Source organism: Engystomops pustulosus, chromosome 10 (genome assembly GCF_040894005.1).
Source record: "Engystomops pustulosus chromosome 10, aEngPut4.maternal, whole genome shotgun sequence".
Lineage (NCBI taxonomy): Eukaryota > Metazoa > Chordata > Amphibia > Anura > Leptodactylidae > Engystomops > Engystomops pustulosus.
Genome location: NC_092420.1, coordinates 47,342,165 through 47,624,100, shown reverse-complemented (window position 1 = coordinate 47,624,100; position 281,936 = coordinate 47,342,165). Strand labels below are relative to the sequence as shown.

Sequence of the window (281,936 nt, the reverse complement as noted above, 5' to 3'; positions counted from 1 at the left end):
TTAGAATCACTTCACTCCTCAATTCCATGTGCACTTACTCACCTGGTAATCCACAGAGTGGCACAATGATACAGTGTGGAGGCAGATTCACCAGCAGCAGCTTGAGGAGACCACAGTGTGGCACAATGATACAGTATGGAGGTGGCGGCAACCTGGTAAGCCACAGAGTGGCACAATGATACAGTGTGGAGGTGGCGTCAGCAGCAGTGGTAGGAGCCCATAGAGTGGCACAATGATACAGTGTGGAGGTGGTGGCAACCTGGTAAGCCACAGAGTGGCACCACAATATAGTGTGGTGGTGGCAGACAATTCCAGTCCCTGGTAAAGATGGTAGGAGGCAGATGGAGCAACTGGCAGCAGATGTGTGGCATCAGGCGGGTGGCAGCATCAGAATAGTGGCTGAGGCAGGTAGTTAGAATCCAGACTCATTTCTCAACATTTGGGGAAGGCGTAATGGCTGATCTAATCTGATGCATTAGGCATGGTGAGTTGCAATCCGAACCAATCCAAACCTGATTCATCTTGACAAAGGTCAGTTTCTCCACATTATGGGTGGACAAGAGAGTTCTCCTTGGGGTAACGATGGCCCTGTCGCACTGAACACCCTCTCTGATGCCACACTACTGGCCAGGCAGGACAGCTTCTCTACTGCAAACTCTGCAAGTTGCGGCCATGCATTAAGTTTGGCTGCCCAGTAGTCCAGGGGATCCTCTACCTGGGGCGGTAAAATGCTGTCCAAGTAGGCCACCACCTGCTGGTGCAGGGTCTGCTCCTTGTCCTGCTGCTGCTGGTGGGTGTTGTTCATTAAGGACTCCAGACTTAAGCTGCTGCTGATGGAGCTGCTCATGCTCCCACCCCCCACCCCCCCAATCTCCCCACAGCAGCCGTGGCAGTAGTATGTGAGCGATCACTGCCAGGAATCCCTCAGTCAGACCTGAGAGAGGATGGACAATGGACAATTGTCTTTTCAGTATTTCTCTCTAGTAGGCCAGTTGTTCCTCCCACTCGGCAGGTGGGCAAAAAGTCACACATTTTTGATCGGTAGCGAGGGTCCAAGAGGGTGGAGAGCCAAAAGTCATCCCTATGCCGGATGTTGACTATTCGGCTGTCACTAGTTAGACAAAGTAGCATGCTGCGGGCCATCTGTGCAAGTGACTCGGAGGGACTCCTGGCATCCATCTCCACTGTATACTGCCACGGTGCTTCTGGGTCATCTGCCTCGTCTTCCTCCTTCTACCGGATGCTCCTGCTCCTCCTCTCTTGCCACCTTAGTGGAAAAACCACTGATTTCACCAGACTCTGCTTGTGCTCCAATGTCCTCCCCCTCCTCTAGTTCAGCCCCCACCGGACTCATGTGGCCATGAGATGTAGTCTCCAATTCTCCAGTGCCCTGACCAGACAGATTTTGCGGCATGAGTTCCAGGACATGAAGCAGTGGAATGACGTTATTCATCCCTGGTGACTGACAAATAATGTGGCCTCTTCAAAGGGCCTGAGCAAATGGCAGGTGTCACGCATGAGCTGCCACTGGCTGACCACACCCAGAAATTGGAGCGAAAAAAGATTTTCTTGCTCTCAACTTTAGCAACACAAAAGTATGGGAATTTGTGTTATCCAGATATCCCACAATAGACACCCTGTAATTGGAGCGAAAATCACTGTATAAACTACGTGGATTTGACACATATTTCTTGCTCTCAACTTTAGCAACACAAAAGGATTGGAATTTGCGGTATTAAGATACCCCACAACAGACACCCTGTAATTGGAGTGAAAATCACTACAGCAGCTGTGTGGATATTAAACAGATTTCTTCCTAGTGGCTTCAGTAACAAAATAGAACTGCTATTTGGGGTGTACAGATCTCCCTAAATGCACACCCTGGGATTGCAAATGGCTGACAGTTTTTATAGGGCCGATGTCACACACAACCATGCCTGGCTTCAGGTTCAATGGTGCCAGCCACAGATCGCTCTGCGCCGTGATGCCCTGTAATAGCTCTTGGGCGGTGTGCCTTTTATCGCCTAGTCTCAGCAGTTTGAGCAGCGCCTGCTGTTGCTTAGCAACGGCACTGCTGCTGCGCCTAGAGCTACCGACTGACGTTGTCATGCCCACGGATGGTAATTCAGAGGAGGAGGTGGAGGAGGGGTTGGAGGAGGAGGAGGCATAGTAGGCCTGAGAGACCGTGACTGAGGTAGGCCCTTCAATCCTCGGTGTCGGCAGTATATGAGCGGCCCCAGGGTCAGACTCGGTCCCAGCCTCCACCAAGCTAACCCAATGAGCCATCAGCGATATATAGTGGCCCTGCCTGGCAGCACTCGTCCATGTGTCCGTGGTTAGGTGGACCTTGTCAGAAAAGGCGTTGGTCATGGCATGGATGATGTTGTCTGACATGTGCTGGTGCAGGGCTGGGACGGCACATCGGGAAAAGTAGTGGCGGCCTGGGACCGAATACTGAGGGGCGGCCGCCGCCATGAGGTTACGAAAGGCCTCGGTCTCTACCAGCCTATAGGGCAAAATCTCCAGGCTGAGTAATTTGGAGATGTGGACGTGGAGGGCTTGGGAGTGTGAGTGGAACTGTATTTCCTCTTGCGCTCCAGCGTCTGGGGTATAGACAGCTGAACGCTGCGCATGGAGACATTGGTGGACGCTGTGGAGGATCGTGGAGGCGAAGGTGTGGTTTTCGCCCGGGAGGTGTTTGTGCCGGGGTCCTGGGCAGGTGCCTGACTTGCAGAGGCAGCAAATGATGCAGGGGAAGAAGCAGTGGTGTCCCCGGCCGGAGGTGAACGGCCTTGGTTCCATTGAGTGGGGTGTTTAGCATTCATATGCCTGCGCATACTGGTGGTGATTAAGCTAGTAGTGGTGGAACCCCCCGCTGATCCTGTGCACACCACAGTCCGTCGGTCATCTGCTGTCTCTTTAAAGAACTTCTAAAGACTTCAGAAAATCTAGCCCTCGCCACGGGATCTTCACTACGTGAAACATTTGGCGCTGATGCACCAGCTCTGGCCCCACCACTGCCTCTTCCAACCTGTTCTCGTATAGGACTTGCATCCATCTCAGAAGCACTGTCTTCACCCGGCCTATCAACCCAGCTTGGGTCCGTCACCTCATTATCTTCCAATCCCTCAGTCTGCTCCCCCCCTCGGACTTCCTGCCCTGACAAAAACTTCACCACTGTCTAATAACCGTGTCTCCTCATCGTCCGACACCTCTTTACACACTTCTTCCACTACGTCAAGAAGACTGGGACCGGTGGAAAACCTGGGCATCGGGAAAGAGTTCAGCAGCAACCTGACAAGTGGTTTGTGACTCTGGGAAGGGTCCAGAAAACAGTTCCTAAGAGTATGCCAGCTCAAATGCCAAATTTTCCTGGGAGGGGGCAGACTGGGGGGAAGGAGTTTGAGGTGGAGGAGCTGGAGGAGTGCTCACTTGGGTAACATGGGTGGACTGCGTGGAAGACTGACTGGTGGACAAATTACTTGAAGCATTGTCCGCAATCCACGACATCACCTGTTCGCACTGTTCTGGCCCCAACAGTGCTCTACCACGAGTCCCAGTAACTTGAGACATGAAGCTAGGGAGTGTAGCTCTGCGGCGTTCCCCTGCTACCTCATCAGCAGGTGGTGTCTCACCCCGCCCAGGACCACAGCCTTGGTCCCCTACAGTAATTGGATGCTCACGCCCATACCCTCATCCTCTACCTTAAGCCCTTGGGTTCAACATTTTCGAAATTCTATTTTATAGACAAAACAGAAATATAAACTGTAAATCTTCTTTTAACCCCTTAACGCTCTGCGCCATATCTCTACGGTGCAAAGGTGCAGGGAATGTATGAAGACGGCTCACGGGCTGAGTCCTCTTCATACAAGGGTGGGGGTTATTGCATATTGCAGCAAACCCCCACCGCTAATAACCGTGGTCGGTGCTTGCTCGCGGCTATTAACCCATCCCTTGCCGACGGCAAAGTCGCTGGCTGCATTTAAAAGATGGCGGCACAATCGGTTGCCATGGTAGCCTCGGGTCTTCATTTGACACAAGGCTGAATGGCTTCTGCTGATTCGTTACAATTGTAATGAATGACCTACAAAAATGCCATATATTGCAATACAGATGTATTGCAGTATATGGTAGGATCGATCTGACCATCTAGGGTTAATGTACCCTAGAGGGTCTAAGAAATGTGGAAAAAAAAGGGAAAAAAAAGTTCAAAAAATAAAAAAAATTTATAAAATATTAAAAATTCTAATTACCCCCCTTTCCCTAGACATGATATAAAACATAATAAACAGTAAAAATCACAAACATATTAGGTATCGCCGCATCCCAAAATGCCCTATCTATCAAAAACGGTTACGGCCGTCGGTCACCTCCGAGACCGGAAATGGCGCCCAAGTGTCCGAAATGCGACTTTTACACCTTTTTACATCACATAAAAGATAAAATAATACCAAAAAAGAAAGGTTCAAAAAGAACACATAAAAGATGGAATAAAAAGTTATCAAAATGTCACAAAGACCTAAAAATGCAATGAAAACATTGGCTCATTTCGAAAAAAATTATACCTCGTACAGCTCCGTACCCCAAAGTATGAAAAAGTTATTAGTGTCAGGAGATGGCAAAATTTTTTTTTTCTTTTTTGTACACATTCGTTTAATTTTTGAAAATGTATTAAAACGCAATAAAAACCTGTATAAATTTGATATCACCGCGATCGTACCGAACCAAAGAATAAAGCTCAGGTGTTATTTGGAGCGCACATTCAAAGTTGTAAAAACGGAGCCCACAAGAACGTGACGCACATGCGTTTTTTTTCAATTTTTCCACATTTGGAATTTTTTTCCAGCTTCGCAGTACACGCATGTTAAAATAAATAACATTACGGGAAAGTAAAATTTGTTACGCACAAAATAAGCCCTCACACAGCTCTGTACAAGTAAAAATGAAAAAGTTATGGATTTTTGAAAGTGGAGTGCGAGGATTTTGTGCTGTGACTGTCACTTTAACTTTAGAAAACCGCTAATATAGCCCTAGCAAGGGCTGTTGGGTTGGAGAATCACTCCTACCTAACAGTAATCTACTAGAACACCCTAACGCTATCCCTGACCAGCAGCAGCTCTCTCCCTAACGGCATCCAGACAGAGAATGATCCGAGCAGCACGGGCAGGGGCTGGTATATTCCAGGGTCACCTGATCAGGCCAGCCAACCACTGCTATCGACATGTAAGTGTACAACGTGATGCTGGGTGTACTTCAGAGTCTCCTGACTTGTGATTGGCTCTGTTTCTAGTCGCCAAAAATCTAAACGCCGCGTGATTACATTTTCTCGAGCTGGCGAAATACTCGTCCGAGCAACAAGCAGTTGCGAGTACGCTAATGCTCGAACGAGTATGCTCGCTCATCTCTAAAAACCAATATTGAAGAAAATCACATTGTTTTTACTATGTAAGGGGTTAAACACCTTTGTTCTGAGTTTTTCAGATCCGGGTGTTCGTACTGGGTCTGGGCTATGATACCATTGCCCGATATATATCTATGTTTTTACTATCAACAACTTTTCAGGGGAATCATTTCTGTATTTTTCTTTTGACAGATCTGATTGAGGGCTTATTTTTTTGCGAAAAAAGTTGTTTTTGGTCATATCATATTAAAGCGCATAACTTTTTTTGATCACTTTTTAGAACGTGGTGTTTGATGAAAAATTATATATTACAGGAACCCGAGCAGGTTCAATATTGATTTAGAGTTAGTTTACAGATTTATGTGGATGTGGTTATACCACTTATGTTTGCTTTTTTTGTGTTTTATATACATTTATTAGCATTTTATATGTAACTGGGGAGATTATGGGACTTTAATCTTATTTATATAATTATTATTATTATTATTAAAAGATTTTTTATGTTTTTTTAAACTTTTCCACACTTGGGCTTGAACAAGCGTTCACTCCAGGAGGCGGAACCTGGCATGAAGAGGGGCTGCCGCACACTGGGAGATCCGGGGTGTGTAAGTGGTTGAACACCAGAGAGACCCGATGTCCTGCAATCTTCTTCTTCCGTACACAATGCTATAGTGCCTGTCTTTTAAGTAGCAAACCAAAACAAAAAAGTGATACTAAACAGGCAACACAATATCACAAAGAGAAAACACTTAAGACACATTGGACATAGTAGTCCAACTTCAGGAAACTATGTTACATGTGCCCCTATGACTAAAAAACGATTGGGATTTTGTTTTCATCAGAAACCTGTACTGAGAGCGTAAAATGAAATGAACATTTACAATCTTGGATGGTTCTAGATGGTGCCTAAGTGTCTATTCTAGATACTGAGCAATACTGGCATTAACCCCTTTTCTGACTTACTTCACCCCTAACTAAAATAGCTTGAAGTAAGCAATGTCTGAATCGCTATGGTAGGTACATTTACTCCTGTTCCTCTATTGATATGCTGAGATTTACACTATTTAGAGTATGAACATGTGAAACTGTAGATTGTTGTAACACTTTGAAATGAATTATTTAGGAAATGAGTTTCACTAATGCGGTTCTAGTCCCTCAATTAAATTGTGCTTGGCACTAACTCTGCCATTAAGAAATAATTTCAGTCTGTTCCCTATATTATGTCATGGTAAATGACTTAACAGCCCAAACAAAATGCGTGTCTGCTTCCTTAAAATAGATGCACATGTTACAAGACATTTATCAGACGGAAATTCATTACAGCCTGACCCATTACTGATGAGAGAATGTCTGACAAGTGTAAAATATGATTTGCTGATGAGAGAGTCTGCTAACACTTTACCTAGAATCGCACCGAGGGTTAATCATTGAAATTTGCTGGATTCTGAGTTAGTAATTCCTGCCAGCTCATACAGAATCACAGGTTACCACAATCTATGCCTGGTGCCCAGCGGATTAACTCTAAATGGCTGTTTCCAATTACAGGCTATTAGCAACTGTGAAGAGCACTTTGTACCTTTACCATTACAGGTCTAACCTCTCACATGTAGGTGAGGTTTAAAAAAAAACCCTATTACTTATATATAAGTGGGGCAAAGTCTTAAAAAACCTTTTGTACTGGCATTTACTGATAGATGGCTATAACTGGCTTAATTGCTGTAATGACAAGAGAACTGTCACTAAGTCCCTGCACTGTGTGAATATTATACATGAACACATGGAGTCATTGGGTGTCATGTAAGACATTTAGTCATCTGAGGAATGGGTGGAGTATCTGTTTCCTTATTCCTTAACAGTAACACAGTGTACTGTGATATAATGGTGGAATCAGACCTCGTGCAGTTAGCATAATGTTCAGCAAGCTGCTAATATTCCAGATGGCGTAAAAATGCCGAACAAAGTGTTCTGTGGTTTTCAAGATTTCATTTTATATTCTGCACTTCAACACCATTACACTGCAGCAATATGAAGAATGCAGTTTCATGTTGTGCTGGAAAGGAATAGAACAAAATATCTAAAGTACATATCTATTTATTAACCGTTATCTATCTAAAATCTACCTTGAGATAAATTGTGGAGGTGCTGCTCTGTCCGCTGCGCCACAAAGTTCTGCACCTAAAGGGGCGTTCCAGTGTAGCCTCATCCAGGTAACCCTCCACCCTTAAGTGAAATCGGGTACTACTACCAGACCAAAATTACTACTCTATTTCAAATGCAGGAACAGTTCAATTATTTCATCAGGGTTTTGCATCAGTTATTGTAAGACAAAACCTGGACTAATAAAAATGAATAAAAAATAAATAACTAGATGTTAACTTTCCCTAAGAACCCCAGCACACAAAACTGCTTGGTCTTTAGAAATTGACTTGTGTCAGACCCATGGACCAAGCAGTGGTAAAACTATTAATGTGTCAACGGTGCTGTCCAACTAGCAGGCATAGACTCCTTGTATCATAATTGATGATAATGCAAGAACTCCCATCCAATACACTGTGCTCAGTCCACCAGCACACAAGTCCACCGTGTGAAAGTAACCTAAGGAACAAACTGGTCAGAGCATAATATTGTTATGTTGAATGACAGCCTGGGGCTTGGCTCTATAAGACCTTGTAATCAGATTCAAAGTCTCCTTTTCTGTGAATAGAACATAAGTTTGGCTGGAAAAAAAAAGTTTTTAAAATTCCTTGAATTTTAGTAAGGAATATCATCAGTAAGTCTTTGATATTTCCCTGAACCAGTGAGAAATATTAAATTGCTGTTTCAAAACAAGAAGGACTGTAATCAATGAAAGCCTATGGTTCACATAGCAATTTTATCCCTATTTCAGGTAGTTCTTGGACATTTCGGGCCCACATCTGCTTGGGAAAATGGGTCGATGTTGACGTTATAGACCCATCTAACCAATCCCTGATCAGCTTTGCAAAGATGTTTGTTTGATCCTACCTTTTCACTTGTCCCCACATCTTGTTGGGCTGAGAAGCCCCAGATAATACCATTAGAACTCTAACCTTGAACTATTACACAAAATTAGGTTTAATATTAGCAGCAGTCCCATGTGATGTCTTGGTGATCAAGTATCAAGTACAGGTAAAGGTACTATTGACAGGACGACCACTAGTAATTTAAGTTCCCCCTTTTCGGGTAGTTTTCAACCTTTCCATTCTTACATATGTTTATGGGAGAGAGATTGTGGCCTTCACAACAGTCTGTATTTTTTAATTAATGATTTGCAAAAAGTTTGGTCCTTCAAGGTCATTTTGTTGGTCAAGTTAAAAAATGTTTTTATTATACTTTACAAAGAAAGTTTTTTTAAAAAACTTTTTATAACTTTAACCCCAAATAAAAATTAAAATGAAAAGAAAAAATTTTTGAAAATTATTAATTTTTAACCAGCCCTTTGTGTCACAAAAAAAAAAGTTATGGTCATTAAACCACTATTTCCACAAATTAGCTAAAAATGTAAGTTCCCTCAATTGTTGTTATTAGTTATATAATTTGCTTTAATTTTTTTATATGTATGTATATAGGTTTAATTATTAGCAGTACAAATTACTTAGGATATTTTCACACAGCAGAATGTCCTATCTTTCTAGTGGAATCCTCTCAAATTCCATCAATTTCAAAAGGAGAGAAATTTTAGTTAGAAAATCTGTATGAAAGTCCACTGTCTGAACATACCCTATGGCGCTGTACACACATACATGTGGAAAGAGATGTATAAAAATACACATATTTTTTATGTTACACCATTTTACACTCATTACATAATATATGTTACACCTTTGTACACACATTACATATTATACCAATATATACACACATTACACGTTACACCTAAGTATACACATTACATGTTACACCTATATACAGTATATATACACTCACCGGCCACTTTATTAGGTACACCTGTCCAACTGCTCATTAACACTTAATTTCTAATCAGCCAATCACATGGCGGCAACTGCATTTAGGCATGTAGACATGGTCAAGACAATCTCCTGCAGTTCAAACCAAGCATCAGTATGGGGAAAAAAGATGATTTGAGTGCCTTTGAACGTGGCATGGTTGTTGGTGCCAGAAGGGCTGGTCTGAGTATTTCAGAAACTGCTGATCTACTGGGATTTTCACGCACAACCATCTCTAGGGTTTACAGAGAATGGTCCGAAAAAGAAAAAACATCCAGTGAGCGGCAGTTCTGTGGGCAGAAATGCCATGTTGATGCCAGAGGTCAGAGGAGAATGGGCAGACTGTTTCGAGCTCATAGAAAGGCAACAGTGACTCAAATCGCCACCCGTTACAACCAAGGTAGACAGAAGAGCATCTCTGAACGCACAGTATGTCGAACTTTGAGGCAGATGGGCTACAGCAGCAGAAGACCACACCGGGTGCCACTCCTTTCAGCTAAGAACAGGAAACTGAGGCTGCAATTTGCACAAGCTCATCGAAATTGGATAGTAGAAGATTGGAAAAAACGTTGCCTGGTCTGATGAGTCTCGATTTCTGCTGCGACATTCGGATGGTAGGGTCAGAATTTGGCATCAACAACATGAGAGCATGGATCCATCCTGCCTTGTATCAACGTTTCAGGCTGGTGGTGGTGGTGTCATGGTGTGGGGAATATTTTCTTGGCACTCTTTGGGCCCCTTGGTACCAATTGAGCATTGTTGCAATGCCACAGCCTACCTGAGTATTGTTGCTGACCATGTCCATCCCTTTATGACCACAATGTACCCAACATCTGATGGCTACTTTCAGCAGGATAATGCGCCATGTCATAAAGCTGGAATCATCTCAGACTGGTTTCTTGAACATGACAATGAGTTCACTGTACTCAAATGGCCTGCACAGTCACCAGATCTCAATCCCATAAAGCATCTTTGGGATGTGGTGGAACGGGAGATTCGCATCATGGATGTGCAGCCGACAAATCTGCAGCAACTGTGTGATGCCATCATGTCAATATGGACCAAAATCTCTGGGGAATGCTTCCAGCACCTTGTTGAATCAATGCCATTAAGAATTGAGGCAGTTTTGAAGGCAAAAGGGGGTCCAACCCGTTACTAGCATGGTGTACCTAATAAAGTGGCCGGTGAGTGTACATTACATGTTACACTTACTGTATATATACACACACATTTATAGACATACATTACATGTTCTCCTTATATCATTCTGCAGCCAATCCCCTACAATGCTTCACCCAACAGCAAGGAACAGGCCCGGGATGGGAGCAGTACATATGGGAAGAATTAGGGCCTCCATGAGAGATGTAATCACTGCAGGTAACCTGGGACTGGTGGGCAGGGGTTCTTCTGTCAGCTCTGTGAGAGCTAGGCCCTGCACCACAGAAGGAAATGAGTGATAGCTACTGAACTGAAGTATTGTCTGGAGCAGGTGGGGGTGAATCCACCCAGTACCTGGGGTGGGTGGTGTCTTGAGCTCTGCGGCCACCAATTTTTCTTGTCCCCTTCAGCTGGCCGACCTAGAGACTATGTCCACAGTGACTAGTGGTAAATATATGTGGCCATGCATATGTGGCCACTTTTTTGATACTGGTCAAATGTATACATGAACTGTGCATGAACAACTAACTGCAAAAATCCCAAGGCAGGGATATGGTCACATGAATTCCAATCATGTAAAGAGAATCTCAATTAAAGCTAAAGGGCTGATGAGTGCTCCATTACAGTAATCACAAAACCATGAAAAGTGCCGTGTGAATGACTTGATGCCATACTGATAACTATGCTGGGGACTGAACTCCATGCATAATGGATCAATATCAATATGATGCAAGGAGTTCTTGTTTTCCCTTAATGTAGCAGAGCCGAGACTGAATTGTCGCCTTTATGTGTTTTGAGAAAAGTCTGTGTCTGTACATGCTCAGGTAAATTCCAGGTCTGTAACTAATTTTATAAACTTTCAAAATTTCGTAATTTCATAACTTTCAAGAGGGGGTAGAATTCACACCAAGCAAATAGGGCTTTTGGTCCTGAATAATTTTTCCTGTGATGTTATTTTTGGTCTTCCATAATCATGACTCCGACTGAGGTATTGGGGATTTAAATGGGGTCCATCCCATTGCACTTCATTACTTGTATCTGAGTGGATAATAACTTGCTGAAGTATATTTCTGATTTTCCTGTTTTTGATAAAGTATATTACCCCCACTTAGATCATATGACTGTGGAATTGATCTCCTCCCAGGGTCTAACTATCCCAAGGGAAGGATTCAATTTGTCACGCAAGAACGCGGGGATATCCGGGAATACATCTGGGAGAGCCTACAAAGGGGAAACATCTGCCCCTCTAACTCTCCTATGGGGCAGGTTTCTTCTTTTTTGAAAAAAAAATGGTGGGCTAAGACCATGTACATACCATGTATGTATACATTGTAATTTACCTGGATGATATCTATGAATTCTCTCCAGATTGGGCCATTCATATGGAACATGTCAGGAATGTACTTTTAAGATTATGTTAAAATGAATGATCTTAAGAAAAGAGTGCTTTGCCCAATTGGACACCGGAAGCTGTAGTAGCATTTTTTATACATTAAGCAATGTTTTGGACAATAGGATCTGAATTGCCCTTCTGTAGTCAAGGTTGATGCTTCTGAAGTAGGGGAAGGATCCATCTTTTCTCAGGGTCCAGAATTCATTTACGCATTTGCAGCCTGTGGGCTTCTTCTCAAGGAAGTCTTCCTCTTCTTGTGAACTGTTCAAATAATGGAAATACTTTATTGAGGGGGCAACACACTTGAGTCACAGTGATTACTGATCATAAAAACCTATTAACCCACATTTATTAATGTTTTTGCGCCACTTTTCTTTCTGAGTTTGCACTGAAAGGAACGTGCAAAGTGCTTGCACATATATAAGTGTTTGCGCCAGTTTTGTGATGTACCTGCACGGTGTCTGCTGCACCACAAAATTCTGCACCCAAAGGGTAATTTGCACCGCAAGCCACATTAATTACTGTGACTTGACAGAATTCTGTTGCAAGGTCTATGTTAAAGGTGCACCAAAAAAAAGATGGTGCACACTTCCCACTACCATTATTGAAGATGGTAGTCAATAATCTGGCACACTCTGCACATTAGTGAGGCAAACTGCACATAGTACAATGATAAATGTGGACCATTATATTTAGATAAAACTACGTGATTTTACCCAAGACAAGCTTCATGGCATTATTCTTTATTTGTTTACTTGTTTCATCATTATGTACCACCATGGCACTAAAAATGTTAAAGCTAATCCCATCTTCTTCAGTTTTTGTACCAGAAATACCCCCAAGGTGACTCCTAAAAAAATGTCTCCTGGTGTTGTGGTTGCTGTTATTGATCATGACCTAGCCACTTCTATTGCTAATTCCTAAGACCTATACTCCCACTTCAGAGTGCTAGAAGATTTTTTTTCTTCTGAACTAGCAGAACATCTTGGTATTGCTGAAACCAAATATCTGTTGGCTAGTTCTAACTGGTGGTTTCTTGATGTTTAAAATTTGTGGCAGTCTGTGAGTTGTGTACCAGGACTAAAGTGCCCCGAACATTACCAAAGAGTTCATCCACCCTCTCCTAAAAGCCTTGGACTCACATGTCAATTTTATCAATCCAAATCCCTATTAGCTATAAGATTCCCTAAAATATCATTGGCAACATTATCCCATTGGAAACACAAGTTTTTTAAAGTACAACTGTAAAGAATAATAACTCTGCCTAACTCTGCACTAAGAAAAATAAGCAATTCTCCAATTTACTCTAAGGGCTGTGCCTCATCACATGCTCCAGGTTGTCCAATTACAGCATGCTGTCCTGTTTCATATGAATACCTTCAATGCTGTGGCTTTAATGCCATGAGTTGAGTTCACAACCAGGAAGTCCCGCCCTCTTCAGAAAAAGCTGAGTGGATTTTACAGATAGCTTTATATATCTATTAACCCTTGTATCTCAGGATAGGAAGAAGCCTGCAGCATGACACAGGTATAAATGGAATTATTGTCTGTCAAAGGCTCTCTCCAGCTGTGCTTAAACTATTTTTTGTCAGTAACTTTACAGTTATGCTTTAAGACTACAACTAGAGACTTGTTAAGAATTTAGTACATATATGTGCAGTTTCAAACAATTGTCAGATTAAAATGGAATAAAATGGTTACAACAGATATGTGCTTTTCTTTGAGTCTGGAGGCAGCACATAGAAGGGTTTGTTCCTCTAGGTACAAATCAAAAGGGAACAGGATAATAAGCAATACAATCAACCAATTAACCAATGGATAACTGGCTCTATAAGCAGAAAAGAAATTCGTAGCACTCTGTATAATATGTAGCAAAAATAAAAAATTAATGGGTGGCAAAGTTGTGCTGCCTCCGGACTCAAAGAAAAGGAAATTTCAGTAAGCAAATTCCCACCTTCTTTATCATCCATTCGCAAAACACCTAGATGGGACTTACAAAGCATAACTATTGGGAGGGATCCTGGGTCACCTTGTTTATTACTGCTTTGCCGAAGGCTAAACCCTAGGTAGCTTGACTGTCTAGTTTGTAACGTTTAACAAAGGTTGTAGGTGAAGACCATGTGGCAGCCTTACAGATTTGCTAAAATGACACACACACTTTGCGTTCCTCCTTCTTTGTTCAAGTAATAAACCAAAGCTAGCTTGTCTGTTTGGACAAGAACCTTTTGATGGCAAAGGACAAGTTGAAAATGTTGCAAGGAAAATCTTATCATTCTTAGACCTTTTTTTTAAACTCAGTTTTATTGAGAGTCACACATAATAAAGTATAAAAGGGTTCATCAGACAAAACTGAAGACTCCGTTCAGTGTCATTTAGACATTAAGAGTGAACATGTGAAGTCATCATATACAATCAAGTAAGAGTACTGAAAGAAAAACAAAACAGAGGAAAACAGGTAACATACTGCTGTTGAGATATTACCAGGTTAGCATTAGTCCAGTGCTGACCAGGGGAATGCCCCATTAGGGCTTAAAGACCATTGTGGTCACACCCATAAGGTAGTGTAAAGGGCCACACCTGCCTACAAGGAATCACAAATGGTTACAGGCAGTTCCAAGGGTCTGAGAGTTGTTGTTGGAGAGTTACACCATCTATCCCATACTTTAGAGAATTTAGTAGGAAAGTTCCTATGCTTATAAACCACCTTCTCGTTAAGGTATATGGGGCATTAACTAAGTTTTTCCATGTGCCACTAGTAGGAGGCCTGGAGTCCATCCATCCTAGCACAAAAGCCTTCCGAGCCAAAAGCAAGGATTCCCTTCATCATCACCAAACAGGCACACCTTTGGGAATTGGGAATAGGCCTCACCAACACCAGGGATAAGAGAGATAAGACTTCCCTCCAGAAGGAATGAAGGATTGGGCGCTCCCAGATCATATGGATGAAGGCATTGGTGGCACTCTGGGGATAGGATACGGCCCATCTTAAATAAACGGAGAGGGGTCAGGTAACTTTGGTGTATAATATGTAGCTGAATCATTTTGTTGTTTAGAGCAGGGGACACAGAGAGCTTTGATTGACAAAGCTCAGCTAATTCATCATCATCATCATCATCATCATCATCATCATCATCTAGGTTTGGCATAAAGAACCTCCACTTCTCCACAGCCGGGAAAGGGGTAGAGGTAGCTTTCTTATCAAGCAGTAAATATATAGAGGAGATAAGACCAGCTGGCCCTGAAACCTTATTACACCAGTAGGTAGCTAGATATGTGAAGACCAGGGCAAGGGAAGAGCGCCGACAGGACATGACGGAGCTGCAGGTATTTATATAAATGGCGGTGTGAAATATCATATTTCCCACAAAGGCTGTCGAAAGACAAAAGAGGGTCCCTGTCATAGATATCACCCAATATTCTACCTACCCAATTTCTGACCAGAAATGGCTATCTTGCAGGTTTTGCAGGTGTGTAAAAGCTGTGTTGCCAAATAAAGGAGTTTCAGCAATGTTACCATCAGAGGGAGTGCCAAAATAGCCAAATATACACCCAAGAAATATCAACAAAAATTAGCTCAAAAGGGGGAAGTGAGTGCATACAATGTTAAAATATAACTTTTAATAAATAATAGATAAAATCAGAATATCAAGAGTCCATGAATGAGACACCATGCGCAGAAGAAAATTACTCCAAGGTAGAACAATTGTGCACCGTCCAGTCAAGGCCACTTCAAAAAGGTAATGAGTAGTCTTACCGTGATTCGGACGTGAAGTGCATCATCCGGGCTGGAGACCGGGAATCCAGGAAGAGGGAGGGGGGGGGAAATCTCCTCTCCCTAACGGTCCCTTTAGACTCCCGCCCTTACAAGGGCAGTCCACAGCTGTCCCTGTTGAGCTGAGACATGCCCCCTACAAACGCCAAATATCCACAAACGTCCTTGACACGTTTCGTGATAACTCTTCAGAGGGACTTGAGGTGTGTTAATGCTTGATGACGGCTTTTTATGTGAGCAGCCAGTCTGGCATCCATTAAGTGCAGTGTAGACATGAAAAGAATGTGGACTAAATCGCTGTCAGCAAGTGTCCCATAGAAAACTGCGGGTCTCCGGTCACAGTGGTGGACCTGGTGACCCCTTATGTGCAGGCTGGCATAGTAAGCGTGCCAGACAGAGTTTACTTCTGCCCATTTAAACCGTTAGCCCCGCCCCGGTGCATAGTAATTGGGCGCATGAAAAATATCCCGAGGCCCAGATTGGTCCAGGCGCGGGACGCCACAACTAGGAGGTGAGGCGGACCGCAACGAGAACAGCAGCTGTATGGTCATCGGACCGCTAAGGAAACAGCTCATAGCTCGGTGAGGAGACCATGCGCATGCGCCAGGTAGGCGGGGCGGGTTATCGTGAACCGCGTTGCCGAGGCAACACAGAGACGCCCATCCCCTATTGGGCGTAAGTACCACTTATGATATAGCAGTTGTATCGTAAGGATTACGGTAGACCATGGTATTGAAAAAAGGATTCTAGATGTCTTGATGGTTACTAGTCAAGGTTTATGGAGGTGAGTGTTGATTTATGAGGTGCTAATAATTCTACACTATTTACACGTATAGGCTCTCAACGGGGTAATTAAAAGTGTACTACGCCAATATGTCGGTGTACCATGTAGACATGCATGATAGTAAGCCCGCCTCGTGAGAGCTCTTATAATAATCGCTTAAAGAGATCACCTACAATAATCACATATAGTATTAAACTACAAACGTGAAATTAGAGGAACGGTGTGAATGACAGTTGTTCATTTAGACCTGTGGGAAACGTGGTGTTAAGGGTAAAGATCCACCTCGCCTCCTTCTGGAGAATGATCTTATCCCAGTTACCCCCTCTTGGTGGGGGGGGGACCAATTCAATGCCCATAAAATGCAGTACCGAGGCATCACCATTGTGGTGCAATGTAATGTGGTTTGACAATGGTTTGTCTCTTCTATGCAAAATGTCACCCAGGTGTTCCCCTACTCTTCATCGTAACTCTCTGAAAGTTTTTCCCACATATTCTAATCCACAGTCACAGCTGACCTTGTAAATGACACCGGTACTTTTGCAGTTGATGTAGTCCCTGATTTTATAGGTTCTACCTGTGACATTACTTGTGAATATTTTGCCAGTTTGTATGTGTGGACAGGCAATACAACCTCCACACTTAAAACTTCCGAGGGGGCATCTATCGACCCTATCCTTGATGTAGCGTGTTTTACGGAATGTAATGGAGGGTGTAGGCCCCACAAAATCCCTCATATCTTGGTCCATCATTAAGATGGGCCAGTGCTTTTCAAGAATGGCTCGGGCTTTTTTTGAGCCATTGTCAAAGGTGGCAATCATGCGTAATTTAGTGTCCGCTTCTCTATTAGTTTTTGTTTTGGACGGACCCTGTAGGAGATCAGTACGATTGGCCTTCAGGCTACTTTGATATACCTCTCTCAAGACCTCATCCGGGTAGCCCCGTTCATGAAAAAGAGCTCTGAGGTCTTTTGCTTGTGTCTGGAAATCCATCAGAGAGGAGTTATCACGAAACGCATCAGGGACGTTTGTGGATATTTGGCGTACATAGGGGGCAGTATTATAGTAGTTATATTCTTGTACATAGAGCGCAGTATTATAATAGTTATATTCTTGTACATAGGGGGGCAGTATTATAGTAGTTATATTCTTGTTTATTGGAGAAGGTATTGTAGTATGTTTTTAGTGTACATATATGGCAGCATTAAGTTGTGTGCTCTTAAAATAGAAGTGTTATTCCTATACAAGGGAGGTAGAATGAGTCTCTTTCTCTGTAGTGTACATGTTGATTTAGACCATCTATTAACAGTTTGTATGGAGTTTAGTAACTTCACCCACATCACAAGGCCACGCCTACTTGTTTTGACCCTGCCCACAGAATGGGCCCATTTTTACAGTTTTTTCCAGGGCCACATTAAATTCCCAGTCCGCCCCTGGGTGGGAGCAATAGGTACTGGTACCGCCACTGGGAGGCCCTTAGCCATATCCACTTGTGCTTCCTGTAATTCAGCAAGGGTAATTTGCTGCTCATCAGTAAGTCAAGGAAAGGACAGATCTCTTAGGTAGTTCACCAGCTTAAACGGGGTCTTTGTAGAAATCAACAAATGTAGACAAAATGTCAGCATTATCAGTCTGAGAATTGCCAGCAAAGTCATTAATCTGCAGAATATCAAGAAAGACATTATTTGGAGGTAGGCCAAGAGATTGCTGGACTGGTTGCCATACTCAAAAAACTTTTGTTAGGTAGAGTGTTCGCGGTTCGGTTACTCAAGGAGACAGTGCAGATACCCCCTACGTGTGGTCAACCAATTATCCCTATTAAGGTCTGACAAGTCATTGATATAAGACACCTCCAGCATCATACAGAGGATCGCTAACTCCAGCTCCTGTTCCTGTTCGGCCATAGCCCTTTTAATATTTCCAATGGACTGCTGAAGACTATAGCTGAGATATCCCTCCCCTGGGGCTTCCAATATCATTGGCCTCTAGAAACACTCCAAGGTGCTAAGGTGTTTGGTCTCTGTCAGCAATCAATATCAACCAAAATGAATGTACCTTTCGTATGCTACAATTGTCCAGTAGGAGTACACTGAAAAACTGCCAAAATAGGATAGTGGTCCAATATACCTTGGGGTAAGTGGGTAATATTTTCTAGTCAGGCGTGGGCTGAAGACATAGTCAATCCCTCCTACCCAGGGAGTGGCATGTAAAGTCTTTGGAGCTTGGGTGGCAGCTCTGCCATAAGTAATACTACTCCATCTCAGTGAGGAAACTAGAAAGAAGGGAAGCACTAGAAGCTTGGGCGACCAGTGCTTATCTAATATTGGTGCCAGCAGAACATTGAAATCCCCCATACAGTACATAAGATAGATGCACTGGGATAGGAGGCAGCCTCCTAAAGGTCATCGAATGAGAAGGATTGAGGGATGTAAATACCCGGTATGACCAGTGGTTTACAGTTAATCCAGGCTTCTATAAAAAGATATCTAACCTCAGGGTTCTTTTACTTAGCAGGTGTGTGGTTTGAAGAGTGAGGTGAGTTTCTTGAAAACAGATCAAGTGTGGGGAGTGACGCCTAGCAAAAGTGAACATGATATTATGCCTCCTGGTATCCCCTTCACGTTCCAAGACTATACATTTAAAGACATCTCTCTGAATTATGCAATACAGTAGCAAAAAATCTTAATAACAAAAAACCTGACAGGATGAATGTTAGACTACAAAATATGTGGCAATTCAATAGGGGTGGTCTGTACTAGGCGGTGTTGTAACAGACTATTGCTCCAGTAGACTGGGTTCAATCTTACAACATTACTTATACACTACATTATCAAACAGTGTATAATATTACTGAAGTGTAGTCTCAATGCAGCGTATAATAAGGCCGATATATACAATATTACCAGGATACCGTGCCACACTGTCCACAACAGAGTTTCAGAGATGTAGTATAATCCTGGGAAGACTAGGCATCACATTCACCAGACAAGGCCTGGACATGGCTCAGCAACGAGGAGATCTCCAGGAATCAATTCATGAATCCTCCTCTGCAGAAGAAGTGGGTCGATACGATTATGACAATACCAGACATGAATATTTTTTCTTATGTTTTACTAAATTTGCCAAATAAAACCCTAATGTGCGGAAAAATCTATCATTTTTGGATCGCCGTCTTCCAAGTGGCATAACATTGTTACATTTTTGGCTACAGAACTGGTTGATGGCTTGTTTTTTGCGGGACATGTTGTACTTTTCAATAGTATTCTGGAGTACATATGTTTTGTTGATTTTTAGTGGGATATAATAGGTAAAAATCATAATTTTTGGCGGGTTTTTAACGTTTTTTTTACGGCGTTCATTGTGCGGGTTCAATAGTTATTTACTTTTATTCTATGGATTGTTATGGACGCGTTGATACTATATATGTGGGGTTTGTGTTATGATTTAGACTTTTTCGAGCGTTATATGTCTCTTTTGTCTGTTTTGGGGTTTATGGGCATTTTTAGTGATTTAGAAAGTTATTTTTTATTGAAAAACATTTTTTTTTACATTTTTTACTTGATCCACCATGGGACATGAACAAGCAATCATCTGATTGCTTGTTCATGATAATACTCTGTAATACTTATATATTGCAGGGTATTAGCAGTGTCAGCCCAGCTGTCAGTCACAGACGCCATCTTAAAGGCACTGCCTTCAGGCTTCTCTGGGGTCCCGATCGGACCCCAGAGGTGCCATAGCAGTGATCGACGCCCCCGAAAACGGCGCGGGGGGGCCATCGTGGGGTAAAGACCCCCGGAAGGCATGTTAAATGCCGCGGTCGCGTTTACTGCGGCATTTAACGGGTTAAACGCCTGCGATCGGAGCCCACTCAGACCGCGGGTGTTAGCCGGCGATGTCAGTGGAAGATTACCGCTGACATCCTGCGACCCCCGATGCCGGTTCGGCTCCCGTGCAGAGCTGAACCGGCATCGTCTCTGCGCAGTAGCTGTACTGCGCTGAGCGCTATTCGCGGGACTCAGCGCAGTACAGCTACTGCGCAGAGCGCTAAGGGGTTAAACCTGAATTTTAACCAATCCACTCATTACTACTCTGGCATTACATATATCATCAGCTAACTTTTATTTATGTGCCAGCTATAAACCCCAGTTTGTAGTTACCACTTTGTATACAGGTATGAGCCTCTTTCTGATCTCTGCATTCTGTAATCTTGACCTTCTGTTTGTATTTAGACTTTCCTTGTATTTTATAATTTTGTACTGCACTTGCAGTCCTTGTTATGACCTGGCTCTGGAGACTATTCTTCTTTTTGCTGTTTGTCTTCATCTCTGTATTTTGAAATTTTTGCAGGTAGGGAACAACTTTTAGCTAACCCATGCCGCCTAAGGTAAAATGAGGCAAGTAGGAAGAGACAGCTAGGAAGGCTCTCTGTCTGTGTCTTTTGTCTATTCCTAGACCCTGCCTTACAGTACTGAAAGCAGACTTTGTAAACATTTACAACACTAGAACTGAGCCTTCTGCACAGTTACAGTACTAGAACAAATCTTACTGCACAGTTTTCAAACAAAAACTGAGCTTACTCCATGCAAATGGTGAGCTAAGTCTAACTCAATATTCTGATAATAATTGCAGGTCAAGGGCATTAGTAAGTTCTATTACATTTATAAACTACTATTAAATACACCACATATAATCAGGGCTAACAAGAGAATCTTTCCAAACCACCTACGGTATATTGTTATACACCATTGCCAAGAGTTTCCTATTTGAACAAAAAACAAAAGCAAGGCCATCATTTGGAGGCCAATTGGAATTCCCAGACACTTATAAAGAATGATCCATATTTCTGCACAGACAATTAAGAGAATAAGAAGAAAAGCACTAATACAGACTATGACCAGGGAAGGCAGAATGCCAGTAGGCAGAGATCAGAATGTTCCAAAGTTAAGATCAATAGGATTCTAAAACAGACCAGAGCCAAGGACACAGCCACACCATATTATATCATTTTTTAAAATATGGGAGTTGTTGATACAATATAAAGCACTGCAATAACATGAACAGTGAGAAAGCTATAGGTTATAAATAATATAAAACATTTCCTGACGAACATCACTAAAACTATACAAATATTTTTTATCAATTGCCATATTACTTTATCACTTCAAATTCCATAAATTACCTGAAATCCATCACCACGATTTACCTATGTGAACTGCTATGATATGTAGGGACATGTCCACACATGCCGCCCATACCATAAAATGGCAAAATGTTTTGTTAGAGAACCTCTGAGCCACATCTCTTTGGATCAAGGAGTTAAGTAGCTAAAGCTAGAATTATGAGAGAAGGTGCGAGACGGTAGAAGTGTAGGTGAGAGTGTTGTTATTGCCGTAAAGCCAGAGCTCTGATGTGCTATGCTAAGGACCCATTAAAGCACTTCAGCCTAATTTGCATATTTCTGAAATTGTCTCTTGGCATGGAAGAATCAACTGGAAAGTAAAAACAATACCTTGTATATGGAATCATACATGAACAAATCATGATGAACAAATGATTCAAGTTGAAGACATTTATTGATAGAAATGTGGTAGTTAGTTCAATGGAAACTAAAATTCTAATTCTGTAACAAGAAGGCCTATAAATGATATGAATGCTTTTGTCACTCATGAACTGATGCAGAATTTTCCTGCACCTCTGAAAAGTCAGTGCCGACTGCACTAGGATACCACCCTGGTATCAGGGTAGTTTTGACTATTGTTTGGAGCATTGTGCTACACTCCTCGGACCATCACTGACCCATTACCAAATTGGTCATGCTAGATGACTTTTCCAACAGCATAACTTTTAAAAGTGTGTCTGCTGAAACTTTGACACATGTCAATGTGCTTAGTGATACTACCTTTCACCTCAAAGAGAAAAAGGTACCAATGGTAGACCTGCCAATTCTGGGATCTTCTGGTTGTAAATTCTATTCCCGACAAATTGGTCAATGGAAGTCCTCATCCTCTTGCGGCCCTGTCTAACCCTGTTCATGTAATGGCCCATGTCCTAGTATTTCCCACCATGCAAGGAGACATATGTGGAGGGATTTACCACATTCTTTTTTACTTTATTTGCAATCATTTTAACCCCATACTTTACAATTTAAATCAGTTTTATCGCTTTTTTAGCTCCTATAACTCAGTGATGGTAATTGCAAAATTCCAGAGTATGGGTGGGGACTCTCTAAGCACACATTTCATGATTCACGCTTAAATTATCAGGATAAAGGTTTATGTACACTTTGATTTAGCATCTGACCATTCTACTAGTATCGCACACATTGAAAAAAAGATCAGAGATGATGAGATCCATGTGATGGATATAAAACAAGCCAGATGGATATAAAACACACATACAGTGGTGGCCAAAAGTATTGGCCCCCCTTCAATTCTGTCATATAAGTTTTTTCATTTAATTTGTCTTCAATGGAAAACCACAAAAAGAATTGTCAAAAAGCCAAATTGGATGTAATTCCACACCAAACATTGGCATATTGGCACTGTTTGAAAAATCATGTGATGCTTCTCTAATTTGTCTATTTAATAGCACCTGTAACTTACCTGTGGCATCTAACAGGTGATGGCAATAACTAAATCACATTTGCAGACAGTTGAAATGGATTAAAGTTGACTTAAGCTCTGTCCTGTGTCCTTGTGTGTACCACATTGAGCATGGAGCAAAGAAAGAAGACCAAAGAACTGTCTGAGGACTTGAGAATCAAAATTGTGAGGAAGCATGAGCAATCTCAAGGCTACAAGTCCATCTCCAAAGACCTGAATGTTCTTGTGTCTAATGTGCGCAGTGTCATCAAGAAGTTTAAAACCCATGGCACTGTGGCTAACCTCCCTAGATGTGGACAGAAAAGAAAAATTGACATTAGATTTCAACACAAGATTGTGCGAATGGTAGATAAAGAACCTCAACTAACATCCAAACAAGTTCAAGCTGCCCTGCAGTCCAAGGGTACAACAGTGTCAACCTGTACTATCCGTCGGCGTCTGAGGATACTGTAGGGACTGTAGGATACCCAGGAAGACCCCACTTCTTACACAGAAACATAAAAAAAGCCAGGCTGGAGTTTGCCAAAACTTACCTGAGAAAGCCTAAAGCATTTTGGTAGAATGTTCTCTGGTCAGATAAGACAAAAGTAGAGCGTTTTGGGAAAACACGGTCCCTCCAGTCAAACACGGTGGAGTTTCCCTGATGTTTTGGGGTTGCTTTGCTGCCTCTAGCACTGGACTGCTTGACCGAGTGCATGGCATTATGAAGTCTAAAGACTACCAACAAATTTTGAAGCATAATGTAGGGCCCAGTGACAGAAAGCTGGGGTCTTCCAGCAGGACAATGACCCAAAACACACTTCAAAAAGCACTAGAAAACGATTTGAAAGAAAGCACTGGAGACTTCTAAAGTGGCCAGCAATGAGTCCAGACCTGAATCCCATAGAACACCTTTGGAGAGATCTCAAAATGGCAGTTTGGAGAAGGCACCCTTCAAATCTCAGGGACCCGGAGCAGTTTGCCAAAGAAGAATGGTCTAAAATTCCAGCAGAGCATTGTAAGAAACTCATTGATTACAGGAAACGGTTGTTCCCAGTTATTTTGTCTAAAGGTTGTGCTACCAAGTATTAGGCCGAGTGTGCCTATACTTTTGAATTTTGCGTAAAATGATCAATGATTTGACTTTTTTTCATTCTCTTTTGTGTTTTTTTCATTGCAAGCAAAATAAATGAAGATATTAATACCAAAGAATTCATGACTGCAATCATTTACTGGAAGAAAACAAACATTATCTGACAGAATTGCAGGGGTGCCAATACTTTTGCCCACCACTGTAGAGTCAGCTCTGCTATATGTCCCCTTTCCTCCTGATAAAGACTTTGTCTTTCCTGTAGATATTAGCGGTATTCCCATTTCAGCAAATTATTGTTAATGTTTTTATGATTCAAAATTACACAATTTTTCCAATATACTTTCTGTATCAATTCCTCACGGATTTCTAGATCTCTGCTGCTGTAATGCTATGGGAAGCTTCTATTTTTACCACTAGTAGACAGAAATCTGACCACGGTCACACAGGTGCACGTCTTGTTATATCACAGACAGTCATCAGAGCTGTGGGTTATATCGATCTGTGCACCTGTGTGACCATGGTCAGATTTCTGTCCACTATGGTAAAAATAGAAGCTTTCTATATAATGACAGCAAGCAGAGATGCAGAAAACTGTAAGGGATTGATACAGAAAGTATATTGGAAAATTGTATAACTTTTTATCAGAAAAATAATTACATTAAATTGCTGTAATGGCAATAACCCTTTAAGTCTCTGCACACTGCTGCTTGCCAGCAGGAAGTTCCTGTGTCTGAGCTGGTCTTGTAATGCAGGGTGGAGGGGCAGGAGGCAAAGAGCACTGTAGCCTTGAGATAAGAGAAGCTATTCATGAGAAGAACCCAACGGTAGTCAGAAGATTTACAGTCGGATTCTGAAGCAACCAAAATTGGAAACACCTGGACTGATAGAGCCAGGTTGGAATTATATCTGTGAAATACTGTATTTTTTGTTAATAACCTTGTTAAGAATCTTGTCTTTTTGGGAATATCCCCTTAAGTATTCCCTTTGTTTCACTAAGTATTCTAGGCTAGATAATTAGATTGAGTACATTTGTCACTTCATTAGGAGAAATTCATCTTCTATTTTTAGTAGATCCCTGTTAGGTTTAAGGCAATGCATACTTTATAGTACTATTTATATTAATTTGCTGTATCAATTATCCCCATCAATGCAATATCATACAAGTATCTACTATAAATTATGTATCTTGCAAATACATCCACAATATTTACATGTGTTTAATAAATTATCCCCACATCCTTCAGTAGAGAGCTTCATAATGAAAAATGTATTTTGTCTTGATGAAATTGATGCCTCCTTGATATGGCTACACACATAATACAAAGGCTATTAAAGGGGTATTATCATTTGGACAATCAACCAACTAATTTAACAAATCTTCCATATATATGAGTATAATTAGTATATATACATTTCTTCAATTGGATGTAATTTAAAAAATGCACCTGGACAAAGATAATTCATGTAGCATGTTGTGCTATAGAAATGAGCTATCTTTGGATGTGAACATACCTTCATTTTTGACTCCCCAACTTCAAAAATCTATAACTTTTTTATTTTTCCATGTAAAGAGATGTTTTATGGCTTATTTTCTGTATAACAAATTGCACTTCAACATGGTGGTATTTAATATTCCATGCCGTGTACTGGGAAGCGGGAAAAAAATTCCAAATCCAGTGAAATTGGTGAAAAAACGCATTTGCACTGTATTTTTGAGAGCTTGGATTTTAGGGATTTCCTTGTACGCCCCAAATTATATGTCTACTTTATTCTTTCGGTCAGTACGATTATGGGGATACCAAATTTGTATAGGTTTTATGTTTTCATACATTTACAAAAATTAAAACCTCTTGTACCAATCTTTTTTTTTTTATTTTGCCATCTTCTGGCGCTAATAACTTTTTTATACTTTGGTGTACAGAGCTTTGGGTGATGTCTGCACTTTTGATGACGTTTTCAATGTTATAATTCTTAGGACTGTACAACCTTTTGATCACTTTTTATAGAATTTTTTATATTTTTTAAAATGGCAAAAAAGTGCCATTTTCGACTTTGGGGGCTATTTTCCGTTACAATGAAAAAACATTATTATATTTTGATATGGGCATTTTCAGACGCAGTGATGCCTAATGTCTTTATGATTTGTTCTGTTTATTTATATTTATATCAGTTCTAGGGAACTTCAGTATGGCAGTATATGTAGTGAAGGGGTTAAAACAAGACAGCCTCAGGTCTTCGGAAGACCCGAGGGTGTCATGGGGACGGATTGCTGCTCCATGATGACATCACGAGGAGCGGCGATCCTCGCGAAGATGGCGGCGCCTATGCGATCAGTGCTAGCAATATGCAGCTAAGACTTACCGGCTATGGAGAGGGCTCAGCCTGTGAGCCCTCTTTATGCACCCGCACCCGGCATGTAAAGTAGTATTATGTCACATGTCGGTAAAGGGTTAAATAGATATGGTAACACAGCAAAGAATAATACATATATACATTCCCAGAACCAAGGTTACCTAATAGATATGTCACCAAAACCAAGCATTCTACATAAAAAAGCACCTGCACCAATTGTACTCTATAGACACAGCACCAGAAACAAGTAGCCTTATACAGCCCCAGATTTATCAGAGTGTATGATGCTGAATAAAAAATATGATGTATTAAAAGACAGCCACATTGTAGCTCTTCCTAATTGGAGAAGAAAACAGAAAATCATAAGAGAGAGCAGATTCGGCAGAACTGTGGGCTCATTGGTAATACCAACACTGTAAATCTGGGGGCACATGTTGCCTTTGATTCAAAGCCTACTTTTCTTCTTCTACCTGGCAGCCATGTGACCTTCTTCTAGCCATGACTCAGCTCTGCAGATTTAGCAACACAAGTTTCCGCCACAGCAGCCAATAGTCACAGTGCCCCACAGTAGTCAATAGTTACAATGCACCTCATAGTAGCCAATAGTTGCAGTCTCCTCACAAGTAGTCACAGTTGCTCCCCAGAGGAGCCTGTATTCACAGTGCCCTCTATAGTACCCAATAGTCACAGGGCCCCTACAGTAGTCAGTATGCACAGTGTCCAATACAGTCGCCAAGTCACATTGCTCGCCCACACAGCATCTAAGTTATGCTGAAAAATCCACACTCAGCTTATACTCGGGTATATGAAAAAATAAACTTAGTACTTACCCTCTGGCACTGACTCTCAGCATAATCTTCTCCCTGCAGCACCTCTTCGGGTTCCCGGCTGGACTGGCAGATGCTTGGACATTATCATGCTTGTTCATGATAATACCCTGCAATACTGACGTATTGCAGGGTATTAGCAGTGTCAGCCTTTGCACATGCATAGGCTGGCACTGTGCCAGTAAGATGACGTCACAGATGCCATCTTAAAGGCAGTTCTTGCAGGCAACACTGGGGTCCAGATCGGAACCCAGTGATACCACTGCAACGATCGGCGCCTCCCGAAAATGGTTTTGGGGGAGGCATCGTGGGGGAAACACCCCAGAGGCATGTTAGATGCCATGGTCGCACTGACCGCGGCATTTAATGGGTTAAGCACCCGCGATTGGAGCCCATTCCAACCATGGATGTTACACTGGGGTGCCGGCTATATGTTACAGCTGGCACCCCGTGTTTTACGATGCGGTTCGACTCAGATCTTGAGCTGAACTGGCATCGGTTCTGCGTCCGATATATCGGACGCTGAGGGATAAGTCACTGAGCTCAGCATCCGATATATCGGACGCTGAGCATGAAGCGGTTAATATAGAAGTGATTTAAAACAGTTAAAAGCACATACACATGTGCAAAAGGTTCAAAAATCAAGGTCCTGCATATAAACAAGTGTTATAAAGATGGCCCAAAGATAATATAATCGTTCCATTGTCTCACTTTTTACACCTAAATAACATTGATGGTTATGTTATATAGAATTGTTTCCCCTAAATCCCTTCCTCATGCAATCCCTTCCCTTCCTTGGTTGAACTTGATGGACAAGTGTCTTTTTTCAACCGTAGAAACTATGAAACTATGAAACTTCTATTACTGTAAAGAAACCCTGTTTATAGCTGGAAGGTCAGTACACTTTTTTGTTTTTTTCGTGACTCGAGTAAAAGCCAAGTTAGAGTTTTTCAGCACATTGCTGAAAAACTCGGCTTATACTTGAGTATATAACCCAACTAATAGGCGGTGCAAAATACAACTAGACAGTCTTTGGCCCCTTCCACACTTGCATTACAGATCACGTCAGAGTTTGATCAGGGTGCGATCAGGGTTTGGTCAGTGAAAAATTGACATTTTTCAACAGAGTTCAATCAGTTTTCAGTCAGAGTTTGTTCAGTGTCTCAGTTTTTCATGCACGTTTTCAATACATTTTCAATGCAATTTCAATACAATTTCAATGCGTTTCTCTCTCTCCAGCTGGTAATAATCAATACTTTCATTTAAACACAATTCCTCTATTCAATCATCATCTATCAATACTTTTCAATATTTATTAAGGAAAGCTTAAATGTTATTACTATTTACTATTACTATTACTGATAAAAACAGCACCTGTACACTGGAATATAGGTACTGTAATTATTCACGTTAAATATTGGATAAAATCTTTCATAAGACTTGTATATCTCCAAAAAAGCGAATGTAATCTTCAGCAGTGAATGATGGACTAATGAAATCATCAAGTATCTAAATCTGAGCCAAATACAAGCTGCAAAGTCACCCACCCATTTATTTCCACTCATCAGGAATTTCTCTTCATATTTCTTCATTTCATCTCCTGAGATAAATTATTTTCTGTCAAAATTACACAAACTTTAAAAAATTACTTATTTTTATATCCCCTTTTAGAACATCTTGAGTTAGCAGATAATATTCTGGGCAGGTGTGCAACCTGTCATCAGGTTCTATCCCAATAAATTACTAGCCCCCTATGTAGGATATGAAATGGTGTCATATTAAAGATAAGAATATAATCTTTCATGTTTGTGGTTCTATGATCAGAATGTTAGCTGTAGATAAAAATCCAATGCATGCCGTTTTTTTAGCTATCTGAATCCATGGTTTTGTTGATCACAGAACCACATGTCTGAGGCAATCTGAAAAATTTCAGTCTTCTCTTTAATATAACATGGGCATGACTCTTCTCTGCTCATTGAATAATGAAACTGAGGTCCAGCACTACTCTTCTCTGTTCATTTTCACATTAATCTGAAGGTGATTATTTTATAAGTAAATGGATGAGGTTTCACATAAAAGAGGGAATTCTAGAAAGGACATTCCATACCCTATGCCAGTGGTGGCGAACCTATGACACGGTTGCCAGAGGTGGCACTCTAAGCCCTTTTTGTGGGCACTTAGGCAATCGCTCCAAGACAGAGTTCACCAAACAGGACCAAATCCACCAAATCTTCCTGCAGTCCCAGGTACCTTAAGAGATGCTGCTTTCAGCATTTTTTAAAGAAACACTTCATAGTCAACTGCGGAAAAAGTGAGAAGGTGTTCACAGAAGTGCATTATCTTTGGAAGTCATCCTGCTGGACCCTCCATTCTTCCTGTTCAGAAACCCTAAAGAGAAGCCACAATGATGTCTGAATTTCCCCCCCCCCTTCTTTCAACTGTATTGATGGCCTCAGGGGGCTGATATGATTGAAAGCTGTGACAGAGCATGGAGCAATAAGTTGCTGCTTAAAATGCCATGTTGGCACTTCCCAGTAAATTCCCAGTGGATTTTGGTTGAAGTTTGGGCACTTGGTCTCTAAAAGGTTCACCATCACTGCCCTATGCGATGGTGCAAGTAGTATAATGGGGTAAAATCTGGTGACAGGTTCCCTTTAAAGGAAACCTATCATCTTGGATCTACCTACTAAGGTAGATCCAGTGACAGGTTCATCTAATTTAATTTTTAGGGCTAATCCTTCAGTGGCCGCTAAGTATTGAAAAGTTATATTACCCTAATATTTTTAGAAAAATTTGCCATTTTCGAAATTCAAAATCACCGCGTTTTCAGGCAGATAGATTTACCACCTAAATAACTTGCAGAATAACATTTCCCATTTGTCTACTTTTCATTTTCATAATTTTTGAAATGTTTGGATAATTTATTTTGACGTCACGCGGCCTACAAATCGAATAGCGATTTTCCGTATTTTCGGAATTGACTATTTTGGGGATAAATACTGTTTGAAATAAAATTTTACATATTTAGCAACAAAACCCCCTATATAACCAACCCATTTTCAAATCTGCACCCCACAAACTATCAGAAACAGCATTTACAAAGATTGTTAACCCCTTGAGATCTTCATAGTAATTGAATCAAAATGGCGGTGAAATTTAGAATGGTCAAATTTTGTCGGTTATACGTTCATTTAGCCCTAAAATTTACACATTTCCAAAAGATAAAAAGAGAAAACTCACCATAAAATTTGTTCTACAATTTCCCCTGAGTGCAGCGACCCCCCACATGTGGACATTACTTGTGTTATGGGGGCACAGCGAGGCGCAGAAGGGAAGGAGCACCCTGCAGCTGCCAGGATTTTAGTTTTCTGGTCGCCCCCTTTTGAAGGCTATAAAATGTTCGCTTTTCCGTTATTGGGGCCATGTGATGGCATTTTTTTTGCGGGACGAGATGCTTTTTCCAGTGTTACCATTTTGGGGTTGGTATCACCTATTGTTGAAAATTTTGGAACTTTTTTTTGAGGTCATGAGTAGAAAAGCATCAATTCTGTACTGGATTTTTTACTTTTTTTTTTTTGTGTTCACCGTATAGCCTAATAATCCTGTTATCTTTATTCTATGGGTCGATACGATTACGAGGATACCAGACATGAATATTTCTTCTTATGTTTTACTAAATTTGCCAAATAAACCCTAATGTGGGGAAAAATCTATCATTTTTGCATTGCTGTCTTCCAAGTGGCATAACATTGTTACGTTTTTGGCTACAGAGCTGGTTGATGGCTTGTTTTTTGCGGGACATGTTTGTCTTTGCAACAATATCATTCTGGAGTACATATGTTTTGCTGATCACTTTTTATTGCATTTTTAGTGGGATATAATAGGTAAAAATCATAATTTTGGGTGGGTTTTTGACGTTTTTTTTTACGGCGTTCATCATATGGGTTCAATAGTTATTTAGTTTTATTCTACGGATTGTTACGGACGTGGTGATACTATATATGTGGGGTTTGTGTTATGATTTAGACTTTTTTGAGCGTTATATGTCTCTTTATATGTTTTGGGGCTTATGGGCAATTTTAGTGATTTATAAAGTAATTTTTTATTGAAAAACATTATTTTGTACATTTTTTACATGATCCACCATGGGATATGAACAAGCAATCATCTGATTGCTTGTTCTTGATAATACTCTGCAATACTAATGTATTGCAGGGTATTATCAGTGCCAGCCTATGCATCTGCACAGACGCCATCTTAAAGGTAAACCCTCCAGGCTTCTCTGGGGTCCCGATCGGACCCCAGAGGAGCCAAAACAGCGATCACCCCCCCCCCCGAAAACGGTGCGGGGGGGCCGTTCGTGGGGTAAAGACCCCCAGAAGGCAATTTAAATGCCGCGGTCGCGTTGACGGCGGCATTTAACGGGTTAAACACCCGCGATCGGAGCCCACTCCGACCGCGGGTGTTAGCCGGGGATGTCAGCGGTAAATTACCGCTGAAATCCCGCGGCTAACGATGCCGGTTCGGCTGCTGCTATGCAGCGCTGAACCGGCATCGGCTCTGCGCCGTAGCTGTACTGCGCTGAGCGCTAATTGTCGGAAGCTGCGCAGCACAGCTGCGGAGCGCTAAAGGGTTAATAGAGGGGGCTGCTGTAGGGAATTTCTTACTGAGGGAGGTTTCTGGGCATTACATTACTCGGGGAAACTGTGATTAATGCATTTTCCACAATAGGCTTATACTCAAGTCAATACGTTTTTCCAGTAATTTGTGGTAAAATTGGCCTCACTTCCTTGGGTCAGCTTATAATTGAGTATATACAGTATATAACAGGTCACATCTTCCACAGTACACAGCATCAATCGGCAGCTCGCTACTAGGGCAGATCTGTGTAAGTGTATAAATGTATGTATCAGTGCATAATTGCATGTGCAGGAGTGTATAAATGTGTGAGTATAAAATATGGATATTTTCGGAGGAGGTTGGGGGGCCCCATTCAGAAGCCTGCTATGAGGCCCTGCCTCACCTAGTTATGGACTTTTAAAAGATACATAGGGGGATATTTATCAGGACCTTCGCGCACCGCCAGTGGCGCAGAGGCCCTGAAATAATCGCAAATGCTAGCTTATTGCTAGCTTTTGCGATTATTTTCCCCAATCCGCCACCTTCACGCCAGTGGGGTGTGAAGGGGGGCACGGCCGGCCGAACGGGGGGCGCGGCCATATAGGAGTGGCCCGGCGCGGGGCGTTACTGTCCCCGCGCCTGCGCACTCGCTGCTGCCAGCGACTTTTCATACGTCAAAAGTCGCCGGTTGCGTTTTTTTCTACGCCAGGCCCTGGCGCGCTTGGTGCACCGAAGCTTCTTCGACTGTAAAGAATAAAAAGTGTTTAAACCGCGATACAGCGGTTTAGGACACTAATGAAAGCAAGCACCGACACCAGCTCACCCTGAGCAGAGACAAGCAGTCAAAAACTGAAAACATCATTTGATGATAAATATCACTATTTCTTTAAAAGCCGTATTCTGACTCCGTGCTGCATTATGATAAGTGACACAGGGGCTTATTTACTAAGAGTCCACGGATCGCATTTCCGTCTAACTGTTCATGGTATTCGGGATTTGTGCCACGGGGACAGGTATTTAGATGCTTCTGCCTTTTGATGTATCGGGGCAGGCCAGCAAGGGCGTCGGCGCAGGGACAGTATGGGCCACTTTGCCTATAACAGCTTTACTAAACAGCACTGATACCCTTTGACTGTAGACACTAGTTAATGTAACAATAAATTATAAATATAATTTTCCATACATAATTAAGAAGTGAAAAACTAGAATGCCCATAAATATTAGGTCCTTTTCCTCTTTTGGATGATATTATCTTATTGTATCTACGAAAAAGATGAACAAATATTTATAATAGTGAACTCCAGACTTTACTCATTTCCATGTAACGCTGGAGTGAAGAAATACCGAGCTTCCTAAGAAAGCAAGTTGGCCAGACAAAGAGACATTCAGTAGACCGACAGAACACGATCTTCCAGTGTGATATTTATTTAAGGCATTAGTAAGCGTGTATTGCAAATCTTTAATGCAACTACTTCATAATGCCAAAAATCACACTAGAAAGAAACTTTTTTTGCTATGAAAACTTTAACCCTTTCAGTACGCTGGTCATTGGTGCCAGAAAGACAGTGTAAATTTTTGACGTTCTGCTATGCACTTCTTTAAAGGGAACCTACCATCACAAATCTACCTATAAAGGTAGATTGGGTGGTAGGTGGATCAATGGGACGTGAGGATAGCCCTTTTAAGGGCTAATCCTCACGTCCCCACACTTTTTTGTTAAGGTTTATTAGACATTTATGCAAATTTACTTATGCGGCTACTGGGGCGTGGAGTAGCCGCTTCTGAGGTTACACGAGGCAGCTACTCCACGCCCCGGTAGCCTCTTTTCCCCTCCTACTCACCCATCTTCGGCGCGCAGCTCCACGTAGCTGCGCGCCCTCGTCCGCCAATCCTGCCGTCTGCGCATGCGCAGAAGAGCAGGCCCGCGCCTGTTTCGGAGCAATGACCGCGCAGGCGCGGGCCTGCTCTTCTGCGCATGCGCAGACGGCAGGATCGCCGGACGAGGGCGCGCAGCTACGCGTAGCTGCACGCCGAAGATGGGTGAGTGGGAGGGGAAAAGAGGCTACCGGGGCGTGGAGTAGCCGCCTCGTGTAACCTCAGATGTGGCTACTCCACGCCCCAGTAGCCGCATAAGTAAATTTGCATAAATGTCTAATAAAAGTTAACAAAAAAGTGTGGGGACGTGAGGATTAGCCCTTAAAAGGGCAATCCTCACGTCCCATTGATCCACCTACCACCCAATCTACCTTTATAGGTAGATTTGTGGTGGTAGGTTCCCTTTAAATGACTTTATCTTTGGAAAAGCATGTATTGCATGTATTACATTACATGTAATAACTAGTGATGAGCGAGTATACTCGTCCGAGCTTGATGCTCGGTCGAGTATTAGCATACTCGGACCGGCTCGTTGCTCGGACGAGTATTTGCCCTGCTCGATAACGAGCATTTAATTAAAAAAAAAGAAGTGAAGAACAATAAAAAAATACAATTAAAACATTTAATTTAATCGTTTAATTGAAGAAAACAGTGAAATAACACAGTGCAGAATAGATTGCAGATGTTCGGGAACATCTGCGATCTGTTCCGGAGACACGCGTGCAGAACGGTTTGGCAACATCTGCAAGTTGTTCTCTACACATATTGTTCTTCAAATACTATTGCGGAGAACACCGTTCTGCACGGGTGTCTCCGGAGCAGATCGCAGATGTCCCGGAGACACGCGTGCAGAACGGTGTTCTCCGCAATAGTATTTGAAGAACAATATGTGTGAAGAACAACTTGCAGATGTTTCCAAACATCTGCAAGTTGTTCTCTACACATATTGTTCTTCAAATACTATTGTGGAGAACACCGTTCTGCACGCGTGTCTCCGGAACAGATCGCAGATGTTCCCGAACATCTGCAATCTGTTCTGCACTGTTTTATTTCACTGTGCTCGGTCAGTTTGTCATTTTACTGAAAAATGCTCGGGTCTCCCATTGATTTCAATGGGGCTCGTTACTCGAAACGAGCACTCGAGCATCGGGAAATGTTCGGTTCGAGTAACGAGCACCCGAGCATTTTAGTGCTCGCTCATCTCTAGTAATAACAAATTTGACTTTGTTTTTTTCAAGAAATTGAGACTATCTTGATATAATAGTTTTAATAATTGCATATTTGAAATTTCACAAGAATTGACTACAAATGTGAAAAAATAAGATTTTTTTTGTCATTTTTCAAATGAAATTTTTTTTTTTTTATTAAAGTAGTAACTTTTACCAAACTATGTTATAAATATGTAAAGCATTATTCCATCAACCTCTCCCAGGTTCAGCTACAGATGCACTTCTGCAATAATAAAAAGTGAAAGTGAAAGTGTTTCCTGCAGCTCCTTCTATATTCTTCCATCTGCTGACCGTCTGGAGGGGAAACACTTCAAATGCCTGTATATCCTGAACTTTTGCACCTAGAAACTTCTGGTGTTATATTAAACAGGAGAGTTTCCCCTTTTATAAGATATATGGATGGTGTATGGATGCCTACCAAAACCGATTAAATCTCTTTTTTTTTTTGCAAGTTTAAGCATGGATATCTCTGGCTCTGTGAAGAATCCATACACAATTAAATTACCCTGTTTCCCCGAAAATAAGACAGTGTCTTATATTAATTTTTGCTTCTAAAGAGGCGCTAGGTCTTATTTTCAGGGGATGTCTTATTTTTCCATGAACAAGAATTTACATTTATCGTTGTACAAAAAATCAACTTCTCTAACTTCTTTATGACTCTCCAAACTCTGAATTTCCAGCTGTGTTTCTTGTGACTCGATTTTTATTAGAATCATTGGCCCCAATCTCTAATGTTTAGTAAAAGAACTTTCCATAAATGACCCTTCTTATCCTGGTAGCTGCTGGTATCACATTTGCAGCACAACAACCAGTGATTTACTTCCATGAATTCTTCTCCATGTCACAACCTTCTGCAGCATCTAAAAGATTTACTAGTACTAATGTATGGCGCGGGGGAAGCTGCTGCTATGGCGGCCGCTAGGTCTTATTTTCAGGGGAGGCCTTATATTTCTAAGCCTGAACAAAATTGTACAAGGTCTTACTTTCGGGGGATGTCTTATTTTAGGGGAAACAGGGTATCATATTAAAGGGGAGATTCTCTTGTTTAATTTGACACCAAAATTGGTATTGATCACTGTCATGACTTTTGTTTTTTCTGCAATCTGTCACAGTAAAAGCTACCGTATATTTATGTGGAGCGGTACTGAAGGGGTTAAAAATTTATTCACACTGCCCGTATATGAAATAAAACATATACTGGATCACTTTGGTGTTTAAATGTGCAGGTAGATAGAGAACAGTGTACACATTGCCTAAGAGTTTTATAGTAAAACTGGCTATTCCCCAAACAATTCTAAGCTATAAATCAAAGTTTAACTTTCTCTATGAAGAGCTGGGTCCCTAGTCCCATGGGTGTAGCCAGTGAGAAGTGGTCTCCCTCCTACATTGGGAAAAAGCTCTATCATGCATCAATTTCAAAATAAAAAACCTCCCATGTCCCCCACATCTCCTTCCCCAACACTTCCCCCTCAGAGAAAATATAAAAAACAAACAGAGCATGGTGTCTTGTGTAATAACATCTGGCTGAAAATCTCAAATGCTTGAGAAGTGCTCACCTGATGAATACTTGTTAAGAGCTTGTATGGCGAGGGTGATCTACGTGCAATACCCAAGCTCCCAATGAAAAAATGTAAAAAAAAGAGAAAAAAAATGGGGCAATGGTGGGGTGCTGTACCAAAAGTATATTAATAAGAGTATCTAAATCAAAGATATCCAGTTCATTTGATTCCTATAAAAAGTGTTTTTATTTTATAAAAACCAAAAAAAAATGTAAAGTGGTAATATAGACAGTTCTTATAATGTGTTTAAGTCACACAGGGCCGTTTTTCAAATAGTGGACAATATAAGTACCCTAAAACAATTGAAAACATATATATATAGTATAAATATATTTACATATAAATAAAGGTCTCAAGTGTGTACTGAACCATATGTGTATGCATAAATCTCAGGATCAGAGGTAGTGGATCCTCTGAACCACCATGGATGATGATACAAGCCAACACCTGGGCCAGAGTCTAAGTGGCACCTGGTCTTCACCAGAGCCCTCCACAAAGCAGGATGGTCTTGCTGCGGTATGGTACCACCAGGTCGTTCCACAGGGTGACTTGTCCGCAGTGGCAGCCAAGGTCGAGGTTCAGAAATGGCAGTAAATCTCATAGTCGGGGACAGGCAGGAGGTCAGGAAAGGCAGCACGGTAACAGAGTTGGGGACGTAGCAATAGGTCAAGGCAGGCAGCGGAGGAGTGTAGTCAGGAACGGAACCAGGGTCACAGCGAGATATCACAATAATAGTGCAGGGTATCAGACAAAGCTTCCTCTAAGGCAAAAGGCACGAAGATCCACCAGGGTGTGATGGGAGAGGCATATTTAAATAGCCTTCTGGAAAATTGCCAGCGCCAATAAGTAGTGCACTGGCCCTTTAAATTTCCTGAAGCCAGCGTGCACTCTAGGAGACGGGGACCCGCGTGCACGGGCCGAGGACGGGAATCCGGAGTGGGCACAGGTAAGGAGTTCAGATGCCGTGCCCACGTGCACCAAGTGGGCATGGGTTAGGCCGTGACCCATGATATGAGCACTTGTGACAATAAACATGTATACTAATTAGCATTGGGGTATTAAAATTATACGAGTTATGACACACATATAGAAACCATATACAAACCCAGCTCATATATCACTATTGAGGAAAGCATTGTAATGGCACATATCGAAGCAGTTAGAGAGGTAAGTGATATGCAGGCAGTCCCCGATTTCAGAACACCCAACTTACAGACGTCGCCTAGTTACAGACAAACCTCTCCGCCCAATGTGACCTCTTGTGAAGCTCTCTATATGCTTTACTTTAGCCCTAGGTTGCAATGATTAGCTGTAAGGTGTCTGTAATGAAACTTTATTGATAATCCTTGTTCCTAGAAAATCCAATTAATTAATTTAGAAAATCCAATTAACATAGGGCCAAAAGATTATATTTTCTGGATTTGCAATGTTAAAATAAACCTTTTCTGACTTGCATACAAATAAATTTAAAACTAAAGAACCTAAAGAATCTTGTACGTAACCCGTATAGGGAATGGCATGCACGGTACAAATATAATTAATACACACATGCTGAGCAAAGACTGGATACAGGGTGTCGGCACATGTGTGACAGGCTTCTCAGCATGATCAGAGGTGCCTACGGAATATACATTGTGATTGAAGAAAGCCTATGGTGAAAAAGCCAAGATACAAATACTGGGGGGGGGGGCTATATCCTGGGGGAAGGCTAGCTGGCTATATACTGGGGCAGACTGGCTACATACTGGAGGCTGTGGTAAAATTAGGAGTTCCGGCTTATATTCAGGTTGGCTTATACTCAAGTATATACGGTAAGTGCACAAGACTTACTATTAAATATGTAAATCTACTTGTTCTAAATTGTAATTGGAGCTAAATAATAAGATAAACGATAAAATATATGAAAAAGGAGAATGTGAATGCACTTAAATTCAATAAACACTTTCTAGACCTTTGTTTAGACCGGGGAGGACCAAACAACGTAGTTTAAAAATCCAAAACATTTCTTTAAAACGCTGTGTAGTGGATGTGGTGATACATTCAATGGGGGTAATTTGAAAATCCCTGTAGTTATGTGTGGCTGCATTCCTGGATACACTATGTAGAGCGAAACCTTTTACAATATTATTTCTATGTGCAACAACCCTGCCAATGCATAGGCTAGCCTGGGCTAGCAGCAGGAGAACAGCTAGGGAGGATGAGCTGTAACTCATGGCAGGCAGGAGCTGGCACACGGCACAGGCAGACAGAAACGCGTAGGAGCATAGGAATGCTGTAGACACTGGAGGGTAGGAACGCTGGAGACACAAGAGTGTAGGAACACTGGAGATACAGGAGCGTAGGAGCCCTGAAGACACAGGAGCGTAGGAATGCTGGGGAATGCTTGGTTTGGAAACCATGGAAGCCCTTTAAGTCCTGAAGAGCCGGCGCGCGTGTGCCCTAGGAGCAGGGGCGCGGCCTATTTGGACAGGAAGCTGGCTCGCGGAGAGGTCTGGGCCAGGGGTGCCAAGACACATAGGGAGGCATGGATGTTCCCTTGATCCGCGATCATCACGGTGCATCCGTGACAGTAGTCTTGGTCAGTATATTCCAGAAGCAAAGAAGAATGCACTACCTGCCTGTGCTGCAGAAGGCAGTGTTCAACACCAGGAAGCTGAGTTGTCTCAGTCCTGCTGCCTGACACCTTGGAGCAGTCAGGAGACTAAGCCCCAGAGCAGAGGTTCACTATCTGGACTGTCTCCATCTTTACCAACCCAGACTGCAGTTACTACCAGGCTGTGAGCAACCCTTCCTGCAGATCAGCTATCTCCAGCTTACCAGCCTGCTAAACCTACTGCTAATGTTAGGGCGTTGTCTGCTGTTGAAGTTCCAATAAATAGCTGTGGGTTGATTTGAACAACGTGCCTCCATGTGATCAGGCTGCCTCACCATCAAGGGCTCCCCATCCTTCCTCACCCCAGGATACCCCAGGTGTATTCTATCAGCCTCTCCCTCCACTTTTCCACCACCTGCTGGAGATCTGTAGGCCCATCCTCCCAATACGAAGCACCGTGACCATAGCGTGCCCAAGGCCACATAAGCCAGCCACTCTGGTACTCTGGGCCCCGGCTGCTTCCAGCCACCCAAAGAAAGGGTAGGGATGGGTTGGGGATGTTCATATATCTTTAGTTAGCCTCTCCCTGAGGTGACAGATGGTACTGTCTTCATATTGTAGCTTGTAGGTACATACAGTTAGATAAATAACATAACTAGAACCATAGTCCATGAATGTTTTAAAGTCAAATACTTCTTGAGTGAATTTAGAGTGGAAACTGGTATTTTTATGCGTAATGGACTCCCAGCATGTGCTACGACCGTGTCCACACCTAAAGCTACCGATTGCTTTAGGGAAAAATGAGGGTCGGGATATAGTATTGGTCCTCCAAAATAGTAGATAGCGATAGCTATCAGAATTTCTCTAGCAACCATTTCTTTTTTTTAATTGAAAATATTTTTTTTAGAATTATACAAAAACATAGAGAGATAAATAAGGTGAACATACAACAAAAAATACCCTAGGGGTATATTGGATCTTCAGTTACCATAAAACGTTCTGATTATAGCATTGGTAGCGGTAGATCAAAAGATGGATAACAACATGAGTGAGACATAACGTATAACACACAGACTACAAGGGGAAGAGAGGGGAGGAGGGGGGGTAAAGAGGGGGGTGGTTTCGTTATCTGAAGGGGAGGGACATTCAAAAAGTTGAATAGCAGATTCAGCGGTATCCGGAGAGAGGATACAGAGTAGATAACATTTGAGGGGATTTGAGCGTTTTTAGTGGCATAACCAGAAAATGTGTTCTAGAGTGCCTCTCGCAGCCTGACAGCGCCTCAATTTTCCCTATAGGAAACACACATAGGAGTTTTGGCAGCTTTTTGCCATATTTGGTGCCAGGCCTCCTGCTCGGTCTCCCACCATATAGGGTTGGGAAATTGGGGCATCTGGCTGAGGATGGAAAAGTATCATATAAATGTCAAAGATCGGGCCAGCCGTATGTTGACTCATTTTGCAGATATATTCAAATTGGGTGGGTTCTGAAACCTCATTGGTATTTCCCTTAGACTGGAGGAGGCAACCATTTTTGCAGATACCTTTAGCGAACAGTATTTGGCAAGGAAAATTTATTCTGTAAGTGTTGAAAGGGGTGAATCTTCATGGTTTTATAATCCAATATATCTGCAAATTTGAACAAGCAGCAATCGTGCCTCGCAATGGCAACTGAGAGAGCTAGAGTATACAGAAAGGACTGCATTGGTGAGTCCTTTTAGACACCATGGGGAATATAGCTGTGCATGCCTGCCATTTCTTGTATGTAAAGGCTATTTGGCCTAGTAAAGATTGCATGTGTGGAGAAGCTGCTGTTTTTCATAGGTAGGAGTTGAGGCGGACAGTGGCCATCCACAGTTTATCAATCTCCATCCATCTGGATTCATCTGGATCCAACGCAGAAGCTGGACCAGGTGGGTATGCACCGGAGTTGTGTGGTCCAGTAATACTTGACTAGGTCTGGTACAGATATTCAGCCTACTTTAATGTTCTAACAATACTGATTTAGTGACTCTGTGATACTTGTGGGCCCAAATGAAGTGGAGTGGCCTGTAGTGATCGAAGGGTAGTGAGGGGCGGGGGGATCTTGAAATAGTACAGTAGCTTAGGTAAAATGGCCATTTTGATTGCATTGATCCTGCCGAAAATTGTAAGGAGAAAGCTATGCCATTTATCCAGGAGGGATCTGATTTCCTAAACAATCGGGTGTAATTGTGCGCATAAAGAGGATAAGAGGATATAATGTTTATTCCTAAGTACTTAAGTGCATTGTCCTCCCACATAAAGTTGAAGTCGGCTCGGAGTTGAGTCAGGGAGGTTGATAGGGTTTCTGTTTTAGTATTGTTAACTTTGTATCCAGATAACTTCCCAAATTGCGTTAGCCGGGCTTGTAAGTTAGGCAGGGAGATAAGAGGCTGGGTTATGCTGAGAAGTACATTGACTGCAAATAAGGACAGTTTATATTTTCTGTCCCGGATCCCGACACCGTGTATGCTAGGGTCTATGGCTGCTAGTGGCTCAATGCAGAGGACATACAGAATGGGGGACAAGGGACATCCCTGCTGGGTTCCATTTTGGATAATTTTCAGGGGGGGGCTGGTGGGTGAGGCATGATATGGTTTAATAGTGGTTGTGGGTTTGGAGTAGAGTCCCTGGAGTCTATTGCAGCATACGATTTGCTAATAGTTTGGTGAAAGTTTTTAAATCTGCATTGAGAAGCATGATTTGCTTGTAATTCCCACACTCCAGGGGGTCCTTCCCAGGTTTTCAGATCAAGGTAATGTAGGAATGGGAGAACATGGTGGGAGGTGTCTCACCATCAAGGTAGGCAATATACAAGTCAATCATGTAGGGAATCAGTGTTTGGAAGTAAGTCTGGTAATATAAGTATAGTCAGGATGATTTCCTGTTGGGGAGTGATTTTATTATGTCTTCTAGCTCATCTGGGGTTTATACAGGTGGCAGGAGTAGCGGTATTTGTTTATTTGAGTGTTCCTTTCAGTTTCAGATGTAAGGAGGATAGTGGGGAGTGAATACAGTTTAGAGAAATACATGTGAAGCGCTCCTACAGGGGGTAATTTGGGCAATTTGTTCAGCACTTTAGTAAGGAAGTGGATTTGAGAGGTGTTGGGGACATTGCAGAGTAGGATAAAATCGCCACAAAGCTTTCCCTGAAGTATCAGGTACTGCCCCTATGGGTCTCATTATGTGGAAGAAATCTGGATGGGGCATGTGGAGGATATCAGGATGGCTACTCCTCCTGTGTATGTTGAAAAATGACGTGCAGAGGCAAAAGATCCTGTGTTGTCAAAGTGGATTTCTTGTATAAAGGGCCTTCTGCCTGCACAGTTCATTTATTGCTAGTTTCCGTTTCCTGTTGGAGTTAAGACCCTTGATATTAAGTGTCACAAACCCCGCACACCACAGTCCAAACACAGGGTTCACCTACTCTATGAAGTTTCAGAATTTAGCCCTTAAGCTCCACCCATTTCCACAAAATGGCATCCTAATGGTACATTTACTCCACATGCTCTGCCAATCCACTGCCACCACCATGAGTTACTTATACAAAGAATGCCGTAGGCATCTCAAACACACAAACAATGCACACTAATGATTCACACAGAACATGCAATTGTTACAATTACTACATATAATGGGGCACATTTACTTACCTGGTCCGTGGATTTCACAGAAAGTGCATTGTCCGATGATAATCCACTGTGCCGCGATTCACTAAGATCGTGCGCTCGATATCCTGCATATGCAGCTTACCCGCTCAGGTCTGCCAGAGGTCACCGTTTTCTTTCTGGTGAATGTAAGTGCATTGTCTTGCGACACAATCTGATCGCGTGAAACAAAATGCCAGTGCAGACTCTTGTCACATCCGCGAAAGACCTGAAAACATTGGAAACTCTGATGAAAGTGTGCGCGTGGATCCTTAGTAAATAAGCTGGTAACGTAATTCCCCTCTGAAACCCAGATTCTTTAAGGCTGCAAGCAAAGGCTTATTAAAGTTAACCCTTTAATATATATGTACACTCAAAAACTTGCCAGATTACAATAAAAGAAAAAGAAGTTAAGAAACATTATACATATGATACATACAAACAGTATGGGAAAAAAAGAAACAATATTACCCTTACTATCAGATAGTTAGTGGCAAATTGGCCAGAGGAAACTTCCAGTCTTCTAATGTATAGAGTCCTCAGAACTTAACAAGGCTATGTGGCAGTTTCACTAATTTAAAGTCAGTTTTTGACACCCACCCCAGGCTGTGATGTCACTGTGCGGGGGAATTTCTCACATCCCTCTTCCCTTCAAAGAGAGACAACCTGAGTCTGGGGTTTCATTAAAACCCCATAACTTTTGATTGGAAGATGGCACAATTGGGCCATTGCTTCCAATCACAAGGGTACCTAGCCACCGTTCACCCCATAGCAAACTTGGGGTGTCTAGGCCATGAGTGTACTCGGGCCATGAGTGTATCTAGATCCTATAACTCTACGCTGTAACTGGGGATCCATAATTATGAATTATGCCCCAGTTATAGACAGCTAGGATATTTCTTTTGTCTCTCATAGTTATTTCACACAGCAACACACAGGTCCACTATTCCTTTGATCTCTTTGTCCCCAGAGATGAGCAAGTAGAGGTGTGAATTTTTCCACATGGCGCAATGAAGCTTCATCCTAATCTGGGGTCATCAAGGAATCCCCTGGGGTGTTAGTGACCCTAAAAGAAACCTAAGGGAAAGCACAAGAGGGAGGATAGGGAGGAAAAGAACAATATAGACAACATAAACAGGACTCCAAGTGGAATAACCAATTCAAACCGTTAAGAAGAAAAGAAAAAAGGCAATCAAGCACTTTTAACCAGGGGAACAATACCATGGTCGGGCAACAACCACTAAGATTATCCTAGTCTGTACCAAAAATACTGGTCATCCCACGGTCACTCTGCCAGGCAGGGGGATTGTGGTTTAAGTCACAAAAATGGCAGGGAGACCACGCCACGGCTGCTTCACCAATGAAATTTCGGTGATTAGGTGACTATTCCGAAAGTCAGTAGGAGGGTTCAATTTGCTGGACCCTGATCACCCATCGGCCACATAATAATAAAAAAACTCATGTGGCCCTGCATAAATGACTGAAGTCGCATAATCATATCGTATTAACACTTAATGTCTGTGTAGCAAAAAAACTAGTGACTAACTACAGACGACTCATAGTTACACACTGTGACCTCTGGTGAAGCTCTCTGGAGGCTTTACTATAATCCCAGACTGCAATTATCAGCTGTAAGGTGTCTGTAATGAAGCTTTATTGATAATCCTTGGTCCAATTACATCAAAAAAATTTTAACTCCAATTGTCACTGGGGCAAAAAAAAAAAATTTGTCTGGAGCTACAATGATAAAATATACAATTCCGACTTACATACAAATTCAACTTAAGAACAAACCTACAGAACCTATCTTGTACGTAACATGGGGACTGCCTGTATTAACTCTAGAAGGGATATATGAAGAGGAATGAAGCCAGACATGTCGGAGAGTCCCGCGATGAGCTCTGAAATGCCGGTCACCTTCTTTTCTGTTGCACAGGTCGCCATATTGGTGGAGGTTTCGGGGTTGGTAAATACAACTTCCAGGGATGGGATGGGTAAGTCCGAGATGGAGCAGAATGGTCCCAGGTCTTCAAAGAATCTCAAAGTTACAGATTTACCATACATGACAGATCTTGATATACCTAGACCCTGGAGCCTTCAAAGCTGAGATCCCGTTGCTTCCTAGCTGAAAGCATTATGCATTCTTTGAGTTCAAAATTGGGTAGACAGCAAATAATGTCTCTGGGGCCACCATTAGAGAACATTGGTCGTAGTGATCTGTATGGCTGGTTCAGCTAGGACATCAGCAAAGAGAGAGGTCATGTCTGGCCTTGCCTTACATCAGGGACACCGCGGACCCTTGGGCTTCCAAATGTCTCATTACGTCTCTTAAGGCACAGGATTGAGTAGAGATGGTGGTTTGCAGACCAGACAGGTAGCGTCTAGTGTCATGGTGTGCTTCCAGCTTCACCAATCTTTTTGTTGGAAGTCATGGCGGACATGTGCTACTTTTTGCTTTTAAGGCTTCTTTAACTTCAGATATCAAAAGTTTGTATTCATCCTTCGTGGGAAGGTTATGCAGGAGGGATTGCTGTCCTAAACCGTCAAGTCATCATGATAGGCTCGGGCACCAGATGCGATCCAACGGGTCTATTGGTCCTGGAGTCGGTCTTTGTGCCCATTCTGGGGGGTTTTCTGAGCTCAAATTTCCCCTATTGAATGTATCACCACATCCACTCCACAGGATTTTACAGTCCTAAAACATTGAGAAATGTGCTGGATTTTTAAACTACACTGTTTGGTTCAATTCGATCTATACGAAGGTCTAGAAAGTGTGTATTTAGTTTAGGTGCATCCCCCTTCTCCTTTTTGCATATATTTTATCATTTACCTTGTTATTTAGTGCAGAACAATTCGATTTACATATTAAGTCTTCTCGCAGTAAGTCTTGCTGCACTTATATTGATCTTTTAACTATGTTTTAAATTTCTTTATATTGTACAAATGTTATATTTTAATTCAATCCTTGCACCTCCTGCAATTCTGTTTTTCCTCCCTTTTCATATTTCTATATGTATAGTATGTATCTCAGTTTTTTCATCATAGGCTTTCCTCAATGACAATCACAATGTATATGGAGTGCCACAGGGGTCAGTATTGGGGCCACTTCTTTTTAATATTTTTATTAATGACCTTGTAGTGGGTTTACACAGTCAAGTTTCAATATTTGCAGATGATACTAAGCTGTGTAAAGTTATAAATACTGAGGTCGATAGTTTAGCATTACAGAGGGATTTGTGGAAGCTTGAGGGATGGGCAGAGAAATGGTTGATGAGGTTTAATATAGATAAATGTAAAGTTATGCACTTGGGCCATGGAAACAAAAAGTATAATTATGTTCTAAACGGTCAATTACTTAGTAAAACTGAAGCTGAAAAGGACTTGGGGGTATTGGTGGATGGTAAACTTAATTTTAGTGACCAGAGCCAGGCGGCTGCTGCTAAAGCAAATAAAATAATGGGATGTATCAAGAGAGGAATAGATTCTCCTGATAAAGACATAGTTTTGCCCTTATACAAATCCCTGGTCAGACCACACATGGAATATTTGTGTACAGTTTTGGGCACCAGTGTATAAAAAGGATATAATAGAGCTGGAACGGGTGCAGAGGAGAGCAACCAGGATTATTAGGGGAATGGGGGAACTAGAATACAATGACAGATTACAAAATTTGGGATTATTCAGTTTAGAAAAAAGACGACTGAGGGGAGACCTCATTACAATGTACAAATACCTGAACGGACAGTACAAGGATCTCTCCAAAGATCTTTTTATACCTCGGCCTGTGACCAGAACGCCTAGAGGAGAGGCAATTTTACCATCACCATAGACAAAGGTTCTTTACTGTAAGAGCTGTGAGACTATGGAACTCTCTGCCCCAGGAGGTTGTTATGGCAGATTCTATGTACATGTTCAAGAGAGGCCTGGATGCCTTTCTGGAGAGAAAACATATCACGTGTTATGGGGATAAAACATTTATTTAATTCTTAAAGGTTGGACTTGATGGACTTACGTCTCCTTCCAACCTTATATACTATGAATGTATATTGCGTAGGTGCCACCGATCCTGTTGAGCCGCCTGTCAAGCAATCGCTGGCACCCTGTATCCAGGCTTCACTTGGTGCACGTGTATTAACTATATTTGCTACTCCCAGATCCCGCTAGAAAAGTGTCCCCATACTCTATATATATAACTGCTGCAACATGTGCCATTACAGCGCTTTCCTAAATGGGTCAGCTAATGTAACTTACATTTATCTTAGTAAGTTATTTAGCTGTAGCTCCCGGCATTGCCTTGGATAGTAAATAACTGCGCTTAGCTAAAAATAGAATGGGTTAACAAAAAATATTTTATATTTATCCATAGGCTGTCTCAGTCTGTCTCTGGCTGACTCTGTCACTGACCATCCCTTTTTAATGAACTTTTTTGACTGTTTCTGTCTCTGACCCTCTGTGGCAGTTGCTTTCAGTGACTGTCTGTCTCTGGCAGGCACTTTCAGTGACTGTCTGTCTCTGGCAGGCACTTTCAGTGACTGTCTTTGACACTCTCATTCCAGTGACTGTCTCTGTCTCCGCATGTCACTTTGTCTATGGGAATATTTATCAGAAGTTTCACATATGTTTTATCTATTTAGCCACTTTTTTCTCTCCTTTTTAAGTGTTTTTACATTTTTGCTTCTTTCCCCAGGAAGTCATATATGTCTGCCCCAATCCTCACTGGCCCCTATCGTTCCCTTTAACTTCATAGTTTTTTAACAGGAGGAGTAAAATATGTTTTAGTACAATATGCAATGACCACAAGAACTAAAGAATAAGGAGGAAGTCACACAAATAAAGAGGTGAAAAAAGTACTAGTGCTGACAATTTCCTTTAAACATGCAATCTCTTGATTGCATTTTATTATACCTGCGAGTTTCATATTGACAGACAGCTTGATACAACCACAGCCTCTGACTGAATCTTGCAGACTAGCCATTTGTCAATAACTGTAATTCTTTAATTTTTTTTCTTCACGCTTGCATTTAAGGATTTGTGTCTAAAATATAGCTTTTATTCTAATGAAATATGTTGAAAAAAATAATTGTGCCAAAACATAAACTTAAGTGCAGTTTCTGTGACTGAAACGTGTTTCTTTGTTACTTTGATTTGTTACTTTTCATGTGCTGAGCCCTCTTGATACAAGGTTGGCATTTGCTGCACATTGCAGCACACACCCACAAGTAACACCCATAGTAGGTGCTGGCACCAATCGTGGGTGTTAACCCTGTAAATGCCTCCAGCAGGTGTGTGGGTGCTGCCAAATTGGATTTGATATCTGCCCCCTGTGAAGTCATCAGGGGAGGCGATCGGTTACCATGACAGCTTTAGGTCATACAAAGACCTGAGGCTGTCTGATTTTAACTAATTTATTACAATATGTGATTTGCACAGGAGGTTTTAATTTTTGTAAGTGTATGAAAACATTATAATACCTATATAAATTTGATATCCCTGTGTTCGTACCAACCCAAAGAATAAAATAGACATTTGGGGCATTTTGGGCCGCATAGTAATAGCATTAAAATCCAAGCCCACAAGAAAACGGCACAAATACATTTTTTTCCCCAATTACACAGCATTTGGAATTTTTTTCCTGCTTCCCTTAGCATGGAATATAAAATACCGTCACTATGAAGTGCAAATTGTTATGCAGAAGACAAGCCCTCACACAGATCTCTAGATGGAAAAAAAAGTTATGGATTTTTGAAGGTGTGTAGTAAAAAATAAAAACGCTAAAACATTCGACATTAAGGTTAAGGGAAATAGATGGCTGCATTCACCTGAAAAAAGAACCATACGTGTCCATGGGCTGGGGTCAGTACAGCAGCACAACATCCATTTAAACTAATTAATCTATTTTTTTTATATACAGTCTTATGAAAAAGTTTGGGCACCTCTATTAATCTTAATCATTTTAATTATCAAAATTTAGGTTTTTGCAACAGCTATTTCAGTTTCATATATCTAATAATAGTGACAAAATTGAAGTTACGCCGGGGGTGGATATTTCAGCAAGACAATGATCCAAAACACTGCTCCAAATCTACCCAGGCATCATGCAGAGGAACAATTACAATGTTCTGGAATGGCCATCCCAGTCCTCAATCATCTATGGAATGATTTGAAGAGGGCTGTCCATGCTCGGCGACCATCAAACTTAACTGAAGTGGAATTGTTTTGTAAAGAGGAATAGTCAAAAATACCTTCAGCAACGCATTAAAAGCTACAGGAAGCGACTAGAGGCTGTTATTTTTACAAAAGGAGGATCTACTAAATATTGTCACTTTTCTGTTGAGGTGCCCATACTTTTGCACCTGTCATATTTTGTTTTAATGCATATTGCACATTTTCTGTAAGTACAACAAACCTCATTTCAATCCTGAAATATTACTGTGTCAATCAGTTATTAGCTATATCAAACTGAAGTAGCTGTTGCAAAAACCCAAATTTTGATAACAAAAAATGATTAAGATTAATAGGGGTGCCCAAACTTTTTCATATGACTGGCCATAGAGGTTCACATTATTTGATCTTTTGCAGCATTAATTAAAAACCAAAGATTGTGGATTATAAATTCTTATAAAACCTTTGAACAGGAAGATCAAAACTTTTTATTTCAGGTAGTTTTTCAGCAGTTTCTTGAGTTTGTACTTGTAGCAACATATAAAGCATGTTGTCATTGCATGCTGAGGAGAGCCCAAAAGACCTACCATTTTGGAGATGTTCAGACTCAGTCATCTAGGAATCACAGTTTGGTCATTCTACATAAATAGTGCAATGCATTGCACAAGTGATTACGGTAATTAAAAGCATGTCGAAATTCCCTCCTGGAACTAATACATTAATGTGAACAAAAATATAACATTTAACCCTTACAGAATTAAGCCTTTTTAATTTTTTTGTGTAAAAACGTGATAAAAGTCAGATAAAATCATAACTGTAAAGTTTTGTGCTTTGTTTAAAAGGCTTTCACTCTTTGGGTCAGTATGATCACAATGATACCAAATTTACATAGGTCTGTTATATCTTAACCCCATAGCTTAGGGGTTGTGCCCTCTCCATAGCCGATAAGTGTTTGCTGAATATTGCAACAAACACTTACTGGTAACACCCACAATCGGTGTTTGTTAACCCGTCGATTGCTGGCACCATTAAAGACCAGCGGCACGATCTTGTCTCGGAACGTCACTCCCCGTTGCGATGACAGCCTCGGGTCACACAAAGACTGCACATTGTAATACATGATATGTAAAATCCTCACATACTGCTATACTGTAGTATGGCAGTATATGGTAGGATCAATCAGACAATCTCGGTTTAAATAACCCTAGTGGGTCTGAAAAATAGTAAAAAAAAAATAAAGTAAAAAAAAATTTAATAAAAAAAGCTAAAAATTCGAATCACCACAGTTTCCCTAGAGCTGATATAAATACAAATAACAGTAAAAACATGTTAGGCGTTGTTCCGTTCCAAAATGTCTGATGTATCAAAATATAATAACGGTTTTTGCTGGCGTTTAGCCCATAACATTAAATAGCGCCCAAAGCTGAAAATGCAACTTTATTGCCATTTAAAAAAATATTTAAATAAAACAATAAAAAGTGATCAAAAGGCTGTACAGTCCTCAAAATGGTAGCATTAAAAACACCATCAAAAGTTGCAAAAAACAACACCACACACAGCACCATACACTGAAGTATGAAAAGGTTATTAGCACCAGAACATGGCATAATGAAAACAAAATATTTTGTACAGGATGTTTTAATTTTTATAATGTATGAAAACATTATAAAACCCATATAAATTAGGTATCCCTGTGATCATACCAACCCAAAGAATAAAGGTGACATGTCATTTGGGGCGCTAAATGAAAGCATTCATGACATGGACAATTTTATTTATATTTTGGAAGGTCTTTGTTTGTTTATTTATTTTAATGTGTTCTATTGAAAGGGGTGATATTTGATTTTTGAAATTTAGAAAAAAAAGTTTATATATTTTTTCTTAGCCCCCTCGGGTACTTTAACCCTATAGAGCATAGGTGGAAAACCTATGCCACTGGGGCCAGAGGTTGCACTTTGAGCTCTAGCTTTGAGCACTCAGAGCACCAGGCAGGATTCGAGGCTTCCACCTGCAGACCAGGTAGCCGAGGATGTGTCGTGTTTATCTTTGGTTGCACACAATGAGGTATGGATTGAGCTTGATTAATATTGGTGCTCCTGAGGGAAACTACAATGATAATCTGAAATCTGATACAAAAATAAGTGGGTTTTAGTTGAAGTTTGGGGTCACCATCACTGCTATAGGTAGTCTATTCACACTGTATTGCAGTATATTGTGAATTTACTGCTAATCTGTAACAGATCAGGCTGAATGACAGTCCTAAGAGTCTCTGAGCGATCTGAGGAACCAATTGACGCTGCCATGATGACATCACAGAGTCCAATATGGTGGCTTGCTGTTTAGGTGTCGCGGTCTGGTTTGATTGCTGACAGCACTGACAAAAACAGTAATAAAATGCATTCAAATTGCCAAATTTATAACTTTACAAACTTTATATTATCTGTCCAATATGGTTAAGACAGTTAAAGCAAAACATTTCAGAAGTGTTTTTCTTTTTTTCCTCTAGATTTAGAAGCGACCCAAAATGGTAAGAATAAAACTATAAAAGTAAGTCTTCCCTCAAAAAGTTAAACGCTAAAACAACAAAGGAGAAAATTATTTACTTTTTACACAGAACTAGAAGTTTTAAAAAATGTATTTTGAGTGTACTCACTCCGCTCACATTAAAATTGACAGTGAACTTGAAATAATAAAGTGTGACAGAGGAGCAAGTGTAATTAAAGTTGAATACTTATTGCAGCTTATCAGCATTCCATAGCTCTGCAGGTCCTTAGTTCTAGATCAATAATTTTTCAGATGTTAACCTATTTAAAGTGATTCACCATGTTGCTCAATTCTAGTTACTTTGCTACATTTTCCAGCACTTGTGGAAAGTTAACTTTCAGTGATTGGGCTACACCCACTTTTTTTTTACTTGTCTGAGAAAGATGCAATATTTCCAGGACTATATAAGCTTTGAAATATTCTCTTCAGCCAAATTTCCTGTACATCTCCCAAGCAAGGTAAGTTGGAGGTTACACACTTATCAGAGTATACTGATCAAAATTATTTGATGTAGAAATGTACATAAAGTCAGATTTTTTTATATTTTATTATATGTTTTTATTATTATCACTATAATAATTTTAGATGTTATTATAATTATTGTCATCTTTATTGTGTCTTGTCTACAGGTATTATGCCCCTGTGTTTATTACCATTGAAATGAAGATCTACAGTATCCCCCTAGTCTTCTCCTTTATAATCTCCATTTCATCTGTGTCTTCTGAAAGTAAGAAAACATTTTTTAGACAATCTCTTTCTATGATAGTTTCCAAAAATGTCAAAGTGTGATTATTTTGCCTTTATGATGGTTGTTGTGCTTTTTCAATTTACTATGTGATTCTGGACATAATACAGAAGGTATACCCTGCTGTGGCTGATTGGCACATGATAATGGGGAATGTTCTACAATTAACCTACACTGTTATTTGCCCTGAATGAGGTTTTGAATGGTTAAATGACAGGAATCCGAGTTTTCTCGGATGTCAGATGTTGGTGTAGGTGTTGGCTGTCAAAGCCAGGCTCTTAGTCTTCATTGTTCATTCTTGATGTTTAGTTTTTGATTTATGTACATGTTCATCATCCTATAGGAGCTACATCCTACTTATGGTTGCCCATATAATCTATTATCCACCAAAGGTGTTAAAGTGATGGTATAAATGTTAGAATTAAATGTCCAGTTTATGCTGGATATTTTATTGTTACCTGGATGTCTTAAACATTATGCAGTGTACTCCCTTTTCTAATAAATTAGCATCTCAAATAGAAGAAAGAGTTAAAATGCAAAACGAACATTAAAGTGACAAAAAAGTGTGCAAACCCAACCAATTTAAAAAGCATGGCAAACATTGAACCTCACTGAAGGATTGATTCAATTTTAGAGATAAATGGAACCAATTACCAGGTAGGGTCCCACCTTCCATTTGGGTGGTGATAGATGGTGAAAGAGAACATAAGACCTTAGTATTCCCTAAAAACTTGCCCTGACCCCAAAAAATTGACTGCGGCCCAAAAAGGTACTTACAAGAACTTGCCTGGAAGGAGTTGCCCTAGTAAACAAAAATAAATGGGCACCCTTCCAAATTTTATCTAGTTCAGGTATACTTCACAGTGCTAAAGGTGGTAGAAAGGAGCTATTCCCACCTAAATCCCATTGTTTTCTAGTAAATTCTAAAGCAAGTACCTTACTCTCATTCTACACAGCATAAGGTATGCAAGGCAGGGGAGCTACCTGGTACAAATCTCCTCAGGGAACACTAGCATGCAAGCATCCCTTACCTGTTTGGTGTTCCCCTTAATTTGTGCTCAATATCGGTCACTTTTATTTTTGTTTTTAACTCTTATTAGTAAAAGTTAAGTTACATTATAAGTTAAGTCACCTCTTTTGCTGATTACCTTTTAATATTTAAAGAAACTTTACCATCAAAATCAAGCATGATAAACCAGGGACATTAACTCATAGATTCAAACACCATAGATGTGGTAATGTTCTTATATTTGTTGTCCATTGCCCCCTTCCTTCTATCCATTGCCCCCCTTTGAGATACAGGAGGGTTGATATTGATGACTTATCCATGGCTTGTCCACTGATCAGCTGTTATTTTGAGTATTTATTTAAACATTAATTTTGTTTTTTTTCATATCACAAAAAAAAAAGTACTATACACTACAATTTTTACTCTCTAAGGGCTTCTATTTGTAGACAGATTATGTTATAAGATAGCACTACAATACATCTACTACTGATAATAGGTGATGACCTGCATGCCCAGGTTTTTCTGGCAGGTTAAAAATACTCCTACCAGCTTTTTTGAGGAGTATTTTCAGTAACAGTGTACTCACTTGGTGAGCTTGCTGTAGATTGCCCATAGTGGACCATTGACTGCAGAATCAAAAATCCTGAAATAGCCTGTGTTATATGGTTGATGGGTTTTTAAACAAAAATTGGATAGGATTTGCCCTTAGCAGCAGGTTCTGTTCTCTTATAACTCTTGAAATGTTCTTTTAAAAGTGTCATTAAGCCCTTACCGACTTAAAAAATCTATAAATTCTATATTTTGCCATGTAAAGAGCTGTGTGATGGCTTGTTTTCTGCGTAACAAATTGCACTTCATAGTGACAATATTTAAAATTCAATGCCATGTACTGGGAAGCAAGCAAAAAATTCCAAATGTAGTGAAATTAGTACAAAAATGCATTTGCGTAATTTTTGGTGGACTTCGTTTTTTCTTTCTTCTGCAAAAAGTGGCATTTTACTCTTTGGGTGCTATATTTTGATAGATCTAGCATTTTGGAACACGGGCATACTTAACATGTTTATGATTTTTACTGTTTATTTATATTTATATCCAGGGTTGGATTGGGAGGCCTACAGCCCACCTACAGCTTCATGGAAATGTTACCTGTATATTCTAAGGCCGCATTTATAGAATGCGTTTTCCCCCTTATATTGTGGCCCTTCTCTTCTCCCTCTCATAGTGTGGCTTTTCTCATCACCCCCTCATATTATGACTACTCTCTTCTCCCACTCATATTGTGCACCCCCACCTTATCTCTCCCTCATATTGTGGCTTCTCTCATCTCCTCCTCATATTATGGACCCTCCCACCTCCCCATCATATGGTGGCCCCACTCATCTCTCCCTCAAATTGTGACCTCTCACCTCCCCCTCATATTGTGGCCCCTTATGCCCCCCTTCTATTGTGATCTCTCATCTACATCTCATATTGGGGCCCCTCTCATCTCCCCATCATATTGTGGATTCTCTAATTTCCCCCTCATATTGTGACTTCTCTCATCTCACCCTCATATTGTATCCTCTTATTTCCTCTTCATATTGTGACCTCCTCTCATCTCCCCCTCATATTGTGGACCCTTTCACCTCCTCCTTATATTGTGGCCCCTCACCTTCCCCTGATATGGAGATGTCTCATCTCTTTCTCATATTGTGTCCCCTCTAATCTCACCCTCAAATGTGGCTTCTCTGATTTCCTCCCCATTTTGTGGAATCTTTTCTCCTCATATTGTGACTTCTATCATCCCCCCCTCATAATGAGTGCTCTCATTTTCTCTTCCTATTGTGGCCCCTCTCATTCCCCTCATATTGTGGCCCCTAATCTCCTCATCATATTGTGGCCCGTCATCTGGTCATCACATTGTGGACCCTCTCATGTCCTCCTCATATAGTGGCCTCTCTCATCTCTTCCTTATACTGTTGCCCCTTCTCATATCCCCAAAATTGTTTGCCCCCCCCCCCTCATATGGAGCATATTTTCCCCTTTCATATCCCCCCTCATATTGTGGAACTTCATCAACCTCTCATAGTGTGGACACTCTCATATCCTCCTCATATTGTACCCTATCTCATCTCTCTCATAGGTTGTAGCCCCCTCTTATACCCCTAAATTATGAGCCTCCTCTAATATGCCCCATATTTTGACCCCCTCTAATAACCCCTTTCATATTTTGGTCCCCTATCATGCCCCCCATAGTGGGGGCCCTTCTCATATCCCCCATAATGTGTCCCCCTCTCATACCCTCCTAATGTGAGCCCCTTCTCATATCCCCCTCATTGTGTAGGCTCCCTCTCATATCCCCCTATATTGTGGGACCCTCTCATACCTCCGATATTGTGCCCTCCATCCTCTTTTCCTTGTTTCAAATGAATTATAAAAATAAAAACCACATTCTCAGCTGTCCCTGTTCCCCAGCAGCTCTCCTCATCTCATCGTCCTCTGACATCATAACTCAGCATCACAACTACAAGGGAACTGTGATGAGGCAGAAAACTAATAGCTTTCTGCACCATCCTGTTATAAAAAATAATAATAATTCCTTTATTTATATACAGATTCCACAATGCTACACAGAGTTTGCCAAATCAGTCCCTGTTGCGAAGGGGCTCACAATCTAATCAACCTACCAGTATCTATAGGAGTGTGGGATGAAACTGGAGGAGCCAGGGGAAACTGCAATAACTATAAAGTAAACATTCTATCATATATAAATATTTTTTATTAAAAAATAAGTGTCCCCCATTCCATGTTCACACCTAGGGACCCGAGGGAAAGGGGGGTGATTTGAACTTTTTATGTTTTTTTAATTGATTTTTTTTACTTTTTTATAATGTTTTACTATTTTTCAGACCCCATAGGTACTTTAACCCTAGGTTGTCTGATTGATCCTAACATATACTGCCATATTACAATATGGCAGTAAATGGGGATTATCCACATCTTCTATTACAATGTGCAAGTTGTACAGCATAAAATATGGGTTAAAACAAGACCCAAGGCTGTCATAGTAACAGATCGTCATTCACATAGTTAACACCCACAATCAACCAGGGGTTTTACCAGTGAGTGTTTGCTGCTGTGGATTTTTCTCTGATTATACTATAACACTGCACCCATTGTATAAGAATATAACTACTATGATACTGCCCCATACTTACAAGAATATAACTGCTATAATAATGCCCCCTACATACAAGAATATAGCTACTATAATACTGCCCCCCCCCCCCCCCGGTCTAGTTTCACACCCCTGCCCCCCGTTCTACTTCCCCTCTCCTCCAGCCCCCCCAGTTCTAGTTTCCCTCTCCCCCCTTCCCTCAGTTGGTAGTTTTCCTGCCCCCCCTGGCCCCAGTTTTAGTTTCCCTCTCCCCTTCTTCCCCCAGTTCTATTCCCTCTCTCCTCCTGCCCCCAGTTCTATTCCTCATTCCCCCCTCCCCCGAGTTCTATTTTCCCTCCCCCTCCTGCTCCCAGTTACATTACTTTGAAAATACCCTGAACACTGCATCCTGTAATGTTGTGGTGGGAACCCGTATGATGTAGAAGGAACTGACACCGGATCACTGGACTGCAGGCTCGGAGACAACTTTATTCCATGCTTCTCCTTGCTCTGTATGTGACAACTGCCCTAAACCAGACTGCTCCTCCTCCTCAGTACTTCACTGTTGCTGGGCAGAACATGCAAAACACATTGACAGTAAACATATTAGCAGAATACATATAACAACATCACAGATCCGATCGTCACTTATGCTTTGATTACTGCTTTGCACACTCTTGGCATTCTCTTGCTGAGCTTCAAGAGGAAGTCACCTGGACTAGTCTTCCAACTGTCTTGAAGGGGTTTCCAGAAATGCTTAGCAATTGTTTTCCCTTTTTCCTTCACTCTGCGGTCCAGCTCAACCCAAACCATCTCAATTGGGTTCAGGTCTGGTGACTGTGGAGGCCAGGTCAACTGGCATAACACCCCATCACTCTCCTTCTTGGTCAAATAGCCATTACACAGCTTGGAGATATGTTTGGAGGTCATTGTCCTGTTAAAAAATAAATGATGGTCCAGCTAAACGCAAACCGGATGGAATAGCATGCCGCTACAAAATGCTGTGGTAACCATTCTGTTTCAGTATACCTTCAATTTTGAATAAATACCCAACAGTGTCACCAGCAAAGCACCCTCACACCATCATACCTCCTCCACCATGCTTCACAGTGGGAACCAGGCATGTAGAGTCCATTTGTTCACCTTTTCTGTGTCGCACAAAGACACGTGGTTGGAACCGAAGATTTCAATTTGGACTCATTAGACCAAAGCACAGATTTCTGCTGCTCTACTGTCCATTCCCTGTGTTCTTTAGCTCAAACAAGTCTCTTGTGCCTGTTGCCTGTCCTTAGCAGTGGTTTCCTAGCAGCTATTTTACCATAAAGGCTGCTGATCACAGTCTCCTCTTAACAGTTGTTGTAGCGATGTGCCTGCTGCTAGAACTCTATGTGGTATTGGCCTAGTATCTCATTTGAGCTGCGATTTCTGAGGCTGATGACTCAAATTAACTTATGCTTTTTTTTAGCTCCGTTTATTCAATAGAAGACAGAACTTCTGATGTGGGAGGTTCCAGTGTGGGTCATGCACCCTGTAATATAGTAGACTGGCTCAATATAGACATGATCCAATCTAGGCTTAATTAAATCAATGTGTACAAGGCTCCTGAACCAGATGGTTTACACCCCAGAGTTCTTAAATAACTCAGATCTGTTATTCCTGTACCGCTGTCTAAAATCTTCGGGGATTCCCTAATGTCTGGTATGGTGTCAAGTGACTGGCGTAAGGCGAATATTGTGCCAATATTTTAAAAACTTTGCCAGGCAATTACAGGCCTATAAGTTTAACTTCCATTGTGCTTCCAATAGTGCTTGTCCTACTATTAGTTAATATATGTATTAATGATATAGAGTTAGGAATTACCGTATTTTCCGGACTGTAAGGCGCACTTAAAAGCCTTGGATTTCCGTGGAAATCCAAAGTGCGCCTTATAGTCCGGTGCGCCCTATGTATGGCGCTGGGCAGCGGACCATACTTACATAGGTCCCCGCTACCGGAGACAGCAGATCTCCAGCGGGAACTGCAGAACACGCGGCACGAACAACTTCTGCCGCGTGGTCTGCAGTTCCCGCTGGAGATCTGCTGTCTCCGGTAGCGGGGACCTATGTAAGTATGGTCCGCTGCCCTCCTCCACCTCCCCCTCACCTTCCCCGCTCACCTTCCCCGCGTTCCCCGTCGCGTCTCGGCGTCGCGTCCCGTCGCCGCGTCCCGTCGGGTCTCCGCTCCGCCCCCGGACCTCTGCCACGCCCCCGGACCCCGCGCCTTATAGTCCGATGCGCCTTATATATGGAATTATTACATATATAAGGCGCATCGGACTAATGCGCCTTATAGTCCGGTGCGCCTTATAGGGCAAAAAATACGGTAATAACACTGGGTATATTTTTTCAGAAGACACCAAGCTATATAGTAAATACAGTCTATGAAGGATGTTCATAGGCTGCAGGGTGACTTGGACAAACTGAATATTTGGTCATCCATTTGGCAAATGAGGTTCAATGTGGATAAATGTAATGTTATGCACCTGGGGGCTAATAATCCACAGGCAGCATACGTCCTTGTGGGAGTCAATCTGATAGAGTCCCTTGTTGAGAAGGACCTCGGGGTACTAGTAAATCATTAATTAAATAACAGCATGCAATGTCATTCAGCTGCCTCTAAAGCTAGCAAGATGTTGTCATGTATCAAAAGTGGTATGGACTCTCGTGATAGGGATGTAATATTACCACTGTACAAGGCATGGGTTTGGCCCCACCTAGAGTATGCTGTCCAGTTCTGGGCACCGGTCCATAAAAAGGATGCCCTGGAGCTGGAGAGGGTTCAACGAAGAGCCACAAAAATCATAATAAAAAATAAAACTAGATTTATTTAGACTGTAAAAGAGATGACTTCAAAGGGACATGATTAATTTATATAAATATATGAATGGCCCATACAAAAATGATGGCGGAAAGATGTTCCAGATTAAATCACATCAAAAGACAAGGGGGCACTGTCTCCATCTGGAGAAAACAAGGTTTAATCTTCAAAAGTGACAGGGCTTTATTACTATGAGAACTGTCAATATGTGGAATAGCTTGCCTCGGGTGCTGGTCACAGCAGGGACAGCAGAGAGCTCCAAGAAGGGTTAGATGCCTTTTTACACTTAAATAACATTGATGGTTATGTTATATAGAATTGTTTCCCCTAAATCCCTTCCTCATCCAATTCCTTACCTTCCTTGTTTGAACTTGATGGATGTATCAACTATGATACTTCTGTATCATAGTCCAGTTCTGGGCTCCGGTCCGGTCATAGTACACAATTTGGTGTCATCTGCAAAAATATACACAGTGCTATTAATTCCTACCTCTATATCATTAATAAATATATTAAATAGTAGTGGGCCAAGCACAGAACTCTGAGGTACACCAGTCATAACGGGTGACCATTCCGAGTAGGAATCATTGACTCTCTTCATATGATCCTTCAGCCAGTTTTTAATCCAATTGTAAATGATTTCTGCCAATCTACTAGACCATATTTTACCCATCAGGCGTCTATGAGGGACAGTGTCAAATGCCTTTGCAAAGTCTAAGAACACAATATCCACAGCAGCTCCTCTGTCCTTCATAGAAGCAGATCAGGTTAGTTTGACAACTTCTATTCTTAGTAAACCCATGCTGGCTGTCACTTATTATACTATTTGATGTCACATACTCCAGTATATAGTCTTTTACTAACCCTTCCCATATTTTTCCCACAATGGAAGTTAAGCTTACAGGCCTGTAATTGCCTGGCAAAGTTCTAGAGCCTTTTTTAAATATTTGCACAACATTTGTCTTGTGCCAGTCACTTGGCACCACACCAGACATTACGGAATCCCTGAAGATTTTAGACAGCGGTACAGCAATAACAGAACTGAGTTCTTTAAGAATTCTGGGGTGTAACCCATCTGGTCCAGTAGCCTTGTACACATTGATTTTTATTGAGCTTAGATTGAATCATGTCTACATTCAGCCAGTCTAGTATATTACAGGATGACCCGCACTGGCACCACCCACATCAGAAGTTCTTTCTTCCATTGTATAAACGGAGCTAAAAAAGCCATTTAGTATCTCTGCCTTCTCTTGGTCTCCAGTCACCGATGCCCCATTTTCAGAATAAATGGGTCCAACCTGCTCTGACCCACTTTTTTGCATTGATATACTTAAAAAAAATGTATTTTGCCTGATTTAGTATTGAAAGTATTGAAAGCTTTAGCTAACCCGTCAGATTAATATTTTTGAATGCCCTCTTTTTATCATTAATTGGCCTTTTAACTACAGCTGTAAGCCACACGTGGTGTAATCTAGCCAATCTATATTTGTTACCTGATTTAGAAGTATAATGACCCAGTCTAGATTTGAATTTCTCCCATTTAACATTAGTATCATCATGTGAGTCATATATCATCATCCCAGTCTATATCCTGTTGTGCAGCCCTGAATTTCTCTAAATTACCGTATTTTTCGGACTATAAGACGCTTCTTACTATAGGACGCACCCCAGATTTAGGCTTCCAAAAAATGGAAAAATATATTTTGCACCAATTAAAATATCAATGTTGGTTGCATTAAAGCACAGCACACACAGACATACATTTACACAGACAGCTCTGCATCATCCATAGTTACACACTCAGCTCTGCATCATCCTTCCACATACACACTCAGCTCTGCATCATCCATCCACATAAGCACTCAGCTCTGCATCATCCATCCACATAAGCACTCAGCTCTGCATCATCCATCCACATACACACTCAAACCTGCATCATCCATACACATACATACTCAACTCTGCATCATCCATCCACATACACACTCAACTCTGCATCATCCATCCACATACACATTCAACTCTGCATCATCCATCCACATACACATTCAACTCTGCATCATCCATCCACATACACACTCAACTCTGCATCATCCATCCACATACACACTCAACCCTGCATCATCCATCCACATACACACTCAACTCTGCATCATCCATCCACATACACACTCAACTTTGCATCATCCATCCACATACACACTCAACACTACATCATCCATCCACATACACATTCAACACTGCATCATCCATCCACATACACATTCAACACTGCATCATCCATCCACATACACACTCAACTCACATATACATACACACACATACTTCCCCCATTTCCCTTCTTCTTACCCTGTTCCAGTGCAGCATGACAGTATGAGACCTGTGATGATGTAAGAAGCATGTGATAAGTCACATGATTCTGACATCACCGCAGGTCCTGGACTTGTAGGACATCGGGGAGATTTTTTCTTGCTAAAAAGTGCGTTTTATAGTCCAGAAAATACGGTAGTCTTCTTAAAATTCCATGTTTTTGATTTTCCCACCTGTTTTTGCTTTTTACAGTTTAAGAGTAAAATAATTATGTTATGATTGCTGTTTCCCGGACACTGACATCTTGGACAATCTCTGTATTGTTAGAAATCACATGGTCCAACAATGCTTCATTTCTTGTGGGATCTTCTACAAACTGCACCATAAAATTATCTTGCAGAAAGTTGAGAAAATGTCTCCCCTTCACAGATGAAGACGAGCCCTGACCCCAATTTATATTTGGAAAGTTACAGTCTCCCATTATCACTAGTGTCCCCTGCTGTGCAGTCATCTTCATCTGTTTATATAGGTGACCCTCTATTTCCTCAGTGATGTTAGGGGGGTCTATAAATTAAACCAAAAATAATTTTCTCAAAGATCTCTTGGCTTTGAATTTCAACCCTCAAAGTTTCAGCCTCCTCACACTCTTCTGAGACTACTGACTCATTCACATTCGCTTTTATGTCTCTTCTGACATATAGACATACACCACCTCCACTCCTATTTGCCCTGCCTTTCTGAAAGAGTGTAAAACCTTGAATATTAACACCCCAATCATGCGATGCATCGAGCCATGTCTCTGCTACACCAACAACATCTAACTGTTCCTCTAATATCAGAGCCTCAAGCTCGCCCATTTTGCCTGTGATACTTCTGGCATTTGTGAACATACACTTTAATTTTCCATGGTTATTTATCTGATTTATAGTAATTTTACTGGCACATATATCCTCACTATTGTTTTGCAACTTGTGGATCTCCTTATCCACTGCCTTAGTTCCCCATAAACCACCCACTTCACCACCAACCCACATAACCTGCCCCCTCTCTGACCTGTCTACCTTTTTGTGTCTTCCTTTTCCTCCTCCCCCCATCCTAGTTTAAATACTCTGCCACCCCTGCTAGGATCTTCTCCCCCAGCACAGCAGCCCCCCTTCCATTTAGGTGCAAATTATCTGTGGAAAACAGCTAGTACCCCAACGAAAAGTCAGCCCAGTGCTCTAGGAACCCAAATCCCTCTTCTCTAGACCAGGATCTGAGCCATGCATTTAACTCCCTGAGCTCCCGCTGTCTGCTCTGTGTAGCGCATGTACAGATGTGGGGTAAAAAATCAGGACCAATAGTCGCGCTTCTCAGTGTTGACAAGGCTTTTATTAAGATGCATACAAGGACGACGCGTTTCGGGAGCGTACCGCTCCCTTCTTCAGGTCCGTATAGTTTTTTTAAAACAGTGCTCTATTATACAAAAATATAAAAATTATAAATAAATATATGTATATATAAATATCAATATAAATGGATGCATGAAGGTTAAAAAATAAAAATAAAACTTTTTCCAAATCATGTAAAGAAGTCATATATAAGACATCCAGGATAAAAATACATGTATAAAATTCAAATATACAATGTTTTGAGAAACAAGGATATGGTAGTACGCCATTTAGTCAAGTTAGATGAGTATATAAATATATCACATATAAGTTGATTTTAGAAGGAAGGAGGCCATGGATAACAAGTATAAGAAGATTACCACAGTCATGGTGTCTGGATCTATATGTAATGGTATGGTAATTGTAATTTTAATTGTAATTTTTAAGGAGCATGTACAAGTCTCTTTGATGATGAGGTGTGTATTGTAATGTGCTGCAGCAGGTGAGGTGTGTATTGTGATGTTCTGCAGCAGATGAGGTGTGTATTGCAAAGCTCTCGTGTATGCGTAGTTGAGGTGTGAATTATGTTATTGTGCAGCAGCTGATGTGTTTATTATAAGATTTGCAGCAGATGAGGTGAGTATTATAATGTACTTCAGCATCTGAAGTGTGTATTACGATGTCCTGCAGCAGCTGAGGCGAGCATGTTCTTCAGCAGCTGAAGTCTGTATTATGATGTTTTGTAGTAGCTGAGGTGTGTTTTATGAGATTATGTAGCAGCTAAGGAGAGTATTTGAGTGTCCTGCAGCAGCTGAGGTGTGTATTGTGATGTTTTTCAGCATCTGGAATGTGTATTGACATGTTCGGTAGCAGCTGAGGTTTGAATTATGATGTTGTTAAGCAACTGAAATATGTATTATGAGGTTTTGCAGTAACTGAAATGTGTACTGTGTTGTATTGTGGTCGCTAACGGGTGTATTATGATGTTCTGCAGCATATGGGATGTGTATTGAGATGCTCTGCAGCATATGAGGTGGAAATTATGATGTTCTGCAGTATCTGAAGTGGGTATTGATATTTTGCAGTAGCTGAGGGGTATATTATGATGTTCTGCTGAGTGGCCTACTGTGATATTTTTCAACATCCGCAGTGTATATTGAGACATTCTGTAGCAGATGATGTGTGAATTATGATGTTCTGCAGCAGCTAAGCTATGTTTTATTACGTTTTTGTCAGGGACGGTTTTAGACGAAGTGGGGCCCTGGGAAAAAACAGAACTGGGCCCCCAAAATAAAACTACTGTATGAAAAGTCACATTCAGTAATAGGCTCCTTTAGCCCTGCACAATAATAACGCTTTGTAGTGACACACAGAAGTAGGTAAGTATCTGTAATATGGGGCTGTAGGAGAATCTTATAGGAGATAGACAGATGCTAGGTAGATTGATGATAGAACATGAATATAAAAGTTGATATAGATTTCTAGATGTAGGACTATAAAGTATATTATATACAGGCAGTCCCCGGGTTACGTACAAGATAGGTTCTGTAGGGTTTTTTTTTTAAAGTTAATTTGTAAGACGGAACTGTATATTTTATGATTGTAACCCCTGCCAAAATTTTTTTTGTCTCTGTGACAATTGGATTTTAAAAATGTTGTATTGTCATAAGAATCAGGATTAACAACAATGCTTAATTGCTGACACCTTTCATAACTATTATAGCTGTTTATTTTAGCCTAAAGGTACATTCACACGGACGTATGAAAGCGACCGTATACGTACCGTTTTTTTACGGGTTACATATGGCCACATTCATTTCAATGGACAATAAGTCCAACCATTTATATTGCCGTTTTTGACACTGGAGCATACCGTACCATATACTGGCCGTATAAAAATATAGAGCATGTCCTATTTTCTCCCGTATTTCAGTTCTGCATGCCCTATAAGTCTATGGGCACCTATAAAATACGGGTTAAATACGTGCTGCATACGGATGAAAAACTTCACGTATATATACGGGCTCATACGGCACCCACATCCAGAGGTCATTTTGTAACTAGGGGTCGTCTGTAAGTTGGGTGTTCTTAAGTAGGGGATGGCCTATATACCGTAGATAGATGATATAAGATAGATAGATATGAGAGATAAATACAGTAGAAGAGAGATAGAAGATTGATTGAATGATTGATTGATAATAGGAGATAGATGGAGAAAAAGAAATATATATGAATGGTTAGATAGACAGATTATAGGAAATAACTTGACAGATTGATGATAGATATATAGAGAGGAGATAGATGATAAGCATCTTCACCCAGACATTCAACCAAGGGGAATTAACCATTTAACTGCCAGGCATTTCTTGAAATTTTGTTGCATTATTGGCCAGATCAGTTTTTACAATTTTGATGTTTACAAATAAAACTAAAGTTACAGCAAAAAGAATTATCGTAAGTACCAACAAACCATATATTTTCTGAAAGCAAACAGTTGCCCCATTTTCAAAATTGCATTATAAAGTTTATAGACATGGGCGTCCCCATGCAATTTTGATTCAAACAGTAGAAAAACTTCAAAAATACGTAAAATTTGCAAAAAATCTATCTTCATCTGTAATAGATGGACATTTGTAGAGTTAACAGATCCCTTATAGTAATATGTTAACTTGATTAAATAATCATAATATCATCAAAACTGAAATAACTTAATATCTGCATTCTAGCTAGAAATTTTAAGACAGTCACAACCTGAAAAATATAGCAATAAAACAGATTAAAAATATAAGGCACTCCTAAAACCTATATATTTTTTGAAAGCAGACAACCATCCAATTGCATCTGATTAACAGTTGACAGCCTGTACCACCCTTGTATAACTTTGTGACAAACACAATTTATTAAACAAAAAGTGCATTGAAAATGCATACAAATAGGGATTTAAAAGTAATAACACAAAGTTTGCAGATTTATATATACCACAATACACAACATCAAGATTTTACACTCCCAGCAATGCTAAAACAAAAACCGATCGTATTTGGTTGATATCCACAAATGTGTTTAAAAATATATAACGCACAAAATAAAAAGCTCCTATTCTGTCAAAATAATTTTTTTTCCAGGAATCACCATGTAAACAAGAATAACTTTTTAATTCATACAAACGACCACCTTCATGCAACTTTTCATCAAACAGTAATAAATTGCAAAAATTTCATGAAATGTAAAAATTTCCTCTAAAATATCCTCTAAAAAATACTTATATAAAGAAAATATACCTTCCTAAAAACAGTAAGATGTGAGGAGATCATACAGACCCCACATGTGTATATTCATCAAAATATGTAGCAAAGGGAACGTTAAATCCACAGGTGGCGCCAAACATTTTTTGTAGAAAACTGCACTGTGCTTCACACAAATATATTATTGTATGCTCCCTCATACAATGGTAACCCAAACAAAAACCTCTATATCCATAAACCAAGCTAATGAAATAATGAAAGTCACTTTTACATGTGTGCCATTGTATTAGCTGCACAATAACAGAGCCCTCCATGAATTTGAGTAAGAACGGTAAGAACACAGGTACAAAATAATGGAGCGATGGCTACATATAACTTTATTGTTCTGGGTCGCGGTGATATTATATAGCTACATTAGGCAAAGAGGATTGAATGTTCATATTTTCACAACAATATTGCGAAATAAAAGGGAATCAGAGAGCAAGTGTGTTTGGGATAGGAGAGGGTTAAAGGACATCTACCACCAGGATGAGGGGTTGTAAACCAAGCATACTGACATACTGGTGTTTGCCCCCTCTGACAGGATCCACTCCTTTTAGGCTTCCTATGCCCATGTTTTTAAGAATTTTTTTTTTTTAAATGATGCAAATGAGCCTGAGGGGCTCCAGGCTCCATTAACACCTATGGAGCACTGAGCCCTTCAGGCTCATTTGCATAATTTTAAAAGCAAAGGCATTGAACAGTGCACAAACCTATCCATCTTGCGATTACTGAAGTATTCAATAAAAATCCTGCTATAGCTTTAGCTCACAATGGAGGGACTGTGCAGCTGTTTACCACAAAGAGCTAAAAGCACAGACACCCCTAATGCCCATAGTCCAGTAAAAATCCTAAAAGATAAATGCATTGTTACAGCATATATGTTCATGCTCGGCTCCAAAGGGGAAGGATATGCATTAACATTTTTTCCAACAACTATATGGGTGCTATGAAAGAAGATCCTATCCTTGGAAATGTGTGAAGGGTAATTGAAAATAGGATTTCTAAGCCTACAGTCCCTGATGCTGTATGACAAGGGGTGCATCAGCCATGAGGCAAGTTGAGCTTTTTGCCTGCAGCAAAAGCATGTGAATTTTGTATACTGTTCATTTATGATTTTATCCTGGGCAATACTTTCTCTAAAAACAGAATTTCCCTGGAGAACAAGGGGCCAAGTAAGCAATTAATATTTGTCTCTTAAACTCATTACAATCCTTTACAAAATATTTTGAAGTAAAGGAAATTGATCTGGTTGTGATGTGGAGGTTAAATGATGGGCTGTAGATCTATGGAGAAGGTACAATCCTGAACTTTTGCTTCCAGATGGAGTATTGGCAGGTACGTAATACAAGAACTACATTTTGCCTTTACTGCCTTCACCGGGTCATTTATATGCTGTGGCTCATTATTTGCAGTCAATGTTCAGTATTAATTAGATCAGCAGATCTAGTGCCAGTATTATAATGGTATAGATGGCCCTTTCATCATTCATATATAGGCTTATAGTAGTATATACCATAAGTTGTATATGGCTGCCCTGAGTAACTACAGGTATTCCAAAACTTGCCAGCTATCTAGTGACAGAATTGATTGTTACAGTAATTTAACACACCCATGTGGATAAAGAGATCTTATCTTTATAGGATATACCCTTTAATTTTTATATTTGCTTACACCTTATAGTATTTTATACCCATCTCTTTATTAACAAATAAGTCAGCCCCATTCAGGTAAGTGATTTACTTCTTTATATTACCCAACCTATTAGCTTTCATTAATCTTCCATTCTTATATGTCTGGCCATTAAAATACAAAGCTTGTAATGGATTAATGTACAATACAAATGGCAACTACTAAGGTGAACAGTGATGAAAAAATATAAAACTGCAGCTTCAACTGTAGAGTGTGAACAAAAAACTTATTTACAGTAGGTATGACTCTTTTACATTATTCACTATTTGTTTCATTGCAGCCATTTGGAATGATCAAAAAAGTTCTGTTTTTGTTAATGTACACTCTGTACAGAAAATAATAGAAATATAGATATTTTTGCTGATTTATTGAACTAGAAAAGCTAAAATATCACATAATCATAAGTATTCAGTTCCTTTGTTCAGTATTAAGTAGAAGCACCTTTTGGTTCTTCTTTGGAATGATGCAACAAGTTTTTCACACCTGGATTTGGGGATCCTCTGCAATTCTTCCTTGTAGATCCTATCAAGTTCCTTCAGGTTGGTGAATGAACATTGCTGGACAGCCGTTTTCAAACTTCTCCAGAGATGCTCAATTGGGTTTGGCTGGGCCAATCAAGAATGATCACAGACTTGTTCTGAAGCCACTGCTTTGTTATTTTAGATGTGTGCTTAGGGAATTATCTTGTTAGAAGGTGAAACTTCGGCACAGATCCATCTGGAAGAGGTTTTCATCCAGTATATCTCTGTACCTGACTGCATTCATCTGTTCTTCAATTGTAACCTGTCTTCCTGTCCATGCATCTAAAAAACACCCCCATAGCATGATGGTGCCACAACAAGGTTAATTAACACCAAAAAGTACAATCTGTAATTTTTTGTAAACTGTATGTAGGCTTTCAAATGTCTAGCACTGATGAGAGGCTTCCACCAAAACACTCTGCCGTAAAGCCCTAGATGGTCGAGTTGACCTTGTGGAACTTTCTCCCATATCCATACTGCATCTCTGTAGCTCAGCCACAGTGATCTTGAGGTTCTTCTTTACCTCTCTCACTAAGGCTCTTCTCCCAGGATTGCTTATTTTGGCTGGACCACCAGGTCGAGAGTTTTGTTCATGCCAAACTTCTTACATTCAAGGATTATGTAATTGTACTCTTAGAAACCTCGAGTGCTGCAGAAGTTCCTATGTTACCTTGGCTAGATGTATGCCTTGCCACAACTATGGGGCAGATTTACTTACCCGGGCCATTCGCGATCCAGCGGCGCGTTCTCTGTGGTGGATTCGGGTCCGGCCGGGATTCATTAAGGCAGTTCCTCCGACGTCCACCAGGTGGCGCTGCTGCGCTGAAGTTCCCCATAATGCACTCAAGTTCACCTGCCTATTCCTCGTGAAGGTAAGTGCAAGCTCCGCAACACTTTTTTAAAAAAAAAATGCGGCGGTTTTTCAGAATCAATCGGGTTTTCGTTCGGCCATTCCCCCCCATTTCCGTTGCGTGCATACCAGCGCCGATGCGCCACAATCCGATCGCGTGTGCCAAAATCCCGGGGCAATACAGGGAAAATCGGCGCAAATCGGAAATATTTGGGTAACACGTCGGGAAAACGCGACTCAGGCCTTTAGTAAATGACCCCCTATGTCTCTGAGCTCCTTAGGCAGTCCCTTAGACCTCATGAGTCTCATGTGCTCTGACATGCACTGTGAGCTGTGAGGTCTTATATAGACTGGTGTGTGACTTTCCTAATCAAGTTCAATCAGTTTAATTAAACACAGCTGGACTCAAATGAATAATTAAAACCAACTCAATGAGAATCAGAAGGAAATTGAGAGCTTGTGAGTTAAATATCAGTGTCACAGAAAAGGGTCTGAATAGATATGACCATGTTCTATTCCTGTTTTTCTTCTCTATTAAATTAGCAAAAATATCTATGTTTCTGTTTCTTTCTGTAAAGATAGGGCACAATGTGTACATTAATGAGCAAAAAGGAAGACCTTTTTTGATCTTACCAACTGGAATAAAGATGAAACAAAGAGTGAAAAAATTAAAGGAGTCTAAATACTTTCCAAACCCACTGTAGTTGATCAGGCTACCATTCTACACAACAGAATATACCATAAGAATCTAAAACCTTAAGCCAGTACATATTACAGACAAAAATATACATTCTGTATGGCTTAAGTATTTGAAGTGAAATGAAGACTGACAAAATCCTGCTGTCTATGACCCTTTAACATGGTGATGTTGCTCTGTTGTATTTTTGTAGTCCATTACTGCATATTTTCTGGGTACTTGGTTATCTTAAACCAAAAGATTAAAGAGATAAATTGCCATATTTTTATGATTTATTGTCATTTTAGAACGAAAAGTAAAGCCTTTAACCCCTTAACAACCTGGGCATTTGTTGTTTTTTCATTTCCATTTTTTATTCCCCACCATCAAAAATCTATAACTTTTGTATTTTTACACGTAAAGAGCTCTGTGACAGATGAGGTCAGAGAGTGGCTCAATGACAAATTCTGGAGCTGGCAGCAACATGGTAAGCCACAGTATGGCACAATGACAATGACAATGAGTGTGGAGGTGCCAGCAGCAGGAGGTCAGAAAGTGGCACAATGACAGAGTGTGGAGGTGGGTGACAATTCCAGTCCCTGGTAAAGATGGTGGGAGGCAGATGGAGCATCTGGCAGCAGATGTGTGGTATCAGGCGGGTGGCAGCATTAGAATAGTGGCTGAGGCAGGTAGTTAGAAACCCGACTCATTTCTCAACATTTGGGGGAGGAGTCATGGCTAATCTCATCTGATGCATGAGGCATTGGTGTGTTGAAATCCTGGCCGATCCACGCCTGATTCATATTGACAGAGGTTGGACAAGCAGGTTCTCCTTGGGGTAACGATGGCTCCCGCCGCACTGAACACCCCTTTCTAATGCCACACTACTCTCATCTCTATGCCGAATGTTGACTATTTGGCTGTCACCAGTTAAGCAAAGCAGCATGCTGCGGGCCATCTGCGCAAGTGACTCTGAGGGACTCCCGGCCTCCATCTCCACTGTATACTGCCAGGGTCCTCCTCTGCTGTCACCTGAATAAATAAAAACACTTTTCACCAGACTCTGCTTGTGCTCCAATGTCTTCCTCCTCCAGTTCAGCCCCCACTAGACTCATGTGGCCATGAGATGTAGTCGCCACTTCTCCAGTACCCTGACCACATAGATTTTGCAGCATCTGTTCCAGGACATGAAGCAGTGGAATGCCGTTATTCATCCCGTAGTGGCTGGAATTCCAACGGGTGAAAAACATTGCATATCAGCCTATGTTGGGGGAGGCCGTTCTGCCGCTGCAACTCAAGGAGGGTGTGCTTGGCTTTGTAAGAATTGCTGAAGGGCGGATGGACCATCCCTCCTCGGATTTCTTCTTGTATGAGGCAGAGCAGTTCCTCCCCTGTTTGACTTTCGTTTGCCCAGGCAAACCAGGTGTAGAACTGTGTGACACCGCTGTGCCCTGCACATGTGGTATCATGGAGCAGCACTTGTGGAGGCTGAGGTGGTGAAGGAGGAGGAGGAGTCGGACATTGGCTCAGGAGCAGCAGTGTGACAACTTGGAGGAGAAAGCGTAGTCTCCTGTTCAAGTTGTTGTTGTGGCTGGGCGGGAAGCACATTCGCCCAGTGGGCCGTAAAGGACATGTACTGGCCCTGACCATAGTTACAGCTCCACACATCCGCGCTGCCGTGCACCTTGGAAGAAACCAATAAGCTCAAGGACTGGCCTGCCTTCTGTTCTGCATATTTGTGAAGGGCTGGTGCTGCCTTTTTGGAAAATAAATTTCGGCTTGGAACTGTCCACCCCTGGTTCGTCACAAGTCATTAGTTCTCTGAATATTGCAGAGTCCACGACTTGGAAAGGGAGGGACTGCAGTACCAACAACTTGGATAGGACCATGGTCAGCTCTTGCACCTTAGAATGGCTGGATGCATACAGTTGTCTCTTGTAAACGCCTTGCTCAACGACCACTGGTGACATGCGTAGCGAAGAACAGCTCCCTTCACCAGAGGTGCTGATGCCTTGACTGGCTGAAATGGTATGTGTGCCACTAGGTGCTGCTGCTGTTGCTGCGGTGGCAGGATGGACCACCACATCTGAGACACGTTTCTCCCAGGCCATTGGATGGTGATGCTGCATATGTTGACGCAGGGCCACGGTTCACTTTCTGCTAGAAGATTCTACATATGCACAAGCTCGACTCATCTGATGTCTTTATAAAAAAAAACTGTCACACTGCTGAGTAGGTGATTTTACTGCCAACACTCTGCGAAGCAGGTTTTGTACCCCGCGGCCATTTGGCTTGTCCTACATTGCTGCCACCCTGCTGACTCATGGGCACAGTAGCGACTTGCTGCCTGCTTCGCTGCCTGAAGCGCAAGCTGACATCCTCTTCTCCTGGCGATGATGATGAAGCTCTTGCTACACCCGGCTCCCAAGTGCGATTGTTTACATCATCATCGATTTGTATTTTGCTGTCACTGCTATTCTCCTCAATGGTCTCAGTATGCAAAACCTGACTACTTGCAAGTGCAAAATAACATCCCAATCCACTCTCCACATTTCTACTTTCCTACTGCACGAAGCAATGGATGACTGCCCCACCTCTTCACTGCCAAGCAGTTGTGGACTGTCCTCAAAGACTTCATCCTCGCTGTATAGTGGCGCTGAGCCCAGACCAGTAGATCTCTGGCTGAGGGAAATGAACAGGACAGAGGCTGGTTGAGAACAAGTGAGGGCCACTGACCTGCTCCTGGGCCATGCCAACTAAGGGTTGTATCTAACAAACCTACGGACTCTTGGCTGGGGTTGTCAGATGTCATTTGGGAAGAAGTGGATGACCTAGTTATCCAATTGAGAATCTTTGGGTTGTTATTCAACACACTGCCGCCAGATAAAACCGGCAGTTCTGGCCTCACAGAGTCACCATAGCTGCAACTTCCCCTTACAGTGCTGCGACCTGTGCCTGCTCCACCTGCCACCTCTCTGTCTGACATATTGGTTAATCAACTATGTGGATTTGACACGGATTTCTTGATATCTACTTTATAAAACACTTGAAACTTGGGGAGTACAGAACCCCTAAAATGGACACCTTGGACTTTGAGAAAAAAATCACTCCAGCAACTATGTGCATTTGACACGGATGTCTTGATATCTACTTTATCAACAAATAACACTTGAAATTTGGGGAATACAGAACCCCAAAAACGGACACCCTGGACTTTGAGAAAAAATCACTCCAGCAGCTACTGAGTACAAGCAGCTAGATGGTAGAGACAGCATATGCCGTGTGAAATGACAGGATTGCAAATGACCGTCTGTTTTTATTGGGCTTTGACATCACATAAGCCTACCGGTCGTTGAATGGCTTACATGTCTGCAAATGTGATCGAGGGTGTTCCTTTCTCCTACTCAGAGTTCTCTGCCCCGTGTAACACGTTGTGCTCATGGCCATTTTGCTAATAAAGGTGAAAAAAAAATTGGTCCTACGAATCACCCTAAACTTTGTATTCGTGCTGAACCGAAGTTTTCCTGAAGTTCTAAACAAATTTCAATTTGTTAGAATCAATTCACCCATCTCTACTTATTGTACACTCACCGGCCACTTTATTAGGTACACCTGTCCAACTGCTCGTTAACACTTAATTTCTAATCAGCCAATCACATGGCGGCAACTCAGTGCATTTAGGAATGTAGACATGGTCAAGACAATATCCTCCAGTTCAAACTGAGCATCAGTATGGGGAAGAAAGGTGATTTGAGTGCCTTTGAACGTGGCATGGTTGTTGGTGCCAGAAGGGCAGGTCTGAGTATTTCAGAAACTGCTGATCTACTGGGATTTTCACACACAACCATCTCTAGGGTTTACAGAGAATGGTCCGAAAAAGAGAAAACATCCAGTGAGCGGCAGTTCTGTTGGCGGAAATGCCTTGCTGATGCCAGAGGTCAGAGGAGAATGGGCAGACTGGTTCGAGCTGATAGAAAGGCAACAGTGACTCAAATCACCACCCGTTACAACCAAGGTAGGCAGAAGAGCATCTCTGAACGCACAGTACATCGAACTTTGAGGCAGATGGGCTACAGCAGCAGAAGACCACACTGGGTGCCACTCCTTTCAGCTAAGAACAGGAAACTGAGGCTACAATTTGCACAAGCTCATCGAAATTGGACAGTAGAAGATTGGAAAAACGTTGCCTGGTCTGATGAGTCTCGATTTCTGCTGCGACATTCGGATGGTAGGATCAGAATTTTCACAACATGAAAGCATGGATCCATCCTGCCTTGTATCAACGTTTCAGGCTGGTGGTGGTGGTGTCATGGTGTGGGGAATATTTTCTTGGCACTCTTTGGGCCCCTTGGTACCAATTGAGCATCATTGCAACGCCACAGCCTACCTGAGTATTGTTGCTGACCATGTCCATCCCTTTATGACCACAATGTACCCAACATCTGATGGCTACTTTCAGCAGGATAATGCGCCATGTCATAAAGCTTGAATCATCTCAGACTGGTTTCTTGAACATGACAATGAGTTCACTGTACTCAAATGGCCTCCGCAGTCACCAGATCTCAATCCAATAGAGAATCTTTGGGATGTGGTGGAACGGGAGATTCGCATCATGGATGTGCAGCCGACAAATCTGCGGCAACTGTTTGATGCCATCATGTCAATATGGACCAAAATCTCTGAGGAATGCTTCCAGCACCTTGTTGAATCTATGCCATGTAGAATTGAGGCAGTTCTGAAGGCAAAAGGGGGTCCAACCCGTTACTAGCATGGCGTACCTAATAAAGTGGCCGGTGAGTGTATATACTACCCTGTCTAAGATATGAACCAACAACATCTGCTTATTCCTAGCCTAGCCTAGACTGACACACTAGAACGGAACGCCGAGTGCTTTTTATAAAGACTGGGTAACGTATGACATATTTTATTAACTAAGTGAAGACCATATCTTTCTTTAGGAATCTGAATAGGATTCCTGTTTTCAGCTATAACAACAAATTGTAACATTTTATTGATTGAATATTTTCTGATTGAGAGTTTTATCATGGTATATACCTTAACTGTATGAATGGAATTAAGATCAAGAACCACAACCTCATTGTCTACAATCTACTGTGCAATAATTTTCCCACTCATGTTTTTTATATTTTATTTTTTGTTTTGTTTTTGAGTTTTATATTGGATATCGTGCGGGCCCCACAACTATTTGTTGTTCATGTTTTATATGGCATTTATATTTTAATAAATAACTAAAGGAATTTCCACTACCTGGAGAATTTTTGGTGTAGCAAGCCACTTGTTTTTTTATTCTATTTTGAGCATTCTAGTCTGCAAATGTTCAATTAGTGAAGTTTAGTGCATGGATCGCATGGGTTCTGCGTCTAAACAAGTTTATCCTAATTGTACATGTACGCCAGGATGTGGCAACAGACCACATTTCCTCACATACATGTAAAGCAGAGTTTGTTAAGGGGTGAGATACAGATAAAAATCCAAAATGTTTACCTGCCTGTATTTCTGGTTCTGTAGCTCAGCCTGTTGCCTATAAATTAAGACTCTTATCTTTAAGAATAGAAATCAAGATGGTTCTAGGCCCAATATCTGAAGTGATGCTTCCAGCTTCTAAAAAGTGACTCATCTCAGTCAAAAAGCGGCTTCTCTTATTTAATTTGTCCCATTTAATAAGCCCAATACAGTAATAGAGCCACTAGAACTGAGTTCTATGGCATATCACACAAAGTTTTGAACTGTATCCTACCTGTATTTATATGTTGATCTAGACAGTTCTATGTAGACCTACCATAAAGATTTCAACTGCAAGACTTATATATGTGACATCATTTTTTTTCTAACTCCAGTTTTTCTTTTTTCTCAAAACTGGCAAAAAAAAAAATTGGTTTCAGGTAATTTGAAATTATTTGGAATATAAAAAAGAAGATTTAGATTCAGCTTTACAAATAAGGTATTAAGGAATAATATCTGTTTTGCGGTAATAGGCGATGTTTGTGTTTGATTATAGGTGAAGGAAGCTGTGTTGGGAGATGTGGTCAAGGGTATGTTCGAGCGGATCCATGCCATTGTGATTATAACTGTATGTCTTATATGGAATGTTGTCAGGACTACAAGAAAGTTTGCACTACAGGTAACCTTATATCAGACTAACTTGCACAGTGTCATATCCTAAGGTACACACCTCCTTTTGAGGGAGGTAGAAAAAGTGTTTTTAAGGGAACCTGTCAGCAGGGATTACCGCAGTAAACCTTACCTTGACCAGCAATCTGCTTTCCACATATCTACTTGTTATTCCTGAATGCTGTTTCATCATAAAAAAAGAATCTGTGTGGTAAGGCAAATAATAAAGTCAGGAGGGTTGTAGAGCCGGACACTAAGGTAAAGTCCAAGCATGTGATGTGTATGCTGGATGCCAAGAGTCAATATATTTTACACATCATATTTACAGGGTGCATCTTAATGTACGGTACTGCACATGTATTTCAATCCAGTGTATACAATGCATGTGCAAGACTCCATAAAAGCTGGGAAATTTGAAAGTAGAGATGATCACAATCTAGAGGCGTGCTAAGCTTGACTTTATCACTCAGATCCCCTCCCTTCTGACTTGATAATGCAACATTGGAACAAGTAGGTAAATGGAAAGCAGATTACATGCTGCAAAAGTTACGAGTTTTCATCTTTTCCTACTGATAGGTTCCCTTAAACACGTGATGATTCTGATGCAAGAACACTAGTATTTTAATTTAGGGGAGGGAAGGAGATTAGTGCATTATAAGCTAAAGTGTTAATGCATTTAGCTTAGAATAGTTCTCCCAATTTGCCCCTGAAATGCTACATATTTACTGTCACATATTTATTACTTTGTTTCAGTCAGTATAACACATAATAACAAAATTAGGCTTATAAAAAAAATTTGTGTTGAGCAGACATTGGCAAACTTTGTGCCTCATTTTAACCTTTCCCTAATAAAGCCATTTGTGTTGAGAAATTGGTAACTATGAGATCAAAGATAAAATTGTAGCTTGTGTTCTTTGTGACATGTTATTTTTCTAAAATGACAAACCTGCTAAACTTCTCCATCAGTACTAAATCTGGCAATAAGTTAACTCCCAGAAATATGCATATGGCCTCTTGTGAACATAAGACCCAGGGTCCACTGTGAAATTACATAAAGTGATCATTGTGCTGTCCAATAGTGGTGCCCCAGATTGCAGGATGATATGTGAAACCCATTAAGGAATATGACCTTCAATATCTAGGAAATAAGTACAATAATCGCAGTATGTAATATCACTGTGAGCCTAAAACTGTTATTGCCAATGGAGCATATTTTCTGATGCACCTGGAACCTTTTCATCTGAGTTACAGGTAGGTTCTTGATCTTAAGTAGTTTATAAAAGAAAAGCTTAAATTACCATGTGACTGGATTGCCATAATTTAAAAAAAGAAAACATTTCACTTACCATTCAGGTAGTACAAGGCATAGTAAGTTGGCAGTAAGTAATAACAATACCTCTTTTTCAGTATGTACCATAAACTAAAACTGTATGATATTTGATTATTAACTGACTACATATTATATGCAGAGGCCTCATGCAAAGGACGGTGCCATGAGGGTTTCATTAGAGGGCAGACATGTGATTGTGACCCTGGCTGTTCTAGATTTGGCAAATGTTGCCCAGACTATGAAGACAATTGTGCTCGTAAGTATCAAAAAGCAATTTTGTTGATTTATGTTGAACTTATGTTGAACTTCAACTTATGTTGAACAGCTGATACTTTAAATTCAAAAAAATTTCACTTAAATTGTATATACAAGGGTGGTTCAATAAGTACCCGTGTTAGAAAGGAAGACACCATTTTTTCAAAAACATTTTTGTTATTTTTCAACATTAATACACTTCTCCCAACGTTCTTACAATTTTTCTAACCCCTCCAAAAAATAGGATTTGTCGAACTCTCCAAAATACCTTTGTCTTGGCGATGACTTCCTCGTTTGAGCAAAAAAAATTTTCCTGCAAGACATTTCTTTATGTTAGGGAACAATCACCAGATCGGGTGAATACGGAGGGTGGGCCAGCAATTCATAAAGCAATTCATGCAGTTTTGTGGCTACAACTCCGGATGAATGTGCTAGTGCGTTATCGTGGTGAAACAGCACCTTCTTTTTCGCCAAATGCGGCCATGTCTCCTTCAATTTTTTTGTGGAAGCGGTCCAATAACTCACTGTAGCATTGTCCAGTGAGCGTTCTTATTTTTCCTAAAAAATCCAAGTGGATGATGTTGTTCGCAACCCAAAAAATCATTGCCATGACCTTTCTGGCCGATGGGACCGTCTTCACCTTTTTTGGAGTAGATTCACTGGGAGAAATCCTTTGTTTTGATTGTTACTTTGTTTCTGATGTCTAATGATGAATCCAGGTTTTATCAACAGTGACAACTCGACATAAAAACTCCTTTCGGATCTCGCTTAAATTGCTCCAAACACTGCTTCGAAGTTAACAGCTGCATCCGCTTGTTGTCCACTGTGAGCAATCACAGCCCCCATCAGGCTGACAATTTTTTGATCGCCAACTTACCGTGTAAAATATTAGTTGCCATTCCGGTCGACACAATCACGGCCTAATTCACGCACTTTCATTTGTCAATCAGTGAGTATCATATTGTGGACTTTTTGAATGATTTCCTCGGTAACCACGTCTGCCGGGGGTCCTGGTCGCTCCTCATCAAAAACGGATGTTTGCTCAGTTTAAAATTCGTTGAACCAATATCTAATTGTGGTCATAAATGGCGAAGTGTCCCCATAAACAGCATCCAACTTTGCTTTTATCTCCTCAGATTTTTTCCTATCCAAAAATAAAAAGCGAATTACCGAATGATACTGCTCTTTCTCCATCTTAGTGAAAATCACTCTAATACAGTGGGTTTAGTGGCACTTATTGATCTCTGTCACACCGCCTTGGGTGCAGCCACAAAGGGTCTTAACACCAAAAAGGGCCCCAATAAGAAAATTCGAAAAAAGTTTTTTGTGTATGTGGGCACGCTCAAAAACGGTCTCGGAAGTGAATCACAATATTTCAATATTTAATACCACATTCAAAGTATAGATAAAAAGTATAGATAAAAACATTCACAATGGTCTTGATATAATAACAGATGGTTGAATTACTACATGTACTGGAATTTAATTATTACTCGATAGCTCTGACAAATTTGAAGTGTGTATACACTTATGTGTTTACTGTAAACTTATGTGTTTACTGTGGACTGGTGTGTTCACTGTGAACTGTAAACTTTTGTGTCCACTGTAAACTTATGTGTTTTACTGTAAACTTATATGTTCGCTGTAAACTTGTGTGTCCACCGTAAACCTATGTGTCTACTGCAAACTTATGTGTTTACTGCAAACTTATGTGCCCACTGTAAACTTGTTTGTTTACTGTAAACTTTTGTGTTTACTGTAAACTTTTGTGTTTACTGTAAACTTATATGTTTACTGTGGATATCAGATAAAACAACGTTACACAAAAATCAATTGAACTTGCATGTATGAAGAAATATAAAAATGTCCAAAAAGTAAAAGACAAAAAACAATAATCAATAATGGATGTCCAAAGTTGTGAGTCCTAAAAAATAAAAATAAAAAATAAAAAGTAAAAAGTAAAAGTCCAAAATCAAAAAACGAAATTCAGCTTTGTATAGTAAATTGATATCCAGGAGGTTTTGCTATTTAAACAGGATGCAGGGCCCTACACCTGTAAAGACTCATATATATTTTCGCCTTTTTACGAGATTTAAAATAGAGGTATAGACACTCACGGTTGGTTGGCAACAATGGTTCTGATTGTCCTTAAAATTATGTTGCTGCTCTCGATGTGCCGGGGTGGAGAAAAAAACAATCCAGATATCCACATATATTGTGGTTAGCGGCCTTCCACATGTAATGGAGTCTGTGGACGCCGTTTGAAAGCGTGATCTCAAGGCGTTGCGGGATGTTAGTCCACACGCATCCGCTAGACTGAATGGATCCTCCTCCTCCTAATCCAGATCGAGCGACTGAACTGTGTCGCAAATAGTGTGACTGTACTGTGTCACAGATGGTGCCGTGCTACTCACTGGGTGCGGTCGTGCTCGTCAATGGATGTAGTCTTTCAAGTTGAGGCTCCAAGTGGTGCACTTTAGTTTGTAAACTTTCTCAAGTGAGTGTCTTTTCTTTTCTTTTATAGGTGATATTGTTATTGCAAATGAGTCATAAAATCAGTAGCTAGACGCGTTTCGAAGCGTGATGCTTCTTCCTCAGTAGCTCTATATTTAAAACCTCCATGTTAGAACACTTCCTTAAATACCCCTTCCGGGCTCAAGAATTATCCGGTTTGGATTTTTCGGATTGGGTTAAATTACAAAGACCTGACCTGGATCAATCTACTTTGATGTGTTTCAATTCTTTTTCGGATAATGCTGCATTGTTTCAATACATTAATTGAAAAGACCATAAGTCATAGACTGAAATTGTAAATATTCATGTTGGACAGACATATTAAATAAAAATGTCACCAAAAATATACACAGAATAATATACAGACACTAATGTAATAGTGTAAAATGGGAGTTTTTTTGGGGAAGAGGATTTTGTAACAATATTGCCCAAATTTCTATTTTGTCGACTAATCGATATAATCTTGTGTCCATAGTTTCAAAATATATGGAAGACACCATTCTCTGTAGGGTATTTTTATATATATATGTTTTTTGTGCACATAGTTCAGTGCAAAAGATACTTATAGATAATGAATAATATATGTATATATATGAAAAACGGAAAAACTTTTACCGGAGAAACCACCTATTATTTACACTAAAGCTCCCAACTTAGGCTCTCAAATAGCTCCCTCTATCAAGACCAAATCAAAAACCTTAAATGAAACCTGGTTGAATTTAAAAGGCTTTTTTAGATGCGGAGATTGTATTTGTTGTAAGAAAACCACTTTTACGAAACGCACTCAAAAGGTCACTTCATCTAGCAATGAATCAATACATAACATTAATGAACTCCTCACTTGCAACAGTAGTGGAGTAATTTACATGATAATATGCCCTTGTCAAAAACAGTATATTGGAAGGACGATCAGACCCCTAAAAGAGAGAATCGCTGAACATTTAAGGAATATTAAGAAAGGTTTAGAAACCCATACTCTGTCAAAACACTTCAAAACAGCCCACAACATGGATACAACACAATTAAAATTCTGTGCGATACAATCAGTAAAAAAAGACTGGAGGGGTGGAGATTATATCGCTAAAATGTCCAGAATGGAATCAAGATTCATTTTCACCTTCGACACGATGGCACCAAAGGGTCTCAATGCAGAACTTGAAATATTTGTTTTTTTATAAATTGGATGGAGGCAGCCGTAACGCAGGCAACATTAGTCGGGCTGTATACCAGCACATGTGGCCCCTTCCAGCTTCCCCCACCCATTATGAAACTCATGAAAATCCCCCAACCGTTTTTCATATATATACATATATTATTCATTATCTATAAGTATCTTTTGCACTGAACTATGTGCACAAAAAACATATATATATAAAAATACCCTACAGAGAATGGTGTCTTCCATATATTTTGAAACTATGGACACAAGATTATATCGATTAGTCGACAAAATAGAAATTTGGGCAATATTGTTACAAAATCCTCTTCCCCAAAAAAACTCCCATTTTACACTATTACATTAGTGTCTGTATATTATTCTGTGTATATTTTTGGTGACATTTTTATTTAATATGTCTGTCCAACATGAATATTTACAATTTTAGTCTATGACTTATGGTCTTTTCAATTAATGTATTGAAACAATGCAGCATTATCCGAAAAAGAATTGAAACACATCAAAGTAGATTGATCCAGGTCAGGTCTTTGTAATTTAACCCAATCCGAAAAATCCAAACCGGATAATTCTTGAGCCCGGAAGGGGTATTTAAGGAAGTGTTCTAACATGGAGGTTTTAAATATAGAGCTACTGAGGAAGAAGCATCACGCTTCGAAACGCGTCTAGCTACTGATTTTATGACTCATTTGCAATAACAATATCACCTATAAAAGAAAAGAAAAGACACTCACTTGAGAAAGTTTACAAACTAAAGTGCACCACTTGGAGCCTCAACTTGAAAGACTACATCCATTGACGAGCACGACCGCACCCAGTGAGTAGCACGGCACCATCTGTGACACAGTACAGTCACACTATTTGCGACACAGTTCAGTCGCTCGATCTGGATTAGGAGGAGGAGGATCCATTCAGTCTAGCGGATGCGTGTGGACTAACATCCCGCAACGCCTTGAGATCACGCTTTCAAACGGCGTCCACAGACTCCATTACATGTGGAAGGCCGCTAACCACAATATATGTGGATATCTGGATTGTTTTTTTCTCCACCCCGGCACATCGAGAGCAGCAACATAATTTTAAGGACAATCAGAACCATTGTTGCCAACCAACCGTGAGTGTCTATACCTCTATTTTAAATCTCGTAAAAAGGCGAAAATATATATGAGTCTTTACAGGTGTAGGGCCCTGCATCCTGTTTAAATAGCAAAACCTCCTGGATATCAATTTACTATACAAAGCTGAATTTCGTTTTTTGATTTTGGACTTTTACTTTTTACTTTTTATTTTTTATTTTTATTTTTTAGGACTCACAACTTTGGACATCCATTATTGATTATTGTTTTTTGTCTTTTACTTTTTGGACATTTTTATATTTCTTCATACATGCAAGTTCAATTGATTTTTGTGTAACGTTGTTTTATCTGATATCCACAGTAAACATATAAGTTTACAGTAAACACAAAAGTTCACAGTAGACACAAAAGTTTACAGTAAACAAACAAGTTTACAGTGGGCACATAAGTTTGCAGTAAACACATAAGTTTGCAGTAGACACATAGGTTTACGGTGGACACACAAGTTTACAGCGAACATATAAGTTTACAGTAAAACACATAAGTTTACAGTGGACACAAAAGTTTACAGTTCACAGTGAACACACCAGTCCACAGTAAACACATAAGTTTACAGTAAACACATAAGTGTATACACACTTCAAATTTGTCAGAGCTATCGAGTAATAATTAAATTCCAGTACATGTAGTAATTCAACCATCTGTTATTATATCAAGACCATTGTGAATGTTTTTATCTATACTTTTTATCTATACTTTGAATGTGGTATTAAATATTGAAATATTGTGATTCACTTCCGAGACCGTTTTTGAGCGTGCCCACATACACAAAAAACTTTTTTAGTGAAAATCACGTCTTTCTCAAATGGCTGCCAAATCCAAACTAACCAATCAATCAGTCTGCAATTTGTTTTGCCGTTGTTTGGTAGATGGCAGCACAAGATGATAACACCAACTTCCCTCAGGAACCCCCTCTGTTGTCAAACACCTATTGAACCTCCCTCATATGTTTAAAATTTTCTCTATTTTATGTATTATCAAAAGTGATAACTTTTTAATATTTCTACTGAAGAGCCAAACCAGCCTGTGAGACCTGCTCCTTCATCCCAAGATCAACCTGTACGTGGTGGAAGAGATGAAACCCCAGAACCTACTAAGAAGCCTGAAGATCAAGAGCGAGAAGACAAACCAGAAGGTAGAGGCAAAAATTGTTCTAATTACAGATGTTTTAGATGTACAATTGTCTATTTTATATATAATTTATAATATATATTAGGAAAAAATGGCATCAAGTAGAATGCAACAACTAACAAGTTATGACCTACTGTTGTAGAGGGGGATGTCTTCATGTTTATAACATCAAATAATGTTGTTTGTGTTGAAACCAATATCTGATGATAAAATCTTTGTCTGTGCCAAGTTATATGTCAAACCAGCTGCTGCATTGGTTTGGACTAAATCAAGGTAAAACACCTTTGAAGACATAACAAAAATGTTTTGTGTCATGTAGCCAGGGGCGGATTAAGACTACCAATGGCCTAAGGCTACGTTCACATAACCATTGAGGGCTGTATATATGTGCGGCACCGTACCTCTCCATACCCGGGGAAAAGACATGTCCTATCATTCCCCGTATTACAGCATTGTATCATGTATCTCTATAGAGCGGGGCGGGGGCGAGCAGCACTCACCCCTTCTTCCTCTCACCTTTGTGTGCATGAAACCTTAGGCCAGTGATGACGAACCTTTTAGAGACCAAGTGCCCAAACTTATTGCTCCCAGCTCTGTCACAGCTTTCAATCGTATTAGCATCCTGAGAACACCAATACAGTAGCTTGAGAAGAAGAATTGCAGGCTACGAGTGCCACCTGTGGCACCTGTGCCATAGGTTCGCCACCACTGCCTTAGGCTGTATGAATATTATAGCACCTATAAGTCTGGAATCCACTTCCTGTATATGGTACTAGAATCAGGTTTCTTTGGGAATTATGGATGCCTCCCTTCTGCCTGCTTTCAATCTGTGATTCCAGCACCTATGGAGGACCTTCAGAGGTCCTGCATTGGTTCTTGTGATCATGTGTTTTGTGAGCAGGAACAAATGTATGAGAATTTCTTGGGTGAAGGCCCTTCTAAGTATAAAATTTGGTCCGTGGTCTGCCTCTAAAAGGCTAGGTACCGGGCTACCTCCCAAACCCTCTGTATTATAATCCACTACTACATGTAGCACTACTACAGATTGATATACATATATGTTAAAAAAGTCAGGGCTATACTTTTTGATGATGCAATCATATAACATAGAGTTCACTTCCGTCCCAGTTGGAGACTTTTGCTCTAAAGTCTCTGGTGAATCTGTATTTTTCTAAAGATGGAGTATAACTTGGAGAGGCAGAAGATTAGTGAGGTAGATTAGTAAGATAAGTGAGGACACATAAGTCCGTGTGTGGTGGAGGAGTGATACAAGCTAAATGAGAAATAGGAGACAGACACAGAGATGGTAGCAATATATTAATACAGGTCTATACTACAGTATATATGTCTATGACCCTGCTGTTTCTGATTGTGTGAGAGAAAATAGAGAAGCACAGTTTCTATTTACTGTGAACAGTGTATGGTGATTGGTCTACACCCAGTAGCTCAGAGTAAACTGAAAACTAGATATACAGCCCACAAAGAAGAAAACCACTAAAATGATATTAGTGACCCTGTCATTAGCAAAACATTTATAAGTTATCTCTTTTTTAAACAATTCATATATATATATATATGTGTGTGTGTACCATAAAGGGCTACATGCCATCATCATAGCAGTAGGAAATATGCAAATATGTTTTCCATTATGGGATAGAGGAAACATTGCCTCTTAGCTTTCTTGTAGATAATACAAAAACAAGCACATTAGACAAACAAGTTTCTACTATCTTTATTTATCTGTACTGATGTTTTCTTAGCAATACTTACTTTTTTTTAACATGCATATACCGTATATAAAATCAGACGAGGTATTTAATCTATAAGCCCCAGTGGTGGATCATTTCATTACTGTTGAATAAAATGTTATATATCTACGGTAAGATTTAAAGTAATTTTTACTTTTGTATATAAACTGTGTTCCTTTCGTCCTTCAATAATGGCAGAGATGCTATTGCAAGTACCAGGTTCGGTTTTCTTATATGTAATTTTTTTAAAGTCCAGAAACAATTTATTGTGACAAATTTACAATCAATTTACTGGTACTCTTATCAATTTTTACAATCAATGTGTGACCATACCTTGTGATAGATAAACAATCTGCCTTTGTCTCTACATTGAACTGAGCCTTTTATTGCTGTATTCTTGGATACGGGTAAAGATTGAAGACTGAGCTCTTGACAAAATCTTAAATTTAAGACATTGATATAATATTTGCTTGATATACACAATCATTTGAATTAGGAGCTGTGAGAACCACACTGTGAATCTTGAGAACCACTTGTATAAAGAACAGCGTTTCTGAGATTTCAATGTTGCTCCTTATGATACACTTGAGGTTCTTTTTCCCAGGATTGGCAGAAAATTGTTGTTAATAATATTTACTCATTCTAAATAATTGGTCTTGTCCACAGCTAGGGAACATTTTGTGTACTCAATGTGCAATTATGGTGACTAGCATGCAACTGAGGCGTAAAAAGTTATAAATCAGACCCCATTTACTGTATAAATACTGTAACACAACATTGAATCTGCAGAGAGTTTATAAATATATAAGATGACTATGAGCAATGACATGGTTATATTCATCTAAACAGTTCTCTTGATAAGGGGGTTTACATAATTTAGGGAAACACCCATAATAAATATGAACAAAATTAAACCATAAATTAACTTTAATGTTTTCTTAAATGCTACATGTCTCTCTCTCCTCTTTAAAATGTTAGGAGTGTCTATGACTTACTGTCAGATGGTTTCAGCTTTCCTCTGAAACAAATGCAATATGGGAATTTTTTAAATATTTTAAACTTTGATAGGTGTAGATGGCGTAGTGACGTGGAGGGTCTTTCTCTATTTGCTTGTCTATATACTTAATGTCTATTACCTTATTGTTCATGTTAATGTAGATCGCATACAGAAAGATGAAGCTGTGCCAGAGAAAGATAAAAAAATACCCCTAGATAAAAAAGGTAACTTGTAATGGCTTTATTTTAAGAACATTATTCTAGTGAGATGTTTTTAAAACATCTGCAAAATAATGCCAGCAACATTAAGTTGTATAAGCTGTTCTGTAACAAATTTCACAGTTTTTTTTGCCATTGCTTTAAAAATATGGACGTATCTTTACATTACACAGTAAGCACATTTTAGCAGTGAGATATTTACTGCTATATGAAGAATATCTGAATTTGGTTTCAGGAACCAATGAAGACAGGGCATAGTTTTGGATATGTGATTACTCATGTCTTGAGTTTCTATACCACTTTTCTGATGCTTAACATAGCTTTGAAATAGTTTGACATATATACTTTGTTAAGATATTCTACATCTTAGTTTGCCCAACAGTTATGGGTCAAAGGATAAAGGAGAACATCCAGAACAAATATGTAGGGAAATAGAGAAACAAGCGGATGCCCATGGACGGATAAATATAACAATTTTATTAATTAACATAGATACACAAAGAAAGAATAAAAACAATTAAAAAGCACCTAAGGTGCTGTACAAAGTACCCTTGTCCCCAGCGCACTGTGGTCTATAATGTAAAGAGGGTATATACAGGCTATATCTTAGTAAAACACAGTAAGTTTAGTGGGTGGTATATATCAAGATATAATCAATATAGCATCTGAAAAAATATAAAGATGAAAATAGTCTGTATATTACCTTGGATAAAGAACATCCAAATGTGGTGCTGGGGGCACTAATCCCCACGCGTTTCGCCTGGGTCACCAGGCTTCCTCAGGGGTCCTGCGCTGGGGACAAGGGTACTTTGTACAGCACCTTAGGTGCTTTTTAATTGTTTTTATTCTTTCTTTGTGTATATATGTTAATTAATAAAATTGTTATATTTATCCGTCCATGGGCATCCGCTTGTTTCTCTATTTCCCTACATATTCTACATCTTAATAATTGTGGGGCATTGATACCAATGGATCATAGATAGTGTTGAGCTATCTCAAACCGTGCATTCATTCAGAAGTTCGGGTCTAGGTTTGTTTCAAACCCCCAGCCAATAACACCCGGCAATAGTGCCAGCAAAGGGTGTTATGTGCATTAACTGCTGTCGGCAGAAATGATACCTGCATTCAAATCAAAGTGTGTGAGCCACAAACATAGGTAATGCATACATTCCACCATTTTGGGGAGGATTTTCTCTCCCCAATAACGTCATGGGCAGCAACAATCTTCCCAAAATGATGGCACCCATGCACCACTGGGGTTTAAATGTCACTGGCATGGAATTTCCAAGTTCAAATGCGTCTTATCTCTAGTCATAGATTAAGACTAGGGTATATAACACTGATCTTAATAAATGTAACGGATTTGTGCCCTCTAACTGTTGCTATTTAAACTCCAAACCATTTTTATGTCTATACAGTTGAGGTATGAATAGTGAAGCTAGGTTTGCGTTTACATTTACTTTGTAGACCGTTCAAAGGAAACTCCAAAAGTTGCCCAACCTCTTAAAAAAACAACTAAACGGAGCCCAAGGAGAACAAGAAAGAAAAATAGTTTAAGTCCAGAAGAGGATACAGAAGGTACTCTACACTGATGACATATAATGAAGTTACAGAGGAGAATCATTATAATGTCATCAGCATGTGAAACTGAGCATGAAGGAATGAGAACTGTCTTCCTCTTTTCAATGCAAGGGTTGGAAAATATGTGTTTCATAAAAGTTCATAAATATTTGGACCGAGACACTATTTTTCTAATTTTGGTTCTTTACATTACTACAATGAATTTTGAACAACATTTTTTAAACACAACCCCTTCATTTCAGGGTCTCAAAAGTAAGTGGACAAATGAAATTATTGTAAAAAATATGTTAATTTCTAATACTTGGTTAAAAATCCTTTGTATATGACAGTCTAGGGTCAGACATTAGTTGTCCTCCTTGAGGAGAGATAGCTAATTAAGGCCACCTTAAAGGCGTGTGGAGACTTAAAGCCATAGATGCTCCACTAGGGAATTCTGGGAAGAATGCAAATAAGTTTTCCAAGGTGTTAAATGGAAATCAATACCTCTTTTTGCTACCTTGAAAGGCAGCCCCCTTAACACTAAGTATGACCTACAAGAAGTCTAAAAACATGATGTGGGATTAAGCCAAACCAGTATATCTATTCCATAAGGAACAGACTCCCAACTGTGGACAGCACTGTTTTGACCTGGTTCGGTCTCCTCAGTACAGCGTACGGGAGCTGATTTGGCTGTGTGAGAGGCTATTGACTAGGGTCAGACAGTAGGTGTTTTCCTGGAGGAGAGATTGCCAATCAAGGCCACCTTAAAGGTGTGTGGAGACTTAAAGCCATAGATGCTGCACTAGGGAATTCTGGGAAGAATGCATATTTGGTGTTAAGGGGGTTGCCTCTTAAGGTAGCAAAAGGAGATATTGTTTTCCATTTAACACCTTGGAAAACTTATTTGCATTCTTCTGTGACAGTCTGAAATCTTGAACTCATGGACAAATTCCATTAATTAATTTGCTTGAGTTTGGCTGGATTTGAGGCCACAGTGGGGCAGATTTATCAAGTGTCTGAAAGTCAGAATATTTCCAATTGCCCATGGCAACCAATCACAGCTCAGCTTTCATTTTACCAGTCCTGAATATTTTAAAGGGGAGCTGTGATTGGTTGTCATGGGCAACTAGAAATATTCTGACTTTCAGACACTTGATATATCTGCATGTCTCTGAATATCTCAGAATAAATCTGGCTGCTTCTGTCCTGTGTAACATCATCAATAAACACTTGTGACCCAGCGCCACTAGCAGCCATGCATACCCAAGCCATCACCCTACCACCACCGTATTTTACTCATGATGTGGTATGCTTTGGATCATGATTTAAAACAAACATTTGAAATACTCTTTCTTTCCCCAAGTTCATCTGGGTGGCTGTTGTGAAGGGGTTTCTCTCCACAACGGGAATTATTCTGCCATCATCCACTAATATTGTCTTACGTGTATTCATGAGTTCACCAGTGTCTTCCTTCTTTCTCAAGATATACTAAACTGTACATTTTGCCACTCCTAAAATTGTACCAATGCCTCGGATGTTTTTTCTGTTTTTCCAGCTAAGTATATATGGATATAGTTTTGCCTGCATAGAGAGCTCCTTTGACCACGTATTGTCTTCACGGCAAAATCTTAAAAAATTTTTATCTGCTTAATTGAGAATGACATAAGAAAGGAATTGCCCACACCTGTCCACGAAACGGCCTTTTAGTACATTGTCCGACTACTTTTGATCCCTTTAAAAATAGGTTGCATATGTTAAGAAGCTCAAACTTCTAATCTGGATACTCTTAAATGAAAACTGGAAGTTTGGACTTTATGTCCATGTCAATTACATAAATATAACTTGAATATGTTTCACAAACAGGTTAAAAAATGTGTGTCGGTGTCAAAATATTTATTGACCTTACTGTAGCACATGCAATGCTGTAATTTCAAGTGGCATGTTTTACATTGTTACGTGGTGTATTTGTTCCTCAATTTAAATTAACTGGTGAGTATATTAATATGTTTTAGCTACCTATCTACTTATAAATGTCAATACATTAAAAAATACATTAACACTTAAACTTTTATACAGTTTAAACAGTTTACACTTAATTGTAGACCCTCCAGAGAACAGTCCAACTTCATCATTGTCTTCACCAAAAAAAAATAAAAAAAGGAAGCCAGGAAAGAAGCGATATAGAGTAATTCATCTAGAAGATGATGATGATGACGAAGGTACTTTTTCTGTCAAGATATTCGGTGGTCGCATATACATGCACCATTGAAATATCTTCAGAGCCTGAGAGCATAACTAAGTAGATAATATTACAATTATAATATATATTTTTGGAATATAAATTACAATATTTTATCTATGATGTTAGTCCATGTGTGTGTGTCATGATTGCAAGCCAATGGCTTTTGAAACATTTTCTATTATAAAATCTGAACTTTTCTTTAAAGTTGTGTCTTGCTGAGTTTTGCTGACCATAAAGAATGTAACACTGCCTTGCACGTTCTGTAAAATTTAGGAACATTTAATAGAATTCTAATTAATTTCTAGGTTTATTCATTAAAGGGGTTATCCGGGTTTAAACATTTTTTTATGGCCGGGCTGGGGAGGACTATTTAAACATAATAAACATGTACTTACCTCCTCCGGTGCTGCCGATGTCTCACGCTGCGGCCCGTCTTCTCCGTGCGCCGGTTTCATTACACCGGCGCACAGGGAGCTTCCGGCCAGCCGGATGCTCCCATGCGCACCATCTCCCAGCGCTTACAACACTGAGAGATAGGGACAGATGGGAGGAGCCGTCCACAACGCGGACCGGAAGCTCCCTGTGCGCGGCTTCCGTGCCCCTGTTTGTTTACAGGGGCACGGATCGAAGTGACCGCGGCACGGGACATCGGCGGCGCCGGAGGAGGTAAGTCCATGTTTATTATGTTTAACTATCCCTCCCCAGCCCGGCCATAAAAAGATTTTAAAACCCGGATAACCCCTTTAACATTCATCCAAATAAAGAATAATTCACATCTAGTTTCAGCATGGTTGACTATTTATGTTCAGTCGTGTTGATACTACAATTAAGAGAATGTATCCACTTTACCTAGATCCCAATGAGGGAAATCCACCATCTCCACGTCATAAAAAAATGTCCCCAAAAAAGAAAAAAAAGAATCCAAAATATTCCACACCTAAAAACCCAAGAAAGAAGAAAAGGAGGATTATTGTACAATATGAAGATGATCCAGAAGGTATTTTGTAAAATGGGCATGTTTGGGTGCACAATGCCAGCCCCAAAGGACACAGATTTATGTCTTGTTGCATCTGACTTAAATCTCTGTGCCCAAATGTAAAAGGTCTTTAGAAATAGAGATAAACACAAAATGTTGTAGGTTTCCAACCTAACCATAACCATCTGCTGGAATATCAGGTAAGTAGATATGGATTGTATGATTGGTAAAAAAAAGAATATTTTTATTTCACCATGATAAAAACAGTATTTTAAATTTCTAGAAGTGTGTTTGGTAAGTTCTTTTGAACTGGGGCTGTGGTGATCACTTTAACCTTTTCTTTTTTCAGTTTATTTATTATGTCTTAAAGGAAACCTACTATGATTCTACCATCAGAAGTAGATCTGATGGTAGATTCCTCTTGCCTGCCTCTGCTCTAATATATAATTTAATAATTCTAGAACCTAACTTAACTTGTAAATAAAAACTCTATTTTAGTAATAAGTAACTTAACTGCAGAGGCTACTGGGTCATGCACGAGATAATTATGTAAAAGTAACATCTAGACAAATGATTGGAATGTTGCAATGTTTGTAATATATTTTTAAAGGGGTATTCTCATCTTGACATAAGCATTAAATTTAATTTATCTGGCAAGTTCAAAAATGTCTTTAATTGCATGTTATTGAAATGTGTGAAGATAATTTCCCATAAATGTAGCTATGTTGTCTTTTGAAAACAAGTTTTTTCCCATAAATGTAGCTACTCTGTTTTTGGATATGACTACCCACACTCTGCAGCGGAGGACATGCACATACTATAGGATGGCTGCGGAACATGCAGTAACTCCTGGCCATTTCATATGCAAAAACTATTTGTTAATTTGTGCAATAACTCCAGCAGCAGTGGTCGTATCAAAGGACAACTATCTTGTATCTAAGGTACAATATGACTATAGTCTTCTGCACTGCACAAAATAGGGCAGGTCATCTTTGCAGCGGGGGCACACAGCCCAATTCTTGCAGCTGGCACATGGGGGTGTGCATAAGACCTAAGAGTTAGATTATCTGATAATTTTAAAAGAATTATCTCATAAAGATTACCTCCATCCATATGCCGTGCATAGGTTTCCTGCAAACCCTCACTAACAGACAAAATGGTATGCATTGCTCTTCTGTGACCAGCTGTTCCACAGCTTCACAGTGGCATACTGGAGCCAATCGGGATATGCCTTGCTGGCCAGAGTATCCCCCCAGGAAAAAACAGCTGTTTGCCCAATAGGCTGCAAACTAACAGGGGATCTGATGAGACATTATCCTTCCTTTTATTCAGTACTGATTCTACAAACAGCATATCTATTGTTTCAGCATTAATGAAGGACAGGTAGTTGAGTTTGCCTATTTGTGCGCCACGGACATAGGGGCTTATTTATTAAGAGTCCCGCAGCCGCATTTTCGTCAGGTTTCCCAACTTTTCAGGGATTGCGTTGGGGATTGTGTCGTACATGATCGTTTTGTGTCGCAATTGGGGGTGGGCCGTAGGATGATCCGACGGATTCAGACCACGCGCAGGATTCAACAAGTCAAATATTGTCGCAAGACATGCAACTCACATACACCGGGAGGAAAATGGTGAACTCCGCAGGAAAGCAACACATGCAGGATCTCGGGCGAACGATATTGATGAATTGCGGCAGACTTCATCCTCCTCGGACAATGCACCTCAGGGATTGCGCAGGGACCAGGTAAGTAAATGTGTATATGTCTATGAGTAAGCAGATAGCAATAGTAATCTAAGGTTTGTATGTTCAAATATGATATAAGGTCTATACATTGAAAATAACTGCCTGACTTTATACATTTATAGATGGTAAACGGAGGTCACTATCACCAAAAGATAAAAAACGAAAACCAAAAAAGGCCCCAAAAAAACCAAAAAAGAAAAAGACAATTGTTGAGTCAGAAGAAGAAATAGAAGGTAGTGTATTTATGAAAGTTCCTCCATAAACCTAAAATAAATCTCTAATCTCTGTTTTCCTAAATGAGGATTATAACAAAGTTCTAAATTACCATATAAACTAAATCTTTCAGAACCACAAAAAATAGGATCTAGACACAAAGGATAAGAAAGGATGCACAAAGTATACTGTATTTGCATCTTTCTTGTTCATATACATGAATGCATGTTCCTTCCTTGCACATGTGATCCTTTCTTTGGAGTGAAAAATATGTCAGTCGGCAGTATCCAAAAAAACAAGAAATCAATCTAAACAGCAGCTGTCTGCTTCACAAATCACAAATTTATGACCTATCCATGAGATAAGTCATGTATAGATTATAACCAGAAAAAAACCTTTGCCAATATCTGGCTTTGGTTACCTTATCCAGCAACTACCGTAATAACATCACTCTTTAAGAGTCATGTCCTGTAAGACATTGATCATCCACCAATATTGCTCAAATACCACTAGGCAATTATTTAGAAATATAGTAATAATTTACTTTTAGAAGCATTGTAGAAGTGACAGTCAGCATTCCTAAGCTTAATTTCTCTTATAGATTATGTGTCAATTGTATTTGTCTGTTTTTGCAGTTAAAGGCTTTGCTTTAACCAAACTTTTCTTAAAGGGAACCTGTCAGCTACCTTTACCCCACTAAACTACTAGCGCCATCAGGAAGAGTATGATTTTTCATTCCTAGAATTCCTTCTACATGTAGAAATATTTCTAAATATATAAAAAGTTTTTTGTGGTCAAAATATTGAATGAACTGTCCATGGCAGCACTTGCACAATTGATAGGTCATGGATACCAGAACCATGGTTATAGAACTGTTACAGAACCCTAGACTTCTAAACTGACAATCTCTCCCTAACTTCTGAGCCTGACTCTTCTCTGGCATAAGATGATCGTTTCTGCTCATCTTCAAATGACTTGAGGAGATTTTATTTATAAGGTGAATTAGCAAGATTTCACATTAAAAGGGAACTCAAGAAAATACATTTCATACTCCACCTGATGATGGTTTAATAACATAAAAGCAGATACCAGGTTCCCTTTATTTTTTGTCACTATTTTTTGTGACATATTTTGTCACTATTTAACATTTATGTGAAAATTTAATTTAAAATTAAGTACTTTTCCTAAACAAAGAATGACTTTTAGCCAAAGCCGCTTTCACAATTCTTTATATATGGACCACGAAAATATTTGATCATGTTTCATAGTTTGTTGATAAATGTTGCTTACAGAATCTGAAGAAAATATGTCTTCCTCCTCATTCTCCTCATCATCTTCTTCATCAAGTGTGAGGGGGAGCAAAACAACAAAAAAACTGTCAAGGAAAAATCAAAAGAAAAGTAAGGATGAGGATGACAAACCTGATCCAGACAATCCAGATAAAGAAGCTGGAGGTATAATAGATGTTTTTTCTTTACAATTTATTGTAAAGAAAAAAAACTAAATGCAGCTTTCTACAGTTGCATTTAGAATTAGTCACTATTACTATGCTAGAAAAATGTAAATGTACTTAAATTAACTCAATAAAATGGTAATGTAAAAATAGTGCTCAAAATATTAGTCCTAGAAAGGTGAAGGATCGTAGTCTGAGGAGACACCTATGAATATAGTGCAGATTGTGATTCACTTTAGCACTTTTGGATAATATCTGTCTTGACGATTCAACTCTGTAAAGAAATAAGTCATTAAAATGATTGTCTACTAAGAGTATTGGAAATTCTCCTGCACACTAACTCTGTTTTAGGACATATGCTAGCCATTTATTTCCGTGCCCCTGTGCATGATCCCTCTGCCTGAGCTACAAAAGAGTATTTGCAGGCAGTCTTTTGCTAGTGGCAACAGCACATGATTGGTGCTCATCCACCAATGACACATGGGCCACATACAATGTGGGTGGGAGAAGGACATGCACCATGGCCCCTCTTCTGAAGACTTCCTTTAATTTGTGGTTGGGGGACATGCTTCACATCTGGTCTCAATGTCCACTGCTTGCTAGTTGCTGGTCCCCTTTAGTGTCCTTGGTATCTTTTCATTTGTTGTCCCATTCTCCTTCCTTTACCTCTTCTCTGTGCTTTTGGCTCTTACTTCACAACTGAATTGCGCTTTTATATTTGGACCTGTTTTCTGGTGCTTCCCATTTAATGTTTTGATGGAGTATGGCCATGATAATGCACTCTTTGGTCTGTGTTATATATTCATGCTGTTCTGCACTACACTCCTGTCTCAACTAGATCTGGTTGTTATGTGAGATATGCAACATTACATTACTTTGCCATTTGATGATTTTTTTTCCTTCTTCTCTTTTATATGCAGTGTTTTGTTTTCATATGAAAATTTTTAATGAAGAATATTAAAAATCAATGCTGCAATAATGGAAGAAACAAATTTAAAAAACGCAACTTTTTAAAGTAAAAATATTTCAGAGTTGCACTATTTATTTCTGGGTTCACCATTTTTTTAAGTATACTAATCATAACATGTAATATTTTATATGTGTCTTTCACTGTGAGTTGTAATGTAGCTTTCTTTGTAAAAAAAAAAAAAAACAAGGAATGTTTTGTGAGAAGCTTTGCATGCTTGGCAGTAAGACATACTGGATTATTCATCTACTTTTATAGATGAATGATGCAAAATACCTCAATTGTGAGCAAAATAAAAATACATTCCAATGGCATTGAACCCAAATGTTTCACTATTAGTCTTGAGGTTTACCATGCAGAATTCACCCAATTCTATATTACCTGAAGAGTGAAGTCCATAATCTCTGCAGTGCACGCTGGTGGTTGGTCCAGTAATAATACAAAACAAACAAAAAGTTGCTGTGGCACCTCCAAAATGGTAAAAGTAAAAATGTTATTTAAACAACATTAAAAATGAAAATATGTGTGGCAGGGTCATGGTAATGCACATATTTTGTCCTTCCATGCGCATTTGCAGATTTTCATGTTGTCTGTCTTGAAATTTTCCCATAGTTGTAGGTTCCACAGCAACTTTTTGTATATTTAGTCTTTGGGAAAGTATAGAAATACTAGGAGTAGAAGGATTGGTGGTAGCTCTTGATAAATATGTTTTTATTAACCAGTAAAATGCTACTGCAAAGATAAACCTCTTGCATTTGGATCAATATAATGATTGAGGAGTTTCAATAGATTAGCAGGAAGGCTTGGCAAATCTCTGAACTTTATAACAGCAGCTGTTAGACAGGGGTTGATTACCCCCATTCTAAAGTTACATGCAGATCCCAGAGGTGGGACCCACATTTATGAGCATAAAGATGGGGATACCAAGAAATATGTGTCTGTTGTGGGGTACCTGTATAACGCAAATTCCCATACTTTTGTGTTGCTGAAGTTGAGAGCAAGAAATACGTGTCAAATCCATGAAGTTTATACAGTGATTTTCGCTCCAATTACAGGGTGTCTGTTGTGGGGTATCAGAGTAACACAAATTCCCGTACGTTTGTGTTTATTTAAGTTGAGGGCAAGAAATATGTGTCAAATCCATGTAGTTGATTAACCACTTTGTCAGACAGAAAAGTGGCAAGTGGAGCAGGCAGAGGTCACAGTAAGGGGAAGTCGCGGCAGGGGTGACTCTGTGAGGCCAGAACTACTGTTGTCATCTAGTGGCAGTATGTTGATCAACAACGCAAAGGTTGCTGATTGGTTGACTAGGTCACCCAATTCCTCAAATATAACATCAAGAGTATGTGGGTTCGTCAGATACAACAATTAGTTGGCATGGCCCAGGAGTAGGTCAGCGGCCCTCACCTGTCCTCAACCAGCCTCTGTCCTTTTCTTTTCCTTCAGCCAGAGAGCTACTAGGTGGTCTGGGTCAGCGTCACTTTACAGTGAGGACAATGTGTTTGAGGACAGTCAGCAGCTGCTTGGCAGTGAAGAGGTGGGGCATACATCCGCTGCTTCGTGCAGTAGGCAGGCTGTGCATACTGACACTGCTGAGGAGAATAGCAGTGACAATTAATGATGATGTAGTCGATCGCACTTGGGAGCGGGTGTAGCAAGGGATTCATCATTGCTGGGCGAAGAGAGTGCCAGCTTGCGTGTCAGACAGCAGAGCAGGCAGCAAGTCGTTGCTGTGGCCATGAGTCAGCAGAGTGGCAGCATTGCGAGGATGGGAGCCAAACGGCCGTGGGGTACAAATCCCGATCCACAGGTCCAAGTAAGCAGTGGCACAGGGGCTCAGCGAGGCAGCGGCGGTAGTAGTCACTCAGTGCAGAGTGTTGGCAGTAAAATCACCACCTCGGTACTGTGGCAGTTATTTGTTAAGACAACAGAGGAGCCGAGCATGTGTATATGTAGAATCTGCAGGCAAAAAATGAAGCGTGGCCAGGCAGCTAACGTTGGCATCACGGCCCTGCGTCAACACATGCAGCATCACCATCAAGGTCCAGATGCTCTTGCTCCTCACCAGCATTCTTTGAGTGAGGCAATTACAAAGAGACAATTGTATGCGTCTAGCCATCCTAAGGTGCAGAAGCTGACCGTGCTCCTGTCCAAGTTGTTGGTACTGCAGTCCGTCCCTTTCCAAGTCGTGCACTCTGCACCCTTCAGAGAACTTATGGCTTGTGCAGAACCGAGGTGGAGAGTTCCAAGCCGCAATTTTCTTTCCAAAAAGGCACTGCCAGCCCTTCACAAATATGTAGAACAGGGTGGGCCAGTCCTTGAGCTTATCAGCCTCTTCCAATGTGCGCAGCAGCGCGGACGTGTGGAGCTGTAACTACGGTCAGGGCCAGTACATGTACTTCATGGCCCACTGGGTGAATGTGCTTCCCGCCCAGCCACACCAACAACTTGAACAAGAGACGCTGTTTTTTCCTCCACATTGTCAAACCGCTGCTCCTGTGCCAGTGTCCTCCTTCTCCACCACCAGCCTCCACAAGTCTAAGTGCTGCTCCATCATACCACATGTGCAGGGCACAGTGGTGTCATGCAGTTCTACACCTGGCTTGCCTGGGCGAACGAAGTCACACTGGGGAGGAACTGCTCCACGTCATGCAACAAGAAATGAATCTGTGGCTTTCTCCTTGACAACTGCAAATCGGAACCATGGTGACAGACAATGGGAGGAACATGGTTTCCGAGCTGCAACGAGGAGGGATGGCCCATGCTCCCTGCATGGCGCACATGTCCAATCTGGTTGTCAACAGGTTCCTCAAGGTCTTCCACCCATCTACAAGACATTCAATGGCCAAGAAACTGTGCACACACTTCAGCCATTCTTACAAAGCCAAGCACACCCTCTTCAAGTTGCAGCGTCAGAAAGGCTTCCCCCAACATATCCTGATATGCGATGTTTCCACCCATTGGAATTCCAGCCACCATATGTTAGACCGCCTATATGAAAAGAGAGAACAGCCATTAATGATTTTTTGATGATGCAAGCGGACCAGAGTACTCCCCTGTGTAACTTTGATGACAGCCACTGGCAGCTCATACTTGACACCTGCTGTTTGCACAGGCCCTTTGAAGAGGCCACGTTATTTGTCAGTCGCCAGGCCTGCAGGAGGAACAACGTCATTCCACTGCTTCATGTCCTGGAACTGATGCAGCAAAATCTGTCTGGTCAGGGCACTGGAGAAGGTGAGACCACATCTAATAACCACATGAGTCCGGAGGGGGCTGAACTGGAGGAGGAGGAGGACATTAGAGCACATGCAGAGTCTGGTGAAATTAGTGGTTTTTCTACTCAGGTGACAAGAGAGTAGGAGCAGGAGCATCCGGGGGAGGTAGAAGACAAGGCAGATGACCCAGAAGCATGGTGGCAGTATACAGTGGAGATGGAGGCCGGGACTCCCTCAGAGTCACTTGCGCAGATGGCCCAAAGCATGCTTTGCCTAACTAGTGATAGCTGAATAGTCAACCGACATAGCCAAACGGTATTTAACCCCACTGATTGATATGCCCTGACGAAGTCACAGCAAGGTGGCGATACGCGTGGGACAGTGGCCTCCAGCCCCCCCCCCCCCCCCATCTGACAACACTTGGTACTGTTATTCAAGGAATAAAATGCAGCTATATCCAGTTTTCAGAATTACAATATAATACGTTCTGTCATTGGACACCCACAAACACTATACTAATAGTGTCAAAATTTTAAACTTTTACAGATCCAAATGAAACACCTAAAGACAAGGATAAGAAACCCAAGAAGCCAAAGACAAAGGATGGTGAGGATCCTGAATCTCACCCCGAAGGTAAAGAAATGAGAACACTTGTTTATTTTTTTGTAATTTGGACATATTTGGAAGTTTACGGTGTACCATAAAAATAATGTGTTATCTTTATTCTATTGGTCATCATGATTACTGCGATACCCCATTTATATAGCTTTTTTATGGTTAACTTGTTTCACAGATATAGAACTCATTTTGTAAGAAATTTGCTTGTTTTTGCATCGGGCATAACAATGAGCATAACATTTATTATTTTTGGTATACAGAGCTGATTTTTTGTGGGACAAGCTGTTTTTTTTCTTGGCATTGTGTAAATGTTACTTTTCGATCACTTTTTATGCGCTTTTTATAAGATAATTTTTGTGTTTTTATGGCGTTTACCGTATAGGTTCAGTGACAATTTTATTTTATCGTATCGGTTGTTATGGAGGTCGTGATGATGGCTTACCAGGTTGCCGCCAACTTCACACTGTATCATTGTGCCACACTGTGTGCTCCTGCTGCTGCTGACGCCTCCACACTGTATCATTTTGCCACTCTGTGGGCTCCTGATGCAGCTGCTGACGCTACCTCCACACTGTGTCATTGTGTCCCTCTATGGGCTGCTGCTGATGTCACCTCCACACTGTATCATTGAGCTACTCTGTGGCTTACTAGGTTACCGCCACCTCCACAATTGTTCATTGTGCCATCCTGTGGGCTCCTGCTGCTGACGCCACCTCCACACTGTATCATTGTGCCACTCTGTGGGCTCCTTCTGCTGCTATCACCTCCACACTGTATCATTGTGCCACTCTGTGGCTTACCAGGTTGGTACAGGTATCATTGTGCCACTCTGTGGGCTCCTGATGCTGCTGCTGACACCACATTCACACTGTATCATTGTGCCCCTCTATGGGCTGCTGCTGAAGCCACCTCCACACTGTATCATTGTGCCACTCTGTGGCTTAATAGGTTGCCGCCTCCTCCACAATCTATCATTGTGCCATTCTGTGGGCTCCTGCTACTGACGCCACCTCCACACTGTATCATTGTGCCACTCTGTGGCTTACCAGGGTGCCGCCTCCTCCACACTGTATCATTGTGCCAATCTGTGGGATCCTTCTGCTGCTTCCACCTCCACACTGTATCATTGTGCCACTCTGTGGCTTACCAGGTTGCCACCACCTCCACACTATATCATTGTGCCACTCTTTGGCTGCTGCTGCTTACACACTGAAGTATACGCTAAAATACAAAATACAATAAACAGCACAGTGTAAAAAATTAAGATAACATGTTGCAACATAATATCTACCTTACTGCTTCAAAACTGTATTTATAAACCTTGATGCCCCAACAAGGCCACCTACTACACAAAGCTATTCAAGGAATAAAATGCAGCTATATCCAGTTTTCAGAATTACAATATAATACGGTATGTTCCATCATTGGACACCCACAAACACTATACTAATAGTGTCAAAATTTTAAACTTTTACAGATCCAAATGAAACACCTAAAGACAAGGATAAGAAACCCAAGAAGCCAAAGACAAAGGATGGTGAGGATCCTGAATCTCACCCTGAAGGTAAAGAAATGAGAACACTTGTTTATTTTTTTGTAAATTGGACATATTTGGAAGTTTACGGTGTACCATAAAAATAATGTGTTATCTTTATTCTATTGGTCATCATGATTACAGCGATACCCCATTTATATAGCTTTTTATGGTTAACTTGTTTCACAGATATAGAACTCATTTTGTAAGAAATTTGCTTGTTTTTGCATCGGGCATAACAATGGGCATAACATTTATTATTTTTGGTATACAGAGCTGATTTAGAGCTTATTTTTTGTGGGACTAGCTGTACCTTTTCTTGGCATTGTGTTGGGGTAAATGTTACTTTTCGATCACTTTTTACGCACTTCTTATAAGGTAATTTTTGTGTTTTTATGGCGTTTACCGTACGGGTTCAGTGACAATTTTATTTTATCGTATCGGTTGTTACGGAGGTCGTGATAACCAATCAGTTTTTTTGTTGTTTAGGGGATTTTCTCATTTTAATGTTTTATTTGATTATTGCATGGGGTGGGACTACAGGGGACGTCATTCTTTTTTAATAATTTTTTTAATTGCACTTTTTTTTTCACTGTTTTATTTTGTCTCGGGGGTGGGGGGGATGAACAAGTGATCATTTGATCACTTGTTCATTGTATAATACTGAATACTAATGTATTGCAGCATATTACATAGCCTATGCCAGTGATAGTGATCCTTTTAGAGACCAAGTGCCCAAACTGCAAACCAAAGTCCATGTAATCATCGCAAAGTGCCAACATGGCTGCAGTATAATGACCATTACTGGTACAATAAGATAATTACCACCACACTGATTATAAACAGAGCACCACAGAAAGACCAACATCAGCAATTATATCACTATGCAAGATCAAACTCAGTGAGGAACACTACCGCCATACAGCGAGGAACACTACCCCCAACCAGTGAGGGACACTACCGCCATACAATGAGGAACACTACCCCAACCAGTGAGGGACACTACCGCCATACAGTGAGGGACACTACCACCATACAGTGAGGAACACTACCGCCATACAGTGAGGAACACTACCAGCATACAGCGATGAACACCGGCACACAGTGAGGGACACAATCGGCACACAGTGAGGGACACAAATGCACACAGTGAGGGACCCTACCGCCACACAGTGTGGGACACTACCCCGATACAGTAGGAACACTACCCCCATACAGTGAGGAACACTACCCCCATACAGTGAGGAACACTACCCCCATACAGTGAGGAACACTACCCCCAAATAGTGAGGAACACTAACAACATGCATTGAGGAACACTACCCCCAAATAGTGAGGAACACTACCGCCATACAGTGAGGAACATTGCCAGCATACAGTGAGGAACACTACCACCATACAGTGAGGGACAGAACCGCCATACAGTGAGAAAAACTACCGCCATACAGTGAAAAACACTACCACCACACTGTGAGGGACACTACAGCCACTCAGTGAGGAACACTACAGCCATACAGTGATGAACACTACCGCCATCCAGTCAGGGACACAACTGCCACACAGTGAGGGATACAACTGCACGCAGTGAGGGACACTACCCCCATAGAGTGTGGGACACTACCCCGATACAGTGAGGAACACTACCTCTCTACAGTGAGGAACACTACCCCCAAATAGTGAGGAACACTACCGCCATACAGTGAGCAACCCTACCGCCATACAGTTGGGATCACTACCGCCATACAGTGAGCAACCCTACCGCCATACAGTGGGGATCACTACCGCCATAAAGTGAGATATACAGCCATACAGTAAGGAACACTACCGCCATACAGTGAGGGACACTACCCCCACACAGTGAGGGACACTACCGCCATACAGTGAGGAACACTTCTGCTATATAGTGAGGTATACTACTGCCATACAGTGAGGTACATTACCACCATACAGTGAGGAACACTACCGCAATACAGTGAGGAACACTACCGCAATACAGTTAGGGACACTACCGACATGTATTGAGGGACACTACCGCCATACTGTGAGGAACACTACCCCTATACAATGAGGAATACTACCGCCATACTGTGAGGAACACTACCCCTATACAATGAGGAATACTACCCTCATACAGCGAGGAACACCACCGCCATACAGTGAGGAACACTACCCCCATACAGTGAGGAACATTGCCGCCATAGAGTGAGGAACACTTCCGCCATACAGTGAAGAACACTACCACCATACAGTGAGAGACAGAACCGCCATACAGTAAGAAACACTACCGTCATACAGTGAGAAACACTACCACCACATTGTGAGGGACACTACCGCCTCTCAATGAGGAACACTAATGCCATACAGTGAGGGACACTACCGCCATACAGTGAGGGACACTACCGCCATACAGTGAGAAACACTACCGCCATACAGTGAGAAACACTACCCCCATACAGAGAGGAACACTACACCCATATAGTGAGGAACACTACCGCCATACAGTGAGGAACACTATCGACATACAGTGAGGAATACAGCCATATAGTGAGGAACACTACCCGCTTATTGTGAGGAATATTTCCGCCTTACATTGAGGAATATTGCCATACAGTGAGGGACACTACCAACATACAGTGATGAACATTACCGCCACACAGTTAGGAATACTACCGCCATACAGTGAGGGACAGAACCACCATAGAGTGAGAAACACTACCGCCATACAGTGAAAAACACTACCACCACACTGTGAGGGACACTACCGCCACTCAGTGAGGAACACTAATGCCATACAGTGAGGGACACAACCGCCATACAGTGAGGGACACAACTGCCATACAGTGAGAAACACTACTGCCACTCAGTGAGGGACACTACCGCCGCATAGTGAGGGACACTACACCCATAAAGTGAGGAACACTACCCCCATACAGAGAGGAACACAACTTCGATACAGTGAGGAACACTACACACATATAGTGAGGAACACTATCGACATACAGTGATGAATATAGCCATATTGTGAGGAACATTACCTCCATACAGTGAGGAACACTACCGCCATAAAGAGAGGAACACTATTGCCATACAGTGAGGAATACAGCCATATTGTGAGGAACACTACCGCCATACAGTGAGGGACACTACCCCATATAGTGAGGAATATTTCCGCCTTACATTGAGGAATATAGCCATACAGTGAGGGACAGTACCGCCATGCAGTGATGAACACTACCAACATACAGTGATGAACATTACCGCCACACAGTTAGGAATACTACTGCCATACAGTGAGGGACAGAACCACCATAGAGTGAGGAACACTACCGCCATACAGTGAAAAACACTACCACCACACTGTGAGGGACACTACCGCCACTCAGTGAGGAACACTAATGCCATACAGTGAGGGACACAACCGCCATACAGTGAGGGACACAACCGCCATACAGTGAGAAACACTACTGCCACTCAGTGAGGGACACTACCGCCACACAGTGAGGGACACTACCCCCATAAAGTGAGGAACACTATCCCCATACAGAGAGGAACACAACTTCGATACAGTGAGGAACACTACACACATATAGTGAGGAACACTATCGACATACAGTGATGAATATAGCCATACATTGAGGAATATAGCCATACAGTGAGGGACAGTACCGCCATGCAGTGATGAACACTACCAACATACAGTGATGAACATTACCGCCACACAGTTAGAAATACTACCGCCATACAGTGAGGGACAGTACCGCCATACAGTGAGGAACACTACTGCCATATAGTGAGGAACACTACCGCCATACAGCGAGGAACACTACCGCCATAGAGTGAGGAACTCTACCGCCATATAGTGAGGAACACTACCGCCATACAGTGAGGGACACTACCCCCATACAGTGAGGAACATTACCCCCATACAGTGAGGAACACTACCCCCATACAGAGAGGAACACAACTTCGATACAGTGAGGAACACTACACCCATAAAGTGAGGAACACTACCGCCATACAGTGAGGAACACTATTGCCATACAGTGAGGAATACAGCCATATAGTGAGGAACACTACCGCCATACAGTGAGGGACACTACCCCATATAGTGAGGAATATTTCCGCCTTACATTGAGGAATATAGCCATACAGTGAGGGACAGTACCCCCATGCAGTGATGAACACTACCAGCATACAGTGATGAACATTACCGCCACACAGTTAGGAATACTACCGCCATACAGTGAGGGACAGAATCACCATACAGTGAGAAACACTACCGCCATACAGTGAAAAACACTACCACCACACTGTGAGGAACACAACTTCGATACAGTGAGGAACACTACACACATATAGTGAGGAACACTATCGACATACAGTGATGAATATAGCCATATAGTGAGGAACATTACCCCCATACAGTGAGGAACACTACCCCCATACAGAGAGGAACACAACTTCGATACAGTGAGGAACACTACACCCATATAGCGAGGAACACTACTGCCATACAGTGAGGAACACTATTGCCATACAGTGAGAAATACAGCCATATAGTGAGGAACACTACCGCCATACATTGAGGAATATAGCCATACAGTGAGGGACAGTACCGCCATGCAGTGATGAACACTACCAACATACAGTGATTATCGCCATTATCGCCACACAGTAAGGAATACTACCGCCATACAGTGAGGGACACTACCGGCATACAATGAGGAACACTACTGCCATACAGTGAGGAATACAGCCATATAGTGAGGAACACTACCGCCATACAGTGAGGGACACTACCCCCATATAGTGAGAAATATTACTGCCTTACATTGAGGAATATAGCCATACAGTGAGGGACAGTACCGTCATGCAGTGATGAACACTACCAACATACAGTGATGAACATTACCGCCACACAGTTAGGAATACTACCGCCATACAGTGAGAGACAGTACCGCCATACAATGAGGAACACTACCGCCATATAGTGAGAAACACTACCGCCATACAGTGAGGAACACTACCGCCATAGAGTGAGGAACACTACCGCCATATAGTGAGGGACACTACCCCCATACAGTGAGGGACACTACCGCCATAAAGTGAGGGATGTTACCCTCATACAGTGAGGAGCAATACTGCTGTACAGGGAGGGACACTACCACCATACAGTGAGGGACACTACCGCCATACAGTGAGGAACACTACCGCCATACAGTGAGGAACACTACCGCCATAGTGTGAGGAACACTACCGCCATACAGTGAGGGACACTACCGCCACACAGTGATGAACACTACTGCCATACAGTGAGGAACACTACCGCCATACAGTGAGGAACACTACCGCCATACAGTGAGGGACACTACCGCCATATTGTAGGGGGGGTGGACTCTGTGGTGTTTCTGCTGTTCATGGACCAAATATTGCCAGTAGCAGGTGCAATATGAAGCAGAGTATTTGTAGGGCAAAGTGTATGTTGTGGGACAGGAGGGTTGGTGCAATGAATAGTGAAGTTACAGGGAATCAGGCAGGTGAATTTTCGATCAAATCCCCACAGCCGTCTATGGCCACACATATACACCTCCCTTGGTACAGAGCTCTGGCCACCGGTGCCATGCTGTCAGTGAGGGCAGTGTGGTGCACCCTGGCGTCACTGACAGCATCACACAGTTTATATGTGGCCATGAAAAGCTGTCATACAGGGCAATTTGGGACACTAAACATTAAGGACCTATAGTTGTTTAGGGTCCCAAAGCCACCTGACTGCTGCCTGTGTAATACACACAGAGCAACTCCTGCCTCCTCTTCCTGCTGCACTTATCTGTCCTGGGCACTGTATGATCCTGCAGATCGTCCTAAGGACATTAATACAGTAGAAAGAGGAAGAAATTCGGATTATTATTGTAGTTTCCCTCTAAGGTCCCTTAACAGGATCAATTACAGGTCCGGAGAAGGGTCTCCAATGATAATACAGCTCTGTTAGCACCTCCTTGCTCCTCTTGCACTTCTAGTCACTTTAAAATAGCGCTGAACGTGGCATGTACTGGGCTGCCTGTGACTGCAGGAGAAGGTATTGAGTCCTAAATGGTGACCTGGGTGATGGCCTGGGTGCCCCCAGAGAGGGCTCCGAGTGCCACCTCTGGCACCCGTGCCATAGGTTCGCCACCACTGCTCTATAGAGTTCTGGAGCGGTTTAATCAGAGTAGAAATGTTTTTCTGTATAGATGATCTTAGTACACCTAGCATAGCTTTAAGCGTATTTTCTGAGACATATTTGTCTGAGGCTTGAAATGTTGCAAACATTTCAGCATATTCTGCTTAGGAGGTGTTAGACTGTGATATATTGCTCACATCATTTCCCAGGCTAGTAGATTCTGTTTTAGCTTCTGCTTAGCAGGGCTTGCAGTAGGAGGTCTCAGTGATTCTGAGCAGCTAGAAGCAGAGCTGTGGCTGAGGGAGGAGGGGAGGGGGCCTCAGGGCTGCTGCTGTGTTGTAGCTGTAATGGCAGCATGCTGCACTCGTCCTGGCTGATGGCAGGAGGTGACACTTCCAATGTAGCACGTGTGCCCACACTCCATCTCTCAGGTATGTCTTGCAGGGATGGGGAGCTGTAGGGGCTGGCAGGCTTCCTCCCCTGTTTGCTGAATGTCAGGTGGTCTGTGGTGCTCTTTGAGCGTGTGCCTGGCTTGCATGCTGAGGAGCCAGCACCATCTTGCCTGCTAGATGGGCCTGTGTTAAAGTACTGTTTTATGGGCTTACTCGCCTGTTTCTTGGCTCCCCGCTTCCTCCCTTGCTGTGCCCCAATATTGGTAGGCATTTTGCTTACAAGACTGGTGTCCGTGCTGGTGCTGGAAGCTGATAGTAGCGGTCGGTGGTACAGAGCTCTTCACTCACACGGCCATTCACTCTTGCAGCCAAGCCACTCCCCATCCAAGGCATCTTTTTTCACTTGCTCAGATACGCCGGAGCTATGTGTGTTAATACAGCTATTCAGATATTCCCCATACTTTTTATGGACAATAGTGTGAGTATTTTACCATATACAAAGAACTTCAACTGTGAACATTAACTCCAACCAAACAAGCTCTAATTGTGAGTATATACTCCGGCCTTATCTTGGACGGACTACTCTACTTGAGTATAACCAGACTAGAGTATAAGCTGGGAAAACCTATTGACTCAAGTATAAGCCTAGGATTGGAAATGCATTGGTCAAAGCCTCCCTAGTAAATTGACAGCACCTGCCCCAAGTATATAGCCAGTCTTGTATATACTGCCCCAGTATATAGCCAGCAGCCCACATCCCCCAGTATATAGCCAGCATCCCCCTAGTATATAGCCAGCAGCCCCCTTGTATGTAGCCAGTGTCTGCCCCCCAGTATTTAGCCAGTGTGTGTCCCCTTGTAGATAGCCAGCAGCCCCCTGCCCAGCCTAAAAAAAACCTCAAAAAACTCTGTACTCACCTTTCTGAAGCCCTCGCAGGTCCTCTTCTGTCTTCAGCTCCGGCTCAGTCTTCATGTTCCCTCACGGTGCATATGCCACGGCGTCAGCCAATAAATTACATCATCCTAAAGTTCTAGTATTTATATATTAGTCCATACTAGTTTCTGTTTAGCTTAAATGATTTATTATATTATTTTATATTTTGTATGCGTGTTTGCATATTGCACTTAATTTTACATGATTTGTATATCAGAAGATAGCTAATATACACTCACCGGCCACTTTATTAGGTACACCTGTCCAACTGCTCGTTAACACTTAATTTCTAATCAGCCAATCACATAGCGGCAACTCAGTGCATTTAGGCATGTATACATGGTCAAGACAATCTCCTGCAGTTCAAACCGAGCATCAGTATGGGGAAGAAAGGTGATTTGAGTGCCTTTGAACGTGGCATGGTTGTTGGTGCCAGAAGGGCTGGTCTGAGTATTTCAGAAACTGCTGATCTACTGGGATTTTCACACACAACCATCTCTAGGGTTTACAGAGAATGGTCCAAAAAAGAAAAAACATCCAGTGAGCGGCAGTTCTGTGGGCAGAAATGCCTTGTTGATGCCAGAGGGCAGAGGAGAATGGGCAGACTGGTTCGAGCTGATAGAAAGGCAACAGTGACTCAAATCGCCACCCGTTACAACCAAGGTAGGCAGAAGAGCATCTCTGAACGCACAGTACGTTGAACTTTGAGGCAGATGGGCTACAGCAGCAGAAGACCATACCGGGTGCCACTACTTTCAGCTAAGAACAGGAAAGTGAGGCTAAAATTTGCACAAGCTCATCGAAATTGGACAGTAGAAGATTGGAAAAACGTTGCCTGGTCTGATGAGTCTCGATTTCTGCCGCGACATTCGGATGGTAGGGTCAGAATTTGGCGTCAACAACATGAAAGCATGAATCCATCCTGCCTTGTATCAATGGTTCAGGCTGGTGGTGGTGGTGTCATGGTGTGGGGAATATTTTCTTGGCACTCTTTATGCCCCTTGGTACCAATTGAGCATCGTTGCAACGCCACAGCCTACCTGAGTATTGTTTCCGACCATGTCCATCACTTTATGACCACAATGTACCCAACATCTGATGGCTACTTTCAGCAGGATAATGTGCCATGTCATAAAGCTGTAATCATCTCAGACTGGTTTCTTGAACATGACAATGAGTTCACTGTACTCAAATGGCCTCCACAGTCACCAGATCTCAATCTAATAGAGCATCTTTGTGATGTGGTGGAACGGGAGATTCGCATCATGGATGTGCAGCCGACAAATCTGCGGCAACTGTGTGATGCCATCATGTCAATATGGACCAAAATCTCTGAGTAATGCTTCCAGCACCTTGTTGAATCTATGCCACGAAGAATTGAGGCAGTTCTGAAGGCAAAAGGGGGTCCAACCCGTTACTAGCATTGTGTACCTAATAAAGTGGCCGGTGAGTGTAAATGGGGCTGATATAAATCCGGGAATGGCTTTGTACCACTATATAGCTTAAATACCAGGCCAAATCCTGGAATAACACAGCTATTGAGAAAGGGGTTAGATACCTCGATACGCTTCTAGAATTTACCACAATATTGCAGTATCAACAGTCGGTCTAACAAAGAGCTACCACATATTTTAAACATATCACTACCGCTTCCCTGGTGCCGGTGAATATCCAGCTGACAGTACCAGCAAAAATCCTTAGGAAGTCAGCTTCAGTGTAACAACATAGCTGCAGCACAGTACTTGGACCCGACTCTCATAGTGTAAACCAACATATGCACAGTCTGTGGCGCGCAGAAAGAAGAGAAGACAAGAGCTTCCAACGTCCTTTGGCTATAGCGGAATATTCATCTTCATGCCATACTTAGCAACTCAGACAGTAGAAGGTGCAGGTAACTAATAACATCTGTTACATGATTCATATATACTATCCTTCGCCCAGAGATTCATCTGAACTATATAAATAGGACAGATTGTTTTATTATATATTAATATTATGCTTGGGCACTATTTCAGTAACAATGCCTGACAGAAATCTATGCTAAGAAGCAAGTACATATTGAAGTGGGACATTATTTTGGCCATATTGAAGTGGGGCATTGTGTTGGCCATATGAGCTTAATATAAACAAAAACACATTGGAGTGAAATGTTATGTTCACTATGTGAATGAAGCAGTAAATGGCATTACCAACTGTCGTTCAGCTTTATAACATTAAATAAATATTCTGGCCTGGTGAATCAATTGTATTATTTTATATTTATCTCAATTGATATTATTGCACTTAAATATTTACCATCTTTGTAGGTTGACAAGTTAGTGGTAACAGAAACTTTATTGTTTATATTCTGTGACTGCATAGACATATATTACAAGTATCCAGGGTCAACACTATACTTTAACAATTTTAACTTGTTCATATTGTTATAAATAAACTAATGTTGGTTTAACAATGTATAGTAGTGCATAGTTGTCTTCATAGAACAAAGTCATAATTGCCTTATTGGGATGGTATTCTGAAATAACTAAGAGCTGCTTCCATGTATGCCTTGTCTATGCCGAGAAGAGTTAACAAGATTTTCTTGTGTTGCGTGGTGGATAGCATTATTGACCCTTGTGGAGTTGTGATTACCCTCCCTGCCGGGGACAAAACCAGTCTGTACTTCATTTAAAAGTGAAGGAAGGTATTTACTCAATGGGGCTAATTTACTAAAGGTCCACGGAGCGCATTTTCATTGAGTTTCCCGACAATTTCCATTTTGCGCCGCATCGCCCCTGGGATTGTGTCGCATGAGATCGGAGTTTGGCGCATTGGCGCCGGCTTTCACATGACACAAATCAGGGGGGCGGGCCATCGGACAACACAATGGATTCGGACTACACGCACTTACAAGCACCAGGAAGAAGAAGGTGAAGTCCGGCAGACATCTGTGGGGAAGCGACGGATGCAGGAACTTGGGCTCACGAGCTACGTGAATCGCGCCGGAATTCATTTTCGTCTGACCGTCCAAATCTGGGATCGCAACAGGACCAGGTAAGTAAATTTGCCCCTATCTCTTTGCTAAGAGCTTTGCCCAGTTGGCTGAAAGAGCCTGAGGATGTAGTTTGCCCGCTTGGAGTAAATCATTGCACCAATTGGTCATGTGTGGTATTAGTACATTTGCAAATTTTTTATAATACCCTATTGGTAAACTGTCTGGTCAGGGGCTTTTGCCTAGAGGGATTGATGCTATTATATCTCTTAGCTCTTTATCTGTGACTGGTTGTAGCAAATCTTTATGAGCATTCAGATTAAGGTTGGGGAGGGTTAGTTTGCCTAGGATGTCTGTAGTTACTACATTTTTGTCTAAGGGAAACTTAGTGACGCCATCTTCCAAGTTATATAAACTGTGGTAGAAAGCTCAAAAGGTTTAAGCTATCTTGTTAGTTCTAGTTAGTTAGTTAGTTATATCACTCTCGTTCCAATTTTTTCAATAAATGCTGTCTCCCTCTCTTTCTTCATCAGGTAAGACACTAGCTTATTTCACTTGTCCCTGTGCCCATAGAAGTTGAATTCTGCATACTGATATTGTCTAGCAGATCTTACTTTTAAAGTGTTTAAGAGCTCTCTCCTCTTCTCATGTAGTTTTTGGAAATAAGCTTCAACTCTAGTTCTTTTGGATATCCTTTCTAGCACGGATATATAATTAAGTAGATCATGAAGTTTTTATTCCTTTGTTTCTTGAGCCACACCCCCAGGATATCAATTTTCCCCTAACTAGTGGTTTATGGAACTCCCATGAGATCTCTTGTGTAGTGTCTAGAGCCATTTTTCTTTTAAAAAATCATTTTCGTTTCTCAGCCAATTTTTTACTTGGGTGTTGTCAAGGAGATATTAATCGTGAATGTATAAGATGGGTTTAACTACAGGGCAATTGCATACTTTGTGGAAATATATGGCATCTATTGAAGCATCCAGGTCTCCTTTACAACATCCTGGAGATCCTTACAACCTGATAAACTCTGACCTGCAGAATGTTCTGTGGTGACCTCAAAAGCCATTTGGTGACCTCTTCTGTGCATCTACCCCCATCCCTGCATCTAGCAATTTGGAAACAAAGAACTTTAATATTCCTGGACTCTCCCCCTCATTAACACTTTGCCCAATCCTGAATGACCCTGTGGACTAATTAATGAATGGGAGGTTCTGAAACCTGAACCAAACTGAGAAGATATAAAACAATATGAAATCCAGGAAATGGTGTTCACATTTTGGGGGCTGCTTGACAAGCTGAGTGTCTTCCTTATTTCTCCCACCTCTAGGGATCAGGATTTACTTTAAGTTTGTAAGTTTCTGTTATTTTTCTCCCTTTTTATTTTATAACTGTTTTGCCGTGTTGTGTCTCATTTTATTTTGTAATTCTTTTGTTTTTAATATCCTTTTTATTCACTGACCAACTTTTTGTAATTAAAGATTTTCACTTTATTTTGGTCCCGGTATGCTCTGCGAACTCATAGCCTTGTGAAGTGTGGTTAGCTGTGTGACTGCTAGAGTGCTGAGTGTGCATGTCTAGTGGTGTGACAAGGTGACTGCTTGAGAGCAAGAGTTGATGTAGAGTGGGGTACTTATTGGTCCCAGTATAAATGCAATAAGTGGTGGCAGCGGATCTGGTGCTGGAGCTGTATGAGGTGCGATTTAGGCTCAATTTGTGTCCTGAGTGAAAGGTGAGCGCAAGTTTGAGTAGGCTAAATTAACCCGTACAGTTGCACCCCACGTCACGTGACGAGGCGGCGGCGCCCTCGACGTGACAGGTGTCATCATCTAATGAAGTTTTGTTGAGACACCAGTAGCTGGGGAAAACCACTGAAACCGGTGCATGGTCTGATAGTGTGGTTGGCCTTATTATAACAGAACTAATGATCTCAGGGTTAATAGTGAGAGATTTTGTCTAATCTTTGGAAGTTTTTATGTGCCTGGGAGTAATGAGAAAAATCTTTTGTGTCATTATTTAGAAGTCTCCATGAGTCTAATAACCTGGACTCACGAATGGCTGATATCGCTGACTTTATAGACTTTTGTGAGTGGGGGGAATGTTCTGAGTAGCAATCTAATAGGGGGTTTAGAAGCTGGGTGCTGGGAGTACTCTGACAAAAGAAGCTAAAGAACAGTAAAAGTTAACACAAACAATACCAATAAAATGCTCGGAAACCTTCATATTAAGGTAAGAGATTGGTGGCTTAGGATGGTTGGCTCTGAATTGCCACAACCTGGCCCAGGTTATTGGCCCATGGGCTAGAATGTGATGGAGGCCAATATATACGGGATGTATGTAATATTCATCCATCATCAGGTAATCTGATGGTATATTTCCTTTAAATGTTTGTATGGGAATGTGTTATATTAGGGGGCTTATACTTTATTTATTTTTTATTTGTTTCAAAGTTTTAAACTTTTTTTTTTTTTTTTTACTTAATACAAACTTTGACTTGAACAAGAGATTATCTGATCGCTGGTTCAAGTCCAAGACACTGCACTACAATACTATTGTCTTGTAGTGCAGCGCAAACTGTCTGGCATGCAGACACAAACAGATTACAGTCAGACCCGGAAGGGGTCAGAATTGGTAGGGATCTGACTGTAGAAGAGATCGGGAAGCCCTGTGGGCTACCCTGAAGAGGATCGGATGTTCTGGTAAGAGGCTCAGGGGAACCAATCCCTAGGGGGAAGACCCTTACACTCTGCGGGTAAGGGGTTAACACTCACATTTTTCTGATTTAAGGTGTCTGCTGTGATATACAGTTGACCCCCACTACTTTTGGTGCCGGTTCCATTTGTGAGCTGATGCCAGAAGCTGCATGTATTAGCACATCCCGGTGAAGGAAGTATCTTACCGCAGGGACATACTATTATGGAGAAAAAGGGAGGAAAAAAAAGAGTATCTTTTCATCTCACCTCAGCGATGTCCTTTAAAATCGGTGCACGGACTATTACGCCCAGGTGCAGGAATAGGTTACACTTTGCTTCACTTTACAACATAAGCAAGATCATAAGACCAAGCAAGGCTGCACTTTAGAAAGCAACTACACAGAATTTAGAATTGTATACGCTCAAAGAATTATATTGATGAATTATATATTCTTCTTCCTAAATAATCCCCTCTACCGTCCCTGGTCCTTACCACACCACAACTTATCACTTCAATGCTACTTCCAGTTTTGTTTGTTCTGCTCCCTCTAACATGGTTGGTGGTCTCCACCAGGTCTGGAAAAATGAAAATATGAAAATGTTATTGTTCTGCTCTCTCTTTAGGAAACCATTTATCACATTGTGGTCCACATTTATCAAAGCTAGTGCAGTTTGCCTTTGGAGTGTTGCAGAGTTCTGGTGCACTCTGTACTGCTTGGGAAGTGTGTACCATTTTTTGTTTTGGTGCACTTTGTTCATGCTGCAGAATTGTGGCCTGCATCACTAATAAATGTGGCACAATCCGACTGAGCACTAACATGCCCCGTTGGGTGCAAATTATTTCTGTGTTGTTGAACACAGTTCATCCGCATATTCTTTCCAGTATAAAGTCAGACAGAAAACTGGCGGTAAACACTTTAATAAATGTGGGCCTGTATTATGAATCATAAATGCAGCATGCAATGAACCCATCAATGCACAAGCATCTTGCATAAATCAATAATCATTGTTGCATGCCTACTTTTTTCTTTTACCAGAGCCAAATTCTGATGACAAAGATAAAAATCCAAAAAAGACAATAGAAACTTTAGGTGACCCGGAGGACCCGGATACACCTCCTAAAGGTACCGTTCACCTTTCCTATATCACATAGAAGTGGAATTACATATAAATGTACTTCCTAAGTCCATTGTTTAGTTTCAAAGGTTTAGGAAGGTGCGTAGCCACCGGGTTAGATGCTCCCAGAACTCAGTTAGGCAAGCATAACCTATTTGGATATTTTAGTATGCCAATTTTTGATCCTTAAAAATACCAGGGATGAGGGGCAAGATGCCTAAAGAAAGCTCTGGTCCGGAGCTGAAACGGATCGCTGTTTAATGCCATAATAAAAGTGTCCACATCTGATTACTGGGCTCCAAATGAGAATTGAAGTGCCTTCCCATTCTCTTTTTTTCGGGTCATTTCAAATATTTCACGTAAAAAAAAAATAGAGATTAGATTCGCTCACCCAATCACCCGAATTTTCTCCTCCAAAGCGTTCTTGTGGTGGTGCCTGCCACTGGATTCTTGACTGAGAAACTCTTGAATTTAGCAACAAAAACTGTGGTAAGCGGCAGCACTCCAAGTCCCACGTAGGTATGATGTTTAAATGGCAAAAAATCCTTTATTCAATAAAACATGTGCACATGGGGAATGACACACAAGCGCCTAAGATTGACGCGTTTCGACGCTATCGCGTCTTAGTCTAAGACGCGATAGCGTCGAATACGCGTCGATCTTAGGCGCGAAAATTACACCAGACAGCATTCCCCCCAACCCACTGGTCCCTGGAGAAAATTTATGTTTACAGCTGGTCCCTGGGCAAAAAAAGGTTGGGGGCAACTGCCTTATGGGGTCTCACATACTTACCCTGCTACTGTTTCTTTGTAACGGTTGGAAGCAATTTGGTCACATGACTTGCTAGAAGTAGGATTAGAACTTCCAGCTTCTGGGGGATGGGTTGGCTTCTGGGGAACACAAATTTTGTCATTGAAATGGGTGTTCAGGTTCAGGAGGGTGTCGGCTGTGCACCACGTGCAAAGCCCAAAAGAAGTGTGTTGCACGCCCCATGTTAAAGGTGCACCGAAAAAAGTTGGTGCACTCTGTCAAGGCAGTGCAGGGAGTGCCAGATTCTTGAATTCTTGAAAAATCATGAATCTGACACTCTCTGCACACTACACAGGAAAACTGCACATTGCACCGTTTTTAGTAAATGTGCCCTAATGGGTCTCTTGTATAAAATCTGGTCAAGACAATTAGTAGACATGTTGCCAAGGCAAACAATTACTTTTACGTGTTGATGATTTTCACTTTTATATATAAGTTTCATTATGTGAGATAGATTAGGTAAATTGCGTATTCAACTGGATACTTCACACTTTTTAAAACTTGACAAAATCATGGTAGATTGTCTGCACATTTTGAGAAGTGACTAGCAAGGGAAAGTATCTTTTTTTGCAAATAAGTTGTAATTTAGATAAGAACTAATGGCAACTATTGAAGTGCACAGACCAGTGTATTCACTTTGTTAGCCCTTAAAAGTGAGTTGCCCTTCATACACCTGAAAACCCATCTATTGAGCCTTAAGGAACAGTCAATTATTTTATCTTTACTATACTATACTTATTTATTTGTTTATGGGCAAATTCATTTTTTTAAATACTCCATGGGTTTTAAACATTTTTAAGCACATTAAATGCATTTCTGTGGTTCAGTATAGCTGGGTCAGAACAACCAAATTTATACAGGGATTTTTGATTTTATTGTTTTTCTTTACCATGAGTCAAAATCTAGCTGAGTTGGTACAAATGCAGCAAATATGACCATAAATATGTTTTCAGAACAAAATCAGAAAGACCCTGATGATGGTGATAAACCTGGAAAACTAAACCCCCCCCCAAAAAAGAAAGGAGATGATCCTGATGATACAAAAAAGCCTCCTAAAGGTTAGATTGTTGATAAGTGCTATACACATTTGAAAGTAAAGTACCATAATTCTGGAAACAGGGGCGGAACTAGGAGAGGCAGGGCCCCATAGCAGGCTACTGAAAGGCGGCCCCCTTTCTGTATAAAAATTTACATATCACACTTATACACACATATATATATATATATATATACACACCAATATACATAAAGATACCTGGGGTTAACTGGAGTGGGCTGGCATAGTAGGCTGGCAGAGTGGGTGTGCATGTGCTGGGGAGGGGGTGTGGCCTTTATCTTATGTCGGCACATGATATATTCCCCCCATAGTTCTTCTCTGATACATACATATTTATACACTTTTGCACACATTTATACTCTCTTACACATATATGCACACATATAGAGTATATACACACACATACAGTGCCATATACATATACAGTGCATATACACACCGTACACCGTATATACAAATACATTATATATACATCACAGATACACATATATATAGCATACATACCTCACATATATTATCACATCTGTTATATACATACAATGTGGAGAATAATATGTATATAATGGTGCACATCCTCTATTCTTTAGTGTCAGGACGGATACTGCGAGTGCTACCACTGTAGTTACGTCCCTGTCTGGGATGGGGAAAATCGTCATGATTTTTATAGCAAGGTGTTAGTATATACAACTTTTTCTGTGTTTTTTTTAGGTTGTAATCAAAAATATTTAAACTTGTTTTCCCTATAATTAAAGACTTGAGAGGACATTTTTTTATTGAACAACACTTTTTTTATTCACACTTTTTTTGAAAGATGAGAAAAGAGATGTAAATTAAAAAGAATAAAAAAATGAAAGCTCCCAGTTTTTAGACTTTAACATAAAATAGAAATGCAGCTTAATTATATTACATGCTAAATATATGCTTTCATATTTTATTACTTTTCACTTACTAGTAGAGATGAGCGAGCACTAAAATGCTCGAGTGCTCGTTATTTGAGTCAAACTTTTTCCGAAGCTCGAGTGCTCGTTTCGAATAACGAACCCCATTGAAGTCAAAACCCCATTGAAGCTTGGCCAAAAACCTGGAAACCTCAGAAAATGATGGAAACACCACGGAAATGGACAGGAAACAGCAGGGGCAGCATGCATGGATGCCTCTGAGGTTGCCTAATCGCACCATTATGCCAAAATTATGGGCAACAGCATGGCAAAGACAGAGTGACCGAGTGAGGCTGCTATGGAGACAATTACATTTGGATAGTGTCTGTATGTAGCAGTCCAAAAAAGTTTTCAAAACAGAGGACCGGGTAGGTGGCCCGCCAGAAAAATTAAATAGATAAAGTACCTGTATGTGGCACTCCCAAAATTTTTTTAAAACACAGGACCGGGTAGGTGGCCCTCCAGAAAAATTAAATACATAGAGTACCTGTATGTGGCACTCCCAAAACATTTGCAATACTGAGGACCGGGTAGGTGGCCCTCCAGAAAAATTAAATACATAGAGTACCTGTATGTGGCACTCCCAAATTTTTTTTTAAAAGAGAGGACCGGGTAGGTGGCCCTCTAGAAAAATTAAATACATAGAGTACCTGTATGTGGCACTCTCTAAACATTTGCAATACTGAGGACCGGGTAGGTGGCCCTCCAGAAAAATTAAATACATAGAGTACCTAGATAGAGTACTATAGCTAGAGGCAGTTGGCCCTGGCAAAAAATAGCCAGTTGCCTCTGCTTTAGTGTACAAAGAGGAAGAGAAGCAGGTGAAGGAGGAGAATGAGTAGGAGGATTGCATACATGAGAATTATTCAGGTTGAGCTGCTTTCACCTGGTGGAGAATGGAAATCATGAGAAATCCATGCTTGATTCATCTTGATAAGCGGCAGCCTGTAAGCGCTGTCAGTCGACAGGCGTGTACGCTTATCGGTGACGATGCCACCAGCTGAAAACCCACTCTAACAACACACTAGCGGCAGGGCAGGCAAGAACCTCCAAAGCGTACAGCGCCAGATCGGGCCAGATGTACAGCTTTGAAACCCAGTAGTTGTAGGGAGCTGTGAGATCATTTAGGACGATGGTATGGTCAGCTACATACTCCATCACCATCTTTCTATAAAGATCAGCCCTACTCTGCTGAGACTGGGGACAGGTGACAGTGTCTTGCTGGGGTGACATAAAACTGGCAAAGGTCTTTTAAAGCGTACCCCTGCCAGTGCTGGACAAGCTGCCAGCTCGCCTACTCTCCCTCGCTACTTGTCCCACAGAAGTATGCCCTCTGCCGCTAGCAGTGTCAGATGGGAAAGACTGTTTCTTCTTGTGCACCAGGGCCTGCTGGTATTCATGCACTCTCACACTCCTTTCCTCTACAGGGATGAGAGGAAAGATTTTGCTTGTACCGTGGGTCCAGGTGAGTGAATACCCAGTAATCGGTTCTGGAACAAATTCTTTCAACGCGAAAGGCACGGGATAGGAAGCCTAGCATGAAATCTGCCATATGCGCCAGAGTCCCAACGTGCAAGAATTCACTCCCCTCACTGGCCTGACTCTCCATTTCCTCCTCCAAATCCTCTTCTTCTGCCCATACAAGCTGAACAGTTAAGGACTGAGCAATGGTCCCCTCTTCTGTCTCGCCAACATTCTCCTCCTCTTCCTCCTCATCCTCCTCCACCTCCTCCGATACGCACTGAGAAACAGACCGGAGGGTGCTCCGGCTACCAACAAGGGAATCCTCTTCCCCCGTCTCTTGTGACGAGCACAAAGCTTCCGACTTCATGCTGACCAGAGAGTATATGAGCGGCCCCAGGGTCAGACTCGGTCCCAGCCTCCACCAAGTTAAACCAATGTGCCATCAGCGGCATATATACACTCACCAGCCACTTTATTAGGTACACCTGTCCAACTGCTCGTTAACACTTAATTTCTAATCAGCCAATCACATGGCGGCAACTCAGTGATTTGAGTGCCTTTGAACATGGCATGGTTGTTGGTGCCAGAAGGGCTGGTCTGAGTATTTCAGAAACTGCTATCTACTGGGATTTTCACGCACAACCATCTCTAGGGTTTACAGAGAATGGTCCGAAAAAGAAAAAACATCCAGTGAGCGGCAGTTCTGTGGGCGGAAATGCCTTGTTGATGCCAGAGGTCAGAGGAGAATGGGCAGACTGGTTCGAGCTGATAGAAAGTCAACAGTGACTCAAATCGCCACCCGTTACAACCTAGGTAGACAGAAGAGCATCTCTGAACGCACAGTATGTCGAACTTTGAGGCAGATGGGCTACAGCAGCAGAAGACCACACCGGGTGCCACTCCTTTCAGCTAAGAACAGGAAACTGAGGCTACAATTTGCACAAGCTCATCGAAATTGGACAGTAGAAGATTGGAAAAAACGTTGCCTAATCTGATGAGTCTCGATTTCTGCCGCGACATTCGGATGGTAGGGTCAGAATTTGGCGTCAACAACATGAAAGCATGGATCCATCCCGCCTTGTATCAACGGTTCAGGCTGGTGGTGGTGGTGTCATGGTGTGGGGAATATTTTCTTGGCACTCTTTATGCCCCTTGGTACCAATTGAGCATCGTTGCAACGCCACAGCCTACCTGAGTATTGTTGCTGACCATGTCCATCCCTTTATGACCACAATGTACCCAACATCTGATGGCTACTTTCAGCAGGATAATGCGCCATGTCATAAAGCTGGAATAATCTCAGACTGGTTTCTTGAACATGACAATGAGTTCACTGTACTCAAATGGCCTCCACAGTCACCAGATCTCAATGGGATGTGGTAGAACGGGAGATTCACATCATGGATATGCAGCCGACTGCGGCAACTGTGTGATGCCATCATGTCAATATGGACCAAAATCTCTGAGGAATGCTTCCAGCACCTTGTTGAATCTCTGCCATGAAGAATTGAGGCAGTTCTGAAGGCAAAAGGGGGTCCAACCCGTTACTAGCATGATGTACCTATTAAAGTGGCCGGTGAGTGTATATATTTAGTGGCCCTGCCCGGCAGCACTCGTCCACGTGTCCGTGGTTAGGTGGACCTTGTCAGAAACGGAGTTAGTCAGTGCACGGATGATTTTGTCTGACACGTGCTGGTGCAGGGCTGGAACAGCACATCGGGAAAAGTAGTGGCGGCTGGGGACCGAATACCGAGGGGCCACCGCCATGAGGTTGCGAAAGGCCTCGGTCTCTACCAGCCTATAGGGCAGCATCTCCAGGCTGAGTAATTTGGAGATGTGGACATTGAGGGCTTAGGCGTGTGGGTGGGTGGAACTGTATTTTCTCTTGCGCTCCAGCGTCTGGGGTATAGACAGCTGAACGCTGCGCATTGTGGAGGCGAGGTTGTGGTTTTCGAGCGGGAGGTGTTTGTGCCGGGGTCCTGGGCAGGGGCTGACTAGCAGAGGCAGCAAAGGACACAGGGGAAGAAGCAGTGGTGGGCACGGCCGGAGGTGAACGGCCTGGTTCCATTGAGTGGGGTGTTTAGCACTCATATGCCTGTGCATACTGGTGGTGGTTAAGCTAGTAGTGGTGGAACCCCTGATGATCCTGGTGTGGCACAGTTTGCACATCACAGTCCGTCGGTGATCTGCTGTTTCTTTAAAGAACCTCCAGACTTGAGAAAATCTAGCCCTCGCCACGGGAGCTTCACTACGTGAAACATTTGGCTCTGATGCACCAGCTCCGGCCTTGCCTCTCCGTCTGGCCCCACCATTGCCTCTTCCAACCTGTTCTGGTATAGGACTCGCCTCCATCTCAAAAACACTGTGTTCACCTGGCCTATCAACCCAGCTTGGGTCTGTCACCTCATCATCCTCCGATCCCTCAGTCTGCTCCCCCCTCTGACTTCCTGCCCTGACAACAACTTCACCACTGTCTGACAACCGTGTCTCCTCATCGTCCGACACCTCTTTACACACTTCTTCCAGTACGTCAACAATATCATCATCACCCACAGACTGCAGCAACCTGAAAAGTAGTTTGGGAAGGGTCCAGAAAACAGTTCCTCAGAGTATGCCGGAGGAAATTCCAAATTTTCCTGGGAGGGGGCAGACTGATGGTAAGGAGGTTGAGGTGGAGGAGCTGGAGGAGTGCTCTATTGGGTAACATGGGTGGACTGCGTGGAAGACTGACTGGTGGACAAATAGCTAGAAGCATTGTCTGCAATCATTGACATCACCTGTTCGCATTATTGTGGCCTCAACAGTGCTCTATTACGAGTCCCAGTAACTTGAGTAGAGATGAGCGAACATACTCGTCCGAGCTTGATGCTCGATCGAGCATTAGCGTACTCGTAACTGCTCGTTGCTCGGACGAGTATTTCGCCCGCTCGAGAAAATGGTAGCTCCCGCCGTTTTGCTTTTTGGCGGCCAGAAACAGAGCCAATCACAAGCCAGGAGACTCTGCACTCCACCCAGCATGACGTGGTACCCTTACACGTAGATAGCAGTGGTTGGCTGGCCAGATCAGGTGACCCTGGGATAGACTAGCCGCTGCCCGCGCTGCTCGGATCATTCTCTGTCTGGATGCCGCTAGGGAGAGAGCTGCTGCTGGTCAGGGAAAGCGTTAGGGTGTTCTATTAGCTTACTGTTAGGCAGGAGTGATTCTAAAAGAACCCAACAGCCCTTCTTAGGGCTACAATAACGTTATAATTTTTTTTTTTTTTTATTTGCAGCTAGTACCATATTGTGAGGAATTTGCAGGGGGACTTGCTACCGTTGTGTTTAGCTCTTAGTGACACACATATCCACCTCAAACACCAAAGTGGGAAAATTTATTAGGGGTTTGAGTAGAATTAGGCACAGTCTGCCAGTTTCTTTTTATTTTACGTTTATTGTTTTAATAACTCAGTGTCATCTCATCTGGCATAGTAGTGTGCTGTAATACTTGGCTAGAAAATAGCCATAGGAGAATACAAACGGCTTAATTACGCCTACAGTAGCGTTATATATATATTTGATTTCTGGTTGATCTGCTGGTGGCTGTAGTTGTTGCAGTGCATCTACTAGCAAATTGTGAGCAATTTGGAGTCAGACTTGCGACCACTGTGTTTTAGTGACGCACATATCCATTGCAAAGACCGAAGTGGGAAAATTTATTAGGGCCCGGGGTTGTATTTCAATTAGGCACAGTCTGCCATTTCCTTTTTTATTTTACGTTTATTTTTTTCATAACTCAGCGTCATCTCATCTGGCATAGTAGTGTGCTGTAATACTTGGCTAGAAAATAGCCATAGGAGAATACAAACGGCTTAATTACGCCTACAGTAGCGTTATATATATTTGATTTCTGGCTGATCTGCTGGTGGCTGTAGTTGTTGCAGTGCATCTACTAGTAAATTGTGAGCAATTTGGAGTCAGACTTGCGACCACTGTGTTTTAGTGACGCACATATCCATCGCAAAGACCGAAGTGGGAAAATTTATTAGGGCCCGGGGTTGTATTTCAATTAGGCACAGTCTGCCATTTCCTTTTTTATTTTACGTTTATTTTTTTCATAACTCGTCATCTCATCTGGCATAGCAGTGTGCTTTCATACTTGGCTATAAAATAGCCATAGCAATAGGATAGCATCGTTTGGTTTTAAAAACTAAAAAACACAAAAAAAAACCAAAAAAAAAAAAGTTAAAAAAAAAATTCAAGTTATAACTCTCATTTTCAAAATGTTTAACCCGAGGGCTAGGGGTAGAGGACGAGGGCGGGGACGTGGGCGTCCAACTACTGCAGGGGTCAGAGGCCGTGGTCCTGGGTGGGGTGAGACACCACCTGCTTATGAGGGAGCAGGGGAACGCCGCAGAGCTACACTCCCTAGGTTCATGTCTGAAGTTACTGGGACTCGTGGTAGAGCACTGTTGAGGCCAGAACAGTGCGAACAGGTGATGTCGTGGATTGCCGACAATGCTTCGAGCAATTTGTCCACCAGTCAGTCTTCCACGCAGTCCACCCATGTCACCGAAATCGGCACTCCTCCAGCTCCTGCACCTCAGCCTCCTCCCCCCCAGTCTGCCCCCTCCCAGCAAAATTTGCCATTTGAACCGGCATACTCTGAGGAACTGTTTTCTGGACCCTTCCCACAGTCACAAACCACTTGTCCGGTTGCTGATGAGCAATTTTCCGATGCCCAGGTTTTCCACCAGTCGCAGTCTGTGGGTGATGATGACCTTGTTGACGTACTGGAAGAAGTGTGTAAAGAGGTGTCCGACGATGAGGAGACACGGTTGTCAGACAGTGGGGAAGTTGTTGTCAGGGCAGGAAGTCCGAGGGGGGAGCAGACTGAGGGATCGGAGGATGATGAGGTGACAGACCCAAGCTGGGTTGAGAGGCCGGGTGAACACAGTGCTTCTGAGACGGAGGAGAGTCCTCGACCAGAACAGGTTGGAAGAGGCAGTGATGGGGCCAGACGGAGAGGCAGGGCCAGAGCTGGTGCATCAGCGCCAAATGTGTCAACTAGTGAAGCTCCCGTGGCGAGGGCTCCTGCGGCGAGGGCTAGATTTTCAGAAGTCTGGAGGTTCTTTAAGGAAACACCGGATGACCGACGGACTGTGGTGTGCCACATTTGCCAAACCAGGATCAGCAGGGGTTCCACCACTACTAGCTTAACTACCACCAGTATGCGCAGGCATATGAATGCTAAACACCCCACTCAGTGGCAACAAGCGCGTTCACCTCCGGCCGTGCACACCACTGCTCCTTCCCCTGTGTCAGCTGATAGTCAGCCCCCTGCCCAGGACCCTGCCACAAAAACCCCATCGTCGCCTCCACGATCCTCCACAGCATCCACCAGCGTTCAGCTCTCCATACCCCAGACGCTGGAGCAGAAACGCAAATATAGTGCAACCCACCCGCACGCCCAAGCCCTTAATGTGCACATCTCCAGATTGCTAAGCCTGGAGATGCTGCCCTATAGGCTAGTAGAGACCGAGGCCTTTCGCAGCCTCATGGCGGCGGCCGCCCCTCGGTATTCGGTCCCCAGCCGCCACTACTTTTCCCGATGTGCCGTCCCAGCCCTGCACCAGCACGTGTCAGACAACATAATCCGTGCCCTGACCAACGCCGTTTCTGACAAGGTCCACCTGACCACGGACACGTGGACGAGTGCTGCCGGGCAGGGCCACTATATATCTCTGACGGCACATTGGGTTAACTTGGTGGAGGCTGGGACCGAGTGTGACCCTGCGGCTGGTCATATACTGCCGACGCCGAGGATTGCGGGGCCTACCTCGGTCCAGGTGTTTGAGGCCTACTATGCCTCCTCCTCCTCCCACCCCTCCTCCACCTCCTTATCCGAACGACCATCCGTGGGCATGGCGCCATCAGTCGGTAGCTCTAGGCACAGCAGCAGTGCCGTTGCTAAGCGACAGCAGGCGGTGCTCAAACTGCTGAGCCTAGGCGATAAAAGGCACACCGCCCAAGAACTATTACAGGGCATCACGGCGCAGACTGATCTGTGGCTGGCACCGCTGAACCTGAAGCCAGGCATGGTTGTGTGTGACAACGGCCGTAACCTGGTGGCGGCTCTGCAACTCGGCAGACTGACACATGTGCCATGCCTGGCCCATGTGTTAAATCTGATAGTTCAGCGTTTCCTCAAGACATACCCCAATCTGTCTGATTTGCTCACGAAGGTGCGCCGCATCTGTGCGCATTTCAGGAAGTCCAGCACAGATGCTGCCACTCTCAGGGCAGCGCAGCGCCGCCTCCAACTGCCCGCTCACCGACTGTTGTGCGACGTGCCCACGAGGTGGAATTCAACACTGACCATGTTATCCAGAGTTTACCAGCAGCGCCGAGCGATTGTCGACTGCCAGATGTCAACTTCCACCAGAACTGGTAGTCAGGTCAGTCAGCTTCCTCAAGTCTACAATGAGGAGTGGACGTGGATGTCTGATATCTGTCAGGTGCTGAGTAACTTTGAGGAGTCAACACAGATGGTCAGTGGCGATGCCGCCATCATCAGCCTCACCATCCCGCTGCTTGGCCTGTTGAAAAACTCTCTGGTCAGCATGAAGTCGGAAGCTTTGCGCTCGTCACAAGAGACGGGGGAAGAAGATTCCCTTGTTGATAGCCAAAGCACCCTTAGGTCTGTTTCTCAGCGCATATCGGAGGAGCTGGAGGTGGAGGAGGAAGAGGAGGAGAATGTTGGCGAGACACAAGAGGGGACCATTGTTGAGTCCTTCACTGTTGAGCGTGTATGTGCAGAAGAAGAGGAATTGGAGGAGTTGGAGGAGGAGGAAATGGACAGTCAGGCCAGTGAGGGGAGTGAATTCTTACGCGTTGGTACTCTGGCGCATATGGCAGATTTCATGCTAGGCTGCCTATCCCGTGACCCTCGCGTTCAAAGAATTTATTCCAGCACCGATTACTGGGTGTTCACTCTCCTGGACCCACGGTACAAGCAAAATCTTTCCACTCTCATCCCTGGAGAGGAAAGGAGTGTGAGAATGCATGAATACCAGCAGGCCCTGGTGCACAAGCTGAAACAGTATTTCCCTTCTGACAGCGCTAGCGGCAGAGTGCGTAGTTCTGCGGGACAAGTAGCGAGGGAGAGTAGGCGAGCAGGCAGCTTGTCCAGCACTGGCAAGGGTACGCTTTACAAGGCTTTTGCCAGCTTTATGTCACCCCAGCAAGACACTGTCACCTGTCCCCAGTCTCGGCAGAGTAGGGCTGATCTTTACAGAAAGATGGTGAGGGAGTACGTAGCTGACCATACCATCGTCCTAAATGATCACACAGCTCCCTACAACTACTGGGTTTCAAAGCTGGACATGTGGCACGAACTGGCGCTGTACGCCTTGGAGGTTCTTGCCTGCCCTGCCGCTAGCGTCTTGTCCGAGCGGGTTTTCAGTGCAGCTGGTGGCATCATCACCGATAAGCGTACACGCCTGTCGACTGACAGCGCTGACAGGCTGACGCTTATCAAGATGAATAAAGCATGGATTTCTCCTAATTTCCAATCTCCAGCAGGTGAAGGAAGCTCAACCTGAATAATTTATCCACTCCTCCTCCTCCTCCTCATTTTCCTCCTTCTCCTGCTCTTTGTACAGTAAAGCAGAGGAAACTGGCTATTTTTTGACAGGGCCCACTGGCTCTAGCTATAGTACTTTATGCATTTAATTTTTCTGGAGGGCCACCGACCCGGTCCTCTGTTTTAAACAATTTTTGGGAGTGCCACATACAGGCACTCAATCTATTCAATTTTTCTGGAGGGCCACCTACCTGCTCCTCTGGTTTGAAAACTTTTTTGGACTGCCACATACAGGCACTCAATCTATTCCATTTTTCTGGAGGGCCACCTACCTGCTCCTCTGGTTTGAAAACTTTTTTGCACTGCCACATACAGGCACTCAATCTATTCCATTTTTCTGGAGGGCCACCTACCTGCTCCTCTGGTTTGAAAACTTTTTTGGACTGCCACATACAGGCACTCAATCTATTCCATTTTTCTGGAGGGCCACCTACCTGCTCCTCTGGTTTGAAAACTTTTTTGGACTGCCACATACAGGCACTATCCAAATTAAATTGTCTCCATAGCAGCCTCCACACGTTGTCTCCATTGCTTCCTCCAAAAGTCGTCCATATAGCTGCCTCCATACATCGTCCCTTTATCAAACGAGGTGTGTCAGGCAGAAATTTGGGTTGTTTTCATGGATTCCACATCAAAGTTGTTAACTTTGTCGCCACCCAGCTGTGTTATCCACAAAATATACTGGCAAACTTTTATCATTTACCAATATTATTTCAGCGCTTCTTGCGCTTCTGTTTACATTCCCCTCACCCGCTATATCTTAAACTTATAAGAACGCTACTACACTTGATCTTATACAAAAGGTTCTTAGAAGTGCTGTTTGGGGAGTAGCCTAGAGACACGGGCTTGGATTGGCGAAAGCTCGCCTGGCAGCGGAGCGCCAGCTCCATGCCAAGATCCAACTAACATAGTTTTAACTGCAGCACCTTTAATCTACTACTAGTTCACTGCCTCCATACATGGTCCCCTTATCAAACGAGCTTTGTCAGGCAGAATTTTGGGTTGTTTTCATGGCTTCCACAACAATCTTGTTAACTTTGTCGCCACCCTGCTGTGTTATCCACAAAATATACTGGCAAACTTTTATCATTTACCAATATTATTTCAGCGCTTCTTGCGCATCTGTTTACATTCCCCTCATCCGCCATATCCCAAACTTATAAGAACGCTACTACACTTAACTTGGTGCACGCTGGGACCGAGTCTGACCCTGGGGCTGGTGATATACTGCCGACGCAGAGGATTGCGGGGCCTACCTCGGTCCAGGTCTCAAAGGCCTACTATACCTCCTCCTCCTCCCACCCCTCCTCCACCTCCTCCTCCTCCGAATTACCATCCGTGGCCATGGCGCCATCAGTCGGTAGCTCTAGGCACAGCAGCAGTGCCGTTGCTAAGCGACAGCAGGCGGTGCTCAAACTGCTGAGCCTAGCCGATAAAAGGCACACCGCCCAAGAGCTATTACAGGGCATTCCACATCAAACTTGTTAACTTTCTCGCCACCCTGCTGTGTAATCCAGAAAAGATACTGGCAAACTTTTATCATTTACCGATATTATTTCAGCGCTTCTTGCGCATCTGTTTACATTCCCCTCTCTCGCCATATCCCAAACTTATAAGAACGCTACTACACTTGATCTTATACAAAAGGTTCTTAGAAGTGCTGTTTGGGGAGTAGCCTAGAGACAGGGGCTTGGATTGGCGAAAGCTCGCCTGGAAGCGGAGCGCCAGCTCCATCCCAAGATACAACTAACATAGTTTTAAGTGCAGCACCTTTAATCTACTACTAGTTCACTGCCTCCATAATAATAATAATAATAATCTTTATTTATATAGCGCCATCATATTCCGTAGCGCTTTACAAATCATAGGAAACAAATACAAATGTAATGTAACAGAGCACAACATTTGTATGGAACAACAGGAGTGAGGTCCCTGCTCGCCAGAGCTTACGGTTTATGAAGATGATGGGGTAACACGAGGTAAAAGAATTTTTAATGGTCAAGCCATTCTTCTTAGGGAATAGAACAAAATATAATAAATGGAATTGCTGTCGCTTGAACCACTCAGCCGTCACCAGGTCCAGGGTGAATGGGACTGCATAGAAGTCTGGTGCCTGTTGGTTGATGGATAACAGATGGGAGGACGACACAGGACGGGTTAGTAGAAGAGTTAAAACTTCATGCAGTTAATGAGTGTTATAGGCTTGCCTAAAGAAATGGGTTTTAAGAGCACGTTTGAAACTTTGGAGGTTAGGTATTAATCTGATAGTCCGCGGCAGAGCATTCCATAGAATTGGTGCAGCTCTAGAGAAGTCTTGGAGACGCGAGTGGGAGGTCCGCACTAGGGTAGAGGTTGATCTAAGATCACTGGCGGATCTAAGAGCACGGGTTGGGCGATAGACTGAGATAAGAGAGGAGAGGTAGGGGGGTGCAGCATTATACAGAGCTTTATGGATGAGGGTTATTATTTTAAACTGTATTCGAAAGGAGACTGGCAGCCAGAGCAGCGTCTGGCATGAACTGTAGGCATACATGGTCCCCTTATCAAACGAGCTGTGTCAGGCAGAATTTTGGGTTGTTTTCATGGCTTCCACAACAAACTTGTTAACTTTGTCGCCACCCTGCTGTGTAATCCACAAAATATACTGGCAAACTTTTATCATTTACCAATATTATTTCAGCGCTTCTTGCGCATCTGTTTCCATTCCCCTCACCCGCCATATCCTAAACTTATAAGAACGCTATTACACTTGATCTTATACAAAAGGTTCTTAGAAGTGCTGTTTGGGGAGTAGCCTAGAGACAGGGGCTTGGATTGGCGAAAGCTCGCCTGGCAGCGGAGCGCCAGCTCCATGCCAAGATCCAACTAACATAGTTTTAACTGCAGCACCTTTAATCTACTACTAGTTCACTGCCTCCATACATGGTCCCTTTATCAAACGAGCTGTGTCAGGCAGAATTTTGGGTTGTTTTCATGGCTTCCATGTTAACTTTGTCGCCACCCTGCTGTGTAATCCACAAAATATACTGGCAAACTTTTATCATGTACCGATATTATTTGAGCGCTTCTTGCTCACCTCCTTTGGTTCCTCTCTGCCACCCATTGGTTTGAAGCCTGAGTCCATTTAGGGTATGTCGCCATGCCACTCTCTAGCCTGCCGCTGCTGCCGCTGCCTCTGCATGAAGTCCCCTATAGTGTCAGGGTCAATTATTGGATGTTTTAGATGCTATCTAGCTTCATTCTGTCACTCTGTCATGGCCATGCTGTTGCCCATAATTTTGGCATAATGGTGCGATTAAGCAGCCTCAGAGGCATCCATGCATGCTGCCCCTGCTGTTTCCTGTCCATTTCCGTGGTGTTTCCATCCTTTTCTGAGGTTCCCAGGTGTTTGGCCAAGCTTCCCTGTGCAGAGCCTTGGTCCCCTTGAAAAATGCTCGAGTCTCCCATTGACTTCAATGGGGCTCGTTATTCGAGACGAGCACTCGAGCATCGGGAAAAGTTCCTCTCGAATAACGAGTACCCGAGCATTTTAGTGCTCGCTCATCTTTAAACTTGAGACATAAAGCTAGGCAGTGTAGCCTTATGTAGTTTTATTTAAAAGAACAAAATGTGCCGAAGAAATCAGACAGCAACCTCAGAAGATGATTGCTATGGCTAGTTTCTAATCAACACTGACAGCACACAAAAGGATTTGTGTGACTGTCACTTTAACTTTTGAAAAAAGCTAATGTAGCCCTAATAAGGGCTGTTGGGTTCTTGGAGAATCACTCCTGCCTAACAGTCATCTACTAGAACACTCTAACGCTATCCCTGACCAGCAGCAGCTCTATCCCTTACGGCATCCAGACAGAGAATGATCCGAGCAGTGCGGGCAGGGGCTAGTATATTCCAGGGTCACCTGATCAGGCCAGCCAACCACTGCTATCGACATGTAAGTGTACCACGTGATGCTTGGTGTACTGCAGAGTCTCCTGGCTTGTGATTGGCTCTGTTTCTGGCCGCCAAAAATGTAAAAGATGTCATTTTCTCGAGCTGGCAAAATACTCGTCCAAGCAACGAGCAGCTGCGAGAACACTAATGCTCGAACGAGCATCAAGCTCGGACGAGTATGCTCGTTCATCTCTACTTACTAGTCAATACTAAGTCTAGGTCCAGACCAGAAGTAGCACTGTGCCTATATATCAGACGCATTGAAATATTAATATAAATTTTATATCTATTCTGCATATGTGAACCCAAATATGTTTTCAGAACCAAAACAAAAAAACCCTGATGATGGTGATAAACCAGGAAAACCCAAAACCCCAGAAGGAAAGGAAGGAGATGACACAGATGATACGGGAAAACCTCCTAAAGGTTAGATCATTAATAAAACCAGAAAAAGGCAAAGGTTTTGGTACATACAACCTTTCTTTATATTTTATCAATATTATTTGGAAGGTTAAGTGACCAAGCTCAGAAATTCTGGCATTGTTTTCATATAAATGATAAATAGACTTGACTTGAGTGGTCATTTTTTCCTGTCAGTATAAATTTCTTAATGAGCCCTTTAGCTATAGGAAGTGGTGCTTCAGATTGTTAGACCAGGAAACTCATGTAATGTGATCTGTTTTTCAATATTATTAGAAATAAGTATAAATTCTGCATATATGAACATAAATATGTTTTCAGAACCAAATCAAAAAAACCCTGATGATAGTGATAAATCAAGAAAACCTAAAACCCCAAAAGGAAAGGAAGGAGATGGTCCTGACGACACAGGAAAACCTCCTAAAGGTTAGATCATTGATAAAATCAGAAAAAGGCAACTTTTTCTCTCTTTTATCAATATTTTGGAAGGTTAAATACATTTTTTAATTATGGAATGGTTTTATCTAAATGGTAATTTCCTAGTCTAGGTAGTTATTCATGTGGCAATACTAATTATCTGTAGTATTTTCAACTTTTTATCCAATAATAACTTGAGAGGACATTTTTTTTATTGTACAACACTGACCAACACTTTTTTATTTATAACTTTTATTTGACATTCCTTCTGTAGGGCCACCACTAAGGATTTTGGGGCTCCTGACTGAAAAATGTTGTGGCTACCCCAAGCCGCCCCCCCCCCACCCCGCACACACACAATTTAGTTTCCCATCTTATATTATTACACCACTCTGAATTTATAAAGAACTTATGTATCCATTCTCCTATTTGTAGTCCCCTGGAATTCATTATATCACTATACAGCACCCCCCATTTTATTATATATACTACACCCCCCAGAACTTATTATATACAGCACCCCTAATCAATTAACATAGTGTGGAGGTTTTTTTCCCAATTGCATTGTATCAGTAACAAGCACCACATGCTAAGCATTATTTACATGCAAAATATGTGGTGCTTGCTACCGATCACAAGTGTTACAAGTGGAAATGCATCTGTGATTGGGCCTAGCTCTTCACCATAGCTTTGTTATTGCATTTCAGACCTTGCATGTGAACACTGCCACAGGGTTTTTGTTACATTCATCTTTTCAGAGGAGAGTAATATAAATGAAAAATGGAAGGTGAATAGAAGGTCTTCTATTGAACGACCGTGGCACCTAACTTGCCTTCCGATGGGCTCCGCCATCTTGGATGGGCGATCGTTGCCCCTGTGACATTATCAGGGGTGGTGATCGGTTACCATGGCAGCCTACAATCTCATAGGCCACGTGTAATGATATCCAATAGCCTGCAGAAGGCAGGCTATTAGATATCATCATCAAAATTGCTACATACTTCGATACAGTGGTATTGCAGTATATAGGATGAGCAATCAGACCCTGTAGTGTTAAAGTACCCTAGAGGGTCTAAAATAATAGTAAAAAAAAAAAAAAAGTAATATTTAAAAATGTAAAAAAAGTTTAAATCACTCCACTTTCCCTAGATCACATAAAAAATAAACTGTAAAATTTATACACATGGTGGGTTTTATCACTTCCCAAAATGCCCTTTCTATCAAAATATAAAAAAGATTAATCCCGACTACGAACACCGTAATGGAAAATAGAGCCCAAATTACAAAATAGCCTGTAATGTCAGGACACAAACAAGGACAGTGAGCCCTGACACTGAGACCCCAAATCTGTCCCTACCTACTTTTGGGTCCCCAATAACTGGGCGACGTTCCCTCCCTGGGTAAGGTGTGAACACGTAACAATACAGACAAACACAATAAGGCGAGGAACACAATCCGAGTTGGCAACAGCGGGGAATAACAATAACCAAATCACAATCCAAATAGAGTAGTTGAAATACAGGCAAGAAATCAGAATCCAGAACTAGAGAATGCAAGAGAAGCTATAAACACTGAAGATATCAGTTTGACCAGCAAGGTCTGATGGGAGTAGGCAGGTATATATGCAGTTCCCAGACACGCCTCCAGCAGTACACTGGAGGAACTGTCAATCAGGCTAGTAACCCTTGATGGGCAGGGCTGAAATGCTTGAAGGGGGTGGCTCAGTGAATCCAAGCCACACACAAATCAACGCCACCTATTCTGCCAACTGCGGATAGTGCGACGTTTTGGCATAGACAAATTTTATTTGCAATTTTTCCATCCATGAATATTTGAATAAAAATGGTTGAACAGTATTATATATAGAGCTCCATTTGGCTTATACTCGAGTACTGTATATATAAAAAAAAAAAATAAACTTAGTACTTCCGGCAATCTCTGCATCTCCTTTTCTCCCCGTCTCTTTTTGGCAGTGCAGTTAGATGCTTGTCTGTGCAGTCTGCCAGCACACACTATGAAGTGGCTGTGTACCTGATAACATCATAGTTTGTGCATGGGCAGAGCACATGGACATGTCCATGACCGCACTGCTAGGAAGCCGGATGCAAGTACAGGGTATATAATTTTTAAGGGGGCTCTGCTGGACATTAAGGTTAGGTTATTAAGGGAGCTGCTGCTTGTTTTAATGAGGGGACTCTGCTGGACATTCTATTAATGAGGGAAGGCTGCTGGACATATGCATATGCCATCCAAAGTTTATAGTCAAGTCAATAAGTTTTCCTAGCTTTTTGTGGTAAAATTATGCTACTCGGGTTGGATTATACTTGTGTATATTTCGCATCCTAGCCTTATAGCTAAGTCAATAAGTTTTCCCAGTTTTTTCTGGTAAAATTAGATGTCTCGGCTTATACTCTTACAATACATTGCAAAAGTGCCATAACTATCACATTTTTATTACAAATATGCAAGTAAAAACATAACAATGCAACATTAAATACAGGTTAAAACCGAATCCGAAAATTACAGAAAAATCCAGGAAATATTTTAATTAAGCAGTGACCATATATTTCATACGCAATAAAAAGCACTATTTTTCTTTTTAAATTAACATTTGTTCAGAATATATGAACATCAATATGTTTTCAGAACCAAATCAAAGAAACCCTGAGGATGGTGATAAACCAGGAAAACCCAAAACCCCAAAAGGAAAAGAAGGAGATGGTCCAGATGGTACAGGAAAACCTGCTAAAGGTTAGATTGTTGATTTGAAATGTGAAAAAAATAGCAATAATTTTTCTGCTTTGTACCTTAGGCCTCTTTCACACAAATGTTCTGGAGACAGATATCCGTATGGCGTCTGGCCGCAGTACCGTGAGCTCACTAAGTGTCATCGTACCTTACTGTTGCTGGGAAAAAGATAGAAAATTCTCTATCTTTTCCTGTATGTATGGCTGGGCACCATGCATCTCTATGGAGAGGGGAGGTGTGAGCATGGCTCACCCAATTGCCTTTCCAGCCGAACATATGTTATAACCGGGTCCCAGCCCAAGCGTAAAAAATGTTTGTGTGAAAGAAACTTAACATGTTATTGTACACATTTGAATACAATTTATCCCGGGAAGGGACACACAAGATACTTTGTTTTCTAAGTTAAAGTTGGAATACATAAAAACTTTTTTTCTTTTTTAGCAATTTTTAACGCATTTTTAAAAATTGACTAAAATTTTGCAATTCTGACATTGAATGTTAAAAAATAAACTAAAAAAGACATAGTTCAATATTAATTATATTATAGATATACTTTTAAGTGCTCTGTAGCAATGCTAACGTTGTATGGTTTATGCAAACTTGTTTCCAATAATTCAGGCGGGAGATATTGCACAATTTATTTTTTCTCTTTTTTTCACGCTTTGAAAAAAAGTTTTACTTTCTTTAACAAAAACTCTTGTTTAGTTAAATAGTGTATCTCAGAGCTGCAACCTGCAGGATTCAAAAACATACATTTTCATCAAACAAGAATGCCATAACAAATAGTCTATTCTGCATATATAACTGTAAATGTGTTTGCAGAACCAAATCAGAAAGACCCTGGTGATGGCGATAAACCAGGAAAGTCCAAAACCCCAAAAGAAAAGGAAGGCGATGACCCTGAGGATACAGGAAAGCCTCCCAAAGGTTAGATTGCTGACTAAAATAGGGAAAAACTACAGTATTAGAGGAGACTCTACTTTATGAACAGGTTGACTTGCACATGGTTGTGGAATTAAACAAAATGACAACAGTGCTATGAAACGTGGTATGCACATTTAACTTAACCCCTTTAGTTTATAGCTTAAGGCTCAGCCCCATTTTTTTTATTCTGACATGCTTTGCTTTTTATGGTCATAACTTTTTAACACTTTTGTACATGTACTTCATTTTACCAACCTAAAAAACTATTACATTTTCCATATGTCTGCTTTATATTTTCATAAATTTTTAAATGCCTGGATAATTTATTTTGATGTCAATCAAACATCGGTTTCCGTATTTTCAAGGATATTTCAGAATTAACTTTTTTGGGGATAATTATGGTTTTTAATGAAATTTGAAATATAAAATAATAGAAACCCCCTATATATCAACCCATTTTCAAATCTGCACCCCTCAAACTATCAGAAACAGCTTTTAGGAAGAATGTTTAGAATGGTCTGATTTTGTCGATAATAAGTTTTTTTTAGCCCTAAAATTTACACATTTCCAAATGTTATGCAATTTCTATTGAGAACGGATACACCCCCCCATGTGGACGTACTTTTTGTAGGGGCGTAAAGTGAGGCACAGAAGGGAAGAAGGGCCATGCATTAGCTAGTTTTTCCTCATAGAATTTAGTGGTTTTTAGATGGTTCATGGTGCATTTTTTTCAGCTATAAAATATTTGTTTCAAAGTTAACCTTGCCATACGATGGCTTGTTATTCGTGGGATGAGATACATTTTTCACGGACACTATTTTGGGGTGGCTGTGCCCTATTGCTGAAAATGTATTAACATTTATTTTAGGGGTGAGGATTGTAAAAAAAACACTGTAATTGATTTTTGACTTTTTTTTTGGTGTTCACCATATAAGCTAAGCTAAGCTAAGCTAAGTGTATTGAACAAGTCAGTGCAATTACCGCAATACCAAATTGCTATGTTTTTGCTTACATTTTACTAATTTTGTACAATAAAACCTCATGTGAGGAAAAAAAATCTGTAATTTTTTCATCACCATTTTCCAAATAGCATAAGTCTTTTAATTTTTTTGGTCTATATAACTGGATGAACTTGCTTTTTGTGGGACATGTTGTTCTTTACAAAATTACCATTTTTTTATTGATACAGTTTTTTGATCACTTTTTATTGCATTCTACGTTTGACAAAATAGGTAAAAATCAAAAAATAATTTTTGGTGGGTTTTTAACTTTTTTTTTTTTTCAGCGTTCATCCTGAGGGTATATTAATGATAAAAATGTAAATACTACATACTGTATGTGGGGTTTGTATGGTGATTTTCCCTTTTTTTATTGTATATGTAAGCTTTTGGGGCTTTTTGATTAATTTCATTTTGTATGGTGATTTTCCCTTTTTTATTGTATATGTAAGCTTTTGGGGCTTTTTGATTAATTTCATAGTTTCTTTTTAATCAAAACTTTTTTTTTTACTTGATTAGTACCACTATGGGACATGCACAAGCAATTGTTTGATTAATTGTTCATTATAATACCTTGCAATACTGATGTATTGCAGGGTATAAGTACTGTCAGCCATTGCTGATGCATAGACTGAAACTCTTCCTGTAAGGTTCCGTATGTAACAGGACCTAACAGGCATTTACTATGGACAGCCCTGCATCTTAGCTCAGACCCGTTCGGCACCCCCAAGAGGTTTATGTGTCACTTTCCCATATGAGAAGGCTAGTACTATAAATCATATATTATAGTCGGGCCTGGCACAGACTTTGCACTGGGGCCCATCAGCTTCAAGTTATACCAAGCTATAGTGGTACACTATCCAATCCCAGTTGTGAAGAGAGAAGGGCTGCATAACACAACTCCTCCTACTGATCTTTCAGGTACACTGACAGCACCCACAACATAACAATAATGAAGATGCATATTTTAAACCAGAAAATAACTTGTCAACATTATATATAACTATTGATTAAACAAGATTGCTACTATAATAAAACTTATACTTTACTTATTCTGCATATATGAACTTAAATGTGTTTTCAGACCCAAATCAAAGAAACCCAGATGGTGGTGATGAACCAGGAAAACCAAAAACCCCAAAAGAAAAGGGAGAAGATGGTCCAGAGGATACAGGAAAGTCTCCTAAAGGTTAGATTGGTAGTCAAATTGTGAAAATGGCAGAAATACAACGTTCTAAGCTTTACATCGTGGTGTCACTTGGAATTACATATAATAAGTGCATGGATGGTCACTGCTCATAAATAGAATATTTAAAGGGAATCGTTTAGAAGAAATGGATCTAATTTCTTGTCAGGAATCCTTCCTGATGAAATCTCTATTATCGCTCAAGGTGGTGGCATCATCTAGAAAATGAACTGTGAAGTGATATATAAACTGGTTGTATAATGACACAGAGTTGGAGAGTGTAGTTCTGAATTTCAGCTTTTCCTGCCTCAGAAAGCCCCTGTATTTTCTGTACTTGATGTCCTAATGCCAAGGGTCATCACTCTGTGGGTCTCCTGAAGTCTAGTGCATGATGTCAAGCATGTCACAGAAGAGGGGGTATTCTGAAGCAGGAAGAGATTGACTTCAAAGAGCTCACCAAATCTATGACTTACTACCAGTTTATATCACAACTTGAGATACATCCGCGGCTGCATGTTCTTCTTTTGGGAGCCTGCTGTGATTTCACAGCCCAGACCGGGACTAACACCAGGGATCAGAAAAACTAAGATTCCCGGTGTTTAACCCTTTACACGCCACTATCAAGTATGACTGCGGTGTGTAACTATTTCTGCTGTGGATCGGATCCCCTGGTGAACTTTCCAGGGGATCTGATCCCTTCTGTCGCAGCCACAAGGTCCGACGAGTGCTCTGAGGCTGCCGACTCCTCTTCCTGCCGCAAGCGTATTGCAGTGTAAGGGCTTGAACAAGCGATCGGATGAACGCTTGTTCAAGCCCAAGTCTGGAATATGTAAACAATTTTCAAAAAATCATTAAATCATTTTATAATAATAATTAAATATATATATACTCAAGTATATATACTCGAGTATAAGCCTAGTTTTTCAGCACAAAAATATGTGCTGAAAACCCAAACTCGGCTTATACTCAAGTATAAAAAAATATATCAAAACTCACCTCCCGACTTCCCCCACTGTTGGCAATAGGTTTTCCCAGGTTTTTGTGGTAAAATTAGTGGCCCGGCTTATACTTGAGTCGACTTATACTCAAGTATATACAGTAAATAAAAGACCCATAATCTCCCCAGTATATAAAACACAAAAATACACAAAAACGTACATATTTGGTATCACCGCGTCCATATTAATCTGTACAATAAATCTAAATCAATGTTGAACCCGCTCGGTGAACGACAAAAAAATTTCATCAAACACCATCGCAAAAAATGTTCTAAAAAGTGATTGAAAGAGTTATGTATAGAGATGAGCGAACATACTCGTCCGAGCTTGATGCTCGATCGAGCATTAGCGTACTCGTAACTGCTCGTTGCTCGGACGAGTATTTCGCCCGCTCGAGAAAATGGCAGCTCCCGCCGTTTTGCTTTTTGGCGGCCAGAAACAGAGCCAATCACAAGCCAGGAGACTCTGCACTCCACCCAGCATGACGTGGTACCCTTACACGTAGATAGCAGTGGTTGGCTGGCCAGATCAGGTGACCCTGGGATAGACTAGCCGCTGCCCGCGCTGCTCGGATCATTCTCTGTCTGGATGCCGCTAGGGAGAGAGCTGCTGCTGCTCAGGGAAAGCGTTAGGGTGTTCTATTAGCTTACTGTTAGGCAGGAGTGATTCTTAAAGAACCCAACAGCCCTTCTTAGGGCTACAATAACGTTATAATTTTTTTTTTTTTTATTTGCAGCTAGTACCATATTGTGAGGAATTAGCAGGGGGACTTGCTACCGTTGTGTTTAGCTCTTAGTGACACACATATCCACCTCAAACACCAAAGTGGGAAAATTTATTAGGGGTTTGAGTAGAATTAGGCACAGTCTGCCAGTTTCTTTTTATTTTACGTTTATTTTTTTCATAACTCAGCGTCATCTCATCTGGCATAGTAGTGTGCTGTAATACTTGGCTAGAAAATAGCCATAGGAGAATACAAACGTCTTAATTACGCCTACAGTAGCGTTATATATATTTGATTTCTGGTTGATCTGCTGGTGGCTGTACTTGCTGCAGTGCATCTACTATCAAATTGGGAGCAATTTGGAGTCAGACTTGCGACCACTGTGTTTTAGTGACGCACATATCCATCGCAAAGACCGAAGTGGGAAAATTTATTAGGGCCCGGGGTTGTATTTCAATTAGGCACAGTCTGCCAGTTTCTTTTTATTTTACGTTTATTTTTTTCATAACTCAGCGTCATCTCATCTGGCATAGTAGTGTGCTGTAATACTTGGCTAGAAAATAGCCATAGGAGAATACAAACGTCTTAATTACGCCTACAGTAGCGTTATATATATTTGATTTCTGGTTGATCTGCTGGTGGCTGTACTTGCTGCAGTGCATCTACTATCAAATTGGGAGCAATTTGGAGTCAGACTTGCGACCACTGTGTTTTAGTGACGCACATATCCATCGCAAAGACCGAAGTGGGAAAATTTATTAGGGCCCGGGGTTGTATTTCAACTAGGCACAGTCTGCCATTTCCTTTTTTATTTTACGTTTATTTTTTTCATAACTCAGCGTCATCTCATCTGGCATAGTAGTGTGCTGTAATACTTGGCTAGAAAATAGCCATAGCAATAGGATAGCATCGTTTGGTTTTAAAAACTAAAAAACACAAAAAAAAAAAAAAAAAAAAAAAAGTTAAAAAAAAAATACAAGTTATAACTCTCATTTTCAAAATGTTTAACCCGAGGGCTAGGGGTAGAGGACGAGGGCGGGGACGTGGGCGTCCAACTACTGCAGGGGTCAGAGGCCGTGGTCCTGGGCGGGGTGAGACACCACCTGCTTATGAGGGAGCAGGGGAACGCCGCAGAGCTACACTCCCTAGGTTCATGTCTGAAGTTACTGGGACTCGTGGTAGAGCACTGTTGAGGCCAGAACAGTGCGAACAGGTGATGTCGTGGATTGCCGACAATGCTTCGAGCAATTTGTCCACCAGTCAGTCTTCCACGCAGTCCACCCATGTCACCGAAATCGGCACTCCTCCAGCTCCTGCACCTCAGCCTCCTCCCCCCCAGTCTGCCCCCTCCCAGCAAAATTTGCCATTTGAACCGGCATACTCTGAGGAACTGTTTTCTGGACCCTTCCCACAGTCACAAACCACTTGTCCGGTTGCTGATGAGCAATTTTCCGATGCCCAGGTTTTCCACCAGTCGCAGTCTGTGGGTGATGATGACCTTGTTGACGTAGTGGAAGAAGTGTGTAAAGAGGTGTCCGACGATGAGGAGACACGGTTGTCAGACAGTGGGGAAGTTGTTGTCAGGGCAGGAAGTCCGAGGGGGGAGCAGACTGAGGGATCGGAGGATGATGAGGTGACAGACCCAAGCTGGGTTGAGAGGCCGGGTGAACACAGTGCTTCTGAGACGGAGGAGAGTCCTCGACCAGAACAGGTTGGAAGAGGCAGTGGTGGGGCCAGACGGAGAGGCAGGGCCAGAGCTGGTGCATCAGCGCCAAATGTGTCAACTAGTGAAGCTCCCGTGGCGAGGGCTCCTGCGGCGAGGGCTAGATTTTCAGAAGTCTGGAGGTTCTTTAAGGAAACACCGGATGACCGACGGACTGTGGTGTGCCACATTTGCCAAACCAGGATCAGCAGGGGTTCCACCACTACTAGCTTAACTACAACCAGTATGCGCAGGCATATGAATGCTAAACACCCCACTCAGTGGCAACAAGCGCGTTCACCTCCGGCCGTGCACACCACTGCTCCTTCCCCTGTGTCAGCTGATAGCCAGCCCCCTTTCCAGGACCCTGCCACAAAAACCCCATCGTCACCTCCACGATCCTCCACAGCATCCACCAGCGTTCAGCTCTCCATACCCCAGACGCTGGAGCGGAAACGAAAATATAGTGCAACCCACCCGCACGCCCAAGCCCTTAATGTGCACATTTCCAGATTGCTAAGCCTGGAGATGCTGCCCTATAGGCTAGTAGAGACCGAGGCCTTTCGCAGCCTCATGGCGGCGGCCGCCCCTCGGTATTCGGTCCCCAGCCGCCACTACTTTTCCCGATGTGCCGTCCCAGCCCTGCACCAGCACGTGTCAGACAACATAATCCGTGCCCTGACCAACGCCGTTTCTGACAAGGTCCACCTGACCACGGACACGTGGACGAGTGCTGCCGGGCAGGGCCACTATATATCTCTGACGGCACATTGGGTTAACTTGGTGGAGGCTGGGACCGAGTGTGACCCTGCGGCTGGTCATATACTGCCGACGCCGAGGATTGCGGGGCCTACCTCGGTCCAGGTGTTTGAGGCCTACTATGCCTCCTCCTCCTCCCACCCCTCCTCCACCTCCTCCTCCGAACGACCATCCGTGGGCATGGCGCCATCAGTCGGTAGCTCTAGGCACAGCAGCAGTGCCGTCGCTAAGCGACAGCAGGCGGTGCTCAAACTGCTGAGCCTAGGCGATAAAAGGCACACCGCCCAAGAACTATTACAGGGCATCACGGCGCAGACTGATCTGTGGCTGGCACCGCTGAACCTGAAGCCAGGCATGGTTGTGTGTGACAACGGCCGTAACCTGGTGGCGGCTCTGCAACTCGGCAGACTGACACATGTGCCATGCCTGGCCCATGTGTTAAATCTGATATTTCAGCGTTTCCTCAAGACATACCCCAATCTGTCTGATTTGCTCACGAAGGTGCGCCGCATCTGTGCGCATTTCAGGAAGTCCAGCACAGATGCTGCCACTCTCAGGGCAGCGCAGCGCCGCCTCCAACTGCCCGCTCACCGACTGTTGTGCGACGTGCCCACGAGGTGGAATTCAACACTGACCATGTTATCCAGAGTTTACCAGCAGCGCCGAGCGATTGTAGACTGCCAGATGTCAACTTCCACCAGAACTGGTAGTCAGGTCAGTCAGCTTCCTCAAGTCTACAATGAGGAGTGGACGTGGATGTCTGATATCTGTCAGGTGCTGAGTAACTTTGAGGAGTCAACACAGATGGTCAGTGGCGATGCCGCCATCATCAGCCTCACCATCCCGCTGCTTGGCCTGTTGAAAAACTCTCTGGTCAGCATGAAGTCGGAAGCTTTGCGCTCCTCACAAGAGACAGGGGAAGAAGATTCCCTTGTTGATAGCCAAAGCACCCTTAGGTCTGTTTCTCAGCGCATATCGGAGGAGGTGGAGGTGGAGGAGGATGAGGAGGAAGAGGAGGAGAATGTTGGCGAGACACAAGAGGGGACCATTGTTGAGTCCTACACTGTTGAGCGTGTATGGGCAGAAGAAGAGGAGTTGGAGGAGGAGGAAATGGACAGTCAGGCCAGTGAGGGGAGTGAATTCTTACGCGTTGGTACTCTGGCGCATATGGCAGATTTCATGCTAGGCTGCCTATCCCGTGACCCTCGCGTTCAAAGAATTTATTCCAGCACCGATTACTGGGTGTTCACTCTCCTGGACCCACGGTACAAGCAAAATCTTTCCACTCTCATCCCTGGAGAGGAAAAGGAGTGTGAGAATGCATGAATACCAGCAGGCCCTGGTGCACAAGCTGAAACAGTATTTCCCTTCTGACAGCGCTAGCGGCAGAGTGCGTAGTTCTGCGGGACAAGTAGCGAGGGAGAGTAGGCGAGCAGGCAGCTTGTCCAGCACTGGCAAGGGTACGCTTTACAAGGCTTTTGCCAGCTTTATGTCACCCCAGCAAGACACTGTCACCTGTCCCCAGTCTCGGCAGAGTAGGGCTGATCTTTACAGAAAGATGGTGAGGGAGTACGTAGCTGACCATACCATCGTCCTAAATGATCACACAGCTCCCTACAACTACTGGGTTTCAAAGCTGGACATGTGGCACGAACTGGCGCTCTACGCCTTGGAGGTTCTTGCCTGCCCTGCCGCTAGCGTCTTGTCAGAGCGGGTTTTCAGTGCAGCTGGTGGCATCATCACCGATAAGCGTACACGCCTGTCGACTGACAGCGCTGACAGGCTGACGCTTATCAAGATGAATAAAGCATGGATTTCTCCTAATTTCAAATCTCCAGCAGGTGAAGGAAGCTCAACCTGAATAATTTATCCACTCCTCCTCCTCCTCATTTTCCTCCTTCTCCTCCTCTTTCTACAGTAAAGCAGAGGAAACTGGCTGTTTTTTGACAGGGCCCACTGGCTCTAGGTATAGTACTTTATGCATTTAATTTTTCTGGAGGGCCACCGACACGGTCCTCTGTTTTAAACAATTTTTGGGAGTGCCACATACAGGCACTCAATCTATTCAATTTTTCTGGAGGGCCACCTTTCCGGTCCTCTGTTTTAAACAATTTTTTGGGACTGCCACATACAGGCACTCAATCTATTCCATTTTTCTGGAGGGCCACCTACCTGCTCCTCTGGTTTAAAAACTTTTTTGGACTGCCACATACAGGCACTCAATCTATTCCATTTTTCTGGAGGGCCACCTACCTGCTCCTCTGGTTTAAAAACTTTTTTGGACTGCCACATACAGGCACTCAATCTATTCCATTTTTCTGGAGGGCCACCTACCTGCTCCTCTGGTTTGAAAATTTTTTTGGACTGCCACATACAGGCACTCAATCTATTCCATTTTTCTGGAGGGCCACCTACCTGCTCCTCTGGTTTGAAAAATTTTTTGGACTGCCACATACAGGCACTCAATCTATTCCATTTTTCTGGAGGGCCACCTACCTGCTCCTCTGGTTTGAAAAATTTTTTGGACTGCCACATACAGGCACTATCCAAATTGAATTGTCTCCATAGCAGCCTCCACACGTTGTCTCCATTGCTACCTCCAAAAGTCGTCCATATAGCTGCCTCCATACATCGTCCCTTTATCAAACGAGGTTTGTCAGGCCGAAATTTGGGTTGTTTTCATGGATTCCACATCAAAGTTGTTAACTTTGTCGCCACCCTGCTGTGTTATCCACAAAATACACTGGCAAACTTTTACCATTTACGGATATTATTTCAGCGCTTCTTGCGCATCTGTTTACATTCCCCTCACCCGCCATATCCTAAACTTATAAGAACGCTACTACACTTGATCTTATACAAAAGGTTCTTAGAAGTGCTGTTTGGGGAGTAGCCTAGAGACAGGGGCTTGGATTGGCGAAAGCTCGCCTTTTGTTTTAACCGATGTAAAACAATGAAAGGGTTAACAAACTTCATAAAAGTTGTTTTACATATGTTGAGGGGTGTAGTTTCTATAATTGGGTAATTTATGGGGTTGTTTATTTCGGCCTCTCAAAGTGACTTGAAATTTGAGCAAGTCCTTCAAAGGAATGATTTTTAGTTTTTTATGAAAAGGTAATAAATTGAACCTAAAGTTCAAAGCCCCATAACATCCTACAAAAATTAGAAGATGCATAAAATAACCATGTCAACAGAAATCAGACATTCGTTAAATGTTAGTTATCAAGTTTTCTTGCTGTTATCACAATGGGGCACATTTACTTACCCGTCCTGATCCCTGCCATGCATTGTCCAAGGATTCAGGTCTGCTGCGAATCATTAAGATCGTGCGCCCAATTTCCTGCATGTGTCGCTTCCCCCGCTGAGGTCCGCCGGAGTTCACCTTCTTCTTCCCGGTGCATGTGAATGCTGATCTTGCGCCACAATTTGCTTTTTAAATTCTATGGTTTGTCAGAATCAGTCGAACTGTCCGACGTCCACGCCCCCACGATTCCTGTCGCATGCAAGCTGACACTATCCGATCAAGTATGCCAAAAACTCCGGGCAATTCAGGGCAAAACTGAAAAAAATAGTGAAACCCGACGAAAATGCGTCGTTTGGAGCCTAATTAAATGTGCCCCTATGTGTTGATACCATAGAACTATTGAATTTCAAAAATGATCAAATATCTTTTTTTTTCATAAATAAATGCAAAACATACCACCAAAATTTTTCAACTAAATGAAGTGCAAAGTGTGACAAAAAATAATTTCAAAATCACTTGGATTTGTTAAAGCATACCAAAGTTATAAGCACTCATAGTGACACGTAAGATTTGAAAAATAGGGCCGTGTCAGGAAGGTGAAAAGTGGCTTCGGCAGTAAGGGGTTAAAAAGCTAACATTACAGACAGCTTTAAAAATCTTATGGCAGTGGTTGTCACAAAACTTCATTCCCAGCTGCCACTAATTTTCTGGTTAGGCCATCCCTGTAAGTTAGTTGTAAGGTGTACATAACAACTGATAGGTGGACAAGTAAGCACGGGCAGGGACATTACATCTTTTTAACTGCCCTCTTTAATGTAGTGGTTGCTGGGCCCTAGGTAGGAATCGATGTAGCGCATATACTTCCACCATTGAGAATTGCGGCACATCAATCCTTGGCTCACGTTTCCTTCTCCTCCTACTGGGCTTCTTGTCTCCTGCCTACTCATTCAGTCAGTGTTGGAATAGCACCACCAATTTTAGCACAGCCATGGGAAAACAGAAGCAGGCAATGCTGAAACTCATCTGTCTCGGCAAAAGACCATACACCACTCAAAGAAGGGGAAAATTCCCTCCCGAGTAATTCCCCAATTAAAAAAATTTCATAAACAAACTTTAAAAAAAAAACTTTGTTGAAAAACAAACTTTTTGGAAAAACAAACTATTTTTGAAAAACAGTGGGGCACATTAGGATGAAGTCTGCCGGGATTCACTACCAGTGAGCACCCGATATCCTGCATCTGTTGTTTCCCCGATCAGGTCCGCCGGAGTTCACCTTCTTCTTCCCGGTGCATGTAAGTGCTTGCCTTGCGACACAATTTTAAATGTTAAATCCCGGGTATAGTCCGATTCCGTCGGATCATCCGTCGGCACGCCCCCCCCCCCCCTATTTGTGTCGTGTGAAAGCCAGCGAGATTACAACACAATCCGATTACATGCGACGCAATCCCTGTCGCGATCACTGAAAATGCCGGGAAACCGACGGCCGCTGGTCCTTAGTAAATAAGCCCCATTGTGTAGTGTTAATGGCATGGGAGCATACCAAGCCAGTGCTCAATTTGGTGGTACAAGGCGTCCTGGCCAAATATGCGTGTGCTGTTTGTGCTCACTTTCTACATTAGTAGGGAAGATTAAAGAGAGACAGTACCCTCTAATATAGACCATGTATAATTGAACTATATCATCATCGTACCCCAGGTGGAGATTTACCTTAGAAATGACAGTAGCATTGAGAATATCCCTTGAAACGGTTGCCCAATAGTCGACCATGTGCATGTAACCAAAACATGCTTGATTTGTTCAGTGATGAGGGTATTGGTAGGTGCGGCTGTAATGGTGCCAGGGGGTGGTTAGAGGTATTAATAGGGTCCACACAGTAGCTCACTTTGAGTATCGTTAGTTCCCCTTTACATATGCTGGGTAATGTGTGTGAGGAGCAGCAGGCAATAGTTGAGTTCCAGTTATAGAATGCCTTTGAGAATCAAAGTAGTCACCATTATAACCTAACCACAAACATTGTGCCTCCATGAGGGACATTTGTGCCATGCTGAAGTGCTTGGTGGAGGAGGAATAGGTAAAGGAGTTTTCCTCACAGCAGGCTACTACCTGAAACCAAGTGCAGCTTATGGGCATAAGCAGAGTCTGTTCGGGGAATGTAAAGAGTGAGGAGATACCTCCCAATGAGGACAGCTTGTCCTTGCATCCAGGCAGTGAGAGCAAGAGCCAGGTTTTTCCCATTGCATCTTATGGCAGTGAGAGGAAGGGCCAGGTTTCACCCATTGCATTTTTTAAGGCTGTTAGCACATGGGCCAGGTTTTACCTATTGCATAAATATGTGAGCGTAAAGACCAGGTTTTTTTTTCCATAGCCACAAGTGTCAATTACTGGGTGGGCACCCTGCTGGATTCGCCCTATAAAGATAAATAATCCAGGATTCCACCACTAGAGCTCATGATAGAAAAATGAGAGAATGCACTAGTGGCCGTGTTTCCATCTTACATTGAAGACTCAGTGACTCAATACTGAAGAAGAAACCGGCACAGCTTAATTAATTAGAAAGCGTATCACATGGTACAGAAAAGCCAACACACTATAGCAACTAACAGGTCATTACCAAAAAGACAAAAGAGAAGTGTGTATAGACCAAAAAACGTATACAAAAACTTTATTTCATATCAAAATACCAAACAACAAAAAATGTTAAAAACATCTAAAAAGTACACAAGTACATATTACCAAGACTACTGTATCAGAGCCTGATAAGTCGATACATACACGTTGCATCAAGAATACAAAAGTTATTGCCAAATGTCCCACTAGTGTGAACAAGGTCCGAGGAGTAGAAAGTCACCAATGCAGCTGGGGCACCAGGGGAACCCTGAACAACAATCAGACAAGGAAGAAGTTGGAACCAGAGCTGCAGTTTTTGACTGACTTTGAAGTTAAAATGCCTAAAAAAATGTTAAAATTGAGGATTTGTACATTTTGATTCGGATATACCGGTAATTAAAGAAAATTTCAGGGAAATAAAAAAAGTCCGCAGTAGAGCCCCCAATGAAATGTCGACAGCAAATCTCTCCCCAATGAAACTTCCCCATCAGTGCTTCCCCCATGCAATGTCCCCAGCTAATCTAACATTTGTTAAATATTTTGGCTAGGAAAAATTCAGGCATCTTCTATTGCATTTAATCTTCTGAATTTGAGTGTTGGGATGCCTAAATTTTTCTGCCATTTTATTTATTTTTTTTGCTTATTTATTTTGATTTGTGATGTAGGGAATAAGATGATGGGTGACATAAATAGGTTTTAATCTTTTAATTTTTATTTACATTTTTATTTTCTTCATTTTTAAGAAATACTGACGGTATACCCTGTCTTCAACAACTTATCAACAGGTTATCTCCTGACAGACTTGATAAGCAGTAAATTTGGGACCTCCTGAGCTCCATTTGATTTTTTAATATACTACTATCTCATGTTTCTTAAGATAAATGAATCACATCACAAATTTTATTTACATAAGATTATTTTAATGTTTTCATCAACAGAACCAAATCCTAAAGAGAAAAAGAAACCGAAAAAAACAAACACGCTTGAAGTTGAAGAAAATATAGAAGAGGAAACAGATGTTAATAATGGTAGGCCTTAAAACTGCTCTAGACATTTAAAGTAAAGCCAAAAAAGATACCAAAGGTGGGAAATCTCTACTTGGTAGGCTATTTTTCAAACTTTACAAGAGGGGGCTAACTTGCCCTAAGGCACCATACCAAGGAGTAAAACTTAACCTTTATTAATATTAAATTGATGAATGATGAACAAAAGTTGTGACTTAAAACCTCCCTTGGTTCATTTACCCACATAGCTCAAATACATACACTCACCGGCCACTTTATTAGGTACACCATGCTAGTAACGGGTTGGACCCCCCTTTGCCTTCAGAACTGCCTCAATTCTTCGTGGCATAGATTCAACAAGGTGCTGGAAGCATTCCTCAGAGATTTTGGTCCATATTGACATGATGGCATCACACAGTTGCCGCAGATTTGTCGGCTGCACATCCATGATGCGAATCTCCCGTTCCACCACATCCCAAAGATGCTCTATTGGATTGAGATCTGGTGACTGTGGAGGCCATTTGAGTACAGTGAACTCATTGTCATGTTCAAGAAAGCAGTCTGAGATGATTCCAGCTTTATGACATGGCGCATTATCCTGCTGAAAGTAGCCATCAGATGTTGGGTACATTGTGGTCATAAAGGGATGGACATGGTCAGCAACAATACTCAGGTAGGCTGTGGCATTGCAACAATGCTCTATTGGTACCAAAGGGCCCAAAGAGTGCCAAGAAAATATTCCCACACCATGACACCACCACCACCAGCCTGAACCGTTGATAAAAGGCATGTTGTTGACGCCAAATTCTGACCCTCCCATCCGAATGTTGCAGCAGAAATCGAGACTCATCAGAGCAGGCAACGTTTTTCCAATCTTCTACTGTCCAATTTCGATGAGCTTGTGCAAATTGTAGCCTCAGTTTCCTGTTCTTAGCTGAAAGGAGTGGCACCCGGTGTGGTCTTCTGCTGCTGTAGCCCATCTGCCTCAAAGTTCGACGTACTGTGCATTCAGAGATGCTCTTCTGCCTACCTTGGTTGTAACGGGTGGCGATTTGAGTCACTGTTGCCTTTCTATCAGCTCGAACCAGTCTGCCCATTCTCCTCTGACCTCTGGTATCAACAAGGCATTTCCGCCCACAGAACTGCCGCTCACTGGATGGTTTTTCTTTTTCGAACCATTCTCTGTAAACCCTAGAGATGGTTGTGCGTGAAAATCCCAGTAGATCAGCAGTTTCTGAAATACTCAGACCAGCCCTTCTGGCACCAACAACCATGCCACGTTCAAAGGCACTCAAATCACCTTTCTTCCCCATACTGATGCTCGGTTTGAACTGCAGGAGATTGTCTTGACCATGTCTACATGCCTAAATGCACTGAATTGCCGCCATGTGATTGGCTGATTAGAAATTAAGTGTTAACGAGCAGTTGGACAGGTGTACCTAATAAAGTGGCCGGTGAGTGTATAACTCATATTGGACCCTCACCTGACACTTTAAATCCATCACCCACAACTACAGTCTGCCCCAATAACACTTATGTGGTATACATGATACCCAGTCTGGCAAATCCGATAAACCAGCACTGGGATACGTTTACACGTGGCATCGATGCAACCCTGTGTTTTTAAGTCATCATTCATTAATTTAATATTAATCAAGGTTAAGTTTTACTCCTTAGTTATGGTGCCTTAGGGCAAGTTAGCCCCCTCTTGTAAAATAAGACCTTTAAAGTGGTTACCTTATGAATCATTTTTATACCAATATTACTAATAAACATCCTTCATTTACATTTTCTTCATTGGTGAAGCTATTATTCTGATACTGTGAAAGGCTCTAAGCAGAATCAGTCTTCCTCCTCGTCTGGCAGCATATTCACCCCTCACTTACCTTGCACATAGGCAACCTGCAATCCATGAATGAACAATGTGACATCCATTGTCAGCAGAAACTATTGAAAATATAATAAAACAATATAGACTGTGACATGTGAATTGTATCTGCTGTCAGAAAGTAAACAAGACAATCTTAGCAATGTAGGAAAATAGAGATCTTTCAGTTACTGTAGAGACTATATTTTTTTATTATGTATTGGCTTCACTACAGTTAGCCAAATGATCACTATGCAGAAAACTATTTGCCAGAAAAAATGGCTGAGCATACATATCCACCAGCGCTTGAATCATCAGCAGGATGTAATGACAATAAACATTTATATAATGCCATCAAATACAGAATATAAAATAGTCAAATTAGCATATTTGTCTTCTTTTTTTATACAAGGCATATGATTTTTTAATTTGCTAGTTGATATCATGTAGATCTTTGCTTTAATATGCACCCGTACCAAGCTGCACCATAATTAAACACTCACCGCTAACACTCACAGTGTGTTAACTATTTGTTTGCTGATAACAAAGCAGCCACTGATCGCGGATATTGGGGGTCATTTACTTACACGGTCCTGTCGCGATCCAGCGGCGCGTTCTGAGTTCACCAACCTATTCCTGGTGCATGTGAGTGATTGATTTTGCAAAACACAATTCATTTTTTAAATTCTGCGTTTTTTCCGAATCCGTCTGGATTTCCGATGGCCACGGCCCCCGTTTTCTGTTGTATGAAAGCCAGCGCAATTGCGCCGAAATCTGATCGCGTGCACCAAAATCCCAGCGGAATTCGGTGCAAAACGGAAAAAGTCTGCAAACCTGACGAAAGTGCGGCCGTGGACCCCTTAGTAAATGAGCCCCATTAAGTCGCTGCACATTTCCCTAAATGCCCAGTCTATCAAAATATAAAAATTATTAGGGATGAACCCAGTACCTGAAAAGTCGTACAGTCCCTAAAATGGTAGCAATGAAAACAACATCCCCTCTTGAAAAAAATAACACCTTCAACAGGTCTGTATACCCATGTATAAAAAAGTTATTGGTGTCAGAAGTACAAAAAATTAAACATCTTTTGATACAATTAAACATTCTAGAACTGATACCTAATGACTGGTATGGAGCTAAGCGACTGGTGCAAGGCGAATGTGGTGCCTTAATTTAAAAAAAGCTCTAGAACAGTGATGGCTAACCTATGGCACTGGTGCCAGAGGCGGCACTCGGAGCCCTTTCTGTGGGCACTCAGGCCATCACCAGAGATAACTCCAGGTATCTTCCTGCAGTCCCAGACAGCCCAGGACTTGCTGTGCACAGAGCTATTTTAAAGTGACAGCACTACCTGGGACTATTTCCTGCTTTATTGGTGTCCTCAGGTGCTGGTATCAATGAAAACTGTGACAGAGAAGGGAGTATAAATCACAAATTACATTTCTGTGTTGGCACTTTGCGATAAATAAGCGGATCTTTGTTGTAGTTTGGGCACTCGGTCTCTAAAAGGTTTGCCATCACTGCTCTAGAACTTTGCCAGGCAATTATAGGCCTGTAAGCTTAAAGGGGTATTCTCGTCTGGGCATTCACATTCAGTTTGATAAATCTGGCACATATAAACATTTCTTCAATTAGATGTTATTAAAAAAAATGTTCCTGTGTGAAGATAATTTCTCATAAATGTAGTCATGTTGTCCCTTAGAAACCAGTTGGCTTCCTCGGTTACGACCACGTCACACTCTAGCAGCGGTGGCCAGACTTGGGCTATAGAGTCCTGCCGGACCACCAGGATTCAGCGATCATTACCACAGGACGGCTGTGGGACATGCAGAAACTCCCAGACATTTCGTATACAAAAACCTTTTTGTTTATTTGTGCACTCAATCCATCAGAGGTGGCCGTATCCGAGGAAGCCATCTCGTTTCTAAGGGACAAAATGACTACATTTATGAGAAATTATCTTCACACAGGAACATTTTTTTTAATAACATCTAATTGAAGAAATGTTTATATATGGGAGATTAATGAAACTGAATTTGAGTGCCCGGACGAGAATACCCCTTCAACTTCAAATGTGGAGAAAATATTGGAAGGGTTACTAAAAGATTTCATACAGAAGTGTGGGACATCAAATAGTATAAGTGACAGCCAGGATGGGATTACTAAGGATAGAAGTTGTCAGACTAACCTGACCTGCTTCTACGAAGAGGTGAAAAAGATGCCTGGATGGAGGAGTTGCTGTGGATATTGTGTTCTTGGACTTTGCAAAGGCATTTGAAATGTCCCTCATTGACAATCATTTGCAATTGGATTGAAAACTGGCTGAAGCATTGTATTCAGAGAGTTGTGTGGTTAATGATTCCTACTCAGAATAGTCACCAGCTATAAGTGGTTGACCCACTACTATTTTATGTATTTATTAATTATACAAAGGTAGGAATTAATAGCACTGTGTCTATTTTTACAGATGTAAAAATAGCTGTGTAGTGTAATACAGTCTACGGAGAAAGTTCATAGGCTGCAGGGTGACTTGGACAAACTGAGTGAATGGTTATCCACTCAATAAATGAGATCCAATGTGGATAAATGTAAGGTTATGCACCTGGGGTCTAATAATCCACATGCGGCATATGTCCTTGGGGGAGTAAATCTAGGAGAGTCTCTCGTTGAGAATACTTAGCTGCACTAGTAGATGATAGATGAAATAACAGCATGTAATGCCTCTAAAGCCAGCAATATCTTGTCAGTAGAGATGGGCAAATTTGTTAAAATTCGGTTCGGCCCGTTTTGCCGAATTTTTTAAAAAGTTTTGATTCGACCCTAATTCGACCAATGACGAATCACGTAAAAAAATTGGTATTTCTTGGCTGCAGAGAGCCTTTGGATGTTGTAGAATATTGTGCCATGCTTAAATATGCATAGGGAGCTTGGTTTGGTCTTCAAACAATGCTGTGTTTTAGTATGACACGCACATGACAGCCACCACTCTTAGAATCGCTTCACTCTTCACTTCCATGTGCATTTACAGAGGCCAACTTCACCAAATAAGCGAAATGGGAACGCAGCCTGAATAGGTAACGTCTGTGCCAGCTCGAAAGGACCGAGCTGAGGGCCAAGATCCCACTATAACATCAAAGAGTGCACTCTTTTTACACTGACATCAGATGATTCCATAGATTACGACAGAACCTGTTCTGTTAAACCCTGATACATGTAGAAACCCCCCAAAAGAGTGGAGAGGGTGTCGGCAGTAATTTTGCATTGACGTCACTGATCATTTTGCCTTTCTTTTCACCTGTCAGTGTCCTCTTTCACTTTTAAAGGACATGTACAGGCCCTGACCATAGTTACAGCTCCATATGTCCGTGCTGCCGTGCACCTTGGAAAAAACTGATAAGCTCAAGGACTGGCCCACCTTCTGTTGTACATATTAGTGAAGGGCTGGCAGTGCCTTTTTGGAAAAAAAAAATGCGGCTTGGAACTCTCCACCTTGGTTCGGCACAAGCCATTAGTTCTCTGAAGGGTGCAGAGTCCACGACTTGGAAAGGGAGAGACTGCAGTACCAACAACTTCGACAAGAGGACGGTCAGCTTCTGCACCTTAGGATGGCTGGACGCATAGAGTTGTCTCTTTGTAATTGCCTCGCTCAACGACTGCTGGCGCCATGCGTAGCGAGGAGCAGGAGCATATGGACTGTCAGATGAGGTCAAAGACAAACAGCTCCCTTTGCCAGAGGTGCTGGAGCCTTGACTTGCTGAAACAGCATGTGTGCCACTAGGTGCTGCTGCTGTCGCTGTGCATGCAGGATGGACCACATCTGACGTTTCTCCCAGGCCATTGGATGGTGATGCTGCATGTGTTGGCGCAGGGCCGTGGTGCCAACGTGCTTCACTTTCTGCCCGCAGATATGACATATACCCATGCTCGGCTCCTCTGGTGTCTTTACTAAAAACTGCCACACCGCCGAAGTGGTAATTTTAGCACCAACACTCTGCACTGAGCGACTACTACTGCCACTGCCTCGCTGAGCCTCTGTGCCACTGCTTACTTGGACCTGTGAATCGGGATTTGTACACCGCGGACGTTTGGCTCCGGTTCCTCACACTGCTGCCACCCTCCTGACTCATGGCCACAGTAGCTACTTGCTGCCTGCTCTGCTGCTAATGCGTTAGCTGACACTCTCTTCGTCTGACAATGATGAATCCCCTGCTACACCCAGCTCCCAAGTGCGATCAGCTACATCATCGTCAATTTGCGTTTCCCGGTCACTGCTACTCTCCTTACCGGTGTCATTATGCACAGCCTGCCTACTGCAGGAAGCAGTGGAAGTCTTCCCCACCTTTTCATTGCAAAGCAGCTGCTTACTGTCCTCAAACACTTCGTCCTCGCTGAATAGTGGCGCTGAGCCCAGACAACCAAGTAGCTCTCTGGCTGAGGGAAAGGAACAGAACTGAGGCTGGTTGAGGACAGGTGAGGGCCACTGACCTGCTCCTAGGCCATGTCAACTAATTGTTGTATCTGAGGATTCCACAGACTTTTGGCTGGGGTTGTCAGATGTTATATTTGAGGAATTGGATGACCTAATCAACCATTCAACAACCTTTGGGTTGTTGATCAACACACTGCCACTAGATGACAACGGCAGTTCTGGCCTCACAGAGTCACCTCTGCTGCGACGTCCCCTTACTGTGCTGCCACCTCTGCCAGCTCCACCTGCCACCTTTCTGTCTGACATTGTGGTTTATTAACTATGTGGATTTGACACGTAAATCTGGCTGTAAGCTATAGCCCCAAAAAGGTACAGCAATTTGCATTATACAGTTACCCCACAATTGACACTGCGATTTCAGCTAAAATCACTGTATAAACTACGTGGATTTGACTTGCATATCTGGTTGTAAACTATAGCCCCAAAAAGGTATGGCAATGTGCGTTATACAGATACCCCACAAATGACACTGTAATTTCAGTGAAAATCACTGTGTAAACTATATGGATTTCACACGTATATCTGCCTGTAATCCATAGCCCCAAAAAGCTATGACAATGTACGTTATACAGATAAATGACACTGTAATTTCAGCGAAAATCACTGTATAAACTACATGGATTTCACACATAAATCTGGCTTTAAACTATAGCCTCAAAAAGGTATGGCAATTTGAGTTATACAGATACCCCACAACTGATACTGTAATTTCAGCGAAAATCACTGTATAAACTACGTGGATTTCACACGTAAATCTGACTGCAATCTATAGCCCCAAAAAGGTATGGCAATGTGCGTTATACAGATACCCCACAACTGACACTGTAATTTCAGCTAAAATCACTGTATACATTACGTGGATTTCACATGTAAATCTGGCTGTAAACTATAGCCCCAAAAAGATATGGCAATGTGCGTTATACAGATACCCCACAACTGACACTGTAATTTCAGTGAAAATCGCTGTATAAACTAAATGGATTTAACGCGTAAATCTGACTGTAAACTATAGCCCCAAAAAGGTATAGCAATTTGCGTTATACAGACACCCCACAACTGACACTGTAATTTCAGCGAAAATCACTGTATAAACTATGTGGATTTCACACGTAAATCTGGCTGTAAACTATAGCCCCAAAAAGATATGGCAATGTGCGTTATACAGATACCCCACAACTGACACCCAGTGAGAGGTCCACAAATCCCTACAGCAGCTGCATGAATGTGAAACAGATTTCTTCCTATTCGATTTTGTCACTAAATAGAACTGCTATTTGGGGTATACAGATCTCCCTTAAAGAAAAACCAGGGATTGGTTCACCAATCGCTACTACAGATGCATGAATGTGAAACTAATTTCTTCCTATTCGATTTTGTCACTAAATAGAACTGCTATGTGGGGTATATAGATCCCCCTTAAAGAACATCCAGGGATTGGAGCAAGAATCGCTACTGCACAGTACAGTAGCAGCAGCTAGACACTACAGAAAGCACATGCAGTGTAAAATGCCGGGATTGCAAATGGCCGACAGTTTTATAGGGCTGTGAGCCTGTGTGACATCACATAAGCCTGCCAGTCGCTGATTGGCTTACAGTTCTGCACATGTCATCTGGGGTGTTCCTTTCTCCTTCCCAGAGTTCTCTGCCCCATATAACACACTAGCCTGTGGTGGCTTGTGGTCAGGTTTAGGCAAAGGGTCAGGGCAGGCGACAGAGATGCATGGTCAAGTCCAATCCAGTGTCAGCAACGGAAGGTCCAGGCAGAAGGGAAACAGGAACACAGGAATGGAGTGGAAGACACAGGAGTACGGGAACAGGAATGCAGGAACACACAGGAGAACAGGAACGCAGGAACATACAGGAGCACAGGAACAGCAATGCAGGAACACACAGGAGCACAGAAACAGGAACAACCAGGAACACGGGAACAGGAACAACCAGGAATGCAGGAGTACTCAGGATTAACGCACGGGAGCTTTCTCTATGGCATAGGCTCAAAGATCCGGCAGGGGACACAGGAAGGGGCTGAGAATTTATCTAGGAAGGCGGCAGGCCAGCGCCAATTATTGGTGAGCTGGCCCTTTAAATCTTTGTGAGCCGGCGCATGCTCCCCTTCGCGCACGGGATGCACAGAGACTGCCGCTGGAGCCAGGAGAGGTGAGTTCTTTTGCGGACAGGCTCCAGGGGCACACGGAGGTACACGGGTGTCCCTGCGACCCGGGATATAGGTCACAGGGGCACCCGTGACACAATTCACATAGTGTGCTATCATAGTTAACCCTTCTGTCAAGATGACAAACTTCACCTGTCTTTCATATGTCATATAATATTTTTTAAATGAGATAAATTTTAAGTAACTTAAGCAATTAAATGAATAAAAATAAAATTACTAATAAGCATAACAACAAGTTTCTATTTTCAATATTTCATAATCAGTCATTAAACATGGAACATCAGTCCAGCTACTACAATGCTCCCTGCTCATATGTTAACAAAATCAGAGTGGTAAGTGCAGGTGGTAAAAAGTGACATGTTTAATCGTGACTCTTTCTAGTAGGAATATCCAAAAAAAATTAGAGTTACAGACTTTAAGGGGGAGATTTATCGTCAGACAGGATGGCAGATTTCCAACCGTCGGATTTATAGTCCGGTGTATGTGCAGTGTTAAATGCCTTCTGATCAGCTGTGTGTGCTCTATGTGAATAGAGTGCACCAGTCACGCGTATGTTTAACATCTGCTCAATTTCTACCTTTTTGAGATGTTTTTGCACAGGAAATTCTCGGATACCTCAAACATAAAATTGTGCAAAAACTTTACAATTGAGCAAAAACTTCAAAATTGAGCAAAAACTTCCTCCTGTAGTAGCAATGGACCCACATACACCAGCTCCTATGTGGTGTAGTTTTGTGATTAAATTTGCTTTCTTTTGAAAATTCTCAGTTGTGTTTTGGTGGTGTTGCACACTCTGTGGTGTATTTTTTTCCGCCATTGCATGACTTTAGAGTTGAGTTTTTTTCTTGCTAAAAAAAACCCAGCAAAAGCGATGTTTGCACAAAAATTAGCGACAATTATACGCCAAGAAGCTACATAGGACTAATGATAAATCTCCCCCTAAGTGTTGGTAGAAGTAGGGCTATTATCCAAACTAACATCTGCTTTTTGTTTTCTTTCTAAAGCCAATAATGAGGATAGTAATAAATTTAAGTCTAACCAAAGGATTACAAAGAGACGCTCACCTGCCAAAAAGAAGCCAAAGAGACTGGAAGATGATTCAGACGGTAAAGTTTTGTTGCCATTATATTTATTCATAAACAGTATATACACTTATACTAAACATATACATGAATAAAAGCCTCATACATTACAATCTTCAAGAACAGGGTTTTTTAAATATCTTACATCTAGTCTAGTTTATGCCAGGGGTTTCATACTGTATTCTACTGACACTGCAGTGCACAATCTACTTGGCTTTTTTAACTACATAAAAACATAAGAGAATTTCAGATACAGATGTGGAAAAAATTGTTGGTACCCCTTGTTTAATGAAGGGAAGAGCTACAATGGTTACAGAAATAACTTGAATCTGACACAAGTAAAAATAAACTACATTTATATGAAAATGTATAAATGAAAGGCAGACATTGCTTTTCAAACATGCATCATCAGACTTTTTAAAAAAAAAAAAAAAGCCCATGAAACATTGCCACCCCTGAAAATAAGGTGAGCAAAGGGACATGTTAAATCAAGGTGTGTCCACTAATTATCATCACAAGTGTCTACAATCTTGTAATCAGCCAGTGGCCTGTATTAAGAGCTACAGCTAGTAACAAAGAAGACAGACCACAACCTCCACTCTCAAAGGAAATTTCTTATATGGTTGATGCTTGCAGCATAATGCATGCTCGACAAAGATTCATGGGGAATCGAAACGTTGCAGATGTTATGCTGAGGTGAAAAAAAGATAAACCTTTTTCACTTCATTGGATGCTGTGACTTTTACTTATTAACTTAGGGCTACAGTTACTCACTGTGCCGTTTGGTTTCATCATGTGTACCACACTTACAGACAAGCATGTTAAAGGTAAAGGTTATAAGACCATCTCCAAGCTGCTTGATGTTCCTATGACTAGATTAACAAATATTATTCAGTAATTAAAGATCTATGGGACTGTAGCCAACCTACCTGAAAGTGGCTGCAGGAAAAACATGGATGACAAATCAAAGAGACGAATAATACGAATGGTAACAAAAGAGCCCCGAAAAACTTCCAAAGAGATTAAAGGTGAACTTCAAGAAACAAGGTAAAGATCAAGAAACATCAGTGTCATATTCTACCATCTGTAGTTGTTTGAGCTAAAGTGGGAGACGGCCAAGACGGCCAAGAAGACACCATTTCGGAAAAGAAATCATAAAAAAGCAAGACTGGAAGTTACAAAACTACATGTTGACAAGCCACAGAGCTTCTGGGAGAATTTCCTATGGACAGAAGAGACTAAAATCAAACTTTTTTGGCATGGCACATAAGCTCTATCTTCACAGACATACAAATTAAGTATATCTTGAAAAGAATACTGTCCTTAGTGTGAAACATGAAGGAGGATCTGTTAAATTCTGGGGCGGCTTTGCTGCATCTGGCACAAAAAGTCTTGAATCTGTGCAGTGTACAATGAAATTTCAAGACTATCAGGGGATTCTAGAGAGAAAGGTGCTGCCCAGTATCAGAAAGCTTGGTCTCAGTCGCAGGTCAGTTGCAGTGATTGCCTCAAAAGGTTGTGCAACAAAATATTACCGTATTTTTCGGACTATAAGGCGCACTAAAAATCCTTTGATTTTCTCAGAAATAAAGGTGCGCCTTATAGTCCAGTGCGCCTTATATATAAACCATACTTACAGACAACAGCTGCCTTGAACTGTGCACAGGTCTGCCACCTGCTGGTCATTCATCCTTACAATCAGGTGCGCCTTATACTCCGGTGCACCTTATATATGAACCTTGGCGTTTTAGCAGGCATTTATTCATGGTGCGCCTTATACTCCAGTGCGCCTTACAGTATTTTTTCGGACTATAAGTTAAGGGAAGCATCATTTCTGTCCAGACCTGTTTCATGAGTTTTATATTTTGAACAAATCTGTTGAAGCATGATTGAAAAGAATGTCTGCCTTTCATGTGTTCATTTACATAGAAATGTATTTATTTTTACTTTTCTCAGATTCAAGTTATTTCTGTGACCATTGTTGATTTTTCTTTCAGAGGTACCAATAATTTTGTCTACTTGTGTATGTAAACTCAATTGATACGTCATTCTAAATATTATAACTTAATGAACAAGTCAAATTTAAAATACTTATAGTTCGTCTTTCTTAAAAAGATCCATCCGAGAACCCATCACCATCAGACAAAAAGAAAAAGAAACCTAATTCCAACTCACCAGACAAGAAAAAGGGTAAACCTACAGATGAAGATGTTGATGGTGAGAAAAACATTAATAAAACAACATATGGTCATTCTAATGTTGCATTTATAATAATGCAGTGTGCTTACCTATTCATTTTAGTACTAAAAATAATATTTAAAAAATAGATTGGAATTTTGTAGTTTTAACAATTGTTCACTGTTTTTTTTCCTCAAAAAGAGGACATCTCACCATCAGACAAAGGGAGCAATAAGCCAAATTCAAATAAACCTAACAAGAAAAAAGCCAAACCTACCAAGGAAGATGATGATGGTAAGATATTCATTCAAGCCATTCTGATTCTGAAAAGTGTACAAATTTATATCATACAATATACAATAGGATCAATTACAAACTATTTGGCCTGATTATCTAATGTGAGTTCATATTAATTCAACAAAATTACAGTAAATACTAGAAAGAAATGATAAAAACAGATTTAAAAAGCAAATTTCCAACTTGTTTGTGCAAACAGTTAAATATATGTACAGTAAGTATTACTAAATGAAATAACATGTCTGTCAATGTAACACATTTCACAATTCTATATAGCTAGAATATGTTATTGCTCTATAATAGGTGGAGGTAAGAATTAAGGGACGCAGCTTTGATTTGAGACCATGGCAGAAATTGACAACTTAATTTTTTTTGCCAGAGCCTTCAAAACCAGGAAAAGGGAAGAAACCTAAAAAGAAACCTAATTCAAAAGCAATTTCAAAAATAAAGAAGAAGAAGGTTAACTCTGAGGAAGAAAGGCAAGGTAATAAATATATGGCTATTTCTCTGTCAAAGGAAAGAAAAGATGTTGCTGTTTTCAATATTTGAGGAAAAGTCTATTATAGTAGTTGTGAAACTACTAATTTAAACAACTGGGCTTCAGCACCATCCTCTGTTTGTAAAATTATGATTTTTTTTTAAATTATTTTCATTTTGTCTTGTGTCCTATTTCACTCCTTGTTGTCTTAATTGAATTTTAACGCACCCTTTTGTCTCCTGTTGATTTTATTCTGTGCTGCAGATGGTTAAGCTAGTTGTGATGGACAGATGCTTTCTCCATTCACATTATTACTTTGCTGGATTAGACTTTAGGTGGGCAAGTCCAATCTAGAGTAGACTGGGTCTCTGATATCCGATAAGAAATTAATTTGCCACCTTCCTAGTGCTTGCTACAAATTTTCTATGGAGCTTGCTAGTGTATTCTGTATTCCTTATTTTTATCGTTGATTAACTACCTTTGACTCTTGTCTTCTTTTTGCTTCAATTTGGTACAGGAAGCTCCTCCAGTTTTCAGCTGCCATCTAGGGTAGGATTGGCAAGTAGGTATGGGCAGCTTAGTGCAGTTTACCAATAGGACTCACCATCTGTGTCTTTCCTTAACTTTCCCTTTGAGGGCACGTCCCCTACCAGCAGCATTACTACAAAATTATTGGAGTCTCATAGATGATCGGTTCAATATAATCCTACTGTATGATATAATCATGGTTGATGGTAAACACATAAGAATGAATTTAAGGGTGACAGGGTAAGCATCAAGGTTGTGAACTGTTGACCAGTGCTTTTAAAAATGTAAAATAACTATGAACCAGGTAGTTTAATATTGCAATAGGTTGGCTACAATACATTCAATAGATAAGAAAATAAATGAATTACTTACAATATTACTTCAAAATGTATTTTATTCAATCCCATACTTTAGAAACGGTAGAAAGTGAGTTCTCAAGTTCTTCCCAGTCATCATCGTCACATACAAGAAGTAAATCAACTAGAAGGTTAACAGGCAAAAACAAGAAAAAACTTAAAGACCAAAAAAAGAAGTTCCCTGGTAAGAAAAAATGAAATGTCTATATGCACTTATTTCTGCAATTTTAATAACTGAACAAAGTATCAATGCATGCATTTTTCACACATACTTATTTTCTCTTTAAGAATTGCCACCAGAAGATCCATTGATGCCTCCAGATCCAAAAAAAGATAAAGAATTACTTCCAACCCCTGAACCCACATTTAAAGATGGAGGCTCTGGAGACGATGGCAGTGGAATGGACTTTTTGTCAACAACTATACAACCAACAACTTTGGTGATCCACTCAACAACGACAGCATCACCGACTACAACGCAAAAGAATCAGACTGAAGGGACATCAAATCCATCAACATCATCAACTAGAAACCCTGGTGTAACTTCAGAAAGAGGAAGGATTAGTACAATGACTATTCTGCCAACTACAGAAGCAACGGAAAAAACTACAATTATGATGAGTACCTCACCGCAAAGTACAACAGCAAAGGATAAAACTACAGGGAAAAGCACATCACCAGAAACTCCACCTCAACAAAGTAAGAATAGTAAGCACACAACTGCAATGAATGATTTGGAAACATCAGTTATTGTAACATTGTTAACCACTGTAGCTGGAAACTTAAATGATGTAACCACAGCGCCATCCCATGATGATGGCTTCACTGTGAAACAGCTGGAAAGTAATACTATAGACAAAGATGTAACTAGTTCTACGAATCCTATCAGTTTGATGGAAATGGCTACGACAGAAACAAGTGATGTTAAAAATAGCATAATAAGCACATTAAATCCAGACGTAAGGCAACTTACAGACAGTTTATCAACTTATAAGACAACTAAAGAAATAAAAAAGGAAACATCTCCATATCCTAAAAACACATATAATGCAGAAGAAGCAACAACAAGAACTTCCATAACTGTTGAAAGCACAGAGAATATAGTGTCAGAGAAAAGAAGTACAGAAGATATAAAATCAACAGTGGAAGATATTGGAACACTTGCACAAACAACTCCACCAGTAGTGAACCAGCCTACAATATCACTCATAGAAAATTTTGTAACATCACAAAAAATTCAATCTACTGAAGAAAGCATATCTCATACTTTAGGATCAAGCACCACAAACATATTTACAGTGGCTTTAAAACCTACTGACAAGGAATATTTCATAAAAACAACAGTGCCAGATGAAGTGCATGGAACTGAGCATTCCAAAACTTTAGCTGAGACACAAAATTTGACTGAAGGTTTACATGATCTGCCACCTGCAACCACAGCAGCAACTGCAGCAAATTTACATGGTCCTGAATCAAACACAGACTATGAAACTAAACATTTGCTGCTCTCTGCTACCACTACCAATGATGAATCTTCAGCAACCCATTCTAGAGTTACAACAGATATCAATTCTGAAAGCTCATCTCGGACAGGATCCAAGGACAACATATTTACTACAGAAACAAATGCAAATTATATAATAAGTACTTTGGCAGAAACAAAGCCAAGTCAAGACCCAATATTTGAAACTACCTATATAAAGGAAAAGATAACCACACAGGACACACTTGACCCTATAGACAAATTTTCAACTCAGCAAACCACTTTTACAAAAGCTGATAATGTTAATGAAAAGGAAAATGTATCCAAGTTAATAGAAATAGTCAGCAGCAATACAGCACCTTCAACAGCTCATACAGTAATACCAGAGGTTGCAAATCTCAGTAAAAGCACAACAGAAACCAGAGCGGCTAGCTCAGAGCAATCCATATCAACAACTGAGGCGACCCACTTCCCAACAGAAAGTGAACTACATTCAACAGCTGAGACACTGAGGGAAAAACAAACAACTAAAACAACATTTACACAAACCACATTAAAACAAAATATAGAAACAGAAGTTTCTATTGAACCTGTAACCAATGATATTCAAACTATAGGTTCAACAGAGGTTAAAACCAGCTCTGATGTAATTGCCACTGAAAATACAAGACAAAGCAGGTCAGAAATGAGTGAATCATCTTATTCAAGTCAAACCATAAGCATGACAACAGAAAGTAAACCTTTAACAAAAGGTACTAGAAACCCTGTAGGAACACTTTCCCCTGCAACCAACCCATTGAAAATGATAGAGTCTACAGTGAGAATAGGCTCCGAAACATCAGGCATAACTCAAAACTCTTTTTCAACTGTTCCTAGCGAAGTTTCAGACAGAGAGGACGTTAAGTTCACCACACACATTCCTAAAATAACAACTGAATCACAAACTGGAGAAAATACAAACAAGATTCCTATTCCAACAAGTATAAGTAACACAGATCCTAAAACTGAAAAGATAACAGGTACTAGTAACACTGAAGCTGAAACAAGTTCTTCTCAATTACACAGCACTTTACTTCCAATAGAGATAAGTACACCTGAAACACCAAAGAAAGAAGCCTTTGACACAGTGCCACCAGATGTGAGACCTACTGGGACCACACTCATTACTGTAGAATCATTTCCAACGCAGCAACCACCTTTTACTGAAGCCCACAATATTAATGAAAAACAAAATATGTCACAGATAGAAGACACAATATTAACTAGCACTACGAAGTCAGTGATGACAACTGCCAGCATGAGCAGCGATACAGCACCATCAACACTTATAATAGCCGAATCTGAAAGCCTCAGGAAAACCACAGCAGAAACCAATCATTTTACTGCAGCAAGCTCAGAGCAATCCATATCAACAACTGAGGTGACCCACTTCCCAACAGAGAGGGAACTCCGCTCAACATATGATACATCCATGCAAATCAAAACAGAACAGAGTACAGGTCAAACTTTAGGTACAGGTATTACGGGAACTGTGCCTAGTAACATTAAAACCAGCTCTGCCATGGTTATAACTGAAAATACAAACCCAAGCTGGTCAGTAAGTGAAGTATCAAGTTTGAGCCAAACTGTTAGATTTACTACAGAAAGTAAACCTTATACAGAAACCACTAGAAACCTTGTAGGAACACTTCCCACTGCATCTGACCAAATGCAAGTGATAGAGTCTACAGAGAATATAGGTACCAAAAACTTACTAACATCAGATGTAGTTCAAAATGCTCCATCAAATGTGGCTAGTGAAGTTCCTAAAAGAGGTGAAGACATAATGATAACATATTCTACTGACATAACTACAGAAACACAAGGAGATATAAGCAAACTTCCCCATCCAACAAGCATAAGTAATGCAGATTCCACTTCTGAAAAGATTAGTTACACAGCATTGGTCTCCACATCTACAGAAGGTGAAACAAGTAAAGCTCCACTTCCAATGGAGTTAAGCACACTTGAAACACCACTGGACGAAGGTGTCAAAAGCACACAAGGAATCAGTACACATTCTCCAAATGAGTTCACATCTAAAGATGTCACAGTGTCACCAGATGTGAAATCTACAGGCACCATAATTAAGACCACCGACTTATTGGAAGGGACTTCATTAACTGGCACTATACAGACAGAAAAGTCTCTGACACTAACAACTATAGATGTCAGCAAATCTGTAAAGTCACACGAAGACCACCTGACATCCACCATAACTCCAACTTTGACAAAAGATGCAGAAGTAAATGATATGACATTTTTACAAGTTACCATAAAGGGAAATGACGAAAAGCCAACCACTCTTACGTTTCCAATTGTAGACAAAGGTCATTTGTCAACAGTTGAGACAATAGAATTTTTATCAGTAGGGAGTACACATACAAATTATATATCTAAAGACAATGTAATATCTAATACACCCCAGACAATTACACTGCAGACCACAGATATCATTAAACAACAAGACACAGATGACAAATCAACACACTCAACGTTACACCCCAGTAACATGACTCCTATAGAATTATCCACAACTGATATAGAAATAGCAAAACTCACAACTTCAACATCTAGTGATCAAGAACTAAAAGTTACAATGGAAGTCAAAGATTTAGAAAGCACCACTTTACAGTTTCCATTGTTGTCAAACACTGCTGAGCTCCACCATGGAGGCTCTACTTTATTACCCATTGATTTCAAAACTGACCTAGCAACAGAAAGAAAATTGATTAATCCTACAAGTTACACTGATCACATTACTTCAAAAGATCCCAAAGAGACAAGTAGTACACAAACTGTAAAAAACTCAACAACCATCACATTAATTGAAACTACAGATAATCTTTTTAATTTAGCTACATCAGACAGATCATCAGATGTCTCAGAACATCATAACACTACAGGTCCATTGCTTGAAGAAGGCGTGAATGAAACAAAAACTGAAGTTTTAAAGGAAACATTGTCTAGTGTAGTACCAGCTTATTTAGAAATATCCAGTGCAACAACCCTGGTATCATTCAGTCACACACACAAAACTATTGCATCAACAAATTTAGAGGAGCAACCTACTGCAATACCAGATGCTACATTAAATGAAGCAACTAACAGTAGCCTATCAACTACCTCTGATATTGTAGATTTGATCCCAACAAGTACAGAACTTAACAGAAATAATACAGTACATCAAACAATGCAAGCAGCAGATGAACAAACACTTGACTGGTCTTCCGTAAAACCCACTGTAGACCAGTTGAAAACTGCTAGTGACCACGTGAAACTTAAAACCACTCTAGCCCCTATAGAAACAAACACTAATATTGTATCTGGTTCTTCTCCCCTGGTCAAAATAACTGAAAAAATTAAATCACTTGCAGTGTCTGAAACACAGGCAACACATGTAAGTGACAAATCATTATCCAGTGTCACAATGGTTAATGAAATGACAAGAGAGGCAGAAAACCCTATTAATCCTTCACTTTCGATTACCATGCTAACCTCTGTTGGAACTAACCCAATAGTATTAAGAACTGAGATAATGCCATCAAGTAAAGAAATAATGTCGACAGTCACTATAGTTCCTTCTCTGTTACATACCCAAGACAGTGAGGAAATCCAAGATCCTAAAGAGAGTTCCACAAATAGTTTATTGAGCTCTTCTCCACAGCCCAAAGTAACACAAACACAAGAAGATTATTCACTTGCATTATCCAGTGTTACCATGGTTAGTAGTATGGCCAAAGAGTCAAAAAGCACAATTAGTGCTCCTCTACCCATTGCCAAAAATGAGGAACTTATGCTAACCCCTGTTGGAACTAATGCAGTATCAGTAGGTACAGAGGAATTTCCATTAACTAAAGAACAGCTGTTAATAACTACAGAAGTTCCTTTAGACAGCAAAGAAACCTTACTTGATAAAGAAACAAGTACACATAGTGTATCAATTTCTTCACCACATCTATTTAAGACATCAGAGGAACAAAAAGATGTGTCAGTAACAAGGCATAAAACACAATGGCCCCACACCCAGAGTCCTGTCAGCCCAGAGCAGTCTGGGAGGACATCTTTTTCTTCCCATGTAAGTGACCAAACAATATATAGTGTCACCATGGTTAATGGAATGAAAAGCAACACAACAAGCACCAGTAAGCCTACTTTATCCAAGAACACAGATGAGGGACTTGTGCTGACCCCTGCTGGAACAAACACTGTAGAAGCAGGTACTAAGGAAGTGCCACCAAGTGAAGAACCAGTGTCAACAGTTACTAAGATTTCTTCCCAGTTTCTTAGCAAAGACAGTCAGGAGACTCAAGATCCTAAAGAAAGTCCTATCTCAAATAGTGTTTCCAGCTCTTCTCCCCTCACAATAACACAAACACAAGATTATTCAACAATTGTAGGTACTGAAACAGTGCATAAAACACAATGGCCGCAAACTCAGGATCAGTTCAGCACAGAGCTGTCTGAGAGAACAACTTTTTCTACACATGTAAGTGATCTGCCATTATCCAGCATCACCATGGTTAGCAGATTGAGCAGACAGGTAGAAAGTACTGTAAATCCGACTCTGCCTCCTGCCACTAATGAGGAACTTATTCTAACCCCTAATGGAACTAGCACAGTTGCAGTAGCTACTAGGGAATTGCCATTAAGCAAGGAACCTGTGTCGAAAGTTACTGAAGTTTCCACATTGTTTAGCAAACTAAACAGTCCGGAAACAAGTACATGGGATACCACTACAGAACACCTACACAGTAGCATCTCTACAATAGTTCCAAAAGATCCCATTGATACTACTGAAAGTGCTATTGGGTTGACTACTTCTATATTGGATAAATATTCCAGTACCGACCAGTCAAGTTCTGTAATAATGACCACTGATAAAACAAAATCTTTGACAACACCACCATCTTCTGAATTGGAAGATATGACAAAATCCATTCCACCTATAATACCAAAAGATACACCAACATCCACATCATTTAAAATGATACATAAACATTACACAACTTTTTTGGATAGCACTGCAATTCAGGGTTTAATTACAAGGAAATTCAGAACTGAAAATGAACAACTAGCCACTGAAACTACCAAATCAACTTTAGCTACAAGAGAGAATAACTTACTAAGTACTCTCCTTAATTTAGACGGTGGCAAAATTAAGACCACACATGGTATTTCAAAGTATTCACCACTTCCTTACTACACAAGTGAAATACCTGGATTTAAAGGGAACAGTACTAGTACTCAAGGTTTAGATAGTAATACTGACAAAAATGTTCCTATGAGTGCGACTACATCCTCTATAATTGATGCTAACATTATTAGTGCTAAGCACACAAGTACAATAGTTACAGGGTCATCATTTATGAATGTATATGAACCTTCTTTTAATTTTTCAGTGAGCACATTGAAAACTCCTGAGGATCAAAGCACAACAGGTTCTAGTGGTATTACCCCTACAACAGTCTCTGGAAAAGTACAGGAAACAACAAATACACTGTCCTTTAGTAGTGAATCAGTGGATCCAACAAAACAAACACATCCTGTCACTGACAATGGTAAATATATCACTAAACAAGTACGGCACAAAACAAATGCCCCTTCTGAATTTACCAATATCTCCCTTGACCGAAACACTGGCTATTTAATAAAAGATACTAATATCATGCCTTTCTCTATCACAGCTACTACTCAGAAAAGTGAAAAAGCACTAACCAAGGAAACAATAAACCAAAGTGATATCACAGCAAATACAGAAACAACAACAGGGCATTCAGAAAAACTACAAACTACTCAATCAAAAATAACCGCAATGGAGCCAAATGCAGAACCCCAGCAAACATTGACAACTGAACAACCTGTTAAACTGACAACAGGACAACCTGAAGAAGAGTCTGAGGTGTCTACAATAATGAGCACTGAAAAACACACACCAACACCAGCCAAAAGTGTTGTTGAGACCACAACTAAATATACAGAAGAAGATGACAGCGAGATGTCCACCAAGTCTGTGAGACCAACCAAGACACCAGATCATACAAGATTTCCTACTAAAAGGCCAATGAAACCTGAAGAGGTGGACCATACTAAAAGCACCAAGTCTCCTATATCAAACCCATATCATGTTTGCGACTTGCTTAAAGATGAAGCGATTAAAGTGAGAATATCAGAAGATGACCTTCAACATGTCACCAGAATATGTACTGAGATGCAACGACATTATCTACTTAATAATCCCCATATGGTAATGCCTAACTGGAACCAACAACCAGGAACAAGAATCATTCAGATTGCAGAGGAAATATATCGAAGAATGAATAGGTTCCCAATGATAAATGTAACAGTAGTGCATGACTACACTATACACAAGCCAACAAAATGGCTATTACTACTTAATAGGATCAAAAGCTCAAATGGTAAGTAGAGTAAGAATGGTAAACAATTTCATGTGACATCTTAATCCCATTCATATTGTTTAAAATGTAAGGCTCTATTCAAACAATGTTGTCATGAGTCACATGTCTCTCATGCTCAGATTGAGGATGATACAGTCCAGTACCTGCATCATATAGAATTCTTGGTGCAACACTGTATACCTTATGTGTAAAGATAAATTAAGATGTGACAAAAATGCTATCGTGGAAAAAAAGGAAAGGTTTATGCATTCTCATTCGTACTTTCATAAATATAAAGAAATGTTAAAACATCAGATCAAATGATAAAAAACTGTAATTCCAAACATGGAAGTCACAAGGGAATTATTTCTAACAAACTTGTAAATCTTAACCTCTAGACCCACTGAAAAATTTGTGCATCGGTCAGCCAGCAGATGGAATGACTACTCTGCAGAATGGATCCATGGTGGTGTTTCGAGGTAAGTCGATTGACTTCATTGCTTTCAAAACTGACTAAAAGTGTTAGAAAATGCTTTGTTTCAAAAAGATATATATCGGACGCAGAACTGATGCCTGCTCAGCTCGAGATCGACGCTGGGCCGGCATCAGAATACACTGGGTGTCAGCTGTATCTTCCCCCCATGCCATCTTCGGGGGGCGCCGATCAATGTCATGGCAGCCCTAAGGACCGATCGGAACCCCAGGTCTATCCTCAGGTGGTGCCTGTAAGATCACTTACGTGACGGAAACTAAAGGGCACATCGTCAGCCTATATATTAGTATTGCAGGGTATTATCATGAACAAGCAATCCGTTGATTGCTTGTTCATATCCCATGGTGGAACTAATAAAATAGTAATTTAAAAAAAAGTTATTAAATAAAAATTAATTAATAAAAATACCCATAAGCCACATAAACTAATAGAGACAAATAACGTAAAAAAGGCTGAATCATAACCCAAACCCCACATATATAGCATCACTGCATCCATAATGACCTGTAGAATTTAAAAAGATCATTGTTGAACCCGCTTGATGAACACGATAGAAAAAAAAAACGCCAAAAATTAGGATTTTTACCTAAAAAAAAAAATTCAGTACAGAATTGATGCTTTTATACTCTTGCCCTCAAAAAAAAAGTTTATAAATTATCAACAAAAGGGGATACCAACCCCAAAATGGTAACACTTGAAAAAAGGATTTCATCCCACAAAAACAATGCCGGCATATGGCCCCAATGATGAAAAAGCTAAAATGTTATAGCCTACAAAAGGCCACAATATCTATAGGACAAAACTGGCCTCGATGTGCGCACATAAAACTAGTAACGGCCACATGTGGTCTGTATTCAGGAGAAATTGCATAACAAATGTTAAGGATGGTTTTCTATTTTTATGTTTTGGAAATGTGTAAATTTTAGGGCTAAAGGAATGTGTAAACGGGAAAATTTGACCATTCTAAATTTCACCTCCATTTAATTACTCTGAAGATCTCTACTTTTTTTTAAATAAACACAAAACTTATTAGACAAAATTTACCATTAAAATGAAGTACAACATGTGAGGAAATAACTCTCATAATCGCTTTGATTAGTAACAGTGTTTAAAAGTTATAACCATATAAAGCGACAAGTCAGAATACAAAAAATGTGGCTGAGCCTTAAGCTACAAAATGGCTACTTCCTGAAGGGATTAATAATTTTTTTTTTAATTGGATGCAAGACAAGACCACAAATACTACAGAAGTACCCCATTACATATTGTAACTGCTCTCTTGGCATGCCACTTTGGACTTACAGTGGGGGAAGAAAGTATTTAGTCAGCCACCAATTGTGCAAGATCTCCCACTCAAACAGTTGAGAGGCAGTTATTGACATTATAGGGAGACCTCATAAGAGACAAAATGTTAAAACAAGTCCAGAAAATCACATTGTCTGATTAAATGTAGTAATGGCTCCTTATTGAACTTGTTATTTGTATAAAACACACCTGTCCACAACCTCAAACAGTCACACCACTATGTAATAATAATAATTCCTTTATTTATAAAGCGCACACGATTATGTAGCGCTAGACAGAACTTCCCAAATAGGTCCCTGTCCTACCAGTATGTGTTGGAGTGTGGGAGGAAACCGGAGGAACTGGAGAAAACCCACGAAAACACAAAGAGAACATAAAACTCTTTGCAGATGTTGACCCTGGGACTTGAACCCATGTCCCCAGCACTGCAAAGCTGTAATGCTAACCACTAAGCCACCATGCTGCCCACACCATTTTATAAACTCCACTATGGTGAAGACCGAAGAGATGTCGAAGGACACAAGAATCAAAATTGTAGACCTGCACCAGGCTCGAAAAACTGTATTTGCAATAGGCAAATAGCTTGGTGTGAAGAAATCAATTAGAAATAATTAGAAAATTGAAAATATACAAGTCCAAAGATAATCTCCCTCGATCAGGGGCTCCACACATCCGATCTCAACCAATGGGGTCAAAATGATTACACGAACGAATCCCAGAACCACACGGGAGGACCTAGTGAATGACCTGCAGAAAACTGGGACCAATGTATCAAAGGCTGCCGTTAATAACTCGCTACTCTGCAGTGCCAGAAGTGTCCTCCTGCTTAAGCCAGTACATATCCAGACCTGTCTAAAGTTTGCTAGAGAGCATTTAGATGTCCCAGAAGAGTATTGTAAGAATGTCAGATGAAACCAACGTAGAACCGTTTGGAAGAAACACAACTTGTCATGTTTGGAGGAGTGTGAAAGCTGAGTTGCATCCAAAGAACACCATACCCACTGTGAAGCATGGGGGTGGTACCGTATATGGCTCTACAGTTGCTTCTCTGCAAAGGGACCAGGATGACCGATCCATTTACATGAAAGAATGAATGGGGTCATGTATTGTGAGATTTTGAAGCATTTCAGGGAGTGGCCAAGTCAGTCTCCAGATCTCAACCCCATAAAAAACCTTTGGAGGGAGTTGAAAGTCTTTGTTGCCCAGCAACAGCCCAATAATGTACCAGTAACCATGTGTGCCAACCTTGTGAAGATTTATGAACATTTGTTATTGACTAGAGATGAGCGAGCACTAAAATGCTCGGGTACTCGTTATTCGAGACGAACTTTTCCCGATGCTCGAGTGCTCGTCTCGAATAACGAGCCCCATTGAAGTCAATGGGAGACTCGAGCATTTTTCAAGGGGACCAAGGCTCTGCACAGGGAAGCTTGGCCAAACACCTGGGAACCTCAGAAAAGGATGGAAACACCACGGAAATGGACAGGAAACAGCAGGGGCAGCATGCATGGATGCCTCTGAGGCTGCTTAATCGCACCATTATGCCAAAATTATGGGCAACAGCATGGCCATGACAGAGTGACAGAATGAAGCTAGATAGCATCTAAAACATCCAATAATTGACCCTGACACTATAGGGGACTTCATGCAGAGGCAGCGGCAGCAGCGGCAGGCTAGAGAGTGGCATGGCGACATACCCTAAATGGACTCAGGCTTCAAACCAATGGGTGGCAGAGAGGAACCAAAGGAGGTGAGCAAGAAGCGCTCAAATAATATCGGTACATGATAAAAGTTTGCCAGTATATTTTGTGGATTACACAGCAGGGTGGCGACAAAGTTAACATGGAAGCCATGAAAACAACCCAAAATTCTGCCTGACACAGCTCGTTTGATAAGGGGACCATGTATGGAGGCAGTGAACTAGTAGGAGGCAGCTATATGGACGATGTATGGAGGCAGCTATATGGATGACTTTTGGAGGTAGCAATGGAGACAACGTGTGGAGGCTGCTATGGAGACAATTTAATTTGGATAGTGCCTGTATGTGGCAGTCCAAAAAAGTTTTCAAACCAGAGGAGCAGGTAGGTGGCCCTCCAGAAAAATGGAATAGATTGAGTGCCTGTATGTGGCAGTCCAAAAAAGTTTTCAAACCAGAGGAGCAGGTAGGTGGCCCTCCAGAAAAATGGAATAGATTGAGTGCCTGTATGTGGCAGTCCAAAAAAGTTTTCAAACCAGAGGAGCAGGTAGGTGGCCCTCCAGAAAAATGGAATAGATTGAGTGCCTGTATGTGGCAGTCCAAAAAAGTTTTCAAACCAGAGGAGCAGGTAGGTGGCCCTCCAGAAAAATGGAATAGATTGAGTGCCTGTATGTGGCAGTCCAAAAAAATTTTCAAACCAGAGGAGCAGGTAGGTGGCCCTCCAGAAAAATGGAATAGATTGAGTGCCTGTATGTGGCAGTCCAAAAAAGTTTTCAAACCAGAGGAGCAGGTAGGTGGCCCTCCAGAAAAATGGAATAGATTGAGTGCCTGTATGTGGCAGTCCAAAAAAGTTTTCAAACCAGAGGAGCAGGTAGGTGGCCCTCCAGAAAAATGGAATAGATTGAGTGCCTGTATGTGGCAGTCCAAAAAAGTTTTCAAACCAGAGGAGCAGGTAGGTGGCCCTCCAGAAAAATGGAATAGATTGAGTGCCTGTATGTGGCACTCCCAAAAATTGTTTAAAACAGAGGACCGGGTCGGTGGCCCTCCAGAAAAATTAAATGCATAAAGTACTATAGCTAGATCCAGTGGGCCCTGTCAAAAAATAGCCAGTTTCCTCTGCTTTACTGTACAAAGAGGAGGAGAAGGAGGAAAATGAGGAGGAGGAGGAGTGGATAAATTATTCAGGTTGAGCTTCCTTCACCTGGTGGAGATTGGAAATTATGAGAAATCCAGGCTTTATTCATCTTAATAAGCGTCAGCCTGTCAGCGCTGTCAGTCAACAGGCGTGTACGCTTATCGGTGATGATGCCACCAGCTGCACTGAAAACCCGCTCGGACAACACGCTAGCGGCAGGGCAGGCAAGAACCTCCAAGGCGTACAGCGCCAGTTCGTGCCACATGTCCAGCTTTGAAACCCAGTAGTTGTAGGGAGCTGTGTGATCATTTAGGACGATGGTATGGTCAGCTACGTGCTCCCTCACCATCTTTCTGTAAAGATCAGCCCTACTCTGCCGAGACTGGGGACAGGTGACAGTGTCGCTAGCGCTGTCAGAAGGGAAATACTGTTTCAGCTTGTGCACCAGGGCCTGCTGGTATTCATGCATTCTCACACTCCTTTCCTCTCCAGGGATGAGAGTGGAAAGATTTTGCTTGTACCGTGGGTCCAGGAGAGTGAACACCCAGTAATCGGTGCTGGAATAAATTCTTTGAACGCGAGGGTCACGGGATAGGCAGCCTAGCATGAAATCTGCCATATGCGCCAGAGTACCAACGCGTAAGAATTCACTCCCCTCACTGGCCTGACTGTCCATTTCCTCCTCCTCCAACTCCTCTTCTTCTGCCCATACACGCTGAACAGTGAAGGACTCAACAATGGTCCCCTCTTGTGTCTCGCCAACATTCTCCTCCTCTTCCTCCTCATCCTCCTCCACCTCCACCTCCTCCGATATGCGCTGAGAAACAGACCTAAGGGTGCTTTGGCTATCAACAAGGGAATCTTCTTCCCCCGTCTCTTGTGACGAGCGCAAAGCTTCCGACTTCATGCTGATCAGAGATTTTTTCAACAGGCAGCGGGATGGTGAGGCTGATGATGGCGGCATCGCCACTGACCATCTGTGTTGACTCCTCAAAGTTACTCAGCACCTGACAGATATCAGACATCCACGTCCACTCCTCATTGTAGACTTGAGGAAGCTGACTGACCTGACTACCAGTTCTGGTGGAAGTTGACATCTGGCAGTCTACAATCGCTCGGCGCTGCTGGTAAACTCTGGATAACATGGTCAGTGTTGAATTCCACCTCGTGGGCACGTCGCACAACAGTCGGTGAGCGGGCAGTTGGAGGCGGCGCTGCGCTGCCCTGAGAGTGGTAGCATCTGTGCTGGACTTCCTGAAATGCGCACAGATGCGGCGCACCTTTGTGAGCAAATCAGACAGATTGGGGTATGTCTTGAGGAAACGCTGAACTATCAAATTTAACACATGGGCCAGGCATGGCACATGTGTCAGTCTGCCGAGTTGCAGAGCCGCCACCAGGTTACGGCCGTTGTCACACACAACCATGCCTGGCTTCAGGTTCAGCGGTGCCAGCCACAGATCAGTCTCCGCCGTGATGCCCTGTAATAGTTCTTGGGCGGTGTGCCTTTTATCGCCTAGGCTCAGCAGTTTGAGCACCGCCTGCTGTCGCTTAGCGACGGCACTGCTGCTGTGCCTAGAGCTACCGACTGATGGCGCCATGCCCACGGATGGTAGTTCGGAGGAGGAGGTGGAGGAGGGGTGGGAGGAGGAGGAGGCATAGTAGGCCTGAAACACCTGGACCGAGGTAGGCCCCGCAATCCTTGGCGTCGGCAGTATATGACCAGCCGCAGGGTCAGACTCGTCCCAGCCTCCACCAAGTTAACCCAATGTGCCGTCAGCGATATATAGTGGCCCTGCCCGGCAGCACTCGTCCACGTGTCCGTGGTCAGGTGGACCTTGTCAGAAACGGCGTTGGTCAGGGCACGGATGATGTTGTCTGACACGTGCTGGTGCAGGGCTGGGACGGCACATCGGGAAAAGTAGTGGCGGCTGGGGACCGAATACCGAGGGGCGGCCGCCGCCATGAGGTTGCGAAAGGCCTCGGTCTCTAGTAGCCTATAGGGCAGCATCTCCAGGCTGAGCAATCTGGAGATGTGGACATTAAGGGCTTGGGCGTGCGGGTGGGTTGCACTATATTTGCGTTTCCGCTCCAGCGTCTGGGGTATGGAGAGCTGAACGCTGGTGGATGCTGTGGAGGATCGTGGAGGCGACGATGGGGTTTTTGTGGCAGGGTCCTGGGCAGGGGGCTGACTATCAGCTGACACAGGGGAAGGAGCAGTGGTGTGCACGGCCGGAGGTGAACGGGCTTGTTGCCACTGAGTTGGGTGTTTAGCATTCATATGCCTGCGCATACTGGTGGTAGTTAAGCTATTAGTGGTGGAACCCCTGCTCATCCTGGTTTGGCAAATGTTGCACTCCACAGTCCGTCGGTCATCCGGTGTTTCCTTAAAGAACCTCCAGACTTCTGAAAATCTAGCCCTCGCCGCAGGAGCCCTCGCCACGGGAGCTTCACTAGTTGACACATTTGGCGCTGATGCACCAGGTCTGGCCCCACCACTGCCTCTTCCAACCTGTTCTGGTCGAGGACTCTCCTCCGTCTCAGAAGCACTGTGTTCACCCGGCCTATCAACCCAGCTTGGGTCTGTCACCTCATCATCCTCCGATCCCTCAGTCTGCTCCCCCCTCGGACTTCCTGCCCTGACAACAACTTCCCCACTATCTGACAACCGTGTCTCCTCATCGTCGGACACCTCTTTACACACTTCTTCCACTACGTCAAGAAGGTCATCATCACCCACAGACTGCGACTGGTGGAAAACCTGGGCATCGGAAAATTGCTCAGCAGCAACCGGACAAGTGGTTTGTGACTGTGGGAAGGGTCCAGAAAACAGTTCCTCAGAGTATGCCGGTTCAAATGCCAAATTTTCCTGGGAGGGGGCAGACTGGGGGGGAGGAGGCTGAGGTGCAGGAGCTGGAGGAGTGCCGATTTCGGTGACATGGGTGGACTGCGTGGAAGACTGACTGGTGGACAAATTGCTCGAAGCATTGTCGGCAATCCACGACATCACCTGTTCGCACTGTTCTGGCCTCAACAGTGCTCTACCACGAGTCCCAGTAACTTCAGACATGAACCTAGGGAGTGTAGCTCTGCGGCGTTCCCCTGCTCCCTCATAAGCAGGTGGTGTCTCACCCCGCCCAGGACCACGGCCTCTGACCCCTGCAGTAGTTGGACGCCCACATCCCCGCCCTCGTCCTCTACCCCTAGCCCTCGGGTTAAACATTTTGAAAATGAGAGTTATAACTTTAATTTTTTTTTAACTTTTTTTTGTTTTTTGTTTTTTTTTGTGTTTTTTAGTTTTTAAAACCAAACGATGCTATCCTATTGCTATGGCTATTTTCTAGCCAAGTATGAAAGCACACTGCTATGCCAGATGAGATGACGCTGAGTTATTAAAAAAATAAACGTAAAATAAAAAAGGAAATGGCAGACTGTGCCTAATTGAAATCCAACCCCTAATAAATTTTCCCACTTCGGTCTTTGCGATGGATATGTGCGTCACTAAGCGCAAAACACAGCGGTCGCAAGTCTCACTACAAATTGCTCACAATTTGCTAGTAGATGCACTGCAGCAAGTACAGCCACCAGCAGATCAACCAGAAATCAAATATATATAACGCTACTGTAGGCGTAAGTAAGCCGTTTGGATTCTCCTATGGCTATTTTCTAGCCAAGTATGAAAGCACACTGCTATGCCAGATGAGATGACGCTGAGTTATTAAAAAAATAAACGTAAAATAAAAAAGGAAATGGCAGACTGTGCCTAATTGAAATCCAATCCCTAATAAATTTTCCCACTTCGGTCTTTGCGATGGATATGTGCGTCACTAAGCGCAAAACACAGCGGTCGCAACTCTCACTACAAATTGCTCACAATTTGCTAGTAGATGCACTGCAGCAAGGACAGCCACCAGCAGATCAAGCAGAAATCAAATATATATAACGCTACTGTAGGCGTAAGTAAGCCGTTTGGATTCTCCTATGGCTATTTTCTAGCCAAGTATGAAAGCACACTGCTATGCCAGATGAGATGACGCTGAGTTATTAAAAAAATAAACGTAAAATAAAAAAGGAAATGGCAGACTGTGCCTAATTGAAATCCAACCCCTAATAAATTTTCCCACTTCGGTCTTTGCGATGGATATGTGCGTCACTAAGCGCAAAACACAGCGGTCGCAACTCTCACTACAAATTGCTCACAATTTGCTAGTAGATGCACTGCAGCAAGGACAGCCACCAGCAGATCAACCAGAAATCAAATATATATAACGCTACTGTAGGCGTAAGTAAGCCGTTTGGATTCTCCTATGGCTATTTTCTAGCCAAGTATGAAAGCACACTGATGAGATGACGCTGAGTTATGAAAAAATAAACGTAAAATAAAAAGTAAATGGCAGACTGTGCCTAATTGAAATCAAACCCCTAATAAATTTTCCCACTTTGGTGTTTGAGGTGGATATGTGTGTCACTAAGAGCTAAACACAACGGTAGCAAGTCCCCCTGCAAATTCCTCACAATATGGTACTAGCTGCACTACTAGTGCCAGCAAGCCCAGCCACAAGCAAACAAAAAAAAAAAGTATAACGTTATTGTAGCCCTAAGAAGGGCTGTTGGGTTCTTGTTGAATCACTCCTGCCTAACACTATTCTAATAGAACACCCTAACGCTTTCCCTGACCAGCAGCAGCTCTCTCGCTAGCGGCATCCAGACACAGAATGATCCGAGCAGCGCGGGCAGCGGCTAGTCTATCCCAGGGTCACCTGATCTGGCCAGCCAACCACTGCTATCGACGTGTAAGGGTACCACGTCATGCTGGGTGGAGTGCAGAGTCTCCTGGCTTGTGATTGGCTCTGTTTCTGGCCGCCAAAAAGCAAAACGGCGGGAGCTGCCATTTTCTCGAGCGGGCGAAGTATTCGTCCGAGCAACGAGCAGTTTCGAGTACGCTAATGCTCGAACGAGCATCAAGCTCGGACGAGTATGTTCGCTGATCTCTATTATTGACCAAATAGTTATTTTCCATCATAATTTGCAAATAAATTCTTTAAAAATCAGACGGTGACTTTCAGGATTTCTTTTCTCATATGGTCTCCCATTGTTGCCCATGATGTCAATTGCTGCCTCTCTAATCTTTTCAAGTGGGAGAACTTGCACAATTGGTGGCTGACTAAATACCTTTTCACCCACTGTACGAGCATATCAGTGACTTATCATCTTAAATTTGTATACTAAACTTGCAAAGTTAACATACTCAAGTGCTGACCAGTTCTGAATGATTCCATTTTGTATAATTTCAGGTCCCTACTTTTGGATGCTACATCAAGGTGGTGTGATAGGGAATCCACGCAAAATTACTGAAGTATGGGGTATTCCATCACCCATTGACACAGTATTTACAAGATGTAATTGTGGTGGAAAAACCTTTTTTTTCAAGGTAAGAACTTTTTGTAACTTTTTGGAACTTTTTGTAACTTTTTGTAACAAAAATATTAAGAGGGTTTCACTACTACAACTATCGACAATATTGTTACTAGCAATTAGAGAGTTTTAAGTGCTCTTGTGGTTCCGATTGCATATTGCAAAATAATATTACACAGTGTAATAGGTTGCTCCACAGAAGACAGCAACAGCTAAAGGCGTTCATAACAGCTAAAGGCCTTCCCATAAACATGGTACAAGTCATGGTACCTAAATATATTAAAAGGATATAAATTGAGTTGCTTGTCTTCTAAATACCTATAGAGACAGTCCCCGGGTTACATACAAGATTGGGTCCATAGGTTTGTTCTTAAGTTGAATTTGTATGTAAGTCGAAATTGTATATTTTATAATTGTAGCTCCAAATTTCTTTTTTGCCCCAGTGGCAATTGGAGTTTAAAAATGTTTTTGCTGTAATGGGATCAGGAGTATCAATAAAGCTTCATTAAAGACACTTTATAGCTGATCATTGGAACCTGGGACTAAAGAAAAGCATCCAAAGAGCCTTACTAGAGGTCACAGTGGGCAGAGGGGTTCATCTTTAACTAGGGGTCGTCTGTAAGTCAAGTGTCCTTAAGTAGGGGACCACGTGTCCTGCATAACCTTAAAGGGAACCTTTATATATAAACATGTATACACATAATGCACTCATATATAAGTCATACACACAAATTAAAAACTCATATATAGATGCATATATACATTAGACACACATCATATATACATTAGATACATATTACGCACATTATACCCTCATACACATTATATACTCATATATACATTATACACATATGTAAACAACATACACCAATATATACACATCATACACTCATGAGACACACATACGTTATACACACACATTTATATACCATGCACACTTACAACAATATGCCCTGGAAGCAGCATCCAGCAGTCTTCTCACAGGCACTGGAGTTGCTTATGTCCCAGGAGACATTGTCCAGTTAGAAGGGTGGAAGCATGTCACACACAGGGGTTTGGGACGAGTCTCTTGAGGCTAGAGTTAGTGGACTCCCTGGACCACCGCAGGGGATGATGGTACTAGCCACAACCTGGGAGCAGAGTGTAAGTAGACCCCTGGTCTTCACCAGAGCCCGCTGCAAATCGTGTATCCGTTGCGCTGGTAGTCGGGCTTATTCATTAGGGGGCCGACACACCCCCAGCACGCCCCGCCAGCGGTCACATTGTAGGAGAAGCCGGCAGCATCGCATCGCTGCCGGCTTATTTACACCGGCGCGGGGAGCCAGCAGCGATGCGATGCTGCCGGCTTCTCCTACAATGTGACGCTGTAAATAGGCCCGGCCCGGCCACAGCCGCTGATAGTGCAGCGTGGCCAGCCGGCAATGTGAATAAGCCTGTCCGCGGCCACAGCCACTGTTAGTGCGGCGCTGCTGCCGGCTTCTCGTACAATGCGCTGACGGGGGCGCGCTGGGAGTGTGTCGGCACGCCCCCTAATGAATAAGCCCGACTGCCAGCACACAAGATACACGATCCGACCTTTAGTAAGAGGTCGGATCTGTTTAAATTAATTTACTGCACATAAATTTAAAAAAAAACGGCTAGGGAGAAAGGGGCTGGGGGAGGATTAGGGGGGGCACATTTGATGGGTGGGTTTTCCAGGGTGACAGGTCCTCTTAAACATTCGCGGCAGTGCTGCTCCACTCTGCTCTCTCAGAATGTGTAGCTATGATTTATCTATACTATGTGACGTGGAACAAAATTTATTGGATATTTTAACCCCTTAACAACCTGGCAATATTTTGTTTTTTCACTTCCATTTTTCACTCCGGGGAATTTAACTTGCCTTTGGGGGGGTCTCCCCCCCCCCCTCGCGACATTTTTGGGGTCGCCGATCGTGGGGAAAAGACACCCCCAAAGAACTGCCTGTAAGAACTGCCTCAAAGATGGCGTCTCTGACGTCATCTTAAAGGCACAGCTTCAGGCTGCTATTACCCTGCAATACATCAGTATTGCAGAGTATTATCATGAACAAGCAATCAGATGATGGTGGAAACTGTAAAAAAAATGTAAAAAAAAGGTTATTCAATAAAAAATAAAGTAAGAAATCAATAAAATATCTCATAAGCCCCATAACATATAAAGAGACATATAACATAAAGAAGTCTAAAGCATAACACAAACCCCACATATGTAGTATCACCGCATCCGTAACAACCCGTAGAATAACAGTAAAAAGTTATTGAACCTGCACGATGAACGCCATAAAAAAAATGTTATAAACCAAAGTACAACATGTCCCGCAAAAAACAAGCCATCAACCAGCTCCGTAGCCAAAAAAGTATGTTATGCCATTTGGAAGACGACAATGCAAAAATGATAGATTTTTCCCACATTAGCGTTTTATTTGACAAGTTTAGTAAAACGTAAGAAAAAATATTTTCTACTCCTGCCCTCAAAAAAAAGTTCCTAAATTTTCAAGAATAGGGGATACCACCCCCAAAATGGTAACACTGGAAAAAGCATCTCATCTCGCAAAAAAAAAGCCGTCACAAGGCCCCAATAACAAAAAAGCAAAAATGTTATAGCCTACAAAAGAGGCCAATGAGGAAAATAAAATCTTTGCAGCTGCAAGGCGCTCCTTCCCTTCTGTGCCTCGCTGTGCGCCCATACAACAAGTAACGGCCACATGTGGGGGGTCTCTGTACTTGGGAGAAATTGTAGAACAAATTGTATAGTGGGTTTTCTCTTTTTATCTTTTGGAAATGTGTAAATTTTAGGTCTAAATGAACGTACAACCGGCACAATTTGACCGTTCTATTTCATCTCCATTTTGATTCAATTACTATGAAGATCTCAAGGGGTTAAAGATATTCCTAAAAGCTGTTTCTGATGGTTTGAGGGGTTCAGATTTGAAAATGGTTGATAATATAGGGGGTTTTGATGCTAAATATGTAAAATTTCATTCAAAACAGCATTTATCCCCAAAATTGTCAATTCTGAAAATTCGGAAAAGCGATATCCGATTTGTAAGCCGCGTGACATCAAAATAAATTATCCAGAAATTTCAAAAATTATGAAAATGCAAAGTAGACATATGGGAAATGTTATTCAGCAATTTATCTAGGTGGTAAATCTATCTGCCTGAAAACTAGATGATTTCGAATTTCAAAAATATCAGATTTTTCAAAAGATTCATTTCATTCATTTTTTCTGTTTTTGTAAATATATGCAAAACTTATCAGCCAAAATTTACCAATAAAATGAAGTACAACATATGGGGAGAAAAACAATATCAATCAATCTTTGATAAGTAACAGTGTTCAAATGTTATAAGCATATAAATCAACGCAAGTCAGAATCCAAAAAATAGGGCTGTGCCTTAAGCTGCAAAATGGCTGCGTCCTTAAGGGGTTAAAGTGCAGAGAGTATCATGAAGACCAAGGAACACACCAGGCAGGTCCGTGATACTTTCATCTCAAACAAGGAAAAGACTGATCAGAGATGCAGCCAAGAGGCCCATGATCACTCTGGATGAACTGGAGAGAATAATATTGCACGCCCTACTTTTCAGATTACTATTTTTTACATAAATTTCGTTCTACTTCAGAATTGTAGAAATTGGTAGAAAAGTTCAAGGGGGCTGAATACTTTCACAAGAAACTGTATATTGCAAGATGGCAAAGCAGAGTTCAGTGAAAAAAAATAAAATTGAACTTCTAATTCAATGTTTGATTTTCTTCCTTGTGATAGGGGTCTCGCTACTGGCGTTTTACCAATGATGTTATGGACCAAGGTTATCCAAAAGAAATCATTAAGGGTTTTGGTGGTCTCAGTGGTAAAATTACTGCTGTATTGCCCATCGCTGGATTTAGAACAAGGCCAGAGTCTGTCTATTTTTTCAAACCCGGTAAGTAGAGTATATACTTATTCTGACACTAACAGTATTAGTAGAATGCTGGAACTAATCTGGGATATAAGGTGGAGCTGTCCAAAACATGACAAACTTCAGTAAGGATGTATTTGGCCTACCCTAACTTCTAAGGAAGTGACTTCTAGGAAAAGCAGTCAAGACAATTCTTGCCCACCCCACCTACCCCCACAACTGTGGCCTATGCAGATACTATGCATTTTCTTTTGTTTCTATTAAAGACCAAAAAAGCTACCAGTATTTATAGGGTGTTTAGGTGCCCTATTTTCTTCTAGCATCATTACATCATTTATACTTGACCTATTTATATGTACTTAGTACATTTTACAACTTGTAAATATAGAGACCAATTACTTTATTGCAGCAAAAATATTTTGTCAGATTCTTTTCTAGTACAGAAGTGACATTTCCTTACTGGAAAACAGCATAGTTGCAATTCGGTTTTAAGCAATTAAGTGTAATTAAAGGACATCTACCACTAGGATGAAGGATTGTAAATCAAGCATACTGATATACTGGTGTGTGCCCTCTCTGACAGGATCTGCTCTTCTTTAAGTTTCTTATGCCCTTACTGTTAAAAATATATTTACACCCATGGAGCCTGAAGCCCCTCAGACTCCTTTGCATAATTTCAAAAGCATTTTTTTGTAAATGCACACACCAGAATGTCAGTGTGCTTGTTTTACAATCCTTGATCCTCTTGGTAGATGTCCTTCAACATTATTTTGATGATATACCTTTAAGGAAGGCTTAACCAATTCCTAGGTCTTTAACCTCTTACACGCCACTGTCAAGCATGACCGCGGCGTGTAAGTGTGTTCGACGTTGATTGGACCCCCTGGTGTGCTTACCAGGGGTTTCGATCTCATCTGCCACAATCCCGGGGTCCGGCGAGTGCCCCGAGGCTGCCGACTCCTCTTCAGTAGGCAGCATGCTCAGTTACTTGCATAGCACACTGCAATACAAGTGTGAGAGCTTGAACAAGCGATCAAGCCCAAATATGGAATGTGTAAAAAAATGTAAAAAAAAAAAAAAAGGAAACTCATTTTATAATAATAATTAAATAAATAAATAAAATAAAAGTACGATAACCTCCACAGTTACACATAAAATGAAATAAAGTATATAAATCCCCCCCAAAAAAACAAAAAGTACATATTGGGTATCACCATATTCTGTATTAATCTGTACAATAAAACTACATCAATATTGAACCCCCTCGATGAATGGCGTAAAAAAAACACAAAAAACTTCCCGTAATATACAATTTTTCATCAAACCACATCATAAAAAATGTTTTAATAAGTGATCAAAAAAAGCTTATGTGCTTTAATATGATACGACCGAAAACTCTTTTCGCAATAAATAACCCCTTAACCAGATCTGTCAACAGAAAAATACAGAAGTTATGGCCCTGAAAAATTGTTGATAGTAAAAACAATGCGATTTTCTCCAATATTGGTTTTGCTCAGTAAAATTGAGCAAAGATAAGAAAAACTATATAAATGAGGTATCACCGTAATCGTAGTGCACCAGAGAATAAAGATATATTAGTTCTAACTTATGGTCAGCAGGAGAGGAGGGGGAGTGCTAAAAATCCAAAATACAAATTGAAGATTTTGTTTGTGTACCCCTTGGAATAGTTAATAAAATCTCATGAATAAGTTATAGACCCCCCAAAATGAATTATCTATACATTGTATCTCACCTTGCAAATAATAAGCCCTCATATGTTCAAATTACCAAAAAAACAATACAATACAAATACAAATCTGCTGTGAATATCGCTGCTTTGATCCTATGCCTGGCCGTGCGCCCATACAGCAAGTTACCACCACATATGGGGTATCAGTACACTCGGGAGAAATTGGGCATCAAACTTTGCAGAGCATTTCATCATTTTATTCATTATGAAACTGTCAGTTTTGGTCTAAATGATTGTATTTTCCCAAAAAATTCTAAAGTTTCTAAATCGCAGGTTCATATTGTTTTAACCCATGTGAAACACTTAAGGGGTTAATAGACTTAATAGAAGTTGTTTTACATACGTTGAGGGGTGTAGTTTATATAGTGGGGTAATTTATGGGGTTTTACTATTATTTAGGCCTTTCAAAGTCACTTGAAAGCTGAGTTGTCCATCAAAATGTGAGTTTTGGCAATTTACATGAAGTTCTGCGCCTCATAACATCCTAGAAAAATGAGAGCACGCATAAAATATAATCTCAACATAAAGCAGACATTCCGTGAATGATCATGCTTTTTGGGTAGTTTTACTTCCTGTCTGGAAAGCAGAACATTTCAAGCTTGGAAAATGAAGAATTTTTGCAAACTTTTGGCAAATTTTTATTTTTTTCAGAACGAAACGCAAACTTATCATTTAAATGAAGCACAATGTGTCACGAGAAAACAATCTAAACATCACCTGGATATGTTGAAGCATTCCCCAGTTCTAACCAATTATCATGATACATGTAAGATTCGAAAAATCGAGTCTTGTCATTGAGCTGAAAACTAATGTCGGTTAAAGGGAACCTGTCAGAAGAAATTGAACTAATAAAATACTGACAGTATATTGTCAAGCATCTGAACACATTCCTAGATCATGTTGCTTTCATGGTTCAGTGTAGTGGCATCATCCAGAAAATCAACTTTGAAGATGTAAATTGGTGTAAATTGGTTGTATAAAGTCATGGAGGCAGAGAGTTTTACAGTTAATTCATGATCTTACCACGCCTCCTTCACTGTAATTGATGGCCTTGCACCTCCAGAAGTCCAGTGCATGATGTAAATCAAAGGAGGAGGCATTCAGAGGTGGGGAGAGCTTGACTTTAGTGTTAACCCGTTCACGACCCGTGACGTAATAGCACGTCACGGGTCGGCCGCGGGTGCATGGAGAGGGCTCACGCGCTGAGCCCTCTCCATAGCCGGTAAGTCTTTGCTGCATATTGCTGCAAAGGCTTACCGGTAACACCCGCGATCGGTGCTCGCACCAAACGCGGGTGTTTTCACCTCGAACGCCGCCGGCAATGCTTTTCGAGGATCGCCGCTCCCCGTGACGTCATCGGGGAGCAGCGATCCGTCGCCATGGTAACCTCGGGTCTCACGAAGACCCGAGGCTACTTCGGGTTAACCCATGCATTACAATGTGCTATCAGCACATTGTAATGTATGAGTAGTAAAATCCCCATATACTGCCATACAGTAGTATGGCAGTATATGATAGGATCGTGCAGACACCCTAGGGTTAAAGTACCCTAGGGAGTCTGAAAAGTAGTAAAAATAAAAAATAAAAAAAAAGTTAAAAAAAAAAAATTATAATAAAAAACCCTAAAAACTCAAATCACCCCCCTTTCCCTAGAACTGATATAAATATAAATAAACAGTAAAAATCATAAACACATTAGGTATCGCCGCGTCCGAAAATGCCCTATCAAAATATGATAACGGTTTTTCACTGCGTTTAATCCCGTAACGGAAAATCGCGCCCAAAGTTGAAAATGGCACTTTTTTGTCATTTAAAAAAATTAAAAAATTCTATAAAAAGTGATCACAAGGTCGAACAGTCCTAAAATTGATAACATTGTAAACGTCATCAAAATCCGCAAAAAACGACACCACCCACAGCTCAGTAGACCAAAGTATAAAAAAGTTATTAGCACCAGAAGATGGCAAAATCCCCCAAAAAAATTTTGTACAGGAGGTTTTAATTTTTTTAAATGTATGAAAATATTATAAAACCTATATAAATTTGGTATCCCCGTAATCGCACAGACCCAAAGAATAAAGTAGACATGTCATTTGGGGTGCACAGTGAAATCCGTAAGATCCAAGCCCACAAGAAGACGGCACAAATGCGGTTTTTTACCAATTTCACTGCATTTGGAATTTTTTTTCCGCTTCCTAGTACACGGCATGGAATATTCAATACCATCACTATGAAGTGCAATTTGTTACGCAGAAAATAAGCCGTCACACAGCTCTGTACATGGAAAAATAAAAAAGTTATGGATTTTTGATCATCTTGAGGAGTACAAAATGAAAATGAAAAAACAAAAAAGGGCCAGGTCCTGAAAGGGTTAAATAACTCTCCACCTCTTTGACTTTATACAACCAATTTACATCTCACTTCAAAGTTCATTTTCTGGATGAAGAAACCATGCTGGACCATGAAAGATACATGTTTTGGAAGGTGTTAAGCTTCTAGATAACATAAAGGTAATAGTTATTAGGCCAATTTCTGTTGACAGATTCCCTTTAAACACTGTCATTTTACATACATGTCATCTGTTTTAATCACATCTATAAATTGTAGATCTCAAAGTATATAAAACAAGAAAAAGATGTCCATATGTCCATTTGAAAAACTATTTTGGTTTGGAGTTTATAGTCTTGTCCATTAATAATTTTACTTTACTTATAGGTGGTTATGTTCAAAAATACACATTTCGGCAGGAACAAGCCAAAAAATGCACAAAGAAGAAGCGTCCTAGCATACAATATCCTATTTACTCACAAAAAGTTCAAACAGTAAGGTATCGTTTTCCACGTGATATAGTGAGACATCGGATCCAGATACATAGGACATACACTACTGTACAGCAGCCTCTAGGTAATTTCCTTGGATTGCAATATACACAAATACAGCCCTAAATGAATGAGTGAAAAAATCAAACATGTGTGTTCCATGTCCTTGGAACTTAGTCTTGTATAAAATCTTTATGTTTTCATATTAATTTTGATAGTTTGTGAAGGAAATCTCCATCAAAATGATAAACCAGTGAGACTTACGCATAGACCCAGGAATGATGACTATGGAAATCTTCATATATTTAAAATCCATGGCCTTCTTCCTTCTAAAATCAACTTTGAAACTTATGCAAATGTGCCAGAAAGACTGTTGTTACCAGAGACAACCTACCAAGCTTTGGTTTCCCAGGCTGTACCACTGTATTCCTCTCCGCCTTGCTCTCCCAAAACTTTCCCTCTACCTCAGCTTAATATATCTCTTTGCAGCAGAGGAAGTGTCTGCACACAGTGGGAGGGAAAGTTCTCCTTTCACACTGTAACAGCCTGTGAAGCTACAACACAATGGGGCTTTGGTAACACCCCCCTGTGCCCTTCTGGCTTATTATTATAATTTTAGTTGATTTTATAAAGAAGGAAGCCACGCTAACAAATATTAGAATACCACAGTCACAGTGCCTGTATGTGAATACTGTTAAATGCTTGTAGTTATATGACTTTCTTGAATCCCCATACAGCTCCATTCACAAGTCTACGATGGCTGCAAACTAGCTGTAAAAACTGCAGCTAGCTCACACGGGCCCTGCACCGTGTTTGAGCCTGAAAACATAGGGCAAGTTTTATTCCTACACAGATTTGTGACTGCACTGCCCCCTATGGAGAGGGGAGGAGTGAGAAGAATTCGACACTTCCTTCTCCACCTGGCTTGCAGCTCTTGGCTGCTCACACGGAAGTGTGAATGGAGCCTTAGTTATGTAAATATATACATATATAAATTAATAACATACACAAACATGTAACTTATAGTTTTTTCATTTCTCTAGGTGTTCTTCATGAGCAGACTTTAGTAAGCGCAACCTGGAGGGGTGTTCCAAATAACATTATCTCTGCTATATCATTACCTAACCATGCAAAGCAGGATGGCTTTGACTATTACACCTTCACTAAAGGTGATTATTACATATTTGCAGTATAATTATTGAGGATATATGTTTAGTTGGTTTGTGTTTCTTTTATCTAGACTTCTTATTCATGAAGAATATTCTTTTAACAATTCAACAGACAGTGTGTCATTATCTTTACCTCACAATTAACATTTAATGTTGTATTATATTTGTTTTTTAGATAAATACTACAATATAAATATGTCAAGCAAGGTAGCAGTAAAACCCCCACCTGGCGCTGAGCAGAAAACTACAAAAGACTGGTATAAGTGCAAAGAATAAAAGGACACTGGAGGTGGCTACGACTATAGTAGTACATCATATTATCAATAAAAATACCTGGCTTCTTACTCTGAATGCTAATCTATGCTGAACAACGGTAAACTATTTATTAGAAAAAAACAAAAACACATTTCTGCACAACGTGTAACATTTGGAATTATATTTATTTTTATTCACACAATTTACAATCACTATATCAAATTAAAGAAATACATATTTTTTGGATTATAATTCAAATTATCGTACACTTTTGGTCCCATTTTTTTTGCAATATGTCTAGATTGTATACCACCTGTAAATCTGTAAAGAACTACAATCGTATTATGGTCTTTTCTGCAATGTTTTGGCAGTAAATAATTCTCATATTAAATCAATGAGTCATTTTTTATTATTCTAACAACAAGCCGGAAAAATGCTCATAAACACACAAAATAAAAGGTGACTGGAAAAGAGCTACAGCTTTTACTGCAGCTTGCTTTAGATCAAAGCATCATGAAAAGGCCTGTACATCTACACATACATTGCGTTGTGCCCACCTAATTGTTAATTTAAAAGGTTGTGCACAGGACAGATCTTGCAATGTGGCTTTACCTGGGAGCCCCACTACTCCTGGTACTTTACTGTCCTCAATTGCTGTCTGCCCTGTCTCTGTTACATCAGTGAAAACTTCAGAGAAATAAAAGGTTGACTGACTGGATACACAATAAGGCATTGATGCAGATGAATTTTATGATTTGGATTTTGGGTTACAGGTTTCTTCCTGCACAGGGGTGGGCAATTAATTTTCCCATTGGGCCACATAAGAAATTGGAATGGTTTTAGAGGTCCCGACTTATATACTTCTTAACTCAGTTCTAACCAATAACTATACACTGTATTCAGTATATAACATATCCCTAAATTAAACAAAACTGTAGATAAAGCATAAAAAATATTAAATAGAAGTATGGAGGACCTACCGTAATTCCATCAGTGTTTAATGATGGGCAGGGGAGCCCAAATTTTTCAATGATCTCATATGGACCAGACAGAGTTAGTTAAAGAGCTGGATGTGGCCCTTGGGCAATACAATGCCCAGGCCTTGTTTGACATGACCTTCACCTGGAGCTACTAGAGCTACTGGTATCATACTTGCTGGAGAACTTAACCCCATTGTTGTATATTTCCTGCCCACACAGAGTTCCTCCCTTCGGAGTCGATTACCTGGATGTCAAAAAACCATGAAGTGTCAGAACTCCTCAATGAAAAGTCATGACACGTTTGTACAGTGTCATTGCATCCTGCCAGGCCCCTAGCAAGCCAGAAGACCAAACATGGCTCTTCTATTATAAATACAAATAATAATTCTTTATTTATATAGCACACACAGATTGTGCTGTACAGTGCTTGCCATATTAGTCCCTGTCCCCAATGGGGCTCACAATCTAATCAACATACCAGTATGTTTTGTAGTGTGGGAGGAAACCCATGCAAACCTGGAGAGAACATACAAACTCTTTGCAGATGTTGACCTAGATGGGACTCGAACTCAGGGCCCTAGTGCTGCAACCACTAAGCCACCATAGAAAGGAGCTCTCCTGAAACACGGTTCTAGGATTGATTGAGGGCTACTCTCCAGATTTTATAAACGTAAGAGATACACAGCTGAGACCAACCACAACCCCCTTATGTCTAGGGAAGTTCCTTAAAAGTACGGATTGAGGCTCTTAAACAAACTTTCCGTTCACCTAGCGGTGAGAAGTTCTCTTGTTCTAAGCTTTTAAGGATGGATCAACCTGCTCAACCAGATGTCCGGTCTCATAAGTGATCCACAACCAACCCCTTAAAGCATGCAAATCAATTCACTGCTAACTACTAGATAGAGTGTGGATGAAACCTCTAATTAACAATCAAAAAATAGATTCACAGTAGTATTGGGCTTGTCTGTGAAAGGTGCTTAAAATGTGACTTTTATTCACAGCGACTTTAAAGAAATATTAAAATGGGTCAATACCCTGTGTTAGTGGTGTCTTTTTTCCACTAGATAAAAAGCAAAAAGTTTAGCTTTGGAGTGATGTTTATCAGCCACATGTAGCCACTCCTGCAGGTGAACCCAAAATGTATTGTATTAGTTCACTGCAAATAATGTGAGACAACACCACAATAAGTAGGTGCAACATCCCCCACTGGGGCCTAGCCTTTTCTTGGGGCCTGGAGGCAGACGGGGCCCAGAATACTGGAGTGGCTGACTATTGTGGCGCACGCTGATGTCACAGTGCTTGGTATGGGACCGGAGGGTTGTCCTACAGCCTGGCAGTTCTCCAGAAGGTGGTGTGTGCATAAAATACAGAGTGAGAGACTGAGGTACTGGCTCTCCCTAGGGCAACCCCTAAATGTCTGTAACATAGGTTCCTGGGTAATGGATGGGGAGCCCATGGTGGTAGAGAGCCGTATTGAGGGATCAGACAGAGGCAACATTGTGCTAATTAACTCACGGTTAATTAAACAGGTAGCAGGCAATGGGCCTAAATGGTCAACAGTAGATTCTGAAAATAGGAATAAAGTACCAGCCTGGTAGTAGATGCAGGCTGGAAGAATTTGGATGGAGCTGTGTCCAAACTGTGGAAGCTGCAGCTCTGGATTGGAGTCTCTCTTCACTCAGTCCATGTGCTGGTGGTAAATAGCCCTGTGCTCCCACTACCCAGGGGTTTTATCCTCTCCCATGGTCAGGTGGTAGAACCTCTCCACTCACACTTCAGTTTATAATGCAGCCATATCATTGGTTATAACTATTGCAAGTTCAGGCAGAATCTACAGCTGCTATAACCTGAGATCTCCCTGCAACTATTCTATTTGCAACAACTCGCTTGCCTATATGTTGGCAGGGGTGTTGCAGAGGTAACGGACCCTACACGTTTCTAGTACATAATACTGTCATCAGGGGTCAGCAGTACAAGATTACATTACAACACATAGCAGCGTGGGCTCCCTCCACACTTATATTAGTGTATGAGTTTAAGAATACTTACAAAAAGCTTACCAAAATCTGTAAAAAAGAAATCAAATCAGCCAAAATACAAAATGAAAGACAGGTAGCTAAAGATAGCAAAACAAATCCCAAGAAATTTTTTAGGTATATCAATGCAAAAAAAAATGGGTCACAACAGGTTGGACCCCTTTATTCTGAAAATGGGGCATCGGTGACTGGGGACCAGGAGAAGGCAGAGATACTTAATAGGTTTTTTAGCTCCGTTTATACAATAGAAGAGAGAACTTCTGACTTGGGTGGTGTCAGTGCGGGTCATGGATAGGCTGGCTAAATGTAGACATTATCCAATCTAAGCTCAATAAAATCAATGTGTACAAAGCTCCTGGACCAGATGGGTTACACCCCAGAGTTCTTAAAGAACTCAGTTCTGTTATTGCTGTACCGCTGGCTAAAATCTTCAGGGATTCTGTAATGTCTGGTGTGGTGCCAAGTGACTGGCGCAAGGCAAATGTGGTGCCAATATATTAAAAGGGCTCTAGAACTTTGCCTGGCAATTACAGGCCTGTAAGCTTAACTTCCATTGTGGGGAAAGTATTGGAAGGGTTAGTAAAAGACTACATACTGGAGTATGTGACATCAAATAGTATAATAAGTGACAGCCAGCATGGGTTTACTAAGAATAGAAGTTGTCAAACTAACCTTATCTGCTTTTATGAAGAGGTTAGCAGATGCCTGGATGGAGGAGCAGCTGTGGATATTGTGTTCTTGGACTTTGCAAAGGCATTTGACACTGTCCCTCATAGACGCCTGATGGGTAAAATTAGGGCTATTGGTTTGGCAGAAATCATTTGCAATTGGATTGAAAACTGGCTGAAGGATCGTATCCAGAGAGTTGTGGTCAATGATTCCTACTCGGAATGGTCACCAGTTATAAGTGGTGTACCTCAGGGTTCTGTGCTTGGCCCACTACTATTTAATATATTTATTAATGATATAGAGGTAGGAATTAATAGCACTGTGTCTATTTTTGCAGATGACACCAAACTGTGTAGTGTAATACAGTCTATGGAGGATGTTCATAGGCTGCAGGGTGACTTGGACAAACTGAATGTTTGGTCATCCACTTGGCAAATGAGGTTTAATGTGGATAAATGTAAGGTTATGCACCTGGGGGCCAATAATCCAAAGGCAAAATATGTCCTTGGGGGAGTAAATCTGGGTGAGTCCCTTGTTGAGAAGGACCTGGGGGTACTAGTAGATCATAAATTGAATAACAGCATGCAATGTCAATCAGCTGCCTCTAAAGCCAGTAGGATCTTGTCATGTATCAAAAGTGGTATGGACTCTCGTGATAGGGATGTAATATTACCACTATACAAGGCACTGGTTCGGCCACACCTGGAATATGCTGTCCAGTTCTGGGCACCGGTCCATAAAAAGGATGCCCTGGAGCTGGAGAGTGTTCAACGTAGAGCCACAAAAATGATAAGGGGTATGGAGGGTCTCAGTTATGAGGAAAGATTAAAACAACTAGATTTATTTAGTCTGGAAAAGAGACGACTACGAGGGGACATGATTAATTTATTTAAATATATGAATGGTCCATACAAAGAATATGGTGGGAAGTTGTTTCAGATTAGATCAAATCAAAAGACGAGGGGGCACTGTCTCCGTTTGGAGAAATCAAGGTTTAATCACCGGAGGCGACAGGGCTTTTTTACTATGAGAACGGTCAATCTGTGGAATAGCCTGCCTCAGGCGCTGGTCACAGCAGGGACAGCGGATAGCTTCAAGAAGGGTTTAGATGCCTTTTTACACCTAAATAACATAGATGGTTATGTTATATAGAATTGTTTCCCCTAAATCCCTTCCTCATCAAATCCCTTCCCTTCCTTGGTTGAACTTGATGGACAAGTGTCTTTTTTCAACCGTAGAAACTATGAAACTATGAAGAAACAAGATGGGAATTGTATTTAAACGGCTAGTAGTAACCAATTCTGAATAGTGAAATTTCAAAAAATATAGCTTTTATTTTTACATAATTATCTCACACTTGACAGACATTTAAAAACACTTATGCTGTGGGTGCAGTATTTATCCTCAAATGTGAGGATGTTATGTTAAGGTGGTCTCACCTGTGTAGATTGCTGGCGTGGGTCGGCCGTGTGTGATGGTTTGGCGCTGCGGTGTGGGCTGACCGCGCATGCGCCGGTCGAAGTCCCGCGAGACGGACACAATCCTCCACCTCCTGCTTGCGTCCGCCTCATGTGACCCGACCGACACACCCCCGGCCCTCCCCCCCGCGTGTGTGTTGCCTTGGTAGCAATGCCATGTTTGTTTGCCAGGGTGGAAAGATGGGGAAAGTATCCTTATGGGATGCAACTTGCATCAAAGGTGTGTAAATAGTTGCATTATCTTTTTACATGAGGGTAGTGACTGATGGACATATGTTGAATGGTTTTTCATGTTCTTGTACTTGTGCTCTGTGTTGGTTTGTAAGATCGTATAAAATGTAAGAGCATATGTGAAGATTACACATTAAATATATTCTGTAAATTAATACATGAAAAATTAATGCATAAAGAATTATTATTAAGTATAATGTAGGGCACATGATATATTAGAAATATGTTTATAAAACAATAAAGTACCTTCTATGGGTTGCACTTGCATGGTGCCATTCGAATAAACTTTGAGTCTTTTGTGAAAAAGTGTTAGTTATACACCTGGTTTCCAAAAATTTTTTGTGGGTTGTGCTTCCAAAAAATCTTCTTTTTCTTTTATTGTGAGTGGCTGCTTTTTCATTGCTTGATTTTGGTGTCTTGTGATTTGTGCTTTGTCGCTGTGTTCACCTTGATTTCCCATTTCTTTCTCTCGTTTTCTGATGTAGCCCGTCTCAATTTGTGAATTTTTGCTTTGGTGCTTTCCAGGGTTGGTTGATTTTGTAGAAAGTATGTGACCGCTTGCATCCCCAGTTCATGTGCTATATTGGTATCCATTACCGCAATGAGCGTGTCTTGATCAATTTTCACGTTTTCCAATTGTTCTATAAGGTGCATGGAATCACGTACATAGAAGTCCAATTTGAGTACTTGAGGCTGGAGGTTGCTTTAAAGATTTGTGTACTTTAGGGACCAAGTAAAATGTTGGAATTATTGGAGTCTCCACTGTTAAGTAGGTGGCTTCTTTTTTAGTTATGATGTTTTGTGACAATGCTTCTGAGATTAGGCGGTCCAGTTTGTGTTTGAAAACTTCTGTGGGGTCTGCTGGTAGTCTCCTTTATCTGAATTTCTGATGATGAATTTTTCATTTTTTCTTAGTGATGTGATAGCTCTTTGTTCATCTTTGGAGATGTTGTTTCCTCGTATTGGATTAGAATTTATTTCTTGTACATCTTGCAGAACTTTTGTTAACTGTGTTCCTTCATTCTCTTCCAGCAGTTCCATCAGATCAGTGAATACCTGTCTCTCTGTCTCATCCAGATTGTCCAAAAGGGTTGGTTGTTCATTTAGCGTCGATAATATCTCTTTCTTGACTTTTGTCCTGGTGATGTATCTCTGTGTTTGGGGCCTCTTTTGCGGGTGTTTACCCTGTCTGGGCCTGTATCCGCATCGCTGACATCCGTGGATAAAAAATCGCTTGATGCTGATTCTGTGTGTTCTTCTGCTATATTCTGTTTACCGGGATTTTGTCTGTATGGAACAGTTTTCCGTGTACCTCTTCTATTGCCTTTGTGTATCCATTTATATTCTCTCTTGGATTGATAGTCATCTCTGTCTCTGTTAAATTTATTTCTTTTTCCCTCTTTGATTTCTTTTTCATACTTCTCTAAAGTTTCTTTGAGTTTATTCTGAAACGGTGTGACCTGATTTTGTAAATTGTATTGGAGTAATTGTATTTCTCCTTAATTTGACTTAGCAAATTGCGATCATGTGTTAATAACATTTGAATCAAGATGGTAGAGCATTGTGTAAGACCTTGCTCCCAAGTAGTTCTGAATGACTCTTATACTTCCCAAGAGGGGAATATTTGTATACGTAGGCCTTATGTATGTTTTTTGTAGGTCAGTCAACTGTTTTGTAATGTGTTTAAATTCTGAGTCTGTACTGTTGTCATTGTCGCTAGAAAATACAGATGCTACTTGACTATTCCATAATGTTTCCCTGGCATTCATATCTAACGCCATGGTGAGATCTCTCTGAAATTGTGAGACTCTAAATCAGTGAACAACTGTGTGTACTGCGTCTAGAAATGGGATCACATGGGTGTAACACCGGAGATCCCCTAAAACAAACTTGATGTAAACAAGTAGACTATAATAGCTACAATTCCCTGAAAAGTACTGTATGAGTTTAAGAAAAAGATGGGAATTGTATTTAAACGGCTAGTAGTAACCAATTCTGAATAGTGAAATTTCAAAAAATATAGCTTTTATTTTTACATAATTATCTCACAATTGACAGACATTTAAAAACACTTAAAACCGCACAGTAAATGTGTGCAATGTTCCAAGAATGGACTGTTTTTATGTGTCTCCAGTTCATGCAATGCACAAGCTATCCCCTAATGTATCCATTGGCGGTGGAGACCTATGCGTGCTGTAAGGTATAGTATGTAAATGTCTGTCAAGTGTGAGATAATTATGTAAAAATAAAAGCTATATTTTTTGAAATTTCACTATTCAGAATTGGTTACTACTAGCCGTTTAAATACAATTCCCATCTTGTTTCTTAAACTCATACAGTACTTTTCAGGGAATTGTGGCTATTATAGTCTAGTTGTTTACATCACACTTATATTAGTGTTACCGAGCTGCAAAAGAAGCTTTGCATTTAAGCAGGAACCTCCTCTCGCATCACATGTGCCCACAATCCCCTCATCCAATCCCAAAAGGCCCTGCCCCTGTAACTTTTACAAATCCCGAACTAAACCCACCCACAGTAACACAGGGAGGAAAAAACCTCTACAGCCATGTGACTGATCGGTCATGTAATTGGACAGGATTCGTTATGCATCACATGGCAAGTCCTTTGATGATGGGAGCATTCTGTAACTACAGCAACCCAGAAGCGCATAGCAACTGTACCCCAAGGCATATTGCTGTATCCCGGGTCACAGAGCACTGAGTGAATAGGCACAGCTGCATATCCAGGATGGAACAAAGCGGCCCCAGCACTAACAGGATGACCCATGGCCGCCTCAATAGATGGTAAATTGGGGATTAGGTCATGTGACAGATTAGTAACGCCATGGTCCGGCTCTCTAATATGCGTGCCCTCTATCGTTGGGGTAGGCATAAAAAGGAACAGGCAAAGACCTGTGCCTAAAAAACATGCTTTTCCTAGGAAGTGATCAGGATGGGGTTGGATAAAGAGAGACAAATTGGTGCATTACTGAAAGAGAAATTATTGGGAATTGGCCCAAAATGCTCTGCAGGATACAACATCACAAAGTTAATAAATGAATAAAATCTATAAGTCCTCATCAATTGCATACAGAGATGAGAATTTGGCAATCATGAGGGCATTGTCAGAACGCCAATTTTTTTTTTTTATATAAAACCACACCTATTGATCAAAGCAGAACATCAGATCAAAGTTATTGTGGTTTCAAATGGGGAAACACAATATCAACAAAACTGATAAAAGACAAGACATCATTCACGCCCACTAGCGCAGCACAATCCATACGTAAAATCCATTGGGTCTCCTTTCGTAACATACGGTTGTCCAAGTCCCCACTTCTTCTGGGTTGCCTGACCCACTCTATAGCTTCAAATGAACAGATTTGTAATTGCCATTGTGATTGTCCCAGAAATGTATTTCAATACGGTGTCTTTGTTTTTCTTGATATCTCTTATATGATCCCTAATGGAGGTTCTGAATTGGCAGATAGTTTTGCCAACATAATTCAGGGTAAATAACCGCTGCCAGAAGGGATGTAACATGATCCCTAATAGTGTAGTCAATGCCCATACTGACACTGCTAAAAGGTTAGCCTAGTAGTGATGTTAGAACATGCCTTACAACTACCACATTTATTCATCCCAGGATGGGATCGTCCCATCCAGATCATGGGGCGTTATATTGTTTCCGAATAACTATGGACCAGTCAGTCCCTTAAGTTTCTTCCCCTCCAATAGGTTACCCTGGTAACTTCAGAGATGTGGTCTCTGATGTCCTGTTAGATCTAAGAATCCTCCACTATTTATGGAGAGCCTTTTTGACCGCAGAACCTTGTGCATCATAAGAGCCCACATGTCTAGTGATCCCCAAAGTCCAGACCGTTTGATAGAGCCCGTGAACGCTGGAGTGAGGATATCCCTGACCTGTCGGATGATGACTGGAGGGAGGTCGAACTGTCCTACTTCACATCTGTAGTGAGTGCGAGGGACTTCCTGATCCAATCTAAATTCCTCCATCGAGTATATTTCACCCCTGCTAGATTATTCCGCATGGGAGCAATGCCCAATGATCTTTGCTTTCGCTGTCAGGCTGAAGTCGGATCCTTCCTGCATTGTGTCTGGTCCTGCCCCAGGGTTCATGTCTTCTGGTCCGAAGTGCTGGAGTTCCTAAATCTACACTTTGATTTCCCACGATTACTGTCTCCCTCTGTGTGTCTCCTCGGCATCATAAATGAAGTTGTCAATGGCCACTATGATAAAATTTTCTTTAGGTTTGTATTATACTACGCCCGAAAAGTGGTGGTGATGACCTGGAAGGACCAGGAGCCCCCTCCATTAAAAAGATGGATACTACTTATTAACAGTGTCATTCCCCACTACCGGTCCCTGTATGCCAACAGGAAGTGTCCCCAGAAGTTTGATCGCATCTGGTCCAGATGGTGCGCGACTCCCCATACTGCCTTATAATCACATGTGATATACACTCCTCTCCATGATGAAGGAGACTGAGCGTGCTGGTATGTGTGTGTGTGTGTGTGTGTGACTGATTGTCTATGTGTCAATAGTTATTTGTGTTGTATCAAGATGTCTGGCTGCATTATCCTGCTGTTATCTACTGTGTAATATCCCTCAGGTAGTTTTGAAACACAGCAAGAACCTGACTGTTACCATGGCTGTTGTATAATAATCCTGTAATGGGGGGAAGGAAATATGTGACAGACAATCTTGTTTTCTGGTTTTGTTTATTATAATTGTATAAAATTTCAAAAATTGCAAAAATAAATACTCTTTAAAAAAAAAAAGTCTAGTGATCCCCACATCACCTACTTTTGGTTTCTGGACTAATAATTGTGCTCTATTCTTCTCCCTAGCTAGGGACTCTAACAATTGATTTGGGGAAGCCCCTATTAAAAAAGTGTTTTTCCATTTCTCTTGCTTGGAACGAATAGCCCTTTGTATCACTGCAGTTACGGCATAAACGCAGAAACTGCCCCCGTAAAATGCCCCGTTTAAGGGGCAATGGATGACAGCTCTCTCACCTTAACAGGCTGCTAGTGGCTGTTTTTGCCTGTCCGAACGGTACCGTCCCCATGGAGCATGTTAGAAAGGTCCATTAAAGAGTGACTAAATGTCACTAGTGAAGCCCCATCTCATTCACGGCAGCCACAAAATCATGGAGCTTCTGCACCAAAGATGTCCCTAATAGTAGGGCATGATGATGAACCTCATCTAGAAGGGCCACCGACTATAGCCATCTGGACATCTCCTCCGAGAAGATCACATTTTCCTCACACAGGCTGAGGAACAGTATATGTTGGGGTCACCAAACTTCCCATGCCTGTACATTGGTGATGGTGGAAGATGTGGCCCTTGATGGAGAAGTTTCTCTCAAGGACAAACCTCAGAAAACTCAGTATGAGCTCATTATGACCCCTACACTAGATGCCTCTGGCTTCTAGGTAGAACTGCACCGCCCGCAAACCAAGTTCATAAAGAATGGAGGAGTATAGAGCCTCAACATCCAGACTTGCGAGAAGCATCCCATATAACAGAGTAAGGCCTAAACCTGTAATTTAGTATTCTAAATCTGTGGTATTCTTAGTGTATAAAGGGAGGCTCATCACAAAAGGTGTTAGTACTTGATCTAGTGGGAGATTCAATTATTAGGGGAACACACAGGGCAATGTCACAAAGACCGTGCATACCGAACAGTGTGTTGTTTGCCGGGTGCTCGGGTTCGGCATGTTGCGGATCGGGTTGACAGAGGGGCTGGTGAGGAACCAGCGGTCATGGTCCACATTGGCACTAATGACAAAGTAAGAGGTAGGTGGAAGGTCCTTAAAAATGATTTCAGGGATTTAGGCCATAAGCTCAGGGCAAGGACCTCAAAGGTAGTTTTCTCCGAAATACTGCCTGTACCATGTGCCACACCAGAAAGGCAGCGGGAGATCAGGGAGGTAAATAAGTGGCTCAAAAGTTGGTGTAGGAAGGAGGGTTTTGGGTTCATGGAGAACTGGGCTGACTTTTCTGTCGGCTACAGGCTCTACAGTAGGGATGGGCTGCACCTCAATGGGGAGGGTGCAGCTGTTTTGGGGGAAAAAATGGCTAGAAGGTTGGAGTAGTGTTTAAACTAGAGACCTGGGGGGAGGGCAACTACACTTGTGCAGGGCAAATAGACAGTGTAGATAGAGAGCTGGAAAGAGTCATAGTCCATGGGGGAGGAAGGGGGGCTGGAATGAGATTGGGGAATAAGGACAAAAGGAATACGGACAGGGAAAACCATATAAAGTGTATGTACACGAATGCCAGAAGCCTCACAAACAAAATGGAGGAACTGGAACTCTTGATGTTGGAGCGGAAATATGATATAGTGGGTATCAGCGAGACATGGCTGGACAGTAGCTATGACTGGGCTGTTACTATAGATGGTTATAGTCTTTTTAGAAAGGATCATATAAATAAAAAAGGGGGAGGGGTTTGTTTATATGTGAATTCTTGCCTCAAGCCTGTCTTGCGAGATGACATCAGTAACGCAAATGCAAATGTGGAGTCCCTATGGGAGGAGATAAGAGGAGGGAAAAAGAATAATAAAATATTACTAGGGGTTTGTTATAAGGCTCCAAATATAATGGAGGTAGCAGAGGAAATGCTGATAAGTGAATTGGATGTGGCTTCAAAGCATGGTGAAGTACTTATCATGGGGGACTTCAATTACCCAGATATTGACTGGGGGGCAGAAACCTGCAGGTCCTTCAAAGGCAACAGGTTCTTGTCAACAACAAAAGACAATTACCTGTCGCAACTAGTCCTGGAGCCAACAAGAGGGGGGGCACTGCAGGACCTTATCCTTACCAACAGACCTGATAGGGTATCAAAACTACAGGTTGGGGGGAACCTGGGGAATAGTGATCATAATATCATTGATTTTGTATTACGCTTTACTAAGAGCGTTAGTGAAGGGGCAACCAACACTCTAAACTTCAGGAGGGCAAATTTTCAGCAACTAAGGGAAGACCTTAAAGGCATAGACTGGGATAATGTTCTCAAAGACAAAAGCCCCCCCAAAAATGAGACTTTTTCTCATATATTCTGAAAAAGTCCTGTGAGAAACACATACCTTATGGGAAAAAGCATAAGAGGAACAAGAAAAAGCCTATGTGGCTAACTAGTCTTGTAAGGAAAGCAATAAGCGAGAAAGATAAAGCGTTTAAGGTGCTAAAACGTGAAGGTAGCGATGAGGCATTACAGGATTATAGAGAGAAAAATAAATCCTGTAAAAAGCAGATAAAGGCCGCAAAAATAGAGACTGAGAGAAATATTGCCAGGGAGAGCAAAAATAATTCCAAATTATTTTTCAAGTATATAAATGATAAGAAACTAAAAACAGAGAGTGTGGGTCCCCTTAGAAATAACATGGGGGTCATGGTGGAAGGAGATGAGGAAAGGGCCAATCTACTGAATGTCGCCTTCTCAACTGTCTTTACCCAGGAAAATCCCCTGGTGGAAGACACAATGAGGAATGTTTGATCGCATCTGGTCCAGATGGTGCGCGACTCCCCATACTGCCTTATAATCACATGTGATATACACTCCTCTCCATGATGAAGGAGACTGAGCGTGCTGGTATGTGTGTGTGTGTGTGTGTGACTGATTGTCTATGTGTCAATAGTTATTTGTGTTGTATCAAGATGTCTGGCTGCATTATCCTGCTGTTATCTACTGTGTAATATCCCTCAGGTAGTTTTGAAACACAGCAAGAACCTGACTGTTACCATGGCTGTTGTATAATAATCCTGTAATGGGGGGAAGGAAATATGTGACAGACAATCTTGTTTTCTGGTTTTGTTTATTATAATTGTATAAAATTTCAAAAATTGCAAAAATAAATACTCTTTAAAAAAAAAAAGTCTAGTGATCCCCACATCACCTACTTTTGGTTTCTGGACTAATAATTGTGCTCTATTCTTCTCCCTAGCTAGGGACTCTAACAATTGATTTGGGGAAGCCCCTATTAAAAAAGTGTTTTTCCATTTCTCTTGCTTGGAACGAATAGCCCTTTGTATCACTGCAGTTACGGCATAAACGCAGAAACTGCCCCCGTAAAATGCCCCGTTTAAGGGGCAATGGATGACAGCTCTCTCACCTTAACAGGCTGCTAGTGGCTGTTTTTGCCTGTCCGAACGGTACCGTCCCCATGGAGCATGTTAGAAAGGTCCATTAAAGAGTGACTAAATGTCACTAGTGAAGCCCCATCTCATTCACGGCAGCCACAAAATCATGGAGCTTCTGCACCAAAGATGTCCCTAATAGTAGGGCATGATGATGAACCTCATCTAGAAGGGCCACCGACTATAGCCATCTGGACATCTCCTCCGAGAAGATCACATTTTCCTCACACAGGCTGAGGAACAGTATATGTTGGGGTCACCAAACTTCCCATGCCTGTACATTGGTGATGGTGGAAGATGTGGCCCTTGATGGAGAAGTTTCTCTCAAGGACAAACCTCAGAAAACTCAGTATGAGCTCATTATGACCCCTACACTAGATGCCTCTGGCTTCTAGGTAGAACTGCACCGCCCGCAAACCAAGTTCATAAAGAATGGAGGAGTATAGAGCCTCAACATCCAGACTTGCGAGAAGCATCCCATATAACAGAGTAAGGCCTAAACCTGTAATTTAGTATTCTAAATCTGTGGTATTCTTAGTGTATAAAGGGAGGCTCATCACAAAAGGTGTTAGTACTTGATCTAGTGGGAGATTCAATTATTAGGGGAACACACAGGGCAATGTCACAAAGACCGTGCATACCGAACAGTGTGTTGTTTGCCGGGTGCTCGGGTTCGGCATGTTGCGGATCGGGTTGACAGAGGGGCTGGTGAGGAACCAGCGGTCATGGTCCACATTGGCACTAATGACAAAGTAAGAGGTAGGTGGAAGGTCCTTAAAAATGATTTCAGGGATTTAGGCCATAAGCTCAGGGCAAGGACCTCAAAGGTAGTTTTCTCCGAAATACTGCCTGTACCATGTGCCACACCAGAAAGGCAGCGGGAGATCAGGGAGGTAAATAAGTGGCTCAAAAGTTGGTGTAGGAAGGAGGGTTTTGGGTTCATGGAGAACTGGGCTGACTTTTCTGTCGGCTACAGGCTCTACAGTAGGGATGGGCTGCACCTCAATGGGGAGGGTGCAGCTGTTTTGGGGGAAAAAATGGCTAGAAGGTTGGAGTAGTGTTTAAACTAGAGACCTGGGGGGAGGGCAACTACACTTGTGCAGGGCAAATAGACAGTGTAGATAGAGAGCTGGAAAGAGTCATAGTCCATGGGGGAGGAAGGGGGGCTGGAATGAGATTGGGGAATAAGGACAAAAGGAATACGGACAGGGAAAACCATATAAAGTGTATGTACACGAATGCCAGAAACCTCACAAACAAAATGGAGGAACTGGAACTCTTGATGTTGGAGCGGAAATATGATATAGTGGGTATCAGCGAGACATGGCTGGACAGTAGCTATGACTGGGCTGTTACTATAGATGGTTATAGTCTTTTTAGAAAGGATCATATAAATAAAAAAGGGGGAGGGGTTTGTTTATATGTGAATTCTTGCCTCAAGCCTGTCTTGCGAGATGACATCAGTAACGCAAATGCAAATGTGGAGTCCCTATGGGAGGAGATAAGAGGAGGGAAAAAGAATAATAAAATATTACTAGGGGTTTGTTATAAGGCTCCAAATATAATGGAGGTAGCAGAGGAAATGCTGATAAGTGAATTGGATGTGGCTTCAAAGCATGGTGAAGTACTTATCATGGGGGACTTCAATTACCCAGATATTGACTGGGGGGCAGAAACCTGCAGGTCCTTCAAAGGCAACAGGTTCTTGTCAACAACAAAAGACAATTACCTGTCGCAACTAGTCCTGGAGCCAACAAGAGGGGGGGCACTGCAGGACCTTATCCTTACCAACAGACCTGATAGGGTATCAAAACTACAGGTTGGGGGGAACCTGGGGAATAGTGATCATAATATCATTGATTTTGTATTACGCTTTACTAAGAGCGTTAGTGAAGGGGCAACCAACACTCTAAACTTCAGGAGGGCAAATTTTCAGCAACTAAGAGAAGACCTTAAAGGCATAGACTGGGATAATGTTCTCAAAGACAAAAGCCCCCCCAAAAATGAGACTTTTTCTCATATATTCTGAAAAAGTCCTGTGAGAAACACATACCTTATGGGAAAAAGCATAAGAGGAACAAGAAAAAGCCTATGTGGCTAACTAGTCTTGTAAGGAAAGCAATAAGCGAGAAAGATAAAGCGTTTAAGGTGCTAAAACGTGAAGGTAGCGATGAGGCATTACAGGATTATAGAGAGAAAAATAAATCCTGTAAAAAGCAGATAAAGGCCGCAAAAATAGAGACTGAGAGAAATATTGCCAGGGAGAGCAAAAATAATTCCAAATTATTTTTCAAGTATATAAATGATAAGAAACTAAAAACAGAGAGTGTGGGTCCCCTTAGAAATAACATGGGGGTCATGGTGGAAGGAGATGAGGAAAGGGCCAATCTACTGAATGTCGCCTTCTCAACTGTCTTTACCCAGGAAAATCCCCTGGTGGAAGACACAATGAGGAATAACCCAGGAAGAGGTATGGCGCCGCCTCCCAACCACTAAGATAGATAAATCACCGGGGCCAGATGGCATACACCCCCGGGTTCTGCATGAGTTATCTTCCACAGAACTGGTTATGTGCCACAGGACTGGCGCATAGCAAATGTGGTACCAATATACAAAAAAGGATAAAATAGCGATCCTGGAAACTACAGACCCATGAGTCTAACTGCTGTGGTGGGGAAAATATTTGAGGGGTTTGTTAGATATGCTATCCTGGAGTATCTCACTGTGCACAACCTTATAACCCAGCGTCAGCATGGGTTTATGAGAGATCGGTCCTGTCAGACTAATCTGATTGGTTTCTACGAGGAGGTAAGTTCAAGACTGGATCTGGGAGACGCTGTGGATGTTGTGTATCTGGACTTTTCAAAGGCATTTGACACCGTGCCACATAAAAGGTTGGTATATAAAACGAGACTGCTGGGAATAGGAGAAAATCTGTGTATTTGGGTAAGTAATTGGCTTAGTGATAGAATATTTTTATTAATGACCTTGTAGTGGGTTTACACAGTCAATATTTGCAGATGATACTAAGCTGTGTAAAGTAATAAATACTGAGGTCGATAGTTTAGCATTACAGAGGGATTTGTGGAAGCTTGAGCAGTGGGCAGAGAAATGGTTGATGAGGTTTAATGTAGATAAATGTAAAGTTATGCACTTGAGCCATGGAAACAAAAAGTATAATTATGTTCTAAACGGTCAATTACTTAGTAAAACTGGAGCTGAAAAGGACTTGGGGGTATTGGTGAATGGTAAACTTAATTTTAGTGACCAGAGCCAGGCGGCTGCTGCTAAAGCAAATAAAATTATGGGATGTATCAAGAGAGGAATAGATTCTCATGATAAAGACATAGTTTTGCCCCAAATCCCTGGTCAGACCGCACATGGAATATTGTGTACAGTTTTGGGCACCAGTGTATAAAAAGGATATAGTAGAGCTGGAACGGGTGCAGAGGAGAGCAACCAGAAATATTAGGGGAATGGGGGGATTAGAATACACTGACAGATTAAAAAATTTGGGATTATTCAGTTTAGAAAAAAGACGACTGAGGGGAGACCTCATTACAATGTACAAATACCTGAACGGACAGTACAAGGATCTCTCCAAAGATCTTTTTATACCTAGGCCTGTGACCAGGACAAGGGGGCATCCTCTGCGCCTAGAGGAGAGGCGATTTTACCATCAACATAGACAAAGGTTCTTTACTGTAAGAGCAGTGAGACTATGGAACTCTCTGCCGCAGGAGGTTGTTATGGCGGACTCTATGTACATATTCAAGAGAGGCCTGGATGCCTTTCTGGAGAGGAAAAATATCACGGGTTATAGGGAAAAACATTTATTTAATTCTTAAAGGTTGGATTTGATGGACTTGCGTCTTTTTCCAGCCTTATATACTATGATACTATGATACTATCTACTGACGTTCTGGGCTATTAATCCCAGAAATGATCAGCCTCCCTTTTAGAGGTGGATGACCCTTGTGAATCTTTGGCAACTCATAGAAGGTTGCAAAGGCAGGATGCTGGGGAAGCATAAACTTAAATTCACCCTTACTAATAAGCCTATTAGCAAGGGCCTCAGCAAATAAGTTTTTGGTAGTTTGGTAACCCTTTTAGCCTTCAATGAGAATAAAAACAAAGTAAAGGTTCTCTTTCTTTTTCTCTTTGTTTAGCCCATAAATTATGTTCATGCACAAAAAAAGAAAAGGAAAAAAAACATCTCAATGTGTGTTGTGCATTTTTTTTTTTGAGTATGGCAAAACCACACATGTGGATGTAAGCACTTTAATGGGCCCACAATGGGTCACAAAAAGGAAAGAGGGCCATTAACCCCTTAGCGGATATATCCGTCATGGAGCGCAGTGACTTAGCGCTCAGTGGCTGATATATCCGCCACTGAGCTGATGCCGGCTCGGTTCTGGATCGGAGCCGAACCGGCATTGGGAAACACCCGCAATCGGAGCCCACTTCGACCGCGTGTGTTATACTGCGGTGCCGGCTATTAGGTACAGCCGGCACCACAGTGTAACACACGCGGTTGAAGTGGGCTCCGATTGTGGGTGTTTAACCCGTTTAATGCCGCGGTCAGTGCGGCCGCAGCATCTAACATACCTCTGGGGGGTCTTTCCCCCACGATCAGATAATTGCTTGTTCATGTCGCATGGTGGAACAAGTAAAAAAAACATGTTTTTCAATAAAAAATAAAGTAATAAATCAATAAAAATGTCCATAAGCCCCATAACATATAAAGAGACATATAACACAAAAAAGTCTAAATCATATCACAAACCCCACATATATAGTATCACCGTGTCCATAACAACCTGTAGAATAAAAGTAACTAATTATTGAACCCATATGATGAACACCGTAAAAAATACTGCTAAAATCCCTCCAAAAATTATGATTTTTACCTATTCAATCCCACAAAAAATGCAATAAAAAGTGATCAAAAAAACATACTTCAGAATGATGAAAAGTACAACATGTCCCGCAAAAAACAAGCCATCAACCAGCTCCGTGGCCAAAAAATTAAAAATGTTGTGCCACTTGGAAGACGGCAATGCAAAAATGATAGATTTTTACTATATTAGGGTTTTATTTGACAAATTTAGTATAACGTAAGAAAAAATATTCATGTCTTGGTGTCCCCGTAATCGTACCGACCCATAGAATAAAGATAACATGATTATTAGGCTATATAATGAACACCAAAAAAAAAAAAGTTAAAAATCCAGTACAGAATTGAAGCTTTACTACTCCTGTCCTAAAAATAAAGTTCCTAAATTTTCAACAATAGGGGATACCAACTCCAAAATGGTAACATTGGAAAAAACTTCTCATCCCATAAAAAAAAGCCATCACATGGCCCCAATAACAAAAAAGCAAAAATTTTATAGCCTACAAAAAAGACCAATGAGGCAACTAAAATCCTGGCCAGCTGCAGGTCCCTCCTTGCCTTCTGCGCCTCGCTGTGCACCCATAAAACAAGTAACGGCCACATGTGGGGGGTCTCTGTACTCGGGAGAAACTGCAGAACAAATTGTATGGTGGGTTTTGTATTTGTATCTTTTGGAAATGTGTACATTTTAGGGCTAAATGAACGTATAACCGTCAAAATTTTACCATTCTAAATTTCACCTCCATTTTGATTCAATTACTATGAAGATCTCAAGGGGTTAAAAATCTTCCTAAAAGCTGTTTCTGATAGTTTGAGGGGTGCAGATTTGAAAATGGGGTGATTATATAGGTGGTTTTAATGTTAAATATGTAAAATTTCATTCAAAACAGTATTTATACGCAAAAGAGTAAATTCTGAAAATATGGAAAATCGCTATTCAATTTGTAATACGACATGAAAATAGATGATCCAGTGATAAAGGGGATTTGGGGATTGGGTTTTTACTCAGTTCCTATAGGTTTCAGTGGTTCTGTCCAGCCCCTTAGTCTGTGCTATTTACCATAAGCACCTACTCCAGTCCTTCATATATCACAAGAGTAACATACAACCCTCATAGATGCTTATATACAAAAAGACTTTACTAACAACATACATGTGACAAAGTAACTACATAAAATACAATACAAAATACATAGATAACACAACTACACACAAACCTTCTTCGCCTGACCTCCTGGACACCCAGTAATGTGTATGTATATACAATATAATCTAACACTACAGCAGCTCCTGGATATACCCTGAAGCAGGAGTCACATCCAGTATAGATACTCATGCACAATAGCATCTATATATGGTAAAACACATAACACCTGGAATATCTATAGGTACACGTATAATGTCTACTATATTATAATAAGTACTATGTTATAATTACTCTTATAAAGTTATATACATACACAGAAAGCACACACAATATATGACCTGGTTCCTTAGTTAAGTGCTGCTCGTCCAGGGGGGCCAGGAATCAAGAGACTGATTTCTGGTTCTTCCACCTTAAATATCCCTATGTGTAGTTCCTTCCAACCCCCTTATAACTCCACCCTAAGACCCTCTTAGGATAGACCCCAGTGTGTGCAGGGAATCTCACACCTGGTTCATGGTGGCTTCTTACAGTTCAAAGCCTTTTGATATGTTAATGAGCAAATGGCTTCAGTACACACATCTCACCACAGAATATCAGTGCCTGCTATCAGTATATATTGTATCCATTTACACTATATGTAATATATATAATAATAGAGCATAGGGTCCAGTTATGAAGAATGTTCCCCTGTAACATCCAGACATTTCAAAAATTATTAAAATGTAAAGTAGACATATGGGAAATGTTATTCAGCAACTTATTTAGGTGGTAAATCTATCTACCTGAAAATGTAATGATTTCGAATTTCAAAAAAGTTTAATTTTTCAAAAAATTCATCATTTTTTCTTTTTTTGGAAAATAAACGCAAAACTTATCAGCCAACATTTACCACTAAAATGAAGTACAACATGTGGGGAAAAACAATCTCAGAATCGTTTTGATAAATAACAGAGTTCAAAAGTTATTACCATACAAAGCGACGCAAGTCAGAATCCAAAAAATTGGGCTGAGCCTTAAGCTGTAAAATGGCTTTTGGAGGTCGAATGTTTATGGACAGGTTTCGGGTGCCTATACACATTTGCAAACCCCCAACTATTTTGGAAATTTTATCAATCACAGATTCTTCACAAGTGCTTCATAAAAAGTTATTTTAAAAAACCCTTCATAAAACAACCACTTAAAGGACATCTACTATCAGATTTACTGATGGTAGATGTCCCAAACTTACTTGCTTGTCCCATCTGTCAGGTGGTGATCTCGCTTTTATGAAGTACTCGGACATCAGCATTATCTAAAAAGGACTGTTAAGGTGCTCCTGCGACCCACATCCCGGGTTGCAGGCGCACCCGTGCCTCTCTCTTTGGCGCTACATCACTCACCTCTCCACGCTCCCGCCCCAGCTTCCCAGCGGGCGCATCCCCGTCTCCCTGGGTGTTCGCCAGTGGTTGTAGATTTTAAGGGTCAGCACATCGCTGATTGGCGCTGGCCATTTCACGGATTTAGATAAAAGCCGGCCTCTCCCATTATTCCCCACCAGATCTGCGTGCCACACGCCTAAAAGAAAGCTTGTTCCCTTGCTATATTCCTGTGTATTGATCTCCCGTTGTGACCCTGGACCTGTTCACGTTTACGCTCCCCCACTGCCAGCCCTGACCGCCATGTTACAGCAACTGATGCCAACCCAGCAACAGTGTCAAGCTCCTGCAGCTCCTCCTGCTACTCCAGTTAGCCTGCTGCTGTTGCATCTAGGCTGAGACTCTCCATGCCGACGAAGAGACCCACAGTTGTGCGGGGGCTTTATCACACAATGCTCCCTGCACATTGAACTTATGCCATCTCAGTTTGTCACTGAATGGTTTAAGGTGGCATTTATCATCAGCCTCCTCTCCGTGAAGGCCCTGGCCTTGGCTACTCCTCTCTGGGACAGGGGCAATTCTATCAGGGGTACTCTCACAGCGTTCCTCGCAGAAGGAATGCACGGGCATCTTCAGCTGAGATTGCACTGCTGAACCTGCGTCAAGGGGGCTCATCTGGTGACTATGTGGGTCCGTTCTGTACCCTGGCCTCTAAACTGCACTGTGATTGATGCAGCCCTGACTGTGCGCCCCTTAAAAAGGGACTTTTGGGTCAAGTTAAAGACACACTGGCCGCACGAGACCTGCAGTTTAGTCTGAGTGAACTCATCTCTCTGACCACTAGGATTGATATTCAGTTTAGGAAGTGCGCTGAAGACTTATGTCTCAAGTATCCGCAAGCCCAGGTTTGACGTTTGCCTCGCTTAGCACCTGCCTTCCAAAGGCCGCTTCAGCCTCCAGCCATGCCTTTTGCAGAGGAACCAATACAGGTGGACAGAGCCTGACATTCTCTCCAGGAATGCTCCAGATGACATCAGGAGGACCTCTGTCTGTATTGTGCCAATCCAGAACATTTCATTGAGACTTGTCCTGTTCGTTCCCAGCGTCTGGGAAATTCCAGGTCCTAGGGTTCTTGAGAGAATCATCCCTAGGTGAGAGCAAAGCTTCTCCACGCCTGAACATTCCCATGCTCCACAGCTTCTGCACTGGTAGCCAGATTCGGGTCGCTGCTTTTTTGGTCTCTGGTTCTGCGGGGAACTATGTGAATGCTGCTATGGTCTCCCAGCATCACGTCCCTGTGGTCTGCCTCTGGTCATCTCTACGGTCAGCAGTCAAATTCTCTCCGATCCGGTACCACACCGAGCCTATTTCCCTGCAACACGGAGCTTTACATAAAGAGATTGTCCTTCTATGTGCTGCCATGTTCCACCTCGTCTCTCCTGCTGGGCCTTCTATGGTTGCTGCTTCATGCACCAGTTCTTAACTGGAAGACGGGGGAGATTCTTTGTTGGGTACAAGATTGCCAGTCTCGCTGCATGGTGGTTCTTCATCCACTATCTGTCTTGGCCTCCACCATAGCTTACAAGTCTCTAGAGGGCCTTCCAACTTGCTATCCAGACTTTGCTGACATATTTTCAAGAAACAAGCACTTTGCCACCGCACTAATGACTGCCCTGTTGATCTGCTGCCGGGTGCTTCTCCTCCCCAGGGTCAGGTGTACCCTCTCTCTGTACCCGACACTGCAGCAACGTTGGACTATATTAAAGAGAATCTGCAGAGGGGGTTTATATGTAAATCCCCATCCCTGCCTGGTGCAGGCTTCTTCTTTATGACCAAGAAGGATGGCTCACTCCGTCCATTGATTACAGAGCTTTCTGACCTCCTGTGTGGCTCCAAGGTCTTCTCCAAACTGGACCTTTGTGGGGCCTACTCATCCAGATTCACAAGGGTGGCGAGTGGAAGACCGCCTTTAACACTCTCGATGGTCATTTCGAGTATCTGGTAATGCCGTTCGGACTGTGCAATACTCCAGCCGTATTTCGAGAATTTGTCAACGACATCTTCAGGGATCTGCTATATACCTGTGTCTCTGCTATATACCGTGGTCTATCTTGATGACATTCTGGTGTTCTCTCCGGATACAGAGTCCCATCAGTCCCACATATGGCAAGTCCTTAGTTGTCTCAAGACCAATTGCCTCTATGTCAAACTCGAGAAATGCCAATTTCATCAGTGGAGCTTTCCTTTCCTCGGCTATATTATTTCCGACAGAGGACTGCAGATGAGTCCTGCAAAGTTGTAAGCTCTTCTTCAATGGCCACATTTGGAAGGACTATGTGCAATATAGAGATTACTGGGCTTTGCGAACTATTGCCGGCAGTTTATCTCCACTCTTGTATCTCCAATTGTGGTGCTCACCAAGAAGGGCGCCAATTCCTATCTCTGGTCTTTGGCGGCTGAAGAAGCCTTCTCAAGATTAAAATCCACCTTTGCCTCAGCCCCTGTTCCCACTCGGACTAATACAGAGAAGCCCTTTCATCTGGAAGTTGACGCCTCCTCAGTAGGAGGCGAAAGGCCAAACTCTCACTGGCGGCTTTTTCTCTAAGACTTTTTCCTCCACAGAGAGGAATTACCCCAAATGAGATGGAGAACTATAGGCCATCAAACTTGCCCTGGAAGAAGCTCACAATCCGGTCTGCGTATATGCAGATCATAAGAATCTCCTATATCTCCAGAATTCTCAACGTCTCTACCCTTGGCAAGCCCGTTGGTCACTCTTTTTTTCACGTTTTTAACCTCCTGATCCATTTCCGTCCTGTGGAGAAGAATGTCAAGGCTGATGCTTTTTCTCTCACCTCTGATGTCATTGGAGAGAAACCGGCTCCTCAGCATATCATTTCTCCAGAACAACTGGCTGTTGCTGTTCCAGTAGACCTTCAGCAGCTTCCTCCTGGCAAAACTTATGTCCGACCTGCACTTCGAAAGAGGATATTGACTTAGGGACATTGCTCTCGTGTGGCTGGGTACCCTGGGGTGCAATGCTCTGTGGCCCTCATTTCCCATTTGTATTTGTGGCCTGACCTGGTCAAAGATGTTTGGGATTTTGTGGGTTCCTGCACTTCCTGTGCTCGTAATAAGCCATCTACCCTTAAACCAGCTGGTCTGCTACTGCCCCATCCGCCTGTGGTTGCACATGGCAAAGGACTTCATCACGGACCTTCTTCCTTCCTCTGACAATACCGTCATCTGTCATTCTTTCAGGTCTTTGATCTGCTCCTCACCTTGCCAGACTGTTTTTCCATTACATCTTCCAGCTTTATGGACTTCCTCAGCACATTGTTTCTGATGGAGGGGTTCAGTTTGTTTCTAAGTTCTGGCGATCCTTGTGTAACCAGCTGCAAGTAAATTTGGACTTTTCTTCGGGCCTCTGCCCGCACCAAGTCCCAGGCCGATAAGAAACGCAGGTCTCCTCCAGTCTTCTCTCCGGGTGACAAGGTGTGGCTATCATACAGATACGTCTGACTGAAAATCCCTAGCTACAAGCTTGGACCCTGTTTTCTGGGGCCTTTCGAGGTGGTAAAGAGCATTAACCCTGGGGCATGTAAACTCCGTCTTCCTACCACTATGCGCATCCCAAACCCTTCCATGTGAAAAGTTTTACAGGGCTAGACAGGGCTAATAGGAGGGGAGCTGGTGTATGTCTGTATGTCATAAGAGACTTAAAAGCGATTGTGAATGAGACAGTGGTTTCAGAAGAGTGTGAGGAGGCTGAAACTTTGCAGGTTGAAATTCAAAGCCAAGAGAGCTTTGAGAAACTTATTTTTGATGTAATTTATAGACCCCCTAACATCTCTGAGGAAATAGAGGGTTACCTATACAAACAGATGGAGCATTATGCACAGGAGGGGATGGTAGTGATAATGGGAGACTAACGTTTCAAATATAAATTGGGGTCAGGGCTCTTCTTCATCTGTGAAAGTCAGAATATTTCTAGTTGCCAATGACAACCAATCACAGCTCCCTTTTAAAATTTTCATGAGCACTGGTAAAATGACAGCTGAGCTGTGATTGGTTGCCATGGGCAACTAGAAATATTCTGACTTTTAGACAGCTTGATAAACCTTCCCCATTTTATCAACTTTCTGCAGGATAATTTTATCGTGCAGCTTGTAGAAGATCCCACAAGATGCATTGTTGGACATTGTGATTTCTAAGAATGCGGAGATTGTCCAAAATGTCAGTGTCTGAGAAACCCTTGGGAACAGCGATCATAACATAATTATTTTCTGGTAAGGATAGAGGAAAACGGGTGGCACTGCTCTTATAGATGTATCCCATACAAGTCTTCAATCATTTATATTGTGAGACTGACCACATGGGGGACATAAATCGTAGTGCACTAGCTTGTGTAGTCTATAGTAACATAGAAACAAGCAATTTCAAGACGAAAAAAGAGCTGGCAATCACTGTTGTAAAATGTCTCAACAGTGGCAATACTAGAGCCCTCTGGTCCCCGGAGCAAAATTCCTTATGGGGCCCCATCTTAGAATCAAAATAACTAATAATACCACTATATAAACCCAACTGCTGCCTTTTTGTTGCCGTGTATCCCACTTTCTTTTTTTCCCCAAGTTCCCCCTATATTTATGCCAAGTTTTTGGCAAATGTTCCGGCGCCATGGAGAGGAGGAGGGTTGACCCCTCCCCTCTCCATAGAGATACATGGCACACAGTGCCGTAATACGGGGGTACCGTGCTGCACGTGTGCAGCTCCGTACCGCTCTGTGTGCCCATTGCTGGCCTATGGGTGAAGTATATACATCCTCCAACGGTCGTGTGAATGCAGCCTAACGATGGTGATAACATAGTGGATGCAACAGATTTACATAACCTCATTACAACACATACATATATGTCATACATAAACAAATATATGTAATACAGTCATATACAGTACAAATATGTATATCACACATATAAATCACACACATAAATGCATAACAGACATATACAGTACACACATATATAAAGTATGCATAACACAGATATACAGTATATACGGTACGTTTAACACATATATATGCATAATACAGATATAAACACACACATATACATTATGCATGGCACATATATAGACATATACACACAAATATGCACAGCACAGATACAGACACAGACATATACATATTATATATCTGTGTTATACATATGTGTGAAAAATGTTACATATACACACAAATATATGCATAGCAAAGGTATATATTTATGTGAACTTTATAAACAAATTTTAGACACTGTACAACTTACAGTTATCTATCAGGAAGGCACAAAGTAACCTCTGGATGTTCCGGGTCACAGCATCCCCCTCCCCCTCTCTCTCTGTCCCGGCTCCACTTCAGGTCTCCTAGTAGGAGGGGGAGGTACAAACTTCACCACCCTGCTTCTTGCTCCCAGCTGCACTGGGAACTACTTTTAAACATTTAAAGCAGCGGCTCCTCTGACAGGAGCACAGACATTGTCCTGCACCCGGCTATGTGCTGCATCAGAGGGGCCCGCAGGTCCTCAGTTTAGAAGAACTGCATCCACCCCGTGCAGTGTGACCTGTCTGCTCAGTACCTGAGCGTACGGGGCAGATGCTGTTCTTCTAAATGGAGGACCATCTCTTTCTCTCAAGGGCCCGGTCGCAATTGCACTCCCTGCGACCGGGATTGTTACGCCACTGGTCTCAAGCTTTATTCCAAAAACACATTTAAAATTTGCTGCAGGAGACAGTAACAGACCGCCGCCTCCAGTGAGCTCCCACTCTGTTCCACTCTCCTGCAGCAAATTTCTTATGTGTTTTTGGAAACACATGGAAGCTGTTAGTGACAGCCAGAATGGGTTTACTAAGGATAGAAGTTGTCAGACTAACCTGATCTGCTTCGATGAAGAGGTGAGCAGATGCCTGGATGGAGGAGCTGCTGTGGATATTGTGTTCTTGGATTTTGCAAAGACATTTGACACTGTCCCTCATAGATGCCTGATGGGTAAAATAAGGTCTATTGGTTTGGCAGGAATCATTTGCAATTGTATTGAAAACTGGCTGAAGGATTGTGTCCAGAGAGTTGTGGTCAATGATTCCTACTCGGAATGGTCAACAGTTATAAGTGGTGTACTTCAGGGTTCTGTGCTTGGCCCACTACTACTTAATATATTTATTAATGATATAGAGGTAGGAATTAATAGCACTGTGTCTATTTTTGCAGATGACACCAAGCTGTGTAGTGTAATACAGTCTATGGAGGATGCTCATAGGCAGCATGGGGACTTGGACAAACCTGTGTTTTGGTCATCCACTTGGCAAATGAGGTTCAATGTGGATAAATGTAAGGTTATGTACCTGGGGGCTTATAATCCACAGGCACCATATGTCTTTGGGGGAGTAAATCTGGGAGAGTCCCTTGTGGGAGATTCACAAAAATGATAAGGGGTATGGAGGGTCTCAGTTATGAGGAAAGATTAAAACAACTAGATTTATTTAGTATGGAATAGTGACGAGGGGACATGATTAATTTATATAAATGGTCCATACAAAAAATATGGTGGCAAGTTGTTTCAGATTAAATCAAATCAAAAGACGTTGGGGGCACTGACTCCATCTGGAGAATTCAAGATCTAATTACAAGAGGTGACTGGTTTTTGTTACTATGATAACTGTTAATCTGTGGAATAGTCTGCCTCAGGTGCTGGTCACAGCAGGGACAGTAGAGAGCTTCAAGAAGGGTTTGATGCCTTTTTACACCTAAATAAAATTGATGGTTATGTTACATAGATTTTTTCAACCATATAAACTATGATACATGTCTCTCTCCTGAAACCTGTCATTTTGAACCGCTTCTCTCAGCAACCGCAAGTGATGACGCAAGCCAACAACTGGGAGCAGAAACGAAGTGGTTTTCACCAGAGCCCGGTTTCACCAGAGCCCGCCGCAAAGCCGGTTGGTCTGGCTGCGGCATGATACCACCAGATCTCTCCACAGGTGCGACTTGCTCACGGTGTTGACCAAGGCAAAGTACAGAGTTGTACAGTAGAATTGTAGTCGGGGAAAGGCAGGAGGTCAGTACAGTGAGCACAGGATCGTAGTTGCTAGCAAAGCAGAAGGTCAGGGCTGGCAGCAGAGGAGCAGAGTATGGAATGGAATCGGGGTCACGATGGGAATTCACAATACATGTGCAGGAACAAGCTTTCTCTAGGGCACGAGGCAGAAAGATCCGGATGGATATGTAGGAAGGGGCCGCCTATTTATTACATTAAGGGATGGCCATGCCAATCAGCGACTCACTGGCCCTTTAAGATTCAGAAAGCCGGCGCATACATGCCCAAGGAGATGGGAATGCTCACGCGGAGACAGAGCAGGAGTGCGGATAGGTAAGCCAGCCCGCTGCGGAGGAGTTGGGGCACAGGAGGGACAGATACCAAAATTATATAGGTTCATTGTGTTTTAACCCCTAGGCGCACCTGGACGTTATAGTACGTCCTGGTGGCTAGATACTTAGCGCACCAGGACGCACTATAACGTCCTGCTTCTGGCACTGGCTCACGAACAGAGACGGTACCAGAAGCAGTGGCTGTCAGCTGTCTAGTACAGCTGACAGCGCGCTGTAACACCAGCGATCGGAACCGGCTCCGATCGCTGTTTCTGCTGTGGATCGGATCCCCCGTGCCGCTTACCAGGGGATCCGATCCACAGCAGAAACAGCGATCGGAGCCGGTTCCGATCGCTGGTGTTACAGCGCGATTCTGGGCAGCCCGGATGTCTGCCTAATGCTCCGGGGTTGCCCGATGTCCGAGACAGTCCGTTCCGGCCTGCATGCTCAGACTGTTTACACTGCTCTACAATGAAGAAGTATTTTAGAGCAGTGTATTGGACCAGAGAATCCCTTGGGTTCAACTATGTATAAGTAAAAAAAAAGTGAAAACACAAAAGTTAACACATTAGAATAAATAAAAAATAAAAACATTAAAATATAAGCCCCTAAAATGTCACTTTCCCCTAAAAAACACTTAGTAAACTATATAAAAACGCCAAAAACACAAAAAAGCCACATATTTGGTATTGCCGCGTCCATAACAATCTGTATAATAAAACAAAATTGTTACTGGACATGCAAGGTAAACGCCAGGGGAAAAAAACGCAAAAACGTTTTTTATTGGAACCACAAAGTGAACCTCGTAAAAAACAACCTAAAAAAACTCTCCGAAAAAAAGATGATTTTTAATTAATACCCTTTAAAAAATGCTCTAAAAAAGTTATTTTAAAAAGTTACGCACTCTAAAATAAGACCACTAAAAAGAACAATCCTTCTCGGAAAAAATAAGCCCTTAATCAGATTTGTAAGCTGAAAAATAAAAAAGTTATGCATATGAAAGTCGGTGATGCTAAAATTTACATTTTTGCCAAATTACTTTCTATTCCGTAATAATGGGAACATTTTTTTTAAAAAAACCTATGTAAATTAGGTCTTTTCATAATCGTGGTGACCCATAGAATAAAAATAATATACCATTTTTATGGTATGGTAAACGGCCAAAAAAAAAAAACACAAAAAAATGTTCCTAAAAATTTATGATTTTCATTTCCTCCGCCAACAAAGAGTTAATAAAATCTCACCAATTAGCAATAGATGCCCCAAAATTATGTACCAGAAAAGTGCATCTCATGTGGCAAAAAATAAGCCCCTATAGGTACACAATAAAAAAAACTAAAAAAATTGTAGCCTGTACAATGTGACATAGCAAATCAATGTGACATAGCAATGTGGCGCCTCCTTCCCTTTTATGCCCGGCCGTGCGCCCATACAGCAGGTTACCACCACATATGGGGTATCGCTATACTCGGGAGGAATTGCGTATCAAACTTTGGGGAGCCTTTTTTTATTTAACCCATTACAAATGTTTAATTTTCCACCCAAAATGAATGTATTGTCAAAACATATTACAATTTGTAGACCACACCACCATTTTGTTTTAACCCCTATAAAACAGTTACAGGGTTAACAAACTTCTTAAAAGTGTTTTTTTGTACGTTGAGGGGTGTAGTTTACATAATGTGGTCATTCACAATTCTAGCTATTATTTAGGCCTCTCACAGTCAATTAAAAGTTGAGCAGGTCCATCTAAATATTAGTTTGGGTGATTTTCCCAAAAATTTTAAAAATGGCACCCAAATTCTGAGCCTCATAACATTCTAGTAAAATATGTGGAATCTTAAAAAACCATGCCAACATAAAGCAGACATTTAGGAAATGCAAGTTATGAATTTTTTTGGGTGCTATGACTATCTGCTTCAAAAGCAGAGAATTTAGAACTTTGAAAATAAAGAATTTTTCTAAATTTTTGCCAAATTTAGTTTTTTTTCATAACTAAACACAAAAGATATCATCCAAATTTTTAAACTAATTTGAAGTACAATGTGTCATGAGAAAACAATCTCAAAATCCCCTAGATATCTCATAGCGCTCCAAAGCTATAACCACTTACAGTGACACAGGGCAGATTTGAAAAATGTGACCACGTCCTTAAGGCCAGTCCCATAGGGGTTAATAGATTTAAAAAAATTAAATCCTTTTGTACGACACTTCATTTTGCCATCTTTTGACGCTAGTATCTTCATATTTTGGTGTATGGAGCTGAGTAACCGGTCACGTTTTGCAGGACTTGTTGTTTACATTGATAACATTTGTGGGATTGTAAAACCTTTTGATAACATTTTATTTTTATGAGTTGCAAAATGATAAAATTTGGACACAATTTTCCCATTTACCTAACATTTTTACTGTATTTTTATATCAGGTTATAATAAAGGTTATTTTTCATTTTTTATATTTTTCACTTATTTGGACTTTGTACTTGTCTTACAAAGATCCTAGGCCTTCATGGAGACCGGTTGTTGCTCCCCGAGGACGTCACGAGGAGTAACGATCACAGTCAAAATGCTGCTGGCATGTAAAGGGGTAACAGTCGTGTTTTCTGCCATACACATTTTTATAAGGAGTTAAAGCAGAAAAAGCATCCCTTATTAAGCAATTTATCCTAAATACGCTACTACCTCACTCATGTTGGGAAACTACTGTTGATTTACCCAGCAGTGTTGAGAATGGAAGGAGCACCAACTAGATTTTGGAAGGCAGATTATGCTGGGAAAGATTTCCAGAACAGTGTAGATGCCCATAGAAGACAGTAAGAGAATTTATAAGCAGTGAGAAGTGCCATGGATACCCAAATCCTGAAATAATATGGTCAGTAACCTACAGTTTGCCAGGGAGGGAGCATTCTGGGAAGGTGAAATCTTTAGTCTTTTTCCTTTTAAATGCCAAGTCTTTGGTGTTTAATCAGTTTACGCATTCCAACTTCTTCTACAGTCAATTCTGTTGTAAAGGACATGACAATATTTGGGGGTTCTACACTGTTGGTGCACATAACAAGCTAAAACATAGCCTTTTTTTATGTCATTTTTTTGGATGATGAGATATATTTTACAGTGAAGATTTAGTAGTAATGTAAGCATAGACCTGAATAGGATCATCCATATTATACTTTCAAGATAAGTAGAAGAACTGCACTCAACCATTTTGGTTGTCTGCTATTGAGGTTTATTTAGGTTACTCACAACATGGTGGGGAAGTGAAGACAGGCTAAGAAGAAATAGCCAAAGACTATTATTAGCCACAAATCCTTAGACGTTAAATAGATAAGGAAAAAAGAAAAAGTAGGGAATTGTATGTAAACGGCTTTAACCCCATAGCGCAGTAAGACGTACCCTTACGACTTGCTGCGCATGGTGGAGTATGAAGAGGGCTCACGGGCTGAGCCCTCTTCATACTCATCGGGCATTTGCTTCATAATGAAGCAAACACCCGTTGCTAACACCGGCGATCGGTGCTTGCACCGATCTCGGTTGTTAACCCTCTGATCGCCGCCAGCAAAGCTGCCGGCGGCATTAAAGAGCCAGCGGCGCGTGGGCGCCGCCATCTTGGCTCCGATCGTCACTCCCCGTGACGTCACCGGGGAGCGGCAATTCGTTGTCATGACAGCCTCAGATCACACAAAGATCCGAGGCTGTCATGATCAAAGCTATCTATTACAATGTGCAATCTGCACATTGTAATAGATGGTATGCAAAATCCCCAAATACTGCCATACTGTAGTGTATGTAGTGTATGGAAGGATCAATCATACAACCTAGGGTTAAAGTACCCTAGGGAGTCTGAAAAATAGTAAAAAAAATTAATTAAAAAAAGTAAAAAAAAAAAAATTATATAAAAAAAACATAAAAATTCAAATCACCCCCCTTTCCCTAGAACTGATATAAATATAAATAAACAGTAAAAATCCTAAACACATTAGGTATCGCCGCGTCCGAAAATGCCCGATCTATCAAAATATAATAACCGTTTTTCACTGCGTTTTACCCCGTGGCGGAAAATAGTGCCCGAAGTCGCAAATTGCATTTTTTAGCCATTTTGAAAAATAGAAAAAATTCTATAAAAAGGGATCAAAAGGTCGCACAATCCTAAAAATAAAAGCGTTGAAAACGTCATCAGAAGTCGCAAAAAATGACACCACCCACTGCTCTGTACACTAAAGTATGAAAAAGTTATTAGCGCAAGAACACTGTAAAATGAAGAATTTTTTTTCTGTACAGGTGGTTTTAATTTTTGTAAATGTATGAAAACATTATAAAACCTATACAAATTTGGTATCCCTGTGCTCGTATTGACCCAATGAATGAAGTAGACATGTCATTTGGGGCGCACAGTGAAAGCTGTAAAAACCAAGCCCACAAGAAATGGCGCAAATGTGTTTTTTCATCATTTTCACAGCATTTAGAATTTTTTTCCCGCTTCCCAGTACAAGGCATGGAATATTTAATACCATCACTACGAAGTGCAATTTGTTACGCAGAAAATAAGACATCACACAGCTCTGTACATGGAAAAATAAAAGAGTTATAGATTTTTGAAGGTGGGGAGGGAAAAATAAAAACGCAAAAACGAAAAAGGGCCTGGTCCTTAAGGGGTTACGTACAAAACAATGTGTACCAAAAAATGAATTTTATTTAATAAATTCAAATATCACAGAAAAGACATACATTTAAAAACATTTAAAAGCACATCCCATGTGTGCCAAAACAAATGCATTAAAACATGGGTCAAAATTTATGCGTTAAGGCTGCCTACCTCCTAGTGGGATAATATGTAAAGTGCATGCGCCTGTAGAGTATGAATGTAGAAATATAGATGCAGAGTAAACTGAGCATTCCATATAGCATAAAAAACCTATGATATGTATTCTTACAGAACCAGCAGCAATTGATATCAAACACAGTGCCCGCAATGTAAATAAACAAAATACATATCACCAGTTCCAGACGAGGTAGGTGCCAAGTACCCTAACGCCCCACGCGTTACGCCATAAAATGGCTTCTCAGGGGTAAAGGTGTGTGTTCTGCAGTAAGAGGAATGGGAACTGCAATGTGACCTGCCAGGCTGAAGACAATGGGGGAGAAAAAGACAGGTAGTGTAGCGTAAGGAGGGAGAACATGAGCCACATGAGCCATGTATTAAGCCCAATCCAGAAGGACAATTATGTGAAATACAGAGAGGTGTAACTGGTCAAAACCTAGGGGTGTGGTGATGTGAAATAAAGGGGTGACCCTATTCTAGATGTCCAGAGAATAATGTGACCCATGATGTGAAGACAGTAGGTGATGCAATAACTAATCTGATAAGAGAATACAAATAACAAATGATACAAAAAGTTAATTGTTTGAGGAAAAATGGTTCAAATTATAAACCTTGGTATGCAATGTCCATATTCTCTCTTTTTCTTGTATTTTCTTCCAGATGTCCTTATTGAATATCCATCCTTGTCATTAGGTGAGGTTAGTGTCCATAGTGATCTGTGACTCATGTTACGTATTGATGGATGTCAGTCCGGTGGCGATCGCATCTCTCTAGGATCCCCTCCGGTCAGCCGACAACCATAGGCGAGTTTAGGTAAGAGTGTGTACTGCATATCCAGCTTACTAAAAAATCAAAACAGGTGAAAAAACGAATAAAAAATAGACATAATGTGATAAATATAATTATGCCCCTGTGAAGTTAAATCATTAGTGATACGTGAGACCCTTAAATGATGGTGAATGTCTTGTGCCCCCTCTTTAAGAGACTGACACATAGATTGACAGATGTGATGCCTAGAACCTTATTGACAGATGTGATGCCTAGAACCTTATTGAGCAAATAAATCTTAAATATAATGGACAACTAGAGACATTAAACTCGAGTTTATGACCAGAGTCTTATGACTCTACACTGATAACAAATTATACCTGCTTGTAATATCCTGTAAAGAGCCACTCCTCATTGAGACCTCGTGGTGTGAATGTTCCCAAGTCATATATCCATCTGGATTCTTTTTGTAATAAAGTGAGTGTGTTATTATCTCCTCTCATGTTAGTAGTTATTTTTTCCAAACCATAAATTCTGACATCTTTATATGAACTGTTATGTTCCAAAAAATGCTTCGCCACCGAGGTCAGCTTCTTTTCCTGTTTAAAATACCTTTTTCCTGTGTTGATAGTAGAGAAATGTTGTACTCATACATACGAGATTCTATGCATCTCATCGAACAACTGGAAACTGTAAGAGTGGATCAAGATACACAAATTGTAGCTATGGATGGCAAATCACTTTACACAAATATAGCTCACGAGCTGGGAATACAGGCAGTCTCATATTACCTCAATGGTCAATTGACTTCTGAACTTAAGCATGACTCTTTCATCTTGGAATTATTATCTTTTGTTTTACATCACAACTATTTCTTGTTCAACAAGGTTTATTACAGACAGATATTAGGAACAGCAATAGGCGCACGGTTTGCCCCCTCCTACGAAAACCTATTTTTGGGTTGGTGGGAGTAGACACACGTGCCTCCATTGGCCACTTTCCAAACAAAAGTCATCAAGTGGTATAGATACATTGATGATATTGTGTTTCTATGGCAGGGGATCAATGAGGTACTAAACACAAATGCCATCAGTGTAAAGCTGGCACCCAACATCTCAGATACCAAAGCAGAATTTTTGGATCTCAAATTGATCAAAGAACAGGACAGTTACAACATCTTTATTTCGAAAAGAAACAGCCACTAACAATATTTTTCATTTTGAAAGCTTTCATCCGCAACATCTGAAAAAAGGCACACCATATATTCAATTTCTAAGACTCAAAAGAAAATGCAGTAATCCACAAGATTACAAACAGCACACCATGGAAATAACCAACAGATTAAGTATGAAAGAATATCCCAAAAGAGTCATATCGAATGCCTACATGTGGGTCAAAAAAAATCAACAGAGAAGAGTTACTTACCCCTGAAAACAAAAAACAGAATACCAACAATCAAGTCAGATTGATCACAACATACAATAATCAGTGGCAGGAGCTATATCACATATTGGGCAACAACTGGAATATTCTCCATAGTGAACCAAGCCTACAGGTGTTTATTACCAAGAGGCCGTCTCTGACAGCCAGAAGAGCAAGGAATCTTAAAGACCGACTAACAAAAAGCCATTTTGTCCAACCCACTATGGACCTCACAGGAGGACATCGGATCAAAGGAACATTTACATGCGATGAATGCAACATCTGCCAGTATATGTCAAATGAGGAAAGATTCATAAATCAAGCTAACAATAAACAATTCAAGGCAAAAGATTACATTAATTGCAAAACTAAAAATGACATATATGCTATCAAATGTACATGCCAGAAATTATATGTGGGACAGACATCTCAACCCTTGAGGAAATGTATACAACAACATTTCTCTACTATCAACACAGCAAAAAGGTATTTCAAACAGGAAAAGAACCTCAGTGGCAAAGCATTTTTTGGAACATCATAACAGTTCAAATAAAGATGTCAGAATTTTTGGTTTGGAGAAAATAACTAACATGAGAGGAGGTAATAACACACTCACTTTATTACAAAAAGAATCCAGATGGATATATGACTTGGGAACATTGACACCACGAGGTCTCAATGAGGAGTGGCTCTTTACAGGATATTACAAGCAGGTATAATTTGTTATCAGTGTAGAGTCATAAGACTCTGGTCATAAACTCGAGTTTAATGTCTCTAGTTGTCCAATATATTTAAGATTTATTTGTATGCTTAATAAGGTTCTAGGCATCACATCTGTAAATCTGTGTGTCAGTCTCTTAAAGAGAGGGGATGAAACATTGAAAATCATTTAAGGGTCTCATGTATCAATAATGATTTAACTTCACAGGGGCATAATTATATTTATCACGCTTTGTCTATTTTTTATTTTTGTTTTTTCACTTGTTTTGATTTTCTAGTAAGCTGGATATGCAGTACACACTCTTACCTAAACTCACCTATCGTTGTCGGATGACTGGAGGGGATCCTAGAGAGATGCGATCGCCACCGGACTGACATCCATCAATACGTAGCATGAGTCACAGATCACTATGGACACTAACCTCACCTAATGACAAGGATGGATATTCAATAAGGACATCTGGAAGAAAATACAAGAAAGAGAGAAAATATGGACATTGCATACCAAGGTTTATCATTTGAACCATTTTTCCACAATTAACTTTTTGCATTATTTGTTATTCGTATTCTCTTATCAGATTAGTTATTGCATCACCTACTGTCTTCACATCATGGGTCACATTATTCTCTGGACATCTAGAATAGGTCAGATAGCTCCCCAATTAGTCTAACCAATGTGATATCTACAATTTATATAATTGCGAGACATTTATGTACGATCGATTCATAGACTCAATGGAATCCTAAAAACTACAGAAAAGGTCCCTAGTGGTAGTGAGATTTCTAAAATGGAATCAACAGAGAAGCAGCTCTAATGAACCATATTATCCACAGATGAGAATCTAGTGTCAAAATAGAGAACCAAGCTCCAAGAACCGAACAATCAGCATGGTTGTCTAAAGCCCTTCTCTAGGTTAGATCCCTAGAAAATCCTATTTTGCTAAAAAGAAAAAATCACCCTTTTAAATGACTGTTCATCAGGTGAAGATCTCGATTTCTGGATGATGAACTGGAGGTTCAGAAGATTGATGGATACTTCCAGAGCAGTCCAATCAGACAACCAGATGTCTTCTTAGGGTCAAGAGCCATGACCTCCTGGGTCAAAATGGAGCTGGGATAATAGTCCTAACCTATTCCTGTCTTATATATTTTTAGTAACTTAAATATAAAGGGTAAGGGAAGTGATTGGGACAGAGGTGTGGGTGTATTAGTAAAACTTCACTTCTATTTGAGAAATATTTCTAATTGAGAATATTCTAATATATAATATAATATAATACATTTTTTTTTTAAAATGAAGCCTTTTTTAAAAGTTGATACAATTAGCACCTACACAATTTACATTTAAATCAAAAAAATCTCCCCGTCCGAGCTTGCTGCTCGGTGCTCGGATGAGTATTTTGACCGCTCGAGAAAATCATCTCGCGGCATTTAGATTTTTGGCAGCCAGAAACAGAGCAAATCACAAGCCAGGAGACTCTGCACTACACCCAGCATCACGTGGTACACTTACATGTCGATAGCAGTGGTTGGCTGGCCTGATCAGGTGACCCTGGAATATACTAGCCCCTGCCCGCGCTGTTCGGATCATTCTCTGTCTGGATGCCATTAGGGAGAGAGCTGCTGCTGCTCAGGGATAGCGTTAGGGTGTTCTATTAGAATAGTGTTAGGCAGGAGTGATTCTGCAAGAACCCAACAGCCCTTCTTAGGGCCACAATGGCGTAATATTTTATTTTTTTTATTTGCTTGTGGTTGGGCTTGATGGGGGATCGGAGGATGATGAGGTGACAGACCCAAGCTGGGTTAATAGGCCGGGTGAACACAGTCCTTGTGAGACTGAGGCGAGTCCTATACCAGAACAGGTTGGAAGAGGCAGTGATGGGGCCAGACGGAGAGGTAGGGCCAAAGCTGGTGCATCAGCGCCAAATATTTCACGTAGTGAAGCTTCTGTGGCGAGGGCTAGATATTCTGGAGGTTCTTTAAAGAAACACCGGATGACCGACGGACTGTGGTGTGCAACCTGTGCCAAACCAGGATCAGCAGGGCTTCCAACACCAGTATGTTCAGGCCTATGAATGCTAAACAACCCACTCAATGGAACCAAGGCCGTTCACCTCCGGTCGGGTCCACCACTGCTCCTTCCCCTGTGTCATTTGCTGCATCTGCTAGTCAGCCCCATGCCCAGGACCCCAGCACAAACACCTTCCGGGCGAAAACCACACCTTCGCCTCCACGATCCTCCACAGTGTCCACCAATGTCTCCATGCGCAGCGTCCAGCTTCTCTATACCCAAGACACTGGAGCGCAAGAGGAAATACAGTGCAACCCACCCACACACCCAAGCCCTCAACGTCTACATCTCCAAATTACTCAGCCTGGAGATGATGCCCTATAGGCTGGTAGAGACCGAGGCCTTTCAGAACCTCATGGCGGCGGCCGCCCCTCGGTATTCGGTCCCCAGCCACCACTACTTTTCCCGATGTGCCGTCCCAGCCCTGCACCAGCATGTGTCAGACAACATCACCCGTGCCCTGACCAACGCCGTTTCTGACAAGGTCTACCTGACCACGGACAAGTGGATGAGTGCTCCCGGGCAGGGCCACTATATATCGCTGACGGCACATCGGGTTAACTTGGTGGAGGCTGGGACCAAGTCTGACCCTTGGGCTGCTCATATACTGCCGACGCCGAGGATTGCGGGGCCTACCTCGGTCCAGGTCTCTCAGGCCTACTATGCCTCCTCCTCCAAATTACCATCCCTGGGCATGGCGCCATCAGTCGGTAGCTCTAGGCAATAGAAGGCACACCGCCCAAGAGCTATTACAGGGCATCACGGCGCAGACTGTTCTGTGGCTGGCACCGCTGAACCTGAAGCCAGGCCTGGTTGTGTGTGACAACGGCCGTAACCTGGTGGCAGCTCTGCAACTCGGCAGACTGCCAGATGTCAACTTCCACCAGAACTGGTAGTAAGGTCAGTCAGCTTCCTCAAGTCTACAATGAGGAGTAGACGTGGATATCTGTCAGGTGCTGAGTAACTTTGAGGAGTCAACATAGATGGTCAGTGGCGATGCCGCCATCATCAGCGTCACCATCCCGCTGCTTGGCCTGTTGAAAAACTCTCTGGTCAGCATGAAGTCGGAAGCTTTGCGCTCGTCATAAAAGATGGGGGAAGAAGATTCCCTTGTTGATAGCCAAAGCACCCTCAGGTCTGTATCTCAGCGCATATCGGAGGAGGTGGAGGAGAATGTTGGCGAGACAGAAGAGGGGAGCAATGCTCAGTCCTTCACTGTTCAGCGTGTATGGGCAGAAGAAGAGGAGTTGGAGGAGGAAATGGAGAGTCAGGCCAGTGAGGGGAGTGAATTCTTGCGCGTTGGGGCTCTGGCGCATATGGCAGATTTCATGCTAGGCTGCCTATCCCGTGACCCTCGCGTTCAATGAATTTATTCCAGCACCTATTACTGGGTAATCCCTCTCCTGGACCCTTGGTACAAGCAAAATCTTTCCACTCTCATCCCTGGAGAGGAAAGGAGTGTGAGAATGCATGAATACCCGCAGACCCTGGTGCACAAGCTGAAACAGTATTTCCCTTCTGACAGCGCTAGTGGCAGAGGGCATACTTCTGCAGGACAAGTAGCGAGGGAGAGTAGGTGAGCAGGCAGCTTGTCCAGCACTGGCAGGGGTACCCTTTACAAGGCCTTTGCCAGTTTTATGTCACCCCAGCAAGACACTGTCACCTGTCCCCAGTCTCGGCAGAGTAGGGCTGATCTTTACAAAAAGATGGTGAGGGAGTACATAGCTGACCTAAATGATCACACAGCTCGTTACAACTACTGGGTTTCAAAGCTGGACATGTGGCCCGAACTGGCGCTGTACGCCTTGGAGGTTCTTGCTTGCCCTGCCGCTAGCGTGTTGTCAGAGCGGGTTTTCAGTGCAGCTGGTGGCATCAACACCGATAAGCATACACGCCTGTCGACTGACAGCGCTGACAGGCTGACGCTTATCAGGATGAATAAAGCCTGGATTTCTCAGGATTTCCATTCTCCACCAGGTAAAAGCAGCTCAACCTGAATAATGTATGCACTCCTCCTCATTCTACTCCTTCTCCTCCTCTTTGTACACTAAAGCAGAGGAAACTGGATATTTTTTGCCAGGGCCAACTGGCTCTAGCTATCGTACTCTATGTATTTAATTTTTCTGGAGGGTCACCTACCCGGTCCTCTGGTTTAAACAATTTTTGGGAGTGCCACATACAGGTACTCTATGTATTTAATTTTTCTGGAGGGCCACCTACCCGCTCCTCTGGTTTGAAAACTTTTTGGACTGCCACATACAGGCACTATCCAAATTTAATTGTCTCCATACGTCATCTTTATAGCTGCCTCCACATGTTGTCTCCATTTCTACCTCCACACGTCATCTCCATAGCTGCCTCCATACATCGTCCCCTTAGGAAACGAGCTGCGTCAGGCAGAATCTTGGGTTGTTTTCACGGCTTCCACAAACTTGTTAACTTTGTCGCCACCCTGCTCTGTTATCCACAAAATATACCGCCAATCTTTTATCATTTACCGATATTATTTCAGCGCTACTTGCGCATCTGTTTACGTTCCCCCCCCCTCGCCATAACCAGGCCAATTACTTATAAAAACAGTACTACACTTGATCTTATACAAAAGGTTGTTAGAAGTGCTGTTTGTAGCCCCCACCTGCTTTGAAAATTATAATTTTTTCTAAGTAAACGCTTCTGGCCCCCAGGTCCATTTTGGGTGGGGAGGAGCCGAGAGACAGGGGCTTGGACAGGCAAAAGCCAGCTCCATCCCAAGAGTAGGCAGCCTCAGAGGCATCCATGCATGCTGCCCCTGCTGTTTCCTGTCAATTTTGCCTCTACGATCCTCCACAGCGTCCACCAATTTCTCCATGCACAACGTTCAACTGTCTATAACCCAGACGCTGGAGCGCAAGAGAATATACAGCACATCATCCCCTTATCAAACGAGCTGTGTCAGGCAGAATTTTCGGGTGTTTCACCAGATACATAGTGGAACTCGGCGCATCTGTCGCCGCCATGCTGGAGACCTGAAGTTTCAATCATAGAAGCAATATGGATGCCCCATACTGTCGCTCTTAATCATGGAAGTCGTTTCCATGGCTGCCTCCACATGTGGTCCCCTTTTCAAATAAGCTGTGTCAGGCTCATTTTTCCTGTGTTTCCCCAGATACGTTATGGAACTTGGTCACTATGTTGCTACCATGCTGTGTTATCGACTAAATATATCGTCAACCTTTTGTTCACATAGGAAATCATTTCAGCGCTTCTTGCTCACCTCCTTTGGTTCCTCTCTAACCAGGCAAAATACTGATACATATAGTGCTACACGTTATCCTCGCCAAAAGGAATTTTTTAAATTGGTTTGAAGCCTGAGTCCATTTGGGGTATTTCGCCATGCCACTCTCTAGCCTGCCGCTGCCTCTGCATGCCGTCCAATATAGAGTCAGGGTCAATTATTGGATGTTTTAGATGCTATCTAGCCTCATTCGGTCACTCTGTCATCGCCATGCTGTTGCCCATAATTTTGGCATAATGCTGAGATTAAGCAGCCTCAGAGGCATCCATGCATGCTGCCCCTGCTGTTTCCTGTCCATTTCCGTGGTTTTTCCATTATTTTCTGAGGTTTCCAGGTGTTTGGCCAAGCTTCCCTGTGCAGAGCCTTGGTCCCCTTGAAAAATCGAGCATCGGAAAAAGTTTGACTCAAGTAACGAGCACTCGAGCATTTTAGTGCTCGCTCATCTCTAATGATAACCAATATCAAACCCACCCCTATTAAGCGTTTGTACCGTGTCCCGCGTAAGATGCGTTTCCTGTAGTCCAAGTAGTGTGGCCGCTTGATCCTTAACACATTCAAATACAGCCTTTCGTTTCCTTGGTGACCCCAACCACTGGACATTCCAGGACATACATTTGACTATTTCAGCCATCATACTTAATATATATATTTGATTTGACCTGAATCATGATGAATCACGTTAAAAACAGGTATTTCCTGGCTGCAGAGAGACTGTAGGGTGTTTTAGAACATTGTGCCATGCTTAAATATGCATAGGGAGCGTGGTTTGCTCTTCAAACAATGCTGTGTTTTAGTATACACACGCACATAACACCCGCCGCTCTTAGAATCACTTCACTCTTCAATACCATGTGCACTTGTGTCACTATTTTAGTGGAATATTCAGTGGACTCCCTGGACCACTGCGGGGGATAACAATACTAGCCGCAACCTGGGAGCGGAGTCTAAGTGAACTCCTGGTCTTCGCCAGAGCCCGCCGCAAAGTGGGATGGTCTTGCTGCAGCGGGGAGTCACCAGGTCGCTCCGTGGGTGTGACTAGGCCCACGGTGGCAGCCAAGGTAGGGACACGGGGCAGGTAGGACCACAGGAAGGCAGGACCACAGGACCTCGGATGGCAGGACCGCAGGTGCTCGGATGGCAGGACCGCAGGACCTCGGATGGCAGGACCTCGGATGGCAGGACCAGAGGACCTCGGATGGCAGGACCACAGGACCTCGGATGGCAGGACCACAGGACCTCGGATGGCAGGACCACAGGACCTCGGATGGCAGGACCACAGGACCTCGGATGGCAGGACCACAGGACCTTGGATGGCAGGACCACAGGACCTTGGATGGCAGGACTTCTGATGGCAGGACGTCGGAAGGCTAGTGGATTACAGGACCTCCACAGGAAACCAGGACCGCCACAGGACACCAGGGAACACGGAGGCATATAGAAACACTCAGGAACACGGAGTGCTTTCTCTTTAGTAACAAGACATGAAGATCCGGCAGGGGATGCTCAGGGGAGGCTGGTGCAGACTCTGGAGCGGCCTCAGGGGAGGCCGGTGCAGACTCTGGAGCGGCCTCAGGGGAACGGCCTCCATGTCCTGCTGCTGCTTCTGGTGGCGGCTACCCTCCTCAGTAGGCAGGTGAAGGAAGTTGCTCATTAAGGAATCCAAACTTAAGCTGGTGCTGATGGAGCTGCTACTGCTCCTACCCCCCGCCCCCATCTCTCCACAGCAGCCATGGCAGTAGTACATGAGCGATGACTGCCAGGAATCCCCCAGTCTGACCTGAGGATGGGCAATGGCGGCCATAGGCAGCGGTCAACTGTGTGTACAGTATTTCTCTATTGTATGCCAGTTGTTCCTCCCTATTGGCAGCTGGAAAAAAGTCACCCATTTTGGACTGTTGCGAGGGTCCAAGAGGGTGGAGAGACAATGCTCCTTATGCCGGATGTTGACTATTCGGCTGTCACTAGTTAGGCAAAGCAGCATGCTGCGCAAGTGACTCTGAGGGACTCCCGGCCTCCATCTCCACTGTATACTGCCACGTTGCTTCTGGGTCATCTGACTCATCTTCTACCTCATCCTCCAGATGCTCCTGCTCCAGAGAGCACCAGACTTTGCTTGTGCTACAATGTCCTCCTCCTCCAGTTCTCATTCTGTTCTGTTGCCATGAGATGTAGTCTCCACTTCTCCAGTGCCTTGACCAGACAGATTTTGCAGCATGAGTTCCAGGACATGAAACAGTGACAATATTCATCCCGCAGTCCTGGCAACTGACAAATAACATGGCCTCTTCAAAGGGCCTGCACAAACGGCAGGTGTCACGCATGAGCTGCCAGTGGCTGACATCAAAGTTGCACTGGGGAGTACTCCGTTCCGCTTGCATCATGAAAAAATCATTAATGGCTTTTCTCTGTTCATACAGGCGGTCTAACATATGAAGGCTGGAATTCCAATGGCTGGAAACATTGCATATCAGATATTGTTGCATGACACGGAGCAGTTCCTACTCTGTGTGACTTCATTCGCCCAGACAAACCAGGTGTACTACTGCGTGACACTTCTGTTCCCTGCACATGTGGTATGGATCAGCACTAGTGAAGGCTGAGGTGTTGTTGGTGAAGGAGGAGGAGGTGCACACTGGCGCAGGAGCAGCTGTTTGACAACGCAGAGCAGTACCAACAATTTGAACAAGAGCACGGTCAGCTTCTGCACCTTATGATGGTTGGATGCATTCAGTTGTCTCTTTGTAATAGCCTCTTTCAACAACTGTTGGCGCCATGTGTAGCGAGGAGAAGGAGCATCGGGACCGGGAGATGATGTCAAAGACAAACAGCTCCCTTTGCCAGAGGTGCTGGAGCCTTGACTGGCTGAAATGGCATGTATGCCACTAGGTTCGGCTGCTGCTGTTGCCAATGGACCTCCACATCTGTTCCACGTTTCTCCCAGGCCAGGCTGTGGTGCCAATGTTAGCTCCACGGGCAAACTTCACTTTCTGTCCCCAGATTCTACATATACACACGCTCGCATCCTGTGGTGTCTTAAGCTGATTTTACTGCAAACACTTTGCGCTGAGTGACTACTAACACCGCTGCCTCGCTGAGCCCCTGTATTTGACACATATTTGTTGCTCTCAACTTTAGGAAAAAAAAAGTATTGGAATTAGCATTATACAGATAGCCCACAATGGACACCCTGTTATTGGAGCAAAAATGACTCTATGAACTATGTGAATTTGACACTTATTTGTTGCCCTGAACTTTAGCAACAAAAGTTATTGTAATTTGCGTTATACAGATACGTAGTAATGGGTTGGACCCCCTTTTGCCTTCAGATCTGCCTCAATTCTTCGTGGCATAGATTCAACAAGGTGCTGGAAGCATTCCTCAGAGATTTTGGTCCATATTGACATGATGGCATCACACAGTTGCCGCAGATTTGTCGGCTGCACATCTATGATGTGAATCTCCCGTTCCACCACATCCCAAAGATGCTCTATTGGATTGAGATCTGTGACTGAGACTGTGGAGGCCATTTGAGTACAGTGAACTCATTGTCATGTTCAAGAAACGAGTCTGAGATGATTCCAGCTTTATGACATGGCGCATTATCCTGCTGAAAGTAGCCATCAGATGTTGGGTACATTGTGGTCATAAAGGGATGGACATGGTCAGCAACAATACTCAGGTAGGCTGTGGCATTGCAACGATGCTCAATTGGTACCAAGGGGCCCAAAGAGTACCAAGAAAATATTCCCCACACCATGACACCACCACCACCAGCCTGAACCGTTGATACAAGGCAGGATGGATCCATGCTTTCATGTTGTTGACGCCAAATTCTGACCATACCATCCGAATGTCGCTGCAGAAATAGAGACTCATCAGACCAGGCAACGTTTTTCCAATCTTCTACTGTCCAATTTCGATGAGCTTGTGCAAATTGTAGCCTCAGTTTCCTGTTCTTAGCTGAAAGGAGAGGCACCCGGAGTGGTCTTCTGCTGCTGTAGCCTATCTGCCTCAAAGTTCGATGTACTGTGCGTTCAAAGATGCTCTTCTGCCTACCTTGGTTGTAACGGGTGGTGATTTGAGTCACTGTTGCCTTTCTATCAGCTCAAACCAGTCTGCCCATTCTCCTCTGACCTCTGGCATCAACAAGGCATTTCCGCCCACAGAACTGCCGCTCACTGGATGTTTTTTATTTTTCGGACCATTCTCTGTAAACCCTAGAGATGGTTGTGCGTGAAAATTCAAGTAGATCAGCAGTTTCTGAAATACTCAGACCAGCCCTTCTGGCACCAACAACCATGCCAAGTTCAAAGGCACTCAAATCACCTTTCTTCCCCATACTGATGCTCGGTTTGAACTGCAGGAGATTGTCTTGACCATGTCTACATGCCTAAGTTGCCGCCATGTGATTGGCTGATTAGAAATTAAGTGTCAACGAGCAGTTGGACAGGTGTACCTAATAAAGTGGCCGGTGAGTGTATTTCTTGCTCTCAACTTTAGCAACCCAAAAATATTGTAATTTGCGTTATACAGATGCCCCAAAACGCACACCGTGAGAGAGGTCCACAAATCACTACAGCAGCAGTGTGGATATGAAACAGATTTCTTCCTATTGGATTCCGTAACTAAAAAGAACTGCTATTTGGGGTATACAGATCCCCCTAAACGCACACCGTGGGATTGGAGCAGAAATTGCTACAGCACAGTACACTAACGCTAGACGCTACAGACAGCACATGCAGTGTGAAGTGCCGAGATTGAAAATGACTGATTTTTATAGGGATGTGTGACATCGCATAAGGGTTGAGCATTGAGGTTGTTCCTTTCTCCTTCGTTCTCTGCACCATGCAACACGTTGTGTTGAACCCATTTAGCTTAAAAAAAAAAAAAAAAAAAGAGCAAGAAACAACTTGATTCCCACGAATCAGCATAAACTTCAGGTTTGTGACAAATCAAATTTTCAGTGAAATTCGTATCTAATTCCACTTCACTTAAAATGGATTCGCCCATCTCTACTTACAACCTCTTGGAGTGATGCAATATGTAATGATCTACTGAGACACAGTTTTATAACTGTAATAAACTGGAATCTTTACTTCAGATAAAAGACTATAATCCATTACACATTTCAGGATACAGACTTGCAGGAGAGGTGTTAAGAGTGTTGGTCACAATAATCTTCATCAGCTTTAACCCCTAGGCGCACCAGGACGTTAAAGTACGTCCCGGTGGCTAGATACTTAGCGCACCAAGACACAATATAACGTCCTGCTTCTGGCAACGGCTCACAAACAGAGCCGGTACCAGAAGCAGCGGCTGTCAGCTGTCAAGCATGACCGCGGCGTGTAAGGGTCTTCTTCTAGGCAGCTCCGAGGACTGGCATGTGCCCCGGAGCTGCCGGGTCTGACTGTAAACTGTCTGAGCATGCGCAAGCATGCTCAGACAGTTTACACTGCTCTACAATAAAATAGTATTGTAGAGCAGTCTATTGAACTTGAACCAGTGATCAGAGCATCGCTGGTTTAAGTTCAAGTATGTATAAGTAAAAACATGCAAAAACACTCAGCACTACACATTATAAGCCCCTAAAATGTCACTTTCCCATAAAACACTTAAGTATAAAAAACATAAAACACAAACCCCCCCCGCATATTTGGTATTGCCGCGTCCGTAACAATCTGCATAAAACAGAATCGTTATTAGACACGCACGGTAAACGCCGGATGAAAAAAATGCAAAAACGTTCCGAAAAAGGATAATTTTTAATTAATACCCTATAAAAAAATGCTCTAAAAAGAGATTTAAACATTTTATGCACTCTAAAATAAGCCCACTAAAAAGAACAACTGTTCTCGCAAAAACTAATTTGAAGTACTATGTGTCACGAGAAAACAATCTCAAAATCCCCTGGATATCTCATAGCGTTCGCACGCTATAACCACTTATAGTGACAAAGGTCAGATTTGAAAAATGGGGCAGCGTCCTTTAGGCAAAAAGAGGCTGAGTCCCGTAGGGGTTAATACTGGCTACGGGGAACATAACTTGGGGTTTATTATGTACAACCTAACAATACAGGAAGTCAATAAAACGTATAGTATTGAAAAAGAGGCACTATCCAAACTCCTTATTTACACAAGGTGCGAGTATATATGTCCCAAGATGGCACAGAAGTAATATGCAAAAACATTCAGGTGCTGCTCAGCGTTCATACAACAGGTACAATCAACATAGGAAAGAGAAAGAAGGATCGTGGCACTCACTTGTAAAACGTCTTCTTTATTTCATCACAAAGTAAAACATGTCCGACATAGTAGCCCAGTTAGGATAGAGGTAGGAGCAGGGGATTGGAAAAGGCGATAGCCATTTCTTGCCGTCCGGCGCTTTCTCTAGCCTCTGTGGAGTGGCGTCCTCACCTGGCTCTTAATGCGGCTGGTGAGACGTCACTTCTCCTGTAACCTGGCAACCAGAATGCTATGGCTAATAGCGGAAGTGCCATGTATTCTTAGTTGGATACAGGATTAGGACATTAAACAAAAAAAAAAAAAACACATATCAATATAAAAGAAGGGGGGGGGGGGATTACAATCTGGAAATGCTTATTCCCCTATACTTTATACGTATGTATTACATAGCGGGAAATCGAAGGAAACATCTTGAACGGAGAGAATTCAATGCTTACGTAAGTACTAGCATCATCCTAATCATATATGAAAAGATATCTAGAACATAGGACGGAACGCCAAGTAAGCTCCCTATGGCTATCCCCGCTGTTATGCTGTATAGGTACATGCTCGATGCTATCAAAATGAAGAACTTGTGTATTGCCCCCTGGTAACTCCCCATGGAGTTCTTTATATAGAAACAAAGAAATTCATAAAACTATTAAAAAACAAACTGGTACAATTAATGTAATCAGTGAATCCAATACTATGATTCGGCTGGGCCTAATCACATATACAACATACAATCGGGTATATCCACCAACTACAAAAATTCTCCCATAATTATTATGTCACATCCGAACTTACATATTTCACATTGACTAATATGCTCAGTAGCTGTGGATATGGATATGTCTTTCCCATGTTGGTGCTAGGTGATCGCCCGCGGACTCCCCAACACGCCTTTTGCCCACGCTTATTATGGGAGACTTTTTGTAGTTGGTGGATATACCCGATATATTATGTGTGATATGGCCCAGCCGGACCCTACTATTGGATTCTCTGATTTAATTGTACCCATTTTGTTTTTTAACCTATTTAATAAAGTTTGATGAATTGGTATATATAAAGAACGTTGTAACTCCTGTATTCTTTTGTAGTATATTTATTTCTTTGGAGTAGTTCTATAATTTTGATGGTGGAAGGTTATATACCTTGGCCTGAAGGTAGCAAAATGGAGATAAGGCATTTGTTTTTTTATAGTAGGTTGCTACTATAGGAGGTTACCAGCATGGTTCCCTATTGCAGGGCGTAAAGAGATAGATGTAGGTTTCCTTAGGCATTTGGCACTCATATTGGTTGAACCATTAAAGGCATTAAGTGGAGCAGAAGAGCCCTTGTACAGCGCTCTCTTTTGGCTATATGAGTTTATAGATGAGGATGCCCTCCTGGCATCTTGGTGCATTCTGAGGTAAATCTCTTGAATCTCTGTTGCTGGTGTTGTTTAATACAGATCTCTATCTAGATCAGGGGATTGGAAGCTGGGGTCTATGCTGAATACGAACAGCATTCTAAAGAGCTGTATACTCAAAATCCTGACTGAAAATCTTCTCGGCATCTAGTCACAACTGACTCCTCTCTCTGGTCCAGAGGTTTGACTTGGGAGACTCCTCCCTCAGAAGATTCTAGAGGATTCCCAAGGAAGCCTGAATGAGGGAAGGTCATGTGACCACAACTCTTGCACCTATCCAATTATGGCAGGAGGTGGCAACAAAGAGCAAATATTAACTGGATCACATAATACATTTGGCAAATTTTCAACCACCCAACAACTATATTAGCTGGGACACTACACCAGGCTTTATTAATCAAGCAACAACTCCTCTGCCTCGCTGTGGTTTCCTGTAACGAGATGGGAACTTCACTGACCTTCCCACTGGCTATTCTCGAACCTCACCCTCAGCAAAGACCCTTACCTAGTTGGGAGATCCTGGGGAAGGTCATATGTGGCTGCTGCTTGGCGTGCAGAGTCTGAGGACCGTGATTATGGCCTTGTAGAATAAGTGCCGTGTCCTTGCTCCACTTCTGGAAAGACTGAACAAGACTTTTATTGTTAATTAATCCAAAACAACATACACCATGTGCATAATACAAGAATGTGAGGCAAATAAGGATGGGAACCAAGCGGTGCTGTCCTGGTTCAGGGAAAGAAAATTACTGGGAGTAATTATTGATTACGCTTTCACCACAACAGTACAACCATAGAGAATAGTATAGAAAAACACCAAATGGTAGAGGATTATCCCCTATATCCAAAAGGAAAGCTCCTAAGCACCTGCCACATTCAAACCGTTGAGTCAAAAGAAAGTATGGGGAGAGGACCATGTGGCTGCTTGACAGATTTGGCCAATCGAGACCTATCTAAATTCGTCCAAAGATGTAGACACTGATCTAGTAGAATGGGGCTTTCCTACCCTTATTGTTTCCTCCGAAAAGGCGAAAAAAGGATCAAGTGGCTATCTTACTTTCTCCATTGGGCAATTCTCTGTAAATAGTCAAGGGACAACTGATATCAAGGCAGTGGGACCAACATTCTTTAACTATGGAAGGATTAGCACAGAAAGAGGGAAGGATAACCTCTTGAGCACAACGGAAACGGGAAGCAACCTTGGGGAGCAAAGCACGGTCTGTGAGAAGAACTACTCTATCATCCAGGTGTATAGGGACTTACATCACTTTTTCCCTAGGGAAAATCTTATCAGTAAGATTAACAAGAATAGATCCCCAAATAGATCTCAGGATAGCCCCATTATTTTAGCAAAGGCATAGTGTACTCAATAGTTTGACGTTATCAAAATTAAAAAAAAAAATTTACCATTGTTATCTACTGATGACTTATTGCAAAATACATACAGGGTAACGTCAGATTTGTATCAACGAAAGCACTTACGTTGGCAAGTATATTATTTCCCAGCCTTTTTAGTGCCTCAGATAATAAAAATACTATGTGGCTTTCTACCATTGTTTTTCTTTTTTTTTTTAAGTGTGGCCATGCGAGGAGCACTTGTTGCGATCATGCTTCCCTGTCTAGGAATTTTGTTTCTGTTAGTACTGGAAAACAATATAAGGTTGGTCACTTTATATATTGTAATACCACATTTGTCATCTACGTTATAACGTGTAATACTTGTCAGGTACAATATGTAGGCTGTACTAGCGGACCACTGAAGGTACGCATTCACCAGCAAATGTCTGATGCCAGGAATAAGGACATGGTTAATATTTTAGGAGAAAGCTACTTAACCGGGAGACGTTCTGGACCTTCTCTCTTGAGACACTTGTGCCGAAGGAGTTAAACAAAAGATTGGATGTGATCTGTCAATATTGACATTAATATAATGCTTAGAAGAGTTTGTCCACCTTTACACTCACCGGCCACTTTATTAGGTACACCATGCTAGCAACGGGTTGGACCCCCTTTTGCCTTCAGAACTGCCTCAACAAGACAGATTCAGCATAGATTCAACAAGGTGCTGGAAGCATTCCTCAGAGATTTTGGTCCATATTGACATGATGGCATCACACAGTTGCCGCAGATTTGTCGGCTGCACATCCATGATGCGAATCTCCCGTTCCACCACATCCCAAAGATGCTCTTTTGGATTGAGATCTGGTGACTGTGGAGGCCATTTGAGTACAGTGAACTCATTGTCATTTTCAAGAAACCAGTCTGAGATGATTCCAGCTTTATGACATGGCGCATTATCCTGCTGAAAGTAGCCATCAGATGTTGGGTACATTGTGGTCATAAAGGGATGGACATGGTCAGCAACAATACTCAGGTAGGCTGTGGCGTTGCAATGATGCTTAATTGGTACCAAGGGGCCCAAAGAGTGCCAAGAAAATATTCCCCACACCATGACACCACCACCACCAGCCTGAACCGTTGATACAAGGCGGCAGGATGGATCCATGATTTCGTGTTGTTGACACCAAATTCTGACCCTACCATCCGAATGTCGCAGCAGAAATCGAGACTCATTAGACCAGGCAATGTTTTTCCAATCTTCTACTGTCCAATTTCAATGAGCTTGTGCAAATTGTAGCCTCAGTTTCCTGTTCTTAGTTGAAAGGAGTGGCACCCAGTGTGGTCTTCTGCTGCTGTAGCCCATCTGCCTCAAAGTTCGACGTACTGTGCGTTCAGGGATGCTCTTCTGCCTACCTTGGTTGTAACGGGTGGCGATTTGAGTCACTGTTGCCTTTCTATCAGCTCGAACCAGTCTGCCCATTCTCCTCTGACCTCTGGCATCAACAAGGCATTTCCGCCCACAGAACTGCCGCTCACTGGATGTTTTTTTTTTTTTTTCCGGACCACTCTGTAAACCCTAGAGATGGTTGTGCGTGAAAATCCCAGTAGATCAGCAGTTTCTGAAATACTCAGACCAGCCCTTCTGGCACCAACAACCATGCCACGTTCAAAGGCACTCAAATCACCTTTCTTCCCCATACTGATGCTCGGTTTGAACTGCAGGAGATTGTCTTGACCATGTCTACATGCACTGAGTTGCCGCCATGTGATTGGCTGATTAGAAATTAAGTGTTAACGAGCAGTTGTACAGGTGTACCTAATAAAGTGGCCGGTGAGTGTATGTTTCAGGTTCCTCATTTTATGTAATTGTTTTTTGCAATGTTTTAATAATGATTTTTGTACATACCGTTTATAAAGTTTGTCCTTGACAGCAAGCTCCTCCCGAAGCAGAGTCCAACATAGTAACTGTTTCCAGTTACGTAGGGGTGCATGCTGTTATTTAAGCTTAATATCATTGTGTGTTAAGCTAGCCCTGAATAAGGATAGAATGTCTATCTGAAAATAATCTTGGCAATATCTGGATGCTCTAGTTTTCCTACTAACTGACCCTGACCAAGCTTGAAAAAGGCCTTCCATACCCGGAACTATATACACGAGGTCACTAGCTTCCTACTCTTTTCCAGAGTTGATCCTACTTTTTCAAAATGATCCTGCATCGAATGATCTCCGGATGTAATATCAGACCCTCAGATAGTAGGTCTGGTGTCTCCGGGAGGGATCCATGGATCTAAAACCAAAAGTTTGAGTCAAGAACCAAGCTGGTTTTGTCCAGAAGGGAGCTATGAGAATTATTCTCACTCAATCTTGCCTGATCTCCTTCAGGACTCTTGGAATCAGGATCAAGGGAGGAAACTCATAAGCCAGATTGTGTCGGAGTTGATATGTTTTATATATGAAATCGAGAATTGTCCCTGGCTTGAGCGAGTGCCGACTCACTCACCTACTAGAGATTAATGTCCACAGTTGCAGATTCTCAAGGTTCGACGATAAGGATCCAAGCAAGCTGCTCAGTTGTAGTTTCATTACTGTGATGTTCACAGGGTAACAGCATGGTGGAAACTGTCACACAGAGACTAAGGATACAGCACAATTTATATATAAAATAGTCTTACATCACACAAGTTGTTACCTTCACATCATAACACATGTTCATCTCCCCCTACCTTTGTCTGCAGCTGTGTTCATGGCTCCTTCTTTCCATTATCATATCAATGGAAGTCTCTGGAAGATTTCTCCCAAATGGTTGAAATGTGGATTCCAGAAACATCCCTGTCTGACCATATTGTACTATAATATTCCACTAGAACTCTCTCTACTACAAACTTCCAGGTTATTGACAAGGCATTCCGAGCCCATGGATAGTCCTTCCTGGTCAGGGAACAGACGTTTCTGACTTGACTGTTCTTTCTGTCTTGCGTTTTCTTTCTGTGGCAAAGTGGTCGATTTCTGGAGATCCCCACAGACCGGTCACCATCAAAAATATCCTCCTGTGGATACATTAATAATTACACCGGCTACATTTAAAATTGCCATGGGAATAAATCGGTCTAGCCATGTATTCTGACTTGTAAAGACCCTACTTCATACCAATTCCCTACTAAGTGTTCTATTGCTTCGGAACGATATTACAGCTCTATTGCCCACAACATTCCGTAATTGTGGATCCCTAGCCAATAGGTGCCAGTTATTTAACCCCTTAAACGCCGAAGCCACTTTTCACCTTCCTGACACGGCCCTGTGTCACTATAAGTGGTTATAACTTTGGAACGCTTTAAAATATCCAAGTTATTTTGGAATTGTACTTCATGTTAGTTAAAAAAAAATTTGGTGGTAAGTTTTTCATTTATTTCTGTGAGAATCAGATATTTGGTGAAAATTTGGAAAAATTCTCATTTTTCGAAATTCAAAATGATCTACTTTTTCCACTCGGTCAAACGTAATAACTAACATTCACCGAACGTCACATATCCAGGCTTTGTAAGCTCGCACTCACCATTCATCCCTCTAACTGCATTTACCGTAGCGGTGTCCACCGAATCTCTAACACCCATGTTCGAACTCATCTTGCTTGCAATTACCTGTCCCTACAGAGGAAGCAACCTCCAGGAGGCTGTCATGGTGCACTTATGGAAACCGAATTACTCGCAAGGACCTATTCCTTTTTATTTTGACCATCCAGCGCCCAGCTTTAAGATTTTGTTTTTACCTTGAGAAAATATATGTAATATTTTCTCTATATTTGTTTTGGCGGTCATTTTATTTGCAATTATTTGTGCAACTTGGTCAATTAAATTACTTATTTCTACTACAAAAATTTAAGCATCAACTTGGCAAAAAAAAAAAAAAAAAGAAGGACTCAAATGTTTATTAACAAATTTTTATTTGTCCAACACTTAAAATCAGGGGAAAAAAAACAAAAAACAAAAACAGCAAACAGTGTTCTTAAAAGTTACTTCGGTTTATTCCTCCTCTACTCCCTAGAGGAACTCCTAAAAAAAAATAAAAAAATGCAGTTAGAAACCCATTGTATAATAAGACATAGCAATAGAGTTCACTTTAAGACAGAAGTGATAGAAACCTGGTCCTAGCACCTGTGAAGGAAAAGACACGGGTTGACCATGTGACCAGTCTCATTTACATAAAAAAAGATGATTTTACAATAATTAATGTATGAATTGACGAGAAAAAGACTGGGATAGAATCCTTGGGAGCTGCTCCAACAGGTAGTAGTGACAGGACTAGTGACAGACCTGATGATATCCTAAATGCCCGAATTTTGTGATATTTCTGAAGTTGCACTACAATTTCTCAAAGAACAATTTACAATTTCTAGAATATTTTATAATTAAACAGGTGAAAGTATAATAACTTTAATAGAACCTGTTCTGTCTTTTTTGACTCGTGTGGCAGGTGAATAGGGATGTGTGCGAGCCATTGAGATCAACTAGCACACATCCTAAATTTAATTTGGGTGCACGAGTCCTAATATTAAACTCCCCATTCCATGGGTTTGGCTACGACCCAGTAGCCTCTTTGCTCCTCCTACCTTAAGATAGTCGGAGCGGTGTGGAGTAGCTGCGACATGCAGCCTCATGTCCGGCTACTCCACGCCACAGTAGCGCTTTACAAAATTTACATATTAGGGCAATGAAGTTTTCAAAAAGATAGCGGGGACGTGTGGATTAGCTCTAAAAAGGGCTATCCTCACGTCCCAAACATGCACCTACCACCTGTTGTACTTTTATAGGTTTTAGCACAGACAGTGAGATATTTGGTTTCTTTGTTATCATTTTATCAATGTTCTAGTGGGATTAATTCATACAATTGTCGCAACCAACCTCTTTGCCTGGTAAACTGTCGCCCCCTGACTGCAGGTCTTCCAGGATGTGCATGAAGTCTTACTCGTCTGAGGGGTTTTGATTGATTCGTGCTTGTGTCTGCAGAAGGAAAAAAACAAAAAAAAAAAAAACAAAAACAGAAAATATATTCAGGTCAATAGAATTTGGAGAAAGAAACTACATTCCTTATCAAATTTGAACCTTTAATAAATGAAGTGCTCGAAAACTTTTTTTTGTTACTCCAGAATGTACTGAAAAAGGATAAAACCTGCTCAAAATCCTCAGATTGTAGACTTCCTACAAAGTCCCTCCGTTTAGCTTGAAAAGTTAGTTGCTTTTCTCTGTAACCCCTTACCGACGTGTGACGTAATAGTATGTCACATGTCGGCTGCAACAGTATGTTGAGGGCTCACCGGCTGAGCCCTCTGCATACATGGTGGGTGATTGCTGCTAGTTCATCCCCATGTGCTGCCAAACTGTAGAAAGGCAGTATATGGAAGGATCAGACAGAAAACCTGGGGTTAAAGTAAAATTTGGTCAAAAAAAAAAAAAAAAAAAAAAATTGTTACAAATTCAAATCAAAACCTTTCCCCACAACTGACATATGTAAACAAAAATCCAAACTTCGGTATCGCCACATCCCAAAATGTCTGAAATGAAAATATAACAATTCCCAGCGTTTAACCCCATAATAGAAAATAGCGTCCAAATTCAAAAATGTAATTTTTAGAAAAAAAAAAAAAAAAAAAAAATCAATAAGTAGCTATCAAAAGGCCGTACCGTGCTCAAAACTAGCATTGAAAAAGTCAAAGATGGCAAAAAAAAAAAAAAATAAAAAAAAATAAAAAATTTACACCACACAGCTCCATACACTGAAGTATGAAAAAGTTATTAGCACAAGAAGGTAAGAATTATTTTATATGAAAACATAAAACCCTATATAAAAATGTGGTATCCCTGTGATCAAAACCCAAAAAAAAAAAAAAAAAACAGTGAAAGCCTCAAAATCCAAGCCCACAAGACACTTTTTTTTCACCAATTTTATTGCATTTGGAAATTTCTTCCCTCTTCCCAGTGCACGGCATGGAATATTAAATACAGTTACTAGGAAGTTCAATTTGTTCCGCAGTAAACAAGCCATCACACAGCTCTGTACAGAAACGCAAGAACTGAAAAAGGGCCTCGGCGTTAATTTTTTAAATAATTGTTCCATATGAATTTCACCACTAGATAAAGAAAAAAATTTAAAAACAAGGTATAAATATAAATACCTGCAGAGGAGGAACTGGGGGGATCTTGACTTGTAGAAGGAAGGTCTGTTTCAGAGAGTTGAACAGGATCTTGGTCTTGCCGGGTTTCCACTTCTAATATGGAATCTGAGGCTATTCTGTAAGAACAATGGAAGCGCTTAGATATTGTTTCATATTATAAATAAAAACACAGGGAAAGGAAGGGGAATATTGAAATCTTATTTACCCTTCAGATTCTGCCTCCACAAAAACTTCATCTTCATCTGCTGTGCCAACCTCAGCAGCTGTAGAAACATTTCCAGTGGAAGTGGTCACCATAGGAACAGACTGAGATGCATGGTCTGAAGTATCAGCACCAGGGTTCTCTGCAAACACAGAAACTGGAAAGCGAAAATAAAGTTTATACATAATTCCCAAACAGATTATGCATGAAAAAAGAAACCCTTAAAAAGGAAATCTACCATCAAAATCAAGCATGGATCAACCAGGGACACTTACAGATTCAGACCAGTAATCTTATATTTGTTATCTACGCCTCCCCCATTTAAAATTATGCCAATGAGACGGGGCTCTTGGGGGTGTTAACAGAGCCCCTCTGTTCTGCAGCCGCACAGGCAGTTCTCTAGACTACCAGTCTGTACAGTTTGAGTTTTTTTTTTTTTTTTTTTTTTAAAGCAGATCTTCCCCTTAAACAGACTCATTCCTGTATTGCAGCATGGATCATTTATAATCTGATCCACACCGGTCATACCTGGTGCTGCCACTTGAAGAGGTGTTGTTGGGACACTGCGACCACCTGACTCCTCCTCGTGAGCAAGAAAGAGTGGAGTTTCATACATTCCTAAACCTTTAAAATAAAGGATTACAATAGTTAATTTACATTGTTAGACTTTTTTTAATGTACATTTTTGTGCTACAAACTCTTCAAGACACTTTGCAACATTGACTACTTAGAGTCATTGTTGTAAATAAAGTAACCTCTTACCGCCTTGAGATGCAAGCTGACCCAGATCAGAATGGCTTGAACTGGCTTGTGGCATATCTTCTGGTGGCCCAAACCTGAATCGAGGCACACCTGCTACTTGGGGGGAGCTGAAAAAATGTACACATCAGCAAGGATTCTACTAGTCTATTATGAAAGACATGTATATATTAAATTTACATGACAACAACACTTAAAACATGCACTAGGAACTATGTGCACTAGGAACAAAAAGACACTGGGGGAGATTTATCAGACGTGTCAGAGCAAAACTTTGTGTCCCATGGCAACCAATCGGAGCTCAGCTTTAATTTTATAAACTGCTGTGGGAAAATGAAAGCGGAGCTCCAATTGGTTTTCATGGGCAACTAGAACAGTTTCTCACACTTCTGAATGTTTGGTAGTTTTAAGGATAGATGTATGACATACACCTTTAACCACTTACTGTATTGCTTCGGCAAATCCATCTGTTCGATGTGGCACAACAAGTGTTGGCGTGCTCGGCACTGTACGATCTTCATCATCAAAGAAGTGTTGCTATTAGGCAGAATCATAAAATAGAAAAATGAGACCACTTCAAACTAGTTCCAACAGGATTTTCCAAATGGTAGTAAATACTCGAATATAATCTGAAAACTTTTTATAAAAACTATTTCCTATGTGGAGTTTAAAATTGGAAACTCACCATGCCGCCCAAACCAGGTGTAAGCTGTAGTCCTCGACCCACCGATTGTCTGCGAGCCATCTGAATTCGCTAGCAAAGCAAATAAAATGATTTAGCAAAAAAGAACAAAAGGATAATTTATCTTCCCCTTAACCAGTTTGAAAAATAATTTGCTAGTAAGGCTGTACACGTACACAGCTATAAATGAGCAATCCCATATAGTTCGTTGCTATTCTAATTTGATCCAAGTATATAAGTCTAACATTTTTTATTTCCACCTATTATACCTGGGCAGGGGGTCCAAGTTCTTGAGGAGGTGCATGGATTGTTAAACGAGGAGGCAAAGGATGTGGTGGTCTACGAGGTGACTGAGGAGGACGAGGGCCTGGGCGGTCTGAAGCAGATGGTTGCTCCCTAGCTTCTGAAGATTCTGCAGTAGCAGAAGAAGCATCACCTGTATACAAAGATTAATACAACTATTGCATGAAAGTATCTCAATTGACTGAAGATTCAAAACAACAAGTTGTATATTACCAGGAGTATTCTAAAATATTCCATACCACTAGTCTGAGAGTCTGCAGGTCTCTGGCCAATATCTCCAGTACTCATACTTTCCTCCGTCTCTGTACCAGGATCAGTGCCTTCAGCACCCTGAAGTTAAAAAACTCAGTTAACATTTTTAAAGTTTAAAATAGGACAGAAAAAAGGAAATATACAAATAACTAGATGCAAGGTAAAAAAAAAAAAAAGTTTCTAAAAGAAGAAGTTCCTGTATTGAGTTGTGCAAGAAGTGGTGTTAGAAGTTTATGCGAAATGAGAAAACATTTTCATTGATACAATTTTGGAACCTGTAATCCAGGTACTTGCCATTAGGTAGCAGGAAACATACGTTTTATATATACACACATAGACATCCATAACCAGTGAAATATGATTAATATCCCCACTTCACTGAAGAGCAAGATAACATTTGAACTACATACGGCAGTGTCCTCTTCTTCATAGGCGTCGTTGCCATCAGCGCTACCATCTTCACCATTACTCTCATTCCCTTCTTCACCCATACCACCATCATCATCATCATCATCATCCTCTTCCTCATCATCCTCTTCATAACCCTGGATATCCTAGGATGTAAAAATGTCACCACATTAGTAAACCTCGAAGCTGCAGCCTCCATTGTTTGCTCCCTAAAAGTCAGAACTTCTTAGTGGAAGAATTTATTATATTTAAACACTAGACAGCTGGAAAAATATGCAAATGTATTTTCCAATGCAGGTAAATGCATTTGCGCCATTTATTTAGAGCCTTTTTTTTAACGAATTCTCCCTCATTCTTTATTATAATGACAGAAATAATTTCTGTATTGAGTTGTGCAAGAAGACTCTTTGCAGGAAGAGATAACATTTTCATTGATACAATTTTGGGACCTGTACGATCTTTAGGTCAGGTATTTTTCTTACATATGCAACAACATTCTGCTTTGATAGATTGGACATTTTGAGCCCAAGAGATAAACAGTTAACATAATTGTTGGTTAATAAAATAAATTGCGGTACAAGTGGTCCTCGCCCCTCAACAACTAGTTCTAGAAAAACCTCTCCCCCCACACTGACCTCTGGTTGCTTCACTTCGTTCCAGGCTGCAATGATCACTTGTAAGGCGTTTGTAACTAATCCTTATTGATAATACTTTTCCCCATGATGGCATGTCTCAAACAAATTCACCTTAACAATCCTAACCTGTACATAACTACAGGACTGCCTCTATATCGTGAATACACCACATACCCTTCCTCAGGGTCCAATTAGATTGTTCTATGACAGAGATCGCCTTGGAGTCCCAACAACAGATCACTGCTGCACATAAACCTTACAGGTGTTAGAAGTTGGTGTCTGCTGTATAATACAAGCATCATCCGCCGAGTGTTAAACTACTACTCATGTTGCCTTTTAACATGCCAACACCATGAAAGATTACCTCTTGCTCCCCATTGTTTTCATCCTCTTCTTCATCCTCCTCTTCATCACTTTCTATGACAATTATGTCATCACGCTTAGTTGAAGTGTCCTGTGAGGACTGCACAGGTTGGGTTTGATCACTTGCCGTCATTGCATTATCCATAATTGGTGGTAAGGACTCCTCACCGTCATGAATTTGTGGGTACTCTAAACTAGCAGACTGCCAATGGAAAAGGAAGGCAAGATATATGGTTACACCTAAAGTGCAGTAGGTTGGATTTCAAAACAGACCTAGTCAAGATGGTTCCATAATGTAAAAATACACATACATGCGGTTAAGCCATTTTAAGCTGCTCCCTTTTGCAGAAAAATGTTGGGGACAAACACTATAAAGAGTTAAAATGTCGCTGGTCATGTCCTGCACTTGCCTGGACAGGTCATGTGACAACCACTACGTTTGGCTGTAATAAGTGCATCTAGTATGGCCAGTGTTGTGGTGAGACGTCATCTCCGTGAGGTCATGTGCAGTGATGGCAGCTACACACAGTGGGGCAGATTTAGTTACCCGGTCCATTCGCGATCCAGCGGCGCGTTCTCTGCTGAGGATTCGGGTCCCGCCTGGATTTACTAAGGTAGTTCCTCCAAAGTCCACCAGGTGGCGCTGCTGCACTGAAGTTCCCAGAGGCCCGCTGGAATGCACTCAAGTACACAGGCCTATATCTGGTGAAGGTAAGTGCAAGTTCCGCAACACTGTTTTTTTAAATGCTGTGGTTTTTCCGAATCCGTCGGGTTTTCGTTCGGCCACACCCCCCGATTTCCGTCGCGTGCATGCCGGCACCGATGCGTCAAAATCCATTCGCCAAAATCCCGGGGCAATACAGGGAAAATCGGCGCAAAACGGAAATATTCAGGTAACATGTTGGGAAAAACGTGAATCGACCCTTCGTAAATGACCCCCAGTGCTCAATGGAAGCAGAGCACAGGAGGGAGGAGCTGTTACTGAGAATTGAAGCAGCGCTGGAGTTGTAGATGGCAGCCATCTTTGAGATAACTCCGTCTACTTTAGAAAGGCTATAAAATCATGAGAAACAAACGCAAACTATTTAAGTGACATTTTGTTATTAATGACATGGAGTTGCATTAATTTATTTTCAGCATTATGGGTTTTTGTACCAGAAGTTCATATTCTTGGAATACCCTTTTAAGTAAAGGATGGCCAGAATAAAACAGCAAAGATTATCTGTTATGCAATGCCCAGTGGTTTAATCCCATTATGCTAATGTGACAATCATATTCTACAGTCATTTCCTTGCGAAAATAAAAATGGCGCCACAAGTTGCCTCTTAGCTACTCAAATTTAGAAATAACTTAAAGGATTATCACAAAAGTTAAAGACATCTATACCCAATCCATACAACAGGCAACAATTAACAGCCAGGGTTTGCAACCTTCTACCTTTAGGGTATGTTTATTGTGTAAACGTCACTAGGATTAAAAAGTGAGAACCCCCTTAAAGTTTCACATATGGGAGGTCAGAGGCACAGTGATCAGACATGCAGGGGAAACTTAATCAAAGTGCAGGAAGGGGGAACAATCTCTGTTAAGGCAAAAACTGGGAAAAGAAAAATCACCTGTGCTAGGGTTTCTTGAGATTCTTGATCAAATGAGTGAGATTCTGCTTCAGGAAGGTCTTCTGCCAACACATCCTCCTTAGGAAAATCCAAGCAAACAAGTATCTTATAACTTTTTTTTTTTTTTAAACACCTATTTATTTTTCAATAAAAAAGAAGAAAGACTCATCCATTCTGAGATTTCTCCTGCTATTGCTTCATCCCCGGATTTCCCATTAGCCCCATGATGCCTCAAACATTGCATCATAACCAACAACAGGACCAACTGTCAATCTGCTTGTGGTGCAGTGTACAGGCGGTCCCCTACTTAACGACACCTGACTTACAGACGACCCATAGTTACAGACTGACCCCTCTACCCACTGATCTCTGGTGAAGCGCTCTGGATGCTTTACTATAGTCCCAGACTGCAATGATCAGCTGTAAAGTGTCTATAATTAAGTTTTATTGATAATCTTTGGTCCAATAACAGCAAAAAAAAATGTTGAAATTCCAATTGTCACTGGTGCTATTTTTTTGTCTGGATCTACCATATTAAAATATACAGTTTCGACTTGCATACAAATTCAACTTAAGAACAAACCTACGCACCCCATCTTGTATGTTACCTGGGGACTGCCTGTATTTAGGATTATCTGTATTCTACAGTCAGGGAGGCTGAGCTTTGGGATGTTAATTTATTACTGAGAGACAGTGTGGGGAGAGATCAGGTCAAAAGCTGATGCAGAACTTTTCACAACACAAACCTCTGGTTCAACTCTCTGCATAGTCCTGAGTTTTTTGTTAAGGGGCAAGTCCGGTTCTTCCATGGTTGGTTCTGAAGTCTCCATTGTACTTTCTTCACCTTCTTCCCGTTGACGTTTTGACATGGAGGAACTTGGTGTCGCTGAAACTATAAAATGTTTGGGTAGATTAATGTTAATGTAAATTTGTTATTAGAAGTCAAGTTACAACTAGAAGAAGCTTACAAGTGCTAAACACAGAGGACGTAGATGGCCTCTCTATAGGAGAGCTCTGGACAACTTCCACGGCTGGTTCTGGGGTGCAGGGCTCTATAGCTGCATGAGACTGCTGAGTTGGTTGGACAAATGCAGTTTGCTGCTGGACAGCTGGGACGGCTTGCGAAGGAGTCAACTGGACATTAGGGCTAGTAGAACGAACAGATCCACTGGTACTTCCAAACACTGGTACATGCTCCAGAAGACCATCTGACTGCATAGCTACAGAAAATGAAACAGTTTATAACAAGTTGTCATCCAGCTTATTAGGAACTTAAACTAAAATTACCGTATTAAGTGTTAAACAAAAATATGTATAGAGAACAATGTAGCAGGTTTATAGTTAGAATAGCTTCCTGAATATTGTACATGCCTTCTTGCGTTTCCACCTGGGTGGTGGGCATTACTGTAGCTGTTGGAGTAGAAACAGCAGGGGTAACCATTGGACGAATACTAGCCCTTGGTGGTCTTTGGGCTGTAGTGACTTTACTTGGCGTGGCCACAACTGGTGTTGGTTTGATATTAGCAGTTGGTGGCTCTGTCATACTAGCCCTGGAAAGATGGAAACAAAATTGTGTATTACTTGCAAAATCTTTTTTTCAATTCACTGCATAAATCTCCATTTACAATAGGGTTTTCACAGCATCCACCATTCAAAGCATTATTATCCATTACATCCTATACATTACAATTTTTTTTTCTAACAAACACTCTTTAAAAGTGATTTCTAAGCAGAAACTACCAACATATTTAATAAACTTTTTCATACTTTGACTCCCTTAACCCCTTAAGGAAGCAGCCATTTTGTAGCTTAAGACTCAGCCCGATTTTTTGGATTCTGACCTGCATCGCTTTATAGGGTTATAACTTTTGAACACTGTTTTCCACCGTTTAGCCTAACAATCATATTATCTTTATTCTATGGGTCGATACGATTACAGGGATACCAGACTTAAGTAAAACGTAAGAAAATATATTTGTCAAATAAAACCGTAATGTGGGGGAAAAAAAAAAATCTCATTTTTGCATAGCAGTCTTCCAAGTGGCATAACATTTTTACTTTTTTGGCTATGGAGCTGGTTGATGGCTTGTTTTTTTGCAGGACATGTTGTACTTTGCACCAGTATCATTCTGGAGTACACCTGTTTTTTTGCTCACTTTTTATGGGATTGAATAGGTAAAAATCATAATTTTTGGTGAGTTTTCAAAAGTTTTTTTATTTTTAACAGCGTTCATCGTACGGGTTCAATAATGATTTTCTTTTCTACGGGTTCTTACGGATGCGGTGATACTATATATGTGTCAGCCTATGCACTTGTGATTTGAGTTTAGGTTATTATATATTTTTTTTTACTTTTTTTTATTTTTACTATTTTTCAGACTCACTAGGGAACTTTAACCCTTAGGTTGTCTGTGAGATCCTATCATATACTGCCATACTACTGTATGGCAGTATATGGGGATTTTACTCCTCATTCATTAAATGTGCTGATAGCACATTGTAATGAATGGGTTAACCCAAGGCTACCATGGCGAGGGATCACCGTTCCCCGGTGATGCCATCTTTTTGAAGCCGACAATGGCGATCAGCGGGAAAACACCACAATATGCAGTAAAGACTTGCATGCACCCGTCATGTGACTTAGTATTACATAACATGTCGGTAAGGGGTTAAGGATGTTCAAGTGATTAGTGATGGCTTATACAATAGACTGTAAAGCCATGACACTCAATATACTAAAAAGGCCATTAAATTTGAGGTGAAACCTGACTGTCAGGTAAGGTTGATGCCTATTAGGTGTCAAACTACTGGGGCAATTGTGGGCAGAATTGGTACATATAAAAAAAATGCAAAGCTTTAGAGGAGAAGGGGAGGAGAGAGAAGTCACCTTAAGCTGACTAAATTATAAAAGACAGTACTTTACAGCCTTTGCTAGAATTATTATTTTTTTTATACTTACATTCCTCTTTCTCCAGGTGCCGCAGTTGGTTTAACTGTAATCTGTCTCTGCTCCGGCCCCTGCAAAATGGAAACTCCGGAATAAGAAAAGCAGCCAGTGATTAAACACATCTGGCCATAACTCCACACACTCCTCTCACCTTTGAGGGTTCCTGAGTCTCATCTCTCTGCTCATGGTGTCGTTCTTGTTGTTCACGCAGCTCCCTCTCCAAGCGACAGATCCTACCATCATACTGGGATTTTAGAGCACTCATTCTAACCTCCAGCTCTTCTTTCTGCTGCTCTAGGGCACTGAACCTCTGTTTCAGATCTTCATTTTCACTGGAAAGTTGCTCCTTCATTGCTATTAAAATAACAAATTGAGTAAACCTTTGAACTGTTACTGAAGCCAAAAGCACACAAAAATAGAATATTACCGCTTTTATACCACAAGAACTTTATAGCAAGGGTGATTTATTTGCTTACCCTATTGGCTATAAGCATCTTGCACCAATAATTAATGGGGTTATTTGGGAGCTACACATCCTGATAGGTCATCGGTAAGTCCAACCATGGTAATCCACTAGTTATTTTAAAGGGGATGCTCAATCTTGTACATTCATGAACTGCAATTGTAACACTTCATCCTTACATGTTAGTTGTGCAAGTTTCTGCTTGGCTCCAAGGAGAGTTTTCTTTGTCTTCTCCTCCTTTTCATTCATTAACTGGCGCATTTGCTCCTCTTGTGAGGTCTTGTCTTGAAGGTCTCTCTGGACTTTGGATAGTTCGGACTGAAGTTGTGTCATCTGTTCCTGTAGAGCTTTCATTTCATTTTCTTTTTCGTCTATGGTCTAGAAAATAAACATGAGCTGTGACAGTCAGGAGGAATATACATCGTTTCACTACTAAAAGTAAATTTTAAGCAAACCTTTGCGCTTCTTTTGTCAGGAGGACAAAGGGGTTTTATGGTTTAAAAACATTGCTGCTTTCTTCTAAATACCTTTGCCACAGCTGACATGGATTGTGCCGGTATTACATCGCCGCTATATGGATGAATGGAGCTTGGCGTCACACCCGACCATGGATATTCCATGGTAATGCATCCATCTTTGGAAGAAAGCAGCCATGTTTTTCAACCTCTGGACAAACACTTTCACTTTGCAATTTAAGCCAAGTTGCAGCACACTACAAGAAGTGTCAATTCTGAGTTTTTAGTATTAACCCCTTCCCACCGCAGCCCTTTTTCTTTTGTTTTCATTTTACACTCCCCACATTCAAAAATATATAAAACTTATGTTTCCATGTACAGAGCTCTGTGATTGCTTGTTTTCTGCGTAAAAAAATGGTACTTCAAATGCTGGTATTTAATATTCCATGCCGTGTACTGGGAAGTGGGAGAAAAAAAAAATTCCAAATTCAATGAAAATGGTGAAAAAGGGTTTGGTGTGGGCTTGGATTTCACTGTGCACCCCAATTACATGTCTTTGGGTTGGTACGATTACAGGGATACCCAATTTTTATAGGTTTTTTTTTAATTTTTTCACACACTTACAAGAATTTAAAAAAAAAAAAAAAAAAAAAAAAAAAAAAAGCGCCAATAATTTTTTTTTATAACTTTCTTGTACGGAGTTGAGGGTGGTGTCATTTTTTGCGACTTTTGATGACGTTTTCAATGACATTTTTAGGACTGTACAACCTTTTGATCACTTAAATGAGACTTTTGGCATTTTAAAAAATGTATTGACTTTGGGCGTCATTTTCTGTTTTACGGGTTAAACGGTGAAAATCTATTTTGATAGATCGGGTATTTTCAGAGCGGCGATACCCAATGTGTTTAGGATTTTTGATGTTTGTTTTGATGATTTTCTATCAGTTCTAGGGAAAGGAGGGCGATTTTAATTTTTAGGTTTTTTAATATATAATATTTTTTTCACTTTTTATTTTCACCATTTTTCAGACTCTCTAGGGTACTTGAACTCTAGGTTGTCTGATCGATCCCATCATATACTACAGCATGGCAGTATATGGGGATTTTCCTCCACATTCATTACAATATGCTGATCGCACTTTGTAATAAATGGGCTAAACCCCGAGGCGGTCATAGTGACCTTTCGCTGCTTGTCAAGATGGTGGTGCACATGCGGTTTTTTTTTTTAAGCCACCAGCAACTTTGACTGCAGTGTTTAGCAATATGCAGCAAAGACTTACTGGCCATGGAGAGGTGAGCCCTCTCCATGCACTTGGCGTGTCAGATACTATCATGTCACATGTCGGTAAGAGGTTAAGGAGCATCTTCACCTGTGATTTACAGCTTTTAAGTAAAAACTATCTAGTATGCACATAGGTTAAGGTTAGGGTTGATTTGCACAGCAGTGAAAAATTGCATGCACGCGGTCTGAAGAAAGTAAAAGTTAAAAAACAAAGTTTAAAACTATATCCATATTTTCATCGATTCACCAGAGGTTGCGCTAACATTTTGTCCAGAATGGTAATACTACTCCTCCTCAGCAGAAAATACTCCTCAAAAATGGTGAGAGGAGTATGGAACTCCTAGTGTTAATATTTATGCCCTCAACCCCCCCAAAACGGTGTGTGGTGGCCTAACACTTTTTTTACACTGTTTATTTTTTACCAAAGTGTATCAGGAGATAATCCTTCCCAAAAACATAAGCCTTCTGACCAATGCACTTCAGTTCAATAAATAGCAAGATGTTTTTGTTGTGATAAAGTTGCTACTTACTGAAGAAGTGTTTTGGTTCGGGGAGGATTTTGTTCAATAGAATGAGTTTCAATACAATGTGAACACAGCCTCCTCATAGATTGTACAATGGTCACAGGAGCTTACAATAAGTGCCACCTCCTGTGTCGTCGTCCTCCTCGTAAATTGTAAGCTCTTGTGACCATTCTACAAGCAGTCACTTCCTGAGTCCCATGCATGTGCAGGTGTGATCTCTTGTATCTATTAGAACTGGAGAGACAGGTCAGGGGAGGAGCAGAGACCCCAGTAAAGGTCACATGTCCTGTTCTGCTTGTGCCATGCCCCACCACTCTTTAGTGTAATGTGCTTCCCCTGTTGCTCCCTATATGCAATATCACACGACACAGAGCAGCTGGGAGTAGACTGACAGCTCCGTGCTGATGGGGCGTGGCCTAAGCTGCTCTCCTGCGGGGGAGGGGCAGATATATCTCTGCAGTGTAGTGGGTCGGTGTACACGTGAGCCCACTCTCAGCTCCGCTGTCTGCTCCGTCCCTTACACGCTATCAACCAGCAGCTGGGCCTAAATCAGCCTCTGCATGCATCATAGATGCTTGTAGAGGCGTTATCGTGATCTCTTGATGCAACAAAGTCAAATTGCTGCAGATCAACCTTACATTCGTGTAAACCATTAGAAAAATTTAACAAGCTTGTGACTCCACAATTACCATGCAGCCATATATTTCACCACTACAAAGGACCTGGCTTACCTTCTGTACAGCTTCTAACTGCCCTTCTAGTGCCAATATCTTGACTTCAGCCTGAGCTCGTGAATCCCTCAGTTCCTGAAGTTCTTTTTGAGCAGCTCTCTCTTCTGACTGATTTGTTTGAGCTGTTGAAGTTTCAGCAACTAACTGTTAATAGAAACAGAACTTTGTGAATTCAGCATGAAAATATAAAATGCCACAAGGTAACTACCAGAACACCCTCTAAACTAAATACACAGTCTTACGATGAATTTTATGAGCCTTTCTTGGTTAGATACATTTTTTTTTTTTTTTTTTTTTTTTTTTTTTTTGGCACAGGATCAGAACTACAAGTCCATATAGCAGAACCAACACCCAAATATAATCTACTTTATTAAAGAAAAGTCTCACCTTATCATACTGAACCTTCAACTCTTCATACTGAGTCTTATATCGCCTTCCAATCTTTTTCACTTGAGTGATTGTTTTTATCTTCTCTTGAATATCCGTGACTTTAGCATTGAGCTCTTTCTCTAGATTTTCCTTCTCAGTCTTTAACTTCACATTCTCTTCTTTGGCATTCTGACACTGACTCTGACTTGTATTCAGGGATGCATTTAACCTGTCAGAATATTTGCAACATTTTAAAACCTAGCCAAGGATAGCATTGCTTGTTTTTGTTGGCCGGGTGCAATGAGCATTAAAATGTAAATGCATTCCATACATGACATTTACAGAGAATATGGGATAAATGTATGTTTTCATAAATCCTACAGCCCATCATGTGCAAATTAGAAAACTCCTAATAACCCTGCCCTGCTCCATACCAAACAGGACTGACTACTTTGGGCCTTTTAAAACCCAAAAAAAAAGTTTGTTTAGGAGCAAACCTCCAAATCAAGGTAAAATGGAGCATAGGGGACTTGTGGCCCTCTAACCCATAGAGAGTAGATCATAGCACACATGCATCTCCTACATGGTGCAGTTTTCTATCAAGTCCGCAAGAAATGTAGGACCTGCATCTAGTTGACAACTGTTACCCACACCCATCTTGAGAACACAGACCAGCTGCTCATATTCCAAAGCCAAGCTGAATAGGGAGTTTAGCGTACATGTACAGCCTTTCTCCAATTAACTCTATGGAAGCGCCTGGCACAAATTCTTGGCCATTGTCCTTACGCCCATTCAGTCCAGACGCGGGAATGGGTTTAGTAGACCTCAGTTCCGGAGATGCAGGTCACAACTCTGTCCTTATCTATTTCTGCAAATGCTGCGAAAATGTTATGATTAGTCTACATAACAAAACCCTTTTAGGACACAGCGCCTCTTTAATAATAATTTGATGGACAGCTTAGAGTTAATATTAAATGGATGGAATTATCAAGTTATAAACTTCATGAGCATTTTTTTCAAGAATGTAAATTCATCATGTCCCTCAGTGTCCGTGCTGGGGTTTAGTAGAAGACACTGATGGATGTGTGTTGAGTGAAGAGCCACACATCCAGTGGCTTATTCAGTAAAGAACAAAGTGGCAGAAATCCGGTTCCCAGCACGTTTACTTTGTAGAGACAATAAGATGTTCTACTGAAGGCAATAACTAGTGTTAGACATCACATGCAATACTGTAATACTGGCACCACTACTCTTAGGGTGATCTGTTAGTTCTTTTTAGATGGGCCTCTGTGTGACAGTTATTGGGATTTTAGGGATCATAGTCAATTCCTGTCAAAAATCAAAATTGCATTCGCAGATGTCTATTTACCTTGCGATCTCAGTCTTCAGTCTTCCAGCCTCTTCAGTCAGTTGCTGAATGCGTTTGACATTAACTTCTTTCTCAGTTACCAGCTTCTTGAACTCCTCCGTGTCAGTATCTTTTTGCTGATTAAGCAAATGCTTTAATAGTGAAATATTGCATAAACAATTAGCAATGATCCAAGAGCAGGATTTTAGGCAATTTCCATGTAGTCAACTGAAAATTTAGGCTGCATAGATTTAACAGAGTATAGATAAAGGCAATAAAAAAAATTATAAGTTCAGCTAAGCATTACCAAAGCCTTTAGCTACAGAATTATACATCTTGCTGAGCAGATTATACACTATTAAACTACTAGCCCCATCAGGCAGGGTATGGGAAGGAGCAGCAAGGTGTCACTCCACACCCCCCACATATTTGGTTTTACAATGTATAGAAAAATTAGTTTGTCATTCTGGATTAGAATCACATATTTCAGACTGCATAAGTCTTGTAACTCCGTGACCTAAAGGACAGACCGTTAGAAAGGTTAAAGACCAGTGGAAATGCAAGCTGCAGATAAAAATCCAGTTCCTGTCCATATTTCTGCTTCTGTAGCCCACAAAAGCACAAGCTTGATGAGATGAAAGATGAGCTTTCCATGGACAAACTATTTCAGTCACGTTTGGACACTGGAGCGGGTAGGTCTCTAAATTGACACCAAAAGGCATTAGCCTTTTGGTGTCGTTTTAAAGAGACGCTCCGCCTCTGTCTAAACTTTACTCATCTCAGGAAAATATGACTGCTTGTTTTCACTTTGTAGGGATTTTCATAGGTAAAATGGGTAGGATATGAAATCTTTTTTTCCAGAATTCTGAAATCTCACCTTAGGGGCTAGTAGTTTAGTGGGCTAAAATCTGGTGACAGGTTTGAGGTCGGAAACAAAAGAATTGTCAAAGTCACCAGCTCCCTCATACATATGCACGTTTTCAAATGACTTCTGGCTGCTTATAGCTGAATACTTCTCATATAATGAAATAAAAACTTGGAAATTTTACACATTCAGCCTCTATTAAATATTTCTGATTTATGGCAGTAGTGGCAAACCATGCGTTATTAATACCTGCGCAGACACATTCATTACCACAGGATAGCTATGGAACCTGGTGAACACCCCTTTAATTGGAAGAAAAAAAAAATTGGAATCCAGGCTCTGCTCACTAAAGCTTAAAGGGGTTAACCAAATTTAACAAATTATTTGGGGCCGGGCTGGAGGGGGCCCTTTAAAATAAATGTGTACTTGCCTCATCCGGCGCTGCTGTTTACAGGGGCGCACAGGGAGCTTCTGGCTCCCATTTGAATATGAATAATGCCGATTCCTGGAATACCCCTTTAATGTTTCTCAACACAAAAAAAAGCATGGATTTGGCAATCCCTAGACTTCCACGCTTTACACTTAAAGCAATCCATTTTAAAACTGCCAAATCAAACAAAGATACTGAAAGAGGAGATCATTCTCCAGCAGCATGCTTCTATGTGTTAGAGAAGAGAAGGGCTTATGAAGTGACACCCCCCTGCAATCACTAAACTTGACTCATCTCCTGTGCTCCTGTGAAATGAGGTCAGAAGAGTTATGTTTGCCTGGATTTTGAGGGAGTTTTGTTATGGGTAAACAAGTGAGATTTCAAAGAGAATTCTATAATTTCATACCCTACCTGAAGGGATTAGTAATTTAGTGGGGTAAAACCTGATGACAGTTTATTTTCAATAAAGGCAGGGAAAAGAAAGCACAAAAAAGCATGATTTATTAAATAAATTGTTCACCATCTGCACCATTGGTTTATTTCATTTTCAATTTTTAATGTAACTTTTTAGAAGGCATCCAATAAGGGACAAACCTCAAAGAGATCACGACCATCAAAATTTAATTCACCATGACATTCAGTATTGTACCTGTGTTCGCACCCTCCAGCGTTTCACATCTTCCTCCAGCAGTTTCTTTTCTGCTTGTAGCATACCACTTTTTTCACTTAATTCAGTATTAGATTCTTGGAGTGGTAATATATTTGCTTCAAGTTTTCTAATCTGAAACACATTATATAGGAGTCTTAAAAACAAAACAGTATTTTTCCAAATAATTTTCTTACTACAATCTAAATAATAATTTAAAACCAAATGGGAAACCCATGCACAGCCACAGTTAATGGGATTAAACAAGATTGACTTGGACAAGAATCTAACCAATTCTGGAAAACCCTAATTGGAATCGAGTTGCCATGTACACTACCGCTCAAAAGTTTGGGGTCACCCAGACAATCGAGTTTTCCCATTAAAACTCACTTTTACGAGTTACAAAATGAATAGAAAAAATATAGTCCAGGCATTGACAAGGTTTGAAATAATTTTTCTTTGTTTATAATAAAATTTCTCCTTCAAACTTTGCTTTTATCAAAAGAATGCTCCCTTTCCTGCAATTACAGCATTGTAGACCTTTGGCATTCTAGCAGTTAATTTGCTCAATCTGGAAAATTTAACCCCATGCTTTTAGAAGACCCTCCCACAAGGTGGGCTGACCACTATTACAGATAGGGAAGAAGCTGCCAACTTCTTCCCTAAAATAGTTCATGCATAATTTGGAGGTGTGCTTTGGTTCATTGTCCTGTTGTAGAAAGAAAGTGGCTCCAATGAAACGCTGTCCACAGGGTGTGGCATGGCATTGCAAAATGGAGTGATGGCCTTCCTTCTTCAAAATACCTTTGAACTTGTATAAATCTTCCACTTTACCAGCACCAAAGCACCGCAGACCATCACATTACCTCCACCATGCTTGACAGATGGAGTCAGGCTTCTTCCAGAATGTTTTCAGTTCTGCAACTCACAAATGTCCTTCTGTGTGAACCAAACACCTCAAACTTGGATACGTCAGTCCACTTTTTTCCAAACTGCATCCAATGTCTGTTTTAATGGTTTTCCTTTTATTAGCCAGTCCTCGATACGGCTTTCTCTTTGCCACTGCCTGAAGGCCAGCATCCTAGAGTCTCCTTGCTGTAGATGTTGACACAGGCGTTTGGCAGGAGCCATTTAATGAAGCTGCCAGTTGAGGACCTGTGAAGCATTTGTTTCTCTTGTTACTTAGTTGTGCAGCGGGGCCTCCCACTTCTTCTAGAGCCAGTTTGTGCTCTCCTCTGAAAGGAGCAGTACACTCTGCTGCAGGAATTTTTTTTTTCTATTATGTTTTATAACACATGCAGTCACCGACATGGATTCTCTCATATATATTTCTTTTTAGGCACATTTTCTAGATTTGATGCAGGCTCTATGGTAGTACTTGTCATACACGGATATAAATGCATAAGTATCACTTGGAACAATTCTGTACCCACTGGATAGCTTGATAACTACCTGGCCATCAACATGGAGACTGGATTTCCCATTCAAAAAATTGAAGCTTAAAGGCTCAAGCCCAGTGTCTGTTGTATTGCTTTGGCGAGAATCAGATTGGTTGATCAGTGTGGCCATTGTAGGTGGTTTAACAAAAAAGCTGAAACAGCTTTGATGGATGGTCAGAGAAGAACTACCAATAGATGGGATGATAAAGCACACAGCCTGTCTCAGCATTGTAGCAGTGCAGCACTAAACAACTGTCCCTCTTGGAAGTCCAGTCTTTTGTGATTAAGCGCTTCTGGTCACTACTTCAACTCAACCTGAGCTGGAATTCAACAATTAGCTGTTTCTGACACTTTTCAGCATATGTAAAGAGGAAATCCACCTAGGTTGGGTTCCACTGGTGGGTGGGCAAAAAAAGTTCCTCTGCAAGTAACTAGGTAAGGAACTAACCTTCGCTTGAAGTTGGTGCAGGTCATGCTCCAGCTTCTCTTTATCTTCTCTTAACAACCGATTGGTTTCTATTAAAACATTCATAGTTTCGGTTTTCCTCATCAGCTCTTCATGTTGGGCCATGGTCTTCACTGTTACCTGCAATTAGATAAAGGTCAAACTAATAACCCTGCAGGCTGAGCCTTTAAACAACATTGTGATAACTGGTCAAAATGAGACTAGTGGCTGGAGACAGAATAAAAGAATAAGCCGTCATGAAGTGGGAGTCATTTATAAGGCTACATTCACACGGCCGTATGGGGGGGCCTATATATGTCCCCCATAGACTACAATGAGGAGCACAGCGTTGCACTAGATCAGTACGGTGAAGCACACGTGCAGCAATGTACCATTGCGTATCCAGGGAAAATGTCCCATGTTTCACTGTAAAATGTATATTGGAAATTTTAAATGCTTTTTATTACACGTTCATTTTTTTTGCATTCAATGTAAACTCTTTTAAAAGGAAAACGTGTGATATATATATATTATATATTTAAAAAAAAAAACAAACTACAGATACTCAATGGTCTTTAACCCCTTAACGCTGAAGCCACTTTTCACCTTCCTGACACGGCCCATTTTTTCAAATCTGCCCTGTGTCACTATAAGTGGTTATAACTTCGAAACGCTTTAACATATCCAAGTGATTTTGAAATTGTTTTCTCGTGACACATTGTACTTCATGTTAGTTACAAAATTTTGGTTGTATGTTTTGCATTTTTTTATGAGAAAATCAGATATTTGGTGAAAATTTGGAAAAATTCGCAATTTTCGAAATTCAAAATGTTCTACTTTTTCCACACATGAGTCATAACACCAGAAAACATAATAACTAACATTTACCAAATGTCTACTTTATACCTCCGTGGTTTTTTATACATACTATCATTTTTGTAGGATGTTATGGGGCTTTGAACGTTAGGTGCGATTTTTCACATTTTCATAAAAAACTCAAAATCCTGCTATTGAGGGACCTGCTCAGTTTTCAAATCACTTTGAGAGGCCTAAATAAAAGGAGCCGGCGCCAGAAGCTTGACGTACTATTATTGCATTTTGCGGGAACGCACCTCCCGCCATGCAGTAATAGTACGTCAAATGTCGGGAAGGGGTTAATGTTAACACAGGATCTCCTAGAAAACGCATAAGTAGCAGCCTGAAACGCAGGGACAAGATGTCGGGTGATCCAAGCCATTTATGCACACCTTCCCACATCCCTTTCAGCAAGGGCGAGAGTCCATGTCTCACGTGACGCCAACTCTCCCATGCTCCCAGCATGGGAGAGGGAGGTGCGGAGGCGGCATAAATAGCAGCCGGGACTGCCGGGCATCTCGTCCCCAAGCTTCGGGCTGCTAGTTAAGTCTTTCTATACGAGTCAACATTAAAAACAACCAGTGCTGGGATCAGAATTAAGAAAAGTGGAGGTGAGTATATGGTAGTTTGTTTCCCTTTAATACTGCCACAATAAAAGCACCTGGAGACACAGCAGAAAGCTACAGGTAAAAAAACCATGTGAAAACAAGAGATCTGGAATTTCTTGAAGAAAAAGGTACATTCAAAGCCGACCTGAACTTTCTCCCGCTCTGCGTTCAGGCTGTCCTGCAGCTCGGCAAGGTCCTTCTCCATATGCTCTATGCGCTGGCGGTATCGCAAGCATTCAACTTGTGCAACTTCAAATCTTGTCACTGCAATTTCTTTTTCCCGTCTTACAAATCTGCAGGTAGTAATCCAAACGATGATTATCAGATGGGCATATGTTACAACCACAGGAAAAGAAAATTATACTAATGCAATATAAAAAATAAAGTATAGCCCTTTCCAATGTTATTGTGGACTATTTGCTGCTAGACAATGTACACGTTCACGCAGAAAAGCTTATACTCTGCATGTCCTATTCTTGTCCATGATTCCATGTCCATTTAAATCAGTAAAAAAATATAAGGGATATGTTTCATGGATCATTTTCACAGATCCAAGAATGGACATTGTCATGTGAATAAAGCCTTAATTGCTTGTATTCAAGTAAAATAAAACATTTCACTAATGTACCTGAGAATTTCCAGAACTTGCTCTTGGGACTTTCCTTCTTCACTTAATGACACATTAAGAGCTCCTTCTTGAACAGATGTCACCATCTTCTTGCTGAGGTTCTCTATCTGGTCATGTAATAGTCTGTTTTGCTTCTCCAAATCTTCACATCGAGAAAGATTCTTGGAAACCTCATCCTATTGTTACATAAAGGTATTTGGGGTCAGCTACAGGTGAAGCATTATGTAACAGCATGGTGTAAAGGAATCTAGAGCAATGAAAATGCATGTACAATTGGTTTGTATTAGGCAATCAGTTACAGTGATAGCTGGGACACTTAAAGGATCACATACATGCTGTCATACACAAAACGAAAAACATGATCTAGTAAAAATTCACTTATTGGCCAATACGTTGCAGTATCTTCGTATATTGCATCAGTGATCTAAAATACATTCCTAAATATGTTCAGTATCCCCACATCCAACAAAATCTGACCAAATAAAGCGACCAAAAAGCCAATGGTAGCAAAAACAACATCATGTGCTAAAAAAATAGCACCCCATACTGCTCCATACACCAAATTATGAAAACAATTTTAGCATCAGCTTTAAAAATGTAAATATTTCAACGAAAAAAAAAAAAAAAAAGCTGTCGTCATCTTTTAACAAACTAGCTACACTTTAGCGTCCCAAAAAAAAAAAAAAAACAGGGAGGTGTTGATGTGTCATTTGGACTGTGCAATGAAAGTCAGAAAATTAATACCAAGAAAAAAGGAAACACCAAGTTATTTTTTTTTCTCGTCACTTGCAGTGCATTTGGAATTTCTCCCCTTTCCAGTACATTCAATGGAAAACTTAATACCTAGGAAGAACAATTTTTCCCATAGGTAACAGAAACCGTAACATGAAAAAGCTATGCCTTATAGAAGACAGGGTGAAAAACAAGAAAAGCCAAGGTTATTAATGGGGTGAAAGCTCCAAGCAAACTCAAGCACTTTGAACAACTCACAGCTGCCCAAGTAGGGACTCTATTCTTTTGAGAATTTGTTGCCAGATGGGACTACAATATTCAAGTATGAGAAAAATGCAAGGGGAAATACTCAGGAATACGTTCAGGAATAGATATTGGAAGAATTATAAGGCTCAGTTGGTGCTTATACTGGCAAGCAAACTGACATGAGCTCCATCCCAAGGTTCATTACCTTTAGTATACGTTCCCGCTCTTCCCATGATGCCTTACACTCCCGCAGCTCAGCTTCTGCCTTCTGGGCCACTTCCTGGGTCTTCTGGCGGGCAGCAGCAGCATTAGTTAGTTGTTCTTTAGCTGTCTGAAGAGCTTCCACATCCGCAGCATGCAACATTAACTCACGTTCATACTTGTTCTGTGCTTCAGCAGCAATTCGTGCCTATTAAGCGATAAGAGAAAGTTATTAAAATTGTTTTAATACACACTTCAAGCGATCCATAAGAGCCAGAACTCACTTGCTCTTGGCAGTCTTGCTTGGCCTTCTGCTCATTGTTTGCAGCAGTACTCGCTCTTTGAAGAGCTGATTGGGCTTCCCCTTGCAAAGTGGAAAGGCTTTGTCTGAGCTGTGAAATCTGATAAGAGAGAAAGACATACAATGGATATCCAAAATCCTCAACATGTCACTGGTACAGGACAGTTAAACTGAATGCCAAAATAGACATTTGGTATATAAAAAAACTTGGACAAAATTAATTTTATATTGGGATTTTGACGAATCTTGCTGGCTATACATTTTCATCTCTATATTTAACTTGTCCACCAAGTTATAAAGGCTAATTGAGCTTATATCTAGTCAGATGCCAGATCAAGAGTAAGTCAAATCCCCATAAAAGCATCAACCTTCTGTAAAGGTTCTGTAAAAAATTTACACAGTCACCACTATGTCTCCAGCCTTTGTGATAAACAGATAAAGGCAACACAAGGATATTCCAAGCTATTAAATCTATTACCACGAGAAAGAAATACACCAGAGAGCTACCTGTTGCTCCATGTTCTCCACAGCTTTGTGTTTTTCATCTCTAAGCTCTTGTTTCTCCTTTTCTGCTTCCATCATCTTCTTTTCAAGCTGTGCTTGATACTCCGCTGCTTCCTTCATTCGCAGTTCTATGGTTTTACTTGCCTCCTCAGTTACCTTTGAAATATTTAATCACATTAGTTCTACATAAATGACCATTTTTAAGAATAATTTTTTATAATACAAATCTAAGGCACCACTACTGGCTCAAAGGTTGGACTTATGCTATGAAGTGTATCAGTAGAAATATATAGCAGAGGACAATGACAACCCTCTGCTATAATCTACCAAGAACTAGCGTTGAGCCCCCCGAGCTGTGGCAAAGTTGCCAGCGGCAGAGTACTGGCATTTAGAGGAGGATCATGGATAGGCAATGACGGTCCCCAAAATGGAGCAGTACTGCAAGCATGCCAGTTACCACCTGTCTAATTGGTCATTCGTAGTTGGGGTTTGGCTGAACCAGAATGTATTTTTTAACGATTTTTTACAATACCAAAAACCCACCATTTTAATAGAGCATTTAAAAAAAAGTACCTGCTTCTCCTTGTTGAGGGATTCTTCCAAGGCAAGTACAACCTCTCTGTATTGCTCTACATTACTAGTGGCAGTTTTCATCCGCTCTTTTAGGTCACTCACTGACTCTTCAGATTGTCTCAGCTTATTTTTTATCTCTTCTATATCTTCCACTTTGTATTCTGCATCTACAAAAAACAGCAATTATTTACATTTTAGGACAGAGAAGTTTTTTCTGAGACATCAAACATCTGCTATTTAGCACTGGTTATTACCTTTGCCAGAAGTCAACTGGCTTGAGCGGGAGGCCAACTGTGCTTCAAAATTTCCAAGTGTTTGTTTCAACATAGAGATTTCTTTATTTGAATTTTTCAAAAGTTCCTTTGTGCTATTGTGAAGGTTTACTTCGGATTCATACTGTCTTTTAAGGTCCAAAATCTGAATCTGCAAAATAATAATTTAGTGTTTAAGAGATGCAAATAAATAAATACTAGCATAAGAGTGGTCCACTTACATCTTGATTTTTACCAATGATGTGTTTCTGTTCAACTTCATGCTCCAATTTCTTCTTAACTTGGGTTAACTCTAGCTCCAGCTTTTCTATTTGGTTGGTATATCTGTGTCTTATTTCAGCATCAGACCTTTCTAGAGTTACCTAAAAAGTATATCCAAAAACAACATTAGAAGAGAGGAACAATATTATTCTCAGCGGCAGGTTTATAATATAGCCACTTTTAATTGGATGCTGTGCTTTGTCACAGGGGCAAAAAAGTAAGAAAAGCAATAAAATAATTAACCTGGATAGTCTGCAGATTTGTTAGAAGTAGGTTTTGACCTCTCTGTTCAACAAGCAAAGAATCTCTCTCTTGGGTAAGTCTGTTCTCTGTCACTTTCAAAAGTTCCTTTTCCCGCTTTAGGTTTTCTGCTCTTACCTTAAAGAAAAGCAAAAATAGTGAAAGAAGTACACAAATATGGATACACTCCATTAATAGCAACTCCAGTACAGACTGACTGAAATACATGATTATACTAAGACGATCTGTGTATGCAACCATCTGCAAAGTGAACACAATTTGGAAAAATCTCACCACGTTGTACAAAATTGAAACAATGAAAATTTTACATTGTTAACATGCCCATATTTTCTGAAGATCTTTGTATAGTTCTACACACACTGTACCCAAAATCCATACGCTGTGGAAAGCTTACTTCTGCAATGGCCAGTTTTTCATTGACTGCTCTCAAATCTTGGGTCATTGTGTTAATAATCTGTTCCTGTTTCTGAGTTGTGGCAGAAAGTTTTTGTGATTTCTCCTGTAAAGATGTAATTTCTCGACGGTATCCTTCCACATTATCCTGTAACATTTCATATCTATTGAAGACAAAAAAGGCATTAAGAGTTAATGAAGGACATTTGTTAAAGCCGTTTACCACAAGGTAGAAGGCTGTAAACGAATGAATTTTGTGGGATACTATTAAAATTGGCCCCATTTATAATTGCGACTGGCATGCAAGTGCCCATCTTATCAACACTGGTCATTTATTAGTCTACCCATAGCAGACCATTTCATAATGCAATGTCTACAGTGTGCCCCTGCCTGTATCCGGCTACGGTGGGTGCACATTGTCAACAGTCTCCATGTAACAAAAAAAGGCCAATGGTGATGGGCGACACCATACTGGGCTAAAAATTTAGTATAAAATGTTTATAAACTCCTTTATTTTCGAAGAGAGGAGCCAGTGGTAACAAACCCGATTGGCATATCAGGGTCTAGGTAAAAGGGTAGGATATTACCGTTTTGAAGCAAACTCTAGCTGCGTGGAGATTTTTGCATTTTGGGAACGGAGCTCAGTAACTTGATCCTGCAATTTCTCATTTTGCTCATTAAGCATCCTGTCATTCTCTGCTTTTTCTTTCCGATAATTTTCAAACACTTCTTTAAGCTTCAAGGAAAAAGTTAATACAAAGACATTGTTAAAGGGCATTGTTCTTTCAAAGCCTATTAAAATTTAACATTTATTACGCTTACTTTAAAAGAAAACCTACTACGGACGAATCTACCATCGGAAGTAGCTCTGATGGTAGATTCTACCTGCTTGCCTCTGCCCAAATCAATAATTTAAGAATCCTGGAACCTAACTAAACTGGTTTAAAAAAAAACCTTAATTAGCATATTACTAAAATAAACTGCACAGGCTACTGGGGCGTGTACTAGCCTTAAAGGGAACCCGTCACCAGGGACCTCATTTTCACTAAAGACAGGTTGCAGAAGCCCATCACACCTGCATTGCAAATATGCCTTTCTGTGCCTTTACATTACAATATAACATTGTGTGGTATAACTTGCCCTGCACTCTGACATAATCCGCTGTAGTCCCAGGAGTTGGGCTTCAAAACACAAGTGACTTGTCTGTGCGGCAGACTGCTCAGCTCTTGGCCCCCACCTTTGTGCTCATGTACAGCTCCTCCCTCCTGCTTCTTCAGAGGTCACAGCCTGGTGACACAAGTGACATCAGTGGGGGAGGGAGGAGCTTACAGGCGCACAGAGCTGAGGAGTGGGAGCACAGACAAGTCACAGGTTTTTTAAATGCATCCAAACCAAAGCCAAACCCCTGAGACTACACAAGAGTATTCTCTCAGGGTGCACAGCAAGTTATAACACACAATTATATTGCTAGGCAAATGCTTAGAGAAAGCCAAAAGGCATATGTGCAATGCAAGTATGTTGGGCTTCTGTAACCGGTCTTTCGTGAAAATGAGGTCCCTGGTGACAGAATCCTTTTAACTCCCATTGCCTGGCCAGTACATGAACCACTAGCATCTGCAGTTAATTTACATTTTTTTTTTTTTTTTTAACAAGTTGGGTTAGGTTCCAGAATTAAAGGGAACCTGTCACCACATTCACAAATACAGCTAGTGGCAGGTTCCCATACAGCCCTAGTAACTGACACCCTGTTAGCTAAAATGGTTTCCCTCAGATTCCCATGTATTCAATTTTACCTGGTGTCCAAGCAGATTTATAGCGAGTTGAGGTGGGCGTGGCCTCCTCAGGCTGAACTCATGTGACCAGGGTGACAGCGCAGGTCCTTTAGCCTTTTAACATTAGCAAGCTATACACCAAGAATTTATTTCATGAAATCACAGCAGCCCGCATGGAGAGTAGAAGCAGGCTTCTGTGATCAGATATGTGCATGGAGTACAGTTTGCCAAAGTTAAGAGTCTAAAAGACCTGTGATGAGGACACCCTGGTCACATGCCATTAAGCCCGCCTCTCAACTCGCTCTAAAGATATAGATACCATGCAAGTTTATAAATCTGAATATATGGGGATATATGGGAAACCATTTTTAGCTAAAAGAGGTGGGCAGATAGTTACTGGCTCTGATGCTGATTAGGACAGAGATAGGCAGGAGGTATTTACCACCACATCTACTTCTATTGGCAGATTCCTCATGGTAGGTTTCCTTTAAAGAAGCAGCCTTAACACAGCTTTCAATAAACTTTTCTGACATCAATAGTACAATGTCTAGTGGCTCAGCAGGGAGTAGTGTATCTAATTGTTACAAGATTTGTATAATAGTTGGTATAGCGCCGTGTGCTGGAGAGGAGGTGACCCCTCCTCCCTCCATAGAGAATAGCGGCACACGGCCGCACACTCGTGAAAAGATAGAGCATCTTTTTGCAGTGTGCGGCCCGGATCGGTGCCACACATGTGTGGCACCGTATCCCGGCCGTGCCGCTTTTGCTGTCTATGGGGACGTACAAGCGACCGCAAATTACGTCCCCTCAGACGGCCATGTGAGGAAGCCCTAAAACACACTTCAGGTACCTGCAGAATCACACACACATCTGCTGTAGCTCAGACTGCTCTTCCCCTCTGCAGACACAGAACTCCTGTGTTTACACTGCTGACCTGACCTGCCGACCTTCCGGTCTGCCCGATGCTTTGCATGTCCTCCTTCCCAGGCTGGCAAAGAGGTGCTGTATCTCCCTCTTTTGCAGGCTCTGCTTGTATGTGCTTGAGCTCCATCCTTGTGATCAGCAGCTCGTCCCTTCCTCCCCCACTCTCCCTCAGCCAGCGATATATCCCGGGTCATTTATCTTCCAAGACCCTGCTGACATAGCTGCCCGGCTCCCTCAGACATGCTCCATCAGGTGTGCTTTTTATACTAACTTGAAATTAAGCTGAGCAAGGCTTTTTCAGCACATAAATTGTGCTAAAAAACTCAGCTTACACAGTACCTGTTTGAGTGCAGCTTTAGCTTCCATAGCCTCAGATGAATCAGAGATCAAAACTGCAGGAGCTGGAGTGGATGTAAGCTGAGATGCTCCAGGAGATTTCCTCGGGGTTGAGGTAATAGATGCTTCATCTAAAAGAAGATTGAAACAAAGTTATATACTTGGAGCATAGTATCAGACCGACTATGAAAACTTGTGCACAGACCCCTAGCGTAATGTCTTACCAGCAGCTGGCAATGTGACTCCAGTTGTCTGAGCCAATAGTATACGATACATGTCTCGCTGACGTGCAACAGACTCTACTATGTGCATCTGATGCTGCCGGTTTTCACGAAGCTGCTCCAACTCAGAAAGAGCCTGGTCAAGCTCTCGCTTCAAATCAAAAAGCCTGGTGAAAGAATAATATTGCATTTACCAATAATATTTTGTATTTGATATAACTACAAGTTAGATTACAGAATCTTATTGTGCGCTAAATGAATCATGCTGCGTGACAAATCTGGAGTTTTTTTAAGAAAAAAAACTCTTAAACAATGCTTTGAAAGTAGCATGTTATAGAGTACTTATTTTACATATTGCCTGTAGCATTTATTAAACAGCACTGCTGGCTGTCGTTTTTGTGCTACAATATAATTCAGAACACAAGAACTATCCACTTGTAAATGGATCATACCACTTTGTAAGCATTAATATGGTCATCATTAAAGCAAAATTTTCACTAGAATCGTCACTTTTAGCTGGTGTCAGGTATCAATAACCTGTGCTATTCAGATTTTTTTAAATGCCTTTACTGAAATGATTCAGAACACTTACAGTTTATAATAGTATATTTTTCATAAAGTGGATCGCTGGGAATGGGGCATCTGCAGCCTAAGTCAGTCTCCTCTGCTCCACTCATACAGCTCCTTCCCCACTTCCCGTCATGTATATGCAGCAGACAGTGGGAGGGAGGGGGATGGTGCAGAGGAGAAGAATAATGCATGAAGAGGTGCAGGCACACAAATTGATGGAGCTACCCCCTTCTAGGACGCACCACACACTGCTGGCAATAAGCCATGTAACAAATAATGAACTAGTGAAATAATTTAGAATGCTGAACAATGAGTTCAGCATTAACAACCAGCTAAAAAGGACATTCCAGTTGACCAGAATAATGTCAACATTCATGATCTTACTGTGCAGCAGAAGCTTCTTGCTCTTCTTTTTCCTTAGCATCACCAAGTTCTCTCAATGCAACTAGAAGCTTCTGGTTCTGCTCCTGAAGTTCATCAACGTTTCGGAAGGTGACCAAATGCTGGGTTATCACCTCAGAAGAGCTGCTGATATTAGCAGAGCTGACATCGTCATCTCTATGCACATGGTTACCTCTCGCCTCTTCAAGTTCTATCAAAAGAACTCTAACCTTAAAAATATGAACATTTAAAAATGGTGACAAAATGTATTTTTCGGACACTTGGGTGCACTTTTCTTTCTCCACATCAATCTTCTGGTGCATATAAGAGTTAGAAGCAGTTTTTCACTCCAAAACGTGCCTAGTTAACAGGGGTTTCCCATGAAAGAAAATTATCAATTATAAATCCCCTAGTGATATAAACACAATAAAGATAATTTCTAACCCTTTTATTCACAATTTTACTTAGCAGACAGATTATGATCCATCTAGTTCTGTGATCCAACAGTGTGGTTATATTATCAGGGGTGTTTATATACACTTTCATTTAGCTTCTGACACAAAGATAAGAGATCAGAGATGAGATCCATGAGATGCCCATTACACACAATGACATCTCTCCTACATCTCTGCTATTCCACAACACACTAGACCCCAGATAAAGAACTTAATCTCTCTGTAGATCAGTGATGGCTAACCTATGACACGCGTGTCAGCGCTGACACGCGTAGCCATTTTCACTGACACACGGCTGCCTGAGAGTTAAGTTTCATCCTATAATGTGTGATTTGCACATAGTAATAGATGATTGGGAATATCCCCATATACTGCCATAATGTAGTATGGCAGTACATGGTAGGATCAGACAACCTACGGTTAAAGTACCCTAGAAGTTAAATAGTATACATATTTGTTATTTAAACTATAAATATCACAAAATTATGTTTTTTGTCAAGGTGACACACCACCCAAGTCATGCTCGGTTTTTAGGTTGCCAATCACTGCTGTAGATTGTAGTTCTCATTAAGCTGCAAGTAGAATGTCAGGGTCTGTCAGTGTGAGCACTGTCCTGGACTGCAGGGGGACAAGGCTAGAGTGCAGGGAACAGAGGGCAAGAGCGTGAGAGCGAAAGAAATCCAAGTAACAGGGTTGTGTCTAGGGGAACTGCAATTGTGTAAACTAGGACTGATCGAGACAGGTTGGACTTATCAGAAATAGATCTGATAGTAGATTCCTTCTGCCAGTCTCTGCCCTAATCTGTCATTTAATAATCCTGGAACCTAACCTAGCTTGTTAAATTATGTTTTAGTAATAGAAGGTTAGGTTCCAGGATTAAATTACAGATTAGGGCAGAAGCAGCCGGAGGTGCATTTGCATAGTTAATGCAATTTTACTAGGAAACCGTGCGATTCTAAGGGTATGGTCAGACGTAGCGTTTACCGCATACATTTAAAAACGCATTTCAACAGCTGAAGAGTGATTTGCCTAATTAAACAGCTTGCGTTTATAAAGTGCATACGTTAACAATGCGTTAACTATTGTGTTTTGTAAACGCAAGTGTTAACAGCTGTTATCTTCAGCTATTCCAATGCGTTTTAAACGCATGCGGTAAACTCGACGTGTGAACGCACCCTAAAGCATGAAAAAAACCGTTATCGCTCTTCGAGATGGGACGAGGAGGAGAGTATAAACATCTATATCAGGTTATTTGATGGTAGATGTCCTTTATGGGGTTAATTCCTTTAGCACGGGTTTAGGGGGAAACTGGGAGGCCCAACAATTCATGGTCAGCATGTTATAAAACCTCTACCTGTTGAGAAAGATCTTTCACTTGTAGCTCCAGCCGCTGATTTTCGTTTTCAAGCACTGTGGAAAGTTTGTTGGCCTTATCAGTTTCATTTTGGAAACGCTGCATTTCCTGAAGGTAAAAAAGAATATTAGAAATAAATAGAGAAATATAAATAGAGAAATGGGGGGGGGGTTAAATTGATAATATACATACCTTCATAGCTTGCTCAAGTTTAGAAGACAGGCTTGACACAGTTTTCTGCATCCTCTCATATTCTTCTCTCTGACGTTTGAGAATGGGAGCTTTAGCCTCTACCTCTTTCACTATATCATCCAAGTACTTTGTTATTCTTTTATTTTCCTGCTTTTCTATTAATAGTTGATCTTGAGTTTCCACATAAGCATTATAGAGCTAAAAAAAACACAAAACAAAACTCACAATTTCAATGATATTCCAATTGAAAAACACTGGCACAAAAAGAAACCTACTACAATAAAGGGGAACAATGCAAAATGTCATTTATGCTGTATTTACCACATAAGGTGTTAATCTACAGACCCCAAGCAGGGTATGGCGTTTCCATATGGGCTGCAGAAGTGCCACTATCAAGATAGGGCTCCACAGTTTACAAGATATGGTGGATGCCAAGGCATTTTCTCAATCATTAGCTCCTAAAAAGTTTAAAGTATTAAGCAGTAGAAAACATTTCTTATGCACGACAGACTGAATCTCACACACAGGCAGTGGTTTGTACAGACGTCTGTGTTAGACTGGTGGGTTTCCGACAGGGATTTATAGTCGGGTGTATGTGGAGTGTTTCCTTCTGACGTGAGAATCAGCCGTGTGTGTGAGAAATTAATTCACTGCTTGGAAACATGGAATTTGATTACCTTATATACTTGAGTATAAGCCTAGTTTTTCAGCACAAAAAATGTGCTGAAAAACCCAAACTCGGCTTATACTCGAGTCAAAAAAAATAAATAAATCAAAACTCGTAGCACCCGTAGATCTTCTGTGCAATCCATTCCGGTATTGTTGTGCTGCACGGCTGGCAAGGCTACATACACAGGGGCAGGGGCTGGCAAAGCTACATACACAGGGGCAGGGGCTGGCAAAGCTACATACACAGGGGCAGGGGCTGGCAAAGCTACATACACAGGGGCAGGGGCTGGCAAAGCTACATACACAGGGGCAGGGGCTGGCAAAGCTACATACACAGGGGCAGGGGCTGGCAAAGCTACATACACAGGGGCAGGGGCTGTGACCAATGCATTTCCCACCCTCGGCTTATACTCGAGTCAATAAGTTTTCCCAGTTTTTTGTGGTAAAATTAGGGGCCTCGGCTTACACTCGGGTCGGCTTATACGGTATATGTTTTGGGTACTATAGGAAAGGTGATAATACGTCACCCTTCGGGTGATGCCACACATGGAGTTTTTGGTCCGTTATTAAGCATGCATTTTCAGTCCGTTTATAAACGCATCCTACCACCCCCACTGGATGTAAGAAGCCAAACACATGGAAAACTGTCCAAAACAGATGAGTTTTGAAAAACTGATGAATTTTTAAACAGACTATAAATACATGCTTAAAAACTGACCAAAAACGCCATGTGTGGCATCACCGGCAGGGTGCATTCACTAGTGGTGTTAACACATGCTTTTTTGAAAAGCAATACAGCTGAGGAGATTTGTTGCATTGCTTTTCAAAATGCAATGTTAACGCCATGAATGAATACACCCTGAGAGATCAGACAATTTTTTTTCTGGCAAAGCATTTCTAGTTGTACAAGACAGGTGTGGATTAAGACTGGCCCCTGGTCTGTATGAATATTATAGCCCCTACACATCTGGAATTCACTTCCTATATATGGTACTAGAATCAAGCTTCATCATGAATGCAATCTGCTGTTTAAGGAACTTTGGAGGGCCATTAAAATCATGAAATGGCTTGCGTGCAAGCATCTTGAGAGCAGAAACAGAAGTACGAGGATTTCACGGGTAAAGATCTTTCTCAGTATAAAATTTGGTGGGTTGTTTGGGTTGCCATGGGACCCTCCGAGATGGTTTGGGCCCTTGGAGCAAGTAGTGACTTCTAATATAGGTGGTTTAGGCATTGGCCAAGTGCCAACCTTTTTTTTTTTTTTTTTTTTTTTTAAAGTATGGCACACTGATGCCATAATAGATAAGTGTTTAAAGGGAACCTACCACCACAAATCTACCTATAAAGGTAGATTGGGTGGTAGGTGGATCAATGGGACGTGAGGAGAGCCCTTTTAAGGGCTAATCCTCACGTCCCTGCACTTTTTTAATAACTTTAATTTGGTATTTATTCAAATTTACTTATGCGGCTACCGGGGCGTGGAGTAGCCGCATATGAGATTACACGAGGCGGCTACTCCACGCCCCGGTAGCCATTTTACCACTCCTACTCACCCATCTTCGGCGCGCAGCTCCGTGTAGCTGCGCGCCCTTGTCCGGCGATCCTGCCGTCTGCGCATGCGCAGAAGAGCAGGCCCGCGCCGGTTTCGGAGTTGTGACCGCGCAGGCGCGGGCCTGCTCTTCTGCGCATGCGCAGACGGCAGGATCGCCGGACGAGGGCGCGCAGCTACGCGGAGCTGCGCGCCGAAGATGGGTGAGTAGGAGGGGTAAAATGGCTACCGGGGCGTGGAGTAGCCGCCTCATGTAATCTCATATGCGGCTACTCCACGCCCCGGTAGCCGCATAAGTAAATTTGAATAAATACCAAATTAAAGTTATTAAAAAAGTGCAGGGACGTGAGGATTAGCCCTTAAAAGGGCTCTCCTCACGTCCCATTGATCCACCTACCACCCAATCTACCTTTATAGGTAGATTTGTGGTGGTAGGTGCCCTTTAAGGCTATTTTAAGGAACTGTTAGATCCATTAAGTGTTTTTTTTTTTTACTGAACACCACAAATATAATTCATGAGAATCACTGAAAACCGGCTGCCAGACAAACAGATAGATTAAGAGAAACGGATGTTAACATCAGTTTCTCATAGTTGACAATTGGCTTGGTTGTGGGCATTGAGGCCAAAGTCAGGGACAGACTGGTCTGAATCACTGAACAATAATTAACAAGATTCAGTTTTAAAACTTGCAGCAGAACTCTGCATCAACTGCAGGTTTGTAACTGAATATGGATTACATTTTGTATACATCCTTTGGCCCAGGCCTCATGACCACACTATTCTCAGGGACTGTCGCAGGCTGCACACCAAAGCTCCTCAGTCTCCTCTTTAGTGCCTGTAATGCACAAACTGTAAGGCAGAGTGGGCTGTCCTTATTGCCTGGCAGGTACACGGAAAGTCTCTGCAAGTGTCATAGAAGCTTGTACAGGCATTAATTCGACCTCCAGTTACCTCAGTCAGTTTCATTCCTGGTTTCACAACTTTTGCGACAGCAGCAGCTGTTGGGGACATTGCAGTCAATTCTTCTTCACTCAGCAAAACACCTAAATGAGAAGAAGATGCTTTAAGTGAAATGGAAAATGCCATTGATCTTAAGATGAAGAATCCTTTATTAGTCCCACAGTGGGGAAATTAATATTAGGAATAAACAAACAAAGAAGACAGGTTTTTTCCGTTTGGGCCTTGTTAATCAAACGTAGTTCAACCGTTTTACAAGGCTGTGTGGTCATTCTGATTATGAAGCTGCAATTGTCTACAATCTATGACAACGATTTCAAGGAAACTGAAGTAACATTCCGTAAACTGGGTCCCCCCCCCCCCATCCCCATCTACCTTTTCGCTTGGTAGATGAAAGCAAGTCATTTGCATTCTCCAGTTCTTTCTCCAGTTTACCAATTCTTTCACCAAGATCTTTCTCAATTTGACATTTGGCCGCTTCCATTTCTGCCAACTGATCCTGCAGAGTTGAGTAATCTATGAAGATTGGAAGGGGAAAAAAATAAAAACGGGAATGTTCGAGCAAATGCTTTGATGGACCACCACCGAAGAAAAATAGCAGCAATTATACAAACTTACTATCGCCACTCTCTCTCAGGAGTTTATGCAATTCCTCTACAGCCCGCGTCATATCCACATTTTTTGCCTCCGAGTCCTCAGCAGCGCTCTGAAAAACATGCAGTAATAGGGGTTAATCCTATGTTAATGGAGCTTTAAAGGAAACCTACCACTATGAATCTACCTTAATAGGTGGTAGGTGCATCTATTGTATGAAAGGATTGCCCTATTTCAGTGCCCTGTATATTTTAATCTTTGTGTTAATATGTAAATTTATCAAAGAGGCTACTGGGGCATGGAAAAGCTGGAGATTAGGCCACACGGTGCAGCTACTTCACGCCCCAGAAACCAGTTTGATGCGGCTACCCAGACATATTCAGCATGCAACTACGCACATTCATCTACGAGCAGTAGCTTCGGCACACAGACCGCAAAGCCGATGGCCTGCGTTCTGCACAGAACTCTGGCTTCATGGTCGAGTGTGCAAGGCTCCTTGAAGCTGCATGCTCAAGATGCCCAGGTAGGAGAATAAAGGTGGCTACTGGGGCATGGAGTAGTCTTTTGCCATGTAACCTCAGCTCCGACTACTCCACACCCCAGAAGCCTCTTTGGTACATTTACATAATAACACAATTAAAGATTCAAGAACATCTACCACCAGGATGAAGGATTGTAAGCCAAGCACACTGACATACTGATGTGTGCCCCTCTGACAGTATCTATTCTTTAAGCTTCTTATGCCCTTGTTAAGAAAAATGGCTTTACAAATTATGCAAATGAGACGGTGGGACTCCTGGTCCCATTAACACATTGTAGGTCCTGCTCCGGTTCTGACAATTCTTCCCGTTTATGGGACCCCAAGGGAAGCTACAATGATCATCCAATTTTTTTCTATTTTCTGCTTTATTGGTTTCCTCAGGGTGCTGATATGAATGAAAGCTGTGACAGCAGGGAGTATAAACCACAAATTAAATTTCTGTGCTGGCACTTTGCGATAAATAAGTGGGTCTTGGTTGTAGTTTGGGCTCTAAAAGGTTCAACATCACTGCCCTAGGGGGTCTGATCTGTGGTATTCTATATACTAAAATACTGCTGTATGCAGGTGGCGGGAGATATTTCATGGAAACGTAATGTTATCTCGGCATGTTATCACAGTAGGTTCGCGTCTCAAAATGCATTCTGTACCTCACAGTAAATAGAAAGGGATTTGTACAGAAACTCGCAGATATATGAATATTTGTTAGATAGCACAGGGATGTTTTACCTTGTAGAGGTTGCAGAGTTTAATATTTGCTTTAAGTTCATTATGAAATTTTTCTTCTACACTTGTCTGCTGTTCTTTTGCCTGTAAATAGAAAATATAAAGCTTAAAATATATGTGTTACAATTTTGGAAATTAAAAGTTCAACCAATAATTCAATATAGACTTCATCCATTAGGCAAAGCCCTCTATGTAACAAAGGTCATCTATGCTAACTTCTACTTGCCTCTTTTAGTTTATTCATTAGATCTTCAGCTTGTTTTTGGAGATTTTCATTGCTTGCTTTCAGACTTTTCACCTGTTCGTCTAGGCGAGTGACCTAGCAAGGTAAAGACAAACATTTCAACTGCTAAAAAAAAAAATATTGCAAGACATGAACAAGGGTAAAGAAAGACCCTTCAAAATCAAATTCCCCTGTAACAATAACATGACAGTCACCTCATCTTTTTTGGTTTCCAGTGATCCTTTTAGTTCTAAAATTTCATTTCCTTTCAGTCTTTGAACAGATAAAAGTTCATCAGTTTTTGATCGCAATTCATTATTCAGCCAGTCGTTTTGGGTTTGCAGAAGCTCCTTTTCTTGTTCCAAACGCTTCTCCCGATACTAATGAAAAGGATAAAAGGATGATGAGATGAGAACACTACTCAATCTGCCGCACTGTATTAGGCAAATGCACAATGAGCAAAAGTCCAGACACCTGTGGAAAATTTGGTCGTTGCACAGCATGGGCAGTCAAACACAAACTTGTAAAAAGCTACAGCACTGACAGAATTGGGTTTCCAATTAAATTGTTATAGT

The 281,936-nt window shown here is 41.6% G+C and overlaps 2 protein-coding genes and 2 long non-coding RNA genes across 32 annotated transcripts in view; 1 reads left to right on the top strand and 3 right to left on the bottom strand.

Moving 5' to 3' along the window:
- The first annotated feature begins 51,912 nt into the window (after window positions 1-51,912).
- PRG4 (proteoglycan 4) lies at window positions 51,913-190,717 on the top strand. 28 transcript variants are annotated; one of them, XM_072128188.1, is made up of 35 exons: window positions 51,913-52,032; window positions 52,204-52,301; window positions 76,043-76,165; window positions 77,625-77,741; window positions 83,577-83,699; window positions 86,602-86,664; window positions 88,126-88,236; window positions 90,321-90,437; window positions 91,314-91,457; window positions 93,303-93,413; window positions 94,686-94,847; window positions 99,578-99,664; window positions 101,127-101,213; window positions 115,370-115,456; window positions 117,212-117,316; window positions 131,590-131,694; window positions 132,010-132,114; window positions 134,752-134,856; window positions 135,676-135,780; window positions 137,860-137,964; window positions 148,934-149,023; window positions 158,533-158,634; window positions 160,726-160,827; window positions 160,990-161,082; window positions 161,465-161,569; window positions 162,506-162,631; window positions 162,736-163,146; window positions 169,372-169,530; window positions 169,657-170,388; window positions 170,766-170,846; window positions 180,291-180,427; window positions 184,201-184,357; window positions 188,799-188,987; window positions 189,946-190,071; window positions 190,247-190,717. In XM_072128188.1, the coding sequence occupies exons 2-35, from the start codon at window positions 52,235-52,237 to the stop codon at window positions 190,345-190,347; spliced, it is 4,740 nt and encodes a 1,579-aa protein (XP_071984289.1). In that variant the 5' UTR covers window positions 51,913-52,032; window positions 52,204-52,234; the 3' UTR covers window positions 190,348-190,717. The 28 variants fall into 28 exon arrangements, with proteins under 28 accessions (XP_071984289.1, XP_071984288.1, XP_071984294.1 ...); XM_072128187.1 differs by having other exon boundaries at window positions 162,736-163,155; XM_072128193.1 differs by lacking the exon at window positions 90,321-90,437 and having other exon boundaries at window positions 162,736-163,155.
- Window positions 56,843-61,706, bottom strand: LOC140104596 (uncharacterized). Its single transcript, XR_011850372.1, has 3 exons — window positions 61,670-61,706; window positions 59,677-59,776; window positions 56,843-57,398 (listed from the first exon to the last, which is right to left on the bottom strand). It is a non-coding gene; the product is annotated as an uncharacterized lncRNA (long non-coding RNA).
- On the bottom strand, window positions 91,189-108,105 carry LOC140104595 (uncharacterized). Of its 2 annotated transcripts, none has more exons than XR_011850370.1 (5): window positions 107,953-108,105; window positions 97,221-98,804; window positions 94,684-94,768; window positions 93,049-93,200; window positions 91,189-91,397 (listed from the first exon to the last, which is right to left on the bottom strand). It is a non-coding gene; the product is annotated as an uncharacterized lncRNA (long non-coding RNA). The 2 variants fall into 2 exon arrangements; XR_011850371.1 differs by having other exon boundaries at window positions 108,016-108,105.
- Window positions 190,718-244,663: 53,946 nt separating the features above from the next.
- Window positions 244,664-281,936, bottom strand: part of TPR (translocated promoter region, nuclear basket protein) — a 43,662-nt gene continuing 6,389 nt past the window's right edge. Inside the window, exons 6-51 of the mRNA XM_072126733.1 lie at window positions 281,577-281,741; window positions 281,365-281,457; window positions 281,142-281,222; window positions 279,899-279,986; window positions 279,656-279,796; window positions 279,275-279,366; window positions 276,105-276,302; window positions 275,913-276,020; window positions 274,107-274,333; window positions 273,156-273,319; window positions 272,935-273,062; window positions 270,487-270,635; window positions 269,901-270,063; window positions 269,489-269,623; window positions 269,206-269,346; window positions 268,967-269,135; window positions 268,713-268,879; window positions 268,143-268,295; window positions 267,619-267,735; window positions 267,339-267,542; window positions 266,156-266,331; window positions 265,673-265,820; window positions 264,068-264,205; window positions 262,184-262,315; window positions 260,261-260,391; window positions 258,910-259,120; window positions 258,523-258,666; window positions 255,710-255,908; window positions 255,219-255,421; window positions 255,080-255,138; window positions 253,492-253,670; window positions 253,089-253,340; window positions 252,867-253,012; window positions 252,121-252,198; window positions 250,509-250,709; window positions 249,512-249,655; window positions 249,089-249,179; window positions 248,816-248,982; window positions 248,550-248,618; window positions 248,310-248,401; window positions 247,868-247,974; window positions 247,634-247,729; window positions 247,109-247,262; window positions 246,904-247,019; window positions 245,633-245,731; window positions 244,664-244,783 (exon numbers count right to left, since the gene is read on the bottom strand). Coding sequence (XP_071982834.1) covers window positions 244,737-244,783; window positions 245,633-245,731; window positions 246,904-247,019; window positions 247,109-247,262; window positions 247,634-247,729; window positions 247,868-247,974; window positions 248,310-248,401; window positions 248,550-248,618; window positions 248,816-248,982; window positions 249,089-249,179; window positions 249,512-249,655; window positions 250,509-250,709; window positions 252,121-252,198; window positions 252,867-253,012; window positions 253,089-253,340; window positions 253,492-253,670; window positions 255,080-255,138; window positions 255,219-255,421; window positions 255,710-255,908; window positions 258,523-258,666; window positions 258,910-259,120; window positions 260,261-260,391; window positions 262,184-262,315; window positions 264,068-264,205; window positions 265,673-265,820; window positions 266,156-266,331; window positions 267,339-267,542; window positions 267,619-267,735; window positions 268,143-268,295; window positions 268,713-268,879; window positions 268,967-269,135; window positions 269,206-269,346; window positions 269,489-269,623; window positions 269,901-270,063; window positions 270,487-270,635; window positions 272,935-273,062; window positions 273,156-273,319; window positions 274,107-274,333; window positions 275,913-276,020; window positions 276,105-276,302; window positions 279,275-279,366; window positions 279,656-279,796; window positions 279,899-279,986; window positions 281,142-281,222; window positions 281,365-281,457; window positions 281,577-281,741 — 6,462 coding nt within the window. The 3' untranslated portion in view covers window positions 244,664-244,736. The remainder of the gene's footprint in view (window positions 244,784-245,632; window positions 245,732-246,903; window positions 247,020-247,108; window positions 247,263-247,633; window positions 247,730-247,867; window positions 247,975-248,309; window positions 248,402-248,549; window positions 248,619-248,815; window positions 248,983-249,088; window positions 249,180-249,511; window positions 249,656-250,508; window positions 250,710-252,120; window positions 252,199-252,866; window positions 253,013-253,088; window positions 253,341-253,491; window positions 253,671-255,079; window positions 255,139-255,218; window positions 255,422-255,709; window positions 255,909-258,522; window positions 258,667-258,909; window positions 259,121-260,260; window positions 260,392-262,183; window positions 262,316-264,067; window positions 264,206-265,672; window positions 265,821-266,155; window positions 266,332-267,338; window positions 267,543-267,618; window positions 267,736-268,142; window positions 268,296-268,712; window positions 268,880-268,966; window positions 269,136-269,205; window positions 269,347-269,488; window positions 269,624-269,900; window positions 270,064-270,486; window positions 270,636-272,934; window positions 273,063-273,155; window positions 273,320-274,106; window positions 274,334-275,912; window positions 276,021-276,104; window positions 276,303-279,274; window positions 279,367-279,655; window positions 279,797-279,898; window positions 279,987-281,141; window positions 281,223-281,364; window positions 281,458-281,576; window positions 281,742-281,936) is intronic.

What these genes read in the sequence shown, in the direction of transcription:
- PRG4 (XM_072128187.1), top strand. Translation starts at nt 52,235, where the DNA reads ATGAAGATCTACAGTATCCCCCTAGTCTTCTCCTTTATAATCTCCATT. An exon ending in CAAGAAAGTTTGCACTACAG is followed by an intron (nt 76,166 to 77,624) that starts GTAACCTTATAT and finishes TATTATATGCAG; the next exon opens with AGGCCTCATGCAAAGGACGG. An exon ending in TACAGATGAAGATGTTGATG is followed by an intron (nt 160,828 to 160,989) that starts GTGAGAAAAACA and finishes TTCCTCAAAAAG; the next exon opens with AGGACATCTCACCATCAGAC.